At 42.9% G+C, this 236501-nt stretch overlaps 3 protein-coding genes across 7 annotated transcripts; 2 read left to right on the top strand and 1 right to left on the bottom strand.

Moving 5' to 3' along the window:
• Nucleotides 1-64058: 64058 nt before the first annotated feature.
• On the top strand, nt 64059-135045 carry LOC109866331 (ectonucleotide pyrophosphatase/phosphodiesterase family member 1). Of its 2 annotated transcripts, none has more exons than XM_020454959.2 (25): nt 64059-64426; nt 72005-72077; nt 72487-72612; nt 73712-73837; nt 74848-74911; nt 79274-79371; nt 81699-81778; nt 82237-82356; nt 88149-88258; nt 88458-88523; nt 88667-88739; nt 92820-92928; nt 94621-94752; nt 99003-99034; nt 99179-99306; nt 101961-102030; nt 113312-113399; nt 115225-115409; nt 117069-117108; nt 117201-117355; nt 118975-119110; nt 119351-119425; nt 132845-132977; nt 133163-133307; nt 133891-135045. In XM_020454959.2, the coding sequence occupies exons 1-25, from the start codon at nt 64289-64291 to the stop codon at nt 134041-134043; spliced, it is 2655 nt and encodes an 884-aa protein (XP_020310548.1). In that variant the 5' UTR covers nt 64059-64288; the 3' UTR covers nt 134044-135045. The 2 variants fall into 2 exon arrangements, with proteins under 2 accessions (XP_020310548.1, XP_020310549.1); XM_020454960.2 differs by having other exon boundaries at nt 64070-64426; nt 115225-115346.
• Nucleotides 135046-135718: 673 nt separating this feature from the next.
• Nucleotides 135719-164198, top strand: LOC109866732 (synaptotagmin-like protein 3). Its single transcript, XM_020455553.2, has 16 exons — nt 135719-135863; nt 142545-143117; nt 143434-143649; nt 143962-144029; nt 156500-156551; nt 157309-157375; nt 157459-157537; nt 157885-158006; nt 158349-158471; nt 158773-158945; nt 159520-159622; nt 159754-159921; nt 160095-160203; nt 160329-160434; nt 160785-160990; nt 162780-164198. The coding sequence occupies exons 2-16, from the start codon at nt 143020-143022 to the stop codon at nt 162869-162871; spliced, it is 1782 nt and encodes a 593-aa protein (XP_020311142.1). The 5' UTR covers nt 135719-135863; nt 142545-143019; the 3' UTR covers nt 162872-164198.
• Nucleotides 163300-217842, bottom strand: LOC109866731 (ezrin). Of its 4 annotated transcripts, none has more exons than XM_031800237.1 (16): nt 216944-217815; nt 214174-214411; nt 212941-213032; nt 201731-201814; nt 182401-182496; nt 181325-181447; nt 181096-181247; nt 180584-180667; nt 180121-180267; nt 173236-173332; nt 171703-171866; nt 170587-170717; nt 169144-169304; nt 166045-166137; nt 165554-165838; nt 163300-165265 (listed from the first exon to the last, which is right to left on the bottom strand). In XM_031800237.1, exons 2-16 carry the CDS (start codon nt 214307-214309, stop codon nt 165101-165103), a joined length of 2010 nt encoding a protein of 669 aa, XP_031656097.1. In that variant the 5' UTR covers nt 214310-214411; nt 216944-217815; the 3' UTR covers nt 163300-165100. The 4 variants fall into 4 exon arrangements, with proteins under 4 accessions (XP_031656097.1, XP_031656098.1, XP_020311141.1 ...); XM_031800238.1 differs by having other exon boundaries at nt 163314-165265; nt 217592-217842; XM_020455552.2 differs by lacking the exon at nt 214174-214411 and having other exon boundaries at nt 163314-165265; nt 216944-217249.
• Nucleotides 217843-236501: the final 18659 nt, after the last annotated feature.

Raw genomic sequence — 236501 nt, 5'->3', positions numbered from 1 at the left:
GTCGGGAGCGGTTCTGAACCATGCAAAGTCTTCCGTCAAGTTTTTCGGTAGATGGCGCGGTAGAACGGATGTGCCCGGGGGGTTATCTCTCTGTGAGGGGGCCCTGAGGATTCTCGGGGTCCATTTTGAGACCTCTGGCTCAGCGACGCTGAACTGGAACATGCGTATCGCAGTGGTACAGAGGAAGCTAGCAATGTGGAAGGCTAGGTATTTGTCTTTTATGGGCAAAGTCCTGGTCCTAAAGGTGGATGTGTTGCCGTCTCTTTTGTATTTGGCGTACATCTACCCATTGCCGGCTTGTCTGAGGAGGCCTCTAGTGAGGCTTGTGTTTCAGTTCATGTGGAGTGGCAGGTGCGAGTGGGTCGCCAGGGCGCGCATGATCTGTCCCATCGGGGAGGGAGGTAGGGGGGTACCACATTTCCCCCTCAAGCTGGACACAATTTTTGTTTCTTTCTTGTTAACGGAGCTTGCTCATCCAGTGATACACCCATCCGGTTACCTCCTGCGGGTGTTCTTCTCATATCAGGCGAGAAGCATAATGGTGTGGTCTAACACGGGTCCTCTGGCAGAACAGCTGCCGTGGCACTTTGGTCATGCGGCCAAGTGGCTGCGTGCGCACCCTGAGGTTGAAGTTGCCCGAGTAGGTTTAGATCACAGGCACCTGTACGAGGAGGCCAGAAAGGCAGGGAGTCCGGTGCCTGTAGTGGGCATCTCGGAAGTGGTCTGGGAGGGAGTGCAGACGCGGGGTCTGGACAACAGGCTCAAGGACCTGAATTGGTTGAGCCTCCATAGGTGCTTGCCGGTACGTTCCATCATGTACCGGTATAGTTTGGTGCAATCCCCCACCTGTCCAAGATCCTCTTGTGGCAGGGAGGAGACTGTGCGCCATGTCTTTTGGGACTGTGCCTTTGCCGGAGTAGTATGGTCTAGGGCACGGGTGTTGTTAGGTTTGGTAAGGGGGGATTTTGTATTGACGTGGGCCAGGTTAGAGAGAGGTGTAGGGAGAGCGAGAGGGACGGATAGGGACAGGTTTCTGCTCTGGCTTCTCATGAGTCTCTTTAAACGGGGGCTGTGGGAAGCCAGGCAGAACATGGTGAAGACAGGGAGAGATTGGGGGGTGGAAGGGATAGTGAGGAGGGTGGAAGGAGATTTGAGGGGGAGGATGAAGAGGGAGGAGAGGAAGTGGGGGCAGCATGCTGCTCGGGAGAGGTGGAAGGGGGGTTTAGGGCTGGGTGTCATTTAGATTTGTAAGGGGATAGATTAGGGATGGGGAGATAGGGAAAGGTATTTTGTAGGGTGACGGGAGGGAAGATGCTCCCCTGAGGTTTTGTTTGGGGTTTATGTTTAGTTAAATTAGTTAAATTAAAATACCATTATTTGAGTATGTATGAAAATTATGAGTTGTAAAGAATGAATGGTATTGAAGATAATAAATTATTTTTTATAAAAATAAAAAAAAAATAGGCTCAGTCACTTTGGATTTTCTTTTTTCATTGTTTTGGAAGAGAAGAGAACGAGCGCCATTCTCCTTGCGGAGATGGTGCTAAATACATCAACACGGTCGGTCCCTGGGATTGGGCTGGCCAATACGATTCGTTTTGCTTGGAAGGAAAAGGAGTTGGAGCCTTTAGGACGGGAAACTTTTGGAAGGATAATATTGATGGGGATTCTAAAGCTGACGGTGAAGGACGTGTTTTGTTTCCAAGGCAACTCGTTGGAGGGAGCATACGACGTGGCACTATATACAGAGGAGAAACACGATGATATCCTGAGAAGGGCAAGAGCAGTGGGAGGCGAGAGGCCGATGAGCCACTATGAAATAACAAGCCTGGCGAAGAATAACTTTAGGGTTGTAACGGTCAACATTTACAACCCATACGTTAAGGATGAAGAGGTGAGGGCCTTTCTGGGGAGATACATGGATAACGTCTCCTCAGCAAGGCACCTCAAAGACTCCCTTGGGTTTTGGAATGGGAGGAGAGGCTTCCAGGCCCTCCTCAGAGAGGACCCAAAGGGACATGGTGGCTACCTCCATCCTCCTGCTATGTTCTCCCTAGGGGCTGACAGGGGGACGTTGTTTTATGCACGTCAGCCCCCGTTTTGCAGGCGCTGTATGGCCTACGGCCACATATTCGCCTCGTGCAGCACAAGAAAATGCAGATTTTGTGGATCTGAGGAACACGAGGCGAAGGATTGTGACAAGCCTAAGGCGTGCCACGGGTGTGGCTCGTCAGCACACCTGTGGCGGGGGTGCCCGGCTCGTCAGAGGTCATATGCGTCTGCGGCTGGGGGGGGAGCAGGAGCGGGGGATGGGGGAAGAAGAGGGGGGGAAGGAAGCAAGCCTCATGACCAGAGTACAGGTCCAGAGGGGAAGGCCGCAAGGAAGGAGGAGGAGCAAGAAGCGGCGGATGGAAGAGAGAAGGAAACGGAAGGCACGGGAGTAGGAGAACCAGGAAAAGCGGCGGAAGAAGGCAACCGAGTGGAGGAGCATGAGAGAGAAGAAAGCGAGGGAGGAGTGTTGGAGAAGGAGACGGTGGAAGAGCAAGTGGACTGGGGGGAAAGTGCCCTGGTGGAAGAGATGAGGGGTATGGTGGAGGAGCTGGCGGGGGGGAGGGTGGTATCTCTCCACTGCCGCCATCACCAAAGAAGAGAATGAAGAGGAGGGTGCGATTGGCCGACATGGAGAGGGAGGGGATGGCCAAGAGAGTGATGGGGGTGGGAAAAACCTCTGGGTTGCTGCTGGTTTCCCCAGGCCCTCAACTTCTGTTGGGTGGGGACACACATAACAAGACTCAGGACTGGGTATAGGAGGAGGTGGGGAGTTTTTTGTTTGGGGACTCAGCCTCCCCAATTTTTTTCCAAACCAGCTGCAGCACTGGGGAGGGAGAGGAGTGTGGGGGTAGACCCAGGGTGCAGGGCACCCCAGAGCCAAACACTATTCCTGCATCCTGGGTTGGTGAGAGGGAGGAAGAGGGGGGGATGTCGGGAGTACGGATGGTGTTCTCACCGGTAGATATGGAACAGGGGAGCATCGGGTGAGTCTCCTGTTTTTTTTCTGTCTGGGTTTAGAATTTGAGTGTATTACATGTTTTTATTTTATTATTTCATGGGGTCTAATTTTACTTTTGTTAGTTTAAATGTAAGGGGTTTAAGGGATTTTGTTAAGAGGAGAGCGGTTTTTAGTTATTTGGAGGGTGTGGAGTTTGATTTTTTTTTTTTACAGGAGGTTCACCTGAGGGATGGAGGGGATGTTAGTAGGTTTAAGAGGGAGTGGGACAAGGAGGAGTCGGTTTGGGGTATTGGGGGGGGGGTGCACTCATCGGGGGTAGGGATTTTGTGTGGGCACAGGGAGGTAAAAGTGGAGGATTCTTTTGTGGTAATGCAGGGGAGGGTTATAGGGGTGGATGTCACAATAAGGGATTGTAAATTTAGATTAGTGGTGGTGTATGGGCCACAGGTGGTGGCAGACAGGAGGGAGGTGGTGGACTCTCTGACGCCCCTGTGTGTCACAAATAGGAAATTAGTGATAGGGGGGATTTTAATACAGATTTAGGAATAGGGGGGGTTAGCAGTGCAGGCGCCATTACCGGGCTAATGGCTTGCCATGGTCTGGTTGATGGTGGTCTGCACACTACTCCGAAAATGGCCGGTCCTACATGGCGCAACTCCAGGGGGGTTGAGCGGAGGCTCGACTATATTTTTGTACCCAGGTCTTTGGGTAAGTTGTCTGGGCGGCTGTTGCCTGTTTTCTTTTCGGATCACGACAGGGTGCTCCTGCAGGTGGGGTCGCCAGTCTGCCTCTTTGGTAGGGGGTACTGGAAGTTAGATCGGGATGTGCTGGAGGAGCAAGCTTTTGTTGACGGGTTTTATGGTTTCTTCTGGAGGCTTGAAGGCCTCCGGTCCATGTGCGAGGGGGTGTTAGAGTGGTGGGAATTAGTTAAGGTGAGGATTAGGGCTTTTATAATAGGGTATTGCAAGAGGAAAAAAAGGGAGGAGAGGAGGGAGGTGGATCGTTAAGGTTAATTGAGTACGAGGCAGGCAACCTCGGCGGGTCGTTTGACTGGGAGAGATCCGCAACCCTAAAGGCGCAGCAGGGTGTTGCAGGAGCGGAAGGCTCGTGCTCTCCTGGAGCGTGCGCATAGTGGCTTCCTAGAATACAATGAGACTTGTTCTGCTATGTTCTTTAAGTCGGTTAGGGCCAGACAGAGTAGGAAGGTAATGCATGGCGTTAGGGAAGAAAATGGTAGTATAGTTAGAGAACCAGAGGATATGGTCAGGGTGACAACTGATCATTTCCAAGGTTTATTTAAGGAAAGGGAAATAGATGTAGAGCAGGGAAATATGTTTTTAGAACACTTGTCCAGGCGGTTGCTGGAGGACATTAGAGAAGTGATGGAGGCCCAGATTTCACTAGAAGAGGTTGAGAGCGCTCTTAGGAGGATGGGAAAAGGGAAGGTGCCTGGGATGGATGGGCTGCCGGCTGAGTTTTATCTCAAGTTTTGGGGTATACTTGGACCAGTGGTCCTCGAAGTCTTGAAGGCCATCCTTGAGACGGGGGTCCCGGGGGGATCAATGGCTGTTGGTGTGCTGTCACTTTTATATAAGAAGGGGGAAGTAACAGACCTTGGCAACTGGCGGCCGTTGACCATGCTGTGTGTAGATTACAAGCTACTTGCAAAGGTTTTAGCAGACCGGTTGCGCACAGCCCTTCCCTACGTCGTCCATGAGGATCAGACGTGCGGGGTAGAAGGCCGCTCTATTAGATGGAACCTACAGTTAATCAGGGACTCCATCGCTTGGGTTGAAGATAGAGGACTGCCTTTAATGGTAGCAGCGCTAGATCAGGCGAAAGCCTTTGATCGCGTGAATAGATCCTTTTTATTCAGAGTGTTAGGTCGATTAGGATTTGGGGAGAAGTTCATAGGATGGATTCGTACATTATATGTCGGAGCGGGGTGCCGAGTTAGTGTAAATAGTCACTTGGGTGACGTTTTTGACCTCTCGTCTGGGGTCAGGCAGGGGTGCCCACTCTCGGCTCTCCTCTTCGTTCTGTACATGGAGCCTCTGGGGGCTGCCATTAAGGCAGACACAGGGGTGGAAGGCTTGTTGATCCCTGGAAGTGGTGGGCTGCGTGTTAAGATGACGCAGTACACCGACGACACTTCCTTGCTGCTGTGCAAGGACTCGTGCCTGACAAGGTCCCTTGCCATCTTTGGGGATTTCACCCGAGCGTCAGGAGCGGTTCTGAACCATGCAAAGTCTTCCGTCAAGTTTTTCGGAAGATGGCGCGGTAGAACGGATGTGCCTGGGGGGTTATCTCTCTGTGAGGGGGCCCTGAGGATTCTCGGGGTCCATTTTGAGACCTCCGGCTCAGCGACGCTAAACTGGAACATGCGTATCGCAGTGGTACAGAGGAAGCTAGCAATGTGGAAGGCTAGGTATTTGTCTTTTATGGGCAAAGTCCTGGTCCTAAAGGTGGATGTGTTGCCGTCTCTTTTGTATTTGGCGTACATCTACCCATTGCCGGCTTGTCTGAGGAGGCCTCTAGTGAGGCTTGTGTTTCAGTTCATGTGGAGTGGCAGGTGCGAGTGGGTAGCCAGGGCACGCATGTTCTGTCCCATCAGGGAGGGAGGTAGGGGGGTACCACATTTCCCCCTCAAGCTGGACACAATTTTTGTTTCTTTCTTGTTAACGGAGCTTGCTCATCCAGTCATACACCCGTCCGGTTACCTCCTGCGGGTGTTCTTCTCGTATCAGGCGAGAAGCGTAATGGTGTGGTCTAACACGGGTCCTCGGGCGGAACAGCTGCCGTGGCACTTTGGTCATGCGGCCAAGTGGCTGCGTGCGCACCCTGAGGTTGAAGTTGCCCGAGTACGTTTAGATCACAGGCACCTGTACGAGGAGGTCAGAAAGGCAGGGAGTCCGGCGCCTGTAGTGGGCATCTCGGAAGTGGTCTGGGAGGGAGTGCAGGCGCGGGGTCTGGACAACAGGCTCAAGGACCTGAATTGGTTGAGCCTCCATAAGTGCTTGCCGGTACGTTCCATCATGTACCGGTATAGTTTGGTGCAATCCCCCACCTGTCCAAGATCCTCTTGTGGCAGGGAGGAGACTGTGCGCCATGTCTTTTGGGACTGTGCCTTTGCCGGAGTAGTATGGGCTACGGCACGGGTGTTGTTAGGTTTGGTAAGGGGGGATTTTGTATTGACGTGGGCCAGGTTAGAGAGAGGTGTAGGGAGAGCGAGAGGGACGGATAGGGACAGGTTTCTGCTCTGGCTTCTCATGAGTCTCTTTAAACGGGGGCTGTGGGAAGCCAGGCAGAACATGGTGAAGACAGGGAGAGATTGGGGGGTGGAAGGGATAGTGAGGAGGGTGGAAGGAGATTTGAGGGGGAGGATGAAGAGGGAGGAGAGGAAGTGGGGGCAGCATGCTGCTCAGGAGTGGAAGGGGGGTTTAGGGCTGGGTGTCATTTAGATTTGCAAGGGGATAGATTAGGAACGGGGAGATAGGGAAAGGTAGTTTGTAGGGTGACGGGGAGGGAAGATGCTCCCCTGAGGTTTTTTGGGGGGTTTTTGTTTAGTGAAATTAGTTAAATTAAAATACCATTATTTGAGTATGTATGAAAATTATGAGTGGTAAAGAATGAATGGTATTGACGATAATAAATGTTTTTTTTATTATTTTTAAATAAAAAATAGGCTGTATAGGTTTTCACGTTCCGTTTGTTGTTTTGTATTGTTCGTGTTCATCTTCATTAAAGATGTATATTATTAACCACGCTGCATTTTGGTCCAACTCTCCTTCGACGGAAGAAAACCGTAACAGAATCACCCACCACACCAGGACCAAGCAGCGTGGTGACAGGCAGCGGCAGCAGGAGCAACCAAGGTTGGAATATACGACTTGGGAGGAAATAGACAGGTGGGCGGTCGACCCAGAGAGAGTGCAGGAGCCCGCCTGGGATTCGCTGGAGCAGTGCGAAGAGGGCTATAGGAGAATGGAGTTGAAGAGACAAGCACGGCGGCGCAGAAGGAAGCCCGAGAGTCAGCCCCAAAAATTTCTTGGGGGGGGGGGCTCGGGGAGAGTGTGGCAGAGTCAGGGTTCAGACCTGAGCCAACTCCCCCTGTTTATCGTGAGGAGCAGAGATCACAGGACTTCTGGACTTGGGAGGAGATATTGGACGGAAAAGGACCCTGGGCACAGCCTGGAGAATATCGCCGCCCCAAAGAAGAACTGGAGGCAGCGAAAGTGAAGAGGCGCTGGTATGAGGAGGCAGCACGGCGACACAGATGGAAGCCCGAGAGTCAGCCCCAAAAATGTATTGGGGGGGGGCTCAGGGAGAGTGTGGCAGAGTCAGGGTTCAGACCTGAGCCAACTCCCCCTGTTTATCGTGAGGAGCCAAGGAGGAGACCAGAACCAGAGCCGGTGTTGGAGGTGAGTGAAGCAGAGACTGTGAAGGAGTTAATGGGGAAAGTGGAGGAGAGAGTTATGAGGGAGTTGCTAGGTTGGTGCTTTAGGTACGATATTCGCCCGACGGAGCGTGTCGGGGATTTGATGGCACCTGGGTCAGCGCTCCATACTCGTCCTGAGGTGCGTGTTAGTCGGCTGGTGAAGATTGTGCCAGCCTCACGCACTAGGCCTCCTGTGCACCTCCCTAGCCTTGCACGTCCTGTGCCAGTCCTGCTCTCAGGCTCTCCAGTACACCTTCACGGTCCAGTCCATCCTGTGCCACCTTCACACACCAGTCCTCCGGTGGCAGCTCCCTGCACCAGGCTTCCTGTGCGTGTCCTCGGCCCAGTACCACCAGTGCCAGCACCACGCACCAGGCCTTCAGTGTGCCTCGCCTGTTCAGCGCTGCCGGAGCCTTTCTCCTCTCCAGCGCTGTCGGAGTCTCCCGCCTGTTTAGCGCTGCCAGAGCCTTCCTCCTCTCCAGCGCTGTCGGAGTCTCCCGCCTGTCTAGCGCTATCAGAGCCTTCCTCCTCTCCAGCGCTGCCGGAGTCTCCCGCCTGTTTAGTGCTGCCAGAGCCTTCCTCCTCTCCAGCGCTGCCGGAGTCTCCTGCCTGTTCAGCGCAGCCAGAGCTGCCAGTCTGCCTGGAGCAGCCAGAGCTGCCAGTCTGCCTGGAGCAGCCAGAGCTGCCAGTCTGCCTGGAGCAGCCAGAGCTGCCAGTCTGCCTGGAGCAGCCAGAGCCGCCAGTCTGCATGGAGCAGCCAGAGCCGCCAGTCTGCATGGAGCAGCCAGAGCCGCCAGTCTGCATGGAGCAGCCAGAGCCGCCAGTCTGCATGGAGCAGCCAGAGCCGCCAGTCTGCATGGAGCAGCCAGAGCCGCCAGTCTGCATGGAGCAGCCAGAGCCGCCAGTCTGCATGGAGCAGCCAGAGCCGCCAGTCTGCATGGAGCAGCCAGAGCCGCCAGTCGGCATGGAGCAGCCAGAACCGCCAGTCTGCATGGAGCAGCCAGAGCCGCCAGTCTGCATGGAGCAGCCAGAGCTGCCAGTCTGCATGGAGCTGCCAGTCTGCATGGAGCAGCCAGAGCAGCCAGAGCCACCAGTCAGCCAGGATCCGCCAGTCAGCCAGGATCTTCCAGATCCGCCAGTCAGCCAGGATCTTCCAGATCCGCCAGTCAGCCAGGATCTGCCAGAACCACCAGCTAGCCAGGATCTGCCAGAGCCTACGCTGCTGCGCCTTCTTCACCACGCTGTTTGTGTGGGTGGACCAATTCAGTTTGCCGTGATGTGTACGTCGAGGAACTTAAAACTTTCTACCCTCTCCACTACTGTCCCGTCGATGTGGATAGGGGGGTGTTCCCTCTGCTGTTTCCTGAAGTCCATGATCATCTCCTTTGTTTTGTTGAAGTAGAGTGTGAGGTTATTTTCCTGACACCACACTCCGAGGGCCCTCACCTCCTCCCTGTAGGCCGCCTCGTCGTTGTTGGTAATCAAGCCTACCACTGTAGTGTCGTCCGCAAACTTGATGATTGAGTTGGAGACGTGCATGGCCACGCAGTCGTGGGTGAACAGGGAGTACAGGAGAGGGCTCAGAACACACCCTTGTGGGGCCCCAGTATTGAGGATCAGCGGGGTGAAGATGTTGTTACCTACCCTCACCACCTGGGGGCGGCCCGTCAGGAAGTCCAGTACCCAGTTGCACAGGGCGGGGTCGAGACCCAGGGTCTGACGAGTTTGGAGGGTACTATGTTGTTAAATGCTGAGCTGTAGTCGATGAACAGCATTCTCACATAGGTATTCCTCTTGTCCAGATGGGTTAGGGCAGTGTGCAGTGTGGTTGCGATTGCATCGTCTGTGGACCTATTGGGGCGGTAAGCAAATTGGAGTGGGTCTAGGGTGTCAGGTAGGGTGGAGGTGATATGGTCCTTGACTAGTCTCTCAAAGCACTTCATGATGACGGAAGTGAGTGCTACGGGGCAGTAGTAATTTAGTTCAGTTACCTTAGCTTTCTTGGGAACAGGAACAATGGTGGCCCTCTTGAAGCATGTGGGAACAGCAGACTGGGATAAGGATTGATTGAATATGTCCGTAAACACACCAGCCAGCTGGTCTGCGCATGTTCTGAGGACGCGGCTGGGGATGCCGTCTGGGCCTGCAGCCTTGCGAGGGTTAACATGTTTAAATGTTTTACTCATGTCGGCTGCAGTGAAGGAGAGTCGGCAGGTTTTGGTAGCGGGCCATGTCAGTGGCACTGTATTGTCCTCAAAGCGAGCAAAGAAGTTATTTAGTCTGTCTGAGAGCAAGACATCCTGGTCCGCGACGGGGCTGGTTTTCTTTTTGTAATCCGTGATTGACTGTAGACCCTGCCACATACCTCTTGTGGAATCAGATTGGTTTGTATACTGGAATTAAAGCCAGACTAAGTTAGTGGCACAGATTGAACTATCCAAACAGAATACACATCTCCTTCAAATGTTGATATTTGGTTGCGTTGACAACTAACCACAATTCAATATCCAGTTTGCTACAAATTAATCATTGACATGTTGGATTCACGCCTCCATCATAACCAAACATCAAAGTTAAAGAATAGGATGGAATCTAAATCTAATCAAACTTTAAAAACATTTAAATAAAGTTTGATTTGATTTAGTCCTATTACTTTTGAGATGAAGACATGAATCCAACATATTAATGATACGCTTGAAGATTACTTTTGAAATAAACCAAAGCTTGAAACCCTTGGACTATTTGTTGTTACGTTCCCCAGTTTCTGTGTTGTAGTTTGTGTATTTGAGTGTGTGTTTCAGGAAATGGCTTCCTGAAATTCTCCCCAAGCAGCTGGTTGGTCGGCCCCGAATTGATGATTGGAGAGCTGACCTCGCCCCCTCGTCAGGACGCAGCTGTCTCCAATTACCAATGCCTTCTGTAGCTATATAAAAACCAGTGTTCTGTTTCTCAGAAAAAGATTGATTGTAATATCCTGAGATGATTGCTGAGAGAGGAGGCTGATGGCTATAGCATATGTTGGTTGTTTCTCGGAAAGAGATTTGGTATGTATTATGTTAGTTATTGCTGAGGGAACTGATTGGTTATGTCTGTTGTGTGTTAATAGGATGCAGTGTTTTGATATGTGAAATTGTTTGTAATATTCTGTTTTTTTTGTTCCCAGGGGGGAAGGGGAAGGCACCTAGGGAGTGCTTAAGCAAGAGGCCCGCGGACATACATATACCCATAGTGTATTCACTGTCTAGGCAAGACCTGGGCGGACCACCCCCTGTATTTTGGTTAGGGCACCAGGTGGTGCTAAATTAGGTAAGTAGTGGTTAGGCAGGTAAGATGGAGGGGGCTTTGACATTTACTTTCTTCGCTTTGGTTCCGTCCAGCCCCTTTTCCCCATATTACCGTGTGATGGAATAAATAAACGGTACCACTTTTTTCTTTAACCTTTATTTAACTAGGCAAGTCAGTTAAGAACAAATTCTTATTTTCAATGATGGCCTAGGAATAGTGGGTTAACTGCCTGTTCAGGGGCAGAACGACAGATTTGTACCTTGTCAGCTCGGGGGTTTGAACTTGCAACCTTCCGGATACTAGACCAACGCTCTAACCACTAGGCTACCCTGCCGCACTCTCTGCCTTCCTCATCCTTACTCGCACCTACAGTCCCATACCGCTTTCACTTCAGGGGGAGTTGAGTTGTAGCAGGGTGTTGTGTTCCCTCTTCACAGTGGCGTGCGTAACATTTTGTATTGTTTATTTCAGTTGAAAACTAGGTGTAATTGAAACACTAGCTGTTGATCAGTTTGCAAATAGGCCTAAATAGTATCATTGCTGATATAATGACTTATACAGTACATTTGGAACGTATTCAGACCCTTTGACTTTAACCACATTTTGTTACAGTACGTACGTTAGTTTTATTCTGAAATGGATTAAATAGTTTTTTTTCTCCTCATAAATCTACCCACAATACCACATAATGATAAAATCTAAAAAACTGACATCACATTTAAATAGATATTCAGAACCTTTACTCAGTACTTTGTTGAAGCATATTTGAATATTTTTGGGTATGACGCTACAAGGAGGGCACACCTGTATTTGGCAATTTCTCCCATTCATCTCTGTAGATCCGCTCAAGCACTGTCAGGTTGGAATCGGGAGTCACTACAAAGCTATTTTCAGGTCTCTCCAGAGACGTTCGATCGGGTTCAAGTCCGGGCTCTGACTGGGCCACTTAAGAACAGGTAATGAGTGCTCTGGAGCAGGTTTTCATCAAAGATCTCTCTATACTTTGCTCTGTTCATCTTTCCCTCGATCCTGACTAGTCTCCCAGTCCCTGCTACTGAAAAACATCCCCACAGCATGATGGTGCCACCACCATGGTTCACTGTAGGCATGGTGCCAGGTTCCCTCCAGATGTGACAGTTGGCATTCAGGCCAAAGCGTTCAATCTTGGTTTCATCAGACCAGAGAATCTTGTTTCTCATCGTCAGAGTCCTTTGGATGCCTTGTTGCAAACTCCAAGCTTGCTGTTATGTTCCTTTTACTGAGGAGTGGTTTCCATCTAGCCACTCTACCATAAAGGCCTGATTGGTGGAGTGCTGCATAGATGGTTGTCCTTCTGGAACGTTCTCCCATCTCCACAGAGGAACTTTGGAGCTCTGTCAGAGTGACCATCGGGTTCTTGGTCACCTCCCTGACCAAGACCCTTCTCCCCCGATTGCTCAGTTTGGTCGGGCGGCCATCTCTAGAAAGAGTATTGGTGGTTCCAAACTTATTCCATTTTAGAATGGAGGCCACTGTGTTCTTGGGGACCTTCAATGATGCAGACTATTTTTGTCCCCCTTCCCCAGAGCTCAGAGCTCTATGGACAATTCCTTCAACATCGTGGCTTGGTTTTTGCTCTGACATGCATTGTCAACTGTGGGACCTTTTTATAGACAACGGTGTGCCTTTCCAAATCATGCCCAATCAATTGAAACCAAGTTGTAGAAACATCTCAAGGATGATCAATGGAAACAGGATGCACCTGAGCTCAATTTCACGGCATAGCAAATGGTCTGAATACTTATAAATACATTTTTTAAATGTTTTTTTATACATGTCCAAAAATGTCCCCCTCAGAGAAAGTTTATTTGTGCTTGATAAGCATATGTTTTGTCTTGGAGCTAGTTGTGCTGTGATGGATCTTGATAGTGATAGGGTACTTTTGTGCGCACTCACACAACAGATTGGAGAAATCAGACATATACACCAAATTAAAGACAATTAAGAAATGTACATAACTGGTGAATATAATTAAATAAACCTCAACTTCATTATCAGAAGTGTTTAGCAGTATCAATAATACATTGAATGAACAGAAATGACAACTAAACATTTCTATATTAATGGGGAAAGGTATTTGATTAAAGGTAGGCTACATTTACGACAGTTTTTTATTTTTTTCATTAACATTGACAAACAATTCACACCATGAAAACAATGAACGCACACGAATTGGAGGGAGTGAGTGTGCACATTAGTGAACCCCGGCCTTGGTGTCTTCACAACACACTATTTGAAGAAAATGTAATCTTTGTTAAAGATTGCGTTTTGACGTGCGTTTTAGTACTTGATTAAGGATATTCAATTTCTCATGCCCATCCCTTTCCAGTACCAGGACATTTTAGCCAAAAACCTGGTTGCCTCTGCCAGGAGACTGAAACTTGGCCGCAAGTGGATCTTCCAGCAAGACAATAACCCCAAGCACACATCAAAATCATCCAATAAGAAATGGTTAATTGACGACAAATTAACATTTTGCAATTGCCATCTGTCTCTGCATGTGAACCCCATTGAAAACCTTGTGGTTTGAATTGATGAGGGCAGTCCATAATCGCAGATGAAGGATATTGTCACGGCCGTCAAAAGAAGTGGACCAAAGTGCAGTGTGGTGAGCATACATTTTCTTTTTTTATTTAAGGAATATCACCAACAAAACAAGAAACAAGCGCAACAACCGTGAAGCTTACAGTGCTAAGTGCCACAAACAAAGCTGACTACCCACACTGAAGGAAGGAAAAAGCGTTACCTAAGTATGATTCCCAATCAGAGACAACAATAGACAGCTGTCCCTGATTGAGAACCATACCCAGCTGGGTCCGACTCCCTTTAAGAGTGTGCTCCTAATCTCAGCTCGTTACCTGTATAAAAGACACCTGGGAGCCAGAAATCTTCCTGATTGAGAGGGGGTCAGATACTTATTTCCCTCATTAAAATGCAAATCAATTTATACATTTTTTTACATGCGTTTTTCTGGATTTTGTTGTTGTTATTCTGTCTCTCACTGTTCAAATAAACCTACCATTAAAATTATAGACGGATAATTTCTTTGTCAGTGGGCAAACGTACAAAATCAGCAGGGGATCAAATAGTTTTTTCCCTCACTGTATATATCTTTGTCTGTCGTGACTACAACACAAAGCATATTGAAACATGGTGGCAGCGGTACTCAAAAGAACCTGGATCTCATCAATGTAAATTAAGAATACATCTCAGGCGGCAGTTTGAAAAAGTGCAGAGTTTACAGGCTAGTCATCGTGCCGAACGTCTACATTAGCTGGCTATCGTGAGAGACTCTATGCTAAAAGCTAGCTGGCTATTGGATACAAGCAGATTTGTGAGTAGCTAACGTTCTATTCTACAACTAAATCTCCGGGAAAAATATACTTTTTATGATTGCAATTTAGCATGGACCTGGAAAAGATGGAAAGAGGAATTCAATTTGTACATGGCTCTTACAGTGAGAGAAAAACCTGATGACTACAAAGTGAAGCTACTGTTATATCTCATTGGGGAAAAGGGCAGAGAGATTTGTGAGACCCTGTGTGTGGGCAGTACAAAAGACAATCTCTCTGAGGAAGTAATTGCAGCATTGGATGCATTTTGTCATCCCAAGAAAAATGAAACAATTGAGAGATATAATTTTTTCATGCAATGTCAACTGTCAACTCCAAGATGAGAGTTTAGACAAATATCTCACTGAATTGAGGACTCTAGTGGCCCACCTGTAACTTTAGAGTAATCAGACTCTTTTATCAGGGACAGGATTGTGTGTGGCACATGTGACCCACACGTAAGAGAGTGCTTACTCAAAGAGACTGATCTCAGTTTGGAGAAATGCATACAGATTGTACAGACAGAGAGCTAAAGTCATAATTGTGCAGGGCCCTGTAGCAGTGCATGCAGTAACACAGAAAGAGAGACCGAGAGGGAGAGGAGACCCTACAGAGGGACAGAGCATTATACAATGCAAATACTGTGGACGGACACATAAGAGAAAAAAGGAAAAATGCCCTAATATGGACAAAAATTTAAATCCTTTGGAAAAAACAATCACTTCTCTACGGTTTGCAAAAGTGCAGGGATCAGCAAGAGAAACAGAGTCCTGTCAATGGAAATTTGCATCAGCTGACTCAGAGCAGTGAGGATGTTCTGTTCATCACACTAGGACCAAAGTCAGAGAGCATCAATGTGGTGCAGGAGAAAGCCACAGGCCCCAATGCAGCTCTCTTTGCAACCATGCTGGTCAACAAAACGTTAGTCAGATTTCAGCTAGATTGTGGTGCTAGTTGTAATGTTATCCCTGCAAGCCGGTCACCTAGAGCCCTGCAGTCAGGTATTGCTGATGTATAGCAAGAGTACTCAGACCCCACTGGGGAAGTGCACACTTAAAGTGATCAATCCACACAATAAGAAAACCTACCGAGTTGAGGTCATCATAGTCAACATGAATGTGGACATATGAAATCTAGGCAGTAAGGCTATCCAGGCAATGGAGTTGATTACTGTGCAACATCAAAACATCCTGGTCAACGAGAAAACAACAGGATCCTGGACTAAAGAGCAAATTAAAGAGTACTCTGATGTATTCCAGGGAGATGGATGCTTACCCGACGAACTGAAACTGGAAGTGGATGAGCGAGTGGAGCACGTCCAGCTGCCAAAGAGAAGAGTGCCAGTAGCACTATATAAACCACTCAAAGAGGGGCTCAGTGGTCTAGAGAAAAGACAGATGATAAAAGCAGTTGAAAAAAGCACAGATTGGATTAGCAGCATGATCGTAGTGAAGAAACCGTCTGGAAAACTAAGAGTGCGCATTGATCCGAAACCTCTCAGCAAGGCGCTCAAGAGGAGCCATTACCCACTTCGCACTATTGAAGATGTGCTGCCAGATCTGAACAGAGCACGCGTGTTCTCTGTTTGTGATGTAAAAAACGGATTTTGGCATGTGGAACTGGAGGAGGAATCCAGCTATCTCACCACGTTCTCTACTCACATGGGACGCTACAGGTGGCTGTGCATGCCAATGGGAATCAGTCCAGCCCCAGAGATCTTTCAGAGGAAGTTGAACCAGGCAATGGAAGGTCTTCCAGGAGTCAAAATCATTGCAGATGACATCCTGATTGTGGGAGAAGGAGACAATGATGAAGCGGTGACTCTGGACCATGACAAGAACCTGAGAATGCTCCTGGACAGATGCAGGAAGCTCAATATCAAGCTGAATTCGGAGAAGCTGCAGCTCAGGCTGAAGGAAGTGCCCTACACTGGTCACCTGCTCACATCAGAGGGGTTGAAAGTGGACCCAGGAAAAGTGACAGCCATCAAACAGATGCCTAGGACTACAGATGTGCAGGGGGTGCAGTGCTTCCTGGGCATGGTAAACTACCTAGCCAAGTTCTGTAGCCACGCCACGGAGATCTGCGAGCCACTGCGAGAGCTAACACAGAAGGACTCACTGTGGGAGTGGTCAGAGAGACATGAGCAGGCTTTCAATAAAATCAGGGATACCATTGCACAGACCCCTGTGCTGAAATACTACAACCCAACAGAGCAGCTTGTACTACAGTGTGATGCTTCAGAGAGTGGGTTAGGAGCAGCCTTGATGCAGGGAGGACAACCAATAGCATACGCCAGCAGAGCCCTGACAGAGACTGATAAAGGGTATGCACAGATAAAGAAGGAGCAGGTGGTGTTTGGCATGGAGAGGTTCCACCAATTCACATATGGACGAACTGGTGGAAGTGCAGTCAGATCACAAGCCTCTAGAGAGCATCATGACAAAGCCTCTCCTCAGCACATTAAAAAGACTACAACGCATGCTCATGAGACTCCAAAGCTACGAGGTCAGTCTCCAATACATTCCAGGAAAACATGTAGTGCTGGCTGACACCCTGAGCAGGGAGTACATCACAGAACAAGACAACAGAGGCCTTGTGGATGTCCAAGTGGAATCAATCAATATGATACACTACCTCCCTGTGTCAAGCGAGAGACTAAAGCACATCCAGAGAGCCACTGAGCTGGACCGGGAGCTCCAGACACTGAAAAAATGGATCCTGCAGGGGTGGCCTGAAGTGAAAGTACATGTACCCTTCGAAGTAGCCATGTATTTTCACAACAGAGATGAGCTGAGTGTTATCTTCAGTGGTGAGTGAGCCGTTGTGCCAACTGCCCTCGGGTCAGAGATAATGCAGATATTCCATTCCTCACACATAGGAACAGAGGGATGTCTGAGAAGAGCTTGCAAGTGTGTCTACTGGCCAGGCATGAATGCACAGTTGAGAACATACATGGCACAATGTAGCACCTGCACTGCATGGGGGTATGAAGCAGCAGAAAGAAACATTGAGGCCACACAAAGCACCAAAGCGTCCCTGGGAAAAAATAGGGACTGACCTGTTCCAATTCAATGATAGAGACTACATGGGCACCGTTGATTATCTCTCCAAATTCTGGGAAGTGGACCATTTGGAGAACACACAGTCGAAAACGGTCATTTGAAAACTGAAGACACACTTTGCAAGCTATGGGATTCCTGAAATCCTTTACTCAGACAATGGTCCCCAGTACTCTTCAGACGAGTTCTGAAGTTTCAGTAAGGCTTGGGACTTTACACACAAAACATTGTCTCCAGGATATCCGCAAAGTAATGGGAAAGTGGAATTGGCAGTGAAAACAGCCAAAAGACTGATGGCAAAAGCAAAGAGAGCAGGTTCTGACCCATACCTGGCCATGCTGGATCACAGAAAAACCACATCACAAGGAACAGACAACAGCCCTGCAATGGTGCTATGGGAAGACGTACAAAGACACTACTTATAATGAGTGAAAATCTTGTGAGACCAGGGATGGCAAACTGTCAGCTGTTTAAAGAAAGAAGTTCAAAGAAAGACAACAGAAACAGGCAAGGTACTATGACACCTCTGCTAAGTATCTCACAGAGCTGCAATGAGATGACAGGGTGAGAGTTCAGCCACTCACAGGACAGACACAGTGGTGGCAGAGGGCCACAGTAGTCAGACCTGTGGAGCAAAGGTCCTATGAGGTGAAGACAGAACAGAGACGAGTCTTCAGGAGGAAAAGGCGACACCTGAGGAAGCGCAGAGAAATAGAGGAGGATTTCCCCACTGTTGAGGAGCCTGGCACAGAGCCAGTAAACAGAGCACCAGCTGACGCCCAGCAGGGTGCTGAACACAACCTAGAGGTGAACGCTGCACCTCAACAAGAAGATCCAAACATCTCAGGTCAAGCACCTCCTGATGTAATCAACACTCCCCACACAAGGTCTGGTAGGGCCAGCTGAAGACCTATATACCTGAAAGAATTTATGTGAAGGTAAAAAATAATAACAATTAATGAACAGTCAGAGACAGTAAACAAACATTCAGTTCACATTCCAGTTTATTGCAGACATGGACTACAAGCCAAAGTTAGGTGGAGTCTGCCTTTGTTGTAAAAAAATAAAAAAAAGAGAAAAAAAAGATAACATGTAGCAATATTGATGTTACTCAGGAAACAGAAGCCAGTTGTTACTTACTTTATTAATGTACTGTTTGACAACATGCCTAGTAAAGTTTGCTTAACTATATATCTTTGTCTGTCATGACTACAACACAAATCATATTGAAACACCTGTCACAGCCTCCAGTCACCTCATAAGAGAGGAAGTACATTGTTTATGAGGATTGACTGCTGTAGTTGTTTGACAGATGTCCAGTTTGCAGCCAAACATGCAACATAGAGAAGACCTGCAAGGGGACCCTCAGCGTCACACAGACATGCCCTCGCTGTGTGCGTTCCTATACTTTTTTGGGGACCTTTATTTAACTAGGCAAGTCAGTTTAGAACAAATTCTTATTTACAATGACGGCCTACCCCAGCCAAACCCTCCCCTAACCCGGACAACACTGGGCCAATTGTGCGCCACCCTACGGGACTCCCGATCACAGCCGGTTGTGATACAGCCTGGGATAAAACCAGGGCCTGGAGTGACGCACCTAGCACTGCGATGCAGTGCCTTAGACCGCTGCACCACTCTGGAGCATAAATGGAACAGGCAGGACACTTGAATCAGTTTGGTAAAATTTGACCTGGTCGAAGTTCGTTTGGCACCACCAGGCTAGGTTATTAAAGGTGAATGCAGTGATCAGGTTGGTTCCATCATGCTAGTCATAACCACCACTGATAATGTAATCAGTGCTCTGTGTGTGACCGACCAGTGTCTTTGATGAAGGGCCAGGAGCTGATCTACTCTGCCATGCCCATCAAAACGGTGATGGCAAAAGACCTTACCTCTAGCCTCACCTCTTGCCTGCTCACCAACGGTCGTCGATGGGGAGAGCAGAGTTAGGTATGTTTAGTCTGACCTGTTCAAACTTCAACATACTATATGTTTGTTTGTCAGATGTCACCTATACTATCTGCCATTGGTGATAGAACAGTGCCTGTGTATGTGTTCACAGATGCATCTATGGAGCCAGCACTTGGAGACTTGCAGGATGATGTGTTGGAGTCCAGACTAATAGACAGGCTTGATACTGAGACGTGGCACTTGGCATAAACATTTTACTAGACACAACATTTACTTGTTTTGTCCTTTATATTAAATTATTATTTATTAAACATTATCAGACAATATGGGGAGGGAGAAACCCTGTGTATTCTGCACCAGGATCAGGGAACTCTTGTTGTATAGGGGACACTACACAGGAAGGTATGACCACTGACATGTTTGCCAAGGCAGCCCCATTACCACCAGACAAAATGCTGATTGGCACATTATCTGCATTACAATGACAAAGAAACATGAAAGGTGCACGTTGTTATATTAACAGAAGACTGCTTCTATGGTATTATGTGAAGGGTTGTTTATTCTAAATGGACTTTCTTCTACATTTGAAAGTGATCAAAACACTTATTCATGTAGAATATCTACATAAATTCAGCAATTGCATTCTTCTTAAATTACTCTATATTCTAGAGACCCATTTAAAGCTTCCTCTGGCATCTCACCATACATCTATCTGCCTGTAGTTATTGAAACTGCAGGAGGTTTGTTTGTTGTGATTTAGTGGGGGGAAACAGCTGATGGCAAGGTTCTTACAGATGGGTGTGTCTTGGGGATGGCAAGGACACACCCAAGAAAAGGCCACATCAAACCACATCCCCAAGCCAACTCACGTTTGGCTTCTGTCATGGTCGCCAGCATTTCTTAAGGAGCAAGCCAAACAAAACGAGGCCAAACCAATGGGTGCAGTTTAAAGCTTTTGATGTATGGTTAAAATGCTGCCATAGAAACAATGACAGAAAGAAATAGCATTTTCCGTCCGTTCAACTTTCATTCAGAACCGAAAATTTTCAAGATTAAAAAAATATACTTCTCAATGTCATTTTGCTCACTGGGATGTAAATGTTTGGCCCACCCTGTTTCATTTATAATTTATGGAAGTTGAAGATGTGTACTTGGCGGGTTGCCTATAAACCAAATAAAGGTACATCTACAAGCATCAGCCAACATTGAGACGCCGCTCCTAAGTAATTAGGATCATCAATCACATTTATGAGGGTTCAGTTTGAGGTAAACATGGCAGGCTCTAGATTGACTACTAACAAACACTGTGACATAAAATATTTTTTTCCGTTGGGCAAAGTTCTGTATACTCTTTGACCTTCCATTCAGAAGACACTTTCCATGTTCCCTTTCCAAATACCAATTCTCTTTATAAGAGGTCATTACTCAAACTTGTGAAAAAAATATTGATTAGCCCAATCAGGCCTCAAATCTTTTGAAAATACATTATGTTCAGTATGTAGTTTGCCTGTTTAATTTCAACATGACTGGACACTGAAGACATTTTCAGACAGTGGTGATGACACAGTTATTGGCACCCTTGATAAAGATGAACAAAACATACCGTATAAAATAAATAATACAAATACTGAGCTATATTGTAGCAAAAAAGTAGCAAAAAAGGGACATTATGTTATACTAATACAATTGATATTTTGTTTTACAAGTATTAAAAACGATTCTCGAAAAGATATGTCAAAATTCTTGCCACCCCTGTTTTCAATATCTTTCCAATCTAAACAAATTGTATTTGTCACATACAACAGGTGTAGTAGACCTTACAGTGAAATGCTTACTTACAAGCCCTTAACCAACAATGCTTTAAGAAGTTAAGAAAAATAAAGCAAGTTAAGTAAAAAATAGAAAATTAAAGTAAAAAATAAATAAACAGCATCAGTAAAAGAACAAGCGATGGGGATACCTGTACAGAGTCAATGTGAGGGGGCACTGGTTAGTCGAGGCAATTGAGGTAATATGTACATTTAGGTAGAGTTATTAAAGTGACTATGCATAGAAAATAAACAGAGAGTAGCAGCAGCATAACAGAGGGGTGGGTGCAATGCAAATAGTCTGGGTAGCCATTTGATTAGATGTTCAGGAGTCTTATGTCTTGGGGGTAGAAGCTGTTTAGAAGCCTCTTGGACCTAGACTTGGCGCTCCAGTACCGCTTGCCGTGCGGTAGCAGAGAGAATAGTCTATGTGTCACACCCTGATCTGCTTCACCTGTCCTCGTTATTGTCTCCACCCCCTCCAGGTGTCGCTTGTTTTCCCCAGTGTATTTATCCCTGTGTTTCCTGTCTCTCTGTGCCAGTTCGTCTTATGTCCAAGCCTACCAGCGGTTTTCCCGTTTTCCTGCTTTGCCCTTTTCTCGTTTTGCAAGTCCTCCCGGTTCTGACCCTTGCTTGTTTTTCTGGACTCCATGCCCACCTGCCTGACCATTCTGCCTGCCCTGACCTCAAGCCTGCCTGTCCTTCGGTACCCCCAGAACTCTGAACTGGTTTTGACCTTTTGCCTGTCCATGACCATTCTCTTGCCTACTCCCTTTGGATTTATTAAACATCTTAAACTCCAACCATCTGCCTCCTGTGTCTGCATCTGGGTCTCGCCTTGTGTCATGATACTATGACTAGGGTGGCTGGAGTCTTTGACATCTTTTAGGGCCTTCCGTGAGTGCTACAGTAGTCATTTAGGCAGGTTACCTTAGTGTTCTTGGGCACAGGGACTATGGGTAAACTTGATACATGTTGGTATTACAGACTCAGACAGGGAGAGATTGATCAGAGTTGGTCGGTGCATGCTCGGAGTACACGTCCTGGTAGTCTGTCTGGCCCTGCGGCCTGAATGTTCACCTGTCTTACTCACATCGGCTGCAGAGAGCGTGATCACACAGTCGTCTGGAACAGCTGATGCTCTCATGCATGTTTCAGTGTTACTCTCCTCGAAGCGAGCATAGAAGTTATTTAGCTCATCTGGTAGGCTTGTGTCACTGGGTAGCTCTCAGCTGTGCTTCCCTTTTGTAGTCTATAATAGTTTGCAAGCTCTGCCCCATCCGACGATTGTCAGAGCCGGTGTAGTACGATTTGATCTTAGTCCTGTATTGACGCTTTGCCTGTTTGATGGTTCGTCGGAGGGCATAACGGGATTTCTTATAAGCTTTTAAAGATGTAGCTCTACCCTTTAGCTCAGTGCAGATGTTGCCTGGTTGGGGTATGTACGTACAGTCATCGAGGCACTTATTGATGAAGCCAGTGACTGATGTGGTGTATGCCATCTGAATAATCCCGGAACGTATTCCAGTCTGTGCTAGCAAAATCGTCCTGTAGTTTAGCATCTACTTCATCTGACCACTTTTTTATTGCCTGAGTCACTGGTGCTTCCTGCTTTAGTTTTAGCTTGTAAACAGGAATCAGGAGGATAGATTTATGTTCAGATTTGCCAAATGGAGGGCGAGGGAGAGCTTTGTACGCATCTCTGTGTGTGGAGTAAAGGTGGTCTAGAGTTTTTTTCCCTCTGGTTGCACATTTAACATGCTGATAGAAAGTAGGTAATACTGATGTGAGTGTCCTTGCATTAAAGTCCCTGGCCACTCGGAGCGCCGCCTTTTGAGGGTTTTCCTGTTTGCTTATGGCTGTAAATCAGCTCATTGAGTGTGGTCTTAGTGCCAGCATCGGTCGGTGATGGTATGTAGACAGCTACGAAAAATACAGTTAAACCCGCTAGATAGATAGTGTGGTCTTCAACTTATCATGAGATTCTCTACCTCAAGCGAGCAAAACCTCAAGACATCTTTAGAAGTCACCATCTGTTGTTTACAAATATACATAGACCGCCGCACCTTGTCTTACCAGAGGCTTCTGTTCTATCCTGCCGATAGAGTGTATAACCCGCCAGCTGTATGTTATCCATGTTGTCGGTGAAACGTAAGAAAATACCGATTTTAATGTCCCGTTGGTAGTATATATGTGTTTTTAGTTCGTCCCATTTATTTTCCAGCGATTATGTGTTGGCTAATAGTACGGATTGCAAAGGCAGATTAGCCACTCGTCGCCTGATCCTTACAAGGCACCCCGATCTCCTTCTACGACACATCCTCTCACCTTGCGCTCGCATTTCCATTTGTGTTTCTCAAAAATACAGCCGGGTGCAACTTTCCTAAACTCTGTACAGTAAGTGTATATTTTATATTTGAACAATTATTTCTCACTTATATGAAAGTTAGAAGGAAAATCCACTCAAACAACATTTTGATATTTTTACATCACTCTACTGTTGATACAGTCCCAAAATGTTTTGCAGTCAGGATTTCAAGATATTGGATTTTCAAGAAGCAGAGTGCCACCCGCCACATTATCATGACGGTGCAACATGCAAAAAATGAATAATTTTGCATCATCATGAAGTCCAATATCTTGCGAACTTGACCGCTGACATGCAAAACATTTTGGGACTGTATCAACAGTGGACTAATGAGAAAAGTACCAAAAGAGTGGGTTTTTGAGTGGATTTTCCCTTTAAGTTCCAAATGTTTCCAAAACTGTATCACATGCTAGGACCTAGGTGTATTTGTGTTTAGACAGAGAACAGGGATAAAGGGGACATCCAATGGCTCAATGTAATGCAATGGAAATGGAGTCATGAATCAGGATTAATGAAAGCTTTGAGTAAGGAAATTGTAGCAATAGAGCAACAGAAATCTTGAAACAACTCAACATTTCACACAAATAAGCTTTCAGTATTGGTTATTGCCAGCAATCACAGCAACTCAAAACTCAATATTCAATTCAATCAATCGTCCAGAGTTCAAAGGTCACAAACCCAAAATGAGATTGAGGCCAATAAAAATAGCAAATGTAATTTAAAACTAAGATCCTAAAAATCTATTAAATGCAGGGGAATCAACAAAGGGAAAGTCTATCCGATATGCTCACCACTCCTTGGTGATGATAGGAAGTTTTTATGTGAGATTCCAGTAATTCCCCTTTTCCAGGGAAAATAGGCCAAAGCAAAAGGTTTTTATAGCACATTTTCTGTTCCATTTTACTTTAATTCTTTCTCATGTCACAGCCATTTTGCTTCTCTTGCTCATTTAAAATGTAGGCCAAACAAAAAACATTGATTTCAAAGTTTAACATACCAAACAACTCTATGCATAAGAACTACGTTTAACAATTTACACAGGAAAAAAATTATTACAACATATTTACTGGAAGAACTGTGTAAAATTTGAAAACAGAATTTTGGTCAAATCTCCCTCAGTTTGTGATGTGATCATTTTTCCCCAAAACTCTGTTACATATCTGCTCTGAATTCAGATTCAAATATGTCTGCAGACCTAATGGGGTGTCAGCTATGACATGACAAATTGATTTAGAAAAAAAACTATTTTGGTTATTGAACTACAGTAAGTGAAGTGGATTTACACCCGGTAACGGAATTGAGGTAATGGAATTTCATCGTGAGTCCCTGATCTGTGCTACACATCTAATGCATAATTCTGGATAAGAATATCATTCTCTTCATGGTGATGTGTCCTCAATAGGTACACAAAGGTAGAAGAAATATGCAATATCCTCCTTTGCATGCGTGGGTATTCTACACACTGGTTATTATTTTTATTGAGTTCCACTACCAAACAAAACCAAATCTGAACCAAACATGGATGTCTATGCTTCACAAGTTTGGACATCAAAGAACAGCACAGTAGATCTCAGTAGAGTACAGTATAAAACAGTAGGGTAGAGTTCAGTAGAGTTCAGTACAGCATAGTCAAGTAGAATACAGTACAGTAGAGTTCAGTATAATTAAGTACAGTACATTTTTATTTTATTTATTTTAATGTAACCTTTATTTAACTAGGCAAGTCAGTTAAGAAGAAATTCTTATTTTCAAAGACTGCCTACCCCGGCCAAACCCGGATGATGCTGGGCCAATTGTGTGACGCCCTATGGGACTCCCAATCACGGCCGGATATGATTCAGCCTGGATTCGAACCAGGGACTGTAGTGATGCCTCTTGCACTAAAATGCAGTGCCTTAGACTGCTGTACTCAACTATATTGTGCTCTACTGTGTGCAGAACTCTATTCTATGGTACAGTACAGGACTGGGGCTGGTTGCAATAATTGGCTGTAAAATAAAGTTTATCTTAAATGCTAGGTCGAGCGTAGCTACGTCCGACTTTGTGATCAGGATGTACACCTGTTGCACCGAACAAAAAGAAGACTAATGCCCCGAACAAAAAGAAGACTAGCCAATGTTCCGTCTAGACTGTGCACGTGCATGGGCGAGCAGTAGCCCCGAGACTGCCTCGCAGCTCCCCTGGGACTGCAGAGCAGAATCAACCCACAGAGAGAAACATGAGATTGAACATCACTCAACTTTCTCAACCGACTGGTCGATCTCCAAGGCATTCCTAGTCGATCGCCAAACATTTCTGTAAAATACCCAGCCTTGTGTTCCTATTTTAATAAATTCTTCCCGGGCTGTTGGCAGTAGGTGCACCCGATTCAGCTGACCTGCGCGCCGGGTAGGCAAACTGTTGCCATTTTGAACCATATCATGTGTCTGAAGGTACAAACTCTGCCTTTGCGGTTGGCCCGTAGAGCAAACCAAGTGCACCGTAGAGCAAACCAAGTGCACTGTAGAGCAAATCAAGTGCACTATAGGCCTACCGCTGGCCCCTTCGGATGGCTCAGATTACAGTGTCTGCAGTAATTTAGCAGGCATAATAGAAAGCTACAGCAAAGTTGATGCTGTGAGATTTCAAAACCATAACTAGAGAGAGACTGTCAACGAATACAGCAAAGAGCTGCTGTTTTTATGAGTGAGTTCATGTTTAAGTTCTTACTCAGCAATGTCAACATGTTGTATTCAACACTTTTTATGAGACAATAAATGTGTGTTCCTCCTATTTCCCCTCAGCGCTTACAACAAGCACTGCAGCAGTAATGAATGAGTAGGAAAGTGAATCTATAGGCTTGCGTAGTTCTTATTATTAGCAGATTGGGTCTTAATGCGACTCGAGTTTCACCATCAGCTGGAAGACGGTGTCCCTTTTGGTCAGTGTCAGTAGAGGAAAGGGAGAGAGGAGGGATGTTGAGAAGCAGACCCTCAGTCTGCTGCTCTCCCTCTGCTGGGACTGACTTTCAGATGCAGGCACCATCAGCCCAGTAAAATAAAAATAAAAAGCTAATTATTTAAATGTATGCTCACTCAGCTGTGTACTCAACTATATTGTGCTCTACTATGTACTGAACTCTACTCCAGTTCTACTCTACTGTACAGTACAGAACTGGGGCCGGTTGTGATCATATAGCCTACCTCAAATGTAGAAATATACATTTAAAAAATGGCTCGAACAACAGTGCATTGGCAGGGCAATTCAAGCAAAGCAAATATGCAGTGATAATGTATTGTGACTTTTGCTTACCGCACATACCTCATTGCTACAGTACTGTTTTTCATTGGTTAATTTTGCATCGCGGTTTGCCTTTTGACTCAGAAAGTGATCTTGACTCAGAAAAGGTTGGTGATGTTTCCCTTTACTGTGGCAAATTTGATAGAATCAACGCAATATTAGCCACTTTCAATGTAACATACCAAAACTAACTATGCAAGAGATTTTGATGTAGGCTAAACGCATTTTGTGGCATGCACAATCAGAGCTGCACTAGGCCTACAGTGCATTTGAAAAGTATTCAGACCCCTTGACTTTTTCCACATTTTGTTATACTATGCCTTATTCTAATGGGTTAAAATATTTTTTTGCCTCATCAATCTACACACAATACCACATAATGACAAAGCAAAAACAGATTTTTAGAAATGTTTGCAAATGTATCAAACATAAAAAACTGAAATATCACATGTACATAAGTATTCAGACCGTTTACTCAGTGTTTTGTTGAAGCACCTTTGGCAATGATTACAGCCTTGAGTCTTCTTGGGCACACCTGTATTTGGAGAGTTTCCCCCATTTTTGTCTGCAGATCCTCTCACGCTCTGTCAGGTTTGATAGGGAGCGTTGTTGCACAACTATTTTGTCACACCCTGATCTGTTTCCCCTGTTCCTGTGATTGTCTCCACCCCCTCCAGGTGTCGCTTATTTTCCCCAGTGTACGTATCCCCGTGTTTCCTGTCTCTCTGTGGCAGTTCGTCTTGTATGTTTAGTCAAGTCAACTAGCGTGTCTTTCCCCTTACTCCTTTTCTATTCTCTTTTGCCAGTGCCCCCAGTTTTGACCACTGCCTGACTCTGGACTACTTTCCCGCCTGCCTGATCATCCTGCTTGCCCTGACCTTGAATCTGCCTGCCCTTTGGTACCTATTGGACTTTGAACTGGTTTTGACATTTTGCCTGTACACAACCATTCTCTTGCCTACCCCTTTTTGGATTAATAAACATTGTAAGACTCCAACCATCTGCCTCCTGTGTCAGCATCTGGGTCTCGCCTTGTGTCATGATAGTACGAACTGGCAACGACAGACCCAGAAGACTTGGACCAGCTCCGCCACGCTGTCTCCCTGCAGGGAGCCACCATTGGGAGACATTAGGAGTTGTTGCAGGGCCCTTTTGGAAGGGCTCAGTTCCTTGACGGAATGCCACGACCATGGGATAAAGGCTATTAGGGAGCAAATCAGGGAGTTAGCTCAGAGGCTGCCTGCCAGCTCTGGAAAAACACCAATCATCCAGAAATTTTTTCGCTATCTGTTTGTACAGCCGATCCCGGCTCCTTGAGAACCCTGCTTACCTCCCCCGGAGCGATTTTCGGGGAATCCTGGTACCTGCCAGGTTTTCTTTCTCAGTGCTCACTTATTTTTGAGCTACAGCCATCTTCATTTCCTTCAGACCGATCGAAGATAGCGTATATTATTCCGTTAATGTCAGGAAGGTTGCTCTCCTGGTCTATGGCAGTTTGGGAGCAACAATCTGCCATTTGTGGTCATCTGGAGGAATTTATGGCAGAGGTGAGAAATCTATTTGAGTCTCCGGTACCCGGGAGAAAGGCGGCCAGTAAACTGCTTGACTCACGTCAAAACTCCCGTAGTGTGGCAGACTACGCGGTTGATTTTTGCATGTTGGCCACCGAGAGTGCCTGGAATCCGGAATCTCTCTTCAATACTTTTCTACATGGATTATCTGAGGAGGTTAAGGATGAGCTAGATGCTTGGGGAATGCCGGTGGACCTCAACTCCCTCATCGCTCTAACCATTCAAATCGATGGATGCCGAAGGGAACGCAGGAGAGAGAGGAGGTCTGGTCTTGGGCACACTCGTGCACCCGCTATGGCTTGCTCACCTTTGAGGGAATCCTGAAGTTTCCGAAGGCAGCTTTTCCGAGAGGATTCGAGGCCACCCGAGCCCTCTCGTGAATCTACAACGGGTGAGTTGGATACTCCTGAGCCTATGCAGTTGGGAAGAGCTAGGTTATCAGTTGGGGAATGCTCACGGAGGATGAATAGTAACTGTTGTCCGTACTGTGGAGAGGCAGGACATTTTTATAGATACCTGCCCTATTAGGAAACCCTTGTCTCTAGTGGCTACCAGTATTATGGTGAGTCAGACTGGGAGTTCCCTAATTCCCATCACCTGCACACCCTTTTTTGTCCTTGTGCTGTGTGGAGACCAATCTCCTTGGTATTCGCACTCAGCCTCTCTCTGTTCCCATGGATGCTAGGGCACTGGACGGCCACTCTATAGCAGAAGTCACCCATAGTACTGTGCCCGTTCAATTACGGGATTCTGGTAACCACAGTGAGACCATATAGTTCCTCCTCATTGCATCTCCCCATGTTCTGGTTGTTTTGGGATTTTCCTGGCTACAAAAACACAATCCTGTGATTGACTGGACCACAAGCTCCATCCTGGGTTGGAGCACATTTTGCCATTCCCACTGTATTCAAGCAGCACAGCCTTCCCCAAGTCGTCTTCCTCAAGTCATCTTCCTCATGATGTTAGCAAGACTGTGGATGTCTCTGCAATTCCCACTGAATATCATGACCTCCTGGAAGTGTTCAGTAAGGCACATGCTACTTCCCTTCCCCCGCACCATCCTTATGATTGTGCCATTGATCTTCTCCCAGGCACTACACCACCTCAGGGTTGGTTGTATTCTCTGTCCTGACCTGAGACCAAAGCTATGGAGGAGTACATAAAAGAGTCTCTAGCCACTGTGGCCATCCGTCCGTCCGTCTGCATCTCCTGCCGGAGCAGGGTTTTTCTTTGTGGAGAAGAAGGACAAGACCCTGCGTCCGTGCATTGACTACCGGGGACTTAACAACATTACTGTTAAAAACTGTTACCCCCTACCTCTCCTCTCCTCGGTGTTTGAACCTCTCCAGGGGGCCACCATGTTTTCCAAGTTGGACCTTCGGAATGCCTACCACCTGGTTCGCATACGCGAGGGGGATGAGTGGAAGACAGCCTTCAACACAGCCAGTGGACATTATGAGTACCAGGTCATGCCATTTGGACACACCAACACTGTTTTCCAGGCTTTGGTAAAGGATGTGCTCCGAGACATGTTAAACCGTTTTGTGTTCGTTTACCTTGACGACATCCATTTTTTTTCCAATCTGCACAAGAACATGTTCTTCATGTCGGACAGGTCCTTCAGCTCCTCCTGGAGAACCAATTGTTTGTGAAAGTCAAGAAGTGTGAGTTCCACGGCCCTACTATCACCTTTCTGGGATATCTCATTGCTGACGGCAGTGTTTAGATAGATCCTGGAAAGGTGAAAGCTGTGGTGGATTGGCCTCAACCAGCGTCCAGGGTGCAGTTGCAACGGTTTCTTGGTTTTGCTAACTTCTACCACCATTTCATTCGGGATTACAGCACCCTGGCGGCCCCCTTCTCTGCACTCACCTCTCCCAGGGTACCATTCAAATGGTCTCCAGCTGTAGTGGACCTGAAGCATCAGTTCACAGCAGCCATCCTAATCCATTCGGACACCTCATGTCAATTTGTGGTGGAAGTTGATGCTTCAGATGTTGGAGTGGGGTTCATCCTGTCCCAGCGATCTGCCCAGTACCAAAAGCTTCATTCCTGTGCCGTCCTGTCCCATTGTCTCAATCCTGCAGAGTGGAACTACGATGTCGGCAACCGAGAACTCCTGGCGGTGAAGATGGCGTTGGAAGAGTGGAGGCACTGGCTGGAAGGAGCAGAACAGCCATTCTTGGTCTGGACCGACCATAAAAACTTGGAATATCTCTGTACAGCCAAGCGCCTCAACTCCAGGCAGGTCCGGTGGGCCCTCTTGTTTACCAGATTCAACTTCACCATTTCCTACCTCCCAGGGTAAAAAATGTGAAGCCTGACGCTCTCTCCCGCCTATACAGTTCCTGCCACACCCTCGACCTCCGAAACCATTCTCCCTACCTCATGCCTTGCTGCCACTGCGGATTGGGGTATTGAGAACCTGGTTCGCGAGGCGCAATGCTTTTTGTCCCTAACCCAGTCCGGTCCGGGTCCTGGAATGGGCTCATTCCTCCAGGCTGACCTGTCATCCAGGAACCCGTTGGACACTAGCCTTCCTCTGACAACATTTCTGGTGGCTCACAATGGTTCCTGATGTCTCTGCCTTCGTCGCTGCGTGCACAGTGTGTGCTCAGAACAAGACTCCACGGCAAGCTCCTTCTGGCCTCCTTCAGCCTCATCGTCCCTGGTCTCATATATCTCTGAACTTTGTCACTGGGCTCCCTCCGTCTGATGGCAACACTGTCATTCTGATGGTAGTCGATCGGTTCTCTCGATCGGTTCTCCCCATTTCATCCCTCTCCCTAAACTACCTTCTGCCAAGTAGACAGCCCAGTTTATGGTGCAGCATGTCTTCCGGATTCATGGACTCCCGGTAGACATGGTCTCTGATCGGGGTCCTCAGTTCTCATCTCAGTTCTGGAAGGCATTCTGCACCCTTATTGGGTCGTCGGCCAGCATTTCATTCGGTTTCCATCCCCAAACCAACGGTCAGTCAAAGCGAGCCAACCAAGACCTGGAAACCACCCTGAGATGACTGGTCTCAACCAATCCCACTACCTGGAGCCGACAACTGGTCTGGGTGGAGTATTCCCGGAACACCCTTCTCTGTTCGTCCACGGGACTCTCTGCATTTAAGTGTTCTTTGGGGTATCAACCTCCACTCTTCCCGTAACAAGAGGAAGAGGTCAGCATAACCTCAGCCCAGTATTTTCAGGTCTCTCCAGAGATGTTCGATCGGGTTCAAGTCTGGGCTCTGGCTGGGCCACTCAAGGACATTCAGAGACTTCTCCTGAAGCCACTTTTACGTTGTCTTGGCTGTGTACTTAGGGTTGTTGTCTTGTTGGAAGGTGAACTTTCACCCCAGTATGAGATCCTGAGCACTGTGGAGCAGGTTTTCATCAACGATCTCTCTGTACTTTACTATTTGGCAAACTCCAAGGGGGCTGTCATGTGCCTTTTACTGAGGAATGGCTTCCGTCTGGCCACTACCATAAAGGCCTGATTGGTGGAGTGCTGCAGAGTTGGTTGTCCTTCTGGAAAGTTCACCCATCTTCACAGAGGAACTCTGGAGCTCTCTCAGAGTGACTGTCGGGTTCTTGGTCACCTCCCTGACCAAGGCCCTTCTCCCCCAATTGCTCAGCTTGGCCTGGCATCCAGCTCTAGGAAGAGTCTTGGTGGTGTCAAACTTCGTCCATTTAAGAGTGATGCAGGCCACTGTGTTCTTGGGGACTGTCAATGCTGCACAAATGTTTTGGTACCCTTCTCCGGATCTGTGTCTTGACGTTATCCTGTCTCAGAGCTCTATGGACAATTCCTTCGACCTCAAGGCTTGGTTTTTGTTCTGATATCCACTGTCAACCATGGGACCTTATATAGACAGGTGTGTGCCTTTTCAAATCATGTCCAATGTCCAAACCACAGGTGGACTCCATTCAAGTTTTAGAAACATCTCAAGGATGATCAATGGAAACACTTGAGCTCAATGTTGAGTCTCATAGCAAAGGGTCTGAATACTTATGTAAATAAGATATGTCTGTTTTTTATTTGTAATACATTTTATCACTATGGGTATTGTGTGTAGATTAATGAAGGAACATATTTATTTAATACATTTTAGAACAAGGCTGTAATGTAACAAAATGTAACAAAAGTAATGTGGTCTGAAAACTTTCCGAAGGAGGCAGTATATGCAAATAGACCGTTGCCATATATGGATCAGTGCCAGTTAGTTTGAACTGGACTGTGTTTACAACATGAGCGGCCGTGAGGAGATGCGCTTATTTTGAGATCAATGCCAGAGCTGCATGTGGCCACGTGTTTACATTTTTTTCATATCCTCTGCTATTTATTGAGTTATTAGCCCGGTTTCAGATCATTTGTAGTCAGCAATAGGGGAGTGATTACTTCCTACAAGAGCACAAAACATGTACATTTTTAGACATCTTTGAAAAGCGAGTCAGGTAAAGAGCTTTTTTTTGTCTTAAAGGGGCAGTATTTTATTTTGAGACAGGTTTGAAAAAGCTAATTTGCCAATAGGCAGATGTTATTTTCAAGCCCTGCTTGTCTCATGGAATGTAGGCCGACATTGAACACCACACATTGGCTGGCATCATAGGTTGAATGACAGAACAGTAATTTCCGTGTTAAAATGTTATGGGATTCATTTTCTCCATAGTTTTTAATGGTAAGCCACTCTGGTAGCCCTACACTGTGATCAAATAGCCACAGTAACCTACTTGGCCACTGTTAAAACTTTAATTTAAAGCATGGAACAGCCTCAGTGCTCACAATAAACGGCGTGCTGGAAGCACAACATTTTCACAATGTTAAAGTTTGCACTTCGCCCAGTACCGAAAACAATTAGAGGGACCATTGATCGTAGCTAAGTCAGGCGTAAGCAATGTGTGATCATGAGATTTGATACTTCATAATGATGGTTGCTAGGCAGCGGCCGTTACTAGGCTGTTACCATCCTCGTGGCACTTCTGAAGTTTGTGAGGCATGTCACTTCGCCCATCACTTTGCAAAGCCCACCACTATGCATTCACATTTTCTTAATCACAACTGGATGGATGGATCAATAAATAATTACTGTGGGAAATAATATCACTGAATGATATTGGAATAAAGTAGGCTAATGCAATGCAAAGTATCAAATTGTTACTTACTAAAAATAATCTAAACGTTTTGGATCATTTCAACCCTGTTTTGATTGGGGGACAAAACTGGTTTGAGACAAGCGTGGGGACTCTGTCTGTGTGCTATATTTGGTTATTTGATCTCTGGCATGGCAAATAAGTGGAGGGAGGGGTTGTGCATACTTTCCAGACTCTTGCTTGGACCACCAGACAATAGAAAGATAAGTTATCAGCTGAATATAACAGTATGCCAGTAGAAGGGAGGACAGTTGCAGGTGAACCAACGGTGGTTTGTGACTACCATGATTTCCCATTGTAGCTAATTCAATGATTTGTTAACAGGATTTTAAGTCTTAATCACTTAAGAAAATGACTGTAAAAATGGTTCAATCCCCTTGGATTGATGAGGAATTGAAAAATTGTATGGTTGAGAGCAATCAGGCATAAGGTATGGCAATTAAGTCTGGCAGCACCACTGATTGGCAAACGTACTGCAAATTAAGTAATCATGTGACTACACTAAATAAAAATTAACTACACTACAAAACAAAGATGAATTAGATAAAGAACGATAGCAAAAAGTTTTGGGGTACCTTAAATTACATTTTTGGAAAAAAAGCCAACTCAGCTCCTTCATTTATTTAATCAGATGCCTCGTTCATCACAAAGCCCACTGATATTGCAAACTACTTGAATTACTTTTTCATTGGCAAGATAAGGATGACATGCCAGCAACAAACGCTGACACTACACATCCAAGTATATCGGATCAAATTATGAAAGACAAGAATTGTACTTTTGAATTCCGTAAAGTCAGTGTGGAAGAGGTGAAAAAATTATTGTTGTCTATCAACAATGACAAGCCACCAAGGTCTGACAATCTGGATGGAAAATTACTGAGGATAATAGCAGACGATATTGCCATTCCTATTTGCCACATCGTCAATTTAAGCCTACTAGAGAGTGTGTGCCGTCAGGCCTGGAGGGAAGCTAAAGTCATTCTGCTACCCAAGAATAGTAAAGCCCCCTTTACTGACTCAAATAGCCGACCAACCAGCCTGTTACCAACCCTTAGTAGAGAGAGAAATTGGTTCTAAATCAAATAATTGGTCTTTAAGGAGGCAGCAAAGGCTTGGGTAGATGGATGGAATGGAGGATAGTGTTCTTTGCTTTTCAAATGAGTGTAAAGTAGGCCTCTTTGTGGCTATGTGGTTCCACAGCCTTCAACTTGTATTTCTCTTGCATCTGCTGTTTTGAGATTGCCGAGCTCCTTTTTGTTGATGAATGACTGAAAATCTGAGCAAACTTTGTGATTTCAAACTTCAAATCAAATATAGATATGAACAGAGCAATAAGATGGTATCTTAGAAATAAATAATGCTATTTTGACGGGTTATTTCCTCCTTTCCCAGGAGCGGGCTCCTGCTGACCTCATCATTAGAATATACTGGAGTGTCAATCAACTCATTTTAGAAACCTATGACACAACAACACAACTTCTCACTTTTGAAGGCATTTGAGTGGCCAAAATAAAACATATTTAAATTCAAACAATAATTGTGGGCAAGCTCATGACATCAATTTCATACAGCTTCACAAGTTCACACTACAGTGGTTAATTTAAACATGGACTGAAATGAGATGCAAACAAAAGTGACTATCTTACATACTGTAACTAATACAATCTCATCTTACCATGTTGCCGTACCACTTCCATTGACTGTACGATACATTTGGGAGGTATTGCATAATGAAAACATTCATAAGCTGTAGTCTTGTTTTCCTAGTAAAGTCATTGATATTAATGTACATTCCTATTTATCATTCAAAAGGCTCCCTTGAGGTAACAGAGGAGTGTTTGTGTCCAGAGGCCAATCCCCAAAATTACAAAGTTACACTTCCTGAATTCACCCATGAGTGTGTCTCTACTGTACTTCTACAGTTTGTATTGTCTTTATCTACAGTAATACACTCCCAAGAGTGAAGTCTCTGGGTCCCTGGCTTTCCCTGCCTCACTGCCTCTACTTCATGTCACCTGCCCAAATTGTAGTAATGAAGGGCCCCGGTCAACCCTTATCGCCCCAGACAGGGGTCAAGTTTGGTCACTGATATATGGCCACGGCACAGGACATGACCCCCCATCCACAGTGCTTGGGGCCTGAAGACTCGAGCTTGGTGTTTGGAGCACAATGTCTCCAGATTAAATGTGAAGTGAGACAGAATAAAAGGTTATGGATGTATTCCTAGGTTTAAAAAAAATACAAAAAAAGCCAATTGAATGTGCACATACAGTAGATACGGTTGAAGTCGGAAGTTTACATACACCTTAACCATTTAAACTCAGTTTTCACAATTCCTGACATTTAATCCTTGCAAAAATTCCCTGTCTAGGGTCAGTTAGGATCACCCCTTTGTTTTAAGAATGTGAAACTAGAGAGAATGATTTATTTGAGATTTTATTTATTTTATTACATTCCCAGAAGTTTACATACACTCAATTAGTATTTGTTAGCATTGCCTTTAAATTGTTTAACTTGGGTAAAACGTTTTGGGTAGCCTTCCACAAGCTTCCCACAATAAGTTGGGTGAATTTCGGCCCATTCCTCCTGACAGAGCTGGTGTAACTGAGTCAGGTTTTTAGGCTTCCTTGCTCACACATGCTTTTTCAGCTCTGCCCATAAATTTTCTATAGGCTTGAGGTCAGGGCTTTGTGTTGGCCACTCCAATACCTTGACTTTGTTGCCCTTAAGCCATTTTGCCTCAACTTTGGAAGTATGCTTTGTTTCATTCTCCATTTGGAAGCAACCCATTTGCGACCAAGCTTTAACATCCTGCCTGACTGATATCTTGAGATGTTGCTTCAATATATCCACACAATTTTCAATCCTCATGATGCCATCTATTTTGTGAAGTGCACCTGTTCCTCCTGCACAAAACACCCCCATAACATGATGCTGCCACCCCCGTGCTTCACGGTTGATATGGTGTTCTTCGGCTTGCAAGCCTCCCCCTTTTTCCTCCAAACATAACGATGGTCATTATGGCTTTTTTTGTTTCATCAGACCAGAGGACATTTCTCCAAAAAGTACAAATCTTCGCCCATGTGCAGTTGCAAACTGTAGTCTGGCTTTTTTATGGCGGTTTTGGAGAAGTGGCTTCTTCCTTGCTGAGCGGCCTTTCAGGTTATGTCGATATAGGACTCGTTTTACTGTGGATATAGAAACTGTTGTACCTGTTTCCTCCAGCATCTTCACAAGGTCCTTTGCTGTTGTTCTGGGATTGATTTGCACTTTTCGCACCAAAGTACGTTCATCTCCAGGAGACAAATCGCATCTCCTTCCTGAGCGATGTGACGGCTGCATGGTCCCATGTTGTTTATACTACTATTGTTTGTACAGATAAACGTGGTACCTTCAGGTGTTTGGAAATTGCTCCCAAGGATGAGCCAGACTTGTGGAGGTCTACAAAAAAATATATATATTTTGATTTTCCCATGATGTCAAGCAAAGAGGCACTGAGTTTGAAGGTAGACCCTGAAATACATCCACAGGTACACCTCCAATTGACTGAAATTATGTCAATTAGCCTATCAGAAGCTTCTAAAGCCAGGACATAATTTTCTGGAATTTTCCAAGCTGTTTAAAGGCACAGTCAACTTAGTGTATGTAAAATTCTGGAATTATGATACAGTGAGTTAATAAGTGAAATAATCTGTCTGTAAACAATTGTTGGGAAAATTACTTGTGTCATGCACAAAGTAGATGTCCTAACCAACTTGCCAAAACTACAGTTTGTTGGATCAATTTCACAACATCCAGTGAAATTGCAGAGCTCCAAATTCAAACTACAAAAATATAATTATTCAACATTTACAAAAATATTCGTGTAATACACCAAAATAAAGCTTAACATCTTGTTAATCCAGCCGCAGCGTCAGAATTCAAAAAGGCTTATGGCGAAAGCAGACCATGCGATTATCTGAGGACAGCGCCCCACATACAAAATGACAACATTCATCTTTCAACCAGGCAGGTGTGACACAAAAGTCAGAAACAGCCATATAATAAATGCCTTACCTTTGAAGATCTTCATCTTTTTGCAATCTCAAATGTCTCCGTGACACAATGAATGGTCGTTTTTTCGATAAATTCCTTCTTTATATCCCCAAAATGTCAATTTATTTGGCACGTTTGATTCAGATATACACCGGTTCCAGCTCCGCCAACATGACTACAAAGTATCTAATAAGTTACCTGTAAACTTGGTCCAAACATTTCAAACAATGTTCCTAATCTGATCTCAGGTATCCTAAAATGTAAATAATCGATCAAATTTAAGACGGGATAATCTGTTTCCAATACCGATGAAAAATACCACGGAGCGCGCTCCTGTGTACGCACAACAAAAGACTTGAGCCCTTCAGAGTGACACGTACAAACAGCCGTACTTCTTCATTCCTCAAAAGAAAAACATCAACCAATTTCTAAAGACTGTTGAAACCATTGGAGAACACAATGAGCTCAAATGTTTTTCCCTGGATGGATTGTGCTCGGGGTTTTGCCTGCCAAATCAGTTCTGTTATACTCACAGACATTATTCTAACAGTGTTTTCTATAAAAATCTACAAATTATATGCATATTCTAGCTTCTGGGCCTGAGAAACAGGCAATTTACTTTGGACATGCTTTTCATCAGGATGTGAAAATACCGCCCCCTATCCAGAAGAAGTTTAAAGAAGAAATTTGTGGAGTGGTTGAAAAACAATTTTTAATGACTCCAACCTAAGTGTGTGTGAACTTCCGACTTCAACTGTAGATTGATGTACAGCTAACTGACAAAATAAAGTAAACACCAACACAAGGGGTCTTAATGGGGCATTGGGCCACCACGAGCCACCAGAACAGCTTCAATTTTCCTTGGCATAGATTCTATTGGAACTCTATTGGAGGGATGCAACACCACTCTTCTATGAGAAATTCCATAATTTGGTGTTTTGTTGATGGTGTTGGAAAATGATGTCTCAGGTGTTGCGCCACAATCTCCCATAAGTGTTCAATTTGGTTGGGATCCGATGACTGACTGACTGACTCTCTCTCTCTCACACACACACACACACACACACACACACACACACACACACACACACACACACACACACACACACACACACTATAAACCTCCTATGCTCCTTTGAGACCACTTGTTCAAAATCACTGAGACCTCTTACCCTAGCCATGGTATGGGCAACTGGGCATTTTATACATGACCATATGGATGATTGTATCTTAATTGCTTAATTAACTCAGGAACCACACCTGTGTGGAAGCTCCTGCTTTCAATATACTTTGTATGACTCATTTACTCAAGTGTTTTCTTCATTTTGGCAGTTACCTGTATGTCTTGATTCATATACCACTGCGTTGAAATTGTGTTGATTAGTCAAAATGATACCTGTCACTTTAATTATGTGGTCATGTGATTAGGAAGGAGGTAATTTCCATGTAAAAGGCTCCATGAGCACCAACATGTGAAGTTCATAGAAGCATGTCAAATTGGGTGTCAAATTATATCTATATTTGAGAGAAATTAAGGCATAAAGAATGTACATTTTTCAACAATTTTATATCCTAAACATTAGGAATAAGCAAAGGCTTTGATTTATTGTCAAACGGATGGAAAAGGGGGTATTAGAAAACATATATGAGAAAAGGTCTTAAAGGTCAAATGCAGTTGTTTTGTCTCAAAAGCAAACCATTTCTGTGTAGCAATAAAAGAAAATTCCACCCAAAAACTATATTTTGGTATTTGTTTCATTAGTCCAGTGTTGACAAAGTCCCAAAATATTTTCATCCTGTAAGTTTAAGAAACATTTCCATGATATTCCATTACCAAAAACCCACATATCTTTGAGATATTTTCAAATTTCTCTCCCTCATGTGGAGGGAGGACAATGAAAGTTCACATAAGTAAAAAGTAAAGGTAGACCTATCAATAAGTTATCCTGTTTTTACTGATATCAAGTTTGTTTAATGGGTGAGTACTTATTAGTAACTGGACTAAGTAGTTTCATAAATGTGTCAAGTGCAGCGTCTGGTTGCTCCTCATTACACACCACAGACCAGCAAATATTCTTTACATCATCAACATATGAATCACTACAAAACCTATTGTATGACCTCTTATACACTATATTAGCCTTTGGAATTTTGGTTTTCCTAGAAATGGCTATTATATTGTGATCACTACATCCTATGGATTTGGATAGGGCTTCAGGATTGGTGGGTCCCCTGCGAACGGTTGAGCTAACGTAGGCTAATGTGATTCGCAAGAGGTTTTAAGTAACAAGACCATTTCCGAAGACATCTGATATTGGCAGAAAGCTTAAATTCATGTTACTCTAACTGCACCGTCCAATTTACAGTAGCTATTACAGTGAAAGAATACCATGCTATTGTTTGAGGAGAGTGCACAGTTTTGAACATGAAGTGTTAGTAATAAACAAATTAGGCACATTTGAGTAGTCTTGATACAAAATTTGGAACAGAAATGTAATGGTTTATTGGATCAGTCTGAAACTTTGCACATACACTGCTGCCATTTAGTGGCCAAAATGTAAATTGCACCTGGGCTGGGTTAATACTTTATGACCTTTCTCTTGCATCTCAAAGAGGATGGTACAAAGAAAAATTACAAAAAAAATAAATAAATCTTTGTATTATCTTTTACCAGGTCTAATGTGTTATATTCACCTACATTCCTTTTACATTTCCACAAACTACAAAGTGTTTCCTTTCAAATGGTACCAAGAAAATGTATATCCTTGCTTCAGGTCCTGAGCTACAGGCAGTTAGATTTGGGAATGTCATTTTAGGCAAAAATGGAAAAAAAAGGGGCCGATCCTTATTAACAACACTATCAACAAGGCAGGTTGTTGATAGTACGGCCTTAGTTTTGTCACACCGTGACTACTGTTCAGTCGTGTGGTCAGGTGCCACAAAAAAGGACAATTGTCTCAGAACAGGGCAGCATGGCTGGCCCTTGGATGTACACAGAGTGCTAATATTAATAATATGCATGTCAATCTCTCCTGGCTGAAAGTGGAGAAGAGATTGACTTCATCACTACTTTTATTTATGAGAGGTATTTACATGTTGAATGCACCAAGCTGTATGTCTAAACTACTGGCACACAGCTCGGACACCCATGCATACCCCACAAGACATGCCACAAGAGGTCTCTTCACAGTCCCTAAGTCCAGAACAGACTATGGGAGGCACACAGTACTACATAGAGCCATGACTACATGGAACTCTATTACACATCAAGTAACTGACGCAAGCAGTAAAATTTGAATTTAAAAAACATTTAAAAAACACCATACGGATAGTGGGGACTGTGAAGCAATCACAAACATTGGCACAGACACATGCATACACACACGGTGTGTTGTGAAGTCTGTGAATGTATTGTAATGTTTTACAATTGTATAAACTGCCTTCATTTTGCTGGACCCCAGGAAGAGTAGCTGCTGCTTTGGCAGAGTTACAATTTTTCAAATCTGTAACATATATGCAGGGAATCAGGTGCAGAAAGTGAGTTTAATGATACTAATAAACATGAAGAAAATACAAAACAGGAGAAGCGTAAAGAGAAATTCTTCAGTCAGTCATATCATTTAGTGTCATTACTTAGTCAAGAACATTTCAGAATCTCCAAATAAAAAAATGGCATAAAAGGTTAAATAAACACGGACATATTAATCCATCAAAAAAAAAAAAAGTAACCAAAACTGTCCAATGACTGAGGCTACAGAGGGCTATATGAAGGAAGCATATTAATCAGGGTGGTGATGAAGTCCAGGTGTGCATAATGATGGCAAGCAGGTGTGCGCAATGATAGTTGCCAGGTGTGCAGAATGTGGGTTGCCAGGACCGGTGGTTAGTAGACTAGAGACGTTGAGTACCGGAGGGAGGCAGCAGGAGTAAGTGTGACAGAACACCATGGATGCGCGTATCCAGCCACAGGACAACGCCAGCCAGGAGGACATCCCCGAGGGCGAGGAGTGGGCCGGTTCGGGCGGCAGAGATGGAAATCCCAAATTATATTAGGGTCCAGGATGTCTGCCACCGGGACCCAACAGCGCTCCTCAGGACTGTACCCCTCTCAGTCTACCAGGTACTGGAGCCAACCCCCACGATGTCAGGAGTGCAGGAGGGAGTTAACGTCGGGAGTCCCATCAATGTCAAGGGGAGGTGGAGGGGTGTATGTGGAGGGGTGTCACAGGGGACGGCACCAGCCAAGGGGACCAGGCTTCCGGCAGGGAAGGCAGAGAGGGATGTTCCTGGTGGAGAGCCAGATCACCAGGTTGGAACACAAGAGTCTCACTGCAGTGGCGATCCGCCTGCCCTTCTGGTGGTGGACGGCGCACTGGAGCCTCACGTGGGCAGCGTTCCAAACCTCCACTGTGCGCCGAAACCACTCGTCCAATGCAGGGGCTTCGGTCCGGCTCAGAGTCCATGGGGCCAGGGCCGACTGATACCCCAGAATGCACTGGAAGGTAGTCAGTCCAGTGTAGGTGTGACGAAGTGACTTCTGGTCGTACTCCACCCAGGGAAGGAACCGGGCCCACTCCCCCTGCCGGTCCTAGCAGTGACCCCTAAGGAAGCTCCCCAGCTCCTGGTTGGTCCTCTCCACCTGCCCATTGGACCAGTACCCAGATGGCCGGTTCCCGGATGTGACGCTGGCCGTGGCCCCCAGCTTACCTTTGAAAGCTTTCCATAGACGTGAAGTGAATTGGGGGCCACGGTCGGAGACGATGTCCTCCGGAAGGCCATAGTGCCGAAAGACCTGCTGGAACAGTGCCTCAGCAACCTGGAGAGCGGTAGGGAGACCAGAGAGAGGGATAAAATGACAGAGCCTGGCAGATGTCCACATCTACAGTGGTTCTTCCTTTAAAAGTTGTGGCGTATTGCAGAACAGCTTGCGGAGTGCCGCAGAATTCAATTGCACGTTATTTAAGTGTCAGCCATTGTTGACAGAATGATGCAATTTATCACAATCTGCCACCATCAACCACAAACGGTCGCAGCATAACCTCAACTTCTAAAGGAAGAACACTGTACATCCCAGAACACAGGCCCAGTGATATGGGTGGACTAAATGATGGGCTGGAGGGCCCTCACAGGATTCTCAACCAACGTCGAACAACAAGGTAAGGGAAAGCAGGTCTTCCAAAATCCGGGTGACCATGCAGGGATTTTAATCATTGACATTGGAACCATGGGATACCAAGAAGGACTTTGTACGGGAGCAGTGATGAGGAAGGGAATGATTTCTTGGCAGAAGGTTCCCATGGTGAGAGTGAGTGGTGCTGTGATGTGCTTGATAGTTCCGGATCCCAATGATCGTTTATCCAAGGCTTGGACCGGAAAATGAGAGGAGGGTGTGCGGTGATGTTCAGTGAGATGATGGCCTGGTCGATGATATGCCCTGCAGCACCGGAGTCCACTAGAGTCATAGAGACAATACCTGAGAGACAGCCAGGAAAACGATGATGAAGGAATACTCATGCCTACCCTGGGAGATGGATGATCACGGGGCCGTCCCTCATCCCCAGTGGACTTCGGGATGGGACGTATCGGACACCGCTGGAGCTGTTGCCCCTCCTCGCCGCAATAGGGACACAGCCCCAGCCGTCTCCGGCAACGTCACTCTGCCACAGAGGGGTGTGTGACCCCTATCTCCATGGGTTCAGGCTCTGCCTCAGGAAGGCCAAAGGAGAGGACGAGGGGTGCGCCGGCACTCGCAAAGAAGGTTGTCCAGACGGATGGCCATCACGATGAGCGAGTCCAGGAAAAGGATGTCGCCCCGGCATGCATCTGGACCTTCTTGCGCAGTCCTCTTTGGAATAGGGTGGGGAGTGCCGGCTCATCCCAAACCGCTGTAGGCTGCCACGGTCCGGAAGGTGACGGAGTACTCCACACCGGTCTGGGCACCCTACCAGAGTTGGAATAGTCGCTCACCTCCCGCTCTACCCTCCGGTGGATGGTCGAAGACCGCCCTGAACAGAGCCATGAACCCCTCCTCTCTCCTAGATGGCTGTAGCCCACTCCAACACCCAACCCAGTCAGCAGGGAAATGACTGTGGCTCCCGTCTGATGGGTGAAATAGAGGGAGCACTGGAGTAGGAAGACACAGCATTTGGATGGAGTCCCGTCATATTTGTCCGGGAGGGACAGTTGGGCATCGCTGATCTGGGCGGACTGCTGGGTAGACTGGGGGACTGACTCGCTGGGACGACTCGTGGTAGAAGGCCCTTCACGATTTAAAGGTGAATCCTCTTTAGTGGTGTCGAGACAGTGGAGGCGGAGGACCTCATCCATAGCCACACCCAGTTGCGCCAGCTGATTGTGGTGTTGGCAAAGTAGGTGACCCTGTTCATCGATCGTCTGGGAGATGTCTTTCTCTTCTGCTGCTTCCATATTTAGAAGCAGTAGTCTGTCCCGTATACGCAGGGAGTCAGGAAGCAGGTGCAGTTGGTGTGTTTAATAATAATAAACATGAAAAAAATACAAAACGGGAGAAGCATACTGAACGTAACCCGAAACCAATACTGCCTGATGACTAAGGCTACATAGGGCTATGTGAAGGAAGAGAAATCAGGGTGGTGATGAAGTCCAGGTGTGCGTAACAATGGGGAGCAAGTGTGCGCAAAGATGGTTGTCAGGTGTGCACAATGTGGGTTTCCAGGACCGGTGGTTAGCAGACCTGTGACACTGTATTTGTAGCATGTCCCTTTAAAATGTGGAGAAAGAGTGATTCATTTTCCTTTCACATAAGCAGGCCTTTGATGGCACATACTTTGAAGCATATGCTTTGAGATATGCAAAGGCAACTCAGCCACTGGCTGGGGAGTCACCGGGCGCTGCATGTGACCCAATGTGGTTTTGTGAGGTTACAAAAAAGTTGTAAAAATATGCTTCATAAATGCATTATACAGCCTTGGTCATACGACTCAATGGGTGTAGTCATACACTGAACAAAAATATAAATGCAACATGTAGAGTTTTGGTCCAATGTTTCATGAGCTGAAATAAAAAAATCCCTGAAATGTTCCATACGCACAAAATGCTTATTTCTCTCAAATATGGTGCAAAAATAGTTTACATCACTGTTAGTGAGCATTTTTCCTTTGCCAAAATAATCCATCCACCTGACAGGTATGGTATATTAAGAGACTGATTAAACAGCATAACCATTATCCACCTTGTGCTGGGGATTAAAAAAAGGCCACTTAAAAAAAGCCCTTTTGTCACACAACACAATGACACAGATATCTCAAATTTTGAGGGAGCGTGCATTTGGAATGCTGACTGCAGCAATGTCCTCCAGAGCTGTTGACAGAGAATTTTATGTTAATTTCTCTACCATAAGCCACCTCCAATGTTGTTTTAGAGAATTTGGTACATCATACATCATACATTTAGTACATCCAACCGGCCTCATCTGGCTTCCTCACCTGTGGGATTGTCTGAGGGGGGTGACATTTACAGACAGTATTTCTGTCTGTAATAAAGCCCTTTTGTGGGAAAAACCTTATTCGATTGGCTGGGCCTGGCTCCCCAGCATGTGGGCCTGGCTGCCAAGTGGGTGGACCTATGCCCTCCAAGACACACCCATGGCTGCATCCCTGCCCAGTCATGTGAAATCCATAGATTAGGGCCTAATGAATTTATTAGAATTTACTGATTTCCTGTTATGAACTGTAAAGTCGGCTACACAAAATCAGCAAAATCTTTGAAATTGTTGCATGTTGCGATTATATTTTTGTTCAGTATCGATGTTTATGAGCAGTTGCTGACGCCTATGTCAGGCATGATAATGCATTCTGCATAGCTTATAACGCATAATAAATCAGTGGAGGCTGCTGAAAGGAGGACAGCTTATGGCCGGAACAGATCGAATGGAATGGCATCAAACACATTCTACTGATTCCGCTCCAGTCATTACCACGAGTCCGTCCTCCACAAATGCCGCGAACCCAAAATGATTGCCATTACCAATGTTTTTCCAAGCAAATATACACTATGTCTCCTTTGTTATATTATTCATTCCCTGGCTGCAACAACATCAAAAATGTGTAATTTCTTGCAATTTTGAGATTTTGTGATCCTGTCTAGTCTAGCCGAACAGTCATCAGTGTGTCTCGTGGGTTGTAAAAACACTAAACCCAGTCATGTTTGACCTAGTTTGGCGAGTTGTGGTGACATGCTCATAGCCCACGATCAGTGTCTTTGATGCGAACAGACAGCAAATCTAAGAGGTGCAAGAAAACATCATGGATTCTAAGCAAATTTTATCTCTCATCGTGCTGTACAAAAGTTGTGTGTGGGGTAAATAGATCAACGTGTCAACTCAATGGCAACCCTTCAAATGTATTCTTTCCCTTTTAAGGTCTTCATATTCATACATTTGATTGAACCCATATCTTTCCATATCTTGTCCCCAATGTAAAACATATAGCCTAACAGTAATCGCATTATTTCATCTTATCCAAAAATATATCATGGGCAATTTACACACCAAACTATTCTCAATGTCCCATATACAAAACCTAGTTGAGTCTTTAAAGCGTCTTGGGCTATTGGACAGAGGACACAAATCCATGTCTTCTCCTGAAGCCAAAATGCACTTTGATGTTGTGCATCATTTAGTCAAAACGCCTCCATATCTAACACAAAAATATATCATGGGCAGCCTCCACTGGTTTATTATGCATGATAAGCTATGCAGAATGCATTGTCATGCATGACATAGGCGTCAGCAACTGCTCAATAACTTCTATACTGAACAAAAATATAAAAGCAACATGCGACAATTTCAAAGATTTGACTGATATTGTGTAGCCGATTTTACAGTTCATAATAGGAAATCAGTCAATTCTAATAAATTCATTAGGCCCTAATCTATGGATTTCACATGACTGGGCAGGGATGCAGCCATGGGTGTGTCTTGGAGGGCATAGGTCCACCCACTTTCTGGATGTTCTTGTCATTTCATGGTCTATCTAGGGACGGGCATCGGCACTGTAATTTAGTGCAAGCTAAAGTCATGTAGTGTAAAAAAAAATCACGACGGCTGTGATGGAAACAGGAAGTTTTGTTAAGATTTTCTAAATGCAGACAAATAATTTGTCCGTTCGACATGGTGGGATCTGACATGTTGTTTAAATCATTAATTATGCGAGAAATTACGGTGGGAACACCTTTATGCTCAAATATTGATATAATATCTATCATATCGATATAAACTTGGAGTTATGCGATGATATGGTGTGTGGTCCTCCCTCTACGACACGGGAAACCATGCAGTTTATTGGGCCTGCAGATTACATGAATTATGATGTACTTCACAAGGTGGTGAAAGTGCACAGTGATGAGCTTGATGCTCTTTTCCAATCAATATTGATTTGATTTATTTCACCTTTCTGCTCATGATGATCAATGCTTGACTGCCATTTTGACAAATACAAATATTTTCACTTTTATCCATATAATAATGTCATCATGTAGACTAGCCTACCTGCACAGCCCACCCACATTGTATCTGCCAGCTGTTGGCTAGAGTGCACGTGCCAAGTCCAGAGTAGATTTGATATTTAACACGACAGTTTTCTGTGATAAAAACATCGGTCGAGTGGAAAATGCGATGAGAACACATTGAACTTTAGATTTTTATTCGGTAGATGAAAACTTAAGTGAAAAAGTACATTTTCTGTGCACTACATCAACATGCACTGACTTTTTAAATCCTGAACAAGTTGGTTTGCTGGAAACACACAACCAGTGAGAAAATGCGCATATTTTCTTTATACAGATTTTAGAACATTAAAATCTGTTGCCAATTAGATGGAAGCTACTGTTGTACATTTCTGTGTCAATGTTATTCCGTCTGTCCCTAGTCAAATATTCATAATGATAACACACACACACACACTTTCCCCCCCTCCACCAATATGTCCTCCCTGCTCCTTCCCATAGATGGAAAGGCTTGAGGGTGCAAGGATGACTTAATGTTAAGGGAGAGCACATTACATAAGGGCATCAGGACATCATTACCCCAATGCCAGCCAGGGAGAGAAGAAGCCATCACTCCCATGTCCCCCTCCCTTCACCAGCCCCAGCAGCCTGAGAGGGGTGCCCATCAGCCGTCTGCGTCTCATTACATGAAGTTCATCCTGGCCTTCAGCCTCCTGCTGACATTCAATTAAAGCCTTTAATTTGCCAGTTGTTTGCTCTGCTCTCCGCCACTCTCCCTCCCTGCCGCGGCCCGCTGTTGTTGGGTAATTATTCCGAACTATGTCCTTCCGATCGTTGAATATATTTATGAACCATGCCGCTGCAGTGGGTAAGAAACACTTGCCCCTTGCTGGCTTCTTGCCTGCCTCTCATCATGTCACTGTGGTAGGAAATAGGCCCTCAATGCTGTATTGGATGAATCATACCCAATCATACCCAACCTGTGAGAAAGGAGTCACATGTACGTTATTGTGTACGTGCCCTCTGTTCTGCCCAAAGACCTCTTGACATATTGCAATGGTAGAGTGGTGCGATTGACCACTGAGTTCTGTGTCAAAGTAGAATCATTCCCCGTGGAATAGTATAATTACTGGAATTGATTACCTCATTTAGGGGCTGGCATGCATTTCATGTCTAATTAAGTACTACTTTGACTGATTAAACACTTCAAGCTGGTTGGATCCAACTGACCATTCCCAAACACTATCTGAATGTAAATCCTCTTCAAATTAACATGTGCTTGTTGTTAAAATACTTAAAGAGACATTACACTCCAAAATCAAACTTTGTCAAATGTTTTCAAACCTCAATGTGGTCTTATGTTGAGATAAATCAATGTCCCAGGCATTTATTTTTTAGATCCATCTATTTTGTAGATCCACCTGTATGCCACAACCTCAAATGAAAGGCAAATATGAGGACGATATCATTTGATGTTGTCATGATGCCCTTGTAGCAGCCTAGACAGAGAGCTCCTGTACATTTGTACATATTTAGTGGCTGTTTTATCCATTGTTTTTGGGACCAACATTTTGGTTTTTGATAACAATTCGTTTTTATTGCATTTTTCTGGTGGTTTTGAGCCAAGGATTTTCCCAACGAACCACATCCATGAACGCAAGTAAAATGCCCTCATATGTACCCAACTATTAATGTAAAGGTTAGTTTAGCTGTTCTCTCAGTTGTTCTATTGGTTGTGAGGTCACAGTTTGGCTAATGTTGGATCTTTGTGAATCCTACTACAAAGTGACAAGGCTTTTCATCTTTAGCACTACAGTTGTCTCACACAGTTGTCTGAACACACGTGTTTGTTTCTCAGTTTGTCCATCTGCGTGTGCTTTCTGTATAAGGTTATACAGAAAGCACACGCAGATGGACAAACTGAGAACCTTCACTCAGCAAAACAAGATTTTTCCTCAACGTGTTAGTTGGGATTTACTAATGGTCCTTGCAGTACTGTAGATGTTTTGTAAGATATATGATATGAAGGATGGTACAACACAAATAGTGTTCACATTATTTTGAAGCAAGGTTCTCTGACCATTGTCTACTTCACAAATAACCGTACTAAAAGCTTTTCCAATAATAATAAGTTGTGGGGTGCTTATATTTGTCCTGTTACACACAAGTGTGAAATGGAAATGTGTTTCTTGCATTTCCCAACTCCCCCTGAGACACCCGCAGGGAGTGGGGTCACAGCTAAGGCTGTGGCAGTCATGAAATCCTGTCAGCCGGTGATTGTCAAGCAAAAAACTGCCCCGTCTCACGGTAATTGACCGTTAAAATCTCCTGGCTTCCTCACATAGCCTATGTTTTTAAAAAGCATAATAAATCAATTGAATACAGTCTACACCATCACAATAAATCCATTATTTATTTTAGACAGGTCGGAAGAAACATGATTAAAAGAAAATGTAGTCTATTTCAGAAGAACAGAATATGCCATATGGCTGTGAGCTACACTCGTTCATTTAGCAGACAATATTTGCTTAGAACTCTGTGGGATAATTTTTTATTATTTTATAGTATGAATAATACAATTGAACAGCTGAATAAAATAGAAAGGATCTCTTCTCCAAAAGATTTCCAAGGAAGTGAGCGTAGGCGGCTATTCTGTGTTGAGTGGCTAACAAAGAAACAGGTCCTCCTATATGCTTAATTTAGAGTTATTCATGCAACTTCACTTGTGATACAAATGTTGGGCTATATGTTTTGATTTTTAATACATTCTAAGGCTGATGATTTCAAAAAAGTTGCATGTAAGGTATGAGCTCTGATTTGTTTCTGCACACACTTCATCAGTCTCTCATTCACAATTTGACAAGCACATGATAATATTCTCATCAGGCCTCGAATTTCCCGGTGGCATCCCCCTTGTGTAGCCATAATACCACCTAATAAAATCCATGCGCTTTTTGGCCAAAGTGGCCATCATGCCCTTGGGCCGAATATATTAGCCTAATTATAATTTCCTTCTCCCGGCTGCCATACTCAAGCACCTCTCATTCACATGGCTCTCTCAGATATTTCAATTCTTGTAAGCTAATGCCCATCATGTGATCGGGTCCTTCTCACAGGCACCTCAGCTAAGAAGTAGGCTACAAGTGAAGACAGACACATCGAGGACGCAACTGAGAGCATATCTCTATCTCTGAGGCACGTATTGAAGGTGTTAGAAGAACTGTCCACATTTAGCCTACTTTTAATCAGCCAATAAGATAAGTAATCCTAACGAACAGCAAAAGCACTAGTTTATGTTAATCTAATATCCACCATACTACAAAGGTTTACCTATTCTATTGGTCAACTTGTCCTTCTGTGCAAAAAAACCACAAACATACCCTGTGACAGGTGTGGGATGCAATAGATCCCAAATTAATACAACTACGTGCATAATTGTAATTTTTTGAAGCAATTAGGCTGATGCAACAGATCAGAACGTTTAGCTTAAAATGTTGATAAACTATTAGGCTATTTCTTCACATTATACGCACAAATGTTCCAAAATGTCACGCTGTATAATGATAGGAGACAAACGCAGGAATACATCATGTTTTTTAAAATTTTCTCCACCCAAACAAAAGAGCGAGATGTAAACCTCAAAATAATACATGGGACAAGACCAGTAAAACAAGTGCACTATAACATGTAGCATGGAAGCCGATAAAACAGCACAAGACCAACGGACATGGTAACAACAACCAACAAAGACAATGGCGAACAGAGGACACATATATAACTTACTAATCTGGGGAATTGGGAACCAGGTGTGCGTAATGAGACAAGACAGTCCGGGGTTGGTGGTAATGAATCCAGTTCAGTCATGTCTAGAAGGCCGGTGACGGGATCCCCCGATGCGCTGCACTGGGAAGACACCGGTACTGCTGCGGTACAGGAACCCAGCACCGTTCCTCTGGGCCGTACCCCTCCCAGTCGATGAGGTATCATGTCTAAATCTGACATATCAAAGAATACAAATCGCAAGAACAGATAACTATGGAGTCAGATATGTAATTTTGCCTATTAGTAATTTTGCCTATTAAACACAATAACTTTGTTTCGAGGAAGAATTAGCCAGGTCTGATGTTGAAAAAGACAGGAAAACCTTGCCTACTTTACCATATTTTCTTTTCTTTAAGAAAAAGTAGTGTGTAGTTCCTGTAGTTAGCTGCCTTCTCCGCTACATAACCAAACAGTTATTAACTACTCAAAACACTACCAAGATTTGAATTGAGTTAAACTACCAAGCTACTAAAAAGTGTAGTTAAATTACTAGTTAAACTAGATGTAGTTCACTACTCCCCAACAGTGAGAACTAGTGGGGATACATGACGCATAGTGAGAGAGGAGGTGGGGACGCGGACTGCATGATCAAATCAAAACCAAACCCAGAGGCAAAAAAGAGAAGTGAGCTTTCTCTCTTCTCCCTCTCCAGCCCCAGCCGAGCTGCCTCCACGACTTCAAAACCCCAGCACAGCCACTGAGGAGGAGCAGCTTCAAACAGGTCCCTCAAGCATTGTACTGTTTGTGTAGTGACAGCCAGGAGGGCCACTCTGCATGTTAACAACATTGTTGTGAACAAGAATAACGCTACCAGAATTCTCTTTGATACACACAAAGAGAGCATTTCAAGTTGCTAGTTATCTCAGGTTGTCCTCCTCCAAAACACAAATACTGTAAACAACCAGCTAGGCTAGTCCTGCAAAATCAACCTCTCATTGGTTTGGATAGTCTTGATGGCTGATGTACAGTATATGACATCTGGGACGGATATTGCTGAAAAAAAGGACGATTTCAATATGTCAAAGTTTTAGGAGAATATGCCATCAACGTCCCACCAAACATACACAGAACCTGATTGCCATGTTCTCAGAATATAATATATTAATGTTCTAGACACATTTCATGGGAATGTTGCAGGAGAATTTATGTGTATCAGACCCACAGAAATGTTCTCCCCAAAAAATATGGTTTCATTTACAAGCGGTGTTAATGTTGCCGAGCCCATCAAGGCCCTGATTGGAGAAGAGCTAATCCATTCACAGCTCTTTGTCTGTTGGCAAGTTTTTTTTTAAAACATTGTGTTTTTTATTCGAGATGACATTTTCTTCAGCAAAATGCAACAAAAATTAAAAAATTAACCTTTCTTTCGGTGTTGGAAAAACTACTCCGAAAATATAGTTTACCAAGGTACCAGTTAATTCACAACGGAGAAGTTAAGCTCCATTGAATAAAAATAGAGTTTATTTAACTGAAGTTAATTTGAAAAACGAGTTACTTCGTGAAAAATGTTCCCATCTAAATCTGAAATGTCATAGACTACAAATTGCAAGAACAGATCACTCTGGAGTCAGATATTAACAGAGGATGTAATTTATCTTATTAATCGCAAAAAACTGTTGGAATTAGGCAGGTCTGATGCTGAAAAATAAAATTATTGCCTACTTACCCATATTTTATTACAATTTTGCCAAAAATGTAGTGTGTAGTTACAGGAGTTAGCTAAACTAAAAATAGTAATTAACTACTGAAAACATTAACAAGATTCAAATTGAGTTCAACTACCACCAAGCTACTGCAAACTGTAATCCAACCATTAGTTTAGCTATGTGTAGCTCACAACTCCCCAACACTGATTTCTCAGACCCTTTGCTATGAGACTCAAAATTGAGCTCAGGTGCATCCTGTTTCCATTGGTCATCCTTGAGAGGTTTCTACAACTTGATTGAAGTCCACCTGTGGTAAATTCAATTGATTGGACATGATTTGGAATGGCACACACTGGAATATATAAGTTCCCACAGTGGACAGTGCATGTCAGAGCAAAGATCAAGCCATGAGTTGGAAGGAATTGTCCGTAGAGCTCCGAGACAGGATTGTGTTAAGGCAGAGATCTGCGGAAGGGTACCAAAAAATGTCTACAGCATTGAAGGTCCCCAAGAACACAGTGGCCTCCACCATTCTTAAATGGAAGAAGTTTTAACGACCAAGACTCTTCCTAGAACTGGCTGCAAGACCAAGCTGAGAAATTGAGGGAGAAGGACCTTGTTCAGGGAGGTAACCAAGAACATAATGGTCACTATGACAGAGCTCCAAAGTTCCGCTGTGAAAATGGGAGAACCTTCCAGAAGTACAGCCATCTCTGCAGCACTCCACCAATCAGGCCTTTATGGTAGAGTGGCTACACAAAGCCACTCCTCAGGAAAAGGTAGATGTCAGCCCACTTGGAGTTTGTCAAAAGGCACCTAAAGGACTCTCAGACCATGAGAAACAAGATGATCTGGTCTGGTGAAACCAAGATTGAACTCTTTGGCCTGAATGCCAAGTGTCATGTCTGGAGGAAATCTGGCATCATTCCTATGGTGGTGGCAGCATCATGCTGTAGGGATGTTCTTCAGTTTTTCATTGGCAGAGGACTGGGAGACTAGTCAGGATCGAGACAAATACGAACTGAGAAAAGTACATAGAGATTCTTGATGAAAACCTGCTCCAGAGCACTCAGGACCTCAGACTGGGATGAAGGTTCAGTTTCCAACAGGACAACGACCCTAAGCACACAGCCAAGACAACGCAGGATTGGCTTTGGGACAAGTCTCTGATTGTCCTTGAGTGGCCCAGCCAAAGCCCAGACTTGAACCCAATCGAACATCTGTGGAGAGACCTGAAAAAAGCTGTGCAACGATGTTCCCCATTCAACCTGACAGAGATTGAGAGGACCTGCAGAGAAAAATGTGAGAAACTCCCCAAAATGTTTTTCATTTAAATTTTACCCTTATTTTACTAGGCAAGTCAGTTAAGAACAAATTCTTATTTTCAATGACGGCCTAGGAACAGTGGGTTAACTGCCTGTTCAGGGGCAGAACGACAGATTTGTACCTTGTCAGCTCTGGGATTCGAACTTGCAACCTTTCGGTTACTAGTCCAACGCTCTAACCACTAGGCTACCCTGCCAAGGTGTGCCAAGCTTGTAGCGTCATAGTGTCATACCCAAGTAGACTCAAGGCTGTAATCGCTGCCAAAGGTGCTTCAACAAAGTACTGAGTAAAGGGTCTAAATTCTTAAGTAAATGTGATATTTCAGTTTTCTATTTTTAAGAAATTTGCAAAAATGTCTAAAAAGCAGTTTTCGCTTTGTCATTATGGGTTATTGTGTGTAGATTGATGAGGATCATTTTTTATTGAATCAATTTCAGAATAAGGCTGTATCGTAACAAAATGTGGAAAAGGTCAAGGGGTCTGAATACATTCCAAATGCACTGTAAATCCCGTCTTGGAGTGTCTTAACAAAATAAAACAAAAATGTTTAGGCTGACTTCATCCAGTGTCCAGAAAAATGTATTTGCTTGGCATGCACATATTTAATGAGATATGCCCTCCCCTGTAACTATTCCCCAGGTCGTTGCTGTAAATGAGAGTCAATTTACCTGGTAAAATAAGGCAAACACGAATAAAACATTCAATAAAATATAATCGAATTTGCATATTATAAGACAATATTTCCCCAAATGTTAAATCCAAAAGTCTTATAATAAGTCTTATATTTGTCTCCACACTCAACTGGTACAAGTTTATTGTCATATGATAAAGGGGGGGAAAAAATCCTTATTAGGTTGGAGATCCTGGCCTTTAACAGAGCTAAGATTGACTTCAAAGCACATTTGAAGAAGACAAGGGAGAGATGCTCAGCTATATAGAATGAATAGATATTGGTAATTTATGAGAGGTAGTGAAATGTGGTCAAAATGTGCCTTCTGGTAGGCAGTCATTGTAAATAAGAATTTTCTCTTAACTGACTTGCCTAGTTAAATAAAGGTTAAATAGATCAGTTAGGGGTGTTGTAAATGTTGCCACATACTGACATTAAGATATTGTATATTGCTAAGAGTGAGAGTAGTGTGACTCCCCTAGTGCGTCTCAAACCAATGCCACCAGCATCAATGATGAACACCCTAGCTACTGTCCCAAAAAGGGATATGCCGCACCAACATTAGACAACTATATAAAAAGCCATAAAATGGCAAAAATAAGAAAATCTAATCAATGATGAGAGAATATTCAGATTAACTGATAACAGAGAAAGACATAAATCGAAATGCCGGGAACCTCCCAGGGGAGGACATGTTGCATAATAATGACTGTATAAATGAACATGCACAATGTAATCATGGATGTCAAAGTGTGCCAAATATGTCATTTGAAAACACTATGTTAAAAGCGTGGTGTGAGTGTCCCTAACCTTGCCAACAGACAAAGCGCTGTGAATGTATCAGTGGTTCACCAATTAAAGCCTTGATGGGCTTGGCCACAGTAACGAGGGGTCATGTGTAATGATGAAAAAATAAATGGGGTGGAGAATGTTTTTTGGGGACCATCAAGTGAAGTCTTCACAACTTCTAAACAGGAATGTTCATGAAACCTGTCTAGAACATGAATATCTTATATTTTGAGAACATGGCAACCCTATTCTGTGTAAGTTTGGTGGGACTTTGATGGAATATTTTCCTAACCCTTAGAAAACTGGACACAGGAATGTTCTTGCAACATTCCCATGAAGCGTGTCTAGAACATTCATTTAAAATATTCTGAGATCATGGAAATTGCGTTCTGGGTAAGTTTTGTTTGACATTAAGGGAAAAGTCCTTGCTCGTCGTTAGAACATTCCTATGAAAACGTTAGGTAGTGACCTAATGAGACTCTAAAATTGTGGGAACGTTTGTTGTTAGCTGGGCCTCCCACCACTTTCTAACAGATGATTTGTGTCGTTGTTCGTCTGGGATGGAGGAGCCACTCGACCTCCCTTCAAATACCTCTGAGGTGGTTTGATTGTTCAAACACGATGCCGCTAAGCTAGTACATTTTATTTCAAATTCCAAACACTCAAAAGAAACAGAAACAACGAGCTCTGAGATAAACTTAGGGTATTCTGACCTTATTCGTTACATCATTACCCATGAATCTTTGTGGTATCAGCAGTATGAGACCAGGGGAGGTTACGCTGTCACTTGTTGCTTATCTATTTCTGCTCATGTTGGCCATCAATGACTACTTTCCCTAATGGATTTGACTGGTATGTTTCTGCCTTAGTCATTCTGTGGTCCAAATGGCACCCTATTTTTTTATATAGTGCATTTGTTTTGACCAGGGCCCATAGGGGGAATAGGGTAGGGAATAGAGTGCCATTAGGACACAACCATTGAACCCTGATAGCAATATAATTGTATGGATCTTACCGTGAATCTCCATCCCATCTGATTGACATAATAGTCATTTTCAAGAACAAAATGTGGGAGCAGATTCTAAGAATAAGGGAGAATGTGCAATGGAGACACTAAGTGCTGAATGTTTGGGTCACAAATAAGGTCATATTCTAATAGCCAGCTGGGTTGCGGACAGCTGTAGGCTCTCTGCTGAGACACACTGCTGCGGCACAACCAGTTCACTGAGCATAGGACACACTGCACATCACACAGTAAATAAACACACACTCATGTGCACACATACAGACAGCAAATACACACACAGATACGCACATTTGCACAGATACACACACACACACACACACACACACACACACACAAAGATAAACACGCAGCTAAGGGAAAAGTAAACCCAAGGCATGTTGTAAATCCTGAGTGTCACACGAGGGAGAGATAACCGTCTTCCTGCCTCAGCTCTGGCAATGTGATCCCCATCATCACACCATGAGCACTAATTATCTCTAAGGGACAGTGGGACACTCTAATCCTACTGGACCCCAATGCTGTAAAAACAAACACGGTATGATGCTACGGAAAACGGGTTTGAATAAAAATAAATATGCCTGCCTGTCATTAGACAAAATGCTGTAAAACTGGTACTGTACTTTGCAATAGTGTAGCCTCACCCACTGCGGCTCTAGTATTGACAGTTACAACACTACCATCTTGTGGAGGTAGATAGAAGGCAAAACTGCGTAGTTCAACTGCTCCCAGGTGAATACAGTAAATCGGCCTAGCCCTGGAGCCCATGATGCATTTTCCTAGATTTAATTAGCAAAGACTTCATTAGCTATAATTGCTGCGCATATGGATACACTTTAAGAGAGTTATTTCCAAGGCTCTTCTGATTTTTTTGTGACTTATTGTGATGTCTTGTAATAACTGACTCAAGTGGTTACGCAGGCTTCAGTCAGTGGATGGTTTCATGACCTAGATTTGTTCATGGTGGTAGAGAACGTGGAATGTTTTGGTACACTACCTTTATTGACGGGTAAGGGGCTGGTAGGTGGTGAAGTGAGTCCTCATCTCACCTTAGAACTTACAAAGTATATCTATATCAGGGAGGGGCAACTTTGATGGGGTGGGGGCCACAAAAAATAGGAACTCAATAAGGGACCACAGTGACTCATGGGTCTGCATACCCACATCCATACTCACAGATGCAGTCAGAGCCGACCTTAGCCTTTTGCGGGCCCTAAGCAACATTTTGTTTGCAGTTGTACAGCTAATTTCCTGCAATTCTACACATTTTGCCATGGGGGGTAGAGACATGTTTGCCGTTTTTAATATGATATCTGAGTGAGAGTGACAAAATCAATGGGGGACCCCTGGTCGGTAATTCAACAATGATTATTACAAGTTTAGATAGCTGACCACTAAACTAATTTACCAATCTAAACAATGTTAGCTGACATGGACTAATTGAGTGACTGTCAGTGACTTAACAAGAGAAAAAAAAACACAAGATTGCACCTTGTGTATTCTAATGTTCTAATTCTCAACAGTAAGTTCAGACCTCGACTGAGTCCCTAAACAATATATACTGTACATTTATTTATTTACTTTGTAAATTGATCCTCAGGCCTATAAAAAGGGGGCTGTTGCCCATCCACATCCGGGATCTATATGAAAGGCTATGGCCTTTATAGCATATATAATTTGATATACAGAAGAATATACATAACTGTCGTATGATTTATATTATCTTGTTTGATATTGTAAATGTAATTGTGTGTTGCAATAGTAATCCTGCTCATGTACATGTACAGTTGAAATTGGAAGTTTACAGACACCTTAGCCAAATACATTTAAACTCAGTTTTTCCCACAATTCATGACATTTAATCGTAGCAAAAATTCCCTGTCTTAGGTCAGTTAGGATCACCACTTTATTTTAAGAATGTGAAATGTCAGAATAGTAGAGAGAATGATTTATTTCATATTTTATTTCTTTCATCACATTCCCAGTGGGTCAGAAGTTTAAGTGTGCCTTGAATTCTAAATAAATCACAGAAAGTGTAACCAGCAAAGCACCTCCTCCTCCATGCTTCACGGTGGGAACCACACATGCGGAGATCATCCGTTCACCTACTCTGCATCTCACAAAGACACGGCGGTTGGAACCTAAAATCAAACATTTGGACTCATCAGAACAAAGGATAGATTTCCACTGGTCTTAATGGCCATTGCTCGTGTTTCTTGGCCCAAGCTAGTCTCTTCTTATTATTGGTGTCCTTTATTCATGGCAGCAATTCAACCATGAAGGCCTGATTCACACAGTCTCCTCTGAACAGTTGATGTTGAGATGTGTCTGTTACTTGAACTCTGTGAAGCATTTATTTGGGCTGCAATTTCTGAGGCTGGTAATTCTAATGAACTTATCCTCTGCAGCAGAGTTAACTCTAGGCTTTGCTTTCCTGTGGCGGTCCTCATGAGAGCCAATTTTGTCATAGCGATTGATGGTTTTTGTGCACTTGAAGAAACTTTAGAAGTTCGTGACATTTTCTGGATTGACTGACTTTCATGTCTTAAAGTAATACCGGTGTGTCATTTATCTTTGCTTATTTGAGCTGTTCTTAGCATAATATGGACTTGGTCTTTTACCAAATAGAGCTATCTTCTGTATACCATCTCTACCTGATTGTCTCAAACACATTAAGAAGGAAAGACATTTCACAAATTAACAAGGCACACCTGTTAATTGAAATGCATTCCAGGTGACGACCTCATGAAGTGGGCATTTGTTCACTTTCCATCATGGATTTGTAACAAAGCTATTGAATATGGTGGAAAACACCCTCAACTTATGTCTATAATTGTGCAATGACTTGTGAGAATGTTATGGTGAGATTATTATTCACTGAGCATAGATAAACATTCAAATTAATTGGACTATTACTATGGCCTTTGTGCTAAACTTCCAAACAACCGTGCTGATGAAGCTGGAAACAATTATCGAGAACTAGGTGGAACTCCTGACAATTCAGCGACAATTCAGGTCCCGCTGGAGTGCAGGACCTGCCAGGAGAAGTCCTGCAAAGACCTTGTAGGACCAAGGAAGAGTTGGAAGACCTCAGCAAATGTCTGGAGGAGGCCACCACAAGAAAAACAATCAGATGTAAATCACAGTATTTAGGATGATGGGATAACTGCCACTCAATTTTGTCTGTCATTTTAGATCCATTACTTCCGTTCCCTGGTGGGAAGGGACCTTAACACCATGGTGTGCAAGGTCCTCTGCAAAATTGCTACCAATGTCATCAAACACTACAGCTTGAGAGGGAGGAGGGAGAAGCGGTCCTTCCAGGACCTTGTGATTTGCAGGTTAATAACCAGTAGGTTCAATACTAACATACACTGAGTGTACAAAACATGAAGAACACCTTCCTAATATTGAGAGCAGGTGTTCGTAATGTTTTCTACACTCAGTGTATATGTCTGTCTAGGGTTACAAAATGTGGGAAATGTCAATAAATTCCATGGTATTCTTGAATGCCGGTTGACGGAGGGAATAAGCAGGGAATCCAGAATTTTCCAACCAGGATTTCTAGGAAACCAGGGAATTTAAGATGGTGCCCCACCAAAATCAAGCGAAGAAACAGGTTTGTTTTCACACTACAGAACAAAACTGAGCTAAGCTTTACTGGGCTGGCATTGTTACACATTGAACACAATTGCAACATCATTCCTAGGGTTCTAATTAGCCACTTGATACACGGGTTACTGATAGACTGTTTATGAAGCACCTCTCCATCTCCTCCATGCATCAAATGAGATTTGCCTGTAGAGTCTAAGACATTGGGGGAAGGGGGGTGCTAAGCTAACATATGGATTTTTTAAAAGATGGTCATACTATGGATCATTTAGCGATTTGATTTGGAATATTTGGACCCCTTTAGGTATAAAAAAAATGTATTGATTTTGGCCTAATACTAAAGCCCATAGAAACAAATTGAATAACACATTCAAAAATGGCAAAAGAACAGACCAAAAATTAGAAACAATGTTTTGTATTGTCTGTCCTAAAACTAGGAGATATTAAAACAAAATCAGCAAATACATATATATATACAGTTGAAGTTGGAAGTTTACATACACTTAGGTTGGAGTCATTAAAACTCATTTTTCAACCACTCCACAAATTTCTTGTTTACAAACTACAGTTTTGGCAAGTCGGTTAGGACATCTACTTCGTGCATGACACAAGTCATTTTTCCAACAATTGTTTACAGACAGATTATTTCACTTATTGTATCACAATTCCAGTGGGTCAGAAGTTTACGTACACTAAGTTGACTGTGGCTTTAAACAGCTTGGAAAATTCCAGAAAATGTCATGGCTTTAGAAGATTCTGATAGGCTAGTTGACATAATTTGAGTCAATTGGAGGTGTACCTGTGGATGTATTTCAAGGCCTACCTTCAAACTTAGTGCCTCTTTGCTTGACATCATGGGAAAATCAAAAGATATCAGCCAAGAAAAATTGTAGACCTCCACAAGTCTCGTTCATCCTTGGGAGCAATTTCCAAATGCCTGAAGGTACCACGTTCATCTGTACAAACAATTGCACGCAAGTATAAACACCATGGGACCATGCAGCCGTCATACCGCTCAGGAATGAGACGCGTTCTGTCTCCTAGAGATGAATGTACTTTGGTGTGAAAAGTGCAAATCAATCCCAGAACAACAGCAAAGGACCAAAAATAAAAGCCCAACTACGGTTTGCAACTGCACATGGGGACAAAGATCGTACTTTTTGGAGAAATGTCCTCTGGTCTGATGAAACAAAAATAGAACTGTTTGGCCAGAATGACCATCGTTATGTTTGGAGGAAAAAATGGTGAGCCTTGCAAGCCAAAGAACACTATCCCAACCGTGAAGCACAGGGGTGGCAGCATCATGTTGTGGGGGTGCTTTGCTGCAGGAGGGACTAGTGCACTTCACAAAATAGATGGCATCATGAGAAAATACAATTATGTGGATATATTGAAGCAACATCTCAAGACATCAGTCAGGAAGTTAAAGCTTGGTCGCAAATGGTTCTTCCAAATGGACAATGAGCCCAAGCATACTTCCAAAGTTGTGGAAATATGGCTTAAGGACAACAAAGTCAAGGTATTGGAGTGGCCATCACAAAGCCCTGACCTCAATCCTATAGAAAATGTGTGGGCAGAACTGAAAAAGCGTGTGCGAGCAAGGAGGCCTACAAACCTGACGCATTTACACCCGCTCTGTCAGGAGGAATGGGCCGAAATTCACAAAACGTATTGTGGGAAGCTTGTGGAAGGCTACCCAAAACGTTTGACCCAAGTGAAACCATTTAAATGCAATGCTACCAAATACTAATTGAGTGTATGTAAACTTCTGACTCACTGGGAATGTGATGAAAGAAATAAAAGCTGAAATAAATAATTATCTCTACTATTCTGACATTTCACATTCTTAAAATAAAGTGGTGATCCTAACTGACTTAAGACAGGGAATTTTTCGTAGGATTAAATGTCAGGAATTGTGAAAAACTGAGTTTAAATGTATTTGGCTAAGGTGTATGTAAACTTCCAACTTCAACTGTACATGGTTGAACCCAAACATTTATTGGGGTCTGATTGAGACATGGGCCGAATGCCTAAGAGAGTCAGGGGTCTGGAGGGGGTAATTAATATTGTCCTTGGTCCTCCTGTGTGTATATCCTATCCTTAGGCTGCAGATTCTGAATGTGTGACATGGAATGAGAGTTTGGGTTTTATTTACAGAATGTGACACACTGCCATCACAACCAAAGTCACTGCTACACAGAAAGTAATCAGTGCGCTTTCTGCACTGTGCAGTTTTCTTGAATCCCAACCACAGACTGGCAAAATGGCTCTTACAAAGTACACCAACAGTTGGTGACAATCATTTATCCCAGGTGGTGAAAGTCTTTCCCAGTCAGGGTTCTGCTCCCAGTCTGCATTCTGACCAATACAGCATTCTCTCTCTCTCATCACCTTTGTTTGTATGTGACATGATTTGTGTTATGTCCCGATTCTCTATACCTCAGGGTTTCTGCTCATGAACCAAATGAGGAATTAACTGTACTCCAACAACCCAAATTAAGAAGAAATTGTATTATGTGTGATTATAAATGTATTAACTTGACACACCTCTCACATTCCCACCCAGGGACCACTTTGTCCTGAGCCATAGTTTAAGAAACCCTGCTCTGCCTTCCTCAGTGTTTACCAATGGCACCCCTCATTAAAGCATTGGATTGAGTCATGTTTTATTTTTCCATTCTGGTTTGGATTTAAAACCCAGAAAATGCATATGATTTCAGATTTTTCTGGTCAAAGCAGTGAAATGTTTTTAAACATAAGTTAAATACCAATGAACTACTAATGCATAATGCTAAACTTTTAGGAAGGACACAATATCCTTAAGAACCTGATAATAGTATTTCATTTGTTTTATAGGTTGCAGAGGAGGTTGTGGAGGAGTGAGCCCTTGACGCCCCTGTAAGTTAGACCGTGTTCAGACAAGACAATTGTGTAATCCTGTGTGTTATGTATATGTGTGTGCCAATCAGATTGCACATTCCTCAATTTGTTACTAAAATTATAAATGTGTTAAATGTTAATATTGTCTTTTTTGGTAAGATTGTATAGATTTTTTTCAAACAATACAAAACATGTACATACAAACGACAGCACACAAACATCAGCGACATCACACCTGGCCAGACCCACCTGCTCCCACTCCCATCCATCTCCAGCACCCGCATCACTCTCTGCCACATTGGCCTCAAACTGTACCATTTTGTTTTTCTCTGTCACCCATGCACTTTCAACATTTAAGTAATAAAGTATTTAACTTGTCCATTGTGTTAGCGTTGGAGGATTGGTTGATTTCCAGTTGTGTGCATTTCTTCAAGATGATTGATGAGAAAAGTATTGTCCAACTCGTCTTGAAACATGCAGACAAACAGATTAAAAGTACATTTACATTGTGATACTTCTGACATACAACTTCGCCCATAACATTTGGACTTTATAGCATTCGCAGAACTCATGGATTATTGAGTCATTGTTAGTTTTACATTTAAGACATGACTCTACCGTTGTGCTGTAGAATGTGTGATTTTTCTGTTGTATAATAAAATATATGCAATAGAGTATACTGGATGAAGTGTATATTTTGTTAACTGAAATATCGTTAGTGATGTTCCAATATTCCCTCCATCTTGTGCCAATATTAGTTATTTTTAAGTCTTGGAAAACTTCAAACGTCCCTTTTTATTCCATGAGTTTTATTTGCCCATATCAAGTCAGTTATGACCGAGTATATAAAAAAAATGTCTTCAGTGGGGTAATTGCTATTACTGAGAATAAATATCAGAACTAACTGTTCATATTTAATTGTGCCAGCGTGTGTGTGCCAATCAGATTGTAGATTTCTCCGAACCCGTTTTATAAAACAAATTGATGACTGAAACAATTATGTTAACTGTTCAAATTTAATTGTGTAATCCTGGGTGTGTGTTTGATCCCAACTTTGTAACCTTCAGAGAACGTTTCCAGAACGTTCCCTGCTACCGTCATACAACCAAAAGAGCACGTTCAAAGAACATTAAGAAAACCATCCGTTTGAACCTTTAGGGACCAATGGTAACCTTCTGAGAACATTCCCAGAACGTTTCTAACTTTTTAACCTTCAGAGAACGTTCCCCATTACCTTCATACAACCAAAAGAGAGCCTTCAAATAGCATGAAACTCTTACGGAACATTGGTGCAACGTTCATGAAACGTTCCAAGAATGTTCTTAGAAACAAAATGTGTGATCTGGGCAGTTATTGTATACTAAATTAATGTAATATTACATGTTCTGGTTGAAAACAACACAACACACTTGTTGCAACTTTAGCTCTAAATATGTATGGTGGAGTCTATTTTAGATATTTCCTCTAGCGTGAAGAGGGCAGACTTGAGCGCGCGTGGTCTTGGCTCAATCTTGACTATTATAGGGTTACTACTCCAATACCCATACTTCACCCTGGCTCAGCTGGCTGCACATGGTGAAAGAATTACAATACTGACTTTGAGAGTCAAGATAAAAAGAAGGCGGTTCTTAAGTCTTATTTGAGACCTACAAAATCTGAAGGCAAAAAGGGGACCCGATTATTCTCTTAAAACTGCTAATAATTTCTGTGACAAACTCCTGGGACAAAAACTGTCGTGTCCAACGCTGCAGAATGGAAATATCCAAAGGGGATGAACATTCAACTGAGCATGCTGCCAATTTACTAGGTTCACCTGGTCGAGACAATCAGATGAGACACAGTGGACAGGGCCACAAGAAGAGGTCGAACAACTGCATGGTAATCGTTGTGGTGAGTGGCATTATTGTAACTTTTCGTTACTGTAATCTAATTGTGTAGGCTATTGAATTATTAGTTCAAGGTCCAATGCAGCCTTTTGTTTTATCTTAAAATCCAAATAATTTCTAGGTAACAATTAAGCAACTTACTGGGATTTGTTTTTCAATTAAAAAGGTAAATAAACATATAGCTTGTTAGCAAAGAGCAATTTCTCAAGCAAGAATTTCGCTAGGACTGTCTTGTTGCAAAACCATGCCCATAAGAAAGATAGCAACTTTCAAAGCCCCGCTGACTGGTCAGAGTTCGGTTGTTTCATGTGAGAATTAAAGGTGTGTGAGAGAAGGAAGAATGCTATACAGACGGAATCTCCACCAAAACAAAACACTGCCATCCATACATTGCATTTTCCCGAATTTGGATATGAAGTTGCATGTAGCTTTTTCGTGAGTGATTGCAGCGAGCCTGACTGACCAGATTGGTAGCTGCATTGTTTTTGGAGGTAAGTAAACTGAATTATAACAAGTGTTTTCGCTATTTTACAACGCCGATGTTGTCTAGGGTTAGCTTAGTGTGGTTAACGAAAGGTCTATTGGGAAACTTTGTTACATGACATTTCTGCTAGTTGGCAACTAAAAGATGCTGCGTAGCTAGTTCTAGCTGAATGGGCAAAGCTAGCTCCATTGATTCACTATTACTGACAATCATGTAATGTTAGCTATCTACAGTTGCTTGCAGTGAAACTGTGCACCTCCGGTAGTTCATGGCAGGCACGAGCAAACTTCGTCACAGGGAACGTCCAAACTCTGACCAATCAGCATGGCTTTGAATGTTGCTAGATTACTCATGGGCGTGGTTTTAATTTATTTTTCATTTCACTTTTTAATTTACCAGTTAGGCCAGTTGAGAGCAAGTTATCATTTACAACTGCGACCTGGCCAAGATAAAGCAAAGCAGTGCGACAAAAGCAACAACACAGAGTTACACATAAACAAACGTACAGTCAATAACACAATAGAAAAAAAAAATATGTACAGTGTGCAAATGTAGAAGATTAGGGAGGTAAGGCAGTAAATAGGCCATAGAGACCAATACTTACAATTTAGCATTAACACTGGAGTGATAGTGGTGCAAGTGGAGATACTGGAGTGCAAAAAGATAAATAACAATATGGGGATGAGGTAGTTGGGTGTGCTATTTACAGATTGGCTATGTACAGGTGCAGTGATCAGTAAGCTACTCTGACAGCTGATGCTTAAAGTTAGAGAGGGAGATATGAGACTCCAGCTTCAGTTATTTTTGCAATTCGTTCCAGTCATTGGCAGCAGAGAACTGGAAGGAAAGGTGGCCAACTGAGGTGTTGGCTTTGGGGATGACCAGTGAAATATAACTGCTGGAGCGCGTGCTACGGGTGGGTGTTGCTATGATGACCAGTGAGCTAAGGTGGGGCTTTACCTAGCAAAGACTTATAGATGACCTGGAGCCAGTGGGTTTGGTGATGAATATATAGCAAGGTCCAGCCAATGAGAGCATACAGGTCGCAGTGGTGGGTAGTATATGGGGCTTTGGTGACAAAACGGATGGCACTGTGATATACTGCATCCAGTTTGCTGTGTAGAGTGTTGGAGGCTATTTTGTAAATGACATCGCCAAAGTCAAGGATCGGTAGTATAGTCAGTTTTACGAGGGTATGTTTGGCAGCATGAGTGAAGGAGGCATTGTTGCAAAAATAGGAAGCCAATTTTAGATTTAATATTGGATTGGAGATGCTTATTAATATGAGTCTGGAAGGAGAGTTTACAGTCTAACCAGACAGCTAGGTATTTGTAGTTGTCCACATATTCTACATCAGAACTGTTCAGAGTAGGTATGCTAGTCAGGCGGGCGGGTGCGGGCAGCAATCGGTTGAAGAGCATGCATTTAGTTTTACTAGCATTTAAAAGCAGTTGGAGGCATGGAAATCTTATGGTATTGAAGCTCGTCTGGAGGTTTGTTAACACAGTGTCCAAAGAAGGGCCAGATGTATACAGAATGATGTCATCTGCGTAGAAGTGGATCAGAGAATAACCAGCAGCAAGAGCAACATCATTGATATATATACAGAGAAAGGAGTCGGCCCGAGAATTGAACCCTGTGGCACCCCCATAGAGACTGCCAGAGGTCCGGACAACAGGCCCTCCGATTTGACACACTTAACTCTATTTGAGAAGTAGTTGGTGAACCAGGCGAGGCAGTCATTTGAGAAACCAAGGCTATTGAGTCTGCCGATAAGAATGCAGTGATTGACAGAGTCGAAAGCCTTGGCCAGGTCGATGAAGACTGTACTGTCTATTATCGATAGCGGTTATGATATCGTTTAGGACCTTGAGCGTGGCTGAGGTGCACCCATGACCAACTCGGAAACCAGATTGCATAGTGGAGAAGGTACGGTGGGATTTGTTTTGCACCAAGTTTTGCGTGGATAAAAAGGACATGTCGGGGGGGGGGGGTCTGAGTGGGGAGGGGAAGAAAACTAGCTGTTATTGGCAGAGAGGTTTTGAACTCTTTCTTATTGGTCTTTTAACTAATTTACACCAGGCAGACCAAAACTCCATATCACCAAAACAGGCTGAAATTTCAGGCGGTCTTAAAAAAAAAAAATATTACACTTGATAATTTTCATAATTTCACAGTATTATTCCAACCTCATAATGTTGAAATATATATAAAACACAGGAATATCACGCTTTTGACTTCACTGGGCCTTTTTTAAAGGGATAGTTCACTACTTTGTAAGCAGTCTATGGAGAAGGTATGACAGCAAATATGTTTACCTGGCCACTGATTTAAATGCTAACTTTTTTGCATTTGTGGCACAATGCAAGTCAATGGTACTCATATTAGCATTTTCGCACTTCATGCCCAGATCTTGATTGTGTAACTATAAACTGATTTTATTTTGACCTTTTTATTTAACTAGGCAAGTCAGTTAAGAACAACTTCTTATTTTCAATGATGGCCTAGGAACAGTGGGTTAACTGCCTGTTCAGGGTTTATACAGATTTGTACCTTGTCAGCTCAGGGATTTGAACTGGCAACCTTTCAGTTACTAGTCCAACGCTCTAACCACTAGGCTACCCTGCCGCCCCATTACCAACATAAATATAACATTAAACAAGTAGTTTTGCATAATACTGTGGTATATGCTCTGTTCGTAATCAAGTGGGAGGTGGGAATTTACAAGTTGTGAAGTCGTAAATACAAGTTGGATGCATTCATGTGCTTTGAACTCGTTGAGAAATGCAGATTGGCTATTGGCCAACAATCTGCATAAACCATAAACTAAAAGTACAGCTATCATGCTGGTAAAGAAGTTATAGTGTTAAAAAAATAATATTTTTTATTTTTATAAATGTTTTGTTGCATTTAATTGCAGAAAAGGCTGTTCAAGGTCATTTCCTTAGTACGTGACATCAGAGGTCAGCATGTCGGAGAAGTGGGAACTCAGGATGATAGACTAGTTTCCCACTAGTAATTACCAGTTGGTGGATTGTTCAAGTAGACTTTTCGTATTCTTATGTAGTAAATTCCCACTTCCCACTTGATTACAAACGCAATATTGTCTGATATACACGTCTGGAATGCTGTGTCAGCCAATCAGCATCCAGGACCCAAACTACCCAGTTTATAGTCGTCAATAATCAATGGCTATTGTAGTGTTCTTGCTATATGAGCCGCTTTACCCACCAAGTCAGTTAATCCATAGTGTTTGCCTTTCATGCCAGCGACCCAGGTTCGCTTCCCTGTCCCTTTCTTAGCTGCAATATCATCAATTTAGATTGCCCTTTAATTTTCAACAACTGGCTTAGTTCACTGTCCTTCATAAAATTGAAAATACAGTGGACAACTCCTGCCAAGGAACACACCATGTGACACTGCATGTCCACTCAGCTCAGACTTTTTAAAATAAACAAAGCAGGCTCACTCTGACGACCTGTGTGGTTATCCCACCTAAAGCCAGAGCGCAGCGTGGCAGCCTTCCTATGCCAGTCATTGACTCTGGGGTTATACAGTACCAGTCAAAAGTTTGGACACACCTACTCATTCAAGGGTTTTTCTTTATATTTACTATTTTCTACATTGTAAAATAATAGTGAAGACATCAAAACTATGAAATATCACATATGGAATCATGTAGTAACAAAAAAAGTATGAACAAATCAAAATATTTTTGAGATTCTTCAAAGTAGCCACCCTTTGCCTTGACAGCTTTGTACACTCTTGGCATTCTCTCAACCAGCTTCTTTAGGCAGTCACCTGGAATGCATTTGAATTAACAGATGTGCCTTGTTCATTTCTGGAATTTCTTTCTTAATGCGTTTGAGTCAATCAGTTGTGCCGTAATAAGGTATGGGTTGTATACAGAAGACAGTCCTATTTGGTAAAATACCAAGTCCATATTATGGCAAGAAAAGCTCAAATAAGCGAAGTGAAACGATAGTCCATCATTACTTTAAGACATGAAGGCCAGTCAATCCAGAACATTTCAAGAACTTTGAAAGTTTCTTCAAGTGCCGTCGAAAAACCATCAAGTGCTATGATGAAACTGGCTCTCATGAGGACCGCCACAGGAAAGGAAGACCCTGCTGCAGAGGATAAGATAATTTAGAGTTAACTGCACCTCCAGATTGCAGCCCAAATAAATGCTTCACAGAGTTCATGTAACAGACACATCTCAATATCAACTGTTCAGAGGAGACTGTGTGAATCAGGCCTTCATGGTCGAATTGCTGCAAAGAAACCACTACTAAAGGACACCAATAGTAAGAAGACTTGCTTGTGCCAAGAAACATGAGCAACGGACATAGACCGGTGGGAATCTGTCCTTTGGTCTGATGAGTCCAAATGTGAGATTTTTGGTTCCAACCGCCATGTCTTTGTGAGACGCAGAGTAGGTGAACGAATGATCTCCCCATGTGTGGTTCCTACCGTGGAGCATGGAGGTGGTGTGATAGTGCTTTGCTGCTGACACTGTCAGTGATTTATTTAGATTTCAAGGCACACTTAAGCAACATTCCACAGTGAAACGCCATCCCATCCGGTTTGCACTTAGTGGGACAATCATTTGCTTTACAACAGGACAATGGCACAACACACCTCCAGGCTGTGTAAGGGCTATTTGACCAAGAAGGTGAGTGATGGAGTGCTGCATCAGATGACCTGGCCTCCACAATCACCCGACCTCAATCCAATTGAGATGTTTTGGGATGAGTTGGACCGCAGAGTGAAGGAAAAGCAGCCAACAAGTGCTCAGCATATGGAGTTCCCACAAGACTGTTGGAAAAGCATTCCAGGTGAAGCTGGTTGAGAGAATGCCAAGATTGTGCAAAGCTGTCATCAAGACAAAGACTGGCTACTTTGAAGAATCTCAAATGCAAAATATATTTTGATTTAACTTTTTTAGTTAGTACATGATTCCACGTGTTTATTTGATAGTGTTGATGTCTTCACTATTATTCTACCATGTAGAAAATAGTAAAAATAAAGAACCCTTGAATGAGAAGGTGTGTCCAAACTTTTGACTGGTACTGTATATTGACCTGTAATTACTGTGTCCTTCAATTCAGGAATGGCTCAGTCCACAACAATGTCTCAAATCGGTGTGCGTGTGCACTTGGACAACATGTCTCGTCAAACATGAGTTAATTTTCCACAGGAATCATTATGCGAACGTTGGTTTAGAGTTGTGAAATAGTACAACACATGGCGTGTTGCCATGAATTCTACCAAAAACAGGATTCCTTATAGGATGCTGACCATATAGCAAGGCACTAGGAGTCAAAGCACATGGGAATCAAACGTGTATATATTTACATTTTTGAGTAGTTAAGGGTTGAGTCTTGCTCAATAAACCTGGAGATGTTTTATCATTTTAAATCCTTTTTTTCCAACTGCACATTTTTTGAGGTGTGTGTGTGTGTGTGTATATACTCCCAACATGGGGTTGTGAGATTTACTCTGTAACCCAGTATAGTGTCCTCAGGCGCCTGCAGTAGGTTTCCACCAGACAGTGCGTTTGCTTTCCCTAGAACTCGGTTAGGTACTGCACTGTAGTCCTGGCTTCTCAGGACACCAGCCAGGTCACTCACTCACTCACTCACTCACTCACTCACTCACACAAGCTACACCTGACAGATCACACATTGTACAGCATTTGATTCTTGAAAAAAAATCTTCAGAGTTTTCAAAGCACTCCAAGTTGATGACCTGTCTTCTTTACGTCAAGCTCTTTATTACTGGTCCTTGGTTTGAATTGATAATGAGAGAACTCCATGCCAATTAGACCGCAGTACTAATCCTGACATGTCCTGTTATCCCCTATTGAGACCCTCTTTAAGCCGTGTTGATAAGACTGCTGGATATCTTCCCTTTATCATTAGCTGACTTAGTTGAAACTTTAAACCCGTGAGATCCAGTCTTTGAATATCCCCGCTAATTACAAAGCCCCAGCTATTCACCCTTCCCTGGGCAAAAGGGGCCAGGCAGAGCAGCTCACCAGGCAGCTAGGAGGTCGTTTATGACCTGCTTTTACTTCTCTATTAGAGAGGGCCAAGACCCAGATGTGGAGAATTAAACTTTTTTTGATTTGTGCACCGAACAGAATAGAGTCCTACGTTAGAATGGAAAAGAGTGTCATATGACTAATTTTCTCAAATTATACACGGGGAATATAGTTATTTAATTCAACTCGTTTTGGTTGTTTTTATTTCTAGGAATTTTGTCACATTTAAAAAAAAAATGTTTCTGTGGTTTCGTTCAACATAGGTCCAACTGAGATGTTTTTTTCTGATGCATTCTAGACCCCCAAAATGTCCAGTTATAGCTACAATAATGTTTCTCAAGGAAGCAGCAGGCAAAGACTGCTGCCAACTGTCTCTTCATAATTTTCCGTACAAAATACTTTTCTGTGTTATGTGATGTCACTTGGCGGTCTCGATTTACTGACCTTACTAACAGTGAAAGTGATTTAAAATCCCATGTACACAATAAATATTAAAAAGTCACAGACAAAGTAGAGACAAAGTAGAGTAGTAGTCTGGTTAGATCAGACTGAGTGCTACATAGTGTTCAGTCTGGTTTAACCAGGCTATTAGAGTACACTCGGGATAATAGTTTTAATTGGATGAGAAGATATCGAAGGGTCATAGCACTTCATTTATGATGGTTCATCAGGATACTATGCATTGTACTAAACTGAGCTGAGCCAAGCTGTACTGTGCTGGCGTGGTGGGGATTCCACCATACTGGAACCGTGCTGGAAAGGACTATGTGAAAAGAAAATATCCAAGCTAGCACTGTACTGTTTGGGTCAGCAGGATACTGTGAAAAGGGTAATAGTTGACTATACAAGGCACATACGTTTGCTATCGCTCTTCCTTTCAAAGATTCTTCCTTCTAGAGTTTTTCCTGGCCACTGTACTCTTACTTCCGCTTGTATTGCTCTTTGAGTTCTAGCCCTTTGATAACTGCTGATATGAAATGGACTATAACTAAATGTGCTTGATCAATATCTACACATGGGAACTTTTCCGATGTTTCTCTTCTCACCTATAGGTAATGTTGCTGTGCTTGTTGATCACTGTCATCACAGTCATATTTGCCTTGAAGCAGCACTGCAATGTTAAAGGTACGGTTTAGTAAACAACTGGCCAACTCTGTTTACAATTTATTGTCTGTCCTATTAGCCCTTGAGCTTGGCCACTGTGCAAAACTAACCAATTATAACACAGAAAGAAAACAGTTAGTACATAAACGCTTTTCAGCTAAAATAGAAATACATTTCTAGTCTGTAATTGAATGCATTCCCTGTCCAGTTTCAATGTTTCTATTCTCTCTTTTGAGAAAAGAAAAAAACTGTTAAGGATTAGCTTAAACATCCATAACAAACCAATCAGATGTACTGATTCCTTTTTTAAATCTGTCAAATGATACCAATTCTGAGTAACATAATGATATTCTGAGTAACTTAAATTACATTCTGAGTAACGTTGTTGACCTCCTGAGTAACATAATAAAACTCTTCTCATCCCCTGTAGTGACGAGCTGTAAGAACAGGTGTGTGACTGGGAGCATTGACAAGTCTGCATCGTGCCACTGTGACCCGTCTTGTGAGAAAGAGGGAAACTGCTGTCTTGATTACACTGAGGTGTGCGTAGACCCTGGTAAGTCCAACAGCCTACATCACGTGTTACTGCAACACCACACTGCCAGAGGTATGTAGAGCAGGAGAGCACGGGTCAGGTTACCCACCAGCGCTACTTTGATGTTGTTAGTCTTCTTTATGTGTGTGTGTGTGTGTGTGTGTGTGTGGAGGGGGAGGAGTGTTCGTGTGTGTCAGTGTAGGCTGCTGAGGGGAGGAAGGCTCGTATTAATGACTGGAATGGAGTCAATGGAATGGTATCCACCATATGGAAACCACATTGTTGATGTGTTTGATTCCACTGACTGATTCCGCTGTCCTCCCCTCAGCAGCCTCCACTGGTGTGTGTGTGGGTGGATAGACTCCTCCTACAGATTACAAAAACATGTTTTATGTGGACTGGAATGTTCACTTCAGATGCAATGTTGACTCTGGGAAGAGGCTGACCATTACAGCATCCCCAAAATACCCCTCTTCCATTTTACCGTCCTTGCTGGTCACTGTGGCTATCCGTCCCCTAGCTTGGGTGTGGTGTGGCAATCTGGGCAGTGTTGTTCCCCCACACTATGTGGTTAAAATTTTGCCACCCAATCATCATGGGACCCATGTGTTTCCTCTACTTCCTCCAGAGAGTAGCGAGGCCCATTTATAGTGAAGGGATGGTAAATCAGAATTTGTTTTGATTTTCCCCATGATTGCTGTAACACTGAAGCATGTCTCCTGAGACTGCGATTAGCATCCCTCTTATAGATTGTCCACTTGACCGCTGTCAGAGAGAGAATGTTGGTCTGTCTGTTCTAATGGGTATCACTCACTTGCTTTTGTGTAGTGCTTTGCGAGAATATTCGATGGTGAGAAACTGTAGTTCACTCATTGACGAAAGGTTTGGATATAGGGTAGTCCCAGACAGTGGTAGGAGGTGTGACCGATTCCTCAGCTACTGCTGTCTCTCGGAGGTGACTCTCCTAACCATACACACACGTACACTCTCTCACACGTGCTCCCCCTTTTCGCTGTCATAAACTCTCTCTGTCCTTCCCTCACTCTCCCTTCTTCACACTCACATATTTTCACACTTTTTCTCCGTCATAATGATTTCTCTCCCTCTCTCCCCCCTCCAGGTCAGCGCTGGACCTGCTCCAGATTCCGCTGTGGCGAGCAAAGGTTGGCCGATAGCCTGTGCTCATGCTCGGATGACTGTGTGAAAGCAGGGGACTGCTGTGCAAATTACTACAGCACCTGCAAAGGTAAAGGCCATAGACTAAACTGACCCTGTATGGGTTGCAGCCCCAAAATACATCTGTGTGTTCAACAGACCTTCAATCAAAAATTCATAAAAAAATCAATGATCTAATGCTTTTATAGTCCCAAAAGTACAAACTCCACACTATATCAAAGGCACCTCAAATATTTCTAAGTATTTGACGCAGATCTGTTGTGCAATCCTACATAAAGGCCTATACTCAAACAGTGTACCCAGTGCTGTCCGGTGATGGCCCTCCTCACTGCACATGGTTTAATTATGATTTCCCTCAGAGAGTTGTTTGTTTAGAGTTGGTAGGGTTGTATGCCCAAGGAAAGTAATGCATACCATATGTTAGGACTTTGCATTAAGGGATTTCAAGATGTACATTTGCAGCTGAATATACACAGTGTGAATACCACACCTCGGATTGTAAAACATTGTTTTCCCTATAGTTCCTATATGCACTTTGAGATAATGTGTGTATGTGTGTGTGTGTAATTTTTGCTTATTGGTATTTCTCTTTTCTAGCTCCTCCTGTGTGGTGGAAGGAATTCCCCAACATAAGGCCCTCTCAATCTTTCCCTATCCTTGACAGTCTTTAATGCTTAGACCAGTGTTTCTCCACCTTTTTGTACCAGGGACAAACAAACTAGGGTCCTTCCTTCTGAAATCTAGAACTGATTCAATTGGTGTCAAGAGAGTTAACCATCTGAGGGACCAGTCAGAAACATCTCAAGGACCAGTCTCGGACCGGGAACCAAAGGTTGAGAAACACTGGCTTACTTCTCACTCTTAACTACCCTGATAAAGCTTTAACTCATGGTCATTTCAGCTATCATTCACCATTCCATAGCTTGCATTAGCCTACGCAATCCAAGCACAATGCTTGCAAGCACGTATTAGATTTTAGTCTGGTAGATATACTGTAGATTTGATGTGTTTGGTAATTAGCCACATTAGCCTCAAATTATCCTCCGTGAAGATAGTATGGTTGATGATGATATTTTCCAGTGGGAGTGAAGTCCTGGATAGAAGAGGAGTGCGAGGACATTCAAACACCCCAATGTCCTGCCAGGTAAGTACTTTTCCACAACTACTGCTGTGCTTTCTCTGTGAGAAACCGTATTGAATGTTGAACTTGAAGGTCCTCCTGTGATGCACAGCACATAGTACTTGATTGAGATGGCTTGATAGTATATTTTATTTTTATTTATTTATTTTTATTTCACCTTTATTTAACCAGGTAGGATAGTTGAGAACAAGTTCGCATTTGCAACTGCGACCTGGCCAAGATAAAGCAAAGCAGTGTGAACAGACAACACAGAGTTACACATGGAGTAAACAATTAACAAGTCAATAACACAGTAGGAAAAAAAGAGAGTCTATATACATTGTGTGCAAAAGGCATGAGGAGGTAGGCAAATAATTACAACTTTGCAGATTAACACTGGAGTGATAAATGATCAGATGGTCATGTACAGGTAGAGATATTGGTGTGCAAAAGAGCAGAAAAGTAAATAAATATAAACAGTATGGGGATGAGGTAGGTCAAATTGGGTGGGCTATTTACCGATAGACTATGTACAGCTGCAGCGATCGGTTAGCTGCTCAGATAGCAGATGTTTGAAGTTGGTGAGGGAGATAAGTCTCCAACTTCAGCGATTTTTGCAATTCGTTCCAGTCACAGGCAGCAGAGAACTGGAACGAAAGGCGGCCAAATGAGCTGTTGGCTTTAGGGATGATCAGTGAGATACACCTGCTGGAGCGCGTGCTACGGGTGGGTGTTGCCATCATGACCAGTGAACTGAGATAAGGCGGAGCTTTACCTAAGCATGGACTTGTAGATGACCTGGAGCCAGTGGGTCTGGCGACGAATAAGTAGCGAGGGCCAGCCGACTAGAGCATACAGGTCGCAGTGGTGGGTGGTATAAGGTGCTTTAGTAACAAAACGGATGGCACTGTGATAAACTGCATCCAGTTTGCTGAGTAGAGTATTGGAAGCTATTTTGTAGATGACATCGCCGAAGTTGAGGATCGGTAGGATAGTCAGTTTTACTAGGGTAAGTTTGGCGGCGTGAGTGAAGGAGGCTTCGTTGCGGAATAGAAAGCCGATTCTAGATTTGATTTTAGATTGGAGATGTTTGATATGAGTCTGGAAGGAGAGTTTACAGTCTAGCCAGACACCTAGGTATTTATAGATGTCCACATATTCTAGGTCGGAACCATCCAGGGTGGAGATGCTAGTCGGGCGTGCGGGTGCATGCATTTGGTTTTACTAGCGTTTAAGAGCGGCCATGGAAGGAGTGTTGTATGGCGTTGAAGCTCGTTTGGAGGTTAGATAGCACAGTGTCCAAGGACGGGCCGGAAGTATACAGAATGGTGTTGTCTGCGTAGAGGTGGATCAGGGAATCGCCCGCAGCAAGAGCAACATCATTGATATATACAGAGAAAAGAGTCGGCCCGAGAATTGAACCCTGTGGCACCCCCATAGAGACTGCCAGAGGACCGGACAGCATGCCCTCCGATTTGACACACTGAACTCTGTCTGCAAAGTAGTTGGTGAACCAGGCAAGGCAGTCATCAGAAAAACCGAGGCTACTGAGTCTGCCGATAAGAATATGGTGATTGACAGAGTCTAAAGCCTTGGCAAGGTCGATGAAGACGGCTGCACAGTACTGTCTTTTATCGATGGCGGTTATGATATCGTTTAGTACCTTGAGCGTGGCTGAGGTGCACCCGTGACCGGCTCGGAAACCAGATTGCACAGCGGAGAAGGTACGGTGGGATTCGAGATGGTCAGTGACCTGTTTGTTGACTTGGCTTTCGAAGACCTTAGATAGGCAGGGCAGGATGGATATAGGTCTGTAACAGTTTGGGTCCAAGGTGTCTCCTGCGGCAGCTTTCCAATCCTTGGGGATCTCAGACGATATGAAAGAGAGGTTGAACAGGCTGGTAATAGGGGTTGCGACAATGGCGGCGCATAGTTTCAGAAATAGAGGGTCCAGATTGTCAAGCCCAGCTGATTTGTACGGGTCCAGGTTTTGCAGCTCTTTCAGAACATCTGCTATCTGGATTTGGGTAAAGGAGAACCTGGAGAGGCTTGGGCGAGTAGCTGCGGGGGGGGCTGAGCTGTTGGCCGAGGTTGGAGTAGCCAGGAGGAAGGCATGGCCAGCCGTTGAGAAATGCTTGTTGAAGTTTTTGATTATCACGTATTTATCGGTGGTGACCATGTTACCTAGCCTCAGTGCAGTGGGCATCTGGGAGGAGGTGCTCTTGTTCTCCATGGACTTCAGTGTCCCAGAACTTTTTGGAGTTAGAGCTACAGGATGCAAATTTTTGCCTGAAGAAGCTGGCCTTTGCTTTCCTGACTGACTGCGTGTATTGGTTCCTGACTTCCCTGAACAGTTGCATATCGCGGGGACTATTCGATGCTATTGCAGTCCGCCACAGGATGTTTTTGTGCTGGTCGAGGGCAGTCAGGTCTGGAGTGAACCAAGGGCTATATCTGTTCTTAGTTCTGCATTTTTTGAACGGAGCATGCTTATCTAAAATGGTGAGGAAGTTACTTTTAAAGAATGACCAGGCATCCTCAACTGACAGGATGAGGTCAATATCCTTCCAGGATACCTGGGCCAGGTCGTTTAGAAAGGCCTGCTCACAGTGTTTTAGGGAGAGTTTGACAGTGATGAGGGGTGGTCGTTTGACTGCGGATCCGTAGCGGATACAGGCAATGAGGCAGTGATCGCTGAGATCCTGGTTGAAGACAGTGGAGGTGTATTTGGGGGGCCAGTTGGTCAGGATGATGTCTATGAGGGTGCCCTTGTTTACAGATTTAGGGTTGTACCTGGTGGGTTCCTTGATGATTTGTGTGAGATTGAGGGCATCTAGCTTAGATGGGGTGTTAAGCATATCCCAGTTTAGGTTACCTAACAGGTTACCTAACAGAACAAACTCTGAAGCTAGATGGGGGGCGATCAATTCACAAATGGTGTCCAGGGCACAGCTGGGAGCTGAGGGGGGTCGGTAGCAGGCGGCAACAGTGAGAGACTTATTTCTGGAGAGAGTAATTTTTTTAATTAGTAGTTCGAACTGTTTGGGTATGGACCTGGAAAGTATGACATTACTTTGCAGGCTATCTCTGCAGTAGACTGCAACTCCTCCCCCTTTGGCAGTTCTATCTTGACAGAAAATGTTATAGTTGGGTATGGAAATCTCTGAATTTTTGGATTCAGGATTCAGACACGGCAAGGACATCAGGGTTAGCAGAGTGTGCTAAAGCAGTGAGTAAAACAAACTTAGGGAGGAGGCTTCTGATGTTGACATGTATGAAACCAAGGCTTTTTCGATCACAGAAGTCAACAAATGAGGGTGCCTGGGGACATGCAGGGCTGTATACTGTACACATAGAGTACTGTTGTTACTTAGCTAAAGTCACATTACAATCTGTGGGTACTATAGACAACACAGCACATTATGACGCCAATGTACTGTACACAATTTGAGGCCATTTGCTCTACTTGTATGATGTGAGACAAAAAGTACTTTAAGTGTGAGACAAAACAGGATTAACCCAATGTGTGTGTAGTGGTAAGGTGACCCCAGACTTGTTAGACTATGGAAAAGTAAATGTCTGGTTTTGTCTCGAGTCCATTTTTAGTCTTAAGTCCTTTCCAAAGGGCTTTGAACTAATGAACGTTTTTCTTTTGATCGTTTTTTATTAGATTTTTATGACTGACGTCACTCATTATTTATTTTTAAGGTGTTTCTATTTGGCTGTAACTTCAATTTAGGGTTTATTTTATTAGTGGTAAGTGTTTATAGGTCCCTGGTATGACCCTCTCTGTCATGATGTATAGATACGTTTAATATGCCTATTACAGAACCACAGAGAGACTTAAATAACTAAAATATATCGTCACTTACCCCAGCCTATGTTATCTGTTATGTGGGAGAAAAGAGGGGGGAAGGAAGAGAGAAAGAAAAAGCAACAATTGTGTTCAACAGATATTTGGCTGTATCCTGCATTGTATTTCTGTTGAAAAAGGGAAGGGGAAAGTTTCAGTTTAAGGGAAAGGGGAAACCCAGTGTAACCCACAGGCTTTTGATTAATCTTGGATGCAGCTATCTAGCCACAGGCCTCTTCCTGCCCTGCCCCTCCTCTCGCTGTGTGTCTGTGTGGGCTGAATCCATCCTGCCTGTCCTCATCCAGTCCATTCACGTCAGTTCCCCTCCAAACAAAGGGCTGCTTTGTGTTCCCCCACATAGTCACAGCACAGCTACTGGTACTGTTTCCACTGTAAACATCTCCACTGTGCCAGACTTAGACTGTTTTAGATTCATGCTTTCCAGGGAAAATGTATATTCTGTTTTCCCCTAGAAGAGTTTCTAAATGTAACCTCAATACAGCTCATTCTCTGGCTTTGTTTGTGTCCTCCAGTTTTTCCAAACCCCCTCTGATCCTGGTGTCTATGGATGGCTTCCGGGCAGGTTATTTAAAGGCCTATGGCAGTCTTCTTCCAGTCATCAACAAATTACGTAAGTCAGTCCCCTAAGCACACCATTGTTTTCTGGCGTAGAGGGCAACATTTGGAATGAGACGTTACAAGCAACTAGAGATGTCTCTTTCTGGTCACAATAAATCACAGGAGGTCGGTGGCACCTTTAATTGGGGAAGATTGGCTCGTAGTAATGACTGGAGCGTGATGAGTGCAACGGTATCAAACACATGGTTTGATGCCATTTCATTCACTCCGTTCCAGACATTATTATGAGCCGTCCTTGTAAAATTATTCCCCTATCGGACCCGAGCCTGGGTTTATACCAAGCTAACATATGGAATTGTTTTAAGATGATCATACCAAGGATCATTTAGCTATTTGATTTAAAATAAATAGATAATTTGATGAAAGATAGAATTTGGCCTTACTGCTATTAGCTCATAGAAGGTATTGAATAACATAACTGATAGTCAAAACACACATCAAAAGGAAGTATGCTTTGAAGTGTCTGTCGTACGGTAGAGTGGGGTAAGTTGAGCCATTTTTTACATCACTCCTTCAGGGGAAATATAGTATTCTTTCTAACAAACATCTATAAACATACAGTGCCTTTGGAAAGTATTGAGACGCCTTTACTTTTTCCACATTTTCCAGCCTTAAATTATAAATGTTGCTCAGCAATCTACACACAATACCCCATAATGACAAACTGTTTTTTAGAAATGTGTATTTAAAAAAAATATATATATAAAAAAACGTATTTAAATAAGTATTCAGACCCTTTTCTATTTGACTTGAAATTGAGCTCAGGTGCATCCTATTTTCCATTGATCATCCTTGAGCTGTTTCCACAACTTGATCAGAGTCCACCTGTGATAAATTTAATTGATTGGACATGATTTGGAAAGGCACACACCTGTCTATATAAGGTCCCACAGTTGACAGTGCATTTCAGAGCAAAAAACAAGCCATGAGGTCGAAGGAATTGTCCGTATCTGGGGAAGGGTACCAAAAAATGTCTGCAGCATTGAAGATTCCCAAGAACACAGTGGCCTCCATCATTCTTAAATGGAAGAAGTTTGGAACCACCAAGACTCTTCCTAGAGCTGGCCGCTTGGCCAAGCTGAGCAATCGGGGGAGAAGGGCCTTGGTCAGGGAGGTGAAGGTTTACTTTCCAACAGGACTACGACCCTAAGCACAGCCAAGACAATGCAGGAGTGGCTTCAGAACAAGTCTCTGAATGTCCTTGAGTGGCCCAACCAGAGCCCGACTTGAACCCAATCGAACATCTCTGGAGAGACCGGAAAATAGCTGTGCAGCAACGCTCCCCATCTAAACTGACAGAGCTTGAGAGGATGTGCAGAGAAGAATGGGAGAAACTCCCCAAAAACAGGTGTGCCAAGCTTGTAGTGTCATACCCAAGAAGACTCGATGCTGTAATTTCTGCAAAAGGTGCTTCAACAAAGTAGAGTAAACGGTCTAAATACTTATGTATTTATGTGTTATTTCTTTTTTTTTCTTCTTTTTTTTATCAATTAGCATCAATTTCTGTAAACCTGTTTTTGCTTTGTCATTATGGGGTATTGTATGTAGATTGATGAGGGGGGGAAAACAATTGAATCAATTTTAGAATAAGGCTGTAACGTAGCAATGTGGAGAAAGTCAAGGGGTCTCCCAAATGCACTGTACATTGAGTGTATGACCTCTTCCTAAATATTTACACAAAATTAAATAATTAATTTTGTGTATGGTTTCCTAGAAACGAGGGTGGCTCAACTTACCCATTCTCCCCTATATATATATAAGATTTTTGGGGGATGGGCACTAAAGTACTTAAATGGTTCCCGGAACTCCTGGTCTGACAAACACAACTGTAGCTCGGCCACCTTCCACCACAGATGCGTAAAGCCGGCAGATGCAGTGGATTGAGATGCAGCCCATGCAAAAAAAACATATCTCTAGCTTAAACAGATTTTGATGGGGAACAGTCTAGTGACATGCATGAGACCTGGTATGATCTCAGCCAGTCGTGAGCTTGGTTGTGTTCCCCGGCTCAGACGTTGTATGCAGCAACTAATGGTTGCGTGCCACATTATTGACTGGCAGATTGCTATAACATATGTGGTTAGCTGATACATAAAATACCTATCCAGGCTTTGTAAGATCTGGCAGGCGTCAGCAACGCCTGGGCAGAGAAACGTGCTCCTTGTTTCTTTGGCTACTTGCGCGTTTGGCAGTCTGACATCCTTTCAAACAATTTCAGGGAAATGATTCTGTTTAGGTAAAGGATCCTAGGATCCTATCACAGCTGTTTCTTTGGCAGCTTTGATTTATTTTATTTTATTTGACTTCATTCTATTTCAGGCAACTGTGGCACCACTACCCCGTACATGAGACCTGCCTATCCCACCAAGACCTTCCCCAACCACTACACCATTGTGACTGTAAGGGTGTCGCTCCTCTTAGTTTATATGTAACCAGGCAGGCATCAGTTACTTTGGTAAAGAATTGTATACACAACTTGTTTATTTGAAAATTGCTTCACTCTTTGGAATCCACTTTTTTTATTTTTTTATCACCTTATCCATCAAGTACAGTCACTTACCATGAATGATCCCCAAAAAAACTCTTCTTGTGGCTTGATGGCTCGCACGTGCTGCTTCTGATGAGAAACTGTGGTTCAACTCTGGGCAGCGATTTTTAGCTCTACTGGTTTACCCAACCCTTTTCAGTTAACCACCAGACTTCTCTTTCAACACGCAGTGTTGTGGCTCCGTGTGATGAAATGATGAAGTCCATTCAACGGTAGATGTAAAAATACAGAGGACAAGCCCACTTAGCCCTGCAGCTGTCAAAGCACCGGGTGTGTAAACCTCTGTGTGTGTGTGTGTTACTCCCACAGGGTCTCTATCCAGAGTCCCATGGGATCGTGGACAACAAGATGTACGATGTGACCCGCAACGCCTCCTTCAGTCTGAAAGTGGCAGAGAAATTCAACGCCAAGTGGTACCAAGGAGAACCAGTGAGTGAATACATTGGAATCCAAAAAAACTGCCAACATTTGGCATTAAGTACATTTTAGTTTATTGGTACAGCTTATTGTTTTTTAGCAATGTGGCCCTAGTGTTTTGTGGAACTGAACTTGTGACCTGAAGAGGGGAGCTTGGGATGACATAAGTCGTCTTAGACAAGGAGCCACAGACAGACAGGGATTAGTGAACATTTCCTCTGCAAAACATGGAGCTGGAAAAATGGATGAGGAAGATGAATGTTATTGAGGAAGTTTCCCTGAACTATGGTTCCCCTGTACTGTGTTTACTAAAAACCCTAACGATAGGACATAATGACATTACAGCACTGTGCCAAATAACATTCTGTATACTTATTGCACAAATCTAAACATCGACTGAGAAATACCAACTGACAAGGAGAAAATGGCGCAAAAACAAAGTCTCAGCCTTGTCACAAAACACATGGGATATAATGATATATAAGGTATTGAGTGAGAACAGTAGGTATGGGTCTTTGATCATGATACACTCTAATGAGCTTTCTATGAAAAAAGTGTGTTAGGCAGTTGTTTTCAGTGACAGTTCTCCTCTTTGTCTCTCTGAGGTGGGCGAATTGCTCAACTCCACATAATATCACATTTAATTTGTCACATGTGCCGAATACAACAGGTGTAGGTAGACCTTACAGTGAAATACTTACAAGCCCTTAACCCACAATGCAGTTTTGAAAATAAACAAAAGTAACAAATAATTAATGAGCAGTGGTAAAATAACAGTAGCGATGCTATATACCCTACAGGGGGTACCGGTACAGAGTCAATGTACATGTAGGCAATATGTAAATGTAGGTAGAGTTAAAGTGACTATGTATAGATAATAAACAGAGAGTAGCAGCAGAGTAAAAGAGGGGCGGGGGGTAGCCATTTGATTAGCTGTTCAGGAGTCTTATGGCTTTGGGGTAGAAGCTGTTAAGAAGCCTTTTGGACCTAGACTTGGCGCTCTGGTACCGCTTGCCGTGCGGTAGCGGACTGAGCACGCACCCCTGAGGGGCCCCCGTGTTGAGGATCAGTGTGGCGGATGTGTTGTTACCTACCCTTATCACCTGGGGGCTACCCATCGGGAAGTCCAGGATCCAGTTGTAGAGGGAGGTGTTTAGTCCCAGGGTCCTTATCTTAGTGATGAGCTTTGAGGACACTATGGTGTTGGAACGCTGAGCTGTTGTCAATGAATAGCATTCTACCATAGGTGTTCCTTTGTCCAGGTGGGAAAGGGCAGTATGGAGTGCAGTAGAGATTGCATCATCTGTGGATCTGTTGGGGCGGTATGCAAATTGGAGTGGGTCTAGGGTTTCTGGGATAATGGTGTTGATGTGAGCCATGACCAGCCTTTCAAAGCACTTCAAGGCTACAAACATGAGCGCTACAGGTCGGTAGTCATTTAGGCAGGTTACCTTAGTGTTCTTGGGCACAGGGACTATGGTGGTATGCTTGAAACATGTTGGTATTAGAGTCAGTCAGGGACAGGTAGAAAATGTCGGTGAAGACACTTGCCAGCTGGTCAGCGTATGCTCGGAGTACTCGTCCTGGTATTCCGTCTGGCCTTGTTGCCTTGTGCATGTTGAACTGTTTTAAAAGGTCTTACTCACATTGGCTATGAAGAACGTGATCACACAGTAGTCAGGAACAGCTGATACTGTCGTGCATGTTTCAGTGTCGCTTGCTTTGATGCGAGCATAGAAGAAATGTAGCTTGTCTGGTAGGCCCGTTTCACTGGGCAGCTCGCGGCTGTGCTTCCAAGGTGACATGCCCAAATGATTATCGCCCGTCGTACTCACCCCCGGTCATCATGAAGTGCTTCGAGAGGCTGGTCATGGCCCACAAAGGCCAGCATGCTAGGCACACTGAACCCACTCCAATTTGCCTACTGCTCTAACAGATACACAGAAGATTACATTTCCATCGCTATTCACACAGCCATAACTGTACAAGAGGAACACCTATGTGAGAATGCTGTTCATTGACCACAGCGTTCAACACTATTGTTCCCTCCAAGCACAGATCCTGGACTTCCTGATGGGCTGACCATAGGCTGTGAGGATTGGCAACAACACATCCTCTACACTGACTCTTAACACAGGGGCCCCTCAGAGGTGTGTCCTCAGCCCTCTGCTGTACTCCCTGTTCCCCTATGACTGCGTGGCTTTGCACAACACCAACTCCATCGAGTTTACAGACGACACCATGGTCCAAGGCCTGATAGCCAACAACGACATGTCAGCCTATAGGGAGATGGTAAATGAATTGGCATTGTGGCGGGACAACAACCTCTCCCTCTCAACATCAGCAAAGTAAATGAGTTAATTGTTAACTACAATAAGTAGAAGAGGGAACATCCACATCAACGGGACTGCAGTAGAGAGGGTCAGCAGATTTAAGTTCCTCTGCATCCACACCACCGAGGACTTGACATGGACCAACACCACCATTCTTGTCAAGAGGGTGCATCATAGGTAATATGTGTCTCTCCTGCTTAAGGGGGCTGAAGACATTCGAATTTGCCACACCGGGTCCTCTCCAAATACTACTGCTGCACCATCGAGCACGTCGTAAGCGGTTGCATCACTGCCAGGTACGGGAATCGCTCCGTCCACAACCGCAAGGCCCTCCCGCAAGTGGTGAAGACTGCACAGAACATCACTGGGATCGTGCTCCCACCCATCCAGGTGATCTACTCGAAGCGGTGCCTAAGGAAGGCCACAGCGTCATCAAGGACCCCACACACCCCAGCCACAAGCTGTCCACTCCCTTACTGTTGGGCAGACATTATCAGAGCATGATGTCTGATACCAACCAGCTCAGGGTTTGCCGCTAAAAGGGGCGGCAGTGTAGCCTAGTGGTTAGAGCATTGGACTAGTAACCGAAAGGTTGCAAGTTCAAATCCCCGAGCTGACAAGGTACAAAATCTGTCGTTCTGCCCTTGAACAGGCAGTTAACCCACTGTTCCTAGGCCGTCATTGAAAATAAGAATTTGTTCTTAACTGACTTGCCTAGTAAAATAAAGGTAAAAAAAAAAAAAAGAGAAAATTTATCTACAAGCCATCAGACTGCTGAACACTTGAACTGGACTGACCACCTGCTCCGATTCTCCGCACCTTAGCACACATGCAATCACACAGACATACACGCGCTTACAGTGCATTTGGAAAGTATTCAGACCCCTTGACTTTTTCCATGTTTTCTTGCAGCTTTATTCTAAAATAGAATAGTTTTTTTCCCTCATCAATCGACACACAATAAACCATAATGACAAAGCAAAAAAACGGTAGAGATTTTTTTGCAATTGTATTAAAAATAAACAGACATTTACACATTTACATAAGTATTCAGACCCTTTACTCAGGACTTGAAGCACCTTTGGCAGCGATTACAGCCTTGAGTCTTCTTGGGTTTGCCGCTAAAAGCTTGGCATTCCTGTATTTGGGTAGTTTCTCCCATTCTTCTCTGCAGATCCTCTCAAACTCTTTCAGGTTGTATGGGGAGCGTTGCTGCACAGCTATTTTCAAGTCTCTCCAAAGATGTTCGATTGGGTTCAAGTCTGGGCTCTGGCTGGGCCACTCCAGGACATTCAGAGACTTGTCCCTTCCTGTTGGAAGGTGAACCTTCACCCCAGTCTGAGGTCCTGAGCTCTTTAGAGCAGGTTTTCATCAAGGATCTCTCTGTACTTTGCTCCGTTCATCTTTCCCTCGATCCTGACAAGTCTCCCCGTTGAAAAACATCCCCACAGCATGATGCCTCCACCACCATGCTTCACCGTAGGCACTCAGGCCAAAGAGTTCAGTCTTGGTGCCTTTTGGCAAACTACAAGCGGGCTGTCATGTGCCTTTTACTGAGGAGTGGCTTCGTCTGGCCACTCTACCATAAAGGCCTGATAGGTGGAGTGCTGCAGAGATGGTTGTTCTTCTGGAAGGTTCTACCATCTCCACAGAGGAAATCTGGTGCTCTGTCAGAGTGACCATCAGGTTTTTGGTCACTTCCCTGACCAAGGTGCTTCTCCCCCGATTGCAGTTTGGCCAGGCGGCCAGCTCAAGGAAGAGTCTTAGTGGTTCCATTTAAGAATGATGGAGGCCATTGTGTTCTTGGGGACCTTCAATGCTGCAGAAATGTTTTGGTACTGTTCCCCAGACACAATCCTGTCTCCGATCTCTAAGGACAATTCCTTCGACCTCATGGCTTGGTTTTTGCTCTGACATGCACTGTCAACTGTGGGACCTTTACATAGATAGGTGTGTGTCTCTCCAAATCATGTCCAATAATTTGAATTTATCACCGGTGGACTCCAAGTTTTAGAAACTTCTCAAGGATGATCAATGGAAACAGGATGCACCTGCGCTGAATTTCGAGTCTCATAGACAAGGTTCGGAATACTTATTTAAATATGTTTTTTATTTTTTACAAATTTGCTAAAAAATTGAATAACCTATTTTCGCTTTGTCATTATGGGGTATATTGTGTGTAGATTAAGTTTTAAAAAATAAAATATTTGGAGTAAGGCTGTAACGCAACAAAATGTGGAATAAGTGAAGAGGTCTGAATGTTTCTGAATGCAGAGTGTACAAAACATTAGGAACATCGGCTCTTTCCATGACAAACTGACCAGGTGAAAGCTATGATTCCTTATTGATGTCACCTGTTAAATCCACTTCAATCAGTGTAGATGATGAAGGGGAGGATACAGGTTAAAGAAGGATATTTTAAGGCAATTGAGACATGGATTGTGTATGCCATTCTGAGGGTGAATGGACAAGACCAAATATTTAAGTGCCTTTGAACGGGGAAAGGTAGTAGGTGCCAGGCGTACCAGTTTGAGTTGCTGGGATTTTCATGCTCAACAGTTTCCCGTGTGTATCAAAAAGGGTCCACCACCCAAAGGACAACCAGCCAACTTGACATAACCGTGGGAAGCATTGGAGTCAACATGGGCCAGTATCCCTATGGAACGCATTCGACTCCTTGTGGAGTCCATGCCCTGATGGATTGAGGCTATTCTGAGGGCAAAAGTGGGTGCAACTCAATATTATGAATGTGTTGCTAAGGTTTTGTACTCTGTGTGTGTATATACATTCATGCTCACACATATTGCAACTGCTGCTACCAGACTCTTATTATCATTGCTAAATACTGAATAGTTTTAACCATTTTTAACCTTCCCCAAAACACGTGTAAATATTGGACTATAAATTGTGCCCTCCTGTAGTATACTTATGCTCAAATGTTTATTATATTCTACTGAGCCATTTTCGTTATGTTTGTATTATCTTTTATTATTTCTTGTTGCATTGTCGAGAAGGACCTTGCAAGTAAACAATTTGTTGGAAGGTGTACAGTATACCATGTGTATATCCCATATGACTAATACAACTTGAAACATGCTCATGACTGTAGTTAGCCATGTGTGAACGCAGTCAGGAAGATTACTTTAATCCATAAATAGTGTTATTGATTAACATATACAGTAAGTAGGCCAATTCTATATCACTAGTTAGGATAAATCTTAAGCTGTAATGGATAGTACTGCTTGGTCTGATCAAATGAACATAATTTAATGATATACAGTATGTAATGATCCATATGTAGGTCAGTTTTGATACGTTTATTGGGAAAACATATTTAGGTGTAATGGATTAGGTATTGGTTATTTTGACGTATTAGAATGAATGAGAAATTAGTTGTCTATAGGACTCTGATGCTCTTTTGACTACAAGTTCACCTCTACTATCTCCCTCACACTCTCACTCTCTCCGTAGGTTTGGCTCACTGCCATGTACAATAAGCTGAAGTCAGCCACATTCTTCTGGCCGGGTGCTGATGTGGCCATCAATGGAAGATTTCCCGACTTCTACAAGAAGTATGACAGGTGAGAGACTTGCATAATGGTATTTCCTGTTTGTGGGCACAATAAAGAGGAGTATCTAATAAGATAGCTAATGATCCTATAACAAATACCACATTTTTTTTGTAGGATATAAATTATGAATGTTATTTGGAGCATTTTTCTGCAATGTAGTGTGTTTATCCATAGTGATACAAAGAATAAAAGTGTTTCTTTCTACCAGGAACATCCCATTCGAGGAGAGAATCTCAACCATATTTCAATGGCTGAATTTGCCTCAAGGGGAAAGGTATATTATGCATCTCATAACCATTATATACTGTAATCCTGATTTTGAAGGACAGACCAATTACACTTACATCTTACATATTTTGAGAGGACTCTTTACAACATAGAACATAGTGTGTAATCTGTCCTTTTGTTTTCTTGTAGGCCTGATTTCTACACTCTGTACCTGGAGGAACCAGACTCTGCTGGCCATCGATACGGACCAATGAGCAGTCAGGTAGGATCCAGCTCCACTCATTAAAACCGACCAATCCATTGCATAAGTAATTCATAACCAATCAAAACAGGCCCAGCAAAGGCACCCTCTGTGCGGTCTGAAACAACATGTTTTGGACTTTAACAAGGCGACACTCCAACCTTTTTTCTTTTTTTACTATCTTGTCTCATCGCTACAACTCCCGTACGGGCTCGGGAGAGACGAAGGTTGAAAGTCATGCGTCCTCCGATACACAACCCAACCAAGCCACACTGCTTCTTTAACACAGAGAGCATCCAACCCGGAAGCCAGCCGCACCAAAGTGTCGGAGGAAACACCGTGCACCCGGCCCGCCACAGGAGTTGCTGGTGCAGCGTAGCCTAGTGGTTAGAGTGTTGGACTAGGAACCGGAAGGTTGCGAGTTCAAATCCCCGAGCTGACAAGGTACAAATCTGTCGTTCTGCCCCTGAACAGGCAGTTAACCCACTGTTCCCAGGCCGTCATTGAAAATAAGAATGTGTTCTTAACTGACTTGCCTGATTAAATAAAGGTTTAAAAATATATAAAAAATTAGACAAGGATATCCCTACCGGCCAATCCCTCCCTAACCTGGACGACGCTATGTCAATTGTGCGTCGCCCCACGGACCTCCCGGTCACTGCCGGTTACGACAGAGCCTGGGCGCGAACCCAGAGTCTCTGGTGGCACAGCTAGCGCTGCAGTGCAGCGTCCTTAACCACTGCGCCACCCGGGAGGCCTAGCGACACTCCAGCTTAACTCCTCCCCCGATAGTATTTGTTTTCTCTTAAAGACCAGAAAGAAAACGCTGCTCAGTACGCCTGCTACGTTAGGTTACGACAAAGGAGACAAATTAGTCAGCAAGAAATGTGGACCTTGTATAGATGGTGTGGTGGTTAGGAACAAAACCAACGCATGTCAACCATGGGACAAAACAGACAGCTTGGCTTAGATTGACATGTAAACTATATCTTGTCTCCAATGTTTATTAAAAAAAAGATATACTTTTGCACAATGAATATTTGTCTCTCAAATACATTGTTACAGTTGTTGGTTAGCTGGCTAGCAAATTTTAGTCATATTAGCATAGACGTGACATCAGTCAAAACAAGACATGTTTATCAAGAACAAGATTTTTAAAAACTATCTGAAATTAGCCACCTACGATTTCCCACATGGCAGTTTCTTGTCAATTGTTGCTTGCTATCTGGAATCACAACAACACCTATCCTCCAGAATCACAACAACACATGTCCTTCTTCCCCATTGAAGCGTGCGCAATGTTTTTGTGATGTCTATAACGTGTTGTGTTCTATGTTGTTATTAATCTTGTATGTATCCGTCACCACAAAAAGTTCCCCCTTAGTCTTTTCTTAGCAAGTTGCCCTAAATCTTGTGAGATGCTAATTGTTAGCCGCTAATGCTAGTAGCTAGCTAATAAATGTACTGAGTAAGAGCAAACATAGTTAGCTAATTGTTAAGAGAATTATATTCTCAATGTTCATAAACTGAACTTCAATTGAACTACTCGGTCTGCTACCAAGAATTTATAAGATTCTTGTTGAAATGAAACAGACAGAGGCCAGGCTACAATAGTCAGCAACGTTTATTTACGAGAGCTCTGCCAATCATATCATGTACATTAGTTTATATATCACACATAACGTCATAAGTGTCCCTCCTCTTCTATGACAATGCTTTATAGCACAAGTTTATTCCAACACATACATTGCTTATCATATCCTGCTACATGTTACACAATCTACTGCAAGCCTAACGGTTTCTCGCCCCCCAGGTTGGGACGAGAACTCTATCCTGTTATCAGTTCCTCTATGGTCACAGGTTGTCTGTCAACAGTTCCTCTTTTCCTATGCACAAACATTCAAATCATTATACAGAGACAGGGTAGAATTCTGTTAGTTATAGTCCTATCATAACTTTAAACTGATACATAATTTAGTCATTATACATAAAATTCATAACACTAATACAGCCTGATAATACCAGTGATGGTGTAGACCTAAATCAGCATGTTTGTGCAACAGTATCTTCTAAATCAAAGAGGAATATGCAAAGCAAGAATATGTTAGCTACATGAAGTAGCTAAGATAACATGCAATGTAGCCAAAGCTTGTAGCCAAAACACTTATGTATGCCAAAACACTTATCAACACTTTAGTTCCTACCCTGTCACAATAACTCATCCCTGGCATTTTAATTTGTTGTCATCTCAATCAACACTATTCAAAATGCCCACTGTTATATTCTAACTATAGAATTGCAAGTGTCATTCTATTTCCATGATTCCAACCGTTTTGCTTTAATTAACAAGTCAAATCGCAGTTGCAACATTTGGTTTAAAATAAGTCCTAGATTATTTGCCCATATCGTGCAGCCCTACATGACAGTGTGGAAATTATCTCAATTGAGCAGTGGTGGAAAGTACATATGTAAAAATAGTTTCAAGTACTACTTAAGTCTTTTTACTTTTCTTTTTGTATCTGTACGTTACTTATTTTTGACATCTTTTACTTCACTACATTCCTCAAGAAAATACTGTACTTTTTACTCCATACATTTTACCTGACACTTAAAAGTACTCGTTACATTTTGAAAGCTCAGCAAGAGAACATCCCTGGTCATCTACTGCCTCTGATCTGGAGGACTCACTAAACACACATGCTTTGTTTGTAAATTAGGTCTGAGTGTTGGAGTGTGCCCCTGGCTATACATAAATAAAAACAAGACGGTGTGATCTGAAATTAATTATTTATAGTTTTTACTTTTGATACTTAAGTATATTTAAAACAAAATACTTAACTTTTACTCAAGTAGTATTTTCCTGGGTGACTTGAGTAAAAGATATGTTAATAGAAAATTACTCAAGTATGACAATTTGGTACTTTTTCCACCACTGCAATTGAGTTCAGGAAATGCAGAAATGATTTGTCTAACACTTTTTTGCTTACTACATGATTCCATGTGTGTTATTTCATAGTTTTGATGTCTTCACTATTATTTACAATGTAGAAATTTTTTTAAATAAAGGAAAAACCCTTCAATAAGTAGGTGTTCTAAAACTTTTTACCAGTTGTGTATATGCTTAATTTAGTTATTTATGCAACTATAGTTGTGATACAAACGTTAGGCTATATGTTTAGATTTTTTAAAATACATTCTAAGGCCGCATGATGCAACTCTAATGATGATCTGAAAAAAGTCACATGAAAGGCATGAGCTCTGCTTTGTTTGTTGCGTAGGCTGTACATACTTCATCCATCTCTCATTCCCAATTTGACAAGCACTTGATAATGCCTCGAATTTCCCAGCGGCACCCCCCCCCTAGTGTGGCCGTAATGCCTTTCGCGGCCAATGGCCGCTGTGCCCTTGGGCTGAATATAATAATTATAATTCCCGTCTCGCGGCTGTTCCGAAGCACCTCTTACTCACTCAGCTGTGTGGTGCTAGGGCAAAAACCAAAATGTGCACCCCTTAGGGTCACGAGGACCGAGTTTGGGAAACCCTGGCCTAGAACCTGTCTAAAGATTAGATGTTACAATTGTAATAAAAAAATATACATTTTTGCTAAGGTGTTGTCTCATCCGTTGCATTGCTCAGAACTGTTGACCCAACTCAATAGGTGGTCTGTCACGAACCTGTCTTATGTTCTGTAGTCCTCATTAAACAGTAATTGGCGTAGTCTGGTAGTTTTGCCATTTTAGCTAATCCTAGTCTGCAGGTGTTATTACAATATACTAGTCACGTATGCGAAAGCACTACAGTGAATACTAGTGTACTACAGTCAGATTTGCAAAAACACTACATTGAGTACTTTAAAAAATGTTTTTACCTTAATTTATACATGGTTTTCTCATTTTCCAAGAGAGACCTGGTCCAATAGCAGCAGGGGTAGCATACTACAGTCATCTGCAAAAACACTACATTTAATAGTACAGTAGTCTGTAAACGTCTGTAAAAACACTACAGTGGATACTGCAGTATATAAATATAGTATACTATAGTATTTTTTTCCAGGCGGGAGAAAATAAATGTTATTTGAATTGAATGACTATTTGTTTGCAGGTGATTGAGGCCCTGCTGAACGTAGACAGGTTGTTGGGATTTCTAATGGACGGCCTGAAACAGAAGAACCTACACCACTGTGTCAACCTGGTGCTCCTGTCTGACCACGGTGAGCAGTGTTGCCACAACACACAGTCAGATCACACTGTACACAGACAGTACTGTATTAGTCTGTGGTCTCTGCGATCAAAAGTAGACTCGGCATCCTTAATTTATACACAGCATTCAGATTAATGGTAGATACTGTAGGATGGGAAAGTGAATCGACTTATTCCTTGTGGCGCAAAGGGCCTCGGAAAGGAAAAGTACAGCACAGGAGAAAAGCACTAGAAAACAATGTGGAAGCAAGGGAGGCAGAGGAAATTGACTAATTTAATTCACGTCTTTTGACGTGAAAGATAAGTATTGAAGTACTTCATTTTATGGCTCTGCGGTAAATCTGAAGAGATGCAATCGTGAGCATCTGCTACTCCTCAAAATGAAAGAGGTCTAGGGAAGAAAAGATGAAGTAAAGATTTTCCTCCATTCCTTAGTGAACCATAAAAACAATGAGCTCATATCGCAAGTCGGTATCTGCCAGGAGAATGATGCCAAACATCCCTTAGCTATTATATAATGGCTACATTACTGTCCTCATAACCTAGTAATCCACTGTCAAACTTGCTTATGGAGTTATTTTAATTTACATGCACCAGCTTTTATTGTACTAGTAGCACAAATGACATTGCACTTAGCATCATAGTCAATATTTGTATATTATCACAAGATCCACAATATTTCTGTAGAACTCTTCCATATTACGGCGGCAGGGTAGCCTAGTGGTTAGAGCGTTGGACTAGTAACCGGAAGGTTGCAAGTTCAAACCCCCGAGCTGACAAGGTACAGGACGCCCCCTGTCGTTCTGCCCCTGAACAGGCAGTTAACCCACTGTTCCTAGGCCGTCATTGAAAATAAGAATTTGTTCTTAACTGACTTGCCTAGTTAAATAAAGGTCAAAAATGTTTTTTACCATATTGTCCTCTAAGCTATAGCCTCTGCTCTAGGGCCCTCCATTGTGAGAGTGTTTGAATGTTTACTGTCAGCCATACATACTCAGCTTTTGCTGAGACCTAGCACCTGTTGCGTGGAAATCACATGCTAGAGTGGAAACCATTGAAAAACAAGGTCAGTGTGAACGCTGGAACACCATGACTGTGAGCTGAGCGTGAGGAAGCCAGGGAGGTTCACAGAGTAGAGGTCTGTGAAGAAGATGCTCGCAACATCTGCATTACATGTGACGTCGTGTCTTGTAATTATGTGTGTAAAGGATGAGCCGATAGCTGCTGGCCGCTCAACTGGCCTTGTAATAAGGTCCACGTTGCAGGGTTGTAATTTTGATGTTGGGTTTGTTGGTTGGTGATATACAGCATATGGGAATATCCTTTTATTTAGGCTTTTATCACAGATGCATTGATCTTTGGGTTATTTTTAGTCATGAAAAGGTTGTCGTTTTCACATCTGCTTTTGAAATTGATTGATTATGAAATGAGGATGGAATCCTAGTATCAATAGTCAGTGTAAACAATTTCAAGTAAATAGTATGCTGACATACTGTATATGAACTTCCTCTGTTGCAGCTTTATTCTCTCTTTGAAATTTGGTACAGATAAGACCGTGTGATTATGGAGCCGTCCTATACTGTCGTTTATTGTCCTACATTTCTCTCTGCTTGTTTCTCCTATTGCTCTGACTGCCCAGTTTCCAGGAACAACAATACAAACAACAGCGACTGTTTCTTTACTGTTTGTGTGTGTAATTGCAGGAATGGAGGAAGCTTCCTGCAAGAAGGCTGCATTCGTGAACTCGTACCAGGACAACGTGGATGACTTCACTGTCGTCCAAGGCCCTGCTGCACGAATCCGACCCAAGAGAGTCCCTGAAGACTTCTACTCCTGTGAGTTTTTGTTGATGACAACGTGTCACTTCCAACTGTCTTCCTGCCCTTACATTGCAATGCCATCCAGTGTTACAGCTGGTTCCAATTTGCTTCCTTCCACTTGGCCCTTACCCTTTGATAATATATAACAAGATGGCGCCGATAGACATGGTCGCCCTGTTCATGGCTCCTAAGCAACTTTGCATTACGTATTGTTTTTTGTGTTATTTCTCACCTTTATTAGCTCAGAATGTCCTTTGCATTATTATATACAGCCAGAAATAACTTTGGGATATTAGAGCGGCGGTAACTCACCGGCATTTCGATCAGAAATATGACTTTCCTGAATTGGATTCTTCATTCGTTACCCCCCCCCCCCCCCCCCCCCCATCCCAGAGACTGCTCCAAGACAGCCGGCGGAGACGAGGTAGTCCGACCCTCATACCACCCACCGCTTCCGAGTATATTGGAATCGTATAGTAACCAAAAAGGTGTTAAACAAATCAAAATATATATATTTTTTTTATAGTTGAGATTCTTCAAAGTAGCCACCCTTTGCATTGACAGCTTTGCACACCCTTGGCATTCTCTCAACCAGCTTCAAGGAGTAGTCACCTGGAATGCAGTTCAATTAACAGGTGTGCCTTGTTAAGTTAATTTGTGAAAATTACTTATTTCTTAATGCGTTTGAGCCAATCAGTTGTGGTGTGACAAGGTAGGGGTGGTATACAGAAGATAGCCCTATTTGGTAAAAGACCAAGTCCATATTATGGCAAGAACAGCTCAAATAAGCCAAGAGAAACGCCAGTCCATCATTACTTTAAGACAATCAATCAATCCGGAACATTTCAAGAACTTTGAAAGTTTCTTCAAGTGCTGTCACAAAATCCATCAAGCACTATGATGAAACTGGCTCTCATGAGGACCGACACAGGGAATGAAGACCCAGAGTTATGTTGCAGAGGTTAAATTCATTATAGTTACTAGCCTCAGAAATTGCAGCCCAAATAAATGTAACAGACACATCTCAACATCAACTGTTCAGAGAAGTCTGCGTGAATCAGGCCTTCATGGTCGAATTGCTGCAAAGAAATCACTACTAAAGGACACCACTAATAAGAAGAGACTTGCTTGGGCCAAGAAACACGAGCTATGGACATCTGTCCTTGAGTCCAAATTTGAGATTTTTGGTTCCAACTGCCGTGTCTTTGTGAGACGCAGAGTAGGTGAACGGATGATCTCCGCATTGTATGGTTCCCACCGTGAAACATAGAGGAGGTGTGGAGTACTTTCTGTGATTTATTTAGAATTCAAGGCACACTTAACCAGCATGGCTACCACAGCATTCTGCAGCGATACGCTATCCCATCTGGTTTGCGCTATCATTTGTTTTTCAACAGGACAATGACCCAAAACACACCTCCAGGCTGTGTAAAGGCTATTTGACAAAGAAGGAGAGTGATGGAGTGCTGCATCAGATGACCTGGCCTCCACAATCATCTGACCTCAACCCAAATTGAGATGATTTAGGATGAGTTGGACCACAGAGTGAAGGAAAAACAGCCAACAAGTGCTCAGCATATGTGGGAACTCTTTCAAGACTGTTGGAAAAGCATTCCAGGTGAAGGGAATGCCAAAGTGTGCAAAGCTGTCATCAAGGGAAAAGGTGGTTACTTTGAAGAATCCCAAAAATGAAATATATAACACTTTTTGGTTACTGCATGATTCCATATGTGTTATTTCATAGTTTTGATGTCTTCACTATTATTCTACATTGTAGAAAATGGCAAAAATAAAGAAAAATCCTTGAATGAGTAGGAGTCAACTTTTGACTGGTATTGTATGTGGCAGGGACTCTAGACAATATTGGATTATAAAGTGGAAAACCAGCCACATCGCTGACACTGACGTCTTCATCCCAGACAAGCTAAACCCCTCCTTTGCCCTCTTTGAAGGAAACACAGTGCCGCCGATGCAGGCCACCACCCCTCTCGTGGATTGTGAGCTCTCGTTCTCTGTGACGTTAGTCAGACATTTAAGCGTGTTAACTTTTGCAAGGCTGAAGGCCTCCCTATTAGGGGTGGGCGGTATCCAGATTTTCATATTGTCATACCGTCCTTCTCTCACCCCAGAATATACGATATTACTGGTTTAGTACACAAGGGGGTGCCAAATAAAGCAAAAAAAAGCCCATTACCAGAATGCTGACAAAATTAGCACAATTAATAGCGAATTTCCATGGTGGCTGCTAGTTAAATATGCTAATGAGCGTAAACAAAGATACATTGTAATTGCAAAGACGGGCAATCCAGCTGATAAAGTTATACATACACTACCGGTCAAAAGTTTTAGAACATCCAGTGGCTATTTCCAAATACCCTGGTATACGGTATACGGCCCAACCCAAATCCCTAGCCGCGTCCTCAGAGCATGTGCAGACCAGCTGGCTGGAGTGTTTACGGACATTTTCAATCTCTCCCTATACCTGTATGTTGTCGCCACTTGCTTCAAGATGTCCACCATGCTCCGTAGCATTCACTTCTGTCATGAAGTGCTTTGAGAGGCTAGTTAAGGATCATATCACCTCCACCTTATCCAACACCCTAGACCCACTGCAATTTGCATACTACCCAAATAGATCCATGGACAACGCCTTCACAGTGCCCTATACTATCTGGACAAGAGGAATTCCTATATAAGAATGCTGTTCATTCACTACAGCTCAGTCTTCAACACCATAGTACCCTCTAAGCTCTGGGCCTTGTGTTGGAACCCCGCCCTGTACAACTGGGTCCTGGACTTCCTGACAGGCTGCCCCCATTTGGTGAGGTAGGAAACAACACCTCCACTGTGCTGATCCTCAACACAGGGGCCCCACAAGGGTGTGTACTCATCCACCCTCCTGTACTCCCTGTTCACCCATATGACTGCATGGCCATGCACGTCTCCAACACAATCATCGAGTTTACAGACGACACAACTATGGTAGGCCTGATTACCAACAATAACGAGACAGCCTACAGGGAGGAGGTGAGGGCCCTGGTGGAGTGGCCCAGGAAAATAACCTCTCCATCAACAAAACAAAGGCGCTGATTGTGGACTTCAGTAGACAGCAGAGGGAGCATGCCCCCATTCACAATGACGGGCCGCAGTGGAGAAGGTGAAAAGCTTCAAGTTCTTTGGCATACACATCACTGACAATCTGAAATGGTCCACCCACACAGACAAGTGTGGTGAAGAAGGCGCAACAGCGCCTCTTCAACCTCAGGAGGCTAAAGAAATGTGGCTTGGCCCCTAAAGACCCTCAAACTTGTAAAGATAGAGAGCATCCTGTCGGGCTGTGTCACCGCCTGGTACGGCAACTGCACCATCCACAACCGCAGGCCTCTGCAGAGGGTGGTGTGGTCTGCCCAACACATCGCCGGGGGCACACTGCCTGCCCTCTAGGAAATCTACAGCACCCAATGTCACAGGAAGGCCAAGAAAATCATCAAGGACCTCAGCCACACAAGCCTTGGCCTGTTCACCCCACTAGGTACATGTGCCTCAAAGCTGGAACAGAAGCTGTTTTTCAGTCTCTCGATCTCAAGGCCATCAAACTGATAGTCACCCCACCCACAAACCAACTGCTAAATAGGTGTATGCAACCAATAAAATTTGATGTTTGCAGATCTGTAAGCAATTTTAAATCACTCGGTCTAAAAATTTAAATCTAGGCCTCCCGGGTGGCACAGTGGTCTAAGGCACTGCACTGCTGTGCCACCAGAGACTCTGGGTTCGAGCCCAGGCTCTGTCACAGCCAGCCGCGACCGGGAGTCCAATGGGGCGGCGCACAATTGGCCCAGCGTCGTCCGGGTTAGGGAGGGTTTGGCCGACAGGGATATCCTTGTCTCGTCGCGCACTAGCGACTCCCTGTGGCGTTTCCTCCGAAACATTGGTGCGGCTGGCTTCCGGGTTGGATGTGCGTTGTGTCAAGAAGCAGTGCGGCTTGGTTGGGTTGTGTTTCGGAGGACGCATGGCGCATGGCCTCTCCCGAGTCCGTACGGGAGTGGCAACGATGAGACAAGACTGTAACTACTAAAAATGATTTTTTTTTTAATCTCTCTCTGTTTGAGCAGAGATAAAATCTACTTAGTGAAAACTAAGACACTCAGACCTTCCAGATCTGCAAACATAAGAATGTAGGGGCCAAGGGGAAGGTGTAAAAAATGTTTTGGGACGGGGAATGACCCTTGGGTTAACAACCGTGTCTGTTTTCATTCCCTCAGTCGACTATGAAGGCCTGGTGAAGAATCTGTCGGTATGTGAAGTATTCGTGCCCCATTGATTCCTGTGTTCATAGGATGAATTGAAAATTATCTGCTTGCCTTACCTCATGTCAGACAGGCCTCTCCCTCTGCCCCTTCATTGACTCTCCACTCTCCTCTTGCTGTGCGTTTTGAAGTGCAGGATCCCTGACCAGCCCATGAGGCCCTACCTAAAAGAGCACCTCCCCAAACGGATGCACTTCGCTAACAACGTGCGCATCGAGAGGGCCCATCTCTACATGAAACCTGGTTGGCAGGCAGCACTGTATGTCAAAATCCAGCTATATATTTTCTGTTTCTCTTTGTCTTTCTCTGAAGTCTATGCCTGATTCTCTGAAATCCCTTACCCCACTATATGTATTATGTTTTCTTAAACAGGACATTTTAGAGTGATCACAGAACCTTAACTGGACTTTTGGCTTTACTCTGGCATTAAGCCAGAGTAACTGTTACTGTTTACTAACCTAAGTAAATAAGTACCCTTTCAAAGTTGCTTGAGTTAGCCTACTCATCACGGCTCAATTTAGTCCGTACTGATTAGAACTACTTGTGTCCTTCACTTTAAACGTTGTGCCTACATGCACTTGTCCCTACATGCACTTTGAAAGTAGTTACATGTACTGGCAAAATGTCATCCCACTTAATATTTCCTGCTTGTTAGGTTCAACTGTCTGTTGCAAAGAGACAATATTCGACAAGACGACTTGGAAACAATGACCCCTGAATTTCAACAGCTGCCACAAATTATAAGTGATAGCTTATCTTATCTTAACAGAATGCTTATTAACATACCATAAATTAGATGTGGGCAAAGTGGTTGCCATGGACACATGATTTGTTTTTTGCCAATGTTTGGGCAGAATTTAGGGATTTCTGAAATGGGAACGTAAAGCTTTTTCCTGTTGATCAGGTTGCCACAACTGAGGATTTGAGAGGCTATTTTAGCTTGGTTGGTTTATACAGCTGTCCAATTGATAATCCCTCTATTTGAGTGTTGTATACACACTGTATGGCAGATGTACACTGAGTGTACAGAACACCTGCTCTTTCCATGACATACAGTGCCTTGCAAAAGTATTCATCCCCCTTGGCATTTTTCCTATTTTGTTGCATTACAACCTGTTATTGAAATAGTTTTTATGTGGAGTTCATGTATTGGACATACACAAAATAGTCCAAATTGTTGAAGTGAAATGGAAAAAAATTACTTATTTCAAAAAATAAATAAAAATACAAAGCAGAAAAGTGGTGCGTGCATATGTATTCACCCCCTTTGCTATGAAGCCCCTAAATAAGATCTGGTGTAACCAGTTACCTTCAGAAGTCACAGAATTTGTTAGATTGCACACAGGTGGACCTTATTTAAGTGTCACATGATCTCAGTGTGTATATATATACACACACACACACACACAACTGTTCTGAAAGGACCCAGAGTCTGCAACACCACTAAGCAAGGGGCACCGCCAAGCAAGCGGCACCATGAAGACCAAGGTGCTCTCCAAACAGGTCAGGGACAAAGTTGTGGAGAAGTACAGATCAGGGTTGGGTTATAAAAAAAATATCTGAAACTTTGAACATCCCAAGGAGGACCATTCAATCCATTATTAAAACATGGAAAGAATATGGCACCACAACAAACCTGCCAAGTGGGGGCCACCCACCAAGACGTACGGACCAGGCACGGAGGGCATTAATCAGAGGCAACAAAGAGACCAAAGATAACCCTGAAAGAGCTGCAAAGCTCCACAGCGGAGATTGGAGTATCTGTCCATAGGACCACTTTAAGCCGTACACTCCACAGAGCTGGGATTTACGGAAGAGTGGCCAGAAAAAAAGCCATTGCTTAAAGAAAAAAAAGAAGCACACGTTTGGTGTTCGCCAAAAAGCACATGGGAGACTCCACAAACATATGGAAGAAGGTACTCTGGTCAGATGTGACTAAAATGTAGATTTTTGGCCATCAAGGAAAACTCTATGTCTGGCGCAAACCCAACACCTCTCAACTCCCTGAGAACACCAACCCCACAGTGAAGCATGGTGGTGGCAGCATCATGTTGTGGGGATGTTTTTCATCGGCAGCGACTGGGAAACTGGTCAGAATGAAAGGAATGATGGATGGTGCTAAATACAGGGAAATTATTGAGGGAAACCTGTTTGTCTTCCAGAGATTTGAGACTGAGATGGAGGTTCACCTTCCAGCAGGACAATGTCCCTAAGCATACTGCTTAAGCAACACTCAAGTGGTTTAAGGGAAAACATTTAAATGTCTTGGAATGGCCTAGTCAAAGCCCAGACCTCAATCCAATTGAGTATCTGTGGTATGACTTAGATTGCTGTACACACGGAACACATCCCACTTGAAGGAGCTGGAGCAGTTTTGCCTTGAAGAATGGGCAAAAATCCCAGTGGCTAGATGTGCCAAGCTTATAGAGACATGCCCCAAGAGACCTGCAGCTGTAATTGCTGCAAAAGGTGGCTCTACAAGTATTGACTTTGGGGGGTGAATAGTTATGCACGCTCAAGTTTTCTGTTTTTTTGTCTTGTTTGTTTCACAATAAAAACTATTTTGCATCTTCAAAGTGGTAGGCATGTTATAAAATGATACAAACCGATCGATTTTAATTCCAGGTTGTAAGGGAACAAAATAGGAAAAATGCCAACGGGTTGACTGACCAGAGGAATACAGGTGAAAGCTATGATTCTTGCTACCATGTTGTTGTCATGTGTTGCTGCCATGCTATGTTGTCGTCTTTAGGTCTCTCTTAATGTAGTGTTGTGTTGTCTCGTCGTGATGTGGGGTGCAACTCAATATTAGGAAGCGGTTCCTAATGTTTTTTACACTCCGTGTATAACTCTGTGGAGGTGGTTTGTCCTTTCTATGAATGTGATAATGGTTTTTCATCTCTTTCTCCACAGTCAGCCTAAAGAAATCAAGTACTGCAGTGGTGGATTCCACGGCTCGGATAACGTCTTCAAAAACATGCAGGTCAGGGGAGGGGAGAAGGATGTCAGCTGATACAGTGTGAAATTACAGCAGTGAATTGAAAACTTAGCATTTTTGTTTTTGCCTTAGTATACACACCTGGTTTAAATCGGCAAAGCTTGCGGATGAGTTGCTCATTTGAATCAGCTGTATATTGCTATGGCAAAAACAAAAATCTGTGCCCCTTTGGGTCCCCAGGACCAGGATTAATTAACACTGCACGATCCACGCAATTTTTATTTGGACGTGACAAGGTTCTATGATGAAAGTACTACAGAGGTAGCCTAGCCTGGTCCCATATATGTTTGTGCTCTCTTGCCAACTCCTATGGTCATTATCATGCCAAATGTTCCAAACAGATCTGGGACCAGGCTACTACTGAGGAGCCTCAGTTGGTTGAATTATGTCAGAGATTCTTTAGGTTAAATCAAGCTATTGTTGCTGAACCCAGAGGGAACATAGAGTTGAAGTGAGAAGTTTACATACACTTAGGTTGGAGTCATTAAAACTAGTTTTTCAACCACTCCCTAAATGTATTGTTAAAGTTTTGCTAAGTCGGTTAGGACATCTACTTTGTGCATGACACAAGTTTACATACACTAAGTTGACTGTGCCTTTAAACAGCTTGGGAAAATTCCAGAAAATGATGTCCTGGCTTTAGAAGCTTCTGATAGGCTAATTGATATAATTTGAGTCAATTGGAGGTGTACCTGTGGATGTATTTCAAGGCCTACCTTCAAACCCAGTGCCTCTTCTCTTGACATCATGGGAAAATCAAAAGAAATCAGCCAAGACTTCAGAAAAAAATATTAAAGTCTGATTCCAAACACCTGAAGGTACCACGTTCATCTGTACAAACAATAGCACGCAAGTATAAACACCATGGGAGGACGCAGCCGTCATACCGCTCAGGAAGGAGACGCGTTCTGTTCCAGAACAACAGCAAAGGACCTTGTGAAGATGCTGGAGGAAACGGGTACAAAAGTATCTACAGTGGGGCAAAAAAGTATTTAGTCAGCCACCAATTGTGCAAGTTCTCCCACTTAAAACTAGTTAGAGCTAGGCAGAATTACTGCCCCCTTTGGAGGAATTGCGTGCCCATAGTAAACAGAAACAAAATCTGTCCAAAATTGCTAATATATGCATATAATAATAATTATTGAATAGAAAACACTCTAAAGCTTCTAAAACCGTTCAAATTATGTCTGTATGTAAAGCAGAACTCTCAGGGCAGCCATTCTTCCAAACTCTCTCTTGTCATCAAGAAAGTTGGGCCAACTTTGACGTCATCGCCCCCACCCTTCCCAACCAGCTACGGATCTGGGAACAGTTTCTATCTCTTCAGCGCGATGTCTCCTTTCAATGGGGCATTTCATTGTGAAAATCGCGCGCTCCCTCACCCTTTGGCGGGACGAAACCTTCGGGTCACCCGAAAATACATGTACTCTCATGCGCGCGTCGGTCTGGAGCTCTCTTTCTTCCATGATTCACCAAACGATGTCAGTTTATCTGTTCGAGCTGAGAATTGTTTTGCACGTCTAGAACATCCTAAAGCTTGATTCTGCACTTAGTTTGACCAGTTTAGTCGACATATAATATGTAATTTTGAAGTTTTGATTGCGCAACCCCTAGAATTTTGGCTGCATTTCAGCCGGAATTTGTCACGTTTGATAACCCAAAGACACAGACTTGAAAGCCAAACGCAGTTTTTGGTAAGTATGACTCCTTGCACGACTTCTGATCGAAGAACATCAAAGGTAAGGGAATATTTATGTGGTATTTTGTGTTTCTGTGGAGTCATATTGCTAATGTATGAGCGCCGTCTCATATTATTGCCTAGTGAACGAATTCTGTAACGTTAAAAATAAATGTAACACAGCGGTTGCATTAAGAAGCAGTGTATCTTTCTAACTATATGTAGAACATGTATATTTAGTCAAAGTTTATGATGTGTATTGCTTGTTATCTGGTGGAGCTATCATCATTTCTCAGGACATTTGAGTAGCATTTTTTTGAACATGGCGTCATTGTAAACAGAGATTTATGGATATAAATTGCATATTATTGAAAAAAAAACAAATGTACTGTGTAACATGTCCTAATACTGTCATCTGATGAAGATTTTCAAAAGGTTAGTGAATTATTTTTCTTTTAATCCTGCGTTTGTTGATTGCATCTTTTGTTCAACATGGCTATTCAAATTAGCTGTGTCTTTGGTGGTGGTTTGACATAAATATGTTCTATGTTTTCGCCGTAAAACATTTTAGAAATCTGACTTGCTGGCTAGATGAACAAGGTGTTTATCTTTCATTTGAGCTATTGGACTTGTTAATGTGTGGAGGTAAAATATTTCTAAGAATATTTTTGCATTCTGTGCGCCACTGTTTCAGTTGAGGGGGGGGGGGGGGGGGTTCCCCCTTGGGGAACCTGTACCCTTAACACGTTTAATTAAAAAGATGAGGCCTGTAATTTTCATCATAGGTACACTTCAACTATGACAGACAAAATTAGAAAAAAAGTCCAGAAAATCACATTGTAGGATTTTTAAATGAATTTATTTGCAAATTATGGTGGAAAATAAGTATTTGGTCAATAACAAAAGTTTATCTCAATACTTTGTCATTGCCAACAAAGGGTATATAACAGAGGTCAAACGTTTTCAGTAAGTCTTCACAAGGTTTTCACACACACTTGCTGGTATTTTGGCCCATTCCTCCATGCAGATCTCCTCTAAGAGCAGTGATGTTTTGGGGCTGTTGCTGGGCAACACGGACTTTCAAAGATTTTCAATGGGGTTGAGATCTGGAGACTGGCTAGGCCACTCCAGGACCTTGAAATGCTTCTTACGAAGCCACTCCTTTGTTGCCCGGGCAGTGTGTTTGGGATCATTCTCATGCTGAAAGACCCAGCCACGTTTCATCTTCAATTCATCTTTTATGAATTTTGTCTTGCTGCTTTTTGTTTTATGTTGCTCTGTCTGTATGCTATGTCTTGCTTGTCCTAAGTTGCTATGTCTTGCTTGTTCTATGTTGCTATTGTCTATATTGTAATTGTTTTTAATAACCTGCCCAGGGACTGCGGTTGAAAATTAGCCGGCTGGCTAAAACCGGCACTTTTACTGAAATGTTGATTAATGTGCACTGTCCCTGTAAAAGTAAAAATAAAAATAAACTCAAAACTCAATGCCCTTGCTGATGGAAGGAGGTTTTCACTCAAAATCTCACGATACATGGACCCATTCATTCTTTCCTTTACACGGATCAGTCGTCCTGGTCCCTTTGCAGAAAAACAGTCCCAAAGCATGATGTTTCCACCCCCATGCTTCACAGTAGGTATGGTGTTCTTTGGATGCAACTCAGCATTCTTTCTCCTCCAAACACGACGAGTTGAGTTTTTACCAAAAAGTTATATTTTGGTTTCACCTGGCCATATGACATTCTCCCAATCTTCTTCTGGATCTTCTGGCGGCGTAGTGTGTTACTGATGGTAGGCTTTGTTACTTTGGTCCCAGCTCTCTGCAGGTCACCCCACGGGGTGAGATCTTGCGTGGAGCCCCAGATCGAGGGAGATTATCAGTGGTCTTGTATGTCTACCATTTCCTAATAATTGCTCCCACAATTGATTTCTTCAAACCAACCTGCTTACATATTGCAGATTCAGTCTTCCCAGCCTGGTGCAGGTCTACAATTTTGTTTCTGGTGTCCTTTGACAGCTCTTTTTGGTCTTGGCCATAGTGGAGTTTGGAGTGTGACTGTTTGAGGTTGTGGACAGGTGTATTTTATACTGATAACTAGTTCAAACAGGTGCCATTAATACAGGTAATGAGTGGAGGACAGAGGAGCCTCTTAAAGAAGAAGTTACAGGTCTGTGAGAGCCAGATATCTTGCTTGTTTGTAGGTGACCAAATACTTATTTTCCACCATAATTTGCAAATAAATTCATTAACAATCCTACAATGTGATTTTCTGGATTTTTTTTCTCATTTTGTCTGTCGTAGTTGAAGTGTACCTATGATGAAAATTACAGGCCTCTCATCTTTTTAAGTGGGAGAACTTGCACAATTGGTGGCTGACCTAAATACTTTTTTGCCCCACTGTATATCCACAGTAAAACAAGTACTATATCAACATAAACTGCAAGGCCTCTCTGCAAGGAAGAAGCCACTTCTCCAAAACCACCATTAAAAAAGCCAGACTATGGTTTGCAACTGCACATGGGGACAAAGATCATACTTTTTGGAGAAATGTCCTCTGGTCTGATGAAGCAAAAATAGAACTGTTTGGCCATAAAGACCATTGTTATGTTTGCAGGAAAACGGGGGGAGGCCTGCAAGCCGGAGAACGCCATCCCAACCGGGGGTGGCAGCATCATGTTTTGAGGGTGCTTTGCTTCATGAGGGACTGGTGCACTTCACAAAATAGATGGCATCATGAGGATGGAAAATTATGTGGATATATGAAGCAAGATCTCAAGACATCAGTCAGGAAGTTAAAGCTTGGTCTTTCAAATGGACAATGACCCCAAGAATACTACCAAAGTTGTGGCAAAATGGCTTAAGGACAACAAAGTTAAGGTATTGGAGTGGCCATCACAAAGCGCTGACCTCAATCCTATAGAAAATTTGTGGGAAGAACTGAAAAGTGTGTGCGAGCAAGGAGGCCTACAAACCTGACTCAGTTACACCAGCTCTGTCAGAGGGAATGGGCCAAAATTCACCCAACTTATTGTAGGAAGTTTATGGAAGGCTACCCAAAACATTTGACCCAAGTTAACAATTTAAAGGCAATGCTACCAAATACTAATTGAGTGTATGTAAACTTCTGACCCGCTGGGAATGTGACGATATAAATGATTCTCTCTATTATTCTGACATTTCACATTCTTAAAATAAAGTGTGTATCCTAACTGACCTAAGACAGGGAATGTTTACTACGATTAAATGTCAGGAATTGTGAAAACTGAGTTTAAATGTATTTGACTAAGGTGTATGTAAACTTCCGACTTCAACTGTATATGCTTTTATGAAAAGATCAGACCATTTAGACTGGCTCCCCCCAGACTGAGCCTTAGTAAGTCTCTCCCGAAATAGTTCCCTGTCCTTCCATTCGGGTTATGTTATTTTCCCATGGTTAGATTTCTCCTACTTGCAAGTCTCTCCCAAAATAAGCCCAATGAAATACCATCACCTATAACGGCACAATGTCCTTCCATTCAGGTTGTGTTGTTGTGCCAGAGACATTTTTACCATGTTAGGTTTTACTCGATTTCTCCCTGGCATCTCCTTGTTCGTTTTTAGGATTTGTCTGTGTATGTTTCCGGCCTTAGAAAATCTTTCCCAAAATAAGCCAATACCATCACTTTAAACAGTATGCTTTGTTCCCTTTTGGGTTGTAATTGTTACGTGGTCACGCCTGGAATGTGTTGTCGTTATAATTATCCCTGCGACTCTACTCACTCCTCCAAAAAAAAAAAAAAAAAAAAAACAGGTGAATGAGTCAAATTTAAAGTCTGTGCTGAAAATATATATTTTGTGTGTCTGGCTGCAGACTGGAAAAAAGATCACAAAGCAGACATGGATAGCAATTATTTTATTTAGTAGACTCCCACGTGTAGGGTTAATCTTATGATTATTTCAGTTGGTTGGTTGCTTTTCAACCCACCTTTTTGGAAGGTACTTCAAATACTTAGCTATTCATCATATTCAGATGTTTACAGAATGACTGTGGTTTTGACTCCTTCGTACAGTGAGGCAAAAAAGTATTTAGTCAGCCACCAATTGTGCAACTTCTCCCACTTAAAAAGATGAGTGGCCTGTCATTTTCATCATAGGTACACTTCAACTATGACAGACAAAATGAGAGAGAAAAACATCCAGAAAATCACATTGTAGGATTTTTAATTAATTTATTTGCAAATTATGGTGGAAAATAAGTATTTGGTCACCAACAAACAAGCAAGATTTCTGGCTCTCACAGACCTGTAACTTCTTATTTAAGAGGCTCCTCTGTCCTCCACTCGTTACCTGTATTGATGGCACTTGTTTGAACTTGTTATCAGTATAAAAGACACCTGTCCACAACCTCAAACAGTCACACTCAAAACTCCACTATGGCCAAGACCAAAGAGCTGTCAAAGGACACCATAAACAAAATTGTAGACCTGCACCAGGCTGGGAAGACTGAATCTGCAATAGGTAAGCAGCTTGGTTTGAAGAAATCAACTGTGGGAGCAATTATTAGGAAATGGAAGACATACAAGACCACTGATAATCTCCCTCGATCTGGGGCTCCACACAAGATCTCACCCCGTGGGGACAAAATGATCACAAGAACGGTGAGCAAAAATCCCAGAACCTGCAGAGAGCTGGGACCAAAGTAACAAAGCCTACCATCAGCAAGGCCATTGAAGATGAAACGTGGCTGGGTCTTTCAGCATGACAATGATCCCAAACACACCACCCGGGCAACGAAGGAGTGGCTTCATAAGAAGCATTTCAAGGTCCTGGAGTGGCCTAGCCAGTCTCCAGATCTCAACCCCATAGAAAATCTTTGGAGGGAGTTGAAAGTCTGTGTTGCCCAGCAACAGCCCCAAAACATCACTGCTCTAGACGACATCTGCCTGCAGGAATGGGCCAAAATACCAGCAACAGTGTGTGAAAACCTTGTGAAGACGTACAGAGAACATTTGACCTTTGTCATTGCCAACAAAGGGTATATAACAAAGTATTGAGAAACTTTTGTTATTGACCAAATACTTATTTTCCACCATAATTTGCAAATTCATTTAAAAATCCTACAATGTGATTTCTCTCATTTTGTCATAGTTGAAGTGTACCTATGATGTAAATTACAGGCCTCTCTCATCTTTTTAAGTGGGAGAACTTGCACAATTGGTGGCTGACTAAATACTTTTTTGCCCCACTGTATTTGGAGGGAAATTCTAACTAAATGAGATGGTTAAGATGTTAATGGGGGACTTTGAGCAGTTCTGGAACGGTTCCGGCTGACATTTGTGTACAAAGCGCTCTGAATGTCGTAGGGTCCTGTGCCTTTATACAGTGCCTTCGGAAAGTATTGAGACCCCTTGACTTTTTCCACATTTTATAATGTTACAGCCTTATTCTAAAATGTATTAAATTAAAAAATGTCCTCATTCTACACACAATACCCTATAATGACAAAACAAAAACATTAAAAAAGAATCTAAAAATAAAAAACATACCTTATTTACCTTTTGCTATGAGACTCAAAATTGAGCTCAGGTGCATCCTGTTTCCATTGATCATCCTTGATGTTTCTACAACTTGATTGGAGTCCAGCTGTGGTAAATTCAATTGATTGGACATGTTTTGGAAAGGCACACACCTGTCTATATAAGGTCCCACAGTTGACAGTGCATGTCACAGCAAAAACCAAGCCATGAGGTCAAAGGAATTGTCCGAAGAGCTCCGAGAAAGGATTGTGTTGCCACAGACCTGGGAAAGGGTACCAAAAACATTTCTGCAGCATTGAAGGTCCCCAACAACACAGTGGCCTCTATTATTCTTAACTGGAAGATGTTTGGATCCTCCAAGAGCTGGCCACCCGGCCAAACTGAGCAATCGGGGGAGAGGTCAGGGAGGTGACCAAGAACTTGATGGTAACTCTGACAGAGTTCCTCTGGAAATGGGAGAACCTTCCAGAAGGACAACTATCTCTGCAGCACTCCACCAATCAGGCCTTTATGGTAGAGTGGCCAGGCGGAAGCCACTCTTCAGTAAAAGGCGCATGACAGCCCGCTTGGAGTTTGCCAAAAGGCACCTAAAGACTCCAGTGGAGGATGGTGACTTGAAAAATTTTGGGACTATGGGAGACTACGGTATAGGTAACCACGGTATAGGTAACCACGGTATAGGCACAGAACGTATGGAGACAAGTGTCTTTCAAATGTTGTCAAATAATTTTAACCGAAAGCATTTAATAAAGACATTTATGGTACAATATTATGGGGAAGGGATCACAGCAGTGATTGCATGAGGGAGGGTATGAGTTAAGGTGTTCAGAGGCTTGATGTCAGTGCAGGACAGGATTTGACTGGGAAGACAAAAAACAATAACACAACACACTAGAGTGTTAGACAAAAGAGCTAAGAATGAGTAAGTCCAAGCAAGGAGTAAAATCATTGATGTGTAATAATGTGATTGTGTATGTGATTGACTCTACATATGAATATGGGAAAATTGACAGATCTACTCACAGTGCTTGGAGAGGAAACATTCAATGTGCCAGTGGAGGAGAAGGTACATGAGACATGGCTTCAGTTCATGTCAGGAGAAAGTTGACAATGGTAGTGGAGTGGTCATCACCTCTTAATCCATGGGACTTAGCTGTAAATACAAATAGCAGATACATTCCATTACAGCTGTGCCATCGTAGGTTTGGGCACGAGTTTCTCAATGAAGTTAAACTCCGACATCTCAAAATTCATAAAGTCAAACACAGACTGCGCATCTCGCCCATTTGACACCTCAAAGTAGCCCAAGACTCATTCCTGAATAAAGCCCTGTTCATCTACATACCTGACAATAACTGTCAACTGCAAGCAGACTGGTGGCACCATAGGTCCCAGAGCGGTGGTGAAATTTTTACCCACTGGGGCCTGGAGTTTTCTTCCTTATGTTAACATAACTAGGAAAACTCTGGACCCTATAATGTATGCCAGTGATTAATCAGTTGTAAAAAGTTTTATATGGGCTATGTTGGGACTGGTTTTTCCTAATCAGCAATGAACCCGTTCAAACTGCAGCTACCTCACATTTGTTCATATAAATTATATTTAGGCTAGATCAGGAGGGGGATTTCCTCTACCCAGACACATAGACAACAACTGATAGACAATAGAACTCACAGGGCTGAGCTTGCGTTATGCATGTTTGCATAATTCTGGCCTATGCAACTGTAGGCCTTATAAAACATTTACTCACATCTGTCGTCACAATTATGTTGATTGATTAATTTAGGCTTAAAATCGTATAGGCAGCCTAGCCAACCCAATTTTGAATATAATCAACATTTGATCACATTCACATTTTTTTCTGACACAAATGGACTATAAATGACCAATTAGTTAACCTGACTAGACGGACTGGGCGCATAGGCTGTATACAGCTGCTCTTATTAGTAGTCTACAGTTGATCAGATGGAAAAATTGTCTCGTTTTCATCCCATACAGCATGTCAGATTTCTAATGTTTAGGTATAGCCTAGGCTGCTGCAACATTTGTCATGAGTTTTTGCTTGTGTCTGTCAGGAGGGATTCTGTTATCTTTGCAAAATAAATACCGGAGGAAAGTGGAAAGCCTACTTCAGCGCACGCGGGGGAAAAATGCACTGCCTTTGATACCAGTTGGTAATGAATGCCCTCACCCTTTCATTCTTCATGAAACTGATCTCAGGCAGAGGTCAGCCCTCACTTTTAATTCGCACCTTTTCCGTACACTCCAGAGAATGAAAAGGGTTCTTTAACAAAAAGTCTGCAACATTTTCGACAGCATTGGCCACTCTGGCGGAGAAAACTGCACACTTGCGCTGATAGCTATCAGGTGGGTACAGCTAGCTACTGAAGTTAGCAAGACACATTTGTAAATTATAATTTGTTCTTAACTGACTTGCCTATTTAAATAAAGGTTAAATAAAATAAACATTTCAATAATTGCACTAACTGGACACACAAATAAAGAAGAATAATATCCCCAAAATGCTCAACTATCACTCTTCACTCTTAATCCAGCAATGTCACCAAGCTTCTCAACACACAGAACCCATAATGCTCTGAGGCACAATCCCAACACAACACAGTCGCTCGTTCTCTGATCCTAATTCTATGATTGAATGGAAAACATGTCAGTTCATATTGCAAAAGCTTTGACTGGTTGGAGGATGTCCTCCGGAAGTGGTTATAATTACCATGTATGTCTATGGAAGGGGGTGAGGCCTACAAGCCTCCTGGGTTTTGTATTGAAATCAATGTAGCCAGAGAAGGATGGAAGCTAGCTCTCCTCCGTTTAAACCATGGTGCTAGCCCAGACAGTGTTGTTGAAGTTACACTGTTTTGCAATGGTTTACTATATTTTAATAAATTATTTGGTGACTTGTAAATATATTTAGTATAGACTGAAGGCTGTAATCACTGCCAAATGTGCTCCAACAAAGTACTTAGTAAATTGTTTTTTTATACATGTGCAAACATTTAAAAAAAAAACGTTTTTGCTTCATTCGTTGAGAGCCCAACGACAAAAGATACCATGGCCTTTTATAGCAAAGACACACCCCCTTCAGTCTACATGACAAACAACAGATGTATGGAATGGGTCACAAGGTTACTAATAATTCACAGCAAACAGTATCTGCTGTAAATGCTGTCCTCCATTGTGTAGAGACAAGGGTCTGGCCCCGAGCCATCTCTCCCTGGTACCTTCCAGTCAGGCACACAGACACTAATCATGCTAGGGAATGCGGTCTTTATCACCAATCCATCGTAAATCCACTGTCAGTGTTAAATCTTCTATAGGCCCACTTTCAGTAGAACACACACATGAGTGTTCTAACAACCCTTATTATGTTGCATAAAACAACCATTTGATGCAATTATAGTATTATAACATAATCTTGCAATTTTGCTCTCACATAGAATTGAAAGAAGACCATTTTGTCTTGGTTACCGAGAGATGAAATCACTTTTTGCATAAAGCTGAAGGTGTAACAAGTCTGAACACATTTCAATGGCGTCTCTGCGCTCCTCAGTGGATGTTTAGGAGAAAATTCCCTGTCAGTTACATTAAATAGTCCAATATTGCACTGTCACTAAGTATGATCATATTTATTATAAGCAATGTGAAATCTTAGTTACTTGTTTAATTAGATTTTTACTATATTTAGAAAGACTTTAAGGCAATTCAAGCCCTATTTCCCCACTTTTGTTGAATAGGAAAAAATCTTATTTTCATAACATTTGAACTATTTACTTGAGCTTGTGTCTTCAGCAAAAAAATATTTTTAATACAGAAGGATGAGTTTCAGACCTTTTGTAAAACTATGCAACATTACCAGTTATTGTTTATGGCTATCTCAAATTATTTAGGGGGAAATTAAAATGTAGCACATGCAAAAGGTTAATTGAGGATCAGCGGTTCAGCGTAGTTTTTTTTGTTGCTATATACATTACACATGTTTACTCCACTGTTATGAATAGCATGTGTCGATTATTCTTGTGAAAGTGCATTCATTTTGTTTTTGTATTTTTTTTAGACCATTTTCATTGGTTATGGACCAGGGCTGAAATACAAGACTAATGTTGCACCTTTTGAAAACATTGAAGTCTACAACCTCCTGTGTGGTAAGCCTGTTAGTCAATGGACCGTTTAAATCAAATAAAATAAAATAAAATTTTATTTGTCACATACACATGGTTAGCAGATGTTAATGCGAGTGTAGCGAAATGCTTGTGCTTCTAGTTCCGACAATGCAGTAATAACCAACAAGTAATCTAGCTAACAATTCCAAAACTACAGTCTTATACACAGTGTAAGGGGATAAAGAATATGTACATAAGGATATATGAATGAGTGATGGTACAGAGCAGCATAGGCAAGATACAGTAGATGATATCGAGTACAGTATATACATATGAGATGAGAATGTAAACAAAGTGGCATAGTTAAAGTGGCTAGTGATACATGTATTACATAAGGATACAGTCGATGATATAGAGTACAGTATATACGTATGCATATGAGATGAATAATGTAGGGTAAGTAACATTATATAAGGTAGCATAGTTTAAAGTGGCTAGTGATATATTTGCATCATTTCCTATCAATTCCCATTATTAAAGTGGCTGGAGTTGAGTCAGTGTCATTGTCAGTGTGTTGGCAGCAGCCACTCAATGTTAGTGGTGGCTGTTTAACAGTCTGATGGCCTTGAGATAGAAGCTGTTTTTCAGTCTCTCGGTCCCAGCTTTGATGCACCTGTACTGACCTCGCCTTCTGGATGATAGCGGGGTGAACAGGCAGTGGCTCGGGTGGTTGATGTCCTTGATGTTCTTTATGGCCTTCCTGTAACATCGGGTGGTGTAGGTGTCCTGGAGGGCAGGTAGTTTGCCCCCGGTGATGCGTTGTGCAGACCTCACTACCCTCTGGAGAGCCTTACGGTTGAGGGCGGAGCAGTTGCCGTACCAGGCGGTGATACAGCCCGACAGGATGCTCTCGATTGTGCATCTGTAGTGAGTTTGAGTGCTTTTGGTGACAAGCCGAATTTCTTCAGCCTCCTGAGGTTGAAGAGGCGCTGCTGCGCCTTCTTCACGATGCTGTCTGTGTGAGTGGACCAATTCAGTTTGTCTGTGATGTGTATGCCGAGGAACTTAAAACTTGCTACCCTCTCCACTACTGTTCCATCGATGTGGATAGGGGGGTGCTCCCTCTGCTGTTTCCTGAAGTCCACAATCATCTCCTTAGTTTTGTTGACGTTGAGTGTGAGGTTATTTTCCTGACACCACACTCCGAGGGCCCTCACCTCCTCCCTGTAGGCCGTCTCGTCATTGTTGGTAATCAAGCCTACCACTGTTGTGTCGTCTGCAAACTTGATGATTGAGTTGGAGGCGTGCGTGGCCACGCAGTCGTGGGTGAACAGGGAGTACAGGAGAGGGCTCAGAACGCACCCTTGTGGGGCCCCAGTGTTGAGGATCAGCGGGGAGGAGATGTTGTTGCCTACCCTCACCACCTGGGGGCGGCCCGTCAGTTTAACATGGGCGCAGGGGACAATGTCCTCTTGCATAACTAGAAAAGATTAGCCTGGGTGCCAGTCTGTTTCTTCTCTTGCCAACAGAATGGAACAATATCTAAACATACTGGTAACCAGGCTAAGAAAGGATTGCTTTTCTAAAGTTAAACCATTCGAGCAGCCAATCTGGTTTTACACTCATTATGACGTAATTTCAACCACTTTTATGCAGAACTCGGAGTCCACTTTTCTATTTCTTTACATTGTGATAAGTTTCAAAGAGGATGTACCAGTTCAGCAGGTGCGAGTCCATAGTCCATAGTCCCAACACTGCACCTGCCATCTGCAAGACAAACTGCTGTTATGTACAGTTAGCTAACTAAGTTAGAGAAAATACCTTTTCAAGTCTCATCTCTTTTTTTCTATTTCTCTCTGCCTGTCAGATTTGTTGGACATTCCCCCTGCTCCTAACAACGGGACCCACGGGAGTCTGAACCATCTGCTGAAGAACCCTCCCCACCTCCCTGTGTACCCAGCTGAGCTCTCCTCTGACTCCACCTGTGAGGCGAGTGGCCCTGCCCCTTCTGACAATCTGGGCTGCAGCTGCAGCGCCCGCACCAAAGCAGCGGTATGACCAGGGAGTACAGTCGGAGGTGGTAATCAAACTCACATCCTCCCTAATGGAGCAGGGATGGGATGGGAGGGGTCAGAGGGTCTGTCCTAGCGTCCACCTCGCCAACGGCCAGTGAAATTGCAGGGCACCAAATTCAAAACGACAGAAATCTCATAATTAAAATTCCTCAAATATACAAGTATTATACACCATTTTAAAGGTAACCTTCTCCTTAATCCAGGCACAGCGTCTGATTTCAAAAAGGCTTTACGGCGAAAGCACACCTTGCGATTATGGTAGGTCAGCACCTAGCCACAGAAAATCATACAGCCATTTTCCAAAGAAGGAGAGGTGTCACAAAAGTCAGAAATAGCGTTAAAATGAATCACTAATCTTTGATCTTCACCGGATGGCACTCCCAGGACTCCATGTTAGACAACAAATGTGTGTTTTGTTCGATAAAGTTTATCTTTATGTCCAAAAACCTCATTTGAAATGGGTGTGTTATGTTTAGAAATGCATTGTCTTAAACAAACATCCGGTGAAAGTGCAGAGAGCCACATCAAATTACAGAAATACTCATAATAAACATTGATAAAAGATAAAAGTGTTATGCATGGAATTATAGATACATTTCTCCTTAATGCAACCGCTGTGTCAGATTTCAAAAAGGCTTTACGGCGAAAGCACACCTTGCGATTATGTTAGGTCAGCACCTAGCCACAGAAAAACACAGCCATTTTCCAAAGAAGGAGAGGTGTCACAAAAGTCAGAAATAGCGTTATAAATATTCACTTACCTTTGATCTTCATACGGAATGCACTCCCAGAAATCCCAGTTCCACAATAAATGTTTGTTTTGTTCAATGAAGTCCATCATTTATGTCTAAATACCTCCTTTTTGTTTGCGCATTTAGCCCAGTAATCCAAATGCTCAATGTGTGATCACTTAGTTCAGACCAAAAGTCAAAAAGGTTATATTACAGTTTGTAGAAACATGTCAAACGATGTATAGAATCAATCTTTAGGATGTTCTTATCATAAATTTTCAATAATTTTTCTTTAGAAATCTTTGTCTTTAGAAATGAAAAGGAACGCAGCTAACTCTCACGGCCACGCGCATGACTCAGCTCATGGCATTCTGCCAGACACCTGGTTCAAACAGCTCTTATTCGCTCTTCCTTCACAGTAGAAGCCTGAAACAAGGTTCTAAAGACTGTTGACATCTAGTGGACGCCTTATGAAGTGCAATATAACCCCATAGACACTGTATATTGGATAGGCAAAGACTTGAAAACCTACAAACCTCAGATTTCCCACTTCCTGGTTGGATTTTTTCTCAAGTTTTGGCCTGCCATATGAGTTATGTTATACTCAGACATCATTCAAACAGTTTTAGAAACTTCAGAGTGTTTTCTATCCAAATCGAATAATTATATGCATATTCTAGCTTTTGGGCCTGAGTAGCAGGCAGTTTACTCTGGGCACCTTATTCATCCAAGCTACTCAATGCTGCCCCCGAGTCCCAAAGAAGTTAATGCTCCAAATCCTCAGTATTAATCATACTTATCCTCACTTTGTATGATTGATAACCCAGCAGCACTCATTAGAAGGACATAAATTGACTAATTGAAATACAGGAGACCCACTAACATGCTGAAAATGCCTGTTTCAGGAGAAGACTATGAACAGGCAACTCATCAAGGCTAATTCCAGTGAGTACACACTGTTGTCTATTTTTAATAGCGTAATCATGGATCTATTTTGTTATAGATTTCATTTTTAATCAAGCCCTCCCCTCCCTCAGATTCCGGAGCCAAGGCTCTTCACCTACCGTATGGAATCCCTCGAGTTCTCCAGGAGAATGCAGACTACTGCGTCCTTCACCACGCCGACTACGTCAACGGTTACAGCAAAGATATTCTCATGCCGTTATGGGTCGCCTATACAATTAACCCACTGGTGAGTCGTTTTCTTCTTGTGTGAGCGACCGGTGTTCATACCATGGTGTGTGTGTTAGCCTGCTAAACTAAACCCAAGGTATTAGCTCCGGGGAGCTAATGCAAGTCTTCAGAATTTTAACAAATGTTTCCCATCATGCGAGCGTAGTTCTGAACCATCTCTGAACCATTACACTTTCTTTTATGTCTAAAGATAGATAGCGTGTTGTGTTGGAGATGCATTGGCTGTATTTGCTGCTCTCTTGTTAGTGTTTTGGCTAGGACATGAAGGAGGTTGTAAAAGCTATGTATGAAGTGCTGGTGTGAAGGGCTGAGCTGCCGCCCAGACCCTGCTAGCTGGCTGTAGATCTTCTCCACTCGTGCTGGCTTTCACAGCATCTTGTGTTACTCATTATGTGGTGAGAACCTCACCATAAATCAGTACTGAGAGCTGATTTTAATGGAGAGAGGACGTCTCTCTATAGTATATATTTTTCTTTAACTATCTCAGGCTTTCGCAACATCCTCCTTTTATTCCATTTACTATCTGTCTAAAAGGAAGGAAACAACTACATGATGTATGTTTTTTTTGTGCTTTTATTATCTAAGCAAGCAGAAAAGCACTATCTATACACACTATATAAAACATGAATCCTTAAAAGTCTATTGACACACCATAAGTAGCATAATAAAAAAATCTCCATCAGTATAAGCTAGAGATATTTTTGCATGGACTACGTCTCAATCCACTGCATCTGCCAATGTCGGCCTTCCACATCTGTGGTGGAAGATGGCCGAGCTACAGCGGTGTTTATTAGACCATGAGACATCCTGAAAATCGGTTTTCTCAAGAAAACGTCTGTAGCGTCCGAATGATCTACAAACTGTTAAGACTACTCTATGGAAACGGGAGACTCTCACGAACATGATGGTGTTCTCCGTTTTGCTCTACAACCCCCACAAATGTCACGGGACTCTTCTGAAGGTAGACAAACGGATGGAAGATATAGGACAGACACTTCAAAACCTTATTCCTTAGGATTTATTTTGGCATTTATGAATGTGTTATTAAATGCATTTCCATGGGCTATAAGTGTTGTTTTGATACCTAAAAGGTTCCTAAAATTCTAAATCAAATAGCTAAATTATCCGTCGTATGACCATCCTAAAATAATTCAATATGTTATCCTTGTACTTTTAGAGGTTTTAAGAACACCTGCTCGTTCCATGGCATAGACTGACCAGGTGAAAGCTTTGAACCCTTATTAATGTCACTTGTTCAATATGTAAGTGCCTTTTTAAAATGGGTATGGTATTAGGTGCCAGGCGCACTGGTTTGTGTCAAGAACTGCAACGCTACTGGGTTTTTCACGCTCAACAGTTTCCAGTGTGTATCAAGAATGGTCCACAACCCAAAGGACATCTAGCCAACATGACACAACTGGGAGAAGCATTGGAGTCAACATGGGCCAGAATTCCTGTGGAATACTTTCGACACCTTGTATAGGGCAAAAAGGTGGTGACGAAAGAAACCAACTCCACACAACTTGTACATGATCTCAAGAACTGGAATCATTAAGCAGAAATAGTGTCTCTAGCACAACCTCTTTCTATGTCTCTCTCTCTCTCCTCTCCTATCAGAACAATGTCCAGCCACTGAGTCCAGTAGCAGAGGCATGTGTCCGTACAGATGTCCGTGTGGCACCGCTCTCTAGTCAGAACTGTGTCAGATACAGGGATAACCCTGCCCTGTCCTACGGCCTGCTGCATCCACCCAGTAAGTACATAAGGACGTTTTTTGTTTTTAGACCCCTATCACCTATCACCTCCCTCACACCCTTTGCTAAATACCACATTAGTGTACATGCATAGCCAGCTGTGCAGCAGCTGCCAATGCTTGATCAGGAATGTCTCATAAAAATGTTAAAGACCAGTTGATAATTAAAATCAATTGAAGTTTTTAAAGTGTCTGCGTTTATTTAAGTTAGAGATTTTATGTTCATGTTTCTATATGCAGATCTGGGTGCCAATGGAACAGAGGCAGAGTCATTACTTACCAGCAACATGGTGCCCATGTATCCTGCCTTTAAAGGTGAGCAGGTCAGACTAGCTGGCAAAGAGACAGAAAAGTATCCAGTGCTATGCAATAGCTCAAACACTCAATAGGGTATTTTTGTTTTCTTATGGAGATGAAGCTTCAGGAAATAACTTTCCACAGAAGGGATTTAGGACTAGCCATCAGGACAGTGTCTCTTTGCATGATGTATTAGAGGTTGACCGATTTAATCGGCATGGCCGATTTAATTTGGGCCGATTTTCAAGTTTTCATAACAATCGGTAATCTGCATTTCTGGATGCCGATTTACATTGCACTCCACGTGGAGACTTGCTGACCACCTGTTACGCGAGTGCAGCAAGGAGCCAAGGTAAGTTGCTAGCTAGCATTAAACGTATCTTGTAAAAAACAATTAATCTTAGATTGCCTACACATGGTTGATGATATTACTAGTTTAACTAGCGTGTCCTGCATTGCAAATAATCAATGCGGTGCCTGTTAATTTATCATCGAATCACAGCCTACTTCGCCAAATGAGTGATGAATTAAGAAGCGCATTCGCGAAAAAAGCACTGTTGTTGCACCAATGTACCTAACCATAAACATAAATGCCTTTCTAATCAATACGAAAGTATATATTTTTAAACCTGCATATTTAGTTAAAAGAAATGCATGTTAGCAGGCAATATTAAGTAGGGAAATTGTGTCACTTCTCTTGTGTTCCAGTGCAAGCAGAGTCTGGATATACAGTGGGGCAAAAAAGTATTTAGTCAGCCACCAATTGTGCAAGTTCTCCCTCTTAAAAAGACGAGAGAGGCCGGTAATTTTTATCATAGGTACACTTCAACTATGACAAACAAAATGAGAAAAAAAATCCAGAAAATGACATTGTAGGATTTTTAATTAATTAATACATTTATGACTAAATATTTTTTTTGCCCCACTGTAGGACTCGTTTTGTAACGGTTTTCTTCTGGTGAAAGAGAAGCAGACCAAAATGCAGCGTGGTTAGTTTTGTACATCTTTAATAAAGATGAAAATACAACAATCTACAAAACAAGACACGTGAAAAAAATGAAACAGTCCTATCTGGTGCCACAAACACAAAGACAGGAACAATCACCCACAAAAGACCTAAAGAATATGGCTGCCTAAATATGGTTCCCAATCAGAGACAACTATAAACACCTGCCTCTGATTGAGAACCACTCTAGGCAACCATAGACTTACCTAGAGTACTACTCTAACCACAATCCCATAACTACAAACAACCCCAGACAAAACAAACCACATAAATCCCCATGTCACACCCTGGCCTAACCAAAATAATAACGAAAACAGAGAATACTAAGGCCAGGGCGTGACACGTTTTTACTGTGGATATAGATACTTTTGTAATTGTTTCCTCCAGCATCTTCACAAGGTCCTTTGCTGTTGTTCTGGTATTGATTTGCACTTTTCGCACCAATGTACGTTCATCTCTAGGAGTATGACGGCTCCGTGGTCCCATGGTGTTTATACTTGCGTACTATTGTTTGTACAGCTGAACGTCGTACCTTCAGGCGTTTAGAAATTGCTCCCAAGGATGAACCCTTGTGGAGGTCTACAATTTATGATGATTTCTTTTGATTTTCCCATGATGTCAAGAAAAGAGGCACTGAGTTTGAAGGTAGCCCTCGAAATACATCCACAGGTAGACCTCCAATTGACTAAAATGATATCAATTAGCCTATCAGAAGCTTCTAAAGCCATGACATCATTTTCTGGAATTTTCAATGCTGTTTAATGGCACAGTCAACTTAGTGCATGTAAACTTCTGACCCACTGGAATTGTGATACAGTGAATTATAAGTGAAATAATCTGTCTGTTAGCAATTGTTGGAAAAATTACTTGTGTCATGCACAAAGTAGATGTCCTTACCGACTTGCCAACACTATAGTTTGTTAACAAGACATTTATGGAGTGGCTGAAAAACGAGTTTTAATGGCTCCAACCTAAGTGTATGTTAACTTCTGACTTCAACTGTATGTGTCTTGATTCAATGAGGTTCAGGTCATCCACAAAGGCCCAGGAGTTGGTTAGCATATCATCTGATGCACCATTGACGTGAGCCACGAACACATTTGGACCAATTGGTGTGCCCTGGGGGAGGCCATAGGAGAGTTATTGGGCCCAGGATAGAGTCTCATGGTATTTTGTCACTTGGCCACAGACGGAATGGAAGTTACAAATCCATGGCATGATCTCTGGTCTGACAGATACTTGCAATGGTGTGATCCACAAGATCAATGACCTTGTTTTAGTCTGTCAGGACCCATGTGCTGGAAGTGCCCCTGGTGTGTGCTGTTCTGTACAGCTAGTCTGCCATGCTTACAAGGTACTGGGTGGTTGAGCATCCCTTCAGGCAGCCAAACTGTTGGTTGGAGATGGTTATTTTGGGTATCCTGTGTTGCCCATTCAGCAACAAAACCTTCACACATTTTTGCCAGAAGAGGCGTGAGTGAGAGGGGCCCTAGCTGGTCAAGGCTCAGTAGATTACTTTTTGGCAGGGGGTCCACTATTGCCTCTTTCCATTGATGTGGAACTACTCCTTCACACAGGGAGGTGTTGAAGATGACTGTCAGGGGGGATGGATATTTCAACTAGAAATTTCCTGATGAATCTGGACCTGGGGCTTTTCTGGTTGGAACGAAGAGTAGTCTCCTGTGCATTTCCTATTGTTCAACAGTAGGGAGTGGCATAGCTGGCAAGAATGCAGGTAGGTCTGACAGGTTTAGTGGTGGTAATGATGTGGTGACCGATGAAAACTTGTCATTTATAGCATTGGCAATGACAGAATGGTTGTCTGGGTTGAACCCGATGGAGATGGTCTTTTTAGTGCTGGTCAGGGATTTAATTTGATGGTACCATGTGGCTGGGATCTCCCTCTTCTTTTGGGGGGGATTTTGGTGTGGTAGAATGTTGACCTTGCTGCTTTGATTTCATTTTATTTTTTTATGTCACCTTTATTTAACCAGGTAGGCTAGTTGAGAACACCTTTATTTAACCAGGTAGGCTAGTTGAGAACACCTTTATTTAACCAGGTAGGCTAGTTGAGAACACCTTTATTTAACCAGGTAGGCTAGTTGAGAACACCTTTATTTAACCAGGTAGGCTAGTTGAGAACACCTTTATTTAACCAGGTAGGCTAGTTGAGAACACCTTTATTTAACCAGGTAGGCTAGTTGAGAACACCTTTATTTAACCAGGTAGGCTAGTTGAGAACACCTTTATTTAACCAGGTAGGCTAGTTGAGAACACCTTTATTTAACCAGGTAGGCTAGTTGAGAACACCTTTATTTAACCAGGTAGGCTAGTTGAGAACACCTTTATTTAACCAGGTAGGCTAGTTGAGAACACCTTTATTTAACCAGGTAGGCTAGTTGAGAACACCTTTATTTAACCAGGTAGGCTAGTTGAGAACAAGTTCTCATTTGCAACTGCGACCTGGCCAAGATAAAGCGTAGCAATTCGACACATACAACAACACAGAGTTACACATGGAATAAACAAAACATACAGTCAACAATTCAGTAGAACAAAAGAAAACAAAAAGTCTATATACAGTGAGTGCAAATGAGGTAAGTTAAGGAAATAAATAGGCCATGGTGGCGAAGTAATTACAATATAGCAATCTCTGATCTCTCTGGGTTTTGTTCCTCAGTGTGCTGTGAAGGCAAGTCTTTTTCACTGAAGGCTTTCTGTCTGCTTTTTAAATCAGCTCTTTGAGTCTAAGTGAAATCCACTCCTTATCCTGTGCATCAGTGGAGGCTGGTGGGAGGATGGGCTCATTGTAATGGCTGGAATGGAATGATGGGACAGAGTCAAACATGTGTTTGATGTGTTTGGTACTTTTCTATTCATGCCATTACTGTTAGCCTGTCCTTTTATAGCTCCTACCACCAGTATCCTCTGCTGTGCATACATCCTAACCACCTGTTTTGGGAAGTAAACTGCAATGATGTGATTCAGGGTGTTATAGAAGTTGTCTGTTTTCTCCTGTGCGCTCTCCACATTTGTTACTTTCGGACATTTATGCAGGGAAAGCCATGGTGACCTTCACGCTGTTGAAAACAGGAATAAATCCAAAACTGAGACTTGAATGCAAAATAAAGATGTTTATTAAAACATCATGGTGCCTAAAAAATCCTGGTGCATAATGAAAGGTGAAAACAAAACACAAACATTTCGGCTTCAGGCCATGATCAGTGTAAATCATACTTGAGGCCTCATTTATCAATATTGCATAGAAACTATTCTAAAATACTACTTATGAATAGAATTTGGAATGTTGGTACACACCGTTTTTACGCACACCGTTAGGAGATTGAGAAATACCAATTGGTCTCAGTGCTCATGCAAGACCTCGGCTATTTGCAATTTCAAAATGCCTCTAATTAGCCATATATGGTCAAAATCTTCCCTTGAAAGCCCCTGGGGAATATACAATGCCATACCATGAAATACAATGGCGCAACCAGAAAAAAAGAATACCTTTTTAGTGACTGAAATAGAGGTGCTAGTGTCAGAGATTGAGTACAACCAAAAGGTTTTATTCGCTCAGTTGTGCCTTGACCAGTAAAAAGAAAAACATAGAGAGGACTTTAAATGAGTAGGCAACACTCGCCAATAAACCATCCCATCCTCAACGGCCCCCTTCTGTAGAACATTGCTGTTCTGCAGAATGAACGAGTGGTGCGTTCCACCTTGCCGCCATATTAAGCAGTGTCTTTTGCGCTTCACATAACCTGAACATTAAGAGTGGAAGCCTTTTCTGTTCACATAGTTGAAATCGTTTTGGGATGGTTGTTTTATGGCGATGTGGGGGCCGTCTATGCCTCCTTTCGTATTTGGGAACCCATTGATGGCATCATGGCAAAGAAACCCCTCTTGACTTCAACCTGAAGAGCTGCAAAATGCCAATCGGCAAGCTCCTGTTGAAAAGTGCCCTTTGCCAAAAACCCTAGGGTGGATAGCACTTGGATGCACATCTAAATCATGCATTTGCCTTTTTAAAGTAGGTCTCAAATCTTCCCAAAGATCCTATAAAATTGGTTTTGGGAAACGATATCTGATGAGCCATCTGTACTTTCTCTAAAAACGCGCTCTCTGCGAAGTGCAGTGTGTGCCAAATCTTCCAACAGTGCAAGATCAGCACCCATTATCTGTCTTTTTTTACTATTTCAATAAAGTTTTCACTTTCACACATGCCTCAAATTTAACATGATTGTACTTTATGTGGATTATTATTGTAACAAATGCACTGATGTGGTCAAATTGTATGATCTAGATAGCCTGTCCCCACAACCGTGGTAGGCCTGATCAACGACGAGACAGCCTATAGGGAGGAGGTCAGAGACCTGGCCGGGTGGTGCCAGAATAACAACCTATCCCTCAATGTAACCAAGACTAAGGAGAAAATTGTGGACTACAGGAAAAGGAGGACCGAGCACAACCCCATTCTCATCGACGGGGCTCTAGTGGAGCAGGTTGAGAGCTTCAAGTGCCTTGGTGTCCACATCAACAACAAACTACAATGGTCCAAACACACCAAGACAGTGGTGTGGGCACGACAAAGCCTATTCCCCCTCAGGAAATTAAAGATTTGCATGGGTCCTGAGATCCTCAAAAGGTTCTACAGCTGCAACATCGAGAGCATCCTGAACGGTTGCATCAAATCAAATCAAAATCAAATCAAATGTATTTCTCACATACACATGGTTAGCAGATGTTAATGCGAGTGTAGCGAAATGCTTGTGCTTCTAGTTCCGACAATGCAGTAATAAACAACGAGTAATCTAACCTAACAATTCCAAAACTACTAACTTATACACACAAGTGTAAAGGGATAAAGAATATGTACATAAAGATATGAATGAGTGATGGAACAAAACGGCATAGGCAAGATGCAATAGATTGTATCGAGTACAGTATATACATTTGAGATGAGTAATGTAGGGTATGTAAACATTATATTAAGTAGCATTGTTTAAAGTGACTAGTGATATATTTTACATAAATTCCCATTATTAAAGTGGCTGGAGTTGAGTCAGTGTGTTGGCAGCAGCCACTCAATGTTAGTGGTGGCTGTTTAACAGTCTGATGGCCTTGAGATTGAAAAACAGCTTCTGTCTCTCGGGCCCTGCTTTGATGCACCTGTACTGACCTCGCCTTCTGGATGATAGCGGGGTGAACAGGCAGTGGCTCGGGTGGTTGTTGTCCTTGATGATCTTTATGGCCTTCCTGTGACATCGGGTGGTGTAGGTGTCCTGTAGGGCAGGTAGTTTGCCCCCGGTGATGCGTTGTGCAGACCTCACTACCCTCTGGAGAGCCTTACGGTTGTGGGCGGAGCAGTTGCCGTACCAGGCGGTGATACAGCCCGACCAGGATGCTCTCGATTGTGCATCTGTTGAAGTTTGAGTGCTTTTGGTTTCTTCAGCCTCCTGAGGTTGAAGAGGCTGTGCCTTCTTCACGATGCTGTCTGTGTGGGTGGACTAATTCAGTTTGTCTGTGATGTGTACGCCGAGGAACTTAAAACTTACTACCCTCTCCACTACTGTTCCATCGATGTGGATAGGGGGGTGCTCCCTCTGCTGTTTCCTGAAGTCCACAATCATCTCCTTTGTTTTGTTGATGTTGAGTATGAGGTCATTTTCCTGACACCACACTCCGAGGGCCCTCACCTCCTCCCTGTAGGCCGTCTCGTCGTTGTTGGTAATCAAGCCTACCACTGTAGTGTCGTCCACAAACTTGATGATTGAGTTGGAGGCATGCATGGCCACGCAGTCGTGGGTGAACAGGGAGTACAGGAGAGGGCTCAGAACGTACCCATGTGGGGCCCCAGTGTTGAGGATCAGCGGGGTGGAGATGTTGTTTACCTACCCTCACCACCTGGGGGTGGCCCGTCAGGAAGTCCAGTACCCAGTTGCACAGGGCGGGGTCGAGACCCAGGGTCTCGAGCTTGATGACAAGTTTGGAGGGTACTATGGTGTTAAATGCTGATCTGTAGTCGGTGAACAGCATTCTCACATAGGTATTCCTTTTGTCCAGATGGGTTAGGGCAGGTTAGAGCACACTGCAGTGTGGTTGAGATTGCATCTTCTGTGGACCTATTTGGGCGGTAAGCAAATTGGAGTGGGTCTAGGGTGTCAGGTAGGGTGGAGGTGATATGGTCCTTGACAAGTCTCTCAAAGCACTTCATGATGACAGAAGTGAGTGCTACGGGGTGGTAGTCATTTAGCTCAGTTACCTTAGCTTTCTTGGGAACAGGAACAATGGTGGCCCTCTTGAAGCATGTGGGAACAGCAGACTGGGATAAGGATTGATTGATTGAATATGTCCGTAAACACACCAGCCAGCTGGTCTGCGCATGCTCTGAGGGCGCGGCTGGGGATGCCGTCTGGGCCTGCAGCCTTGCGAGGGTTAACACGTTTAAATGTTTTACTCACGTCGGCTGCAGTGAAGGAGAGTCCGCATGTTTTGGTTGCGGGCCGTGTCAGTGGCACTCTATTGTCCTCAAAGCGGGCAAAAAAGTTATTTAGTCTGCTGGGAGCAAGACATCCTGGTCCGTGACGGGGCTGGTTTTCTTTTTGTAATCTGTGATTGACTGTATAGACCCTGCCACATACCTCTTGTGTCTGAGCCGTTGAATTGCGACTCTACTTTGTCTCTATACTGATGCTTAGCTTGTTTGATTGCCTTTCGGAGGGAATAGCTACACTGTTTGTATTCGGTCATGTTTCTGGTCACCTTGCCCTGGTTAAAAGCAGTGGTTCGCGCTTTCAGTTTCACGCGAATGCTGCCATCATTCCACGGTTTCTGGTTTGGGAATGTTTTAATCGTTGCTATGGGAATGACATCTTCAATGCACGTTCTAATGAACTCGCTCACCGAATCAGCGTATTCGTCAATGTTGTTGTTGGACGCAGTGCGGAACATATCCCAGTCCACGTGATGGAAGCAGTCTTGGAGCGTGGAATCAGTTTGGTCGGACCAGCGTTGAACAGACTTGAGCGTGGGAGCTTCTTGTTTTAGCTTCTGTCTGTAGGCAGGGAGCAACAAAATGGAGACGCGGTCAGCTTTTCCGAAAGGAAGGCGGGGGAGGGCCTTATATGCGTCGCGGAAGTTAGAATAGCAATGATCCAAGGTTTTACCAGCACTGGTTGCGCAATCAATATGCTGATACAATTTAGGGAGTCTTGTTTTCAGATTAGCCTTGTTAAAATCCCCAGCTACAATGAATACAGCCTCAGGATATGTGGTTTCCAGTTTGCAAAGAGTCAAATAAAGTTTGTTCAGAGCCATCGATGTGTCTGCTTAGGGGGGAATATATACGGCTGTGATTATAATCGAAGAGAATTCCCTTGGTAGATAATGCGGTCGACATTTAATTGTGAGGAATTCTAAATCCGGTGATCAGAAGGACTTGAGTTGCTGTATGTTGTTGTGACCACACCACATCTCGTTAACCATAAGGCATAAGTCCCCGCCCCTCTTCTTACCAGAAAGATGTTTGTTTCTATCGGCGCGATGCGTGAAGAAACCAGCTGGCTGCACCGATTCCGTTAGCATCGCTTGAGTGAGCCATGTTTCCGTGAAGTAAGGAACGTTACAGTCTCTGATGTCCCTCTGGAATGCTACCCTTGCTCGGATTTCATCAACCTTGTTGTCAAGAGACTGGACATTGGCGAGAAGTATGCTAGGGAGTGGTGCGCGATGTGCCCGTCTCCGGAGCCTGACCAGAAGACCGCTTCGTTTCCCTCTTTTACGACGTCTTTGTTTTGGGTCGCAGGCTGGGACCCATTCCGTTGTCCTGGGTGAAAGGCAGAACACAGGATCCGCTTCGGGAAAGTCATATTCTTGGTCGTACTGATGGTGAGTTGATGTTGCTCTTATATTCAGTAGTTCTTCCCGACTGTATGTAATGAAACCTAAGATGACCTGGGGTACCAATGTAAGAAATAACACGTAAAAAATACAAAATAAAATGCATAGTTTCCTAGGAATGCGAAGCGAGGCGGCCATCTCCGTCGGAAGTCTGTATACGCCGGAAGTTACTGCCTGGTACGGCAATTGCTCGGCCTCTGACCGCAAGGCACTACAGAGGGTAGTGCATATGGCCCAGTGCATCACTAGGGCTAAGCTGCCTGCCATTCAGGACCTCTACACCAGGCGGTGTCAGAGGAAGGCTCTAAGAATTGTCTAAGACCCCAGCCACCCCAGTCATAGACTGTTCTCTCTACTACCGCATGGCAAGCAGTACCAGTGTGCCAAGTCTAGTACAAAAAAGGCTTCTCAACAGTTTTTACCCCCAAGCCATAAGACTCCTGAACAGGTAATCAAATGGCTACCCGGACTAATTGCATTGTGTGCCTCCCCCCAACCCCTCTTTTTTTGCGCTGCTGCTACTCTCTGTTTATCATATATGCATAGTCACTTTAACTATACATTCATGTACATACTAGCTCAATTGGGCCGACCAACCAGTGCCCCTGCACATTGGCTGACCGGGCTATCTGCATTGTGTTCCGCCAACCCCTTTTACGCTACTGCTACTCTCTGTTTATCATATATGCATAGTCACTTTAACCATATCTATATAATTGCATATCACATGATCAAGCAAGAAAACACATCAGAAAATCTATAAATCAGTACTGTTGACTAACCCCATTCCGTACAAATTTGCGCAATGCGGCATTAAAACTAATGGGACTGTAGCAACTGTGTTGGCATCAAAATCTGGGGTGTGAACTACGTTTCTATCCAAGCGTTGATTGACATGGTAATGGCCCGATAGTATTGGAGAAACCCCTCTGACGACCCCTCTGACGCTGTACGTTAAATGGTGACGTGTCATGACGTAGCGTACAGCACCCATAATGCAACTCCTTCTGTGTCGTACAGCCTCTCACCACCAGGTGTAGCACTTCTCTCGCAGATTAAAAACAAGAAAGGGACAGGAACAGGTTAAGGTGGGATACCTAGTCAATTGTACAACTGAATCCGTGGAGGCTGGTGACGTGACAAATTGAGGAGGATGGGAGACCCACGGTATAGGCGCGGAACACACGGAGACCACAAAGTGTTTCAAAAATCAAAGACAAATGTATTTTAACCTGAAGCATTTAATAAAGACGTTTATAGTACAGCATTATTGGGAATGGGAATGAGAAGGCTACTTAGTGTTGGAAATGGATCACAGCAGTTATTGAAGGAGGGTATGAGGCGTGAGTTGAGGTGTTCAGAGACAGGACCGAATTTTACTGGGAAGACAAAAAACAATAACACAAAGACACCACACAGTTAGACAAAAGAGCTAAGAATGAGTTAGTCCAAGCAAGGTTTGGACAACAAGTTTCTCTATGAAGTTCTCAAAATTCATAAAGTCAAACAGAGGCTGCACATGTCACCCACTTGACACATTAAAGTAGCTCAAGAAACATTCCTGAATAAAGCCCTGATCATCTACATGCCTGACAATAACTGTCAACTGCAAGCAGACTGGTGGCACCATAGGTCAAAGAGCGGTGGGGAAATGTTTACCTCCTGGGGCCTGGAGTTTTCCCTTATGTTAACCTAACTAGGAAAACTCTAAACCCTATAAGGTATGACGGTGATTAATCAGTTGTAAAAAGGTTTTATAAGGGCTGTGATGGACTGGTTTTTCCTAGTAGTCACATGGTTTTAAAATCCTGAAAAAAACTCCTGGCACAGGGGGGGATGAACCCATTCAAACTGCAGCTACCTTATATTTGTTCTTATAAATTATATTTAGACTAGATCAGGAGGGTGATTTCCTCTACCCAGACACATAGACAATATAACTCACAGGGCTGAGCTTGCGTTATGCATGTTTGCATCATTCTGGCCTATGCAACTGTAGGCCTTAAAACATTTGATCACATTCACATTTTTCCTGACACACAAATGGACTATAATTGGACTAATGGACTACCAATTAGTTACCCTGACCAGACGGACCGGGCGCATAGGCTGTATGCAGCTGCTCTTATTCGTAGTCTACAGTTGATCACACGGAAAAGTTGTCTCGTTTTCATCCCATACAGCATGTCAGATTTCTAATGTTTAGGTATAGCCTAGGCTGCTGCAACATTTGCCATGAGTTTTTGCTTGTGTCTGTCCCGAGGGATTATGTGTCATCAACTTCAAACTAAATACCGGAGGAAAGTGCAAACGCCTACTTGAGCGCACGCGAGGAAAAAATCCTGCGTCAACCTCTCTTTTAATCTAACTTTTTTTTTTATGCATGATGCGATGGAAGCTATCATTCGGAATTGTTTTCAACAGCCCAGAGTAGATGTTCAGCATGTAAATAATCTTAACATGCAATACAGGCAACTTGATGATAGGCTCTCTGTTAACCAGCTATGCGCTTGATACCAGTTGGTATTGAACGCCCTCACCTTTTCATCCTTCTTCATGAAACTGATCTCAGGCAAAGGTCTACTCTTGCTTTTAATTCGCACCTTTCCGTGTACCCCAGATAATGAAAGGGGTTCTTAACACACAGAACCCCCATGATGCTAATTTTTTTTATGTTTCACTATTTTTTTTAAATTAAATTTCACTGAGGAGGATGATCCTCCCCTTCCTCCTCTGGGGAGGCTCCACTGAACTGAATGCATTCATTTTTTGCATCATCACTGAAAGCCATCATGACTCTCAAAATCCGTGACAGCCACTGTTTACTTCTGAAGATAACTTTAGTGCCACCCTAAAAACCCAATTTCAAATTTGATACAAACCTTCAAATAGGTATGTAATGACACATTATATAAACTCTTTATAGTGCTTTATTTACATTTTAGAGGTGATAAATTGGACAGATTGGGTGAAAAAAGCTGTTTCCCCCACACAGTTTATCTCCACTTTCCGTATCACGCAGTAGATTTCTCGTGATACGAAAAGTTTTGCTTGTTTTTAAAAAGACCTGACGGAGCTCATTGCCTCCTTCAATCATGCAGAGACGGGCAGCATGAATGTCTCGTCATAGATTTTGCTGGAAAGGGGAGAAATTGTGCTTTACAATGGTATTCATATTACAGTTGACCTGGAAGTATTACGTTTTTGGGGCGCTAAAATAAGGCAAATTGTACATTTTAAATCTTACCAACAAGCCGTAGATTTAGGATCAGTGTTTGAGGCTTATTTCTAGCCCAATTGAGTTCTCAGATTGGTCTCTACATAAACGCTTCCCAGTGAATTATGATTGTTTATCTGACTGTGGTCATAGTGAGCCATTGATTCAGTAGACATAGGATCTCTGTTACATTGTGTTTAGAGGACAGTAGTGCAGTAGGGTGCTTCAACACAATTTACCAGATAGAGGTCACGATAAAAACCCAGCCCATTCCCTCAACTCTCTTCAGTGTTGTATTCTTCAATTACCATGCTGTGTTGCTGGCTCGACAACAGGACGTTCTTGCTATGCTATTGTAAGGCAGATGGTTATGTTCAAAATCCCACTCCTTTTTGTACTCTGTGCTTGGCATGTAATGCCGATGTGAGTGCCTGAGTTGTTGTGACGTTACCATCCTGTAACAACTTGTGGTGAATTAATCATAAACCGTCGATGTGTTGCTTAATAGAGGGGAAAGTGTGTGCTTCTGGTTGACGTGAAATTGAGATTACCACAGGCTGCGTTCAAAATGGCACTATATTCCCTTTTATAGTACATTACTTTTGATTCGCTTCCATAGGGCTCTGGTCAAAGGTAGTGCACCATGCAGGGGATCGTGTGCCATTTGGGGCGTAGCCGTAGAGTTTGAATCACATAGTGGTTAGGATTGTTTAATATGATGCCACCCTCAGGATTCCATAGTGATCAAAGTGAGAGTGTTGGAGGTTGTGTTATTGATGTTATTGGCCTCCAAGAAGAGGCATTCTGTTGATAACTTTACAGACACTGCGCTCTAGTGGCAGATGGTGGAAGGTGACACACATCTGGGATTGTATGCAGATGAACTTTTATTGTAAAAAGTATTTTGTCTGGAGGCAAAACTGAGCGATTTCCCCTGAGATAGGCCCGTTGCAGCCAGAATTGGCTATTGTAAAAATTCATGAAAACAAAAATGTGCTTTTTGGTCTTAATTTAAGATTAGGGTTAGCAGTGAGGATAGATTTTATGACTTTGTGGCTCTAGTGACCACTCTGCAGAGCTGCCTCCAGAAAAATGAAAATGTTAACCTGTAGTGTCTCAGAGTTGGAGTGCTGTTCCCCCTGTCCGTTTCTTCACATTCATTATGATCTAAAAGGGAAAACCTATTCTATATCAGCACTCCTACTCTAAGACATTTTGTGAATACAGGCCCTGGATACATTACTGAGTTACTTAGACAGTCAGATATGGGTTCTAAATCCATGCCTTCACAAATATGATAATATATTTTCAGATGTTTGGATGTACTTCCATGATGTCCTCCTGGTGAAATATTCCCAGCAGCTGAATGGGGTCAATGTTGTCAGTGGACCTATCTTTGACCAGCTCTACGATGGACACTTTGATGCTCCCAAAATTATCACACTGTAAGTGGTCATCAACAATGAGTTTCTTTGTGGCTGTGGTTTTTTTTAAATTCTCAGTTGTAAATCTATTACATTTATTTATTTCAGATTGACATTTAACTCATTTAGCAGGGGATACAATGCTATAACACAGTATTGACCATGGCCTATACACCTCTCTAATTGTATCTCTCTCTATCCTGCAGACACGAGGCTCCCATCCCCACTCACTTCTATGTGATCCTGACCAGCTGTGGGAACTCGTCCTTCTCCCCTGCTGACTGCCAGGGTCGTCTGGAGACCACATCCTTCATCCTCCCCCATAGATCTGACCACACTGAGACCTGTGCTGTGAGTCACATCATCTGTCTGTCTGTCTAACTGTCCTCTTATTGTTTCCTATAGTGTCACCTGGAATCTTTTTGAGGAAATCTAATGTGATTAGAACCGGGTCAAATAGAGGCTGTATGTTTAACAGTGTTGCTTCCATCCCTCTCGTCGCCCCAATCTGGGTTTGAACCAGGGACCCTCTGAACACATTGACAACTGCCTCTCATGAAGCATCGTTACCTATAGCGCTAAAAAAGCAGCGGTCGTTGCAGAGCAAGGGAAATGACTACTTCACGGTCTGAGCGAATGACTCATCGATTGAAATGCTACTAGTGCGCACCGCTAACTAGCTAGCCATTTCACAGCAGTTGCAAATTTAAAATACTTTTAAATACCACTTGATTTAGTTTGTCCTGTACAATGCAACCAATGAAATAGTCCCAGAAGTGCATATTCCGAACTTAATCATGTGCACCTCAATTATGTTAAGGTATTTGAAAGTATATGTGTATTTGGCCTAGTTCCGGAGGCAATGTTTGCAGAGATGCTTATAATCTATGAATATTGTTACAGTGAATAAGGCCTCCTCTCCCTGTCTCCTCAGAATGGCTCAGACTTCCAGTGGGTTCAGGAGTGGGCCGAGTTCCACGCTTCCCGGGTCCGAGACGTAGAGCTCCTTACTGGACTCAGCTTCTACCACGACAGGATATCAGTGGAGGAAACACTACAGCTCAAGACATTTTTACAGACTTTCTAAGATCCCATGAAGTCACGTCAGGAGGGTTTTGGTACTATTGGTACTATCATTTTAGTATTGGGCCTTATTACACAAGTTTGAAGGTAAAACATTTTGTGCTAAATGTGTAGTTCTGGTGTAATCCTTATATTTAAGTGCATAAAAAGGAGTAAAGAGTTCTGTTTAAGTCAGAAACTGCCTGAAAGTAATTTGGTCTTCAATCCCTCAAACTAGTAACATTAAACTTTTTTTAATTTATTTTTTTACCTTTATTTAACTAGGCAAGTCAGTTAAGAACAAATTCTTATTTTCAATGACGGCCTAGTGGGTTAACTGTCTGTTCAGGGGCAGAACGACAGATTTGTACCTTGTCAGCTCGGGGGTTTGAACGTGCAACCTTCCGGTTACTAGTTCAACACTCTAACCACTAGGCTACCCTGCCACCCCTAAACATACATAAAGACTTTGTGTGGAAAAAGAAAGAAGCCATGTTATGAGTCTAATATAATAGACCTTTGTCAGTGTAGACTTTACCAGAACATTGTACCAAAAAGTAATGTACTGCTCTGCTGAATCCCAAACACCACTTGTTCATCCCAGGGAAAAGAGAGGGGAATAGTCTTAGACAACACATTTTCATGCCATAGGATTTTATATGACAAAGTGATTATAATAGCTGGGACATTTTCAGGAAATCTCGGACAATCTGGAATGGAAACGTTTGTATCGGCCATTTGCAGAAGGACTGAAACACTGCCATAATTTTTTTACTCTTGAGGTGTGATTTGGGGAGTTGGCTGAAAGACATGGCATTTACGCCAAAATGAGAATTTTGTGAAAAGAAAAAAGTGTTTGTTCTACGAAAACAAACAACAGAAAATGTTTATGCTCGCACTTGCCAAATGTTGTCATTGTATGTTTGACTTGATTATAGTTTTTGTTAATATTGATGTTTTTTATTGCTCTGTAACTGTAAATGTAAAGTGAAGTTTGTCGGCAACTGGGATTAAATTATTGATAGAACTAGTGTTTTCGAATGTGTTTGTATGTGCTTGTACAGTATGCATGTGCTTTGTGTCATGACAGAAACTAAAAGTATTACCAAGATAAGCATGACTCTAAAAAATACATACACAATAAAACATCTAGATCCAGTACATAAAATCCAATGTTGTTAACGAACATTCCATTCGGGGGCAACACTGTCACAGGGAAAATCTCTTACTGTTAGTTGGTCTTCTACTGACATTCAGACTTGGAAGATGTCAACCACTTTTTCAGAAGTGTGTCTACATATTCATCCACCACAAGCAACTGACAAGTCAGGGGCACTGTGACATGGGTTAACCTAAAACACCTCCCTTATTGTCCAGTTAAGTGGCAACGAAGATTGAATTTCTCACACATCTGCCGGGAATGACAGTGGTACACAGTTCCCTACAAAGAATGGGCAGGAATGACCTTGGAGACTGTGTCATTTTACACAGCAAGACAACAAAACATCTCACAATGGGATTCCAACCGCACTGGGTCATGTCTGCCACTGCTACACTCAGCAGCCCCCTATAACTGGCACTCAAAGAAAATAAAAGAAAGAAGAAATTGCACACTCGTCCACTTAAAAAAAAACGAATTCAGCTCTGTAAGGCTGCAGTTGTGTGACAGCAGGAAGGAAGGAAGCAGAAAGTGACGTTTTTTTCCACTGTTGCCTTGATTGCCTCTTCATAAGAATCTCTCTCTCTCAGGGTGACCATTCATATGCACAACGCTGCCTTCATCTGACTTTTATTTTCTGGGGGAGATGCTGTTTTAGGAGGACACGGTTCATGCAGCTGGTAACTGTAAGTGCCACCATTGATTTTCATTGTTAGATTAGTTTGCCATAACGGCATTTTATGGATAAAATAAAGAAACTAGCGTATTCCTCGAGGTGAACTCCTCAGCTTGGTAGCCTGCTTAAACTTGATGATTAGGAGTCCAGTGGCATCCACAGTTTAGGCCTATTGATTGACTATCATTCCTGTGTATTTCGTTACTGTAATGTTTAGTAGTACGCTAAAGAGGTACATGACCTACAGTATCTAAAGGGCAAGGATTTGTCTTACTGGCTGTGAGCATAGTGTTTGACATTTTATTTTATTCTCAATCTGGTGCAAAGCAATGCATATATTTATATTGTGCTTGTTACATTTGATATCACTTTGTGTTGTCAAAGTCACACCATTAAATATCTCCATTGTCCTACTAAACACTTTAAGCATGCTAGCGATCAACAATTTCAATGGGGGAAAGGATTGACTATTTTATTGAATGGTAGGTTACTATTAGGTATCAGATGTTTCCATTGTCTAGCGTACGCAGAGATCAATGGCCATAGTTCTGTATGAGTGTTGAGTGAATGTTATCATTGTAAATGTATGTGGAAATATGGGGGTTATCTGCGAAGCTCACAAAGGACGCTGCAGCGGAAAGCTGACCAGAACTGCCTCAGCTGACCAAACACGAGCAGTACCAGACAGGTCAAACAGTCACAACACAGTCACAAAGCTCTGTGTTTGGACTGTGTGACCAGACAATAGGTGCAGACTTTGAGATCAAAGAGCTTTCAATGGTGATGAGGCAATGGTTAACTAAGGGTCAGACAGAGACAGACTATACTGCGCTAGGAGTAACCAACCCTGGGTGAGAAATGCAACCTATTCCGAGGATCTTTATTTGATATCTGTGATGATCTGTGAATATGCAGAAAGGGTGGAGTCCTCTGTTGCTATGTACATCTCTTTGGCAGAGTTGAGTGGTGCCTGTATTGGTTAGTAGCAAGCTAACTCAGGGCTTCCAGGAAACATCTATCTGCTAGGGAAATGTGTCAGAGGGCCCCATGTGAGTTTAGTGCAGTTCTCACAGCAGACAGACAGACACACACACACAGTCAGGTGTCCCCTTACTGTCACTACTGTGGTGGTATGCAATCGGGTCACTGTCACTTCTGGGAAGTCACCATCCCCGTTTAACCACACTTAAGCTGAATCATGGTGGTCTAACTTGTGCTTGTATTCATGAAATGAGTGCATTTCACCATGACAGTTGAAATGTAAGTCAGAATCTGACTGACATTTGCCATTCAAATTTAGCACTGCCAATGGCATTGAAGTCAGACTAAAGCAGGGGCTCCCAAGTTTTCTTTGCCCTCGACCCCATTTTGAAATCAGAAAATGCTTGTGACCCTGACCATGTGAAAAAATATGTAATTAACAGATAGTTTACTTTTTTACTTGTGTCTATGGCAGTCAATTGAAAACATTCTAACAGTACTTCTGATCGTCTTCTCAACTCAGCATCACATACGTTTATTGTGGGGCTATGACAGTCAATTGCAAATGAGTCTGACATAATGTCTCTTACCTCACCACCACCAATGAGATGGGTGTGCTTGATGCATGTCAAGTCAGAACTTCACAAAGTTAGGGTACGTGGTCGACCTTGCACACCTCATCTCTGCAGTCACATCCGGCCTTGGATCGATATTTAGTTTTAATGTAGACAAGAGCACAGAATCCAGCTTCACACAGATATGAGCTGGCGAAGTGTAGCCTACCATGAGTTTGATGTTGCTTTCAAGACAATTGGGAATTCTGAGAAATATGAGGTCAAATCATGGCTTTAGTGATCTTTAGGTCGGAAAGGCAGAGCTCTAGAAACAGGCCAGAGTTCCCGAATTGGAATTCTGAGTTGGATGACCTTTCAAAACAATCTTCCCAGTCAGAGCTTGTTTCTTTCCTAGTTCCTAGTTGTCTTGAACGCACTAAAGTCGGAAGTTTGAGATTTCCCAGTCTCCAGTTCCGAGTTCCCAGGTGTCTTGAACTCTGCATTAATGATCAGAGAGAGACGGCAGGGTCAGGAACCAAAACTCCTTCGTAATGACGCGAGAATTCATTGTCTGCAGCATTTGGTCACATGACAGCTTGATCAACTGTTCGATTTCACTTACCAGCATGTCAACTGAACTAGGATCACAGGCAAACAAATTGGGAAGTAGTTCCCAAAGTGCTCTTCCAAGCATTAGAGGTGAGCAGTCATCACTCTTGCGGGACACATACTGATGCTGTTTTCTGTTATTTTCTTTTCATTACACAGAAAGTCAACCAAGTCTTTTTTTTTTTTTTTACATCCATTGTGAATGACAACCGTTCCTCTATCAATGCAAAAAATTGTTCCAACACTCCCCCTCAATAACCACGCAGCCTCGTTGTGAAATAGAACATTGTCATGCTCTGATCTCATATCGCCACATAGTTTTGCTAACAGGCATAGATCCATTTGGAGAGCATAAGCTGGAGAGTTTTTGAGTTGTTCAGTCAGTTTCCTCCTTCTAAGTTTAACAGTGTTATCTGACAAAGGTACTGATGTGAGTTTCTGTACCTCTACATACACATTGTTTTCACCAGGGGTACAACTTTGGTTTAAGAAGTGGGGGGGGGACATCATTTTTTCTTTTTTTGTCCACTCGGATAAACACTTCAAACAGCCTACCCGACAGCTCGGAGACGTCCGCATGGTCCTAAACTACACCGTTGCCTCGTTTTGTATCACATTCCAATGATAAAATTGGGGCGGACAAAAATGCAATTTCAGAATGTGTGGGGGGGCCATGTCCCCCATGTCCCCAGTGAAAGTTGCGCCCCTGGTTTTAACCATATCAATTGCAGCGGTGGTATCAAAGTCTCTGCAAGAGTGTGTGGTTTCATAGCGTAGCAGGTATAGCCATTCACCGTGGGAATAATTCAAGAGCGACTGTCAAGTACAGCCTTTTCCCATGATCTAAAGGCACTCTCTGGTTGAATTGTATCTTTTTAGATTTGAACCATTTCATTTAGACTTTTAAGATTAACCACATTACAATGATTCTGAGATACAAAGATGATATTATTAAGAGAATGCCAAGAGTGTGCAAAACTGTCAAGGCAAATGGTGGCTACTTTGAAGAATAAAAAAAATCTCATTGTTTAACACTCTTTTGGTAACTACACGATTCCATATGTGTTATTTCAAAGTTTAGATTTCTTCACTGTTATTCTACAAATTTGTGGCAAAATGGCTTAAGGACAACAAAGTCAAGGTATTGGAGTGGCCATCACAAAGCTCTGACCTCAATCCCATAGAAAATGTGTGGGCAAAACTGGAAAAGCATGTGCGAGCAAGGAGGCCAACAAACCTGATTCAGTTACACCAGCTCTGTCACGAGGAATGGGCCAAAATTCACCCAACTTATTGTAGGAAGCTTGTGGAAGGCTACCCAAAACGTTTGACCCGAGTTAAACTATTTAAAAGCAATGCTACCAAATACTAATTGAGTGTATGTAAACATCTGACCCACCGGGAATGTGATGAAAGAAATAAAATCTTTGGCATTTCATATTTTTTAAATAAAGTGGTGATCCTAACTGACCTAAGACAGGGAATTTTTCGTAGGATTAAATGTCAGGAATTGTGAAAAACTGAGTTTGAATGTATTTGGCTATGGTGTATGTAGTTATATATAGTTATATATATAGTGCATTCAGAAAGTGCATTTCAGACCCCTTCACTTTTTCCACATTTTGTTACTTTACAGCCTTATTCTAAAATGGATTATATAACTTTTTTCTCCTCATCAATCTACGCACAATACCCCATAATGACAAAGTGAAAACAGGTGTTTTGAAATCTTTGCAAATGTATTAAAAAACAGAAATACCTTATTTACATAACTATTCAGAACTTCTGCTATGAGACTCGAAATTTAGCTCTGGTATCCTGTTCCATTAATCATCCTTTAGATGTTGCTACAACTTGATTGGAGTCCACCTGTGGCATATTCAATTGATTGGACATGATTTGGAAAGGCACACACCATTAATGCATTCATGTCAGAGCAAAAACCAAGCCATGCGGTCGGAAGAATTGGCCGCACAGATCTGGGGAAGGGTACCAACACATTTCTACAGCATTGAAGGTCCCAAGAGCACAGTGGCCCCCATCATTCTTAAATGGAATCATTTCTTAAATGGAATCATCTAGAGCTGGTCACCCGGCCAAACTGAGCAATCAGGGGAGAAGGGCCTTGGTCAGGGAGGTGACCAAGAACCCAATGGTCACTCTGACAGAGCTCCAGAGTACCTCTGTGGAGATGGGAGAACCTTCCAGAAGGACAACCATCTCTGCAGCACTCCACCAATCAGTTCCTTTATGGTAGAGTGGCCAGGCGGAAGCTACTCCTTAGTAAAAGGCACATGACAGCCTCTTGGAGTTTGTCAAAAGGCACCTAAAGGTCTTTAAGATGATTAGAAACAAGGTCTGATGAAACCAAGATTTAACTATTTGGCCTGGATGCTATGTGTCACGTCTGGAGGAAACCCTGCCCGGCTCATCACCTGGCCAATACCATCCTTACAGTTGAAGCATGGTGGTGGCAGCATCATGCTGTTGGGAGGTTTTTCAGCGGCATGGACTGGGAGACTAGTCAGGATCGAGGGAAAGATGAACAGAGCAAAGTACATCATGATCCTTGATGAAAACCTGCTCAACAGTGCTCAGGGCCTCAGACTGGGCGAAGGGTCATTGTTCCAACAGGACTATGAACCTCATCACACAGCCAAGACAGCACTGGAGTGGCTTCGGGGACATGTTTCTGAATGTTCTTGAGTGGCCCAGCCACTTGAACCAGATCGAACATCTCTGGAGAGACTTGAATAAAGCTATGCAGCGATGCTCCCCGTCTGACCTGATAGAGCGTGAGAGGATTTGCAGAGAAGAATGGGAGAAACTCCCCAAATCAGGTGTGCCAAGCTTGCACCGTCATACCCATGAGACTCAAGGCTGTAATCGCTGCCAAAGGTGCTTCAATAAAGTACTGAGTAAAGGGTCTTAATACTTATGTAAATGTGATATTTCAGTTGTATTTTTTTAAATAAATTTGATAAAAGTTCTAAAAACCTGTTTTTGTTTGTCATTGTGGGGTATTGTTTGTAGATTGATGAGGGGGGAAATGGTTTAATCCATTTTAGAATGAGACTGTAATATAACAAAATGTGGAAAAAGTCAAGGGGTCTGAATACGTTCTGAATATATATTTTTTATTTGTATTTACTAGTGTTTTTTACATTTTCGCGTGACCCCATTTTCCTAACAGACGAGCTCTAGTTTGGGAACCTCTTGGAAAAGACAGCATTTGAAAAACAGCTCTTGAAAATGCCTCATAAGAACTTTACAAACCCAACTTGAACACCCTGCACCCCAAAGAAACAATGTGGGAGATATGTTTGCATAGGAACAACTGGAGTATAACTATGTTATTATACCATTACTTTTTTTTGACTGGGGCGGCAGGGTAGCCTAGTGGTTAGAGTGTAACCGGAAGGTTGCAAGTTCAAATCGCCGAGCTGACAAGGTACAAATCTGTCATTCTGCCCCTGAACAGGCAGTTAAACCCACTGTTTCTAGGCCATCATTGAAAATAAGAATTTGTTCTTAACTGACTTGCCTAGTTAAATAAAGGTAAAACATTTAAATAAATTGTCTTGAAACATTTAAATAATGCTCAATCATTAAACATGATTTGATGGAAGAAAACAAAGCTGCTACTGGTTTGTTACACGCTCTCTGCTACAGCCTTTAAAGGCCTATTTGACCACTGATGGACAAAGTGCAGCCTGCCTTTAAAAGCATATAAGGTTGATAACTAGTCAGAGTCTCCTGTTCACTCCCTCTCTGAGACATAAGGATAAAGCTTCCCAAATGGAACCCTATTCCCTATACAGTGCACTTATTTTGAATAGGGCCCATATGGCTCTGTGAACAAGTGAATAATGTAGGGAATAGGGTGCCATTTGGGACATAAAGACACTACTGCTTCCCCTTTGGGCCCTAATCACATTTGACACTGATTGTTTACTGTGGCCCTCTGCTGCCCTGGAAAATGGCAGAGACAGACCTTTATCTACCAACACAGGGTGGCATCCAGTCGCTGATAAGCTCTTTCCCCCTTTCTCTCCATACTTCACATCCCCACTTCCAAACAAAAATATACTCGCTCTGAGAAAATAAAATAGATGCATCGGTCATTAATAATGCAGCGGTTGGCATTTGGTTGACGTGTGTGTGTGTGTGTGTGTGTGGTCCTGCTTTGGGCTGCCTTCAATGAAGCATTGCTACAGTACTGTAACAGCGGTAGGCAGCTTGCTGTGAGAGGAGCGTTCTGGGCCCTGTGGCCGGACCAAATGTGATTTACTATTCTGAGCAAAGCACTGTGACTTTGACGTCGTAGGAGGAAATGAATGTACAAGAGTCGGGAGGAAGGGCGAGATACGTTCAATTGGTTATCAAATGAGTCTGATACTGTAGCACTTTTCATGCACAGCATCTAATTCTAAAGTATATCATATGACATTGTATTTGTTGGTATTTCATTGTTCTGCCTTAGTGAGTGGGCTGTTATTGGGAGGACTACAATGACTGACTGACTGGTTGCTCTTTTCTTGTCCTAGTGAGCAAAGTGTACATCAGTCATCGGACTTTGAGAAGAGGATCCCTGCAAATATAGGTCAAAGTTTACGCTCCCTGTCTGTCACTCTTTAGATGGGTGCAACACTATGGAGGGGCTAGAGAGCAGCACGTAAGAGGTGGGGCGGGTCACCGGAGCAGAAACATTGAGGACCAATCCATATTGAGGTCTGTGATGCGAAGCGGAGGGAGCTTCTGTGAATATCGTGACGGAAGATGGGATGTCTTTGACTGTGCAGTGAAATGAACATGACCTTCATTCTGCCCTGAGTCTAGTAACAAGTAAAGACTTTGTCCAGCTTGTAGAAGCATCCGGTACCTAATAGAAAGAAACAGAAGGTGGAACAAAGGGAGGAGAGAGAAGGAGAGACTGGAGAGGTGGAGTGTGGACGAGAGAAGAAGAAAAAGAAGAAGAGTACAGAGTGGAAGTGAGAGAGAGAAAGAGACCCATTTTTCAAGATGGATCTGAGTCTGCTCAAGGCTCTGGAACGAGAGAAGGTTCTAGAGGTTCTTCAGAGGGACAGACTTCTGCGCAGCACGGAGGAGGACAGGATCAGGTAAACAATATTATTCACATTACTTAAGCCAAGTGTTTCACATTTACTGCATGAACACTGTACAACAACTCCCCTTTGAGGGGTTTTCAGGATCTGTGGAGACTGTGACAATAACAATGATGCCCCTCAAAATAGGATTCATAGTTGTTGTTTTATGGTTTATTAGAAATTATGAGGCAGTCAATCTGAATGAATGCAGCAAAGCAGCTACTTCAACAATGTACAGAAAATACGGATGTAAAGAGGACTGTAAGTACAGGTGTTATAGCACTGCTGTCGCTACTGTAACTCCACCTGCCACCATCTGCTTTTACAGGAGGCTGAAGATGGAACTACAGGACATCCGGAGGAAAGGTGCAAAGAGTTTTGCCCGGCAATACAGCGAGAGGACGTGCGCCCGTTGTCAGAGGCCACTGGGCAAGTTCTGGAACTCGGGCGCTGTGTGCCGAGGCTGCAGTCACCGCATCTGCAACAAGTGCCGCGTGGGCGTGTCCATGCTGGACTGGAAGTGCACCGTCTGCCATGCCTACAGGTAGGACACATGTCAATGCCATAACATAGATGTCCTGTCAGCGCCGTAACATAGACTTTTATGTTGTTACTATAACATATACCTTTATGTTAGTGCAATAACATACACTGTCATGCCAGTGCCATAACATAGAATGTCAGCACTATAACCGTGGTTGACTGTGATATTGACTAACATTTTTATTGTTGTTATCCTCTAATCCTTATCAATGATTAAGGCGTTTTAACTTGTTAAGAGAATTAACTGACAACAGGTACAGTATTTCCTTTGTAGTCTAAACAAAGATTAATTCATCTAAAATCCACTTCTCAGAGAGGTGAAGTTCAGGTCTGGAGAGTGGTTTGTAGAAGAGAGGGCCAAGAAATTTCCACCTGATGCAGGTTTGTTTCCTATGCTCCTCACGTGCCCCATTCACTCCTAATTAATATGCATAATTCACTCATAAATAATATGCCTTATATATAAAAAAAAATACAGCTATACAATAATACCTCATACAGAAATATATATTTTCAGTTGTTTGCTTAGTGATCTTCTACATCAGCTGACTTTGACTAAATAATGCATTGTTGCTTCTCTGCTACGACATTGCCTGGGAGAGTGGGAGAAAGTCCATAACAGTGATATTAAATTGTGTGTGTACTCAGTGCTGTTTCTAGACATATGCAACATACAGTGCCTTCGGAAAGTATTCACACCCTTAGACTTTTTCCACATTGTGTTGTGTTACAGCCTGAATTTAAAATGTATTAAATTGCGTTTATTTTTTGTCACTGGCCTACCCCATAAAGTCAAAGAGGAATTTTTCGTGGTAATTTCCTGTATTACTAAATGAGGAGAGTTTACAAACCACATACAAGTCAGAGTTATTTAAACTTAAATTTAAATTTAAACTCAATTCAGTGTCTATAAATGAATTCTGAGAGTGTCAACATAATGGCAACTGAGATCTTTTATAGCAAAGATCCACCCCTCTCAACTTACATGACAAACCACAGATCTCAGGAACTCTTCACAAAGGGCCTTTTACTTAAAAAAGGAGTGTCCCATAGCCAGATGGCATTAGCTATAAATTATCGTTCAGTTTGGTCTCTAAAACGAGATTCGAATCTCGTTCCTGGTACTTCATAGTACCAAGACATTACCTCACTATCTGGAATGCTCTTTAGGCTTTATTGGCCAAAGACATCGTAAATCTCCTCTGTCAGTGCTATGTAATGCTCCGGGTGTCGTGGGTGTGGAGTCAAATGCAGGAGACAGAGAGTTCAATGCTGTGCGTCTTTTAATAGCACCAACGCACCACAGGGTGCTCACAAAAGTTACGTTCCCAAACACAGGGAATCAAAATGTACAATGGAACAAATCACGACCAGGCACAAACACGTACCTCTACAACAGAGCCGAAGGTTACATAGAAATAATCCCGCACAACAACCAGGTGGGCCGGCTGTCTAATAAAGACAAACTAATTAACCATACACAGGTGCTACCACTAAACATACAAGGAGGGGGAGGAAAAACAATCAGTGGCAGCTAATAGGCCGGTGACGACGACTGCCGAGCGCCACCCGCCCGGGAAGGGGAAACACCCTCGGTCGGACTCGTGACAGTACCCCCCCCCCCCCTGACGCGCGGCTCCCGCAGCGCGCCGACACCGGCCTCGAGGTCGCCCCGGAGGACGAGGTGCAGGGCGATCCGGATGGAGGCGATGGAAATCCCTCAACATGGAGGGATCCAAGATGTCCCCCACCGGTACCCAGCACCTCTCCTCCGGACCGTACCCCTCCCAGTCCACGAGGTACTGCAGGCCCCTCACCCGGCTTCTTGAGTCCAGAATGGCCCGGATCGTGTACGCCGGGGTCCCCTCGATGTCCAGAGGGGGGGGGAGGGACCTCTGGTACCTCACTGTCCTGCAGGGGACCAGCTACCACCGGCCTGAGGAGAGACACATGAAACGAGGGGTTAATACGATAATAGGAAGGGAGTTGTAATCGATAACACACCTCGTTTATTCTCCTCAGGACTTTAAAGGGCCCTACACACTGCGGACCCAGCTTCCGGCAGGGCAAGCGGAGAGGTAGGTTTCGGGTCGAGAACCAGACCCTGTCCCCCGGTACAAACACGGGGGCCTCACTGCGGTGGCGGTCAGCACTCCTCTTCTGCCGTCCACTCGCGTGTCGTAGAGAGTCCTGGACGGCCCTCCAGGTCTCCTTGGAGCGCTGTACCCATTTCTCCACCGCAGGAGCCTAGGTCTGGTTCGGATGCCATGGTGCCAGGACCGGCTGGTACCCCAACACACACTGAAAAGGGGACACGTTAGTAGAGGAGTGGCATAGTGAGTTCTGAACCATTTCAGCCCAGGGAATGTATCGTGCCCACTCCCCTGGCCGATCCTGGCAATACGACCGCAGAAACCTACCCACCTCCTGGTTCACTCTCTCCACCTGCCCATTACTCTCGGGGTGATAACCGGAGGTCAGGCTGACAGAGACCCCCAAACGTTCCATGAACGCTCTCCATACCCGAGACGTGAATTGGGGGCCCCGATCAGAAACGATGTCCTCCGGCACCCCGTAGTGCCGAAAGACATGGGTGAATAACGCCTCCGCAGTCTGTAGGGCTGTAGGGATACCGGGCAACGGGAGGAGACGGCAGAACTTAGAGAACCGATCCACAATCACTAGAACCGTGGTGTTCCCCTGAGACGGCGGAAGATCGGTCAGGAAATCTATGGACAGATGTGACCATGGCCACTGTGGAACGGGGAGGGGTTGTAGCTTCCCTCTAGGAACGTGCCTAGGAGCCTTACTCTGAGCGCACACTGAACAGGAGGAGACATAACCCTTAACGTCCTTAGCCAACGTAGGCCACCAATACCTCCCCTGAAGGCTCCCCACTGTCCTCGTCACCCCAGGGTGACCCGAGGAGGGTAGGACGTGAGCCCACCGAATCAGTTTGTCCCGAACACCAAGCGGCACGTACCTTCGCCCCGCTGGACCCTGAGGAGGCGCGGGTTCAGCCCGTAACGCCCGCTCAATGTCCGAGTCCACCTCCCATACCACTGGGGCTACCAGCTTTGAGGCGGGAAGGATGGGAGTAGGTTCGGTGGACCCATCCTCCGTGTCGTAAAGGCGGGACAGTGCGTCAGCCTTTACGTTCTGGGAGCCCGGTCTATAAGACAAAGTAAACCGGAACCGGGTGAAGAAGATGGCCCACCTTGCCTGACGTGGGTTAAGTCTCCTAGCTGCCCGAATATACTCCAGATTCTGGTGGTCAGTCCAGATGAGAAAGGGGTGCTTAGCCCCTCAAGCCAGTGTCTCCACACCTTCAGAGCTCTAACCACCGCTAGCAACTCCCGGTCCCCCACATCATAGTTACGCTCCGCTGGGCTGAGCTTCCTTGAGAAGAAAGCGCAGGGTCTGAGTTTTGGTGGCGTACCCGAGCGCTGTGATAGCACGGCACCCACCCCAGCCTCGGACGCGTCCACCTCCACTATGAATGCTAGAGAGGGGTCCGGATGCGCCAACACGGGCGCATCAGTGAACAGCGCCTTCAACTTGTTGAATGCTCCGTCCGCCTCTGCTGACCACTGCAACCGCACCGGGCCCCCCTTCAGCAGTGAGGTGATGGGAGCTGCTATCTGGCCAAAACCCCAGATAAACCTCCGGTAGTAGTTGGCAAAACCCAAAAACCGCTGCACCTCCTTTACCGTGGTCGGAGTCGGCCAATTACGCACGGCCCTAATGCGGTCACCCTCCATCACTACCCCCGAGGTGGAAATGCGATATCCCAGAAAAGAGACGGCTCGTTTAGAGAACACGCATTTCTCAGCCTTGACGTATAGGTCATGCTCCAGCAGTCTACCAAGCACCTTGCGCACCAGAGACACATGCGCGGTGTGAGTGGCTGAGTAGATCAGAATGTCATCGATATAAACAACCACTCCCTGCCCGCACAGGTCCCTGAGAATCTCGTCTACAAAGGATTGAAAAATGGCTGGAGCATTTTTTAACCCATACAGCATGACGAGGTACTCATAGTGGCCTGATGTAGTACTAAATGCGGTTTTCCACTCGTCTCCCTTCCGAATACGCACCAGACTATACGCGCTCCTGAGATACAGTTTTGTGAAGAACTGCGCTCCGTGGAACGATTCCACCGCCGTAGCGATGAGAGGTAGAGGGTAACTATACCCCACTGTGATGGCGTTTAGACCTCTATAATCGATACACGGACGCAAACCTCCCTCCTTTTTCCTCACAAAAAAGAAACTCGAGGAGACGGGTGAAATGGAGGGCCGAATGTACCCCTGTCCCAGCGACTCCGTGACATATGTCTCCATTGCCAATGTCTCCTCCTGGGACAGCGGGTACACGTGACTCTTGGGAAGCGCAGCGTCTACCTGGAGATCTATCGTACAATCCCTTCCCGGTCGATAAGGTGGTAATTTAGTCGCTTTCACTTTACTGAAAGCGATTGCCAAATCGGCATACTCGGGGGGAATGCACACCGTGGAACCCTGGTCTGGACTCTCCACCGAAGTGGCACCGATGGAAACTCCCAAACACCTTCCAGAACACTCCTCTGACCACCCCTGGAGAACCCCCTGTCTCCACGAAATTTTTGGATTGTGCCGGGCCAGCCAGGGAGTCCCCAGCACCACTGGAAACGCAGGCAAATCAATAATAAAGAAACTGATACGCTCCCTATGATTCCCCTGCGTCACCATGTCCAGTGGGACCGTGGTCTCCCTGACCATCCCTGACCCTAATGGCCGGCTATCTAGGGAGTGCACGGGGAAAGGAGAATCTATCGGCACCAGCGGAACCCCTAACTTAAGGGCGAGTCCGCGATCCATAAAGTTCCCAGCTGCGCCTGAATCGACTAGCGCCCTATGCTGGGAAGAGGGAAAAAGTGAAGGAAAAAAGTTAAGACAAACATGTGGCCAACAGGGGGTTCTGGGTGAGTTTGATGCTGACTCACCTGGGGTGACCGAGAAGCGTTCCGCCTGCCATCTCTACTCCCAGACGGACCCCCCCAGCACCGATCAGACGTGTGTCCTCTCCGACCACAGTTGGTGCAGGGAAGGCCTCCTCCTCCTGTACCCCTCGGCGCAGCCCCTCCCAACTCCATCGGAATGGGAGCGGAGGGGCTGGGTGGTGGAACGCACAGGACCCTCTCTGAACGCCCGCGGGCAGCCAGCAGATTATCCAGTCGAATGGACATGTCCATCAGCTGATCCAGTGACAGAGTGGTGTCCCGACACGCTAACTCCTGGCGGACGTCCTCTCGGAGACTACACCTGTAGTGGTCCATAAGGGCCCTGTCGTTCCACCCAGATCCGGCTGCCAAGGTCCGGAACTCCAGCGCGTAATCCTGGGCGCTCCTCCTCTCCTGCCTGAGATGAAATAGTCGTTCTCCCCCAGCTCGTCCGTCTAGAGGGTGATCAAACACGGCACGGAAGCGGCGGGAAAACTCTGGGTAGTGCTCCCGCGCTGAGTCTGGGCCATTCCAGACTGCGTTCACCCACTCCAGAGCACGACCCGTGAGGCAGGAGATGAGGACACTCACCCTCTCTGCTCCTGAGGGAGTGGGTCTGATGGTGGCCAGGTATAGCTCCAGCTGAAGCAGAAACCCCTGGCAACCCGCCGCCGCTCCATCATAAGCCTTCGGTAGCGTCAGACGGAGGGTGCTGGAGTCGGGAGATGGGGAGTCCGGAACCGTGGGTGCCGAAGGTGGAGAGAGGAGACCACTCCTCTCCCATCTGTCCATTCTCTCCATCACTTGATCCATCGCGGATCCGATCCCATGGAGGACGGTGGTGTGGTGGAGAACCCGTTCCTCCATCGATGGGAGAGGGTTGGCTGCTGCTCCTGCTGACTCCATTCAATTTGATAGGTGCGGGATTCTGTAATGCTCCGGGTGTCGTGGGTGTGGAGTCAAATGCAGGAGACAGAGAGTTCAATGCTGGGCATCTTTTAATAGCACCAACGCACCACAGGGTGCTCACAAAAGTTACGTTCCCAAACACAGGGAATCAAAATGTACAATGGAACAAATCACGACCAGGCACAAACACGTACCTCTACAACAGAGCCGAAGGTTACATAGAAATAATCCCGCACAACAACCAGGTGGGCCGGCTGTCTAATAAAGACAAACTAATTAACCATACACAGGTGCTACCACTAAACATACAAGGAGGGGGAGGAAAAACAATCAGTGGCAGCTAATAGGCCGGTGACGACTACCGCCGAGCGCCACCCGCCCGGGAAGGGGAAACACCCTCGGTCGGACTCGTGACATGCTATCTCATAGAGGCCCATCCTCAGTGGAACACACACAATATTCTGTTGAATAAAACAACCATTCTAATGCAATACAAAGATTATAAAATAATCTTACAAACACTATAACATAATCTTGCAATTTTCCACGACATCTCCCCATCACATGGTTTAACAGATACATTCACATATGAAAGTTCAATTCTGACTTCTCCCTTTCTGAGATTCTGCATATTACCAGACATGTAAAAGACAAGCCTGACCTCTCCCCTCTCTGGGCCCCAAGTGACTTTTCCCTAGAGAAGAAAGGAAAATGCAACTGCCGACAGTATAATACAAAAAAAGACATCATAATAATGACAAGTATCTCACATAAGCATATTATGAAAGTAAATGAAACATCTTATTTATCAATGTTACGTAACTAATTCTGATTCAGCTACGACAAATGATGTTTTTCTGAATTTGTACAAATTTATGAAACATGTGCTTAAAAGTCACATAATAAGTTGCATGGATTCACTCTGTGTGCATCAATAGTGTATTACATTATTTTTTTGAATGACTGCCTCATCTCTGTTACCCCACACATACAATTATTTGTTAGGTCCCTTAGTTGAGCAGTGAATTTCAAACACAGTTTCAACCACAAAGGACAGGGAGTTTTCCAATGCAAAGAAGGGCACCTATTAGTAGATGGGTACAAATAGAAAAACAGACATAGAATATCCCTTTGAGCATGAAGAAGTTTTTAATTACTCTTTGGATGGTGTCTCAATACACCCAGTCACTACAAAGGAAACTGCTCAGGGATTTCAGCATGAGGCATGGTGACTTTAAAACAGTTAGAGTTGAATGACTGTGATGGGAGGAAATTGAGGATGGATCAACAACACTGTAGTTACTCCACATTACTAACCTAATTGACAGAGTGAAAAGAAGGAAGTCTGTACAGAATAAAACATATTCCAAAGCATGCATTTGCAAGAAGGCACTAAAGTAATACATTTTTTAAAATGTGGCAAAGCAATACACTTTTTGTCCTGAATACAAAGCGTTGCTAGCTGCTTATCAAGTTTGCTGGGTTTTCTTGAGGGCCTGAACTCATACCGCGATGCGGTCTGGAACTACGAGGATTAATAGCGTAACCTACGTTGCTACCATGACAATGACCAAAACCCGTGGGAGTACCATTGAAGACAATGGTGTCTATCTATCACATGTGAAGGATCTTTTAAAAACAAGCAGTTGTTACAACAACAAGAAAATAGCTTGAAGTGTTGTGTCCAAATACTGGTGTCAACTAGTAAACTAATAAAATAATGGATGACATGACCAAAGAGGTCCAGGACCTGAAGAACAGTTTGCAGTTCTCCCACGGTCAGCTCGATGAGTTTAAACAGAATAGCAAGATTACAACAATCTGTAAGTCATTGAGAGAGGGTATCAGTTCTGTATGTGAATCCATGATAACAATGACGGAGAAATCAGATTATGTCGAGGGACAATCAAGTTGGAACAACTGTGTTGAGGACGGAATTGCAGAATCTCCACATGAGACCTGGACAGAGTCTGAGGACAAAGTGAGGGAAATAATCTTGGAGAAACTGAAGATGGACCACAGGAAGATTTAGGTGGAGATTCATGAAATCAATAACTTGTTAACATCAGACAACATTAATATATCAGCCATTTCTCACTTAGATAATTCATTTGATGTTACAGCAGTAGCAGTACGAGGATAAAACATCTCTAGAAGACACAGGAATGCTTATGAGAGAAGTGTTGCTATATATATATTCAGACCAATATCCATGTAATACTTAGAGAAGATCGCATGTCAAGTGTTATTGAAGTGTTGTGTTTGCAGGTTCACCTGGCACATCTAAAGCCTTTTCTTTTGGGGTGTTGCTATATAGGCCACCAAGTGAATGTGTGAAATGCTTGCTGGTGTATGTGATGTAAACAGATAAGTCTACTTTCTCAGGGACCTGAATATAGACTGGTTTTCATCAAGCTGTCCACTCAAGAGGAAACTTCCCAACGCAACTAGTGCCTGTAATCTGGTAAAAGTTATTAATCAACCTACCAGGGTATTTAGTAACACTACAGGAACAAGATCATCCACATGTATTGATCACATTTTTACTAATACTGTATAACTTTGTTCTAAAGCTGTATCCGTACCCATTGGATGAAGTGATCACAATATGGTGGCTATATCCAGGAAAGTCAAAGTTCCAAAAGCTAGGCCTAAAATAATGTATAAGAGATCATACAAAATATTTTGCTGTGACTCTTCTGTGGATGATGAAATTACTTCTTATAATTATTGATAAACATGCACCTGTTAAGAAACTGACTGTCAGAACTGTTAAGGCTCCATGGATTGATGAGGAATTGAAAGACTGTATGGTTGAAAGAGATGGGGCAAAAGGAGTGGCTAAGTCTAGCTGCACATCTAACTGGTTGACTTACTGCAAATTGAGACATTTTGTGACTTAAACCTCTTGAGACGAGGGGGCAGTAGATGTTTGGATGAAAAACGTACCCAAATAAAACTGCCTATTTCTCAGGCCCAGAAGCTACAATATGCATATAATTGGCAGATTAGGATAGAAAACACTCTAAAGTTTCCAAAACTGTACAAATATTGTCTGTGAGTATAACAGAACTGATGTTGCAGGCGAAAGCCTGAGAAAAATCCATTCCGGAAGTGACTCATCTTTTGAAAGCTCTGCATTCCAATGCGTCCCTATTAAGCAGTGAATGGGCTATCAACCAGATCCCCAAGGTGTCTACAGCATTGTGACGTAGTTTTACGCATTTATGTTGAAGAATACCCGTAAGCGGCTATATTGCGCAAGTGGTCACCTGATGGCTCTCAGAGTGATTCTCGCGTAAAATACAGAGGTAGCCATTATTCCAATCGGTCCTACTGAAAAACCAATTGTCCCGGTGGATATATTATCGAATAGATATTTGAAAAACACCTTGAAGATTGATTATAAACAACGTTTGCCATGTTTGGAATAATTTGGAATATTTTTTGGCGTTTTCGGGACCGTAATTTCTGGTCGATTTCTCAGCCAAACGTGAAGAACAAACGGAGCTATTTCGCCTACAAAAATAATATTTTGGGAAAAAATGAACATTGGCTATCTAACTGGGAGTCTCATGAGTGAAAACATCCGAAGCTCATCAAAGGTAAACGATTTAATTTGATTGCTTTTCTGATTTCCGTGACCAAGTTACCTGCTGCTAGCTGGACAAAATCCTATGCTAGGCTATCGTTAAACTTACACAAATGCTTGTCTAGCTTTGGCTGTAGCATATTTTGAAAATCTGAGATGACAGGATGAATAACAAAAGGCTCAGCTGTGTCTCAGTATATTTCACTTTTTTTTATGAATAGGAATATTTTCTAGGAATATTTATGTCCGTTGCGTTATGCTAATTAGTGTCAGTCGATGATTACGCTCCCGGACCCGGGATGGGGAGTCACTAGAGGTTAATCCCACGGTTAATCCCACGGCGAAAGCACCACAAACGATTATGTCACAAAAACACACAGCCATTTTCCAGCCAAAGAGAGGAGTCACAAAAAGCAGAAATAGAGATAAAATGAATCACTAACCTTTGATGATCTTCATCAGATGACACTCATAGAACTTCCTGTTACACAATACATGTATGTTTTGTTCAATAAAGTTAATATACAAAAATCTGAGTTTACATTGGCGCGTTATGTTTAGTAGTTCCAAAACATCCAGGGATTTTGCAGAGAGCCACATCAATTTACAGAAATACTCATAATAAACATTGATAAAAGATACAACTATTAGGCATGGAATTATAGATACACTTCTCCTTATTGCAACCGCTGTGTCAGATATCAAAAAAGCTTTACCGTAAAAGCACACCATGCAATAATCAGATTACAGTGCTCAGACAACATATCAAGCCATACAGATATCCGCCATGTTGTGGAGTAAACAGAAGTCAGAAATAACATTATAAATATTCACTTACCTTTGATGATCTTCATCAGAATGCACTCCCAGAAATCCCAGTTCCACAATAAATGTTTGATTTGTTCGATAACGTCCATAATTTATGTCCAAAAACCTCCTTTTTGTTTGCATTTAGCCCAGTAATCCAAATTCATGATGCGCGAGAAGACGAAAAGTCAAAAAGCTCCGTTACAGTCCGTAGAAACATGTCAAATGAACTATAGAATCAATCTTTAGGAAGTTTTTAACATAATCTTCAATAATGTTCCAACTGGAGAATTCCTTTGTCTTTGGAAATGCAATGGAATGCAAGCTAACTCTCACGTGAACGCGTGTGATCAGCTCATGCCACTCTGCCAGACCACTGACTCATTCAGCTCCCATTCCCCTCATCTTCACAGTAGAAGCATCAAACAAGGTTCTAAAGACTGTTGATATCTAGTGGAAGCCTTGGGAAGTGCAATTTGACCTCATAGACACTGTATATTCGATTGGCAAAGAGTTGAAAAACTACAAACCTCAGATTTCTGAGATTTCTCAGGTTTTTGCCTGCCATATGAGTTCTGTTATACTCACAGACATCATTCAAAGAGTTTTAGAAACTTCAGAGTTTTTTCTATTCAAATCTAACGATAACATGCATATATTAGCAACTGGGCCTGAGTAGCAGGCAGTTTACTCTGGGCACCTTATTCATCCAAGCTACTCAATACTGACCCCAGACATAAGAAGAGAGAAGGGCACTCAACATGCACTGCAATGACACAAATGACTGATGATTGGTTGAAATAAATTGATAAGAACCTTATTGGAGCCGTGCTGTTAGATTTCAGTGCAGCCTTTGATGTTATTGACCATAATACATGTGTTTTCTCAACAACAGGTTAAGGTTTAACAGCCTCTGCCATATTGTGGATTCAGAGCTATCTATCTAATAGAACTCAGAGGGTTTTCTTTAATGCAAGCTTCTCTAATGTCAAACATGTAAAGTGTGGTGTACCACAGGGCAGCTCTCTAGGGCCTCTACTCTTTTCTATTTTTACCAATGACCTACAACTGGCATTAAACAAAGCATGTGTGTCCATGTATGCTGATGATTCAACCATATATGCATCAGCAACCACAGCTAATGAAGTCAATTAATCCCTTTTGGAATGGGTGGCCGGTAATAAACCGGTCCTGAACATCTCTAAAACTAAGAGGATTATATTAGGTACAAACCATTCCCTGAGTTCTAGACCTCAGCTGAATCTGCTAATGAATGGTCTGGCTGTTGAACAAGTTGAGGAGACTAAATTACTTGACGTTACCTTAGATTGTAAACTGTCATGGTCAAAATATATAGATTCAATGGTTGTAAAGATGGGGAGAGGTCTGTTCGTAACAAAGAGATTCTCTGAATTTTGGACACCACACTCCAAAAACCAAGTCCTGCAGGCTCTAGTTTTGTCTTATCTTGAATATTGTCAAGTCGTGTGGTTGAGTGCTGCAGGGACATACCTAGTTTAGCTGTTGCTGGCCCAGAACAGAGTGGGATGTATTGCTCTTCATTGTAATCATCAGAGAGCTAATATTAATACTATGCATGCCAGTCTTTCTTGGCTGAGAGTTGAGTTAAAGACTGACTGCATCACTTCTTGTTTTTATAAGAAACATTAATGTGTTGGAAATTCCAAATTGATCGCATAGTCAACTTACAAACAGCACTGCCACACACACTTACCCCACCAGACATGCCACTAGGGGTCTTTTCACAGTCCCCAGGTCCAGAACAAATTCAAGGAAACGTACAGAGTTATGAGTGCAAGTGAAGAGCAAACATGGTTTAGAAATTATTAAAGGAACACATCACAACACAACGCCTCTCCCCCATGTGACCTACTTGTGTGTACAGTATGTACTGACATGCAGTGGTGGAAAAAGTACTCAACTGTCATACTTGAGTAAAAGTAAAGATACCTTAATAGAAAATGACTCAAGTAAAAGTCAAAGTCACCCAGTAAAATTATACTTGAGTAAAAGTCTAAAGGTTACAGTTTTGACTTAAATCTACTTGAAAATCTATGAGAAGACCTCAAAATGATTGTCTAGCAATGATCAACAACCAATTTGACAGAGCTTTAAGAATTTTGTAAAGTATAATGGGCAAATGTTGCACAATCCAGACAGGCACACAGCTGTATTAGCTGCCAAAGGTGATTCTAACACGTACTGACTCAGGAGGTTGAATACTTGGACATAGTGGTGTTTTATAAAAAATACAAAAATAATTGTTAAGACCATTGACTAAAAAAGACAAATCCATTTTAATCCGACTTTGTAACACAACATAATGTGGAAAAATTCAAGGGGTATGAATACTTTCAGAAGGCACTGTAAGTGTCGCTTAGGGCCCTGCAGCAAAATTAGTAGAATTGCATGAAATTAGTTTTAAAACTGCTAAATGTTCTCTCTGTCCCATGGCAAAATATGTAGAATTGCAGAAAATGATAGAAACAGCCCTGTGTGTACTACTGTTGGACGCTATAGCAATATTCTAATACTTTACAGATATGCATGAGACTATTGGGGAGAAACTACTGAAGTCCTACCAGAGGTTGAGGTAAGTTGATGAGCGGTCTTAATTTATTCATTTACACAAACGTATTCTATGCTGCTGTATTATGTGACCGTACAGTCTGGAAGACTGAAGATATAGACACAGATAGATGCAGATATGTACACAGAGGATACCAAACATTAGGAGCACCTTCCCCTTTTGCCTTGGGCATGGACTCTACAAGGTGTCGAAAGCGTTCCACAGGGATGCTGGCACATGTTGTCTCCAATGCTTGCCACAATTGTGTCAAGTTGGCTGGATGTCCTTTGGGTTGTGGACCATTCTTGATTCACACGGGGAGACTGTTGAGCGTGAAAAACCCAGCAGCATTGCAGTTCCTGACACAAATCGGTGCGCCTGGAGCCTAATACCGTGCCCCGTTCAAAGGCACTTAAATATTTTGTCTTGCCCATTCACCCTCTGAATGGCACACAGACACATCTCAATTGTCTTAAAGACTTAAAAAAAACTTATTTAACTTGTTTAACCTTCATCTACACTAATTTAAGTGGATTTAACAAGTAACATCAATAAGGCATCATAACTTTCATCTGGATTCACCTGGACTTACTATGTTTTGGAAAGAGCAGGTGTTCTTAATGTTTTGTGAACATGACCAATAATACATGACCAATAATAAAAACATGTCATTTCATTAGAAATTGGTGGGAAAACAGTGCATTGTATGGATAGGGGCAGGTGAAAAAAATGAATACGGTGTCATGTAAATTGCATTCTCTGTGTGCGTTTCATTTTCTAGTCATATAGCAGTCGTGCCGCCAACCCCTCCACCCTATTACGACGGTCTATCCGTTAGCAGATCAGGGGTAAGGTTTTGTTTCATAAACCACAATTCTGATTTGGTCTGTCAAATGTGTTATCAATAATTTTGTGATTTGATGATGTCTAGGGACTGAATAACTCCTTGAAAAAACCCTTCACCAAGTCTATGGAGGATCTGATGGTTTCCCTCACCAGCCACATGAGAAGTAAGTGATCCGTTTCAGTATCGACGAAGGTCTCTGGCAGAACAAGGCGTTTCATATATATTTGAATATGTGTTGGCTAATTTGAAGTACATCTTGGAGGGAAAGATAGGATCCAATAAAGGATGTCAAAACAGCGAAACATTTCCTCTGAAAGTTATCACAAAACGTATCTTAATGTTGATAAGCTATCCTTATGCATAGTCATGGTGCTAAGGAAACTGCACCTAGGCAGCGAGATAAGGTATGATATTTATAGTGTGGCTTGTTCACAAGCAGCACGTCAGAAGTGCTACATTATGTATGGAGACGGTCTGTGTGTGTTATTTATCCTACCTTTCGGGTTCCAGGGTTCTCCAGATCACAGGAGGATGTGCGAGTGGAACAGGATCTGCTTACAGTGTACAATAGACAGGGACAGAGTGCTGGCCAGAAAAGCCTCTCTGACACGAACATCAACAAATCCACCAATGTAAGAGAAACCAAATAAAAATCAACCCCTCAACTGTGTGTAAAAGCATTACAATCTGATGTCCACATAAAAGAGGTAAAGCAAAGAGACCCCCCCTACATGTGAGTGAGATATTTATCGTATTATGACACTCACAATTATTTCAGACAGGAGAGACTTTAGGAAAACAGCAACTGTAGCAACACCTTGTGACCTTATCAAGAGGTTCAAGCATCTTGGTGTACTGCCTCCGATGTTGGACTGATTCCCAGGTTCAAGTCCTGGTGGTGCTACCCCCGAATTCACCACAATATGAATTAAAAAGTGTGCAATTTATAACAGACACAACTTCTCTCCTCACAGCTAACCAAAGGCCCCAGTCTTCCCAACCTGTTCAGGAAGAGCCGGAATGACGACCAAAGCGGTTCCTCATCGGGGGCTGATGAGGACATTTCCCTCGGCTCAGAGTACTTAGGGGGAAAGAGGGTCAGTTGAGTGGCCTGATGATGAAGAGAGAGAAATTAAGATGAAACCTTGCGACATAGCAGCTTATGCAAAACATCCTGTCGCTTCACAATTCCTTTGCCATTTGATCAGATACCGATTGTTGTTACTGTTTGTTATGTGGTTACGAAGTCTTTTTCATATCTTGCAAATCTGGCAGAGAAGCGAAAGAGGAATACATCCAAAACATCTGCATGCTTAATTACAGAATAGACCTGCATAGTCTATCTGCTGTCATAGCGTTCTTTTAAAGCTGTTATGTGACTTTTGATCTGTATTACAGGGCAGTAGTGCTAGTAGCACTGGTACAGACTGTGATCTCTCGGAGATCAGCAGTGTGATGGGAGAGCTAGAGCTCGCCATCGCCTTCAACGACATCACTTCCTGCCTGGAGATCACAATCTGCGGCTGCAGAAACTTGGCCTATGGAGATCTCAAAAGGAAGAAGTGTAATCCGTAAGCAGTATTACTCAATACACTAGTTCAGGGTTTCCCAAACTCAGTCCTGGGCAACACCACCCCTCACCCCTGGGTGCACGTTTTGGTTTTTGACCTAGCACTACACAGCTGATTCAGATAATCAAAGTTTGCTGTTGAGTTGGTTATTTGAATCAGCTGTGTAGTAATAGGGCAAAAACCAAAACGTGCACCCAGGGGGGGCCCCAGGACCGAGTTTGGGAAACCCTGCACTAGATCATAGAAATGACAGGAGGCTGGTGAGGGGAGGACGGCTCATAATAATGGATGGAACGGAGCGAATGGAATGGCATCGTGTGTTTGATGTATTTGATACCATTGCCCTGATTTTGCTCCAGCCATTACCATGAGCCTGTCCTCCCCAATTAAGGTGCCACCAACCTCCTGAGATAGAAATAGATGGACTACCCATCATGGAAACGTTGACTTGAATGGGGAGGCCCATTCTAGTAATTCTATGCCTATGACACCAGATTATTACTCTCTGGTGTATTGTGAACCATTAGCATATTATATCTCCTTATCTTGTACTGTATGTCACCCTCATGGGCAGGTATGTAAAGGTTTACCTACTGCCGGAGAAGTCTCAGTGCACCAAACTGAAGACGACTGTCAAGAGGAACACGACGGATCCCATTTATAATGAAGTTTTACAGGTAAGGAGAAAAATCTCTCTCATATTAATTAGGAAACACTACAAAATATAGTAAAAATAGTGAAATAGTCTGCAGTGTTAAGGAATCCCCTGTATTTCACCCACCAATGTGTTGTATTCCCTGTTACACAGTGCCAGATGGAGCGCCCCCTGTTGTCCAGGAGTACTCTGCAGGTGTCTGTGTGGCACTCTGGGACTCTGAAGAAGGTGTTTCTGGGAGAGGTTCTCGTCCCTCTGGAGGGGTGGATGTTTGAGGAGAGCAACACCCAGGGCTCCAGCTGGTACACCCTGTGTCCCAAGGTAGGCTATAACGGCTGATCATTAAGCAATGTTCACAAAATACCCTTTGATATCTCTATAAATAAATTTATTTAAACACAGTTAGCAGTGTTGGTTAGGGGGGTATGTCTCTTCTCTCTCTCTCTCTCTCTCTCTCTCTCTCTCTCTCTCACGTGCTCGCGCTCTCTCTATAGCCCGAGAGCCCAGAAAGGAGTAGAGTAGAGCAGGATACAGCAGGAGAACTCCTGGTCAGAGTGAAGTTCAGCTCCATGTCCCAGCCGTCCTGGGTTTGCCACACAGATGGTAGGCTGGCTCTCTACAATTCATTGCCTCGCACACTTGGTGCTGTACATTGTGTTTTTACAGCAGTAGGGGTCAGATGATCCCTTATATTGAAATTAGCTTGTTTTCTTTCTTTCTCCACACAGAGGTTCACATTGGACCACATGACGTTGGCCAACTGACTGTTCTCGTCACTGGTGTCAAAAACCTACCCACTAAAGCAAACACCTGTCAGAACACCTATGTTAAAGGGTAAATATATGACTAGTGTGTGGGTTTGCTGGGGTGCGATATTGTTGTGTGTGTACTGGTGTATTTTTGTTTCTACTTATGTGTGTTCATCTACTATACAGTTAGGTGTGTATGTGTGTGTGTGTGTGTGTTTGGAGAGTTAAACAAGGAAATGTCTCAGTCGTGGGGACCTTTCCCACGTCCCAATGAGGAAACAAGCTATTTTAAGTTTACAATTAGGTTTAGAATTAAGGTTAGCGTAAGGGTTTAGTGGTTAGGTTTAGGGTTAGGAATTAGGTTTAGGGTTAGAGGAAATAGGATTTTGAGGATAGAACAAAATGTTTTTTATCTATATATTGTGTGTGTTTTAGGTGCTTGACTCTCCCCGGGTCCAGGGAGCTGGTCCTGAGGACCCCTGTCCTGAAGAAGAAGCCCAGTCCAGAGTGGTCTCACCAGCTGCTCTTCAACAGGGTCACACCTTACGACCTCCAGATCTGCACTCTGGAGCTGGACCTCTGGAACCATATCCCCTTCACCTTCTCAGACCGTCTCCTGGGCTGGGTTAGAATGGAAGCTGGTAAGATGGCTACCTGTCTGTCAATGACCTTTACAGTTATACAGTAGATTTGAATCGGTTGGCATGAAAATGAAAGGGCCTAAATGGAAAAGGTTGACCAGGCCTATACAAGGGGATGAAATAGAATAGAAGTTACCAGCTCCAGTTCTCCGAAATGTCAGACAGTCTGAGTCGAACATCAATGAGAATTGAATGAATCACACTAAATAGAACTTTGAGAAAAGCCATCTGAGGAAACGGGTTTCACCTCTTCTGTATATCCATCCCCCGCTCTCTCTGGGGAGTCTATGTAGAAAACTATGGGAGAATCTCAATTGCATACAGTGCATTCTGAAAGCGTTCAGACCCCTTGACTTTTATCCACATTTTGTTACGTTACAGCCTTATTCTAAAATGGATTAGATTGATACGGGGAAAAAACAATCTAAACATAATGACAAAGCAAAAAACAGTTTTTTTTTTAATTTCTGCACATTTATCATACATAAAAAACAGAAATATAACATTTACAGAGGTATTCAGACCCTTTACACACTACTTTGTTGAAGCACCTTTGGCAGTGATTAAAGCCTCGAGTCTTCTTGGGTATGACAGTACAAGCAGTACAAGCACAACTGTTTTTCGGGAGTTTCTCCCATTCTTCTTATGCAGATCATCTCAAGCTCTGTCAGGTTGGATGGGGAGCATCGCTGCACAGCTATTTTCAAGTCTCTCCAGAGATGTTCGATCGGGTTCAAGTCCAGGCTCTGGCTGGGCCACTCAAGGACATTCAGAGACTTGTCCCGAAGCCACTCCTTGCTTTGTCTTGGTTGTGTGCTTAGAGTTGTTGTCCTGTTGGAAGGTGAACCTTCACCCCAGTCTGAGGTCCTGAGCACTCTGGAACAGGTTTTCATCAAGGATCTCTCTGTACATTGCTCCGTTCATCTTTCCCTCCATCCTGACTAGTCTCCCAGTCCCTGCCGCTAAAAAACATCCCCACAGCACGGTGCCAGGTTTCCTCCAGACATGGCACTTTGCATTCAGGCCAAAGAGTTCAATCTTGGTTTCATCAGACCAGAAAATCTTGTTTCTCGTGGTTTGAGAGTCCGTTAGGTGCCTTTTGACAAACTCCAAATGGGCTGTCATGTGCCTTTTACTAAGGAGTGGCTTCCGTCTGGCCACTCAACCGTAAACACCTGATTGGTGAAGTGCTGCAGAGATGGTTGTCCTTCTCCAAGGTTCTCCCATCTCCACAGAGGAACTCTGGAGCTCTGTCAGAGAGATCATCAGTTTCTTAGTCACCTCCCAGACCAAGGCCCTTCTCCCCTGATTGCCCAGTTTGGCTGGGTGGACAGATCTAGACAGGTGTGTGCCTTTCCAAATCATGTCCAATAAATTGAAATTACCACAGGTGGACTCCAATCACGTTGTAATTGGAGTCCACAAACAATGGAACAATGGAAACAGGATGCACCAGAGCTCCATTTCGAGTCTCATAGCAAAGGGTCTGAATACGGTTAATTTCTATGAATTTTTTAAATCCATTTTAGAATAAGGCTGTAACGTAACAAAATGTGGAAAAAGTCAAGGGGTCTGAATACCTTTCAAATGTACTGTACCTCTTGCCTCTTTCTAAAAGCCCAGTGGATGAGGAAGCTAGAGGTCTCTCCCCTCTGACCTTCCCCAATGGGTTTTGAGAAGGTGAGAGAGGACGCGAAGAGTATGCAATTGAGATTCTCCCTGTTTGTGAGAAGCTAGGAAGGACTGATGTCACTGACCTTGCACTCTCTGTTAACCTTGTGTCTCCCAGGGTCATCATGGCAACTGGTGCTGCAGATGCCCAACATGTGGCATGACTTCAGTTTACCCATGCAAGCCAATGTCAACAGCAGGAGAACATGATGTCAACAGAAAAGCCCATCGCCCCATATGAAGTCTCAGTACATGAACGCTACCTTTAGCTCCATTTGCACTATCAAGCCTTTGCTCGGTGAAAGTCCCTCCAGCTAGATATTTACCTACCATTTGATGACTGGTGTATTAAAGGGATGTTCCACTCAAAATGTTAAAAATACAACCCAACATGTTTGTTATACTTTCCTTGGGACAACAACTGAGGTGTGGGACACCATGTTAGATTGTATTTTGAGTGGAATATGCCTTGTGCTTTTAACATGCTCACCTCATTTCTTTAATGAGTCATTGTGAGGTGACTGTATACAAGTGTTTTTCATTTATTCCTTCCCTTAGTTTCTTCTTGGTCCTTTCTATTTATGAGTTTCTGTCATAATAAAAAGGAACATTTGCCTCAAGACAGGACAAAAATCAGAAAGTGAAATCACAGTACGAAGCTGTAATCATAATCTTTATTGCCAATATGTTGAACACCTTGTTATAAAATCCAGTTTAAATAAAAGGACTGCGGCAGCACTGTGCATCATCATCGGTTACAAGGTCAGTAAAATCTAGTCTAGTACACATCCAGAGAAAGGAGAGTCAATGGCGAGATGGGACTGAAGCCTCTAGTGGGGTTACAACCACCAGCATGTGCTGAACTGGTTGAAATGTCATAACTTAATTTCAACTAGTTTCTGGTTGTAATGACATTGTTTCAACCAGTTTTGGGTGATGTCATAACATACTGACTAAAAACATGTCATCCTCACTTAAGAGTGACCTGATTGGGAACAAAGGGAATAAAGGATTAACGTAAATGTTTTTGTAGAAGCACAGTGCTCCTGGAGAATATGCATCTATGCCTCTTGAAATTCTGCTAGCTACTGTGAATTGCATGGCAAAAATCTAAAAGGTCCTATAGGATCTCCTTATCCTGATTTGATGACATGCAACAGAATATTTAATTAAAGGCCCAGTGCAGTCAAAAGTGATTTCCCTGTGTTTTAAATATATATTTCCACAGAGGTTGGAATAATACTGCGAAAATGATAATACCCTTTTAGTGTAAAAGCAGTTTGAAAAGACCATCTGAAATTTCAGCCTATTTTGGTGGGATGGAGCTTTGGCCTTTCCATGGTGACATCACCATGCAGTAAATTAGTTAATAGACCAATAAGAAAGAGTTCCAAACCAAAAGCTGGTTTTCGGTCTCCACTCAGACCACTCCCAGACAGTCCTAGCAAAATTGTTGCTTGAGAAATTGATCTTTGAAGCTATTTTTGACCATATTAATTTAAAACAGTCAATTGAGACCCAGAAATAATTTGAGATTAAAAAAAAAGGTCCATTTAAGAAAAAAACATAATATACAAATAAATCTCTTAAATTAATGATCTAAAAGAAAACCTTATGAAACAATTATTTTGGTCAATATAGAACCTTTGATACATATAAAATGTTCATGATCATTAGAATAGCAAAAATATACAAACCAAGATTAAATGATCCATATACCGTATAAATATTAAACTATTCATGATTTGCAAGCTACTGTATAACAATATTAAACATAAATGAAGTGTTCAAAATATAATGGAAAAACAGAACATAGTACACTTTTCTGAGAGTAAGAGGAAAAGTTTCATTATACTGTATTTTCCCCTTTCTGAGTGGTCCCTTTGAAAAACAACATATCGCCCTTTTTCAACATTCCACAGCATTTAAGAAACATCAAAAGCGAGGGTTTAGTCCCACTACTCATCATCACACCTTTGGTTAAAAACAATGGTGATTGATTTGATCGCATCAAATTACATACAATCAAAACACAAAGAAGATTTGTTATGCTAAAAGGAAAGAAGATTTGGCACTAGTAAGTTCTCTTACAAGACTTTGAAAAGCCCCCCCTGCCTGACAGTTTATTAAAGAAGTTAGGGAGCTAAGGAGTAACTACTGTAGTAAAATGCAGATGCAGATGTGTCACTCACTCTTTATACTGCTCTTGTAGGTGTGATGAATTCACTAATGTAAGTCGCTCTGGATAAGGACGTCTGCTAAATGACTAAAATGTCAAATGTTTGTGCACTCACGTGCATGTGTGTCTGTCTCTGTGTCTGCATGTGTGTGTGTGTGTGTGTCTGCGTGTGCGTGTAGCAATGGAGGGATTTAGTTCAGACACTATTCAGAAAGGGTATGTGGCTGTGAGGCCCTCGTGGCCTAGGGAAAAGGGCCCTCTTATAAGGCCTCAAACTCGTCGATTCTCTGCTTGGTGTTGCCTGATCGGATCTGCCGCAGGGTCTTGTACTTGTCCCGGCCGGCGCGCACATTCTCTGTGTGGAGCAGGTCGTTCTGGGTATGCTTAGTGTCGTCACGCGCCTGGGCCAGCTCCGAGCTCAGGGCCTACAATGAGGAATAAGTCAACAAGAAGTAAACAAGGGAGGAACAAACCAAGGAATACTTTAAGTCAACAAGAGGACAACAATTTAACTCAAGCTGTACTCAGAGTTAGAGGGGGAAGCTCACCCTGGGAATAGGGTGGGCCTAGGACAGCAGATACATATAGGTTGATGTGCTACTAGTAATACAAAACTCAAGACAATGATTTAATGAATGAATCAAATCGATCACTCAACCCATCAACCGATCCCTGCAAACTCACACAGCTCTTTGCGAACTCCTCTCTCTTACCATAAGCTGTTTCTGCACGCGCTCGTTCTTCTCGGCCTCAGTGAGACGCTCCTCCTCCAAGCGGTGGTCGTTGAAGCCCTCGTTCTGCAGGTCGGCGCTGTAGGTGCTGTTGTTCTCTTCACTGTCGTGGTCGTTCTGCTCCTCCGCCATAGTCATCACCTCGTGGTTGTCCACAAACATGGGCACCTCCACAAACATGGGGGGAGGGGGCGGCGGAGGGGGAGCCGTCATCACCATGTGCAGCTCCTCCTTGGTCTTCAGCAGGTCGTCCTGGGCCTCCTGAGCCTGCGGGAAGGGAGGGGGATGGTGGTCACAGAAGTTATTAATACAGAACACCCTAGGATGCCCCATATTACAATGCAACCTTCAATATTAAGTGACTGTGTGTGTTTGCACATCCAATTGTGCGTGCTTGTGGGTGCATACATAGGTGTGCATGCGTTTGTTCACGTGTGTGTGTGTGTGTGTGTGTGTGTGTGTGGGCGACTCACCCTGTGCTGCCATGTGTCGGCCTCTTCCTCCTTGCGTCTCTTGGCCTCCTCCAGCAGGGCGATCTTAGCCGTGTGCTCGGCCAGCTCCGCGGCCTGATAGAGAGAACAGAAGAGAGGAGAGGAGGGAGAGAGGAGAGGACTTAAACATCTGGGAGAGAGAAGGAGGACGGAGGAGGAGGGCTACAGGCCACAGACAGTCAGGGTACAGTAGACAAAGGACTACAGGTCTGTGGGAGGGGTTGGAGAGAAAGAGGGGTGTAGGGGAGTGGGGAGGAGGACTACAAGTTTTAGTAAGGGCTAGACATTTGGAGTAAAAGGTGAATATTAGGACAGAGATGGATGGACACTGTGTGGGGAATATATAAGTCACAATCCAGAAGAGAGAAACTGAGAGTACTGTGTTGCAGTAGCGCGAATAGGCCAGTCTGTCTCAACATGTGCTGGGGCTAATAATCTGGTGATGAGTTATAATGATTTCAGTGTGGCCACCATCGTTTAATGCGATTGACTAGGACCCACATTGGGCGACTCCAATGGCGACAGATAGTCTTACTAGGGACAGACAAGGAAAAAGACACTGCAGACAAAAGACTGAAATGTATATACATGTAAAAACATTAACATGTAGTGTATGTGCATTATCAGTTACACATACATCAGTACATACACACAACAAGTGGGTCACATGGGAGAGAGGTGTTGCTTTATTATTATTTTTTAAACCAGGTTTGCTGTTCACTTGCACTATATAAGATGGAAACTATTTGGAATTTCCAACACAATGTTTCTAATAAAAACAAGAAGTGAAGCGGTCAGTCTTTCCTCAACTCTTAGGAACTGCGAGAACTTGCTTTATTCAACAGCCACACCATTCATTAGTAGATTCAGCTGAGGTCTAGAACTTACGGAATGATTTGTCCGAAATACAGTGTTCTTAGTTTTAGAGACATTCAGGTCCGGTTTATTACTGGCCACCCATTCCAAAACATACTGTAACTAAAAAAAAAAGTAAAAACAACTGCTTGCTGATGTGTATATGGCTGAATCATCAGCATACATGGACACGCATGCTTTGTTTAATGCCAGTGGTAGGTCATTGGTAAAAACAGAAAAGAGTAGAGGGCCTAGAGAGCTGCCCTGTGGTACACCACACTTTACATGTTTGACATTAGAGAAGCTTCCATTAAAGAAAACCCTCTGAGTTATATTAGATAGATAGCTCTGAATCCACAAAATGTCAGAGGTTGAAAAATCACAAGTTCTCAACGCATAAGTTTTCAACAACAGGTTATGGTCAATAATATCAAACGCTGCACTGAATCTAACAGTACAGCTCCCACAATCTTATTATTATTACATTGTTTTCAACCAATGATCAGTCATTTGTGTCAAAGCAGTACACATTGGGTGCACCAGAGTGGAGAGACCTACAGTTACGGTGAAATATATTGGCACCCTTACACGATTCAGAATTTCTTCTCAAATAAGTTGAAAATGAAAAAGGTTTGGTGTTTACATGTGTATTGTTTGATTTACAACTGCACAGGACCAAGAAACACAAAACCGAAACTTACATTTAGATTCAAATGAATTTGGTTGAGGCAGGTAATTCTCGTTTCCTGTGTAATTTCTCACCCATGGTGAGAAGGTGCCTACAGGGTAAAAATAGCCATTCAACGAGTTTTGAAAAGAGAAAACAGAACATCACACTCCATTGTGAAGTGCAACGGTGGCAATGTATATTATATACATTAGAGTACAGTGCTCAGTGTAGGGTTCAGCACTTCAGGACCTGGGGTAGAGCTTGACATCCATAAAGGTTTGACATTAATTTTATTAGTCATTTATTAGAGAGTGACACGGTCTGTAATCTTGGATCTCCATTCTCTACATGGATCTTGATGGGAGTTGGACAGAGCAGGGTGGTCACAGGACAGCTCTGTCTGAATAGCCTCCAAGGAGTTGAGGGGGAATCGCTCCAGGATGAATTCCCCCTTTGCGCAGATCTAGGATCAGCTTCCACTCAACTCCTTTTAAAAACAGTCATTTTCAAACAGAGTTCCACGATGACATGGGGAGCAAGAAAATACCCTCCCCTGGGCTAGAAACTCATTGATTTTGAAAATCACTTTTTTTTAAAACTTTTAATCCTAATCTGTGATGTCACAGAAGCATTTTTTTGTACCTTATCTTTTTAACGTCAACTCATAGAAACGTGCTGTTTTGACATATGTAGACACTGGTCTGGTGCTGCAGATGATGAATATGCGGTTGAAAAGTGGCGGAATTGCCCTTTAACCATTAGTGGGGGAAATTGTACTGATCCAAGATCAGCGTCTAGGGGCAACTTCATCCTACTCCAGACGGCCTCTGTCTGCAATTCACCAAAACGATGTCTGTGACTGACTGGTTTTCACCAGAGCCAAACAAGCAAGGGTTCTGAGCATATCTGTTTATCATGACAAAGGGCTCTGTTATGGGGTTAATTCAGAGTGGCTGTTGCCTGATGAAGACCTGAGGGTGGAAACGTTGTCACCTGGGTGCATGAGCAGCAGTGTGCAGCGTTTTCCATGTTGTCCAACTTGCCCCTATAAAAACAGACTCAGTGTTCCACTGTCAATAGCCTAGTGAGAGCACACTGGTCTACAGGTTTACTGTCAGGCCTGTTATAGTGACCCTGTGGGTGGTCTGGTGCAGAGCAGGGTGGGCACTGTCTGGCATTATGGTATGCGGTCCAGTTATACGGTAGTGAAGGATATTATTACGGTGTCTTAAGGAGCAGTCTGGTTTTGTTCCCTCTTCAGTAGTGAACAGAGGTTATTTCAGCTCTACACAGTGAGGTGTAGTTCAGAGTTGTATATGTTAAAGAAACAGTGCCTAGGCTTTAGCCCAGTGGGCTAACAGGCTTGCGGCGTGCAGGAGAAGACCCGAGTTCAATATAGTGCAATATAGATACATATGTCTATTTCAGCATGTACAGTATAGTAGGGTTAAAGTTGGGTTTCAATTGGCTGTGACATGGTAGTGTTAAAGGACAGCGTAGCAAGGTTATAAGGGGGTTGTGACATGTTCGTAACATGTTTGTTTGATGGTTCTCACCAGCTGCTCCTGGTTGTGCATCTGGTCCTGGGCGTGGCGGGCCAGCTCCTCCTTGGCCAGCAGGGCGGCCTGACGCTCAGCCTCCAGGCGGGCTGCCTCGTCCTCCGCCATCCTCCTCTCCACCTCCAGCTGCATGGCACGTTGCATCTGCTCCTGAAGGTCTGGAGAGACAGAGAGGTGGCATACACGTGCGTTGTGAGATTTTATATTCCTGCAACGTGTTACGCTATCTGGGGCAAGAAAGAAGACCTGGAAAGCACCCAAACACATATGCTACTCATGCAGGTCAGACAAAGAGAGCCTCAAAGAGATAAGTGACACCGACAGGAATAGACAGATACACCTCTGAGACAGAGATATTTATAACCAAATATACATACAGTGTGAGGCACACAGATGCACACTACATAGCTACACTGAGAAACATACAGAACAAGACAAACACTACAACCACGTGTAGCAAACATGCTCTCTAGCATTACAAAGAGGGAATTGTAAACAGCTCCATGGATTACTAACTGACAGACCAGGGTTTTTTAAATCTTACCCTACAAGGGCCTAAGTACTGCTGTTTCTGTTCTACGTGATCATGAATTGCACCCACTCGGTGTCCCAGGTCTAACACAGTTCCTGATTAGAGGGGTGAATGGGGGGGGGAAAAAGCAGTTGTCCAGATTTGAATTTGAGGGTGATAGACTAATGACCAAGTGAAAACTCTGCCCTGCAGAAACCTCCAAATTACACCACATGTCCAGTACTGCAAACTGCTGTTAAAAAAAAGGACAAAGGACCGACCTCTGAAGCAGACCTTCAAAACGAAGTACGAAAGACTACAAACGTACGATTGCAAAACGCACTACTATCAAACCATCCGGCACTTACTGTAGTTACACGGCTGCTCTACTTCCATGGTATATTTGTAAAACCTTTCCACAGCTATATTCATGGAAATACTAATCCTGTGTGCCACGTAAATCCGAGAGACCGCACTATATGGTAAAGACAATGGCGATGAACACTGAATAGAGGGTTACAAACAAAGGTCGATGAGAAATGCCTTATCAGCCCGATTGCTGATATCTAACCCTGTAAAAACGGTACCGCCGGGCTATCTAAGGTCCACAGTGACAAAGTCACAAAAAGCACAAGGCCACCAGTTTATTACTTCTGAATTGAAACAACCACAGTAGTAAAAACTGTTGAAATGCAAATTGTCGTCAACTGAGAGCAATTTTCTAAAAAATCGTTACTATTTTAGGCTCTTTTTTATGCAGCATAAAAATTATGCACGCACACCAACACACATACACACACAACTTCTACAGGTACACACACTCCCTCCCCCGGTCTCTCTCTCTCATACCCACCTCTCCACATTCAATGTGCTCTGGGTGACCCTAGTGTCCTCCCAGTCAGACCCTCTTTATTTTTCCCCAGTCCTACCTTTCTCTGCCCTCTTGGTCTTCTCCTCGAACTGGTAGAGCCTCATCATCAGCTCCTGCTTCTCTCTCTCCATCTGCTCCTTCTCCTTCTCGATGGCCTCCCTCTTCTTCTTCTCGTTCTCCAGCTGGGCCCTGCAGATAAGGGAGGCCCAGTGTGAGACACAAAGAAGGGATGACGTGTTCTGGCTAATAAACTATTAAACTGGCCCCTCTCGGAGTGTGTGAGGGCACACACACTGATTTTAAGCACATTGAGTAGACACACACACACACACACACACACACACACGCATGCCCACACACAAAAGCAAGCAAACACATTTCGGGGGCACAGTGTAGCAGACAAACTGTCATTCTACACATACCCTTTGTAGTTTGTACTGTGATTTTAAATAAGGTGGTTCACTTTCATTATACAGTGCAGCCTGTATACCTCTAGTGTACACATGTACATTACATTGTAATGGATAACAATCTAGACCAAAAACACAATGAACACTCTCCAATAGATAATCCCCCTTTCCCTTGTATTGTGTGGGGTTGGCAGTGTAGGGAAAGTCCTACAGGCGATTGGTATGTGACAGACCTCGGCCATGTACAGCGTCATGAATGGCTGTTACATCATGTTGTTGGAACAGCTGTGCAGAGGCGATACTGTCCAGATAACACTAGCCAGCTCCCATAACATTGTCTCAACGTTGCTTCACTCACAGAATGAGGTCATGCTATTGAATCATCAGCGCTACGCTGGATTTTATCTACTTACGCTAGTGACCTAGCGCTGCTGTACTTCAAGTACCTGTGAGGCCTACAAAAGGTGCTGAGCATGTCTTGCTGTATTGAAGAGCATGCTAATAAGCTTTGGAGCTTTGGGAATTCTAGGATATGAATAACGGCATATATTTGCTACTCCGGACAACTCTTATAATAACATCTGCTAACCTTGCGTATGTGACCAATAAAATTTGATTTGATACAATAGATCTGTGAGTGAGTGGGAACCCTTTGTGGGTGATATTCTGAATCTGATTAGGTGTTTGGGTAGGGATGGAGCAAAAGCATGCACATCCAGTTGTTCCCCAGGGGTGTTGACCATCCCTATTCTAAACTCAAACACCTCTCCAACTGTTTCTGGTGTTTGTCCTCGCGGGCCTGGGCCTTCATCTGCTGCACCTCGATGGTGTCGGGCTTGCGGCGGCGCATGTACAGCTCGTGGTTGCCCATGCACAGCTGCAGGATGCGCTTGTTGATGCGCAGGCGAGGGGCGTAGAACACAAAGTCCTGAGAGAAGGAGAGCGAAAGAGAGAGAGGGAGGATGAGAGATTGAGAGTGGGCGAGAGAGACCATGAGACAGAGGACCATGAGACAGGGCAGAAATAAAAAGGTGGTGGGGAGATTTGTCAGAGAGAGAGAGAGGTGTGAAATAGGGCGATGTGGGGAAAAAGAGGAGGAGGGTGGAGCAAAGAACAACTCAGGTCAGACAAAACAGTTTTGCAGACAGCATGTCTTCTGCGCTAGTCGTACACTCTGCATGACAACGCGCACAGTGACCATTTGCTATGGATGGAAAGTGGAAACGGCAGCTGAAGGAAGCAGTAGGAATGACTTAACCTTTCAGTTGAAGGAGACACTGCTCATATGCGCTTATTAACCAGTTAGCATGACCACATACACATGCATGCTCACACACACAAATACTGGCTTGAGCAGAAGAGATGAGGTCTGTTGAGCGTAGAGGCTTGATGAACATTAGAAGAGCACTCAGGGTCTTTGTGCATGCGTGTGCGCACGTGTGTCCTTGCCGACTTTTGTGTGTCTGTGTTTCTCCCTATGTGTGCAAGCAGGGGCTGGAGCCAGGGTTCTGTTGACAATGGGAGATGGGATTGAGGATAGCCCCAAGGAGACAGAGCAGGAGAGGAGAGAGGATGCAAGCAGGCAGAGCTGGGAACATGGGAGGTGAGGTAGTCAGCACACACACACAAACTTTACCTACAGTAAATACAAAGTAAAACATCTCCCTGTACCTGTAGCATCTCCCTGTAGCATTGGACACAGGGCTCCATGACGCAGGATCACAATAACACTGTTTTGATGATCGATACTATTCACCAAATCACACACCACATTTAACATCACAATGAAAACAATCTGAAAGCATTAGCAAACAGCTGCAGCAGATGTCACGATGGACCAATATAAAACCCAGTTATCCTGTATAGCCAACTGCTATGGTCGTTTGTTTTTCATAACACCGATCATAGAAGTTGGCGAAACAGCACAAATAGACCTGGGACCAGGATAACTGGGTTTTATATTGGTCCATCGTGACTGCTGCAGCTGTTTGCTAATGCTTTCAGATTGTTTTCATTGTGATGTTAAATGTGGTGTGTGATTTGGTGAATAGTATCGATCATCAAAACAGTGTTATTGTGATCCTGCGTCATGGAGACCTGTGTCCGATGCTTGATTCACAGTTTGGGCTGACCCAAACTGTAATGTGTTGGCATGGATATTTTCTTTTCACATCGTCCTTTCCAGCAGCGTTCCAGAAACTATACTGGATGCGTAACCAGGCTAGCCAGGTACAGTTGGACTCTTAGCCTGGCATGGCCTTATTTGTGTGAATCTATAGCGTTTAGGCCTAACTCACCGGGGCCTTCTTGTCAATGGGCTTGATGATGAACTTCTTGTCGTTGAAGGAGATGTTTCTGATCTCACTCCAGGGGAAGCCAATCTTTGGGGTCAGTCTGATGGGAGAAATGAGGCAAACCAGTGTTCGTATTGTACATGTTTTTACATGGCTTAATAGTGGACATTACAGTTCATTTTCTGTAGATTTATTACCGATTATATCCCAAATCAAAATCCAGGATATTGGTAGCCAAATATTTGAATTGAAACCAACCAAAGCCAAATTATTTTAATGTTAGTGGAAACACTGGGGCCGTCTCAAATGGCACCACATTCCTCATAGGCTATGCAATATATAGGGAAAATATTGCCATTTGGGACACAGCATGGGATCTGTTGTAGGAAACAAGTTCAAATAGGATAGGATTCATTCCATGTAAATATCTGAGGCAGGACTGTGTGTACCACTGCATTGTACATGTTGGCCTCTGTATCAATATGGCTAGGTGTGAGGAATTTCGGGCGGGGCTCGTCCATTGTGTGCCGGAGAAAGAAACATTGGCTGGTTCTTTACTCGGTCCCGTGTGGCTGAGTTGGTAGAGAATGGTGCTTGCGATGCCAGAATTGTGGGTTCGATTCCCACGGGGGACCAGTATGAAAATGTATACCCTCACTACTTACTGTAAGTCACCCTGGATAATAGCATCTGATAAATATAAAATGCCCACACAGACCTGGGACCACAGAGGATGTTGTCTGAACCGTCTTACACACTGGAAACCCTGCTGCTGCCTGAATTGGTATTTCAATCAATTACAGACCCGTGCTGACATACACATGAGGAATCTACAAAGGAATGTAAAGGACTCTTATTTAGAGTCATCTCCAAATGAAGGGTTAGGTGCTGTATAAGGTAACATCTCCCAATGACTTATCCAGAGGTGTGTTTCATAGAAGAATTATGATTTTACCAGTAAAATTGCTACGGTCAAAGGCTCTAAGCACGTTCTAGAGATTTTACTTACAGGTGAAGTTGGAAGTTTACATACACTAAGGTTGGAGTCATTCAAACGAGTTTTTCAACCAATCAACACATTTGTTAACAAACTATTGTTTTGGCAAGTCGGTTAGGACATCTACTTTGTGCATGACACAAGTAATTCTTCCAACAATTGTTGAGACAGATCATTTCATAATTCACTGTATCACAATTCCAGTGGGTCAGAAGTTTACACTAAGTTGACTGTGCCTTTAATCTGCTTGAAAAATTCCCGAAAATTATGTCATGACTTTAGAAGCTTCTGATAGGCTGATTGACATAATTTCAGTCAATTGGAGGTGTACCTGTGGATGTATTTCAAAGCCTACCTTCAAACTCAGTGCCTCTTTCCTTGACATCATGGGAAAATCAAAAGAAATCAGCCAAGATCTCAGAAAAAGAATTGTAGACCTCCACAAGTCTGGTTCATCCTTGGGAGCAATTTCCAAACGCCTGAAGGTACGACGTTAATCTGTACAAACAATAGTGGCAAGTATAAACACTGTGGGACCATGCAGCCGTCATACAGCTCAGGAAGGAGACGTGTTCTGTCTCTGTCTCCTACTTTGGTGCAAAAAGTGCAAATCAATCCCAGAACAACAGCAAAGGGCCTTGTGAAGATGCTGGAGGAAACAGCTACAAAAGTATTTATATCCACAGAAAAACTAGTCCTACATCGACATAACCTGAAAGGCCGCTCAGCAAGGAAGAAGCCACTGCTCCAAAACCGCAATAAAAAAGCCAGACTACAGTTTGCAACTGCACATGGGGACAAAGATCGTACTTTTTGGAGAAATGTCCTCTGGTCTGATGGAACAAAAATAGAACTGTTTGGCCATAATGACCATCGTTAAGTTTGGAGGAAAAAGGGGGAGGCTTGCAAGCCGAAGAACACCATCCCGACCGTGAAGCACAGGGTGGCAGCATCATGTTGTGGGTGTGCTTTGCTGCAGGAAGGACTGGTGCACTTCACAAAATAGATCAGGAATGAAAATGTGGATATATTGAAGCAACATCTCAAGACGTCAGGAAGTTAAAGCTTGGTCGCAAATGGGTCTTCTAAATGGACATTGACCCCGAGCATACTTACAAAGTTGTGGCAAAATGACTTAAGGACAACAAAGTCAAGGTATTGGAGTGGCCATCACAAAGCCCTGACCTCAATCCTGTAGAACATTTGTGGGCAGAACTGAAAAGGCGTGTGATCAAGGAGGCAGACAAACCTGACTCAGTTACACCAGCTCTGTCAGGAGGAATGGGCCAAAATTCACCCAACAAATTCTGGGAAGCTTGTGGAAGGCTACCCAAAACGTTTGACCCAAGTTTAAATTGTTTAAGACAATGCTACCAAATACTAATTGAGTGCATGTAATCTTCTGACCCACTGGGAATGTGATGAAAGAAATAAAAGCTTAAATAAATCACTATTATTCTGACATTTCACATTCTTAAAATGAAGTGGTGATCCTAACTGACTAAAGACAGGGAATTTTTACTAGGATAAAATGTCAGGAATTGTGAAAAACTGAGTTTAAATGTATTTGGCTAAGGTGTATGTAAACTTCCGACTGCAACTGTACATGGTGTGTTCTGGGTTATGTAGAATCTCATAGAGATGTCAACATGTATTTGGATGGATTTATTCAGCAATCAGTGACAATATACACATCAAACGCCCTCCTTTCTGGTATAGGGTCAAAATGGAACCCTGTCCGGAAAGCTAGCTATATGTCTTATACTGAATGAGGGTGTGTGTGTTTGCTTGACAAATGGTCTAAGGAGTAAAACATTGGCATGATGGCCATATCTGACATAAAAAGGAGCAATGGTGTGCTAGTGTATGCGTCTCAGCAGGGTCCACGGAGTCTACACTATGCACTCTGTGTCTCAGAGGCCTTGGCAGTAGTAGTGCTATGTATTGTCTGTAGCCTGCCGCCTTCATTGAGGGGCATGTACTCTAGGTCAGCCTGGCATTCTTAAGTCCCGCACAGCTTGAAAAACCAGTAGGTGTCACCATGGTTACAGCAGAGTGCACTGCAGCAGAGAGGCATGTCTGTTGCCGAGCCCCAGAGTGCACAAACACAAACACACCCACATATTCAAGGACATTCGGAGCCTTACAACAGACACATAGCCCTCTGTTGGTGTCTCTCTCTCGTCCCATTTTCTACTTGATTCACCAGATTTACAGGTATCAGACTACACTCAGGTAAAATAAGAGTGTTAGATTCACTTTAAATCCATTCTATGGAACAATTGTAGTCGTTAATAAACATTCAAACATCTATCCATTTGTGCTGTGTGTGGATTCAGAGCTAAGCATTTGGACACAAACCACAATAATATGGGTAGAGAGTAAGACTGCGGGAAATCCCAAAAGACACACTCAAGTTAGAGTTAAAGCACTACCAAATGTTGGCCAGACAGAGTCCTCTGGGGGCTGCTGAGTCGATACATTTTCTCATTAACCGCCCAAGGAGCCGTATTCACACTGCTTTGAATAGACTTTTGGCATGGAGAGTTCAAACAGTGCATGGAGCTCTAAGGGAGCAGCGACCGTTGTCAACAACACAACCCAGCAATAGGTTAGTGCACTGCACTCAAAACACTACTTTGGCACGTCTGCTAGACATTGGTTCAAATAGTATTTCATTATCTATTTTGCTGTGCTTAATTGAGTTTGTCTGGCCCGATGGAGCCAATGGAGTAGTCCCAAAAGTGTCAACTGCAAACCCAGCCAATCTTGAAAGGAAACAACTATTTGGTCTGATGTCACTGTAAAGTCCATGGAGAACAAGAGCACCTCCTCCCAGCTGCCCACTGCACTAAGGCTAGGTAACACGGTCACCACCGATAATTCCATGATAATCGAAAACTTCAACAAGCATTTCTCAACGTCTGGCCATGCCTTCCTCCTGGCTACTCCAACCTCGGCCAACAGCTCCACCCCCCGCAGCTACTCGCCCAAACCTCCCCAGCTTCTCCTTTACCCAAATCCAGATAGCAGATGTTCTGAAAGAGCTGCAAAACCTGGACCCGTCCAAATCAGCTGGGCTTGACAATCTGGACCCTCTATTTCTGAAACTATCCGCCGCCATTGTCGCAACCCCTATTACCAGCCTGCTCAACCTCTCTTTCATATCGTCTGAGATCCCCAAGGACTGGAAAGCTGCCGCGGTCATCCCCCTCTTCAAAGGGGGAGACACCCTGGACCCAAACTGTTACAGACCTATATCCATCCTGCCCTGCCTATCTAAGATCTTCGAAAGCAAAGTCAACAAACAGATCACTGACCATCTCGAATCCCACCGTACCTTCTCCGCTGTGCAATCTGGTTTCCGAGCCGGTCACGGGTGCACCTCAGCCACACTCAAGGTACTAAACGATATCATAACCGCCATCGATAAAAGACAGTACTGTGCAGCCATCTTCATCGACCTGGCCAAGGCTTTCGACTGTCAATCAACATATTCTTATCGGCAGACTCAGTAGCCTCGGTTTTTCGAATGACTGCCTTGCCTGGTTCTCCAACTACTTTGCAGACAGAGTTCAGTGTGTCAAATTGGAGGGCATGTTGTCCGGTCCTCTGGCAGTCTCTATGGGGGTGCCACAGGGTTCAATTCTCGGGCCGACTCTTTTCTCTGTATATATCAATGATGTTGCTCTTGCTGCGGGGCAATTCCCTGATCCACCTCTACGCAGACGACACCATTCTGTATACTTCTGGCCCTTCCTTGGACACTGTGCTATCTAACCTCCAAACGTGCTTCAATGCCATACAACACTCCTTCCGTGGCCTCCAACTGCTCTTAAACGCTAGTAAAACCAAATGCATGCTTTTCAACCGTTCGCTGCCTGCACCCGCACGCCCGACTAGCATCACCACCCTGGATGGTTCCGACCTAGAATATGTGAACATCTATAAGTACCTAGGTGCCTGGCTAGACTGTAAACTCTCCTTCCAGACTCATATCAAACATCTCCAATCCAAAATCAAATCTAGAATCGGCTTTCTATTTCGCAACAAAGCCTCCTTCACTCACGCCGCCAAACTTACCCTAATAAAACTGATATCTACAAAATGGCTTCCAATACTCTACTCAACAAACTGGATGCAGTTTATCACAGTGCCATCCGCTTTGTTACTAGGGCACATTATACCACCCACCACTGAGACCTGTATGCTCTAGTCGGCTGGCCCTCACTACATATTCGTCGCCAGACCCACTGGCTCCAGGTCATCTACAAGTCCATGCTAGGTAAAGCTCCGCCTTATCTCAGTTCACTGGTCACGATGGCAACACCCACCCGTAGCACGCGCTCCAGCAGGTGTATCTCACTGATCATCCCTAAAGCCAACACCTCATTTGGCCGCCTTTCCTTCCAGTTCTCTGCTGCCCGTGACTGGAACGAATCGCAAAAATTGCTGAAGTTGGAGACTTTTATCTCCCTCACCAACTTTAAACATCTGCTAACTGAGCAGCTAACCGATCGCTGCAGCTGTACATAGTCCATCGGTAAATAGCCCACCCAATTTACCTACCTCATCCCCATACGTTTTTTATTTATTTACTTTTCTGCTCTTTGCACACCAGTATCTCTACCTGCACATGACCATTTGATTATTTATCACTCGTGTTAATCTGCTAAATTGTAATCATGCCTTTTGCACACAATGTATATACTCATTTTTTTTAAATGTATATATTTTGTTCTACTGTGTTATTGACTTGTTTATTGTTTACTCCATGTGTAACTCTGTGTTGCTGTCTGTTCACACTGTGCTATGCTTCATCTTGGCCAGGTTGCAGTTGTAAATGAGAACTTGTTCTCAACTAGCCTACCTGTTTAAATAAAGGTGAAATTTAAAAAATTTAAAAAATAAAAAAAACTCAGTGACTGCAGGGTCAGTGACTGCAGGGCTATCGACTATATAGGGAACACTTATATTACGTCATAATCCATTTTTAACCCAGTAATTTAACTGACCGGGAACAAGTATTTACCCAATAATTATGCAGTTACCGCTTGTATCGCGTGATCTGATCAAATCTGTGTCTTTATTTTGAGCTTTAGCAAAGTATTTGTTGGAGCGCAGACTGGCATAACAACCTTGGGTACGACGGACCAGTACAAGCTCATCAAAAGGAGAGACAGTTGAAAGGAAAAACGTTGTGGTAAGAACATTCTTTGTTGGTAACTAAAGACGTGGGTTAACCTGGAATGAAGCTACAATGGAATGAAGCTACAATGTATGAAACAGAACTGTAGCGAAGGCCGGAAAACAACCCGGTATCGTTGTCAAGCAGAACAAGAATGGGTAGATAGACTACATGACTTTAAACCTAGGCTCAAATAGTATTGTAAATATTTCAAATACTTGAACTGTGTTTGATTGAGCTTGCCTGGCTCAATGGAAGGTCATGGATAAGTTTCAGTGGCACCCCAGGCAGCAGCAATCAAATTCTATTTGAACACAGTTTTGCGTGACTTGACCCTCTAGTGCAGTCTCAATCCTCATCCTGGACACCCAAAGGGATGCATTGTTGTTTTTGACCCAGCACTAACACACTTGACTCAAGTAATCAACTCATCATCAAACCTTTGCTTATTTGAATAAGTGTGTTAGTGCTTAGGAAAAAACTAAAATGCCCTTTGGGTCCCCAGGACCAGGATTGAGAAACACTGCAGTAGTGGTCAGTTCAGTGAGGAAACCTGGCTGGTGTCCAGTAGGGAGAAAATGTTTTGAAACAGACAAACAGGGAGGGACTATGTGGACTTGTCCAATAAGAAACACTCATTTAAAATTGTTATTTGCACTACAGTGTGACCTACTGAACACAACCCTGAAAGGCTATTTCTTACTTGTCTTCCTTCTCGTAGATGTTGAGTCCAAGGGCGTCCACACCCAGCCACAGCTCGGTTCCCTTCTTGTTTTTGATGTCAAAGTAGTTGACGCCGTACATCTCCAGGTCCTGGGCGATCTTCAGGTACTCCAGCATGGCATCCTCTCTGCAGGATCAGACATGGAGAAATAAAGGAATGGTTTGGGATTAGGGATTTGATTTTTTTTTATTATTGGGTCCTTGTGTAAGGTACTGTGTGTGGTGTGTTGTATTATTGTATTGCATCATGTATCGTATGTTTGTGTATGAATGAACCCAGGAAGATAAGACCTGATCAACTAATCTGATCATCTTCATAAATGAATATAAATAAAAAGTAAAATGATTGCTATCTGAGGTAGAGCAGATCAGGGGAACCTGTTTTATTATGACAGGGACACCAACATACAGACTCAAACAAACCAACACAGAGAGGAACTCACTTGAGCATTCCACGGTGTTCCTCGTGCCACACCTGGATCCTCTCCTCCCACTGCTCCCTGGACAACTTGTGCTGCTCCAGAACACTGGGAGAGGGAGAGAGTGAGGGAGGGCAGAAAGGAAGAACAATAGAGGAGGAATAGAAGGGGCAAACAGAGAGGAGCTACAATGAAGAAAAAGCTACTCATGTTATGATCAATATTGGATTTGTCATGGCATGGATTTCTTCTGGTCTATCCAAACAAAACGTGATCCTGTTCCTGTCAATCACAGCAATACTGTAAGCTATTGTCTGATGTCTGGACTCCTGGCTAAGTTCCAATGTCTATACTAGCATACCACTTAGAATGCATGGCCCCAATACATTGCTGCATATGAAGAAGGAAGAGTGCTTCATGCTAGTGTAGCTATTAGAAAAAAGCTCTTGGTTGTTTCCTAAATGGCACCATATTCCCTATGTAGTGCACTACTTTTGACCAGGGCCCATAGGGACTGGTAGTGGACCGGCGCTTACCGCTGGGGCAGCAGGCGGTCTGAGGTGAGGTAGCCGGGCCGGTGGAGGTCCCGGGTGAAGTCCCCGAACTTGGCCTGGACGGAGTAGGAGGCCAGCAGCACGGCGGTCTCTGGGGGGCAGTAGACCTCGTCGCTCAGGATGCCCTCCTTCACCTGGACACACAAAAAAACGACATGTGTAGGTGTGTGCGCTTGTGTGTGTGTGCGTGCAATGTGCACGTGTGTGTTACCTGCAGGAAAAACAACTTCTGGGTGATGTCCTGGATCAGCTCCTCAGAAACGTCCTCGGGGAAGAACTTGGCGCGGAACTTGAACTGCAGCGGGTTCTCCTTCTTCACATCCTGGGACGACACCTGGGTTGGAGAGAGAGGATTCATTCATTCAAAATAGCACTTGTGAAGTGTTCCAAAAACAAGTTTTCCATTATTTTAGTGAAATAGGGTGCCACTTGGGCTACCAGTTGCATGAGTAGGAATGGATGATTGGATAAACATTATTGTACCCGAAGAGTTAAATTGTCTTGGATGCACAGTGCTGCATGAAAGAAAATGTGCTGTCATATTCCTTCCTGTAAAAGAGGATATATAAAATACATGGGCTGACAAAAGTATTTACAGACTTTGGCTTCTTCCTCTGTGTTCGCTCCAAAACAGGAACCAAAATGTCTTGAGGCGAATGGGAAGCAAATGTGGCGGGGGAATGTGTGCTGAAAGAGCTACTGTATAGTAGAGCTGCGCAGAGTCAGCACACGGCTAGCTCACTGCACTCCAACTGGCCTCTCTCACTCCCTTATTTATTAGGTATGGACCACTGGGTTGTCAGTACATTATAATATTCTACTTCAAACGTTCTAGTGAAACCAAAACCGGCCAAAACCTTTCGCTGAAAACTAAGTTACTATACTACCCTTCCGTTCTGCCCCTGAACAGGCAGTTAACCCACTGTTCCTAGGCCATCATTGTAAATAAGAATTTGTTCTTAACGGACTTGCCTGGTTAAATAAAGGTAAAATAAAATAAATAAATAAAGGGAGATGAACAATTAGCCACTGGTCTGCACAGGAAGTAGGAGTGAGAGAGGGTGCCCATAATGCAGTGAGTGAGTGGCTACTAATTGACTGAGTGAGTGGTAGGCAAATATAGTGTGGAGTGATTTGACCTGTATGGCCCATTTGGTTTTGTTTACTGTAGAATGGTATTGCAAAAAAATATGCGATTTAAGAATTAATACAGTGGGAAAAGGTTTGAGAATTCCTGAGCAGATAAACAAATATTTGTTAAAAAAGGTACCATTAGATTAACCTTACCTTTTTGTCAAGCTTCAGCCAGGTGAGGTATCCTTTGCCGTCCATATACTGAAGGCCAAAGTACCAGACTTCCCTCAAGCCAATGGTCTTTACCACCTGTGGACGGCAAAGAATGTACATAAAAGTAAATCAACTGTCAGAAAAACAAACTGTGACAACAAGCCACAAAAAAATATATATATATATGTATGTGTATATATGTATGTGTGTATATATGTATATACACATATATATACACACACACACACACACACACACACCACAGGGGCAGAATCATTGAAATGTGTGAATTGAAAATCGTGTATCAATGTCAATGAAAGTTTGTGACAAATGTATTTACGTGCGCAGCATCAAGTTAGGATTCTGGCCTAAATGAATTAATACAATAAGTGCCTTTAGAAAGTATTCATACCCCTTGACTTATTACACATTGTGTTACAGCCTGAATTCAAAACGGATTAAATGTTTGTCACCCATTTACACACACATCCCATAATGACAAAGTGAAAACATGTTTTTTGAAATGTTTGCAAATGTATTGAAAATTAAATACAGAAATCTCATTTACATACAGTACCAGTCAAAAGTTGACACCTACTCATTACAGGGTTTTTCATTATATTAACTATTTTTTACAATGTTGAATAATAGAACAACAAAACTATGAAATAACACACGGAATCATGTAGTAAGCAAAAAAAGTGTTAAACAAATCAAAATATATTTTAGATTTGAGATTCTTCAAAGTAGCTGCCTTGATGACAGCTTTGCACATTCTTGGCATTCTCTAAACCAGCTTCATGAGGTAGTCACCTGGAACACATTTCAATCAACAGGTGTGCCTTGTTAAATTCATTTGTGGAATTTCTTTCCTTCTTAATGCATTTGAGCCAATCAGTTGTGGTGTGACAAGGTAGGGGTGGTATAGAGAAGCCCTATTTGGTAAAAGACCAAGTCCATATTATGTTAAGAACAGCTCAAATAAGCAAAGATAAATGACAGTCTCCAGCAATACTAAGACATGAAGGTCAGTCAATACAGAAAATGTCAAGAACTTTGAAGGTTTCTTCAAAATGCAGTTGCAAAAACCATCAAGCACTGATTAAACTGGCTCTCATGAGGACCGCCAAAGGAAAGGAAGACCCAGAGTTACCTCTGCTGCAGAGGATAAGTTCACTAGAGTTACCAGACTCCGATTGCAGCCCAAATAAAATGCTACAGAGTTCAACAGACACATCAACTGTTCAGAGGAGACTGCGCAAATCAGACCTTCATGGTTGAATTGTTGCAAAGAAACCACTCTTAAAGAGAAGAGACTTGCTTGGGCCAAGAAACACGAGCAATGGAAATTAGACTGGTGGAAATCTGTCCTTTGGTCTGATGAGTCCAGATTAGATTTTTGGTTCCAACCACGGCCTTTGTGAGACGCAGAGTAGGTGAACAGACGATCTCCGCGTGTGTGGTTCACACCGTAAAGCATGGCAGGAGGTGGTGTTATGGTGTGGGGGTGCTTTGCTGGTGACGATGTGTGGGATTTATTTTGAATTCAAGGACCAGCATGGCTACCACAGCATTCTGCAGTGATAAGCCATTCAATATGGTTTGGACTTAGTTGGAATATCATTTGTTTTTCAAAAGGACAATGACCTCCAGGCTGTGTAAGGGCTATTTTACCAAAAAGGAGAGTGATTGGGTGCTGCATCAGATGACCTGGCCCCCACAATCTTCCAACTTCAACCAAATGAAGATGGTTTGGGATGAGTCAGACCAGGGAGTGAAGGGAAAGCAGCCAACAAGTGCTCAGCATATGTGGGAACTCCTTTAAGACTGTTGGAAAAGCACTCATGGTGAAGCTGGTCGAGAGAATGCCAAGCGTGTGCAAAGCTGTAATCAAGGCAAAGGGTGGCAATTTGAAGAACCTCAAATAAAAAAAAATATATATATTTCAATTTGTTTAACACTTTTTTGGTTACTACATGATTCCATGTGTTATTTCATTCATTTTTGATGTCTTCACTATTATTCTACAATTTAGAAAATAGTAAAAATAAAGAAAAACCCTTGAATGAGTAGGTGGGTCCAAACTTTTGACTGGTACTGTATACAATAGCGTTCAAAAGTTTGGGGTCACTTAGAGATGTCCTCGTTTTTGAAAGAAAAGCACAAAAAAAATGTCCATTAACATCAAATTGATCAGAAATAAAATTTAATGTCATTTTAAAATGGACAAAAGAATGAGCTTTTCTTTAAAAAACAAGGACATTTAAGTGATCCCAAACTTTTGAACGTTAGTGTACGCACAACTACTCGACTAAAACAAATCTCGGTCGACCAAATCGACCAGTCGACTAATTGGGGTCAGCTCTACAAACCCTGCATGCTTTTTCTAAAGTCTCATGTAGGACCTACATTGAACACCACACATTGGCCTCTACTGTAGGCTGAATGATAGAACAGCTATTTCCATATTAAAATGTTATGGGATGCATTGTCTCCATTGTTTTTGATTGTATACCACTCTGATAGGCCTACATTATGATCAAATAGCCACAGTAGCCTACTTGGCCAATGTTAAAACTAACTTAAAGCGGGTACAGCCTCTGTGTTCACAGTAAATGCGTGCTGGAAGAATTTTCACAACTTTCAAGTTTGCGCTCAGCAGACCTGATATTTGCTCTATGACAAAAGAAATTAGGGAACATTGCTCATAACGTGATGTAGCCACAACTATTCTTGAAAATATGGAGAGTGGTACTCAGTGTTGTTGTGTTGGATGTGCCCCAAACATAAAACACTATGTTGACAAAAAGTCAATTGCTTTGTCAGATTTTTTGCAGTTTTACTTTAGTGCCGTGTTGCAAACAGGATGCATGTTTTGTAATATTTTATTCTGTAGAGGCTTCCTTCTTTTCACTCTGCCAATTAGGTTAGCATTGAGGAGTAACTACAATGTTGTTGATCCATCCTCAAACTAACTGTTTTAAAGTCACCATTGGCCTCATGTTGAACTCCCTGAGCGGTTTCCTTCCTCTCCGGCAACTGAGTTAGGAAGGAAACTTCTATCTTTGTAGTGACTGGGTGTATTAATACACCATCCAAAGTGTCATTAATAACTTCAGCATACTCAAAGGGGATATTCAATGTCTGCTATTTACATTTTTTATATATCTACCAATAGGTCCCCTTGGCGCGGCAGTTAGCCTAGTGGTTCAAGCATTGGGCCAGTAACCGAAAGGTTGCTGGATTGAATCCCCGAGCTGACAAGGTAAAAATCTGACGTTCTGCCCCTGAGCAAGGCAGTTAACCCACTGTTCCCTGGACACCGAAGACGTGGATGTCGATTATGGCAGCCCCCCGCACCTCTCTGATTCAGAGGGATTGGGTTAAACGCGGAAGACACATTTCAGTTAAAGGCATTCAGTTGTACAACTGACTAGGTATCCCCCTTTCCCCCTTTCTTTGCGAGGCACTGGAAAACGTTCCTGGTCTTTGTGGTTCAATCTGTGTTTCAAATTCACTGCTCAACTGAGGGAACTTTACAGGTAATTGTTTATGTGGGGTACAGGGATGAGATAGTAATTTTTTTTAAATCATGTCAAACACTATTATCCATGCAACTGGTCTTTTTTTTATTTTATTTTTTTACTCCTGAACTTTATGATTACCTTAACAAAGGGGTTGAATACTTATTGCCTAAAAACATTTCAGCTTTTTGTTTTTTGATTAATTTGTAAACATTTCCAGAAACAAAATTCCACTTTGACATTATGGTGTATTGTGTATAGGACAGTAACAAACTCAAAATGTAATACATTTTTAAATTCAGTCTGTTACAAAACAAAAATGTGGAAATCAAGGGATGTGAATACTTTGAAGGCACTGTATATTCCTTTATATATTCAACCCTCTAATTTACACAACTGTCACGCAGTAATGTACACATTCGAGAACATCTTAGAACACAGAACTGGCTTTTATCACCAAACCACATTTTTCTCAGAGATGAGGTAACATTCGGGACAGTAATCAACCGAAACCACTCAAACCATCATTCATTCACACCGTAAAAAACAATGAAGTCATCTGTATGAAATAAACTACATTGTGCCACCAGTTCTGCATGACCACCAGCAGAATACAACATCTTATATAAACAGACCTTTGAGCCCAGTGGCATTAATGTCGGCATGGCTGGGAGCGCCGATCGTTAATGGCATACTCAGGTACCAGGCTTAATCTGGGTAGGCCTCATAGGATTACATCTTTCCCAGACCCGGACCTACGGTCCCAGATCCATTTGTACGGTCGGTTGGTGGAGCGACAGCACAAACAAATCTGGGACCAGGCTCCTGCTCTACAGGAGATGTAATGGAAAAAGCAGTTAGTCAGTGAAGATGAAATCCACGCTGAATGAAGGCAGCGAGTAGCTAGCCACAACAACATCATATATATTCAGTTGTTCCAATAAAATAAAAAAAACAGTCAAATTCGCAGTGGGCGATTTCTGACAAGAAAGGTGAGAGCTACAGTAGACAGTGTGTGATCTCAACTTTTCTATCGCGGTTTCCTGACACGCCATTCAGATTTCCTTCTATGAGCGTCATGTGTTCTCTTTTTAGTGTCTGACAGGCCTATAAACCTCCAAACACACACGGGGACAATCAGAAGGAATGGTCTTAAACAATATGTCTGGATTGTTTTATTACTGAGGAGTCATACAGTGCCTTCAGAAAGTATTCACACCAGACTTCTTCCACATTTTGCATACAGCCTGAATTTAAAACTGATTGAGATGTGTCACTGACCTACACACAACAGCCCATAATCTCAAAGTGGAATTATGCTTTTCAACATTTTTGCTAACTAATAAAAAATGATTGAGTCAATAAGTATTCAGCTCTTAGAGACTTACCCAAGAAGACTCACAGCTGTAATCGCTGACAAAAGGAGTTTGTAACATGCATTGACTTAGAGGGGTGAATATATCCACGTTTTATTTTTCATCCATCAAAACAATAACAAAAAAAGTATTGCGCTGACAGTGTTTTGTGTAGATCGTTTACAAAAAAAAAGACAAAGTGGGATTAAAATGTATAACACAATAACATTAAGAAATCCAAGGGTGGTGAATACTTATGATACCCTGTATAAGGACTATGGTGCACAATTCTGACAAAACCCATGGGTAGGTTTCCTGGACACAAAATAAGCCTCCAATTGAGAATGATTGTGAATTCAGGGCTAGGATTAAATCTGTGTTTGGGAAACCTTACGTATAAATTCTATATGGGTTACAGAGTCTATATCCCGGGCATTTAGGATGAGAAACTCACCAGTCGCCAGGCCCTGTTCTGCTTGTGCTACTGCCAAATTCCCCACCCAATCATCAGGTGCTTAGCTGCCTGGGTGAAGCAGTTTCAGTCAACAACACACACAGCAGGCACTCAGGCCAAGCCCATTCCTATTCAATAAGCAGTGGCCAAGGTTAAAATTAAATCTAGTGCCCCCGCACTTACTTAGACGCCACCTAATACGGGTCCGGGTAACCTGACGGGGTTGCATTACAACAACGAGCACTGAGTGGTCGGGCCTGAAATGAGAGAGCGTTTATGACAGTGTTGTGTCACCTGGAATGAAAGTCCTGAGAGTTTCAGGACACAAACAGGCCCTTTCATGGTGTTTTTGCATCCAGGAACCACACAAGGGGGATTCTAAATGAAGGATTCCTTTTCCAAGGGGGGATACAGGAGATACAGGAGTTCTGGTACAACGAGAGGCCTTTGAGGCCAGAAAATGTCCCTCTATGAATGGGTGAAACAGCATTTAATCAAATAAGAGTATTTTTGATCGAGGACGATACCAGTATTTAAGAGAAAGAGCTAATCCCCACTGTGAGTACTGGAATGAACTAATCAACATTCCAAGAGTTAAAAAGGCTTTTGTTTTGAGTAGAGGCCGCACCAAAGAGTTACAAACTAGGTGTGCCACTCACTGCCAGACCACTTCAAAATCAGCCAATCACTGAACATACAGTGGGGCAAAAAAGTATTTAGTCAGCCACCAATTGTGCAAGTTCTCCCACTTAAAAAGATGAGGCCTGTAATCATAGGTACACTTCAACTATGACAGACAAAATGAGAAAAAAAACATCCAGAAAATCACATTGTAGGATTTTTTATGAATTTGCAAATTATGGTGGAAAATAAGTATTTGGTCACCTACAAACAAGCAAGATTTCTGGCTCTCACAGACCTGTAACTTTTTCTTTAAGAGGCTCCTCTGTCCTCCACTCGTTACCTGTATTAATGGCACCTGTTTGAACTTGTTATCAGTACAAAAGACACCTGTCCACAACCTCAAACAGTCACACTCCAAACTCAACTATGGCCAAGACCAAAGAGCTGTCAAAGGACACCAGAAACAAAATTGTAGACCTGCACCAGGCTGGGAAGACTGAATCTGCAATAGGTAAGCAGCTTGGTTTGAAGAAATCAACTGTGGGAGCAATTATTAGGAAATGGAAGACATACAAGACCACTGATAATCTCCCTCGATCTGGGGCTCCACCCAAGATCTCACCCCGTGGGGTCAAAATGATCACAAGAACGGTGAGCAAAAATCCCAGAACCACCCGGGGGGGACCTAGTGAATGACCTGCAGAGAGCTGGGACCAAAGTAATAAAGCCTACCATCAGTAACACACTACGCCGCCAGGGACTCAAATCCTGCAGTGCCAGACGTGTCCCCCTGCTTAAGCCAGTACATGTCCAGGCCCGTCTGAAGTTTGCTAGAGAGCATTTGGATGATCCAGAAGAAGATTGGGAAAATGTCATATGGTCAGATGAAACCAAAATATAACTTGTTGGTAAAAACTCAACTCGTCGTGTTTGGAGGACAAAGAATGCTGAACACCATACCTACTGTGAAGCATGGGGGTGGAAACATCATTCTTTGGGGAAGATTTTCTGCAAAGGGACCAGGACGAATGATCCGTGTAAAGGAAAGAATGAATGGGGCCATGTATCGTGAGATTTTCAGTGAAAACCTCCTATCAGCAAGGGCATTGAAGATGAAACGTGGCTGGGTCTTTCAGCATGACAATGATCCCAAACACACCGCCCGGGCAACGAAGGAGTAGCTTCGTAAGAAGCATTTCAAGGTCCTGGAGTGGCCTAGCCAGTCTCCAGATCTCAAACCCATAGAAAATCTTTGGAGGGAGTTGAAAGTCCGTGTTGCAACAGCCCCAAAACATCACTGCTCTAGAGGAGATCTGCATGGAGGAATGGGCCAAAATACCAGCAACAGTGTGTGAAAACCTTTTGAAGACAGAAGTCATTGCCAACAAAGGGTATATAACAAAGTATTGAGATCAACTTTTGTTATTGACCAAGTACTTATTTTCCACCATAATTTGCAAATAAATCAATTTAAAAATCCTACAATGTGATTTTCTGGATTTTTTTTCTCATTTTGTCTGTCATAGTTGAAGTGTACCTATGATGAACATTACAGGCCTCATCTTTTTAAGTGGGAGAACTTTGGTGGCTGACTAAATACTTTTTTGCCCCACTGTATCTAAAACAAACATTTGCAGTTGAGTCAAGTAAGCTCAAACTGTAGATTACCTGTGAGTGGTTCTCACCTAACACAAAAGACCAAGGTTACCTGGGTCCTAGAATGGATCCCAGAATTATTTCACGCAGGAATACATCTAAACAATCTCACATTTTTTAGCTTTGGGGTGCAGATCATCAATAAAATGTGCAGTATTATCAAAAGGATGTATATAAAACTGGAGGATACAAAACCGATTGAGAATCCCTTTTAAGAATCCCGTACTCTGTATCACGTGCAGTCGGAACAGTGATACAGGGCCGCAAATGCCGCCACGCCTGGCATTCTCACTGCAGTCACAGTCTTCCAAGTGTTTATGAGGGCCCAAGCCCTGTGATGAAAGAGAGGAATGCAACCATTCCCGAAACGGCATTACTCCCTGCATCCGCTGACTAACGTAAAGTTCCAACTAATTGTTCCAGATTACTCAGGGGAAAGGGCACACTGAGTGAGTGAGTGAGTGAGTGAGTGAGTGAGTCAGTCAGAGACCACACATATAGAGAGTGGAGACAGAGAAACCAACAACTAAAATCCTCAGTTTGAAGACTAGTCCGTCTTCTGGTATTGTGTTATTACTGCATGAGTGTGCCACCTATTGAACTACCCCTTCCTCTATTTAGGTGGCCTGTCCCGAAAGTACACATACACAGTATCTAAGGTTGTGTTCCAAATCACACCCTATTATGTGCTTGAGCAAGGCACTTATCCAAAGTGACTTACAGGAGCAATTAGGGTTAAGAGAGTCTGCTATATGACTACATTGTAAATGTTTTCAGTGCACTACTTTTGACCAGGGCCCACAATATGGTTCCATTTGTAAAGTATCCTAAGAAAAACTAAAAGGAAAAAGCCTTTGAGTAGTTCTATGGGAAATCAAAGTGGGTATGAGTTGAAGAGTGGCAGGCCAGCAGCAATTTGTCCCGTTAGGGCTGCACGTCACTAAAGCAGCAAGGCTATGATCAGGGCCCACCACATCGAGGGCCACAAGCCAGGCCACTTTAACAGGGGAACACCCCAGGGATGAGCTCACCACTGGTATTACTCAGCATTTCCACCAAACAGACAGAGTGTGTGTGTGTGTGTGTGTGTGTGTGTGTGTAGGGTATTTCTGCTACCGACTTCAGCTGTCCGGCCAGGTTTCTAATGCAATTAGGTCACAGGCTTCTGACAAACACACTGCTAACTAGAGGAAGTAGACGTCAGTGGACTTCACCTGTGGTTACTGGTGGTTATCAGATGGAAAATTGCCAAGACAAAGGAATTCTTAGTGACACTAAAAAGTGGAACATCAATCTAATGCTGACTATCCTGAACAACAGAATCTAATGCTAATATCACTGCAGAGGGCCTGAAGGTCAAATTCCCTAGTCATGTTTCCACACACACAACTGACAAACAAGTTATTCAGGAAGTGGCTATGGCAAGCCAAGACAATGCCTTTCCTCTCCCCATTGCGTGGTGGACTAGAGGCTTGCTACATCCCATGGTGCCTTTAGAATCCAGTCCACACTGTAGCTACAGAATATGACAACATGGGACTCAACCATTAGATAAGAACATACAGTATAGTACACTGATGGACCAATAAGAGGTTCCAGCAACATACTACAAGATCTTGTGCCTTCTGAAAGTCTTCACACCCCTTGATTTGTCATCACTGGCCTACACACACACACACACACACACACACACACTACCCCTCATAATGTTAAAGCGCAATCATGTTTTTCAAAATTTGTACAATTAAGAATTTAAAATGTCTTGAATCAATTACTTAACCCCTTTGTTATGGCATGCCTAAATAATTTCAGGAGTAAAAATGTGCTTAACAAGTCACATAATACGTTATATGGACTCACTCAGTGACATAGTGTTTCATGTTTAACATGACTTTAATGACTACATCATCTCTGTACCCCACATATACACAATTATCTGTAAGGTCCCCTCAGTCAAACAGTGAATTTCAAACACAGATTCAACCACAGGGTGGTTTTCCAGTGCCTCCCAAAGAAGGGCACTTATTGTTAGATGGGTAAAACATTTTAAAAAAATACATTGAATATCCCTTTGAGCATGGTGAAGTTATTAATTACACTTTGGATGGAGTATCAATATACCCAGTCACCACAAAGATACAGGCTTCCTTCCTAACTCAGTTGCCGGAGAGGATGGAAACCGCTCCAGTATTTCACCATAAGACCAATGGTGACTTTAAAATAGTCAGAGTTGAATGGCTGTAATAGGAGAAAACTGAGGATGGATCAACAACATAGTAGTTACTCCTCAATACTAACCTAATTGGCAGAGTGAAAAGGGAAACTTGAACAGATTGCAAATATTCCAAAACATGCATCCTGTTTGCATGGAACTAAAGTAATACGGCAAAAAAATGTGGCAAAGCAATTAACACTTTGTATTCAGGACAAAAAAAGTTATGTTTGGGGCAAATCCAATACTGCACATTGAGTACCACTCTCCATATTTTCAAGCACAGTGGTGGGTATGCTTGTAATCATTAAGGACTGGGGAGTTTTTCAGGATAAAAAGCAGAACCAAGTATAAGGCAAATTTTACAGGAAAACCTGATTTCACCTTTCAGCAGAACAATAACCTAAAACACAAAGCCAAATCTACACTGGAGTTGCTTACCAAGAAGAAAATTATTGTTCCTGAGCAGCCAACATAAATCTACTTGAAATATGGCAAAACCTGAAAATGTTTGCCTAGCAATGATCAACAACCAACTTGACAGAGCTTAAAGAATTTTGAAAATGATAAAATGGGCAAATGTTTCACAATCCAAGTGTGGAACGCTCTTAGACTTATCCAGAAAGACTCACAGCTGTAATAATTGCCAAAGGTGCATCTACAAAGTATTGACTAAAGGATGAGAATACTTATGTAAATGAGATATTTCTGCATTTCATTTTCAATACATTTGCTAAACTTTCTAAAAACATGTTGTTTTCACTGTTATTATTATGGGCTATTTTATTGAATCCATTTTGAATTCAGGCTGTAACAACAAAATGTGACCCGATTCAGGAAACTGGGCACGACGCAAACGACTTCACAGGAGAGCCGTTTCAACGTTAAAAGTTTATCAAAATGCATTCTTTGGCAGAAATGCCTTCTCGAACATGTGAACTTTCATGTGCCTTAATATCAAACTTGTGTGCCATCTGTCAATACGAATAAAAGATTTAAAATTATGAGCCTAGTTGGTTTAGCCACAGAAAAAGACAGCAACCATGATTGGCTGAGATAATGAGTGGGCTGAACATTCCGAGAGATGAGTTTGGATTGGTCTGAGGTGTAAGCACCTTGTGTCTATAAAATGTGCTGCTCGTAATGCGAAGATAATCCGTTCTACTGCAGTTTTTCTTAAAGATATAACCAGCTATGGAGAACAGCAAATGTGTGGCTACTGCTCTCAATAACATTGCTGCCCTGAATTTATCAGGCGCTATCGACAAAGGTCAGTGGGAAAAAGTTGTAATGGACTATTTTCTGGAGGACGATCTCACGCTGACTCTCTCGGACTCCGAAAATGAATCAGACGATGAGGAAATCCCTGATTCAGGTAAAAACATTTTCATTGAAGAAGACATTGGAGTCTTCTGATGACAGTGATGGAGAAGAAAAAGGTGACAATCAACAGTGTTGTTGTCACGGAAGAAGTTGACTGAGGGAAACCCCCATGGCCTAGGTGACAGAGGGAGAAAGATCTGATGATTCTTATGGCATTGCACAGGGTGACTTGACACAACGGGCCAAACAAGCTGTTCAAACTAAAGGGAAAAGACACAGGATGTCTTATTTAATAAAAGGGGTTGCAGTCTGAAGCTTTCATCCATGTATACGGATAAGAATCTAAAATTGAACCCATTTTGCTTAACTTTAGCTAGCTATGACAATCGGTTTGTATTGCTGAAAGCTTGCTGTTAGCTACCCAGTTCGATGGCTGGCTTGCTAATGTTACTCTATGGATTGGGATTTCAGATCATTTTTTAGCTAGCTAACGTTACATGTCTAAACAAAAGACCAAGTTAAAGCTTGATGTTAGCTAGATAACGTTAGCGGAGGTTAGATGGCTGGAATGCTAGCTAACATTAACTTAATATATGAAGTGTGTGTAACGTTTGTATCTGGAATTTGTCTTTCAGCATCAGTAGAACACACCTGACTCTCCTCTACCAGTCATATAAGGAGAATGGTCTAATGACTCCCATCTGAAAGAGAGCTGGCCCAAGCAAGCACAGGTTACACCTGAAGCATGAGGACTTGCAGCTAGTGGTGAACTTCAACTACACAGAGGATAATGCAATAGTATTACCAGGACGCCAACTAGGACAAACACTTTTGGTGGAAAGCTGTGTGACAATCCCGTGTGACAAAAGCAGCAGTGTGGCGTCTCTACAAGGAATCGATGACAACACTTGGTATGTAAAGCATAAATACATTTGACCATTTAATTGACCACCAACATGATTGGCACTACTTTTATTGATCTCACATTTTTTCTGTATTTTCCAGAGGTATGTGTAGTCGGGCTGTCTTCCTTCAGGTGGAGAAAATTGCTGCCCCAGAACTCAAGCCGAGGACAGACAAGTGCTATGAGCTCTTCAGATCTGCCAATCTGCCAGAAGCTGTTAGGTCAGCCAAGCTGAAGAAGCAAGAGCAGCATCTCCTGCTTGTTCAGAGTGAGCGATCTGTCTACCAGAAGATGGTTGCTGACTGCAAGACCACCTGTCAAGACCTGTAGTTGTCTCTGGGGGCCCCCACAACCAGCAAGCAAAGACATCAGGATAGATTACAGTTTTGATTTTGCTCAACACATAAGCAACATTTCCTCCTTTATACTGATTAAGGACATATACACTCAACAAATAAAATAGTGAAGACATCAAAACTATGAAATAACACATACGGGATCATGTAGTAATCAAAAAGAAAGTGTTAAATCAATGTAGATTATATTTGAGATTTTTCAAATAGCCACCCTTTGCCTTGACAGCTTCGCACACGCTTGGCATTCACTCAACCAGCTTCACCTGGAATGCTTTTCCAACAGTCTTGAAGGAGTTCCCACATATGCTGAGCACTTCCATCTCATCCCAAACCATCAGAATTTGGTTGAGATCGGGGGATTGTGGAGGCCAGGTCATCTGATGCAGCACTCCATAACTCTCCTTCGTGGTAAAATAGCCCTTACACAGCCTAAGGATGTGTTGGGTCGTTGAAAAACAAATTGATAGTCACACTATGCCCAAAACAGATGGGATGGCGTATCGCTACAGAATGCTGTGGTAGACATGCTGGTTAAGTGTGCCTTCAATTCTAAATAAATCACAGAAAGTGTCACCAGCAAAGAGCCCCTACGTCATAACACCTCCTCCATGCTTTACGGTGGGAAATACACATGCAGAGATCATCCGTTTACCCACACCGTATCTCAAAGACGTCGGTTGGAACCAAAAATCTCCAATTTTGACTTCAGACCAAATGACTAATTTCCATTGCTCGTCTTTCTTGGCCCAAGCAAGTCTCTTCTTAGTAGTGGTTTCTTAGCAGCAATTCGACCATGAAGGCCTGATTCACAGTCTCCTCTGAACAATTGATGTTGAGATGTGTCTGTTACTTGAACTCTGAAGCATTTACTTGGCTGCAATTTCTGAACGTATCATCTGCAGAGGTAACTCTGGGTCTTTCATTCCTGTGGCAGTCCTCATGAAAGCCTGTTCCATCATAGCACTTGATGGTTTTGCGACTGTTCCAGATTGACTGACCTTCGTGTCTTAAAGTAATGATGGCCTGTAATTTCTTTTTGCTTATATGAACTGTTCTTGCCATAATATGGACTTGGTATTTTATCAAATAGGGCTGGCTATCTTCTGTATACACCCCCAAGGGTGTATACTTAACCAGCACGGCTACCACAGCATTCTGTAGCGATACGCCATCCCACCCTTGTCACAACACAACTGACTTGCTCAAACGCATTAAGGAAAGACATTCCACACATTAAGGCACACCTGTTAATTGATATTGAAATGCATTACAGATGACTACCTAATGAAGCTGGTTGAGAGAATACCAAGCTGTCATCAAGGAAAGGGTGACTATTTGAAGAATCTCAAATATATTTTGATTTGTTTAACACTTTGTTACTACATAATTCCATATGCTTTATTTCATAGTTTTGATGTCTTCAATATTATTCTACAATGTAGAAAATAGTCAAAAGAAAAACCTTTGAACACGTAGGTGTTCTAAAACATTTGACCGAGAGAGAGAAAGAGATATACATATGGATGGATGGGAGGCAACAAACACATTTCACTGAGCGGTGTAAAGACAGATTGACAGGGGTGAGAAAATTTGTTGTAATTTATCATAATGTTACTTTGTTGTTTGCAAGTGCACTATCCTTCTAACCCTATGCAGCCAGTTCCCATCTACTTTTTAACTCCTCGCAAGTGTGGCTTGTTTGGTGTCTGCTGTGAAGGAATAGCACAACAAGTCAACTGCTTGATTGATGAAGTCATATCATCCAGCAAAGGCAGCAGCGCAGTCATCAACTACATGCACCATGTGGGGAAACACGAACAACCACTCCAAGTCTCAGAGCGAGTGACGTTTGAAACGCTATTAGCGCGCACCCCGCTAACTAGCTAGCCATTTCACGTCGGTTGCACGAGCCTAATCTCGGGAATTGATAGGCTTGAAGTCATAAACAGCGCAATGCTTGACACACAACGAAGAGCTGCTGGCAAAACGCACTAAAGTGCTGTTTGAATTAATGCTTACGAGCCTGCTGCTGCCTACCACTGCTCAGTCAGACTGCTCTATCAAATCATAGACTTAGTTATAACATAAACAGACAGAAATACGAGCCTTAGGTCATTAATATGGTCGAATCCGGAAACTATCATCTCAAAAACAAGACGTTTATTCTTTCAGTGAAAAACGGAACCGTTCTGTATTTTATCTAACGGGTGGCATCTATTAGTCTAAATATTCCTGTTACATTGCACAACATTCAATGTTATGTCATAATTACGTAAAATCCTGGCAAACTGTTGCATATACACTGACTCGGCTCGGTGGATTCAATCTTGCTGTGACATACCACACAGACTCACTAAATACAAATGCTTTGTTTGTAAATTATGTCTGAGTGTTGGAGTGTGCCCCTTGCTATCCATAAATAAATAAAATACAATTATTTTTATGTTTGGAAAAATAACATTCCCAAAGGACCAGATGCTAGAATATGCATATAATTGACAGCTTAGGATAGAAAACACTAAAGTCTCCAAAACTGTAAAAATATTTCTCTATGAGAAAAATCCAATCAGGAAGTGACTCTTATTTTGAAAACCCTGTGTTTCTCTGCATCCCTATTGACCATTGAAAGGGATATCAACCAGATTCCTTTTTCTATGGCTTCCCTAAGGTGTCAACAGCCTTTAGACAGTTTCAGGCTTTTATTTTGAAGAATGAGCGTGAATGACCACATTGCGTAAGTGGACAGGTGGGGGCTCTCAGAGTGATATGTGCGCAAAAGAGAAAAGGCAGCAATTGTTACTCCCATTGTTATCACATGTGAAAAGCCAACTGTCCCGGTTGATATATTATCGAATAGATATTTGAAAAACACCTTGAGGATTGATTATTTAAAAAAACGTTTGACATGTTTGTGTACATTATGGATATAATTTGGAATTTTTGTCTGCGTTGTCGTGACCGCTCTTTCCGGTGGATTCCTGGGCATAACGCACCAAACTAACGGATGTTTTTGGATATAAAAAACATATTTATGGAACATTTGCTGTCTAACTGCGAGTCTCTTGAGTGAAAACATCCGAAGATGATCAAAGGTAAACGATTAATTTGATTGCTTTTCTGATTTTTGTGACCAAGTTACCTGATGCTAGGTGTACTTATTGTTTTGCTATCGATAAACTTAAAACGCTTGTATTGCTTGTATTGCTTGTATTGCTAATTTCACAATCTGAGACGACAGGGTTGTCCCCAGTCCACCTGGCCGTGCTGCTGCTCCAGTTCCAACTGTTCTGCCTTATTATTATTTGACCATGCTGGTCATTTATGAACATTTGAACATCTTGGCCATGTTCTGTTATAATCTCCACCCGGCACAGCCAGAAGAGGACTGGCCACCCCACATAGCCTGGTTCCTCTCTAGGTTTCTTCCTAAGTTTTGGCCTTTCTAGGGAGTTTTTCCTAGCCACCGTGCTTCTACACCTACATTGCTTGCTGTTTGGAGTTTTAGGCTGGGTTTCTGTACAGCACTTTGAGATATCAGCTGATGTACGAAGGGCTATATAAATACATTTCATTTGATTTGAGTAACAAAAGGCAAAGCTGTGTTTCGCTATAGTTCACATGTGATTTCATGAATATTTTCTAGTAATATTATTTGACTGTGCTATTTGACTATGCTATTCAGCGTTGCTGATGACAAATATACCGGATCCGGGATGGGTGGCTCTAAGAGGTACATTTTAGCAATTCCATTTACTTTTGATATATAAGTATTTTTAAAACCAAATATTTGTATACTTTTACTCAAGTAGTATTTTAATGGGTGAGTTACTTTTACTTCAGTCATTTCTATTAAGTTCTTTACATCTGGACACTTTAGCCTACAATGAGGAAACATTTCAGGTACTTACCACTTTTAGTCTTAACTACACAAGCAAACGACCTCACATGTGAATCCTTAAAGAAATGTGTGGGGCTGGCTTAAGAGGATGTGAACAATGCTGAATGGCTGTCGACAAAGAAGGGCTCTCCAGTAAGTACCAAAACATTCAAAGGCCCTTTTCTCAAAAGTGAGGTTACAAGTGTATCAACTTTCAAAGCAGAATTACTTTCCCATTGTTCCTAAAAAAATGCTGTATATGATATACCATTTTGTAGCTCTGAGTCTCTACTTTCTAGCTGATGTAACAAAAACTATTTCAAATTTTGCTACATAAGACCAAATCCAGGTGGTGAGTCACACGTGGAATAAGTCAAGGGATATGAATACTTTCTAAAGGCACAGTAGTCAGTAATCTGATAATACATCATTATCCTATTGTCCCTCTGAACTTGCCGTACAAACACGCTGTACTCAAAAAAGTTATGCAGAAAACATGCTGTACAACATCAACTGACTTTGATGTCAGGAACTGACTCAAACAGATGCCATACATTTATGGGTTCCGTGGGAAGAACAGTGGTTGGGAAGATTCACTTTCAGAAATATTGTCAATTATAGTGTCAGATACAATGGGGCAAAAAAGTATTTAGTCAGCCACCAATTGTGCAAGTTCTCCCACTTAATAAGATGAGAGGCCTGTAATTTTCATCATATGACAGACAAAATGAGAAGAAAAAAAATGCAGAAAATCACATTGTAGGATTTTTAATGGATTTATTTGCAAATTATGGTGGAAAATAAGTACTTGGTCAATAACAAAAGTTGATCTCAATACTTTGTTATATACCCTTTGTTGGCAATGACAGAGGTCAAACGTTTTCTGTAAGTCTTCACAAGGTTTTCACACACTGTTGCTGGTATTTTGGCCAATTCCTCCATGCAGATCTAATCTAGATCAGTGATGTTTTGGGGCTGTTGCTGGGCAACATGGACTTTCAACTCCCTCCAAAGATGTTCTATGGGGTTGAAATCTGGAGACTGGCTAGGCCACTCCAGGACCTTGAAATGCTTCTTACGAAGCCACTCCTTCGTTGCCCAGGTGGTGTGTTTGGGATCATTGTCATGCTGAAAGACCCAGCCACGTTTCATCTTCAATGCCCTTGCTGATGGAAGGAGGTTTTCACTCAAAATCTCACGATACACGGCCCCATTCATTCTTTCCTTTACACGGATCAGTCGCCCTGGTCCCTTTGCAGAAAAACAGCCCCAAAGCATGACGTTTCCACCCCCATGCTTCACAGTAGGTATGGTGTTCTTTGGATGCAACTCAGCATTCTTTGTCCTCCAAACCCAACGAGTTGAGTTTTTACCAAAAAGTTATATTTTGGTTTCATCTGACCATATGACATTCTCCCAATCTTCTTCTGGAACATCCGAATGCTCTCTAGCAAACTTCAGACGGGCCTGGACATGTACTGGCTTAAGCAGGGGGACACGTCTGGCACTGCAGGATTTGAGTCCCTGGCGGCGTAGTGTGTTACTGATGGTAGGCTTTATTACTTTGGTCCCAGCTCTCTGCAGGTCATTCACTAGTGTGGTTCTGGGATTTTTGCTCACCGTTCTTGTGATCATTTTGACCCCACGGGGTGAGATCTTGCATGGAGCCCCAGATCGAGGGAGATTATGAGGGGTCTTGTATGTCTTCCATTTCCTAATAATTGCTCCCACAGTTGATTTCTTTAAACCAAGCTGCTTACCTATTGCAGATTCAGTCTTCCCAGCCTGGTGCAGGTCTACAATTTTGTTTCTGGTGTCCTTTGACAGCTCTCTGGTCTTGGCCATAGTAGAGTTTGGAGTGTGACTGTTTGAGGTTGTGGACAGGTGTCTTTTATACTGATAACAAGTTCAAACAGGTGCCAATAATACAGGTAACGAGTGGAGGACAGAGGAGCCTCTTAAAGAAAAAGTTACAGGTCTGTGAGAGCCAGAAATCTTGCTTGTTTGTAGGTGACCAAATACTTATTTTCCACCACAATTTGCTAATAAATTCATTTTTAAAATCCTACAATGTGATTTTCTGGATTTTTTTTCTTCTCATGTTGTCTGTCATAGTTGAAGTGTACCTATGATGAAAATTACAGGCCTCTCTCATCTTATTAAGTGGGAGAACTTGCACAATTGGTGGCTGACTAAATACTTTTTTGCCCCACTGTATATTGTAATCTGATCAAAGTAAAGACTTTCATCATACTCCGTTTTCTCACACTATCGTTAATCAGTTTCCGTAAACTCTTGGCTCTTAGCACAGCACCATTCCTGGTCATGGTCGTCATGGTTCCAGGAGAGAAGGGAAGGTCTGATAAGAACAGTTCCAGTTAAAATCTCTTGAAACCTTCCTTGAGAACATTAATGAGTGTGTGTGGGGACAGGACATGCCTGGAGGTATGAAGACAGAGGTGGGGGAGTAGGGTTCAGGGTGGGTCACTGGAGCAGGACCAACACACACACACACACACACACACACACACCTAGAAAGCCTCACTAAATGGATTGTCTTATTACAGTAATGGAGAATTATTGCAAAGCAAAAACCTGCTATACATACTTGTGGTGTTGGTACAGGTTTGGTTACTACTGATAACAATACTAAACGTGTGGCTACAAGATGTAGGATCTTAATTTGATTTCCCTGTTGCAGGAGAACTTTCCTGCAATGCAGGATATTTAAATATATGTAATATGTCATTTCACATTTCAGACTTGATTTTCCTTATGAAAGAAAATGATCGATTAATGATGATTCATTATAATTCACATTATAATTCACATTTCTACAAGGTTATTTTCCTGTTGTAGCAAACTGACTCAAATTAAGATCCTATATCTCAAATCAAATCAAATTTATTTATATAGCCCTTCGTACATCAGCTGATATCTCAAAGTGCTGTACAGAAACCCAGCCTAAAAGCCCAAACAGCAAGCAATGCAGGTGTAGAAGCACTGTGTTAATATGACAGTCATTAGTGTACTGTTAACCCTGACCTGGTCAAAGAGCTGTTTGCCAGTAGTGCTGGGCTGAACGGCAAACTCCAGCTCAGCGTCCATGGTGGTGACGCGAACATTGACCTGAGGAGACAGAGACATGACAGAAAGACATTAGTAACACAAAAACATTCTTATTTACTATTTAGTAAAAGAGAGATACAGTGGAAGTCGGAAGTTTACACACACCTTAGCCAAATACATTTCATCCTAGTCAAAATTCCCTGTTTTAGGTCAGTTAGGATCACAGTTATTTTAAGAATGTGAAATGTCAGAATAGAGAGAATTATTTATTTCAGCTTTTATTTCTATCATCACATTCCCAGTGGGTCAGAAGTTTACATACCCTCAGTATTTAGTAACATTGCCTTTAAATTGTTTAACTTGGGTCAAATGTTTTGGGTAGCCTTCAACAAGCTTCCCACAATAAGTTGGGTGAATTTTGACCCATTCATCCTGACAGAGCTGGTGTAACTGAGTCAGGTTTGTAGGCCTCCTTGCTCGCACATGCTCACTTGCTCGCTTTTTCAGTTCTACCCACAAATGTTCTGTGTTGCTTCAATATATCCACAATTTTCCCTCTTCATGATGCCATCCATTTTGTGAAGTGCACCAGTCCCTCCTGCAGCAAAGCACTCCCACAACATGATGCTGCCACCCCGTGCTTCACAGTTAGGATGGTGTTCTTCAGCTTGCAAGCCTCCCCCTTTTTCCTCCAAACATAAAGATGGTCATTATGGCCAAACAGTTCTATTTTTGTTTCATCAGACCAGAGGACATTTCTCCAAAAAGTACGATCTTTGTCCACATGTGCAGTTGCAAACCGTAGTCTGGCTTTTTTTTACGGCAGTTTGGAGCAGTGCTGAGTTGCCTTTCAGGTTATGTCGTTATAGGACTCGTTTTACTGTGGATATAGATACGGTTGTGCCCGTTTCCTCCAGCATCTTCACAAGGTCCTTTGCTGTTCTTCTGGGATTGATTTGCACTTTTCGCACCAAAGTACAATCATTTCTAGGAGACAGAACGAGTCTCCTTCCTGAGCGGTATGACGGCTGCGTGATCCCATGGTGTTTATACTTGCCACTATTGTTTGTACAGAAATCTATAGTTTGTTAACAAGACATTTGTGGAGTGGTTGAAAAACAAGTTTTAATGACTCCAACATAAGTGTATGTAAACTTCCGACTTCAACTGTAGGTGTTCAAACGCTTTAGGAAGTAACAATGAATGAGCAACTGTAGAGTAATGTACAAAAAATAAATGTACTGTACTTCAAAGGGGATGATATGTACAGACTAAAACAGACCATGTGTTTATTTGCCTAGTTAAATCAAATAAAAATAAATAAACAAAAAGGTCTTGTAATAGACAGAACGACTGATTAGAGGGAACTGAGTGTGAAAATCACGTTTCACTTTAAATACTTAATCCTGGGCTCGTTTCAGATTTCACACATTAGCTAGTGTGGTAAACTGGTGTATGGTTGTGAAAACCCCTACTGCACATGTAGGCCTATAGTCAGATTCAATCAAATGTATTTTATAAAGCCTTTTTTTACATCAGCAGTTGTCAAAGTTCATTACACAGATACCCAGTCTAAAGCCCCAAAGAGTAACAGCACAGTGGCTAGGAAACATTCCCTAGAAGGCAGGAACATTGAAAGAAACCTACAGAGGAAAGGCTCTGAGGGGTGCCATAGCAGCTGTAGTTAGTTACAGTAAAAGGAACAGTGTTGATTTTAGAAGGGAACCCCTAATGGAGATAGCGATAGGTGGAGAGGCAATAGTGTCATAACCCCTCGACACAGACCAGCTAATCAGGAGTTTAGCCTGTATTGACAATGGCCATCCATTTACTTCAGTTTTGAGAGAAAAGGTATGCCATTCCGTTCTTTGGTTAATAATTGATAAGACTGACCTACTGTATGCCGCACAAACATGTGAGCATGCAGGAATGCTTATAGACTCCTAAGTCATAGGCTCCTAAGTCATAAAATATAGGACACTGAACAAAAATAGAAAACGCAACATGTAAAGTGTTGGTAACATGTTTCATGAGCTATTTCTGTCTGTAAAACAATGAATTTAGCAATATCGCTTTTGTTATATGTTTAAAGCAAAAAAAACATTAGTCATGGCAAAATGCATAATGTAAAATAAAATTAAAATCGCAGGAAAGTTGCTGCAACATTTTTCCTCGGCTCCATGGCAGAATGTGTAGAATTGCAGGAAACTAGCTTTAAAACTGCATCTCAGCTTCATGGAGAAGTGTAGAATTGCAGGAAACTAGCTTTAAAACTGCTAAAAATGAATCTCAGCTTCATGGAGAAATGTGTAGAATTGCAGGATAAAAATAAAAAAAAGTTAAATACAGCTGCGCTGACCGAGCCCATTGCCACACCCCCGTCACACCCACCACCTACACCCATTTTTGACCCAGAAAAAAACCTGGCATGACTGCCTGCTTAAGGAGGTCCACTGAGGTAAATGGTTTTTGAAATATAGTATGTCGCAACGAGGGCACCCTCTGATTTCCATGAATCAGGCATGACGTCAAGATTGTAGTCTTTCAAAGACTTAATTCCATGTAGGTTAGTTCTCATCACATGATCAAATTCCTGCTACAATATATAATATTCATTACAATATCAGCATTGTAAGCTCACTAACAAACCCTAGCCCTACACCTTTCGCTTCTAGGGCTAATGTTTCAGTTGAGAAAATGAGGCCTACAGTATTTACCCAGGCTATTGGTGTGCACTGACAACCCTATAAAGATGTGTGTGGACTCCGGTATGAGGGAGACTGCTGCCAACAGAGACTTTGGTGTTTTCTGTCATCTCCTGGCCATTGTGAATGCCATTGAGGCTCTTTTTATTTATTTAACTCGGCGAGTCAGTTTTAGAACAAATTCTTATTTACTATGACGACCTAACAAAAGGGCCTCCTACGGGGGGGCTGGAATTAAGAATAAAAATATATAACAAAACACCACAACAAAAGACACCACAACACTAAATAAAGAGGGACCTAAGATAACATACAGTAAGTAGCATGGCAGCAACACAGCATGGTAGCAACAACATGACAGCAGCATAACACGGTAGCAGCACAAAACATTGTACAAACATTATTGGGCACAGACAACAGCACAAAGGGCAAGGAGGAAGAGACAACTATATCACTTGAAGCAGCCACAACTGTCAGTAAGAGTATCCATGATTGAGTCTTTGAATGAAGAGATGGAAATAAAACTGTTCAGATTGAGTGTTTGGGTCTTGGGGGTTGTCTGGTCACTGGTCTGCTCCAGTCCTGCAGGGGGAGGATGGACAACCTCAAAGCAAGCAGACACACCTGGTACCCCGTGACAGAGTTCAATGGAGGTACCCCTCTGTGGGATGCTCACTCCAGGTGTAGGTTGGTGTCTTTAGTCCTTCCTCCACTCCTCTGGTTCTGGTGGTGATGGTCTGGTCTCTTTCTGTTGATCTGCTCCAGGTGGTACTGGAGGGTTCGGCAGAGGCAAGGGAGGATGGCTGCAGGCCAAGGGTAGAGGTAGTACTCTACTCGCCTCAAGGCCTGCAGTCTACCATTTCCTCCTCAAGCAACTGGTCTGGTGAAATTGAAGTGAGCAAACTCAATGACGCCCACTGGAAACGGTCTAACGGGATGTCTTCTGGGCTGGGGCCTGGGCTCTGACTGACTGGACTGTTTACTCACTGCCATGATGTCTAGCTGTCTCCGGCTACATACTGAGCCTATACATAATATCTGACTTGACTATGGCAGTAGATATGGCCAAATTAATTACTCCATAGAAAGATCAATTCAAAGTGAATTGACAACAAGAGAAAAGCGCATGAAAGTTTGATTCTTATTTTTGCATCGGAAAAGCCTAATCTACATATTGATTGTTGTGGGCAGTCCCATTTTGCAGTTGTGACTGGGCTAGTCTGCGTGTAGGAGTCCAAACAATAGGAGTGGTAGAGGTTCAAGGGTTGTTCAGTAGGGCAAACTAGCAAAATATGTGACAACAGAAAATGAACATGTTATTAGACAAATTTAGCAAGTACATACTCATTTCAAAATGCTATTTTTTCTATATTGAACACAACCCAGGACTCATTATCACCACCAAACCTGGAGGGGAGGAGCTTCTATAGGAAACAGCATCCAAAATAGCAAGGGAAAAGAGAAAAAAACTATTTACACAGCAAAACAAAGATCCCTTTTCAGCTTGGTCTCCCCAGTGGTCCCTCTCCTGCACCACTATGAATTTTAATGGCGCCCCAGCTTCCAGACTGCAGAGTCGAATTGACTCCAGGTCCGCTGTGTAAAGGAGCCAGAAAGTAATATTCCATGTGACGACAAAGTTCAACTGACACCGGATGAGCTAAGTTGGGGAAATGGACTGGAATCCAGTACCGTTTAGCTCAGTTGGTAGAACATGGCAATTGCAGCGCCAGGGTTCTGTATTAAGATTCCCACGGGGGACCAGTACAAAAAAATCAGTATGACAATGTATGCACTCACAACTAAGTCGCTCTGGATAAGAGCATCTGCTAAATGACTAAAATGTAAATAAATATAACACACACACACACCACACACACACACACACACACACAGAGTACCAGTCAAGTTTGGACACACCTACTCAATCGAGGGTCTCTTTATTTTTACTCTTTTCTACATTGTAAAATAATAATGAAGACATCAAAACAACACATGGAATCATGTAGTAACCAAAAAAAAGTGTTAGATCAAAATATATTTCATATTTGAGATTCTTCAAAGTAGTCATCCTTTGCCATGACAGCTTTGCACACTCTTGGCATTCTCTTGTCTGTGAGTCCCGTCCCTATTGAGCAGTGAATGGGATATCAACGAGATTCCTTTTTCTATGGCTTCCTTAATGTGTCTAGTGTCACAAGACATAGTTTCAGGCTTTTAATTTGGAAAAATGAGCGTGAACGACAACATAGCGTCAGTGGTCGGCTGCTGGCTCTCATAGTGATTTGTGCGTAATAGACAATATATAGACGTAATAGCCATTGTTTGTCGCTCCTACTAAGAATCCAACTATCCCGGTTGATATATTATCGAATAGATATTTGAAAAACACCTTGAGGATTGATTATAAACAACGTTTGCCATGTTTCTGTCGATATTATGGATCTAAATTTGGAATATTTTCCGGCGTTGTCGTGACCGCAATTTCCGGTCGATTTCTCAGCCAAACGTGAAGAACAAACGGATCTATTTCGGCTACAAAAATAATCTTTATGGAAAAAAGAAACATTTACTATCTAACTGGGAGTCTCGTGAGTGAAAACCTCCAAAGCTCAAAGGTAAACGATTTAATTTGATTGCTTTTCGTGACCAAGTTGCCTGCTACTAGCTAGGCATAATGCTATGCTAGGCTATCGATAAACTTACACAAATGCTTGTCTTGCTTTGGCTGTAAAGCATAATTTCAAATTCTGAGATGACAGGGTGATTAACAAAAGGCTGTGTTTCAATATATTTCACTTGTGATTTCATGAATATGAATATTTTATAGTAAGATTTTTTTGTCCGTTGCATTATGCTAATTGGTGTCAGTTGATGACAATTCTCCCGGATCCGGGATGGGTAGTTCCAAGAGTTAACAGGTGTGCCTTGTTAAAAGTACATTTGTGGAATTTCTTTCCTTTCGAGCTTTGAAAGTTTCTTCAAATGTAGTCGCAAAAACCATCAAGCGCTATGATGAAACTGGCTCTTATGAGGACCACCACAGGAAAGGAAGACCCAGAGTTACCTCTGTTGCAGAGGATAAGTTCATTAGAGTTACCACTAATAAATTGCAGCCCAAATAAATGCTTCACAGAGTTCAATTAACAGACACATCTCAACATCAACTGTTCAGAGGAGACTGCGTGATTCAGGCCTTCGTGGTCGAATTGCTGCAAAGAAACCACTACTAAAAAGGACACCAATAAGAAGAGACTTCCTTAGGCAAAGAAACACAAGCAATGGAAATTAGTGGTATAAATCTGTCCTTTGGTCTGATGAGTCCAAATTTTAGATTTTTGGTTCCAACCGCCGTGTCTTTGTGATACACAGAGTAGGTGAACGGATGATCTCTGCATGTGTGGTTCCCACCGTGAAGCATGGAGGAGGTGATGTGATATACTATGATATATTTAGAATTCAAGGCACACATAACCAACATGGCTACCACCGCATTCAGCAGTGATACGCCATCCAATCTGGTTGGCACTTTGTGGGACTCGTTTGTTTTTCAACAGGACAATGACAACACACAACCAGGCTGTGTAAGGGCTATTTGACCAAGAAGGAGAGTGATGGAGTGCTGCATCAAATAGCCTGGCCTCCATTCAGCCACAAGAGCATCAGTGAGGTCGGGCACTGATGTTGGGTGACTAGGCCTGGCTCGCAGTCGGTGTTCCAATTCATCCCAAAGCTGTTTGCTGGCCAGTCAAGTTCTTCCACACCAATCTCGACAAACCATTTCGTATGGATCTCGCTTTGTGCACAGGGGCATTGTCATGCTGAGACAGGAAAGGGCCTTCCCCAAACTGTTGCCACAAAGTTGGAAGCACAGAATAGTCTAGAATGTCTGCTGTAGTGTTAAGATTTCCCTTCACTGGAACCGGGGGCCCAAACCATGAAAAACAGCCCCAGACCATTATTCCTCCTCCACCAAACTCTACAGTTGGCACTATACAATGGGGCAGGTAGCGTTCTCTGGGCATCCGCCAAACTCCGATATGTCGGTCGGACTGCCAGATGAGTAATATAAACATTATTAAAGTGACCATCTCATATGTCTTTACTGTATTTTAGTCTATGCCGCTCCGACATTGCTCGTCCAAATATTTATATTCTTAATTCCATTCCTTTAGATTTGTGTGAACTGTTGTGAAATTGTTAGTTATTACTGCACTGTTGGAGCTAGAAACACAAGCATTTCACTACACCCGCAATAACGTCTGCTAAACATGTGTATGTGACCAATAACATTTGATGAAGTGTGATTCATCACTCCAGAAAACACGTTTCCAGAGTCCAATGGCGGTGAGCTTTACACCACTCCAGCTGACGTTTGGCATTGTGCATGGTGATCTTAAGCTTGTGTGCGGCTGCTCGGCCATGGAAACCTTAAGATAACATGCCCAGACCAACAGAGAATGGAACCACTGCACACACGTACGTATGCATGCACACACAGGCAAACTGAAACTGACATCTCATGCAAGTCAGTGAAGGCATTCAGTCAGAACTAGAGGTTGACCGATTAATTAGGGCCAATTTCAAATTTTCATAACAATCGGTAAATCAGCATTTTTGGACACCGATTATGGCCGATAACAATGCAATCCACGAGGAGACTGCGTGGCAGGCTGACCTCCTGTTACGCGAGTGCAGCAAGGAGCCAAGATAAGTGTAATGCTAGCTAGCAACTTATCTTATAGAAAACAATGAATCTTAACATAATCACTAGTTAACTACACATGGTTGATGATATTACTAGTTTAACTAGCTTGTCCTGCGTTGCATATAATCAATGCGTTGCCTGTTAATTTATCATCAAATCACAGCCTACTTTGCCAAATGGGTGATGATTTAACAAAAGCGAATTTCGTGAAAGCACTGTCGTTGCACCAATGTACCTAACCATAAACATAAATGTCTTTCTTAAAAAAAATACACTTGTGTATTTAGTTAAAAGAAATTCATGTTAGCAGGCAATATTAAGTAGGGAAATTGTGTCACTTCTCTTGCGTTCAGTGCAAGCAGAGTCAGGATATATAGCTGCTTGGGCCGCCTGGCTTGTTGCGAACTGTGTAAAGACCATTTCTTCCAAACAAAGACCGTAATTAATTTGCCAGAATTTTACATAATTATGACATAACATTGAAGGTTGTGCAATAAGAGCAATATTTAGACTTATGGACGTTTGATAAAATACAGAAAGGTTCCGTATTTCACTGAAATAATAAACATTTTGTTTTCAAAATGATCGTTTCCAGATTTGACCATATTAATGACCAAAAGCTGGTATTTCTATGCGTTTATAATTAAAAGTGATTTGATAGAGCAAAGCAAACCACTGAGCAGTGGTAGGCAGCAGCAGGCTCGTAAGCATTCATTCATACAGCACTTTCCTGCGTTTGCCAGCAGCTCTTCGCAATGCTTTAAGCACACCACTGTTCATGACTTCAAGCCTATCAACTCCAGAGATTAGGCTGGCAATACTTTAGTGCCTATAACAACATCCAATAGTCAAAGGTACATGAAATACAAATGGTATAGAGAGAAATAGTCCTATAATTCCCATAATAACTACAACCTAATACTTCTTAACTGGGAATATTGAAGACTCCAGCTTTCATATGTTCTAGGCAAGGAACTTAAACGTTATCTTTTTTACATGGCACATATTTCACTTTTACTTTCTTCTCCAACACTGTTTTTGCATTATTTAAACCAAATTGAACATGTTTCATTCTTTATTTGAGACTAAATTGATTTTATTTATGTATTAAGTTAAAATAAGTGTTCATTCAGTATTGTTGTAATTGTCATTATCATAAATAAAATAAATTGACCAATTAAATCGGTATTGGCTTTTTTTCGTCCTCCAATAATTGGTATCGGCATTGAAAACTCATAATCGGTCGACCTCTACTCAGAACGTTACCAGAAAACATGACATTAATGCTAAAAATAAACTGGACAAAGACCCACATTTAAATTCTTATTCTGAAACCACAATAGAAGTAGACTGATGACAGCAAACTTCCCAACTGACTCGAAAAGGACCAAAATATATTAATCATCTAATATTGTATGCAAAGAGCTATCCAACTTTTTAACTATGCCTGCCTGCCTATAACAAACGAACAAGTACCAGTTTGCATCTGCGTAACCCTACAGGAGCAAATACTCCATAAAGTAACTACAGTGGCTCACTTCCCCACTGTCTAGTATATAACACCCTTCACTGGTTAATGAGTTGGTCCCGAATGGTGGTGATCACCTGCATTCCCCTGTGCTGTGAACCATTCAATATGTAACCACGTGCATGGTTTACATGGCTTTACAGGAGACTGTTGCAATGTGGGGTTGTCATGGGAGCCATATAGCCATAAACAACCAATGTGCTGGGTGCAACCTGCTGACATGCAGTGCAGTGCACTACCTCCCTGCACTAGGTCCCATGGAGACTGGCGAGGGGGTAGTATACACCCCTACTGCGCCCCTTTCATTAAGGTATTTAGGACTGAAACCTCTAATATGTGGATTCGTTTTGCAGACCCGGGCCCAGTATCTCAGCTTGGCCAACTTGTTGACTAACCAGTGTATTAACTTCTATTAGGAACTAAATACTATATAATGTCTAAATATATAATGATGTGGTAAGTGCTAACATGACGACTATTCAGAGTGACATGCCCAGAGGGTGTAACAGCAGGCATCATTATATCATTGAATTATCAATTATTGAAGAGAACAAATTGTTAGCAATGGGTTTCGGACAGAAGGAGGGAACACCCATACAGTATGTGTTGGTTAAGGCCACGGCTCGTGTGGCTGTGTTGTCTGACTGTCACATGGATGTTCAAGGGGCCGCGACTGCACAGAAAGAGGATTTAGGGTAAGCCAAGGAGTGAACACTGTCCCACACTTGGTGATAATGTGTTATTCTAACAAGTGTAACTCGAGCCAGAGGGAGAAGTGAGACCAAACCAGGATCTCAATCTCAGCTGCTCAACTTTCTTTTGTCAGATTTCTTTCTCTTCTTAACCAAATTAACTCAAGCCTACTCTACTAGCTCTATATAATAGAGAAATGTTTAACACGTACCTTTCACAGTAAAAAGGATTTTGCGTCACAAAGCACAATAGAGAATCTCAATAAGATCACGTCAGTGAAACTGTCAGTTTTCTAGAAAGGCCTTCCAGTCAGTGTGTAGCAGCCACAGCCAAAACATAAACACCTATGTTGACCAACCAATGCTATGAATTAAACAACTCAGCATTTTGAGGATTAATTTGAGTTGCAAAACAATTGACGTCAAAACAAAATGTAAGACCAAGTTCATTAAAAATAGACTTAAAACATAGTAATAACTTGCCATTGTAATATTTATTTCCTTGCTCTAACTTAAGTTTCAGTCATTCATGTTGAGAGAAGTGAGCCAGTAAGTCAATGATTATGCCTCATTGATATCATGGAAAAGAAAACAATCTGCCATTAGGCAGGGTTTTCAAGTTTTGTGCCTAACAGAGGAGTGACAGAAAGTGCAACTGTGTCATGCAGCCAGCACCACACTGATGATGTCACTACTTCCCAGTTTAGTGTGACGCTCTTAACCCTAGGGCAATTTCTAAACAAACCAACACTCTTTGTTTCTCCTCGAGTCTTCGACTAGGGGGTGTCTTGGACAAGTAGGGGACTAACTGTAAATACAATACAGTGTACTGTTCAACTATCAACTTCTCTCTAGATCACACACCGTTGCAGCTATTAGCACCCCAGGAAAAGCTAAGTAGAAATGTCTCAGTTGAAGCACAGCACATGATTTTAGAGGCTGGTGTGATATTCCATATAAATCAAATCAACATTTTATTTCTCTGGCCATTTAGGTCAGATGATCCTTTACTTCCTCTCTAGCTAAAGTAATGAAAGTCCATTGATTTACTACACTTGTGGGAATTGCTTTCAAAGACAAATTTTCAACAAAAAGCTGGGCCGTTGTGTACCTAGGTAGGTCACTGCTAAGATATTACATTAGGTCAAATAAAGAGGTTGTGAAAAATGACTCAACTTCATGTGAGAAACCACATATTCAGAAGTGTGATCACTTACAAGAGGCCACTTATTCTCATATTCAATATTCTCAATTCAGGAGAATGTATTTCTGTAAGTGAGGACAAAGTTCTCATTTTCATCTACAAGTGACAGTACAAATGAAATCATAGAAACATTATACATGTTTACAACACAAATAGCCCCTATCTCTAGACTGCCATGAATACCTCCTCTCATCACGTGTAGACATCGTGGCAATAAGTCTCTTGCTTGCCTGGGTTACTCCCATCTCGACTCATGACTGGCAACGTCTCATAGTTACCAAGCATAGTTTCAGGCAACTCAGAAACACATGAAAAGCTTTGAAATAAATAAAACTACAGCAATACTTACAGCTTTCGGCATCTTGTTTCCTTCTCCTGGATCTGTGCGCGGAGCTGTCACTTTGTTTTCCAAATACCTCGGATGGTTTCCACAGTGCCTTCCTGTCAGACAGAGTGAGCGAAAGAGGAAAAACGAGTTTTAGCCACCCGGGTGATACTTAGTCAAATGGGACTACCCTTCCTGCTTTAAACGCTGCTGCGAAATAGAGACTGGTTGACGCTGCCCTTGTACAGCCGTATAGTCATTAGTCATAAATATGGAAGTTTAGATTAAGCGAGCCTATTCCATAAATCACAAAAACACCATAATAAAGTATCCACCCTTCTCGGTAAACATCTTACTTGAGCACCAATACCGCATCGCGGTGTGATCCTTACTTCAGCACCACAACTGTATCAACGTGTGAACTTTGCTTCGATAAAATGGTGAGGTGGACGTTCGATGTAGCCTATATGCTGCACCGTGTACAACAGATTTCATTTTGGCTACTACTGGGTGTAACGCGGATACAAAGTCGTCTATCCGCCAGGGACAGACACTTACAGAACTACTTGTTACGATTAGGGTCTGTTACAAATGTAACAACTTCATCAGTTGGAATCACAAGATAGCCAGGAGCTTGATTCACTTCTGAAGAAGATACACATATTAGGGTGTTTAATAATAGCTTAAACTGTTTAAGCGATTTCAAAAGTAACAAACCCGTCTCGGTTAGACTACACGACGTGTTTTAAAATAGATAATGTTCCACGCGTATGGTAGGGATTTTTCTGCTTGTTCTGTTCAAATAAAACGTGTCGAGTCCACCGACCAAACCCAAATCTACAGCTAACCTAAAACAGCTAGCTTACTCGGCTAATCAGTGAATTTGGCATTTACTTTTTTTGTAAAATGTCATGATATTATCGAAAAGTGAATTATTTGACCTGACTCGAATAGGCTATAATTTAGGATTCAGGATTTTTTAAAATACGACTAAAATGTAGCCGTTGCATCAAGGAAACATTTTTACACATGCAATCTATATAACCTTCAACAACTAGCCTTCTACCAAGCCACATCCCCACTACAATAATCCCAGACACCTGTTGGAGATGTTTTTCCCTTTATAGGGAAGAGGCAGCAAAAGTGCTGCAACAAGTGCGGAAACAAAGTAGTGAGCATCCCTATTCTGCTCAACAGCCTCGCGTTCACATAAATATTCGATGTATAGATAACGCTATACTTTGTAGAATGTCTTACCAGAGCAGGTGTGATTTGAGATGAGATGGTTATATGGCAAGGCTGCAGCCGCGGATACTCCTCTGCTGAACTCGAAGCACGGAAATATGGCTGCACCGCTCACTTCAGCGCTCCTACTATTACCGCCTGCTTGCATGAGTTCCTGTTTGTCATTCGTACTCCAGCAACTCCCATCAATGACACGTACTAAGAACTGAAGTCATGCAAGCTTGTAGAAAAGTGCATAAAGACAGGGCACCTGTCGAGGAGAGGAAGATGTGTCAAGGTGGAGGCATCCTGAAAGGAGTGGTGTGAGTAGTAGATCTGTACCAGTACAGAGGCATAGGGAAAAGAGTGATACAGTGCATTCGGAAAGTATTCAGACCACTTGACTTTTTCTAAAAAACATTACGTTGACTTTTTCTAAAATTGATTAAATGTTTTTTTTCCCCCTCGTCAATCTACACACAATAACCCATAATAACAAAGGAAAAACTGGTTTGTCGAAATTTTTCCAAATGTAATAACAAAAAACTGAAATATCACATTTATGTAAGTATTCAGACCCTTTACTCAGTACTTTGATGAAGCACTTTTGGCATGATTACAGCCTCAAATGTTCTTGGGTATGACACTACATGCTTGGCACACCTGTATTTGGGGAGTTTCTCCCATTCTTCTCTGCAGATCCTCTCAAGCTCTGGCAGCTTGGATGGGGAGCTTCGATACATATCTATTTTCAGGTCTCTCCAGAGATGTTCGATTTGGTTCAAGCCCGGGCTCTGGCTGGGCCACTCAAGGACATTCAGAGACTTGTCCTGAAGCCAATCCTGTGTTGTCTTGGCTGTGTGCTTGGGGTCTTTGTCCTGTTAGAAGGTGAACCATCACACCAGGCTGAGGTCCTGAGCGTTCTGGAGCAGGTTTTCATCAAGGATCTCTCTGTACTTTGCTCCGTTTATCTTTCCATGAATCCTGACTAGTCTCCCAGTCTCTGTCGCCAAAAAAGATACCTGGTGCCAGGTATCCTTCAGATGTGATGCTTGGCATTCAGGCCAAAGAGTTCCATGTTGGTTTCTTCAGACCAGAGAATCTTGTTTCTCATGGTCTGAGAGTCCGTTATTAGGAGTATTTTGGCAAACTCCACTGAGTACTGGCTTCTGTCTGGCCACTCTATGATTAGAGGCCTGATGGTTGTCCTTCTGGAAGGTTCTCCCATCTACAAAGAGGAGCTCTGTCAGAATGACCATCAGGTTTTTGATCACCTCCCAGACCAAGGCCCATCTCCCCCTATTGCTTAGTTTGGCCGGGTGGCCAGCTCTTGGAAGAGTTTTGGTGGTTCCAAACTTCTTCCATTTAAGAATGATGGAGGCCACTGTGTTGTTGGGGACCTTCAATGATGCAGAAATTTTTTGGTACCCTTCCTCAGATCTCTGCCTCAACACAATCCTGTCTCGGCGCTCTACAGATAATTCCTTCGACCTCATGGCTTCGTTTCCGCTCTGACATGCACTGTCAACTGTGGGACCTTATATAGACAGGTGTGTGCCTTTCAAAATCATGTCCAATCAATTGAATTTCCCACAGGTGGACTCCAATCAAGTTGTAGAAACATCTCAAATATGTTCAATGGAAACAAGATGCACCTGAGCGCAATTCCGAGTCTCATAGTAAAGGGTCTGAATACTTACATAATCACTAGATGTGATAGTTTTTTATTTTTAATAAATGTGCAAAAATGTCTAAAAACCCGTTTTTGCTTTGCCATTATGGGGTAGTGTGTACATTGATAAAGGGGGGAAACTATTGAATCCATTTTAGAATAAGGCTGTAACATAACAAGATGTGGAAAATTTAAGGGGTCTGAATGCGCTGTATATATTGTGTAAGCGAGCTAGGTAGTGTCAACAGCCATTGTTAGCCAATCCAGTCGGGGTTGGAAGCTATGGTGAGCTATGATTGGTTTGCTTCGATTGGTCACTAGCATCGCAATAGTAAGGAAGATAACGTTCAGCTTTCCCAACTTTAGCCCCTGCCCTAGTCAGTTTCCTCGCCCCTATTCGCATCGCTCACAGTGGGTTTTGACCAGAGGCGGCCTCCTCTTGACAAATGCTTTGCATCAATGCTTCAGGGTTCCCGCAATCCCCTGCACATTTCTCAGTGTGCCCTTGTTGAAAATGAATGGGGGATGTAAATTCTCCTGCCAAATTAGTTGTTGGTGAAAACCTTCTTGTCAATGGTTTCCGCCCACTCCGCTTATCTTGCTTTCCTTCCATTGAAAGTGAATGGGTGTGTTCGAGCGGATACTTTTGTCAACTCTGTGACCATCGTTGTTCGCCACCTTTCAAAGTTCGTTACATTATGGGGATAACAATTGGCCAAAATGTGCCTACATGTCGACTGCATAATATCCATGTGATCAAAGGTAATTTAGTTTCAACTGTAGTTGACGTCAATTTTTTGCAGTTGCCCCTCAGCCATCGCCTGCATTCTGAGGGGCACACATTTTCAACCAATCATTAGTGTATTTGTTTGACCCATGCAAACGAGACCAACGATGTGACTGAAACAGGAAGCAACTTTGCTGCGATTCATATGTATACAGTGGATATGTAAATTGAATGTGATATGAGTCTCTCCCCAATTGGTAGTACAATGCAAACACATTTTTACAAATGGTTTGTGTGTGATATGGTAGTTGGAGACCTGTTTATTTCGACATTACAAATAAACATTTTTAGAAACAATGGCAACACGGCCATGTTGCACTGAGCCTTGATGTTGGAAAACTCACATCAGTCTCCGACTTTCGACTGTAGCAGACGCACCTCCCCAGACTTCACTCCTCGACTTTCGTCTGCAGTCGGTTGCTTCATTCAACAAAACAAGCCAAAGATGGTCTATTATATTGACAAGATATTCGGGTGACCGCTCAACAATGGAAATATATACCCTGAATGATGGAAGGCAGGCAGGAGGCGGCAAGATCAGGTGGGACAGTTCCAGCCAATGACAGGGCAGATACCCGAGTGAAAAACAGGCCATAGACGATTAATCTTTGTATCTGTGCTATTATAGCGTCTGTGACAGCATGGGCAAGTGCCATTAAGGCAATCTCTATTTTCAACTAGTCCATTTTCTTCTTAATTGGTTGATTTCTCCAAACTCATAGGAATCCTTAACTAGTTGACTACTTTAAAATTATGGAAGCCTTTAAATGGGAATTCTCCACGCAAATACGGGTAATATCCATGAGACCTCTCCCTGACAACAGCACAACTCAAGATGGTTGTTTTTTCAAAGTTTCTGAAATGACACGTGCCCACCTATATCAGTGCATTTGTAACTACCCAACCATTACCAAACTTCTATTCGATCAAATAAACCTCACGTAGCTAATGAGAAATTCATTGTTTTGTTACCAAATTCGACAATCATTTACCTCCATACACAAATTCCTCACTTCGTGGGCTGAACAAGCCCAATGGTTTACAATGTTTCACCGCGCAATGCCCCTTCCAAGTATAAACGGGGCATAACAAAATAGCCAGGGTGTCATAACCAAACAAAAGCAAAATATTAAATGCACGTGTATATTTGCATGACCAGACTTTCGTTTCTATTTGTGAGGTTGAGGAATAGCGCGCGTCAGAATCACACGTCCTTGTACAAACTCAACATATGAAGCGCAGTGAAAGGGGTTGGGGAGGTTTCATAACTGTACACCGACCAATAGTTGAGCAGGATCAAAATAGAACAGTATATATCGGAGATAAATCCTGAAGTGAAACTACAGGTCAGAGCGCACCACATGTGGTCTGATGTACAGAAACAGGCCACTTGTAAAGAGGAAATTGCAGTGATGCAATCCTTTACTCTCTTAATAAACAAGGATACTGTACATATGTCCTGAAACAAGATGTACTTTCCAGCAAATGTCTTACGGTTTTGAAAAAGACAAAAAAAAACGATTTAGCATAATATAATGACTGAATGACTGAATCATTTTAAAATATAGGATACTGTATTTTGTTTTAAACATTCAGTGCTTGACTTGGACTAAAATAGTTGGCTGGATTTATTTTGGGTGCTGGTACTGTTTATATTTAGGTGCAGAAGCTCCACAATACTTTTGAGCTAATATTCTACAAGAGGAACGAACAGGAGCTCAAGCAGTAGACACTTTGAGGTGATGTTACTCAGCTCCAGTGAGCTCCTGACCATGGAAAGCACTGTAGGCCTTCACATTACTTTTCATCAATGCAAAGGGTAGCAGATTATGTTCAACTATAGGCTAGTACAAATAGAATTGTTGAGGATGTATGAGAAATTATGAAATTAAAGTTTTACAGACCTGTTGTGAAAAGTAACAGGCATTGAGTGATTGAACACCAGCATAATTTAAAGAGACATACAAACAGCATTTTGGTAAAATGACTAACAGTGGGAAAATAAAACAAACAACCAGTTGCAGATTATAGGCTACTGAAATGAGCCTACAACAAATCAGGCAACAACATGTCAACACTGGGGCCCCTCAGGGGTGTGTGCTTTGTCCCCTACTGTACTTCCTGTTCCCCCTTGACCAAACATGATTCCAAAACCATCTTTAAAAATTCTGACAACACAACCGTGGGAGGCCTGATCACCGACAACGATGAGACAGCCTATAGGGAGGAAGTCAGAGACCTGGCAGTGTGGTGCCAGGACAACAAGCTCTCCCTCAATGTGAGCTAGACAAAAAAAAGCTGATCGTGGACTATAAGAAATGACTGGCCAAACAGGCCCCATATACGTTAACGGAGCGGGTTGAGAGTTAAGTTCCTTGGTGTCCAAATCACCAGCTAACCATCATGGTCCAAAAACACCAAGTTATACAGCTACACCAGCGAGAGCATCCTAACCGGTTGCATCACCGCCTGGTATGGCAACTGCTCGGGTTTCTGACCGTATGGCGCTACAGAGGATAGTGTGTGGGCCAGTACATCACTGGGGCCAAGCTTCCTGCCATCCAGGACCTATATACTGTACTAGGCTGTGTCAGAGGAAAGGCCAAAAAAATGATCAAAGACTCCAGTCACCCAAGTCACAGACTTCTCTCTGCTACCGCACGAGAAGCGGTACCGGAGCACCAAGTCGAGGACAAAAAAGCTCCTTAACAACTTCTACCCCCAAGCCATAAGTATCAGGTTTCAGGTAGACTGTTGAAGAAACCATGTATATTGCAAGAGGGGCAGGCAAAACAACAGGTCAAGGCAGGCAGGGGTCGATAATCCAGAGTAGGAGCAAAGGTACCGGGTGACAGGTAGGTGGGCTTGGAGTCAGGACAGGCAAGGGTCAAAACCAGGAGGGCGAGAAAAGAGACTGGAAAAACAAAACTCTGGTTGAATTGAACAAACAAGATTAACTTTCACAGACAGAAAACACAGGCATAAATACCCAGGGGATAAGTGGGGAAGATGGGCGACACCTGAGGGGGGGTGGAGACAAGCACAAGTGAAATCAAATCAAATCAAATTTATTTATATAGCCCTTCGTACATCAGCTGATATCTCAAAGTGCTGTACAGAAACCCAGCCTAAAACCCCAAACAGCAAGCAATGCAGGTGGAGAAGCACGGTGGCTAGGAAAAACTCCCTAGAAAGGCCAATACCTAGGAAGAAACCTAGAGAGGAACCAGGCTATGTGGGGTAAACAGATCAGGGCATACCAGTACACCCCCCCCCCCCCCCCTCTAGCGTCACATACCTGGGCGCGTACCTGGTTGAGCGGGGTGGCGGTGCTGGAACTCAGAGATGAGGCCTGGGTCCAGGACGTCCCAAGCAGAGACCCAGCACCTCTCCTCCGGGCCATAACCCTCCCACTCAACCAGGTATTGGAATCCCCTGCCCCGAGGTCAACCCTTCAGGAGACGTCTCACCATGTACGCCGGTCAGCCGTCGATGAGATGGGGGAGAGGGGTGGGCCTGGAAACAGGAGACAAGGGGCTGGTGGGTGACCTGGCCTATAGAGCACCCGTCCAGCACTCTAACACCCATAGGAATAGAGAGTGGTTGAGTGGGGATGCCCAGCTCGGATGCCAGACTAACGTCACATCGGCTCCCCGAGTTGATGAGTACCTGGAGATACTTGGACGGGTTGCGCCACCGCAGGATGGCATGGGGAGGGGGGAGAGCAAGGGGAGACACCGCTGGTACCAGCTGGGTTACTGAGGGGCAGGGAGGTTACCGTCATGGTAGGCAACCCACAGATTTGCTCCCGCAATGCGTCCAAAGCTAGGTCAGGACGTTTGGCCACATCCTGGAACCCTTCCATCAAACCGCGAAGCAACTCCTCGTGTCTACTAATGATGACTCCTTGGGAGGAGATGGCGTTGCGGAACTGGTCCAAGTCTGCTGGGTCAGTCATGGCCAGTTCGTACTGTCAGGTTTCAGGTAAGACCCAAGTGCAGACTGTTGAAGTAACCATGTTTATTGCAACAACAGGGGCAAGCAAACGACAAGTCAAGGCAGGCAGGGGCCGGTAAGCCAGAGTAGCAGCAATGGTACCGGGCGACAGGCAGGCTCAGGGTAAGGCAGAGGTCGGTAATACAGAGGGGGCAAGGTACAGGTCGGTAGGCAGGCTCAAGGTCAGGCAGGCGGGCTCGAAGTCAGGACAGGCAAGGGTCAAAACCAGGAGGTCGAGAAACGAGAGAGTGGAGACACAACCCGCTGGTTGACTTGAACAAATAAGACAAACCTATACAGACAGACAGAAAACACAGGTATAAATACCCAGGGGATAACTGGGGAAGATTGGCAACACCTGGAGGGAGGTGGAGACAAGAACAAGGTCAGGTGAAACAGATCAGGGCGTGACAATAAGACTGCTGAACAATTAATCAAATGGCCACCAGACTTTTTACATTGTTTTTTACACTGCTGCTAGGCGCTGTTAACTATATTAACTATGCGTAGTCACTTCAACCCGACCTACATTAACCTGTACTACCGCACATTGACTCAGTACCGGTACTCCCTGTATAAAGTCTTGTTTTATTTGGTAAATATTTTTTAACTCTTTCTTGAACTGCACTGTTGGTTAAGCGCTTGTAAGTAAGCATCTACACTTGTTGTATTCGGTGCATGTGACAAATACAGTTTGATTTGAGTAAGGGTAAGGATAAAAGCACTGTCCGTGAATCCATAGATTAATGGGATTTGTGTAAAAAAGTACGAGTTAAATCTCCCGAGTGGCGCAGCGGTCTAAGGCACTTCATCTCAGTTCAAGAGGTGTCATTACAGACCCTGGTTCGATTCCAGGCTGTATCACAACCAGCTGTGATCCGGGGTAGGCTGTCATTGTAAATAAGAATGTGTTCTTAACTGACTTGCCTAGTTAAAAAAATGAAATCTAAACATAATAGAAAATACAAATATTTAGTATAGAAATGCCTTCCCTGTAAAGAAAACAGACAAAACAAATGGTTTGTGTTAACATTCAGGTCACAGAAGCAGAGATTAACTTTGTAATGGATTACATTATGTATATCATTAAAAAGGTGCTGTGCTGCCTGGGTTAGATTAAACATTGAAAAAGGGAACATTCAGTGATCTGTAATAATCCATTGGTGTTCATTCAGGATATCAACCAATAATGTAATTAAATTCTGTTTAGAAAAAGGGCAGACAGATAGGAGTGATGGAATTGTCTGAATGGAGCGGAATGCTCAATCAGTAATCCTGATTTATTTTTGCATTTAGCCAGGACCCTTGGATTAACATGCTGATACAAATAGATACAAAAATATGAGGCTTTAGATAGCACAAACAGATCTGGGAGCAGACTAGAATGACTATAATAGCATGGTTTATTTATATGCAATAGCAAAGTTGTCACATGTCGTCAGGTGTAAAGACTGCTGTATAGCCTCCCCCACTTTTTACAGAATTGTGTGGTTAAAAACTTTAATTTAGATTAGAGCACTGCTACCCGACCTGCCCCGACATTATGCATCCGGTTAGGCCCGGGTAGGTCCTGTTTTTTTCCATCAATAACTAGGGTACGGGCAATGCTTGGGTATTACTACATTGACCACTAACATTTTGAAGCTGAGCAATTTGCACGTGCTCTGCTGTGCAGTCTAGTCATATCTGACTAGGATCATAACATGGTGTCAGAAGTGCTTCACCCTCGTAAAATACAAGATAGGAGAGATTATTTCGCAGAAAATAATGTTCCTTGAGTTTTGTCGGAGATGAATGATGAAAAGTAGCTAACAGCTAAGTGCTGTCTCATGTCTCTTCATTGAGCAGAGCATTCCAAGCGGAGCCGTTGCTAAGGATACTCAGGCTCAGAGCCAATGTGAGCAGAGCGCATGCAGAGCGAGCTTCACACAGAGAGCGAGTGACAGACAGAGAGGAGCAGCTAATGGATTTACTAATGATTTCGGACTTCAGGCAGGACCAGGCCTTAAATTTGGCAGAAGCAAGCATGCCTGGGTAGGGTAGGTCATAAAATTCATTCACGTGCAATGGTCAATATTTGCCATGGGGGGCGAACATCCCACTGGGCACACCATGTTATTTCAACATTGAGAAGTGGGTAATATTTGGTAGATGCATTGATGAATGAAATTCCAATCTATTTCGCCCCACTTAGAAAGACAGCCACAAGTTTGAATTCTCAATGGTTTGTCACTATGCTTTCAATCATCTAAAAGCACAACAAAATTCAAATGAGAATCCAATGTTTGATATTTAGTTTATTTATAAAACAACTTAATGTATTATCACTGCTTCATTTTATAGCACAACCAAATTACCTGTATTACAGTTGATATTACATTCAATTACATGGTGCAAGTGATCAGTGCCATTTGATATTCTGTGCAGATTATTATAGCAATCGTGAAGATTTCCACAGACCTGCGACCCTGAACATGCACACTTTCTATGATTACATGAGACATTTATTGTTACAGTAACCTCAAAATGTGGCCATGGATGTGTTACTGATTTTAAGGTTGCATACATCCTGTTCATTTATTGTCTTACAAAAGTAATATTGAATTGTGTTTGGTTGACAATGCAACCAAATATCAACATTAAAAGGAGATGTATCTATTGCTTGTATAGTTAGATCTAAGCCACAGGCTTAATCATATTATTTCATTTCTTTAACTTGTATTTTTGGTTGAGATGGAGACATGAACCCAACATATATGTATAATTTGTGAACTTGTCGACAAGTTAAGAGGCTATTTACCGTATTGTAAAAGTGATATTGAATTGTTTGATTATCAACACAACCAAATATCAACATTTAAAGAAAATGTTTCTTCTACTTGGGTAGCTCCATCCATGCCACTAAATCTGGCTTTAATTCCAGTTTGTCTCCACATTAATAATTTATATCCTGGATTCACGTCTCCATTTCAAGCAAAAGTCTAAGTTAAAGAATAGGACTAAATCAAATCAAATTTCAAATGCACTTTATTTAAAGTTTGATTTGGTCCTATTCTTTAACTTAGATTTTTTTGGTTGAGATGGAGACGTGAATCCCAAATATGTATTATTAACTTGTAGATTCCATTTGAAATCAACCAAAGCTTCAAACCTTGGCCTATCTGTTTTGACAATGTTTTGTTGAATCCTGGGTTGAATTTAAACAACAGCTGTCGATGACTTCCTTAATGCTATAGCATTATAGCATATATACTAAAGGCCGAAATAACATAATCGATATACACTACATAACCAGAAGTATGTGGACACCTGCTCGTCGAACATCTCAATCCAAAATCATGGCCATTAATATGGAGTTGGTCTCCCCTTTGCTGCTATAACAGCCTTCACTCTTCTGGGAAGGCTTTCCACTAGATCGGGAACTGATGTTGGGCGATTAGGCCCAGCTCGCAGTCAGTGGTTGAGTTCCATGAGGTTGAGGTCAGGGCTCTGTGCAGGCCAGTCAAGTTCTTCCACACCAATCTCGGAAAACCATTTCTGTATGCACCTCGCTTTGTGCACAGGGGTATTGTCATGCTGAAACAGGAAAGGGCCTTCCCCAAACTGTTGCCACAAAGTTGGAAGCATAGAATTGTCTAGAATGTCATTGTATGCTGTAGCGTTAAGAATTCCCTTCACTGGAACTAAGGGGCCTTGCCCAAACCATTAAAAACAGTCCCAGACCATAATTCCTCCTCCAACAAACTTTACAGTTGGCACTATCCATTGGGGCAGGTAGCGTTCTTCTGGCATCCGCCAAACTCAGATTGGTCCGTCAGACTGCCAAATGGTGAAGCATGATCCATCACTCCAGAGAACGCGTTTCCACTTTTCCAGAGTCCAATGGCTGCGAGCTTTACACCACTTCAGCCGATGCTTGGCATTGCGCATGGTGATCTTAGGCTTGTGTGCGGCTGTTCAGCCATGAAAACCCATTTCATGAAGTTCCTGACGAACAGTTCTTGTGCTGACGTTGCTTCCAGAGGCAGTTTAGAACTCGGTAGTGAGTGTTGCAACCGAGGACAGAGGATTTTTATGGACTTCAGCAGTCGGCGGTCCCTTTCTGTGACCTTGTGTGCCCTACCACTTTGCGGCTGAGCCATTGTTGCTCCAAAACTTTTGTTTACACTTCACAATAACCTCACTTACAGTTGACCGGGCAGCTCTAGCAGGGCAAAAATTTGACGAACTGACTTGTTGGAAAGGTGGCATCCTATGACGGTGCCAAGTTACTGAGCTCTTCAATGTGGCCATTCTACTGCCAATGTTTGTCTATGAAGATTGCATGGCGGTGTCCTCGATTTTATACACCTGTCAGCAACAGGTGCGGCTGAAAAAAACGAATCCTCTAATTAGAAGTGGTGTCCACCTACTTTTGGCCATGTAGTGTATGATTGATAAAGTATGGTTACATTTAATTTGCTCTGTTGAACCTACCCTCTGGAATTACTTCAATATTAACAGGAATCTATTAAGTGGAGATTTATCAACAATCAATCTTACGATAGCACATTGGTTACGGTCATTGACAAATATCAAAGCTGTGCTTGGTTAAAACCCTAGATGGGAGACCCTAGATGGGAGACCAATGGGAGACCAATAGATAGCTGTAGATCTATCAACTCCCAAGTAGGAAGTGCTGCCCGGTCTATTGATTTTGTTTCTTATAGTGGATATTACGTAGACGATCTGACGTTGTTTCAAAGGTGTAATTCAACATGTTTTATACAAGATTTGTCTATGTTGAAAATGTGTTACCATGATGACATAATTGTCTGGTTTAAATTTTACCCTCAAAACAGTTTACATTGATTACTTTTTTCAAATCCAATGTATTTTCCACGTAGAGTCCACATCACAATACATTGACAAATGTACCTTGAAACAAGGTTGATTCAACCAGTTTGTGCCCAGTAGAATGGCTTTCATATGGAATTCTTCATACAGTGTTGTGTAAATGCAGCATAATGCAGAAACCTCAATGGTCCAACTCTAAATACATGGCTGTGATTTCAGACAGCGATATATGTCTCTTGGGAGGGAGGGAGGTGCTGTTGAGTGGTGTAGGCCAGCATGAGAAACATGTAGTACATCGTTCAGCTGAATCCAAACTTGAGATGGGCGCTCTTAAGTCTGACTTTTGCATGCATCATTAATTAAAAATGTTTATGAAAACTCAAGTTATTAAGGCCTGACAGAATGGGGAGGCCTCTTTCATAAAAATAAAAAAACACCCTCACAGCAATAGTTCTGGCTCCAATATCAAATAACTAAACTAAAACAAATAACTAACATAAATAAGTATACAGACAGTGGATTTATTCATGCTTTTATACCATCAACAATTGCTGGTTATTTTGGATTTGCTGATATTACCTGTATGTTCCACCATAGTGGTACAGGCCCTCATTGGAACGAGGGGACCTGGGGCTCCACCTGCTTGAACAGCTCCAGCCTCTTCTGGGTGACATCATGGATGAGCACTGTAACCAAGATGAAGAAGTTTGATTCCGTTCTATGCTGTATGTTCTAACTATGTTGGTCTGCACATGAGTACCTTGGTGGGTTTAACCCCTGTGGGTCTAGCACTCTTGTGGGTTTCACACAGATATCACATAGGTATAACACATGTCTTTAAAATGACATGTTATATGTTATATCATGGTATTTTTAGGTAATTTCAGTTCAGCACTGCAGCAATGTCAATGCCAGGGTGGCTGGTTCTTCAACTTCCAAAGACCTCTGTAGTATTAAACAATGACCATTAGATGGTGCTAAAATAATGTTTATGGCCAGTTCAATCTCAGAGGGCCTACCACTTACATGGTAGGCCTATGATAACTGCACAGGTTTGGACATGTCAAGTATTGATCTTTGAAAAATCTCAGAAGTGCATCCATCGACATACTGTCCAGCACTCTGGCCACTTAATTATTCTCCAAAGTGTTACCGGCATGAGGCATTAGCCACAGGAGGAAGCCAGTCTCAATATCTGGAGATAATAAGAGCACACACACACAAAGCACATTGAATATTAAACCCTGTAAATGTCCATATATCTTGAGGACAAAATGTTTGGTATTTTGGTACTTGGACAATATTGAACTATACATGGATCTTCAAGCTCTGGGCTGGGGAGTCAAAGGTCAGCATTGCAATGATTCGCTAAAACCGAACAACCTCTTGTAGGGCTGGTCGATATGGACAAAAAGTAATATTGCAATAAATGTAACTATCTTGCTCGATAACAATAAATGCAACAATAAAATGTTTTTAGGTACAGTTATTTTACATTAGCAGCAGGGCTCTATAGACCATTTTTTTCCAGTGTCAAGTAAGACAACTCAGATGGTAGCCTATGTCACAGGGTTTTCCAAACTCGGTCCTGGGGCCTCCCTGGGTACATGTTTCGTTTTTTGCCCTAGCACTACACAGCTGATTCAAATCATCAAAGCTTGGTGGTGAGTTGGTTATTTGAATCAGCTGTGTAGTCCTAAGGCGAAAACGAGCACCCAGGCGATGCCCAAGGACCGAGTTTGGGAAACCCTGGCCTATGATTTAAAAAGGAAGCTATTTCATATAACATATCCAGGGAATGCATGATTGATATTGTGATATGCAACCTGTCAAAATACGATCCAGAATTACGCTATCAGATTTATTTTTAGCTTATCAAATATTAATTTTCCAGCATCTTTGTGCATATTGGCCTAGGCTCAGTGGTTTAAAGTACTTAAGTAGTACTTAAGTAGTACTTTAAAGTATTTTTACTTCTGTACTTTACTATTTATATTTTTGCCTACTTTTACTTCACTACATTCTTAAAGAATATAACATGCTTTTTACTCCATACATTTTCCCTGACACCCAAAAGTACTCATTACATTTTGACAGGAAAATCCCTGGTCACCCCTACTGCATCTGATCTGACGGACTCACAAAACACAAATACTTTGATTGTAAATTATGTCTCAGTGTTGGAGTGTGTCAATAAAAAAAAACTATAAAATTGTGCTCTCTGGTTTGCTTAAGGAATTTGAAATTATTTCTACTTTTGATACTTAAGTACATTTTAGAAATTCCATTTAATTTAGACTTAGACTTTTACTCAAGTAGTATTTTACTGGGTGACTTTCGCTTGAGTCATTTTATATTAAATATTTACTTTTACTCAAGTATGACAATTGAGGACCTTTTCCACCACTGTCTAGGCTACAGCCTATTATTCACCACCTGAGGAAGTGGGAACTCAAAACATTTAGCTAGATTGCTAACTCTATATGATATTGTTGCTAGATAGATTAGTCAATTAGCCCATTCATGGCTATCAGTAAATGTAATGTCCTACAAAAACAGAGCCAGTCCTAAGGCTACTTGATGGCCTATTCATAGCAAATAGCCACTCTGCTTGGCTCCGAGGGTGCATCAAAACCATACTATATAGCCTACACCGGTAGAAAGGGGTGCCGGTAAAGTGGTGCCACGAATTCAATACAAAATAAAGCTAAGAAATAAATGATATACCCACAGAAATCTGTGCCTCTCCTCTCTGTAATTGGAACAATAGTGGTTGCTTTGAAAAAATTATTTTTCCCGCAATTGCAATTTGAGCAACAGTCATATATATATATATATAAAGAGAGAGAGATAAGTTTGGACCCACCTTCTCATTCAAGGATTTTTCTTTATTTTTGACTATTTTCTACATTGTATTACAATCTATTTTCTACATTGTATTACAATCTATTTTCTACATCAAAACTATGAACATATATGGAACATATAACATATATGGAATCATGTAGTAACCAAAAAAGTGTAAAACAAATCAAATATATTTTAGATTCTTCAAAGTAGCCACCATTTGCCTTGATGGCAGCGTTGCACACTCTTGGCATTCTCTCAACCAGCTTCATGAGGTAGTTAACTGGAATGATTTTCAATGAACAGGTATGCCTTGTTAAAAGTGAATTTGTGTAATGCATTTAAACCAATCAGTTGTGTTTTGACAAGGTAGGGGTGGTATACAGAAGATAGCCCTATTTGGTAAAAGACCAAGTGCATATCATGGCAAGAACAGCTCAAATAAGCAAAGAGAAACGATTTCAAGAACTTTTACATGTTCTTCAAGTGCAGTCGCAAAAACCATTGAGTGCTATGATCAAACTAGCTCTCATGAGGACCACCACAGGAAAGGAAGACCTAGAGTTAACTCTGCTGCAGAGGATAACTTCATTAGAGTTAACTGCACCTCAGATTGCAGCCCAAATAAATGCTTCACAGAGTTGAAGTAACAGACACATCTCAACATCAACTGTTCAGAGGAGACTGCATGATTCAGGCCTTCATGTTCGAATTGCTGCAAAGAAACCACTACTAAAAGACACCAATAAGAAGAAGAGAGTTGCTTGTGCCAAGAAACACAAGATTCTTGGTTCCAACTGCCGTGTCTTTGTGAGATGCAGAGTAGGATGATCTCTGCATGTGTCATTCCCACTGTGAAGCATGGTGGAGGACGTGTGATAGTGTGTGGGTACTTTGCTGGTGACACTCAGTGATTTATTTAGAATTCAAGGCACACCTAACCAGCATGGCTTCCACAGCATTCTGCAGCGATACGCCATCCAATCTGGTATGAGCTTAGTGGGACTATCATTTGTTTTTCAACAGGACAAAGACTGAAAACACCCAGGCTGTGTAAGGCTATTTGACCAAGAAGAAGAGTGATGGAGTACTGCATCAGATGACCTGGCCTCCACAATCACCCAACCTCAACCCAATTGAGATGGTTTGGGATGAGTTGGACCGCAGAGAGAAGGAAAATCAGCCAACAAGTGCTCAGCATATGTGGGAACTCCTTCAAGACTCTTGAAAAATATTCCAGGTGAAGCTGGATGAGAGAATGCCAAGAGCATGCTTTGAAGAATCTCAAATTTAAAATGTATTTTCATTTAACACTTTTTTGGTTACTACATGATTCCATATGTCTTATTTGATAGTTTTGATGTCTTCACTATTATTCTACAATGTAGAAAATAGTAAAAAAAAAAAAAAAACTTGAATCAGTAGGGTTTGACTGTTACTGTAAGTATTCACACCCCTTTTGCTATGACACCTCAAATTGAGCTCAGGTGTATTCAATTTCTTTTGATCATCTTTGAGATGTCATTACAAATTGATTGGAGTCCTCCTGTGGCCAATTACATTGTTTGGACATGATTTAGAAGTATTCCTTCTCAGGAAGGAGAGAGAAAATAAGAGATTTGAAGTGACCTTCAGAGCTAGAAGAACAACATCAAGCAACAGAATACATTTTTTGGGGAAACGAGTTTGATAGCTGCAAGTGACGGAGTGCTTCGAACGAGGTCCAGTGTTCAGAGAGGCGGAAGAAGCGTGGAGCTGAAGGTTTTCCACCACGACGAGAGTAGAACAGAGTTGAGTTTGGGGGTTGTTTTTCTGTGTGTGGCCGCTGTGCATGCTCTCAAATTGTTTGCGCCCGGAGAAGACACGTTTCTGAGGTGAGCAGGACAATTAAGACATGGAATTACATCAGGATGTCAGGAGCAAAGTCAGGAGAAGAGGCATTTTGGGACAGGGACACAGAAAGGTGGCTTTCTGAGAAGGAATAGAGAGGAGAAAAATAAGAAGTTGAAGAGAAGGAGGAAAGCAGAGGATGGATTAGATTTTGAGGAAGATTGTGGATTGGTGTCAAGTGCAATCAGAGTGAGCAGTGCACCAGACCGAGTTCTTTAGGTGAAATGGAAGTGAATTAGTGCAAGTTAAGTGAGGTGGAAGGTGTGGTAAAGAGCTTGGAACACAAGCATGGCATCAATGGACATGATAAAGAAGAATCTGGTCCAGTAGGAGTTACATTTTTGGAGAATGTGGATCCTTGCCTTTTGGCGGATCCATTTGTGGTTTCAGGGTGTGCGGGGGGAAAAGATTTGGGTGCAGTTGAATCAGTGAAGGTAACCTGTAGTGGACTTTGAACGGAGTCATTTCTAGGGCTCCGGAGTGGTGCAGCGGTTTAAGACACACCATCTCAGTGCAAGAGGTGTCACTACAGACCCTGGTTCGATCTCCATCTGTATCACAACCGGCCTTGATCGGGAGTCCCATAGGGCGGCACACAAATGGCCCAGCGTCGTCTATGTTAGGGAGCAATGGTTATTAACTGTACCTCAGAAATGGAACGTAATCACAAACAAATTGATGTTGTGGTGTCTGCAGTGACATTTTTGGGCATACGAGATTTGAGAACATTTCCAGGGTGTGTTGAGTGGTGGTGTTTATCCTCCCAGACTGACCAGACTGCTCACACTCGTGCGTCTGCTATCGCGCGCATGTTGATTTTGTCCACCAACACCAGACACGATCAAGACACACTATATTAATTTGGGGACAGGTCAATAAGCATGAAACATTTATGGCAATTTAGCTAGCTAGCTTGCTGTTGCTAGCTAATTTGTCCTGGGATATTAACATTGGGTTGTTATTTTACCTGAAATGCACAAAGTCCTCTACTCTGACAATTAATCCACAGATAAAAGGATAAAAGTGTGTTTCTAGTAATCTCTTCTCCTTCAGGCTTCTTCTTCTTTGGACTTTATATGTCGGTTGGCAACCAACATTACCACTACCAACTGGACTGGAGTGTGGACCTTGGTTAATCTTTCAATCACCCATGTGGGTATATGTATGTGTACATTTATTTTGCAACGCACACAACGTGAGTGGTGTGGTCAGCATGTCGGAAGAAGATTTAGAAAGAAACACACCTGTCGATATAAGGTCCCACAGTTGACAGTGCATGTCAGAGCAGAAACTATAACATGAAGTCCAAGGAACTGTCTGTAGATCTCTGATATAGAATTGTGATGAGGCATATATCTGGGAAACGGTCTAAAGCAATTTCTAGAGTGTTTTAAAGTTTCCAAGAGCACAGAGGTCTCCATCATTGCGGAATAGAACAAATATGGAACTACCCAGACGCTGCCTAGTGCTGACCCTGAACCCACTGACTACTCTGACAGAGTTATTTGGCTGAGATGGCAGAACCTGCCAGAAGGACAACAGTATCTACAACACTTCACCAATCTGGGCTTTATGGGAGAGTGGCCAGTCGGAAGCCAGTCCTTAGAAAAAGTCACATAACAGCACGCCTGGTGTTTGCAAAAAGGCTTGTGAAAGACTCTGAAAACATAAGGCAAAACATTGTGATCTGATGAGACAAAAACGTTGCTCTTTGGTCTGAATGCAAAGCACTATGTCTGGAGAAAAACAGGCACAGCTCATCACCCTTCTAACTCCATCAATACTGTGAAGCATGGTGGTGGTAGCACCATGCTATGGGGATGCTTTTCAGCAGCAGGGACTGGGAGACTGATAAGGATTAAATTAACAATGAATGGGGCAAAATACAAGCAAATCCTTGATGAGAACCTGCTTCAGTGTGGAAACGACCTAAGACTCTGGCAAAGATTTACGTTTCAACAGGACAGTGACCCCAAGCATACAGCCAAAGCAAAACGTCACGCCAGGGTAACATTAGCTGGCTGGTAGGGCTACCGTTAGCAGGCTAGTTGGCTAGCAACCTTGCAAGCTGATTTATAACAATAAATTCATAAAGTATTTTCTTGTAAGTTGGCTGAAAATGTACCTGCGTCATGAGTGGAAACGTCACACCCCACAAAAAAGGAGTAAAAATTTGCTTCACAAGTCACAGAATAAGTTGTACTCACTGTGTGCAATAATAGTGTTTAACATGATTTTCTTATGACTACCTCATCGCTGTACCCCACACATAAGATCCCGCAAAGAATGGCACCTATTGGTAGACGGGTATAAAATGTAAAAGCAGACATTGAATATCCCCATTATAAAGATACAGGCGTCCTTCATAACTCAGTTGCCGGAGAGGAAGGAAACAGCTCCTGTATTTCACCATTGTGAGTCAATTGTGACTCTTAAACAGTTACAGAGTTTAATGGCTGTGATGGGAGAAAACTGAGGATGGATCAACAACATTGTAGTTACTCCACATTACTAACCTAATTGACAGATTGAAAAGAAGGAAGCCTGTACAGAATACAAATATTCTAAAACATTTATCCTGTTTGCAACAAGGCACTAAAGTAATACTGCAAAAAATGTGTCAAGCATTTAACTTTTTGTCCTAAATACAAAGTGTTATGTTTGGGGTAAATCCAATACAATCACATTACTGAGCACCACTCTCCATATTTTCAAGCATAGTGGTGGCTGCATAATCTTATGGGTATGCTTGTAATTATTAAGGGAGTTTCAGGATTTAAAAAAAAGTACAGGCAAAATCCTAGAGGAAACCTGGTTCAGTCTGCTTTCCACCAGACATGGGGAGATGAATTCGCCTTTCAGCAGTTCAATAACCTAAATCACCAGGCCAAATCTACACTGGAATTGCCTCCCAAATAGACGGTGAAGAAACAATACATTTGCAAATATTTCTAAAAACATGTTTTCACTTTGTCATTATGGGGAAATGTGTGTAGATGGGTAATTATTTATTTATTTTTATGACAAAATGTGGAATAAGTCAAGTGGTATGAATACTTTCTGAAGGCACTGTATATTTTGTTTGGGGGGCAGACATACTGTAGATTTGAGTTTCATATTGTTTTCACCATATCAATTCCAGACGGAAATATCAAAGTCTCTGCAATAGTGTGGGGTTTCATAGCGTAGAAGGCCTAGCCGTTCACTGTGGGAATGATTCAAGTGGTACAGTCAAGAGCAGCCTTTCCCATGATCTAATGGTCCTCTGGTTGAATTGTATCTTTTAGATTTGAATCATTTTTCATTCAAATTTTTAAGGTTAACCACATTACTATGATTTTGAGATACAAATATGATATTATAATATTATAAATCAAATCAAATTTTATTGGTCACATACACATGGTTAGCAGATGTTATTGCGAGAATAGAGAAATGATTGTGTTTCTAGTTCCGACAAGTGCAGCTATATCTAACATGTAATCTAACAATTCCACAACAACTACCTAATACACACAAATCTCAGTAAAGGAATGGAATAAGAATATATTCATATGAATATAGGGATGATCAACGACAGAGCGGCATAGGCAAAATGCAATATAGGGTATAAAAAGCGGTATATACATATGAGATGAGTAATGCAAGATATGTAAATATTATTAAAGTGACTAGCGATCCATTTATTAAAGCGACCAATGATTTCAAGTCTGTATGTAGGTAGTAGTCTCACTGTGTTAGTGACGGCTGTTTAATAGTCTTATGGCCTTGAGAAAGAAGCTGTTTTTCAGTCTCTGGGTCCCAGCTTTGATGCACATGTACTGACCTCGTCTTCTGGATGGTAGTGGGGTGAACAGGCAGTGGCTGAATAAATATATTTATTTATTCATATTTGATTTGTTTTGATGTTTTTTCAGGATTTGTGAAATTGTTCCCGAGACCCCATTTGCATATCAGGCGATATGGGTCGCGGCCCCTAGTTTGGGAACGGCTGCACTAGAACCATCAACAGCTGGTGCTGCTGTCCCTACAAAAGAGGGGCTACAATTAGCAGCAATTAGATCGTCTGGGCCCTGACAGTCAATCTCAAAAAGACAAATTAGGACATCCCAGAAAAGATCCAGATGTTAGGGAAAACGATATCCATTTTTACTGGGCTCCACTCATGTAGAACACAGACACACACACACAGAATTTGGGACCAAAAAAAGCCTAAATACATCTGCTCCACAGGGAACTTCATCCTGGCTGTGAATAAACTGAAAGACTAAGCAAGGAGGGCTTTCTATGCCATTAAAATATCTATTAAATTAGACATACCAATTAGGATATTCAAATCAATAATATAACTAATTGCACTATATGGCAACAATGTGTGTGGTTCGCTTACAAAACAAGAATTTGACAAACACCCAATTGAAACCCTGCATGCGGAATTGTGAAAGACCATCCTCAGAGTACAGAGAAAACAATGCATGCAGAGCAGAATTACTCCAATTCCCTCTTCTGATCAATATCCCCAAAAAGTGCTTCCAAATTGTAGAATCATTTACAAACGAGTGACCCCCACTGCTACCATTACAAAGCCAACAACTGTCAAGAGGGAAAGGGGAGATACCTAGTCAGTTGTACAACTGAATGCATTCAACTGAAAGGTGTCTTCCTCATTTAACCCAACCCCTCTGAGGTGACCATAGAGAAGAGTCCCCTCAACCAATTCACTAACCACTACCAACCCAAGAAAGCCCCCAGACAGCACTCAGAAAATCTGGCCCAAACAAATTAGCACAAAGCAAAAAGAAAACAATATATCACCTATTGGAAAGTCAACTTCCTGACTTACATTTTTTGTGGGGATGCATATTGTACACACTGTACATGGTGGCAGACTATGGCCACTGCAACTGACAGAAAACTGAGGAAAGCAGTATGTACAGGCTCAATGAGCACAGCCTGGCCATAGACTGGCTGCCCAGAGAGGACAGACAGGCTGCACTCATTCTGCCCCCCGGAAGAGAGAGACAGAGCTGCATTTTCTGTTAAACTGTGACAGATGTTCTGATATCAGAAATACTTTCTTCCACAAAATTAATATAACAATGAAGAATTTGAAAACCTAAATGATGAAAACTTAATGATATACATACTCTGTGATAAAAACAAAATGCTGTCGTTTTAGCAGCCAAATATGTGGCTGCCAAACCTGAGGGACAGCCAGAGGGAAGTATAGTGTGATTATTAATTATTGCCTATTCTTTATTATTTGTTGAAATTGCTCTTAATATGAATATCATTCTTATTATTGTTGTTTAATTACAAACAGCCTAGTATATTCCTGTCTTTGACCATCGTAGCTATACAGTGCATTCGGAAAGTGTTCAGACCACAGAAATGGATTCAATAAATGTTTTCCTTCATCAATCTACACATAATACCCCATAATGACAAAGCAAAAACAGGTCTTTATGGTAGAGTGGCCAGACGGAAGCCACTCCTCAGTAAAAGGCACATGACAGCCAGCTTGGAGTTTGCCAAAAGACACCTAAAGGACTCTCAGACCATGAGAAACAAGATTCTCTGAAACCAAAATTGAACTATTTGGTCTGAATGCCAAGTGTCACGTCTGGAGGATACCTGGCACCATCCCTATGGTGAATCATGGTGGTGACAGCATCATGCTGTAGGGATGTTTTTCAGCGCCAGGGACTGGAGACTTTTCAGGATCGAGGGAAAGATGAATGGAACCAAAGTACTGAGAGATCTTTGATGAAAACCTGCTCCAGAGCTCTAAGGTCCTCAGACTGGGGCGAAGGTTCAACTTCCAACCGGACAACGACACAGCCAAGACAATGCAGGAGTGGCTTCAGATCAAGTCTCTGAATGTACTTGAGTGGCCCAGCCAGAGCCCGGACTTGAACCAGATCGAACATCTCTGAAAAGACCTGAAAATAGCTGTCCAGTGACGCTCCCTGTCAATAATATAGCTTGAGAGGATCTGCAGAGAAGAATGGGAGAAACTCCCCAAATACAGGTGTGCCAAGCTTGTAGCGTCATACCCAAGAAGACTCAAGGCTGTAATCGCTGTCAAAGGTGCTTCAACAAAGTACTGAGTACATTTGCTCAAATTTCTAAAAACCCATTTTTTGCTTTGTCATTGTGGGGTTTTGTGTTTAGGTTTAGAATAAGACTGTAATTTTTGAATAAGACGATAACATAACAAAGTGTGGGAAAAGTCAAAGGGGTCTGAATACTTTCCAAATGGCCTGTGTATGGATGTGCGGTAACTTGTGTCTGTACAGGATGAACTCTGAAGTACTATATGTGTATAATGTA

The sequence above is a fragment of the Oncorhynchus kisutch genome, linkage group LG21, assembly GCF_002021735.2.
Source record: "Oncorhynchus kisutch isolate 150728-3 linkage group LG21, Okis_V2, whole genome shotgun sequence".
NCBI lineage: Eukaryota > Metazoa > Chordata > Actinopteri > Salmoniformes > Salmonidae > Oncorhynchus > Oncorhynchus kisutch.
Note: the sequence above shows the minus strand (reverse complement) of the source record. Positions and strands in the feature narration are given on the sequence as shown.

Excerpts from the sequence above, each read along its gene's own strand:
- LOC109866732 (XM_020455553.2), top strand. The coding sequence starts at position 143,020 with ATGGATCTGAGTCTGCTCAAGGCTCTGGAACGAGAGAAGGTTCTAGAG. Across the intron at positions 144,030-156,499 it reads GAAATTTCCACCTGATGCAG|ATATGCATGAGACTATTGGG; the intron begins GTTTGTTTCCTA and ends AATACTTTACAG. Across the intron at positions 159,922-160,094 it reads GGTACACCCTGTGTCCCAAG|CCCGAGAGCCCAGAAAGGAG; the intron begins GTAGGCTATAAC and ends CTCTCTCTATAG.
- LOC109866331 (XM_020454959.2), top strand. The coding sequence starts at position 64,289 with ATGGAAATATCCAAAGGGGATGAACATTCAACTGAGCATGCTGCCAAT. Across the intron at positions 102,031-113,311 it reads ACGTCTTCAAAAACATGCAG|ACCATTTTCATTGGTTATGG; the intron begins GTCAGGGGAGGG and ends TATTTTTTTTAG. Across the intron at positions 117,356-118,974 it reads CCTATACAATTAACCCACTG|AACAATGTCCAGCCACTGAG; the intron begins GTGAGTCGTTTT and ends CTCTCCTATCAG.
- LOC109866731 (XM_031800238.1), bottom strand. The coding sequence starts at position 214,309 with ATGCAAGCAGGCGGTAATAGTAGGAGCGCTGAAGTGAGCGGTGCAGCC. Across the intron at positions 181,248-181,324 it reads AGAAGTTGTTTTTCCTGCAG|GTGAAGGAGGGCATCCTGAG; the intron begins GTAACACACACG and ends TTGTGTGTCCAG. Across the intron at positions 169,305-170,586 it reads GACCAAGAGGGCAGAGAAAG|ACCTTCAGGAGCAGATGCAA; the intron begins GTAGGACTGGGG and ends CTGTCTCTCCAG.